The 278,783-nt window shown below is 42.8% G+C and overlaps 4 protein-coding genes across 8 annotated transcripts; 3 read left to right on the top strand and 1 right to left on the bottom strand.

Moving 5' to 3' along the window:
- Positions 1-91,199: 91,199 nt before the first annotated feature.
- DUSP4 (dual specificity phosphatase 4) lies at positions 91,200-99,435 on the top strand (the record flags this gene model as incomplete). The annotated part of the gene is made up of 4 exons (XM_083862059.1): positions 91,200-91,596; positions 94,171-94,307; positions 94,736-94,955; positions 95,091-99,435. The coding sequence occupies 4 exons, from the start codon at positions 91,200-91,202 to the stop codon at positions 95,474-95,476; spliced, it is 1,140 nt and encodes a 379-aa protein (XP_083718185.1). The 3' UTR covers positions 95,477-99,435.
- TNKS (tankyrase) lies at positions 96,786-223,149 on the bottom strand (the record flags this gene model as incomplete). The annotated part of the gene is made up of 27 exons (XM_083862058.1): positions 96,786-102,209; positions 104,217-104,373; positions 105,143-105,329; positions 106,181-106,286; positions 107,518-107,592; positions 108,692-108,789; positions 109,421-109,541; positions 111,324-111,406; positions 112,081-112,318; positions 113,668-113,856; positions 116,058-116,167; positions 116,438-116,657; positions 119,308-119,473; positions 120,438-120,583; positions 121,587-121,666; positions 122,835-123,006; positions 131,422-131,500; positions 131,593-131,684; positions 133,487-133,608; positions 135,540-135,726; positions 136,126-136,192; positions 139,183-139,277; positions 156,268-156,343; positions 157,194-157,230; positions 194,047-194,142; positions 215,792-216,016; positions 222,657-223,149. The coding sequence occupies 27 exons, from the start codon at positions 223,147-223,149 to the stop codon at positions 102,123-102,125; spliced, it is 3,804 nt and encodes a 1,267-aa protein (XP_083718184.1). The 3' UTR covers positions 96,786-102,122.
- A 7,603-nt stretch (positions 223,150-230,752) lies between these two features.
- On the top strand, positions 230,753-265,698 carry MFHAS1 (multifunctional ROCO family signaling regulator 1; the record flags this gene model as incomplete). 4 transcript variants are annotated; one of them, XM_083861348.1, is made up of 5 exons in its annotated part: positions 230,753-233,942; positions 259,909-260,035; positions 261,549-261,988; positions 262,514-262,642; positions 263,495-265,698. In XM_083861348.1, 3 exons carry the CDS (start codon positions 230,753-230,755, stop codon positions 261,550-261,552), a joined length of 3,321 nt encoding a protein of 1,106 aa, XP_083717474.1. In that variant the 3' UTR covers positions 261,553-261,988; positions 262,514-262,642; positions 263,495-265,698. The 4 variants fall into 4 exon arrangements, with proteins under 4 accessions (XP_083717474.1, XP_083717471.1, XP_083717472.1 ...); XM_083861345.1 differs by lacking the exon at positions 262,514-262,642; XM_083861346.1 differs by lacking the exon at positions 262,514-262,642 and having other exon boundaries at positions 259,909-260,064.
- A 1,809-nt stretch (positions 265,699-267,507) lies between these two features.
- Positions 267,508-277,938, top strand: ERI1 (exoribonuclease 1). 2 transcript variants are annotated; one of them, XM_083861827.1, is made up of 7 exons: positions 267,508-267,615; positions 268,289-268,464; positions 270,552-270,762; positions 272,084-272,167; positions 272,820-272,929; positions 274,020-274,134; positions 275,338-277,938. In XM_083861827.1, exons 1-7 carry the CDS (start codon positions 267,541-267,543, stop codon positions 275,578-275,580), a joined length of 1,014 nt encoding a protein of 337 aa, XP_083717953.1. In that variant the 5' UTR covers positions 267,508-267,540; the 3' UTR covers positions 275,581-277,938. The 2 variants fall into 2 exon arrangements, with proteins under 2 accessions (XP_083717953.1, XP_083717954.1); XM_083861828.1 differs by having other exon boundaries at positions 267,517-267,615; positions 268,294-268,464.
- The last annotated feature ends 845 nt before the right edge of the window (positions 277,939-278,783 follow it).

The following is a 278,783-nucleotide window of genomic DNA, read 5'->3' as shown; positions in this document are numbered from 1 at the left end:
AGAAGTTCAAAAGTCAAGAATCCCCAAAACACTGCCTGGGCTTGAGGATGATGGAAGCAGCTAAATCTCAGCTTTGTTTCCCTGTCATCCTTCTATGGCCTGACATGGCCTGTACTCCTCCAACACAAAGATGTGATTTCTCTTGCTCCCCTTGCTTCTGTGTTTCTGTTTTGGTTCTTTTACTGCAGAGCAGAACCCCAGTTTCCTGAACTGCTCTGTCATTCAACATGGGAGGCCAAGGCTTCCCAGCCATTGTTGGAAGTGTCACACTTTTGCATTAGTTCCATGCCACAAGCAATGTGAGTTTAGGAACTGCAAAGGCTTGGTGGATTTTTGTCTCAGGCTGTGCTGAGCCCACACTTTTCTAATCTGTGAGGCACTGTTAAACTGATTTTGCTCAATTCACAGTGAGAATGGCCAGATCTCATCTGTGTCTTAGGAATCTATTTCACAAGGTTCAGATGGTTTCTTCACAAGAGATTTTAGTGACTTAGAGTGGATTGAAGGGTTCAAGAGGAACCTGACCAAAATAATTGATCCAGTGGAGACATCAGGATTTGGCTGTTGCTGGTTAGTGAGGCAAAGGCTGCTTGGAGGTGTGAGGATAGTTTTCCCCTCTCCTGCTCTGGCTCAAGGAGTCTACAGGTTTGTCCTTGCACCATGTGGGGGCAGCCTTGCACATGGTAAGTGCTCTGTCTTTCCTGCTTGCATGACTGGTTTTGTTTGCAGCATTTTTTTAGGGTGAAGAGCTCAATTTAGGTCCATTTACACTGTCAGCTGGATAATATGGTACTGTAATGTAGTGGGCTCATCCTCACAGCATCAGCAGTGCAGAACTGCTTCTTTTCCTTGCTGTGCTGGAGACACCTTTAATTCAGTGTAAAACTGCCAGTTCCGTCGGGCTCAGGGCTTCAACATCCATTGTCAGCACTGCAGGAGTGACAGGGTTGTGCAGGAATGAGGGTGTGAGGATGTCTGGGGCTTGTGAGATCTCACCCAGCCATTCAGATCCCTGCCTGGCAATCCCAGAGGTTTCCAGGAGCTGTGACCAAGGACTGGTAGCAGGTGGAAAAGGCAGTTCTGAGCTGACTCTGTTCCTCTTTTCCCTGCTAATTCACATAGGATTTTTCTGTCTGTACTGTGTCTCACTCTGAGCCTCATTTGGGAGGGCTGGGATCTCTTCTGCTCACAAGTGTGCCTATGCTGGTTCTCGAGGGGAGGAAGGGGACAAGTGGTATTTATCTTGATTGAGCTGCAGGTTGTGTTTGGCAGGGCTTTCCAGCAGCAATGGCTGAGCAGGTTGTGGGCATACTCAGGAGTGAGTCACCAAGTAATAATGACAGTAGGAAGCAGAGAAGAGAAATGCTTCAGGAGTTGTTCAGCTTTTCCTGCTGGGAGCCAAACACAGGGGGCAAGGTTTACTTGGAGTGGCAGAAAGCATCTAAACTGAAAGGTCAGCTGAGGTAATCTGGGGACGTGGCTCAGCTGTGGTCTCTGTCTCGAATCCTCTCGTGTCCTGTCACCAGATGATGTGGAGACTTCTTGGCAGATGCATATGATGTTTACAGGAGAACTTCCTACCTGTCAGCTTCTCTGGCCACCACAAATCTCATCAGACTGATGTGGCTGTCTTAAGGGAGATTTGCTTCAGTGTAAGCTGGCTGCTCTAGAAATGATCCAAACACCTCATATTTAAACAGCATGTACTGCTGTAATAAAAGCACCTGGAGATGACAGTTTGCTGAAACTGGTTTACACCTTACTGAGCTCCGGCAGAAAGGAGGTATGAGATTTGCAACATTGGTTTTTTACCATAAATTTTGGCTTTCACTGCCATTTCTCATCAGAGATGAATGAAAGGGATAGTAATTAGCTAGGAAAAAATTCCTAGGCTGCATTCTGAGGAATACAAGACTACTGCTGTGTTTTCCCTCTGCAATATATGCCAGCCAGGTCACAGAATGAGGGAGCCCTGCTCCCTGCATGTTTGCTGTGGCTGTGATATATGTGCTGCACTGAGGCCCAGTACTCTTTGGGCACATGGCAATTACTGTGGGATCCTGCAAATCTCAATTTTCCTACATTTAGAGACCCTTTTGTTTGCAGGTGCTGACCCCATGATAATGACCATACTAGAAAAATCTACTGGTGAGTTTCCTTATTGCTTTATCACATAGAGGGGACCCTTTGCATCAGATCTAATTTTGCTCTGGGCTTCAAGTGGAGGGCTTGGAGCTATGGGATGAGTTTGTTGTAGGAACCAAGTGCAGTGCAGTAACTAATGACAGTATAACACCACTGGGGAGCTTGGGAATGAACTACAATTGCCAATGGCAGAGTTTTCAAGTGCAAAAGGTGAAGAAGCTGTGGCCTTCTAATCATGTATTTGCTGTTATGTTAGCATGGAGCTATTCCTGCTGATAAGTGAGCAAGCTCCTCACCCTGTGGTGTTGGTCCAGGATGGGATGCTTCCTGTTTTAACTCTGATTCCTGTTAGTTCCTTGCACATTACCAGGTTTATCTGCCAGACTCTGAAAGCAAACTGGTGATTAACGCTGAGATTGCCCTTGAGGGCTGTGGTTACAGACCCTGCAGGAGAGGCAGGGAGTGACCTGGCATGTGGAGCAGCCCACCTGGGTGCATCCAGCATGTGGGAAGCCTTCTTTCTGTGAGCAGGTGTATGAAGAAGTGCAGCTGAAGCCAAGGCTAGCTTACACCATTCCTCACTATAATGCTCTGACCTCTTAAAAAGCCACTTTACTTTGGGTCTGGTCTGCCACATTGGTGTGGCCAGGGTTACAGACATTCTCCCAGAGCCCTGTGCTAGAGAAGTTTTGGGAATGGTGCTATTAGAAGAACATGGTTTAGGGGTATCTTTAAAAGTGGCTTTGGAAAAGGGCCATGGATATATCCTAACAACACAACTCTAACTTTTTTTAGTTACTCCCAGTTCTGAGTCTGAGCAGGTGATGATTGGGGGCTGTTCCACATGGAGCAAGGTAAGAAGGGCTGGAGAGAAGTTCCACATTCCACTATACCTTCAGAAGAGTTTGGGGAGGAAAGGCCTCTTGTCTGTGCCATCAGGGCAGAGAAGGCAGACTGAGCTTGCAAACCCCCTGTGGGCATCCCTCAAAACCTATCACAACCAGGAGCCAAAGAAGTTGCCTGGGAAACTGTGACAAAGCTGAATTTGCAGGGAGCTCCTGCCAAGCTAACTGGAATTGCAATATAAATACCAGTCCCACTGCTGGCATCAGGCAGAGCTCAACAATCCTGGGGATGCTCATCCCAAGCCACATCCTAGGCAGCTTTTCAGTTTCAGGTCTGCACACCTCAGGGAACTTGAAGAGAAGCAAAGTTCATATCAAAGTACTTTCTCCCCAGGATAAGAGTGAGGTCAGTCAGCTGTGCCTGTTCCTTGGTTATGTTATCCTCTGAGAAAGATGAATTAGCCAGGCAAGTACATTTGCATTTGCAGCAGTGAAGGAAAGGGATTCTGCATGGAGTGGGAAAGGAGATGGACTGGAAGACCAAGCAGCTGATAAATTGCCTAAGGGACAAAGAGAAGTTACTCAATTATTATATTTTCTTTCACACTCGCCATGGGCTAATTAAGGAATCTATGTAATGCTGGAAACCTTTGAATGTTTAATGGAAAAGCAGCTAATTAATTAACATTACAAATCATAACCATTAAGGAATTAATCTTTCATGAACTTAATTAGGAATGGTGAGTGAATGGGTACATGGGAGGATGACTTTTGGAATATGAATTATGGTTGTTTCTTTTCTAATCACTTCTAGTTAATGAAGACACACAGCAATATTACTGAGCAAACAATGCAGAAGGGAACAAGGCTGTGTAATGATCCCAGCTAGAAGTGATAATTGATTCATTTGTGGGGAAGGCTCACAAATTGGAAATGCTATTTGGCACATTCATTCTATTGCTAGAGGGTTTTTTGACCATTTGCTAATGGCAATAAATGGCTAAATTGTCATTGCATAATTTTGCCTGGAGGGCAAACTCCTGACTGGCTGAGCCTTTGTGTCCAGTTCCCAGGGCTGGTTGTGGTCACTGCCGAGGGACCTCAGGAGTTCTCTTATCACAAGGTAGTATGATGGAGATGAGAAATACAGTTTTTGAGAGAAGAAAAATGGCCACAGTGCTTTGTGAGGGCTGTACAGAAAGAGATTGGAAGGTCTGACAGGACTGCGGTGGCCTGGATCATGAGACTTCCTTATGTGACATTTCCCTGAGGGTGTGTGCTGCTCAGTCTGGATTCAAAAACTCCAAGTGATGGCTCCCAAGCTGTTCAGATCCACCTGGGAATTTCAGACTATTAAAAATATGTCTCTCATTTTGTGCCTGTATTGTGGATCAGGGGATCACCTTCCTCTGGTCTGACTCCCTTCTGCTAAAGAGAAATCCTCCCTACACCAGGGTGGTGGGACTGTGTTGGGGGTGGTTCCAGTGGTGCCAGGCAGAGCCCTGTGTGAGCAAAAAAACTTCCAAATGAGGTTTGGAGAGTTGTCTGCAGTAGTTAATCATCCCTGTTTCCTGTTCAGTGCTCATTTGGGGATCGTTCTCCTAATAATTGTTCTTCAGCTTGGCAGTCAGACAGAGTGAGGCTAAGGACTCGTTTTGGATGGGGATAGAGACAGATCTTATAAGGAGAACTAGAGAGCACAAGCCAGTGGAGTTAAACTAATAGCAAAAGCAGGGAACATTGTCCTTCTATATTTATCTCTGGTATGGGTGTCTGACATAAGGTTCCTTCAGGCACTAGACAACAAAAAATGGGAACAAAAGCTAATAAACACCCTCCTTTCTTAAAATACAACTTAAACTACATGGTTTAGCTCCTCTGGAAGTGCTTGAGAGATTTCTTTTCCATTAAAGAAGCTCCTTAGTAACCTTGTTCCCCCTTCATATATATATATTTTAATGTATTTAGGTTGTTTGTTCTGGACAGAGAAAATAACCTATATCAGAGGCTGACACGGTCAAAGAACAAAGGATGGTTATGAACACCACTCTTCACTGAATGCTCCCTTCTGATGCTGTGCACTTGCATGTCTGCCCAGATATGTTTGCACTCTCCCCTTCCTGCAGAGTAGGAAGTGTGTTTTTCAGGTGGAAGTGAAAGGGGGCACAGGACATTTTCAGGATTCTGGTGTTCCAGGCTCCCTTTAAGGTCCCCAGTCTCTGGAATTCAGGGACATGGTGTCTAGTACTTGTGCAGTGCAGTAAGATATCTGGAGAGTGGTAGTGAAACCAAAGAAATTCTTTCCAGATATCTGGAAAGAGGTATTGGAACCTTTGGGTGATGAGTGTTGAAGTGGAAAGAAATCAAGCTGGTCATGGACCCTGCTTAGCAGAATTCGCTCTGATTTAGTGCAGAAAGTCCAGCATAGACAAAAAGGGCTGGGCTCTTATATATTGGGATTTAGAGACCATTTGGTCATTTTGGTTTGTTCTGATAATGAGCCCATTGATAAAATTCAGACTTAGTTCTGCCACAGAACTCACACCTTTCCTAGAGCAGCCTGTGACCGTGAAGATCATGCAATACCCTTGGCATCACTTTATGTGTGAGGGCTGGGAAGCAGCCAATGCCAACACAACTAACAGAGAAGCAGGGGTCCTGTGTGGAATGAGGCAGCACTAATTTTTTCATGCTGGGCTTGCTGACCCTACACTGAGAGAAAAGGTTTTGCACTTTTGCAGGGAAGGCTGCAATAGCTTTCGATTCATTCAGATAAATAATGAAATAAGTGAATGAAAGTGAGTTCTATTAATGTGGGGTTTAGGGTCCCACAATTGCTTTGTGAATTTGGGCTGTTGATATTATGCAGAACTGGATGTTCATATGACTCGAAGAAATAGGCCAGCCCCAGGTACTCTTTATGGATTTTACTAAAAAGAAAGAAGTGAGCAAGTATATGCTTATCAAGCACGTTATTAGGGTAATTTACTGCAGTTTCATAAAACTAATTAAAGAAGAACAAGACAAGGATGAAAATAAGGTCACAATTAAGACTGAATCGATAAATCACTGTATTCAGCAATTTAATACACCAAGTAATTTAACTGAATTATGAGTTTGGCATAAAAAAGAATTACTTTTTGTGTAAATCCTGTTCAGGGGTAGGTAAAGGTGACTCAGCCCTCTTTGAACCAAAGCATACAATTCATTTGCTCTCATGGCTTAATGCATTGACTTTGCTTGTGAGAACTTGAGAGCTTGATCCGTTGTGGGCAAGAGCCTGTAGGATCTGGGCACCAGATCTGCTCTTAGCCCCCTAGCCCCTCACCTGGGGGTGTTGCTCAGTGCAGACTGCTCTCTGCCCAACAAAACTCCCAAAAGAAAGGAACCAACATGACAGTTCCATCCATGACGGTTCCATTCAACACACTGTCCTTGAATATCTCTGCGCTTATGTGGTTTTATTTTGGTCCTTATTTCCCTCTTCCAGTGTATATTTGCATATACAAAAGGGCCTGTTCACACCTTCCTACAAAGGCAATGACAAAATCAATTTGAGCAGCAGTTTTAAGAAGTGGTCTTTTTTGGTCACTGATATTTACTGATAAACTGGGAGATGCACATACTCAGGAAGAAAATTGACCCGCTGGAGTGCCTTTTTGCAAAGAAAAGGTGCAGGTATATTGAGGGATTCCTTGATGGCTTCAAGTGTTGTTGCAGAAACCAAGAGACCATTTTGAGATACAAATTTTTTTTCTGAAAACTTAGGAAATGTTGATTGCTTCACAGTTAGAAGCAGGATTTTAAAAACTCTTGTGTATTCTATGATGAAATTAAGTGTATTGAATGGATGTAGATTTATATTCTTTTAAAGACTCAACAATATATTCCAATACTGCCAAACCGACAGGGGAAAAAAAAAAACAGACTAATGCAAACAATTCCACCATAAACAAATTAACAACTGCTAAAACAAACAAATCTTTCTGTGTTGAAAATCCTTCTACTTTGAATTCCAGCAGTTTAGGAATGGAGAACACCCTAAAGTGAAGTGAACATATCTTTCTAGGGCTGATATACAATCTCTCAATATCTTCTTTGTTGTGTTCCTACTGGACTGTTTTCAAATATTAACTCTCAAAGTAAGGAACATTGCTTGTGAGACTTTAACTGTTTTAAAAATATGTTAAATTTATCTTAAGGTATTTGACTCATGTCTCATGGTATTACCTTCTATCAGCAGTCCAGTCCAGGGCAAGTCTGAGATGACTGGTGGGGCTTACTTCCCTTTTGACATTTCAGGATTTGCTGCTGCTTGTGCCACTCTTTCTTCTCTTATTGGATTAATTAAATATTATGTGGGAAAGATAATATGTTACAGTAATAAAGCCCTGATGAACTGGTCAATTCCTCTAGTAGCCAAGTGTTAATTTTAAGTGTTTCTCTTCATTAAGAGATCTTCAAGAATTGCAGTGTTGTAGATTATTTTTGTAGAGTACTTGAGATTATGCCCTTACAGCAAATTTCACACTGAAATGAGTGGAAATTATATGAACCAGCAACTTTTCATAGTTATACCCTACTACTGGTGACTACCTAGAGCTCTGGCTTCATCTTTCCCAGGCTGACACTGCAGTGGAAGATTCTCATTGACCTGTATGTTGGCAATAGAACTGATAGTACAGGAGTGAGTGTGGTGCTGACAGCTGAGAAGCACAGGCAGAATGTAAAAACAAACCAATTCTCAACAGCAACCGATATTGTCAGAAGGAACTGGAAACTCAGGGGTTTTTATCAGCCAGCACTGTTTGCAGCTGATCCACCTTAAAATGTGATCACTCACTGGGAGGCTGGGTTTGCCTTCTCCAATTTCATTCTTTTGTCTTCTACCCCTAGAATATCACTCACTTGGTGGTGCTCACCCACATATTACTACAATTCCCCTAACAGGCAGACAGCTACATGTTGTTCAGGGCAGCTCTTGCCATCGCAGACATCCCTTGCCATCTTGTGGCTGAGGAGCCCTTTACTTTTACCCTCCAGAGTGTCTTCCTGGGCATGAAAGGGGTGACTGTGGGCAATGGGTTTCTGACAGCACATGGGTGCAGCAGGGTCTTCTGAAGGTGATGCTGTTACAGCAGGAGAGACAAAAACATGTGAGCGAAACAAACCACAAGGAAATAATGAGTTTTAACCCCACATGTCTCCTTTTTTCAACGTAGTAAGGTTACCAAAACTAAAGCTTCCAATCAGTGCCAGTGTGTGATTTTTAATGGAACCCTGACCTCTCTCAAGTAAAAAGAAATTAAAATCAATTGATTTTCAAGGCAGGATTCTGAGACAAAGAATGGCTTTGGTGTTTTTTTGGACCCAGCATACTGAAAAAAATAAATTTGAAGTGTGATCATCAGCTTTGTTAAATTGCCGAGCTGTCCAAGGTATCTGATATTGATGCCCCTGCTTCTAACAATATTACTCTCAAGAGGTCAGCAGTGGTGATTTATCGATTTGCAGCAACTCAGACATTCAGTCTGGCTAAATTCCTAACTCAAACACACCTTCAGAGAGATGAAATCACCTGGGAAAATGTGAAATTATCTAAAAATAATTTGTTGTTAATTGTCTCTTAACCTTGGAGTATCTCAAATTTCTTTTCCTGTGCAAGGAAATGTATTAGTAAGACAGAAATGAATGCAGTGACTGAACCACAGGTAAGTGCCATGTTACTGCATCAGAGGAGAAGACTTGCTCCTGTGTCTAGCTTTATGGAGAACAAAAATAGCTGCAAATCTGCCCATTGGTCAAACTCATTTTAGTTAGGAAATGCCTGTGAATTTTTCAGGAGGCTCACACAAGGTTCAGTTGGTCCTGAGGCCTCAGTTCCTGGAACACTGTGATTATGCCAGGCTCGCGCCTTGCCTAAGTTGAAAAAAAAGATGAGTTTGGTTTTAAAACTGCAAAGGGAAAACTGAACACGAGAGGTGTAAGAAATCTTCTTTCAGGATGTTAATGAGCAGTTGTTCAGTGTGTTGCCTGAGAAATCCTTAGCAAAACTAAGAAGTGTCAAAGAGCATAAAATCGGTAACATTGTAGAAAATTCTCAAATATGGATGCATTTTAAATTTTGTGATTCTTGCAATGATAAGAACTGACACGATTTTTTAACAACTCCTTTTCTCTGCTGGCCACTCATCTAGTGTAGGCAAGGGCACAGTTTGCTTTGTTTTCTGCTCTTCCGGCTCCTTCAGCTTTGTATCCAGCTGTCATCCCCAGGGTGACCACCTGTGCTCTGAGGGCTTACAGCTTCTGCATGGAGTGAAGTCTGGTTCCCTCCTCTTACCTCTCTCCCCTGGGCACAGCTGTCCCTTGCTTGCAGCCGCACCAGGAGCCCTGTGCCTGCTAGCATGGTCTCAGCTCAGCAGCTCTCAGCAGCAAGTACCACACATGGTCAAACCCTGCCTTGTAGGAATCACTGCCAGAGTCAGGGAAGTGAGGGAGAGTGCACCAACAAAGATTCCTGTGAGGAAACAAAGCTCGTGCTTGATGTGCAGGCAAGGTGCTGGGCTTGAGCTGATCTATGTGTGTGCTGACAGATGGTCTGACTTGAAATACTCTCTCCAAATTCCATTAAGCCCTGGGAAGGCAGCGGGCAGCTAGCAGCCGTGAGGAAGTAAGTGGTTTCTTATTAACCAGCCCCCATGCTTCCCAACCCCTGCTAACAGCAGCTGGTGGAGTGTCTTTTCTGGATGTCAGTTATCTCTGTCCATCTGGCAGGTACTTTCAAGCCTGCCAAGATGAGTATAAATAGAAGGGCTTTTAGGGAAGAAATGGCAGACCTCCACTGCAGACCCTGTATGTGCTAGGTTTTGAGGGGTCCTGGTGGTTTTTGTTTCAAAGGAGTGCTTTATCATGGATGTTTTAGTATTGGCATAGATGAGAGACTTTTCTTTAAAAAGAAAATAATTCCTTTCTTAAAGAGAAATTTTTGCCGCTGTTGTCTTGCCTCGTTTTCAAATGTTGTAAAGAATGATCCTCAAAGCTAGATGAAAGGTTTCATCTGATTTTATTTTTTTAACCAGAGAAATAAAGACTGAGGCAGTGGTTCCAGATTAGGATCAGAGGGACTGAAATTATTTTCATTTAGAGCCCCAAAACAAAGTTTAAAGGCAACTGAATTTACATTTTGTGGGATTTGAGCAGTGTTGCAACCAGACTCTTGTATAAGCACCAGCAGTGTGCAGTATTAACAGGAGAGAGGCACCATGGTAGAGACACTTTTAATGCTCTTCTCTGCCCACAACTTTCAAGACATCATGTAGAAGAACACCTTGTTTTCAGGTGTAGATGTGGTCTTGAACAGACCATGTTTAGATTTGGCAGCAGTGGTCCAGTGAGGCTGAGTGTTGGCAGGCAAGTTAAATGTCAGTGGGTTGAGAAGGATGCTGGCTAGAGATCTTGGGTTGTAAGCGTGGATGTAGGCACTTCATTTCCACCTAAGCATTTCAATGCCCATTACACAGACAGTGTAACTGTCTGTGGTTGTTACCATTACTTTGTTCAGATCAAAGTATCTCCAATACTGTCCTCTATCCCTGAGCTAGTGGTCCGAATTCCTCCTAAAGACTATGGAGAATTGAGCACTTTGTCTGCTGACATGGGCTGCTAATGTCAGATGAGATAACTCCCCTCTCGTATCCAGTCCCTAACTCAAAGGGGAGACACGAGTTACAGATGTTACAGCAATGGAAGTTCAGGTTCTTATGGTGAAAAGACAACATGAACTACCTTGTGAGCACTGGTGTTTCTAGATGGCTTTAAAAATGGATATTCTCTATAATAATGCAGACTGGGAACTCACTAGTGCTGATTTCCATGACTGATAAAGCACAGGGAAACAGCTGAGTTTTGCCTTTTGGGCAAAAGCTATGTTGGCTTTTCCTCATTAAAGTGGGCAAATACTAATGGGAAAAGTTGGGAAAACCATGAGAAAAAGCAGGAAGGAATTGGAAGATGCACTTTAACAAGATGAAGACAGATCCCACTCAAATGAGTCGCAAAAACTAACCCTTCTTCTTCTGACTGAGTTGACTGCACAGGCAGTCAGCACTGGGTCCCCTTTGTTGGAGATCATGCTGTCCCAACCATTTTGTGTCAGCCAACAGACAATTGCTGTGTGCTCATGAATTGTGTATTTCTTTATTTTTGTTATTTCTTTAATTTTGTTATTCTTATTGTGGTGGCAGTTCCAGGGTGCAAAGCTAATCCTGAGGGCTGAGGCTTAGGTGAATGGGATGCATATTCTTGTGATTTCTCTCAGTTGCCATGAAAATACTTGACAGAATAATTTGTGTTTTCTAAAGTGGACAAGGTGGACTTTTTGATAGCAAATGCTAAAAGAGGGTATGGCCTGTGGCACGAGTACCTTTGTGTACTTGTACATTTCCTCATCTTTCAATCAAATATGCTTCTAAGATGTCCTCTCCTTATGATCAGTGTCAATCATATGCATGTCCCACAAAGACTGAGGATCTCTGTGGAGCAGGTAACACCACAGGGTAGTGGTGAGATGTGTTTCAGCACTTGCAGCAATGTGGAGCATCCTCTCGTCTCATAAGAACAGGTGAATTAGCTGACTTCATGCTCATCTGTAACTGTGTCTTTTGCTTTAAGTATCTCACACGGTATTTTATTTATCCTCTGTCCTGGGTTGTAGTGTGGGATGTACACAAAGTATTTATTCTATCACCATCTTCATGAACTGTTAAACCAAGTGGGGCAGTGCTGTAGTGTTGGGCTGTCTTCTGCTAATGGCCCATTAACGCCTGGCCCATGACTCACAGGTAACTCCCTCCAGGAGTTATCTCTGTTTAATGGGCCATCAAGGACCCACTTCACAACTCCTCATCCCATTGTGAGACGCTCCACCCAGGGGAAGGAGCCAAGCATTCTCACCTGGATATAATCTGGGGTTTGGGACAGGACAAGCAGCCCTGACCCACTGGATTCCCAGAGGAGCAGAGCTACCAGACCTTTCTACAGGATCACTGCTTCAGGAAGAGCACCTCACCTGGACTGCTTCCACCATCCTGCTCAGGTTGTATTCTGACTCTGTCAGTGGTCCTTTGTGTTATTGCATTTATTTTATTTTATTTTTACCTTTTTACCTTTCTTCTTATTAAATTATATCTCTGACTTGGAGCCTCTCATTTGTTTTGCTTTCAAACCACAACATCCTCCCTCTGTATGAAATATTCCTTGTCTCCTTAGAGTCCCTGGTACATACACGCCTATCAAAACCCCACTGGGTTTATCAGGAGCTCTTTTTTCACTTGGGATACCCATGCAGCTGTTACGCTGCTGTCTGCTGGGTGAAAAGAGAATTCCTCCAGCCAGGGAAGGCAAACCACCAGCTTATTTGTTTATTCTCAGTATCATCTTCTGGAGGCTGAAGGCATAGCAGGGGGAGTAGCTGTGCAGGCTGCTCGTGAATGCAGGCTGTGCCGGTGGCAGGAGGCCAGGCGGGTTGCCCTTTGGCAGTGTGGGGCTGTGAGATGGATGGGATGGCATGTGGTCTCCGTGCTCCGGTGCCCGGGGAGCTGGCTGGGAGCAGCGCTGGAGCACGCTCCCGGGCACGCGGCCGCCTTCCATTGATTCAGCAGCCTGCTTGCTCCCGTCTGTCACAGCTCGTAGGCTTCTCCTGCACAGCCCCTGCCAGGACAGCATGAATGAAACCCTGGTAATTACTACAGCATGACTTCACTAGAGCCATATTGCTAGGGTTCATCACCAGCTCATTAATTAAATAGTTGCCATGGTGACGGTTGCCTTGGTAGCATGAAATCCTTTCTCCTCCTTTCCCCCTCCTCCTCTCCGCTTCACAGGGTTTCTCATTCATATCCTTGTGTTTTACATGAATGAAACCAGAGGGAATCACGGGGTTAGGCAGAGAGGTACTTGAGGAAAGATAATGCTTGTTTTCCACCACGGCTGTCACCGTGTGGGCATGAATGATCACTCAGCCCTGTGCCCATGTTTTGCTTTTCTCTTGTACATAAAATCTTCCTCATAGCCATCCTACTTTTTAATTTGTTGCTTTTAGGTAAAATCCTGATTATCCTGCGCACCTGTGTTATTCTGGGATCCTAGGACCGGCTCCTCTCATTTTCAGCATTACAAGGGCACTTCATTTGCAGTCCAACTGCAGAGCCTTGGCAATCTTCCAGAGCTGAGCTTTTGCCCATGTGGGTTTTCTGTGTTTGATTAAATCACAATATTTCCTCTGGCTCTGAAATCAGAAAGGACCATTAACTCTTCAAGACTGGCCACCTGCATAGTCCAGATCAGGAACTCCCTTCCAATGGCTTCTGCTTTGTGCCTGAAAGCTTCTGATGGAGCTGTAATTTCCTTATCAGAAGACATCTCATCTTTGTATAAATGTTATCAGTGATGATGGACATTTGTGCTGTGGTAGTCTTTCCAGGTGTTTAAGCACCCCTTGCTGTTAAAAATCTGCTTTCCCAGCATGGTCTTTGATTGCCTGTGGGCACTTTCTTATGGCATCTAGCAGCTTTCTTCTTCACACAGAGTTTGGATCCTTCCTAGTCCCCATGGAGGCAGATGGATGGGTGATGATTTGCCCTGAGCTCACCATTCCGCCCACATCTCACTGCAGATATTTAGAAAAGAAAATAATCCTCAGTGGATAGCAAGACATGTCTGTATTCATTTTGTAAGAACGTTTTTCTAGTTCAAAGTAGTCAAAGTAATAATATGGATGTGTTTCAACGTCCAAAAGAAATAGCTGAAAATTGAGAGCATGTGGTTTATAGGATGGTGGGGAAGTACAGCCTGTTGGGACAGTGGCAGAGGAGCATCCAGGGTCCCGGACCCTGAAGTGACCTTGCCCATAAAGGTGTTGGGAGTGGTCACAGGTGGGTGCTGTCCTTCGAGCCATGTCATTGGGAATGACACAGTTGTTATGGACCAAAATCACACCTGTAGTGTAGGAATGGTTGGCTTCTTCAGATGATGGAGGACTCTGGAGTTCATTTTTCTCCCTGATTCTGTTTTATATAAAAGTCTAGACATGGCATTAGAAGTGGGGGTAAAACTTAGCCCATGGGATGGATTGTCCCTTGTCTCTTTACTACCAGGCTTCACCTAACTTTGTCTGAAGCGCTTGGCAGTGGCAGTGCTCTGAAAGAGGTCTCTCAAGCAGATGGTGCTGGGGGCTGAGCAAAATTGAAAATCCACATGTTTTTAGCTTGGCCCTACCTAGAAATGTGAAAAATTGCCAGGGCAATGCATCAGCTGTGTTTTTTTCAGGCAAAATGTGTTTTCTCTGACTGCATATCCTTTCAGAAATCCATAAAACTTTCCTGAAAGTGCCGTAACAACTGGGACACCAGGCAAAGGACAGGACCTGCCTGTCTGGTAGCTCACAGCTATCACACATGGCTGTGTTGGTTTTGACATAAGGCTTATTGAGTGCAGATATGAGGACAAGCAGAGCCAGACTATATCTCTAGTGCTTTTGGCTGCCAAAGTACTTTCAGTCCATCTCAGGGTAAAAGAAGGACTCCAGTTGTCTCACTGCCTGTAAGTTACTGTGTGAGTGACTAGGAAATGCTTGGCTCTGTCTGGAAAAATGTCCTGTACTAGAGAGGGGAAAACTGACATGGTTCTGGCCTTCCCCTTTGTGGGTTGTTACTCAGTTTCTCACTGTGGTTTTCCTTCCCCTTCAGTTTTCTGCACTAATTTTGTAATAACAGTTAGCGCTGGATTTCATAACACAGACATACAACATGCAATTAGAAATTGCTTTGTGTGAAATAACGTAGCTGTGAGTCATATCCAGACAAGTGAATTATCTGTGATTATTCAGCCAAGAAGGGAGACAGTGGTAAGCAGAGGAATGTGCACACCATTATTATTAGCATTTCCATACTATTAAGAAGCAGAAGGTGGAAAGCAATACCATATTCTATGGCAGGGCTTATTGGGATGTCTGTGTATAAACATCCATGTGATCAAGTCCTCATGGGGAGGAACAGGTGATTTTCTTCTGGTCCTAAGACTTGTGCATCCAAAGGCTGGGACAGTGGCATTGCTAGGTCTTTCTCTGTTTCTAAAAAAATTGGGCTAGGGGAAGATACATATATATCTTTTAGAATTCTAAATTTATGTGAAGCAAATCTTGTATATGAGGACTTAGCCTAATAGGGAACTAAGATTTCTTTGAAGTGAGATGGAAAAAAAATAGATTTCCGGCACAGCCCTTATTTGATATATCTATTGGATCTGCTTCTTTTTGTCCTCTGGGAATGAAAGATCATATTATGGAGGGGCCTTGGCTGTGCAGAAACAGCTGGGAAACCTTTCGGTGTGAGGAGCTGCTGGCTTTGTGAAACAAGGTGGCTTTTGCAGTGGTCTCCCAGTGTGTTTGTTATTTATTGCCAGGTGGGCAGCTTAGGAGCTGAGGCTGCAGTCAGGGGTGCAGACAGAGGGGCGGGTTGCATTCCTGAGTGTCAGTGAGAGGCAGAGAAAGCAAGGGATGATGCGGGCAGGGAGCGCGCCTGCTGCCGGCTCCGCACAGCCGCACACTTGTGTGGGAAGAGTGATCCCTTCTGAAGGTGTACATGGAAATTGGAGGTCTCTCTGCTAGGAGAGAGGTACTGGGAAGGAAGGGACAGACAGCACTTACTAAAGAGCATCTTCACAGTCCTTGGTGCTTTGACTGCCCAAAGGAGTTTGTTTTCCATCCATTGCAGAGAATCTGTTGACCCTTCCTCAGCCACAAATGCCTCCATCTGTAAAATGACAGTGAGAAATGCTTAATCTTCCAAGATGAATCTAACAGATGCTTCTCCCAGGAAATGAACTAAAGGTTGCAGCTTTGCTTGAGCGATTGTGAGTCAGGTATGAGTCACTTCTCCCTTGAAGGGCATCTGGATGTGCTCTGCTGATAAACACACAAAGAGCACAAAGCCTGGGGTGAAAGGTTATCCCAGGAAGGAGAAACTAGAGAAAAAACAAAAACCACAAAAAAACCTCAGAGATATACCAGTGTGCCCAGAACCTTCCTCTGTGGTGCACAGGATGCATTAGCTGTGGGTTTTAACGACATTGTTTCTCAACTTCCATTGCATACTAACTTGGAAAAAGCTGAGCAGTGCCTTCTGTTATAATGGAATTTGGATATTAGTATTATATCTATTGTTTCTGTGGCTTCTGAATGCTGCAGGTGCATAGAGCCCAGGGAAGTGGGAATTGTGGAAAAAGTACACCTTCAGCTGTTTTTCCACACCAAAGCAAGGTGATCTGAGTACAGATTAGAGTCAGAGAATGGTACTGCAGAGTATCTGACACCTCAGTAACTGATCTGTATGAAAAAATAGTCATTTACAGGAAATAACGTGGTACTGGCTGGCTTTCCAAAGCAATCATAAATTCATAAAGTTACTGTAGAGATTGATGGCCAAAATTATCTGGTCTTGTGCTATGCAGATCAGAATAAAGGATCACAGTATTTCTTGTTAGTTATAAAAAGATCACAGAAAGGGGCACTGGACTATAAAGAACTGGGTGTTAAACTTGTTCCCAAGGAGCAAGCCACAACTGGTTTTAGATGGTCCTGTTAGCTCAATGGTAATCCCTGATCCCACAGAATCATCAGAGGTAGGAGAGCTGGCTGCAGCAGCAACTAATTAGCATTAATTGTGCTTCAGCTAATGGAGCTAATCCTAGCCAAGTGCAGCCAGACACCAACCTTCATACATTGCTGCTCTGACCATTTTACTATCAAGCTGTTCCTTAGTGAGGTACATTTATTTATGGCACAGGGCCTACAGAAAGCAGCCGAGCATCCTGCTCTAGGAAGCCACTGGAGCGTGGTCAGTAGGAAGAGCTCCTGTCTTTTACTATCCTGACAGATACACCAGGGAGGGGCCAGACAGGCTTGCCAGCACACAAATCCATTCCCAGGTCATGCATGGAAGATCCTTCTTCCAAGCAGAGGCAGGTCAAGAGCGACTACTGTGAGTTCAACTTAATTACCCTAATCAATCAAGCAATTAGGGAGATATGGATGCTGACTTGTGGGGAGAAAGAGGTAACTAGCCTTTTTGGGCTAGTAATCAGCTGAATTTGGGCTGGGAGTAGAGGTGGTGGGGAAGATTGGTATAAAAATCTCTGATTGTGTCTATGGCTTTAGATGTTGTGGGGGTTGTTTTTTAGATTTTAGGCTAATCTAGAGCTCACATTTTTCCATGTGGCAGAATAGGTATACTGATGGAGATGCAATTTCTCCACTGCTGCCTGCTTCAAGCTGGTGCTGACAGATGCATGGAGGATCAGTGTTCCTTGTTTATTTGAGTTACAGGAGATCCCTGCCCTCTCCCCACACTGACTGAGAAAGCTCTAGCTCATCCCTGGGACCATTTCACATTCATCATCATGACAGCCAGGGATTTGGATCACATTTGGATCATCTCATAGTCAAACTGTTGTGCATATCCCTGACCTGAGCAAGCACATTATTTTCTGTACCAGCTACTCATAAACTGACTTTCACCAGTGGATTTGTGCCTGTCACAACCACAGGTTCAAAATCATCAGGAGAAAGATGGGCCAAAATCTTGTGACCAAGATTGAGAGGTTTGCCCTTGTAGCCCTGTGCCATGGTGCAGATGAGAAATGCCAACCTTTTGAGGGGCATAAATGTGCATAGCCAGGATGAAGGAATAGCACAGAGGGGAGTCTGTTTAGGCTCAAGCCTCAATCTCTTCCAAAAGTGTTTTTAACTTGAAGAGCTGAAGCATTTACTGTGTCCCTTGAAAGTCATTTTATCTACGTCAGTTACCTTGACTGGAAAAACACAAGCAAAGAAAGAGCACACCCTTCTTAAAGCAATAGGTATCACTCAATAAAGGACACTTCTTTTATCCTTCTTCAAGTCTGAAATAGAAGCAGCAGACTCGAAGGTTAAACCCAAGCTGCTCAGTATTGCATTAGGTGTGTACTAGTGAGGTCACCTCTGCAAGAAAGGGTGTCTGATACCTGTGGAATAGAGGAGGGAAGGGGATGTCTATGAAGAGAGAGAGACATCAGCGTGTCCTGATGGAGAGGGTTGTAACGGCTGCAGCTTTCCCTGCCTGGAAGTGAAAAGCACCTTCAGGCCAGGCCTGCAGGGAAAGCATGTTAGCCTGCTCTGTTTTCTCCTCCAGACCTTGCTGTCACATACAGGCTTTGACAAAACAGAGGCAAGGCAGGCTGGAAAACTTCCTCAGAAATAGAAAAGTCAAGAAGTATTCTACTCAGAAAAAGGCTTCCCAAGGCTGGTGACGTACTTTAAGATAGTGAGTGATCGACCTCAACAGAAGGGAAAAAAACAAAACTATCTGTTCTTCCCTCTGGCAGGCTCTAGTGCCTTGGGAGATGGCTCTGCTGACTCATTCAGAAAGCAGTTTTCAAAACACGACTTCTCTTGCATCTAGACAGCTATTTTCCCTGAGAGCAGCAGCCCACCTGTCCCAGTCAGCAAAGGCAGGCTGGAAAACCTGCCCTCGTCCTGCTCTTGGCTGGCCTCTGGCTCAGGTTCCTTGGCACAGGCACCCTCCACTCCTTGGTCTGCACTTAATTCTCAAAAGCCCAATTGCATAAAAAGCTGGGGTCTGATGTTTAGAAGTTGCTCCAATATGATGTTCATCTCCTGTGCTCTACAGTAAATAAATAGATATAAAAAATGCAACGTGAAACGAAAGAGATTGCTGGTTCAGTTTTTTTTCTGTTAAACAATTGGTTTCTTCTGTATGAAGACAGGAGCCTGGTGCAAGGTAAATATAACTGTCTGCTTTAAACATATAAATTCTCTCCCAGGATAACCCTAAGGTACTGGCAAGACATGCTAGGGAAAAGGTGGGTCTGTGCTTCCCCACTACAGGCTCTATATACACAGATGTATTTGTGCTGCTGTGGGAGGCAGGGTGCTGACAGCATGGCATGTTGGATGACCTTTTTTGTGTGAACAAATCAGGAATCCTTTATCTAGTTCCTAGCCAGAGGACATCACTATGTCTATTTTGTAGGTGCTAAGGATTTTTTTTTTTTTTTTTTTTTTTTTTTTTTTTTTGCTTTTGGGCAGATCAGGGAAAGCTACTGGGTCAATCAGAGTATCAAGATGGCTGTGTAGGAGGACAGCCCAAACAGGGGCACATTTCCTCAGAGATCTCTCTTTGGTACCAGAACTCTTTCTGCAGGGAACTCTTAGTGCTGGCACCATTGCAGCCTTCCCCCAAGCTGTGGTTGTGGTGGCTGTGTGGGGAGAAAGTCGAATTTTACTCACATAGCTCTTGGCACGGCTCACTCAGTCCTGAAGAAAGGAGCAAACTCCTCAAGGTTTTCCCCACAAATTGCTGTGACTTTGACCCAGCTGGAATCAAGCTAGCATCAGTAGCATCATTCTCTGAGCAACCTCACAGCAGTGGAGCTGACAGGAGGTAGGAGATCTCCCTGTGGGAGCTGATGGTGGCAGCTTGGGGGAAAGGGAGGATACACAGTAGTTGCCTCATCTGAGTGGCACAAGCAGGCTCTTGGACCTCACTTCTCAGTGTGAGCAGATGTGCAAAGCATTTTATCCCTGGTCTGCTTCCCAGGAAGTCAATTATTCTTCCCTACTTTGCAGGGGGCAGGCAGCGCATGCAGTGTCTGTAGACAAACAAGGGGCTGGTGAGCAAAGAGGACCTGGGGCCTGGGCATCTGTTTCACAGGAGATTGGATCAGATCTGAGGGCTGTGACTGGCTCATCTGCCTTCCTGGCTGGTGACAGCTGACAGCTGTGGAAGACAGAGGGAGAGAGGGAGGCTTGATGTGAAAAGAAAGGGAGCTGGAATTGCAAAAACACACTGATGATGGTTTTGCTAGTAGAATTCCAATTCCAAATCTACATGTGATGAATTAAAACCTGAAATGGTGTTTAGCAAACGCTGCTTGCCAGGCCAAATTAGCAGCCTCATTTGTTGCCAGTGGCAGCTCTTTAAAACTCTTAAAGATGGGCTCCTTTTAAAATGTGGCATAAATAGGATGTTTTCTCAACAGTAGCATTTCCTCGCTTGAGCATCGCAGTAGTTTTTGTCCCCTTTGGTCTCCCACAGCTGGTAAACCAAAAGAAAACGCCAGCACAAAACCCAGCCAAGCTCCTTGGAAATGTAAATAGACCGGAACCACTGGTGTCCTCTTAACACAGCATCAATCACTGCTGGGTGCTGGAAGTGGCAACACGTTTGTTGCAGTCCAGGCAGACAGTGCGGGCAGCAGATGGAGAAGGTTTAAGACCTTGTAGCACTGTTTTGGAGTTTCTTTGCAGAAAATGGAGCACAGATGGGGTGTGCTTTGACCTGTTCACTCAGTAACTGCAAAATCCTTGTATTTTCAGATCAGCTCTGTATTTATCTCTGGGCATTTCTGTTTATCTCTGTGGCATGGCTTGGAAACCCTCCCCATACTCACTACTCATGCTAGTCTTTGCTGGCTGTTAGCTGAGCTTCCTATGGATTTGAGGTGAATTAGCAGACAGTAAACTAAGGCAGGTCCTTATGTGCTGGTGGGCTCTTCTCAAGAAAAATTAACCCATTTACTATCACCCAGTAGACTGTGTTTCCAAAAATGGTAGTTTTTGGAGAGAGCTGCTGCAGGAAAACTGCAGCTGGTGATCAACACCACTCCATCAGCCAACAGAACAGAAACAGATCCATCCATTATAGAGGATTCCCACAGAGACTTCTCATAGAAGACAGAGGAACCTTAGAAAGCAGTGGATGATGAGCTCTCCATTGGAATGGTGGTGTTACGAGATGCTTTGACCTGGTGATGAAGTGTAGGGAGGCTTTTAGCCAGAGTATGTTCTGAGCTGTAAATACTGGCTTTACCAAATAAAGAACAAGAGGAAGTCTGCTGAGAATTTTAGGGCAAATTTTAAGTGTTGTGCTCTGGTTTGCCTTGCAGGATGGCTGTCATTAGGAAATAAGTGCAGATGTGATTTCTTGGGTGTGCCACATTTGTGGTGAACAGGAACAGTCACAACCGTGGATGGAGCTTCACCTGGCCTGTTTCAGATTTCACTTGGATAGGTCTACATGGACACACACCTGACTGCATTGCTCTGTTGATCTTTAGGAAGGTAGTAAGTGATCCTGATGAACACAAGAAGTTAGAAGATTACTATTTTGGAGGTTATACCAGAAAAACTCCTTTCAGAACTTGTTTTATTAGAGTAGTATTTGTTTTATTCTTAGGGATGAATTTTGGGCAATGTGGAGCAGGATAACGCACTGTTACATTTTCCTGAGCACCTCATGTAAGAGCATGCCAGTTCTTGGATGTCCTTGTGGGATGTTTGTTTCTCAGCCTATTTGTGTTTCAAAGCTTGCATTTTCCAAGAACACCAGGTGGTTATGCGAGTCATTGCTTTTCAGGTTACTCTTTCATGCCATGGAGCAGCAAGGGGTGCATGACGCAGCTGCCTACGGGAACTGCTGAGGATGTGCAGTCACTAAGGCTGGCACATACTAGAGGGTATTAAGGTTGTGCTGATGGTAATGGGACTGATGGATCAATCCAGACTGTGCAGAACCACAACTCAGAGCAGGGAGTGATTTCTTGCTACTGTGGGTGGATGTTCACAACACTTCTTTCTTTTAAGATGTTTATCATATGTTGCCTCCAGGGAGGATGGTTGTGAGCCAGAGCCCAGCCTGGGAGCTGTTACACATCATTTTCTCCTCCTCTAACTACAGGTGGAGCTGAGGGGCCACTTTCTAACTCAGGAAATAGTTTGACAAGTCTTGCTGCCTGAAGTAGCATAGATTTCCTTTTTCCCTGAGTATGTCCTCCTGCTTCGCTTCATCTCCCTTTACTAAACCATAGTTTGGGGAGCTGATAACACACACATGCACACAAACCCACACACAGTGCAATATCACTTCCCTGGGTGATATCTGCTCCCTGCCTTCCACAAACTTCAGGATTAATACAATGAGAATGGGGGACAGGAATAGACATCTCAGGGCAGTGACATGTCAAAAGAAGTCATGAACTGGACCAGGCCTTAAATCCACAGAACCATCTTTGGGAGTTCTGACCTTGAAGGATGAGCCTAGAACTTCCTGGAGCTGGCAGATGATATTACTTCTGAACTTGGGGAGATGCTCTGAGGTAAACAAAAATCACAATGATGCTTGAGGGAGCATAGCTTAACTCCAAAGAGCTGCAGGGTGGTGTTGATACCTGACTGTTGATACTTGACTGTTGATACCTGAGCTGCTCCTTGCCCATCTGTGACAGAAGTGCACTTTGATGTAGAGCAAACCCAACTGATGTTTGCTAAACATGCAGAAAGCCTCAGTCTCTGGTGCATCAGTCAGAACTGTGTCAGATTTCCCTGCTGTAGGAGCTAAGCCATTCTTCTGCACACCTGCCTGATGCCCTTCAGGGACTAACAACCCATGGTAGAGCCTGAGCTGGATCTGGCACAGATGGACTCTGTCCCTGTGCCTGACTGCTGCAGCTGGGCAGCTGCTGACCCTCAGGGCAGGTGCCCCTCTCGAAGCTCCTCTTTTGGAGACTGGATAGCTCTCCCAGATGTAGCAGGGAGGAGTCAGAGCTTAGTGAAGATACAGTTGGTTGTAAAGGATGTAAAACAAGCAGCACTGTTTATTTCTGCCCAGAATGGACAATACACCTTCACCTTCCCACGTAGCACTGCAGCCAGGGCTATTATGTGTATTATAATTATTTTCCTCCCCCTTGTTAGAAGACACGATTTCATTGTTGTTATTTTTAATCTGCCGGTTCCGGAGCTTTAGGATGCTACCTGCCAGCCCTCTGTTTTGATTCAGATCATACCTTTCTCCTGGTGTCATTCCTATCACAGTGACAAGCCTGGTCCTGAAAACAACAATGGTGCATTATTCAGACTTTGACTTTGCAGCTGATGGGAGATAAAATTATAAAGAGGGGTAGGTGAATCATCTGCTCTGAAGCACTGATGAATACACACAAGACACTCAGTTCACAGCTCTGTGTGTTACAACGAACGAGTGGAGAAAGGGGAACAATAAGAGATTCAGACAAATGCAGGGAAGCAAAATGACCATACCTGCTGGTAGGAGGGTGTCTTGTCCACTTACATGCTGGACTCTCCTGGCAGAACTGGAGTGTTATGACAGTGCTTTCACCCCTTCTATTTATTTATTTATTTATTTATTTCACTCCTGCCTTGTGGTGGATTCAGTGAGAACAGGGAGTTGCTGTGGCATGAAGATGGGGATCCTTCTTTCACTATGTGGTCACTGTCACCCACACTGTGCACCACAGAGTGTGTGGATGCCTGAAGAGTTAAGAGTGGCTCAATAGAGGACTTTGAGAAGAAGCTCCTGAGTACACCAAGACACATACAGTTTGGGGGATGGACCAAAGTAACAGAGTTTCATGTTCATTTTTAAAAATCAAAAAAATTCTTTCTCCTACATGCTAAAGAGATAGAGAACCTATTCTCTTTTTCTCTACCATCTCTTTTCTTTGCTTCTCTCACCTCAAAAAACAGGAAATTGTGCTTGTTTCGAGATCTTTTATGTCTGAAAAATTGAGAGGGTGGAAAGTTCTCTTGTTCTTTATTTTGCTTAACTTGGAAGACCTGGAAAACACAAAAGAAGGTACTTCTTTGAATATTTGGTTTGTTCTGTTACTGTCCTTCAGAATGTCCTTCAAGCTTATGAACAGGCTTTTTGATTTTTTATGGAGGAACCAGAGGATTCAGAAAATAAATCTATACTTTTCCATGTCCCACATAATATCTCCAAGCCATGAATCATACCATAGTATATGAAACCTCTTTAGCACTAGACCGGTGCCAAATGTGACCAGTTAGATGAGAAGTCCAGAAAGTCCAGACCCGAACATGATGTCTCCATGCATTGTAAAAGATAAGGCATTACGTGCAAGAAGACTCCTTCAGCTTGTAGGGTCATTTCCAATAAAAAATGAGAAATAGCTATGGCAAATAAAGCTTGTGTACTATTTAACAGGTGGGTGGGTGAACTATTGGCATGAAAAGTGAGGGAGACATCTTTCTGATCAAAATCAGCTTACCTAAGCTTTCCAAAATTTCTATTACACAGTATGAAGCAGGCTATTTTCAAGGAGAGAAGGAAGGACTATTGACTTCATGCTGACATCTCATTTCACTGCATTGTGGTTGAAGCACGTGCTCTGGTAGAAAGGTCTGCAAACCAATATTGAGACTAAAATGCTCATTTATATGTGTAAAACACTGTGAAGGAGCTGGATGTGTCAGTTCCTCTGTCATTTCCAATGTAATTTACAATAATGTAAAGATAACAGACATAAGAGATCTTCCTCCAGATATAAAAGAGGAATGAAAAGCATGAGGGTTTTCCCCTCTCCATAGAAATCAGCCCCAGGGCAGCTGATGCAGTTTCCTTTGGAGCAGTTGTGCTCTGCCCAGGCTGTACAGAGAGCTCTGTTTCCGCAGGGTCACAGGCACCCTTCTCGGTAGCCCTGGCTCTCTGTAGTCATTTAATAACTCACATTTATTGCAAAACTACTATTCGTATTCCATTAGTCTGGGGGAGGGGCAGCCTGTGTGCAGCAGCAGCAATGTACATTGTCATGGTTCACAAACTCGTAGCACTTGACAAGTAAGAGGAAATTGCATTTTTCCCCGCTGTAAAGCAGCTACAGTGATGGAAGGTATGAAATTTGTCAGTCTTAACGTGCATTAATCAAGGAAAGAAATTTGAAGATGCCCTTGGAGAAAGACAGACTGAGAGGCTGGGCCTAGAGCCTGTCTTTGCTGGTGGCACATGCCAGAGAGACAGCACTGGTCCTGGGCTGGGTATGAGCAATGGGTGAGAGACAGTTCAGTAGCCAGTCTGGAGAGACCATGCTATCATGGAAACAGCTAAGAGGCTGATGAGCATTTCAGCACTGAAAGCAGGAAGAAGGGAAATTCGGAAACAGCAAGTCTAAGGGAAGCTTTCCTGCACCGCCTGGGCTTTCAGTGTCTGGTTTATTCCCAGTGGGAGATGTCCTATGGAAGGCATTCGTCTGGCTCTGCAGCTTCTCTGCTCCAGCTTCTCTGCTCCAGCCCCTGGAGCTGTGGCAGGTGATGGATGTGCACAATGTGTGTGTTCCCTGGCTGTGTGGCTCTGCAGGTGCCCGACTGCTAGCGAGCCTGCTCTGCGCAGGACAATGCTGCATCCTCCTCCCTGCAGGCTCTGCCTTCTCCTGGGGGGCTGTGAAACTGAGACACAGAGACATTCTGCTGACATCATTGGGCTGGAGGAAGGAGCATCTGGAGAAAGAAGCTTGTGTCCCCATTCCCCTGGGAAACTGGCTGGAAAATCCCAAGCTGGCCTGAGGTTTAGTGCCTCTGGAGTGCTAGGAATGGTGTCGGAAGTACAAGAAGAAAAGACAATCGAAAGCCAAGTCAAAGACAGCAATAATCACTGTTCTCCCTGCAGAGCCAGGAAGGTGCTCTTCCCTCCAACACTGCAGAATCACTGAGAGCTCACAAAAAAGCCAGCTTCATCCTTGCCTTTTCTTTTATTCAGAGTGTTTATTCACCCTCAATCCTTGGCTTATAGTTGTGCTTGTTTTCTCCTGTGTTCTAAGGCTGTGTGTTTGAGATCTCTGGGTGGACAATGATTTGGTTTGGTGCTGAATACAGCTTTTTGGGGTTGATGCAAGATTGATTCTATTCATGAAACTTGAGGTGACTTCTTAGCTCTAGAAATATGAAATGGGAGTACAGCTCACCTTGCAGATGGTTGACTAAAATATTAAACAGTGATTCACCATTACTCACTGTCGCATCAGCTCATAAATTTAAAACAACTCTCTTTCCTATCTTTTTTTTTTTTATTTAAGGAAAAATAAAAGAAGTAAAGCTTTATCATGCATAACTATGCTAAATTGATTCTCCAGAGAGGTTAGCTAATAAACTTTTCACTGGATTCTGCCTCTTTACATTAGTTGAGAACTGAAGCAATAAGAGGAGAAGAAGTCTTGCTTTTCTATGTTAACAGAAAAAAAAAAAACAGGAGTGATGGCATCTCTGGGAAAAGAAGAAAAAAAAAAAAGTGGAAATGTAAATGCAATTGTCCATTATACTACTTAGAAGGATGAAAATAACAGCAGAACACTGTGATTACAGGTCACAGGAAATAAGAAGGTGTTGTGAGATGTTTCTGGGGTTCCTATTAGCTGTCATTAGCCATTGCCCAGGAAACAATTTGTATCCACTGAAATCCTCATTAAAGAATTCTCACAGATTTCTTCCTCTAAACTATGCAGGTTCTTCTTTCCTTCAGCAAACCTGTGTCCCTTAGGCTGAGCACTTACTGCTGCTGGGCATTAGGGGAGCTCTGACACATATTTTCCTATTTGTTTTCAATTTACAGTAGGTTTAGTGTCTTGGTGTTCAGAGTGCTATGGGGAGTAAATACACTGAGTGGGAAGCAGTCCCTGCCCAAAGATTGTGCAGCCAGAGATGAGACTGCAAGGAGAGACCAAGACCACTAAGGTGAGTGGCAAAACTAGAAATTTGAACTCCTGGTTCTGAAGCCTATGCATACACCAGGCTACTTAATTTGGCTTCCTTTGAAAGGGGAGTAAGGCCCCTCTCCACTGATTTGAGCTGCTCTTGAGAGCTGTGATAATTGATTTTGCCCCTGGTACAAGCCACCTCCCATACACAGCCATGGCATGTTACTTATCAGTGCTTGTGTCTTCTGAGACTCATCTGAAGGTCTCCTATGTTTGAAGGAGTGCATGCTTGGGACAGAAAAGTTGATGAGGGATATCCAAGAGGATGGAGCCAGGCTCTTCTCAGTGGTGCTAAGCCATAGGACGAGAGGAAATGGGAAGAAAGTGATGTGCAGGAATTTCCACCAAAACACAAGGAAGAAGTTCTTTCCTTTACAGGTGAAACATTGCCCAAGAGAGGCTGTGGAATCTTCCTTGCTGGAGAACCCTCTGGACACAATCCTGTGCAATGTGCTCTCGGATGACTCTGCTTGAGCAGGGAGGCTGGACCAGATGACCCACTGTGGTCACTTCTAACCTGACCCATTCTGTGATTCACAACATCTCTGCTGGTTAATACCAAAATCCAATGATTTAGCTATCTTGTATTGTCTCTCATCAGCCTCCAGTGGTTGTAACACTTTTTAATGTCAAGTAGAAAGTAAGCCCGATTTTTAATGATTATTCTGCTTCTGTGAGTGAAAGCTAGTGGGACCATAAGCATCTCTAGGCTGCCAGAATGTTTGCTCTTTCTTTCAGCCAAATAAAAGCAGAGAGAGTCTGCCTAATAAAACAACATGTCATGAGTCCTTTTCAGTGATCATCAAACGCTTCTGAAAAGGAAGGATGGCAGAAAAGCACTGGCACTAATAGCTTTGAGTTGTAGCAGTGAGATGAACAGAGTGAAAGCTTCTCCCTTTTGTGCTAAAGGAGAGAGAGTGCCCAGCTTGCATCTGCTCAGGGGTCTTCCTTACACTAGTTCCTGTGCCATGCAGGAGTGAAGCCAGAATGCATCCAGAGAAGGTACTTTGGTTCACCAGGCTTCTCATGAGTTATGAAGTTCTACCACAAGACAGTTGTCTTCATCATGTTCTGTCTCAATAGCTCTCTTGAAATGAACCTTGCCCATAAATCAAGTTTTATAATAGAGTCCTCATCTTGTCTCTTATATCACCACGTCCTTATGCTCCGTGCCTTTGTAAAGTTTGGATGGAACTGGTCCCCTGGCCACCCTGGAAGGCAGAATTTGGCTCATGCTGCAGAGTCCTCTTGGTGCAGCTCGGACCTTGCAGTAAGCATGATGTGTGAGTATTGGAGAGCCTCACCACAGACCTGAGACTCAGGCTCTCCAGGGCTTTTTTCCTAGCCTTGCAGGTGAAGATGGCCTGCAAAATCACCTTTTTTTCTGCCTCCAGCTTTGCAAACCATCACTGTGCTAGCACAGGGGTTTGTTTGGAAGAGGAAGCATTGCCATGGGCTCCCAGAGAAGTTGCCATCCTGTTGTGCTTGCATCAGCTGCATCTCTCCTGGTGGTGCCTTTTCCTGTTTCAGGGGCTGATGACATGCAAGCTGCCCTGAAGCACTGAGCTCTTGCAGCCAGGGACTTCACGTGCTGACCAGTGTGAGTGGAAAAGGACAGGCAGTGGTTGTGCAATGTTGCCCACTTGCACTTGCACCAGCATTCATGCTACCTATATGATACCAAGGGTAGGAGTTTGAGAGCTGTTGTAGATGTCTGGGGGAAAACTGCCTGGAGAATGGCATATTTGTCACTTGGATGTTGGGTATGACAGGAAAAGCACATGGTTCTTCCCTTCCTTGTGCTCTCTGCCCTTAGACACCATGGCAGCCTGGGAACAGCCAGGATTTATTTTGGTGTCTTAGCCTGTGTTGTCCTGGTGAAGGGTGAGTCCTATTCAACCTTTCTGTCCCTTCAGAATTCCTGGGAAAATTTCCTGCTTTCTACCATAAAGGGGGCCAAAAATGCTTAAGGAAATGGCAGTTTCCGAGGCAACCACACTTAACAATTTCATCAATTAATCAGGAGGAAACTAAGGAATAGAATGGGAAGCAGATGCTTGGAGCAGGACAAGGCTATGAATGATTGATGCCATCTAAGAGACAAGGCGGAATTTACTCCAGGAGAGACCTCAGCCTGGGGCTGAGGCAACTTCCTATGCAAGAGCTCATTACTGCAAAATGATGGCAGGGAGCCAGGAATGGCTTCCTAGGTGAATGTCCAGTCCAGTGTCTAGAAAACGATGAGGTACGCTGCAGAAATACAGGTTGGCTCAGAAGGGCACATGAAGACTCAAAGAGAGATGGAACAGAAGTCATATGCAAATTTTCCCTACCACATGTGACAGTTTTGTTGAGCCTAATAAAAATTGAATTTTTGATGTTCCCCAGTCAAAGTTATAAGTAAGGATGAGCTCTTCAAGATGTTTACATCCTGCTGCATTTGGGGTCATTGAGTGTTAGCTGACCTGTTTGCTGCAGTCCAGGGAGATGCACCCAGCACTCAGGACTGCCCTGAAGCACTGCCTACGTGTGCAAGGCAGCTGAGGGACAGGTTGGATTTCTTCTGGGTGTCCATGGTGGGAATAAAGACTATAGATGTCTTAACCAAAGGTATCAGTGCTCTTGTTCAAGCCCTGCTGAGAACAGCAATGACAAAGGGAGGAAATCAGGCAATGATTCTCCAGGTTATGGTGAATCTTTGCTCTTCTCTTGCATCTTGAATGGAATGATAATGAAAAGGTCTTAAAGATGAGTCAAGGAAGTGAAAAATGTCATGATGAAATAGAAATTAGCTAGAGTAGCTTTGAATCCATTCTTCTTTTTTTTTCTTTGCTTTTAAAACGTATTTTGTACTTTTTTTCTTCTTCTTCTTCATGGCATTTTTTTATATTGTTCCTTCGATTTCCCTCTATATTTAACAATCCAACTTTTTTTTTTTTTTCTGGTAGAAGCAACTAACTGAACCAAATTATGAAAACAGCATTGTTAGCATCCTTTCTATATGCAGCACAGCTTTTCTCTATATGAATTCATATGACGCTGTATTCTTTCCTTAACACTTTAATTTAAGTGAGTGCCAGAACAGACCTTTTGCATAAATCAGCAAGACAAAAAAACTCCATCTCTTGCTGTAACCATTTGTTCCTTTTACCTCAGTAATAAATCCCTCCTGGGAGTAAGGAGTTCATGTAATTCATCATTGATCCTTGTAATGTACATTGTGGTACTGTATTTCACATGCCTGGAGTGCATCTTTTGATTAGAGCAGACATCAGCTTTCAGCTTGTAAAAGCAAATGAAAAGATGCTCTCAATGGCAAAGCTGAAATGAGAATTAATTGCATTAAATAATCAGTAAGTAAAAGGGCAAGATTCCAATAATCAAAGTGTTCATAAGGAGAAAAGCAAATCAGAAATGTTAGAACCAGATTAAATTTGTTGTCTTTCCTAGGATGGATTTATTGTCTTTAATGATATCAGCCCTGTGGCTTTTCCTTTTCTAATACATTCAAAAACCATTAAGTACACATGCCAGCCTGCATTATGGGTACCTGAGATATAAGACATTTCAGCCTTTGATTTCTTTAGGTTAATTCATTTTAGGCCTTTTCTTTGGTAAGGAGTTTCACACAAAACAAATAGGATTAAGCAGCTTTTCCAAAGCAAGGGAAACCTTGGGTCCTTCCAGGTACAATTTTCTGCCGTGTTCAGGGATGAACAGGGACATGCATCTTTCTGGATGCATCAGGTCAGGCTGGTGGTCCATGATGGTTCAACACTGCATATATGTCAGGTCTGTGTCAGGAAGAGGAACGAAATGTCAGGGCCTCAACCAGGAGAATTTTCACAAACGATGTCATCTGACAAACAATACCATCACTCTCCCCAGGTGCTTCCCAGTGGCCCAGAATGTCTTTTCTCAGGAAGTCTTTTCCAGGTGGCAATTCAAGCTTTCAGTCAGAAAGGGATGGTGTGAGGGACAAATAAATAGGCTCAGAGGTGTCTCCTCAGATGTGAGAGATTGGGAAGTTGCTTGCCTGAGCTATGAGCATGGCCCTTTTTACTGTGGGAGCTCAGCACTTCAGTTACCTTCCCTTGCCTCTCCTTATAGTGTCTTACACCTGGCAAGTAAGTAAAGAGGGAAGTAAGAAGATCAAAGACACCAAAAAATGTCATCAGGCAGATCTTCAACCATCCTGCTCAGCTGCTGTTTAAACCTTGGGAAAGACATAAACTGGGCAAGGGGTTGGTCCTTCCTCTAGCCAGTATGTTCCCTTACCTGTAGGTCAGAATTGAGTGATGGCCATTTCCTAGGATGACTGGGGAAGACATTCCATGGGAAAAATGACCATCCTGAAGGAAGTCTTACACCAGACTGTGAGAGGCACCTACAAGGGGTCATCAGCCCTCCCTCCCATGATGTCTTGCGTGACAGCCCTTGCTGTTGTGACTCCTAGACACATAGTGTAAAGGTTTTGATTTCTTTCCACCACCCTCACTTTCTAACATCCTGCTGAGATGCCAAACCCATGGCTTTTGTGTTGGTCTGCTGAAATGAGAAATGGCATGGGGTAAGTGAATTTGACATCAGACTGAGTAAAGGAAGGGCAGTTAGTTGTGTGGTCTAACCCATAAATAGCTTCCAGAAGCCTGACTGCAATCAGACACTACTTTATTAGTTGGACTGTGCTAATTATAAACCACTGCAGTGGGAGAGCAAGGAGAAGGAGTGATGTGCTCTCTTGGGCACTGAGACCCTTGTGACAGGCTTAGTTACCCTTTAGCAACAAACCTTTGTGTCACAGTCCATACCACAGAAGCTGAAAGTCCTTTGTGCACAGGGGAAAATGCTAAGGGTCAGCTGTGGTAAACCTGCAGATAACAGTAACAAAAGCAAGTACATGTCCATCTGAATAGACTGCAGAGTCAATTACATCCATGATGAGGGCTTGGCTCATGCCTGGAACTGAGGTGTCACAAGAAAGGGTGACAAATGCACTGCAGAAAGTTGATGTGCTTTGTTTTGCTGTGTGCTGCTTACGTGATGACAAGGTTCTCAGAGGAAACTCTTGTAATCACAGCATCAGTCTGAAGCCTCTCCTGGCCAGAAATGGACAAACTTGGATTAACCCTGGCATAACTAAGGTCAGAAACAAATCAGAGGAGTGCACCTGTGTGCACACATACCCACCACTGGTATAACCAAGAATACTGCTCCAAAATTGCTGAATCAAATAAACTTCAGGGAACTCTCTGATTTCCTGAGAAAAGTGATCTGTCTGTATTTTAAGTTGTTCTGGGTTTTTTTATTGTTACTCATCAGCACCTTAAAAATATTGATCCATTTATTGATCAGACACTAAATGGCTTTTTAAATTAAATAACAGTGGCACTGGACAGGCGCTCTTTATAAATCAGAGGACCTGGTCTTTGAGATGTGTTAGATGCTGCTCACTTCTGAAAAGTCAGGAAAAACAAGCATGAGAGAGTGTCTTAGTTTAGATAGACAGGTATCTGCCAGGGAAGATTGGAGTCACCCTTGGAATCTTGGAATGTAAGCCCCCTCCCCCTTTTCCAAATTATTATAAATTTGCAATTAAAAGGTTGTCAGGCAAAGATTTTGGGAATAGGTATAGCAGTTCTTTACTAGGAATATTAAAAATACAAATGCTGTAGTACAAAAAAATAAGCAAACAAACAAACGAGAAATCCTAGAAAACCCTGACAAAGTCAGAAATACAACCTGATGCCCCGTTGGTCAGGATGTTGGAAACAGTCCAAAGTGAGCCCTCCTGGAGTGGCAGATGTGAGCCTGTTGAAGCAGAGATGATGATCCTGTGTAGCCAGGGGTTCTGAAGTGGGTCTGCTCTTCTTTTGGGAGTCCTGTGGGAACACCAGAGTTCCTGGTGACACTTGTGGCTCCTTTTTATCTTGGTTGAAATGGTTTGGCTCCTTCTCCCTGGGTGGAACATCTCACAATAAGATGATGAAATGTGTCATGCCATTGGTGAGCTTTGATGGTCCATTAACACAAGATATTCCCGTGGGGGTAGTGGAAGAGTGAACAGATAAGAAACACTCCTCCATCTGGTTTTAACAGCTGGCTTGGGAGGCAATGGAAGACTGAGCAGAGACAAGAGATAATACCTCACCCAGTTTTTAACAGCTGACTTGTTATCAGAGAAGGCAATTACCCCCTTCCTTCTGGAGTTACAACAGATAAAGAAAAATCTCCCCAACCGAGCTTTGGCCATGTCTTTGTTTTGGTCAAGTACTCTTAAGTAGCCAACACTTAATGAACTTGGTAACTTATGGGGAAAAAATTCTTTAAAGCAAAAAAGGAACAAACCTAACCCCCAACAGAGAGTAATTACAGTGTCTGCACACTGCCTGCATGCATGTTGACTGCCAGCTGGGAAAGCCTTTGGCTGTGGTTCTGCACAGAGTAATGAACTGGGCAGGAGTTTCATTTCTTTCCCCAAAAGAGCTACACTGGTCTAATTGCAGAAAGGGGCACAGGTACTTCCTTGATATTTCCATTTAAAAGATGAACCTTTAGGAATACATTATTCACTCAAGCAGCAATGTCCTTGGTGCCTGCCTGGCCCAGGCTTGGTGTACTTGCAAAATTACAGCTCAGATGAGTTGCCTCTTTTCCAGAGCAAGGTGAGGCAAAATGATGGATTAAAAAATTCTGACATCTTCAGGAGTCTTTCTGCTTTGAAGCAAAATGTGATATTTGGTAGAAGAAACTCAGCTCAGGGTCATGCTTTCCTAGGTCTAGCTAGGGGTTGCATTGATCAAAGCTATCTTTTTCTTTTTGGAGTCAAAACCTCCTGCTGTAAAATATCAAGCATAGAGCATCTGAGAGCAGGTAAGTCTGCTCAGCTTGGACCACAGATGTCTTAGTGTTTTGGAGGATGCAAAGAACATCTTGATTCTGAATGTTTTGGGCAGAGCACTTCTGGATTGGAAGGGGCTGAAGGAACTATAGGTGGTCATAGACACAAAACTAGTCTCAGTACTGCTGTAAATATTTCAAAGGAGAAATTTTATCTTGGCTTCTGCTAAAAGGGCAGATGTTTCCTCAGTCATGGTCTCCAGTTTGCAAAAAAAGGACATTTAAATAGGTGAGATGAATATTGAGGAACCAGAGGACTCCTCAGCTCCTTTACCCATAGACTGACCTCTGCTGACCTTTTACAACCAGTCAGAGGAACTGACATTGTTGTGGACTGTATTTCAGATGGAGAGGAAAGCAAGGGAAACCAACTGTGTTCCTGTAAGAGGTGAGGATTTAGTTGCATTCTCTGGGGATCTGCTTTCCTTGCTGCAGCTAAGCCTGCCCTAGATGGGAGAACTGAGTACCAGCTGATCTGTTGGGAAGAGATCTCACTGTTCCAGGTGATGTGGAGGGGAAGTGGGATAGGACCACTCTCTGGGATTGTCCATCTCTATGTTTGGTCATACTTTGCCTTATTTTATCCAATCATCTAACATACACTTACAAACTCAGAGAGTCCATGGGATATTATTCTCTGAGCTATATTGCTGGACAAAAGGGAAAATGCACAGAACATCAGAAAAACAGGAAGGGAGAATATTAGGTACTGGTAATGGAGGTCTGCTCTCTCCTTCTAGGATAATGTGTCTGCTTATCTTTTTGCAAATTTTCTTCTCTTTCCTGAGGAAAAGCCTCCCATTCAGCTGTGCCTTCAGAAGCTAGAGCAGTCAAATGATGTTATCTGAAGACAAAACCCTTGTTAGCAAGGCCATTGGTGCCAACAAGAGTCAGACCAGCTTAGGAAAGTTAAATAAAAGCACTCTATAATCTTGGCTTTCCTAATTAGAACTGGATTATGAGTTTAGTTGTGGGCCCATCCACATGTCTGTCTTGACTCTGACTGTCTCAACTTGCAGCACTGCCTGGCTGTGGTTCAGGCAAAAAAACAGTCAGGGAGTACTCCCTGGATGGATAGACAGAGAAAAGAGTTTAGTTGTATGGATGTAAATACTGCTGTGCTGCTCCAGGCCAGAGAGGGAACCTTAGCCCACATTATTTCCCAGCCCAGGTAAAGGTATTCAGATTTCAGCCCATGGTCAAGACCTATTGAAAGAGTGATGCCTCTGAGTCATACTATAGAGTCAGCAGAGCATCACCTCTGATGCTGGAGAGATAAGCAGCAGCATTTCCTGCATGCTGCAGTCTCAAGGGAGGGAACTTTGGCGGCTGAGACATGGAGAGCTGCAAGTGCTGGTGCAGGGTCCCTTGTGCCATCTTTTGGAGGCCCACCTTGGTATTTGAGTCAGAATGACTCTTCTTTCCCTTTCTGAGTCACTGCCACAGTCTATTTCTGGCTTGTGCTTTAGGAAGAGTGGGTTGATGAGAATGAGATAAAGAGGTCAAAGCTGGTACCGAGGGATACATACTAAAATGTTTGCCATAACTAGATTAGTCCAGTTGGGCTATACGTTGTGACTCTGTTGTATATACTTCTGGGAAGTATATACAGAAGGATTGATTCAGAAGTCCAGCACTGCTTGGGTTCACTGAGCCCAAAGGATTGGGATGGGGTTCAGATTGCCTCCAGCAGTGCATGTTTTTCAGGTGCCCTGCCTGTGAAAAGCATGTCCCTGACATAGCACCAGAACCCAGCTTTAGCTAGGAGAAGACCTGAGGGAACCCAAGAAAAGTTCATTGTTTACTCTCATCTCAGAGGATGACTCTGGAAAGAGGAGACTCACTACTGTTAGGTCACTGCCAGAGGGAATAGCATCTGTACCTTGGAACAGCACAGGCACAGGTTTTAGTCCAAATACCTGATCTCCTGAAGGGGTTCAATTTTCTCTCCTGGATATCAGGTAAAAAGAAAAATTCCCCATCTGGAAGGACCTGGCTCTGTCCATGGACTTCACAATACTGAGCCTGAAGGAGATGGCTGAAAGAAGGTGGGAAGACTCCCCATCACCCTGGTGAATAAAGTGGCAGTCCATTTGCACTGAAGATTTTGGAAAAGAGGAGGACAGGGGGAGCAGGCTACAGACTTGCTGTATAAGAAGTGCTACTGACAGTGTTTGAACTTAAACTGATGGCTGCTGTACTGTGGCTGAGCACAGACTGCATTAAAAGTGGCCTTGAGAATAACCTCCCGGCAGCGGAAGATCTTTGTCCACTCAGTTCTCCGAGAGATCACTTCTGATAAAGACTGACCTTAATGTGGGTCTGTCAACACAGCCTGAAAAGTGGTGGTCACTGGGGCTTCCACTCTGCTCCTTCAGGAGGAGCAGAAGGGAAGTGAGAGACATCAAAACAATCCATCATTTTAAAATTAAGTGATGTCTCCTTAGTTCACAGGGGAATTCAGAAAGTAATTTACCACCAATAAAGAGACTAGAAACCAGCCCTGAGAAAGGCAAACCTCTGAATGGGCTTTGCTAATGCTCTCCAGCTGTGTATGCCATGGCCTCAGTGTTCAGTGTCAGCAGAGTCCTCTCAGGGTGTCACTACCCTGTATTCATTCCAGAACAACCATTTTATCTCTGGATAATAATTAGCACAAGTCAGATGAAGGAGCTGTGTACATGAGCTGCCCCCTCGAGAAAGAGGACTGAAATGGTTATTAATTAGTCTATAATAGTAATGAAAGAAGGTGACTGAACGGTCTGAAAGGCAGAGAAGAAAAGAGCTGGAAAATGCCAGGCAAGGCACAAGGTGAGATCACTGATATGTCATGGCTAAATTGAAGCCAGAACACTCCCTAACATGCACAGGGTAAGGTCCTGCAAACGACACCCGTGATTTATTAATCTATCAGAAATTATTCTTTCCAATTTTAGCTCAGCTTTGCTGCCTGCACGTGATGAATGTTCCTGTGTGGGAGTGCACTGTAACATGGGGAAGCAGATGCTTGCTGGAGGGGTAGGTTTCAGTCAGTGGCTGTGACCCAGCAAGCAGTGTTCCTGGGCTTCCCATCAGGGCTCCACACCTCAGCAGGCTTCACTGTGCCCCTGATGCTCTGTCCTGAAGCTGCCTCTGGGAACAGCATGAGCCTTCCTGTCAAGAAACAAAGCAACAAGGGGGTCTGAGAGTCTCAAGATGGATTCCCCATCACATGAAAGGAATACACCGGGTTTTGTGCTCTCACAGGATCAGTCAGGCATTGGTTTTATTGGAATAAGAATTGATGTTAGGAAGAAGGAAAAACATTTATGTTCTGTGTCAAAAGTGTGCAATAGAAACACAGCATGCCAAGGCAAGAGCCCTGTCCCCAGTGCAACATACATCTCCTCTTAATTAAATCTCCTGCAGCCAGCAAGCTCCATTCAGTCCCAGCAGTGAGCTGTGGATGATGTATGAGATAAGCCTTTCCAACCCACCCACTCTACACATCTCTTTTTGCTCTGTGCTGGTGGGCTGCTCAGGTTAACAGCAAAGCCAGATGCAGGAAGAAAGTCCCTTCACTAGTAAATAAATAATTTACAATATATTTTTTTTTAGATCTGCTCCCTCCCTGCCTCTTGGAAATACTGAGCATGAAGAATTTTAAACAATTAGGAGGTTTGGGAATGGCTCCTACTGCATCCATATGGCTGTATCATCCACAGCCTGTGGGAGAATGTGTGTTTCACAACTGGTTCCAAAAAAGAAGAACCAGTTTATGTGCTGTGGGTCCATAAGGGGTCTCTGAGCCAGCCTTCCCTGGAGCTTTCTATCAGTCAGAGAGACCAAGGTCTTCTCCTGCCTGTTACCTTACCTTTTAGAGTGCCAAGTGCATTCCAACTCACATGCAAGGCCAGAAAATCTGGCCTGACTTTTTGAAGCACCATTGTGTTTTAGAAAACATCCCTTCCATTTGATGGTGAGCAGTGTTGTTCTGAGGCAGACAGAGCATCATGTTTCCTGGAAGAGAAGTCAGGAAACAGCTGAACCCTTTTTCTTTTTTTTTTTTTTTTTTTTTTTTTTTTTTTTTTTTTTTTTTTTTTTTTGCCGGTACTGCAACCAAGAAAGTAAATTTCTCTTTTTCAGTGGTCAAGTGCCATATACAGCAGTGGCTCTGGTTCTTCACTGTCTTCTCTGGCTGCTTATGCTGTTTCTCCTGCCTCAGTCACACACAGAGCCTTTTTAATAAACCCTGTGAAGCCCTCTGTACCATGCTGGTCATGCATTTCAATGAGTTCACAGAGATCCAGGTTTTGCATGAAGGCTGGAGCCTGTCAATCAGTGTGCACCATGTTGTCTCTGGTCCTCGCGTTCTTGCTGGAACGTACCTAGATAAAGTCCAGGAACACTTTCCAGTGTTAGATCATCTCCCTGCAATAATAGTAAGGATAATTAGTCTTATTGTCATCCTCATTTGCTGCCATTGTTGGGATCAAAGCTCCTGTAAGCACCTGAAAGCCATATGACCCTGACTTTCAGCCTGTGTGGGCAGAGGCATTTGCAGGGTGGTTTTGGCAGGACTAGGCTAAAGATCTTTTGCTTGCCAGAGTCTGTGGGTGAGTCTTTGCTGATTTTCATTCATCTTCTTTACTCCATTCTTAATGGAAGTCTGCTTCTCACAGGTTGTAAACAGCATGCCAGATGTTTCTGCAAAGTTAAGGCAATTAATTGAACCAACCACTCCTGCTGCCCAAGCAGTTTAAGGCAGTTCTTTGCTTTTGCTATTATTTCCTTGATCAAGAAAAAAGATTGTTGTTCTCCAAGGAAATGAAGAAAGATACTCAGGGAAAGGTTTGGAGAAAGAAGAAAAAAAAAAAAGAAAAGTTTAAAAAGTTACCCTTGTCTTTCTTTTTTTTATTACTCCACTGGAATTTAACTCTTTCTTTCCAGTGAGGATTTTTTCCCATTTATGTTAGCATTAAAATCTGATTTGTTTAAATTTTTGAGTAGTAGAAAGAAGGCAGTATAGCACACCTACATCTCCCTGCTGTAAGATCTCAAATATAAATTTTATGAGATTTTTTTGCAATGAGGCATTACTGTTTTCCTGCTTGCTTCTTTTAAGCAGGTGCTGGAATAGGACAAAGCACCATTTCTGAAGGTTATGATAGGACTGTAAAGACTGTAAAGACCTGCAGAGAATGAATCATCCATGCAGCTTATACATCCATCCTGGGATGAGATGAAGCCCATCTGGAAATGGCTACATCAGCTCCCTGAGTTTGGATACGTGCATGTCAGATGATCCATCAGATGCGAGGGAAAAGGTTCATAAGCAAATCTAATGTCAGACTTACAACTGTCACACTGGCACAGCAATCTAGGGTTTGGGCTTTCTGTTTCTGAAAAATCCATCAGCTGTAAATGTTGGCTCCACTGATGGGGGAAAAGATGGATGGGGCTCTCGGCCCTGGGAGAAATCTGCCAGCCCTGGGATACTTAACCTCAGTGCACAAAAACCCCACTGCCACTTTGTGGAAGAGAGGTATTACCTGGTGAGCTGAAAGCTGAAGCAGTATTAGAACCAGGTTTGTGATCTTGAGTTTTTTTTAAAGTTGATCCTTTTTCTTGTGAGAAAGCCATAAAATAACTGCTGTATTGTGTAAATTTGTTGTGTATCTTCAAACCACAGATAAGGTGAAATCAAAGTCTCACTTCTGCCAGTGTCAACCTTGTGTGTCACTACAAAAGACCTCTCAGCTCCTCACAGGCTCCTGGTGCCACGAGCTTGGCTCCCAATGCCCAGCCTGACTCTAATGCTCCTGATTCTCCCCATTACTGATGGGTCAAGGTGTAACAAGCCAATTTTCTGCACCATGTGAACAACAGCAGCTAAGTCTAGGACAAATCCTGAACAACAAAAAAATCTAATGCTAAACCAAAGACAACCACATGAGGGAGGACAACCAGATACCTGTCTGGCTTGTCTGGTGGCTCGGACTTGGGCTGCCATCCCCAACCATCATTAACTGCCACACTGAAGAGCCCCAGAGCTAAAGCAAGCATGGATAAAAACCATTTCCACAAGGTGGGACGTCAGTCACAGGGTTAGCATCCAGAAGCAATGAGGGCCAGCATTAGATCCCTTCTCAAGGAGGAGCCAGTAGTGCTAACACAGCCTCCCAGGCAGGGGCTTGGCAAACTCAGACCCCAGTTCTGCACTCACAGCACCCAGGCAAAGCAGGCCTCCATGAAGGCCAAGTTCAGCCAGGAGCGAAGCTCATCAGCAAGTTCTTGGTGACAAGACATGAGCTAGGTCAGCTCAGGAGTCCAGCCTGCAGATGAGAGCCCAGACCCATAGGTCTGTGGCCAGGAAGGGGCATAGCAGTGACTGAGCAAAACCACAGCACAGCTCAAACAGGAAAGGAAAATCCAGGGCTGGGCATGAATGGAAACATTGGGTGTGACTATGTTTATATACAGTCAGGGCCTTGACAAGTCAGGAAACATGGCTCTCATCCCTCTTCTTAGGCAACTGGACCATACTGTTGAGTTAATAAACCAGGAAAATTGAAAATCAAGTGCACTGAATTCCCATATTTATTGACTTGAAATATTCAAGTTGGATCTTCTCTGTAGGTCCCTGGGAATCCCTGTGCAGCTGGATGGCTGCAAAGGCAGTTGAGTCATTCTGGTGTAAAAGTGATCCTTCTATGAGTTTAGCTGAAGGACAAGAGAAACTGTTAGTGATTTTTTTGCTTAGCCAGTAATTGTGGAGAGTGCAGGGCATTCAAAAGGTGCTAATGAACAGTGATAGAAGCCACAGTGCATATGTATCTTTCTTTGGAGAGGAGAGTCTGCTTCCTGAGAGGCCTGTGCTGGCTGTTAGTGGCTAAAGAGACCTGTGCTAAAAAAAGAGATATGCAAATTTGGAGGAATTGTGCTTTTCCCTTTGTGTGGTTTCCAGCAGGAAAGATCATAGCATCATAAAGCAATTTAGGTGGAACAGAACTTCTGGAGATCTGCTTCCAAAACCTGAATCAAGCAGGCGTACCCTAACTGCTACAGCACATTGTTCAGAGCAATTAAAAGTGGAGAAGATAATCTCCTCCATCCTCTGGACTTACAGAATGTCTCTGCACGTTATAGCTCAGAAAGGAGCTGTGTCCAAAATGCCAACAGGAACAGGCCTGGTTTCAGCATGCATTTCATTTATTTATTTTTCTGAAGAAACAATTCAACTGCTGGACCTTATTCACAATGCAGCTTAACACACAAGTCTGGCCCAGTCTTATTTGTAGTGTGTCGTTGTCAGGAAAACCCTTTTCCCTTTCTCTTCTTTCACTGATCTGCATCACATGAAGTGAGGGATGCAGTCTCCTCTTACCTGCCTGCCTTACGCCCTAGGAGGGTTCTGATGTCAGCACGGGGCTACAGGCAGCATGCAAGACCTTTGGACCATACCTACCTTGCTGTGCCTGCCTGGGACATGAGCTCATGCCTGCTCTGTGGTCTGTGAATTCCTTTACTGGCCTTCTGGGATCTGAGTCATTGTGCCCTCTCTTAGGTGTAGAGTAATAGCAAAACCAGTGATGAATAATCGGAGTTAATAATAATGCTTGCCTAAGGTACTTGGTGCACTTTGCTCCCAAATAACTGTTGAATGAAAACACCCTGACTGCTGGGGACATGCCGTGGCCATGCAGCACTGTGAGATTTAACAACATCTGACAACAGCCAGCCCCTCTGGCAAGCTGTAGTTTTCAGCCAGCCATTGCCGAGCCCTGGTGTTTTTTATCCATGGAAGTGCTGAAAGTCAGCTAAGTAATGCTCTTCCAGTGAATTAATTCCCCCAGCGGCATGCGGACCGGAGTGGATCCATTCCCTGGGTGCTCACCCAGGAAGTCATTAGCAGCTTGCAGGCAGAGGTCGATCCCATTACCATGGTTTTGTAATGCTTTGTTGAAAAAAATAAGCCAATGCCTTAGGACTGAAGCTGACCTTGAATGAAGAAGAAGAAAAATCCATCATCAGCTTGTCTCTGTGGGCTGAAATGCACTTCTGTTGGGATGCTAATTTTGGGGAAAGCGATTTAGGGAAAGGAGGAAAGGTGGGAGCAACATTCTGGATCTGGAACAATTGTTTCATCGATGTACGTCTGCTCCTAAAGAAGAGCATTTTGTTGACTCCCTGTGTCCTCTGCAATATGACTGAAAGGCAGCTGGAAAAAGGAACTGACTGAGTCCTCACTCATTGGTGCAATGATCTCTGTGCAGATGTTCTGGCTATGAGTGTGTAGCAGCCAATTGAACACATGGACAGACTTCATTTCCCTGCTGGCAAATAGCATTCATTTCTCTTTAGAACTCGGGTGAGTCTTTTCCATGAATGGAGAGTAGATTCTTTCAACCAGTAGATCCTGAGTGATTGGCAAGTACCCAGACAAGAACAGAATCCAAAAGAAGTCAGGTTGTAGGGTATCTAGCTACATGACTCACACATTAGTCCATGTTCTTTCTCAGCTGGATTTTCTGCTTTCCGCAGTTTTAGTTTTCAGAGTACAAGTGTTAGGCCCTGGAGGTGGTTATGGAGAGGAGGAAGACTAAGATGTCTCTTTCTGAGGGCCCATTTGCCTTTTCTGTGGTTTGGATGAATCAGGGAGAGCTCCAGTCCAGATAGCTACATGATGTGCAAGAGGCCTGGAAGAAAGAAACATGCTGTGGTTGACACTTGCACAGCTTTGAGATGTCTCCTGGTGTCACCAGATGCTTTCTCATCCAGATCTGGACTTCCTCTTTTCTGCCTAGCAGGCTTTTCTCTGTGATGGCCTCCTTTAAATGAGTCAAAGCATACCATTCACTTCGATGCAGTAATACAAGTATAAGCTACTTTCTGCTTAATGTGGATCCATTTGCTTCTATTTATGATGAATTAATATTTGCTTCTGTGCTGTGAACGGTAGCACTAAGCATACAGCAGGTATGCTGCTAATTTTGTCAGCAAAGCTGGCTAGGGAAGGAGATAAGAGACGGAAGAATGAATCACTGAAGGGAATAGCTGGCTCAGGCATGGCCATGTTATCATCACGACTGCACAGCAGTTTCTGTGCCTACTCACCCGCCCAGCATGAGGTCCACTTGGACCTGCAGAGACACACTGTGACATGAAACTGTCTTTCCTTTAAGCTTCCCAGAAAGTTCTGGGCACAAATGAGCTGGCAAAGAGGTAGCTCAGTCATGATCTCCAACCACTGGGAACCTGCAGAGCATTCCTGACTGCCAAGTGCTGCTTGATCCAGTAGGCAGAGGCAACTGTAGTAACTGGATCCAGATGTGAGGCAGTTTAGGAAAAGACAGGAGGTACTGAGCTTTATTGCCTGGGAAGTAGATTAAATCCTGGGACAGCTCATGTGGTAGATTCTTCAAAGTCCTTGAGCTGAGAACAGGTATCACTTTCTACATAATACTATCAGATGAAATTTTCTGAAGGGGCACACTGTTAGGAGTGATGAGAGAATGTGTTTGAGCAAATTGCATAAATGGGACGAAAATCAAACACTACTTGGTAATACTGGATCACCAAAGACCTCTGTAATACAAAGGTGAATAAGTTGTAGTAGAGTTCTTACCACCTTCCCATAGCATTTCCTGGTGCTTCTACTGTTGGGTCCTCCCAGCTCCTCAAATTGATGTATTAGACATTCCAGATTTCATAATGTTGCCCACCCACATAGTGCCATGGTTTTAACTGCGTAAAATTGTCTTTGGCAGAAAAGAAAGGATTTGTTCCAGGACAAACAAACCCTTCAGCTCAATCAGAACAGCTTAGAGATAATCACACAACTTTGCTCTTGTATACAACAGCAGATACTATGTGATACCGACCCAGGTCCAAGTCCAACACCTGCAAGTTCATCTGCAAATCACCTTAAATTGTAGGAGACATGCAAAGTGTTGTTTGTTTCTAATAAACAGCAGAGAAAATCTTCCTCTTCTTCATTTTTCTTCCTCCTCCTCCTCCTCATCCAGAAGTTAAAAACCAAGGATAAAAAGAGCATCCTAAGGGGGAGAGTTACCACATGCTGCTGCCAGTGTTAGGAAAACAGTACTGAGTCATACAAATAATTTTAGTGCTTCTAAATACACTGTGCTCTCAGCAGGCAGCCTTTCCAGCTATAATCTTGCCGGCTGTCCCTAATTCTGAGTGCACAGTATACTCTGCTTCCTTCCTGGTTGCAAATGAGTCAGAATTTCTCTCTGTCACTCACCTGATCCAGAAGGAGTTCACCAGCTCAGTGCTTGAACACTAATACACAATTACAGGGTGTATTCCCTCACCCTATAAAAATCCCAGCCTCTCGCCATCTCAAACAAAAAAATGCAAGATACAGTTTGGATTTCCTACTGAAATGCAATAGCTGGGGAACAGTTTTGGCTGTGTTGGTGTGGTAGGCTGGGAGAGTTGTCTGGGCCGCCTGCTTCAATTTTGCTGGCTGTTTGAGGAGATATCAGCTCTCAGTGGCAAGGGGGTTGCCCAGGGGAATGGACAGCATGGACATTGGAGGCCCAAGAGACTGAAGCCATACAGCTCTCACTAGCTCCATTTCAAAGCTATGAGCAGGCCTCTGAAGAAAAAAAGTGGAAAAAAGCAAAGGGTTAGTCAAGGAACCAGGATGAGTTTAGAAATCTCATGAGACTACTTCTTGTTTGTATACTGCTATCATTCATGGAGAACATCTAAGCTGGTTTTGGCTGGTTGGTTAGTGGGCTGGGTTCTGTTTGTCTGTTTGGTTTTTAAGTAAATAATATTTTAAAGGAAATTTGGAAAATTCTGTCAATCCCAATGTGGAAAAAAAAAAAGAGAGGCAAAGTTCAGTCTCAGATGAAGCGATATATTTGCCCAATTCTATTCTATTATCAGATTAGAGGAACTTTGTTTTATTTTTGTCTGTAGGAATTGGCTGAGTGAAAACACTTCCAGATTCTGCTTTCATTTTCTCTTGTTCTCTCTTTCTCTGTGCACCACCTTAAATATAGTTTTGTCCACCTCTTTCCTTAACTTAACCTATATGAGTCTTTAAGTTTATCCATATTTATTCCTTTCAGTGTTCAGTATACACAAATACTTTTTATTCTATCAAACAGAACCAATAAAAAGTTGATTAGGAAAAAAAAATCTTATCTATAAAGCTGTAATAAGTTTTATTATCTTTGTTTTTGAAGGGCAAAAGAAAGGGGAGTGCCAGAAGTAAAGATGTGAAACATCAAGGAATAAAATGGAGAACACACACACACAAAAAAGAATGCAAATGAGAAAAGAGTAATGCTAAGGGGGAAAATAATCCTGGGTAGTAGTAAGCACTCTCCAGAAGAATAATAGGATCATGACTCAGGATGATGACTTGTTCTGGCGTCAAATGTGGACCAATGAAATGGCAAAAGTGTACATTAAGGCATGGTAATGCACAGAAAGAGCAAGAGGTCACCAAAGGAGATGTAAGTGGCTCCGAGGGATACCAAGAGCAATTTATTATCAAAAGATGTTCAACTTACTTAAAAAAAACCCAACAGTAAATGAAACATTGTCCAAGTGTTCTCAGGGGAAGGAGAAGGACAGATGGCAAACAGACCCAATAGCTCCCTGGAAAGGCTGGAAATTGCTCATGGAAAAGGCAATGACGAAAGAGCAGGTGATGGAAAAGTGGTGCATCTGAAGACAGACTGAGCTTCAGGAGCAGATGGGGCAATGGGTACCTGCTGGCAGAGACTGAAGGCACATTCTCAGCAATTGCTTCCCAAGTAAAGTGGATCAGATCTTGCCCACATTGTGCACAAAATGAACAGGGAATGTCCCTGTGGTGCCTACATGTTATGTGATCCTGTGAGGCTGCCATGAACTTCAAATGCAGTGTGAGGGCCATGAGTCCAGCCATAAATCACTGAGAGTTGAACTGTCTTTTAAATTCCTTCTCACTAAATCCCCACTTTGGAAAAATTGAGAACAAATTACTAGAAAAAATATTTTCTATCTTTTCAAAGAAAAAAGATACCAGCAGCTCCACAAAGACCGTATTTAGTTTTTAAGGCAGGTTTTGGTAGTGACGGGGGGCTACAGAGCTGGCTTTTGTAAGAAGCTGCCAGAAACTTCCCCCACATCTGAAAGAGCCAACACATCCAGTTCCAGGATGGACACAGACTTGCCCAAGGCTGAGCCATCAGTGATACTGGTAATCACTCTGACTATTCAAGAATGAGGAAAAAAACTTCTGCAGAGCAGCAGCAGAGAGAAGAGTGAGGATATGCAAGAGGAGCAGCCCTGCTGGCACCCAGGGCAGTGTAGGAGGGGCAGGTGCTGGACCTGTGGTTCCCCTGCAACCCATGGGTATGACCATAGTGAAGGAGCTGTCTCCCTGCAGCCCATGGAGGTGCACAAGGGAGCAGAGATCCACTTGCAGCTCCTGGAGAACCCCTTGTTGGAAAAGGTGTATGTCCAAAGGATGCTGTGACACTGTGGGAAACCCACGCTGGAGCAGGTTTGTTGTCAGGACTTGTGACCCCTCAGGGGAAAATCCATCTTTCCTCAGCTAAAAAGCAAATTAAAAACTTCCAAGATTTTTGCTGCAATTTGCAGTTTATAAGGAAGGTGGAGAAAAAAAAAAACATCCAAAAATAGGTGGATGTATAAACTGCTGGGAGACCTCTGTGCTCAAGTGCTCAGAAGAACTTTCTTCTCCTAGTCTCCACGTAGATTTGGCTGGCAAACCTTCAACTGTCTTCAGTAATATCACGAGCTGGGATAGAAGGGATGAAAGTATAACCAGGTTGGTGGAATTTTCAGAAGAGAGACTGGAGTGTTTTAACACTGGCCAGTGGCTGATTTTTGTTCATAGCCTTAGCTTTGTTGTCATAAAGGTTTCAAAATATGTGGGTAACTGGCAGGGAAAATGGCAATTTGACATCTGGGAAAGCTCTAAGCAGCTTCTTCCTTCTTCTCTGAGAATTAGGCATCAGATTGAATCAAATTGGAATTACTGTCTTTTTAGTTATCTGCATGCTAACAGCTTCCCAAGCCTTCCTGAATCTACCAGAAAATGGAAAAATCTAATTCATGGAACAGGACTAGAAACCACTTCCCCTCATGCTCTAATTATATCGTAAAAATGGGAAACATTTTTTATTTTTATTTTCTAAGAAGTGCTTCTCAGTGCAATCGATGCCTCTGTCTTGGAGTGGTTTTGTGCATTATCAGGGCAGTATCACTCACTAACAGATGGAAACCGTAGGAATTATTTCCATCTGTTACGGGAAAGGAAAATCATTTTGCCTTTAAATGGTGCAGCATGGGAAAATAACCAAGCTTACTTTTTTTTTTTTCAGGCATATTTTCCTGGTGGATTTTGATGTGAGATTGAAGAATGTTGGGGTGGGAAGCACTGTGCTCATTGCTGGCTTGCAGTTGCCACGGATGTTGTACAGGAGAGCTGCACACCCTCCTGTGGGGACATTCTTTTTGGTGGCCTCTGAGATGGGGAGTGAGAACAAGTGGATATCACATGGGCAACCAAATGCATAATGTGTTTTTCTCTGGCTCTGCCCTACCATTTAATGCACCTACAGAATGGACATGGTCAAAATCCAAATCTATGCTTCCAACAAAGCATTCACTGAAAATAAGTCTGACTATCAAAAGCCATCAACAGCAAATGCTGTGTGAAACCAAAATTCTGTGGAAACATTTCAGTGCTGCCAATACATTTGTGGTTAGTTTGGGAGATTACATCAAGTTAACCAAGCTTTCTCCTATAGTAGGTCAGCTGCCCTTTAAATCAGGACACATCATAAGTGGGATATCCCTTGACAGAACATGCTTTGATGCTGCCCCAGGTGACAGACTAGGGTCAAGTCAGGAATGATAGCACAGGTTCAACTATTGATAAAATACAGAATAGCATAGAATAGAATGGAATAGAACAGAACAGACTAGTTCAGCTTGAAAGGACCTACAATGATCATCTGGGCCAACTGTCTGACTACTTCAGGGCTGACCAAAAGCTAAAACATGTTGTTAAGGTCATTGTCCAAATGCCTCTTAACCACTGACAGGCTTGGAGCATTGACCACTTCTTGTTTGGCTGCTGTCTGGGTAAGGAAATGCTTCCTAACATCCAGTCTGAATCTCCCCTAGTGCAGCATTGAGCCATTCCCACATTTCCTGTCACTGGGTATCAGGCGAAAGAGCTGAGCACCTCCCTTTCCACTTCCCCTCCTCAGGAAACTGTGGAGAGCAATGAGGTCACCCCCCAGCCTCCTTTTCTCTAAACTAGACAAAACCAAAGCCACTCCTTACTGGATATGCCTTCTTTATATGTCTTTGTTAGGAAAATAAGATAAAAAGAGTAGTTACCAGTAGTTTGCTGGTAACTGTCAAACTGGAAGGGCTTTAGAGGTCCATCTTCAAGGATCCATCTTCACAGTCTAATCACAATTTCAAATTTCTGTTAATAAATTGGACATATTAAATAGCAAATGCATGTTATTTAATTTGTGGGGCCAAATTATAAGAACTTTGACAGGAATGATTTCAGCATGATCTTTTGAACTGGAGAGAAGATCTGAAATCAGTGACATAAAGTTTGATAAAAGACAAGCGAACACTTAACACCTTAGCACTTCAGAAGTTGAATTCCCAATGCCATGCTTGCTGGGCAGAACTAAATACCTTGTGAACATGTGAGCTATGGTCTTTATATGAATGGAAAATAACTGTCTGAGCAGTACTTTAGAAAAACATGTGGGGGTTGTAGAAGAACACAGACTGAATGTGAGCTGTCAGTGTGATCCTGCTGTAAAAACAAGGCAGAACTCAAAGATGTTTTAACAGCATCATTGTCTGTCTTCTACCTAGTGTTTCTGAAGAGGCAAAGGAAAGAGAAACTATCATTCAGGAAGAAGAATGTCGTATGTTGCTTGCAAAATTTATCCTCTTATCTCCATTAAATGTAAAATTTCCCTCTTCCCAAGACCAGATGATGATGTGATTTCCTTCACTTAAAGAGGTTGGACTAAATAATCTAAGGATGTCTTCACATCTCTCCAATCCTGCAATATAAAATCACAAGAATCCTATAAAAAATCACATGCACAACAAAAATAAATGCAAACCTGAATCTTTAAGAGCACATACATTTAATAGTCACAGGGAAACCGTATCAATACAGGATACTTTGAAGGACACTGTGTCCTGTAGACTTTTTGAGTCAAGACCAAACAAAATTTATCTTTGGCTCCAGCTGAAGATTCTGGTCTTCCTGCAGTGGCGATTTCTTCCAAACTGAGTGCAAGGATAACAGCTTGTGCTGTGTGTACCTTTCCTGGCAGATCAAACTGCTCTGTGTACAAAAATGAGAGGTTTGTGGTACTTCAGGTGTGAGGTATTTTTTGATCACATACATTTTTTTCCTGGACCACTGTGCTAAGGATGTTTTTCATGGTTGGCATTACATAGATATAATAATGAGGCAGAACAGGAATTCCTGTGACATTGACATTTTGTGTTTTGGGGCAAAAGGTGTGTTGTAAGTCTGCTGTTTCTGCTTTATTTGCCTAGCGATGGAGAATATGCCTCTTTTGACAGCAGTGATAAACCTAAAAAAACCCCACAGCCACTTAAGTGTAAGCTGCAGAAAAGCAGGATGCAGACCTGTGTCTTGATGTGGGGAAGAGCTATGAATTGGAGAGTCAGGCCTGTAAGGCTCCCAGGCATGGTGCAGGAGGAATGGGATGCTCCCAGTGACATCACCTGTGTTACTGTATGAATTACTGTGGTACCAGCTCCAGGAGCTGATGTCAGTGTCCCGAACCTGCTTTGCACCTGAGGTATGATATGCCACATTTCAGTCTGTAGAAAGAATCTGGATGAAAATCTGGGATGTAGTTTAGGTTACTCACTGGCTGAACTAAACTTTGAGTCCTGGCTGGATGTGCTGACACGTAAGTCAACCCGGAAATGCGAACAATCCATATTTAGCAGATGAGGCATTTCTGTTGAAATTTATAAGCCTCTTTAAGCTCCCAACCCATTCAAAATTACTGGATTGCTTCACCTTTTCTAATGTGAAGCCATGAAAAGACATTGGCAGTATCATCTAGAACATCTTCCCTGTCAAACCAAGAAAGGGACAGCAACAGATACCCAAAACAGACTGTTTTGGGTCTTGCATCAGCCGACCTGTGGTGTAAACATTTCTGTTCCAGCCAAGCAAAGATGTGTCTGCTGAGGTCAGCTCTGAGTTCAGTCTTTGGTGTGCCACTGTAGGATGGCAAAACCCATGCAGGGCACCTCCCAAAATCCTCTTGTTTTTCAGGGAGGCAAGGGCCTTTCCTTGGCTCTCCCTCATTGCCACAAGAGGGCTCTGGAAAATCAACAAGCAGATGTGCCCTTCTAGTTTGGCCCTTTAAGCTGCACCACACAATTGCAGAAGTCCATGGGAAGGCAGTCAAGACTAGGTTGGCTTGGAGCAGTATATTGGCAAAGGTCTGGAATAATCCACCAGTATTAAACCTGCTGAGTGTCCACACAGCTGTGGTGTAGCAGAACAGTAGAAGAATCAGAGTGGCTCGAGTTAGACAGGGGAATCAAGCAGAATGCTGCAAACAGGGGCTGTACACAGGAAATTTAGAACAAACCATCCAGGGTGAAGATCCTGCTGTTTCTTCTGCAGTGGGTTGGCTGCAGTTCTCCATTTCCACGTCTGAGCCATGTCTCAGAAGTTTTATGTTCACAGCCCAGACAGCAAGGCCACATCTGTCCTGGTGCCTTTTCTTCTGGAGGCTGGTCTCACAGAGCAGCCAAGGCACAGATGGATGGATGTCTGGCCAAACTGGGCTTCCTCACTGTGGCAGGACAGTGTGCTGAAGGATGACTTACACACCCATGGAGAAGAGGCTTACACCTGGGTGACAGGAGAATGGTCTAAGGCAGGAGGGAACTGTACACCAACTGCCATTTTAGCAGTGCAAGTCTGGGAGAGGAAACTATATCTTTTCTTTCCCAACCTTCCCACTCTAAAAGTAGCAGAAAGTTTGATTAGATAAGTGATTGAAGTGTATGCATGTCACCTTCTTTCTTGTTTCTTGAACACAGCAGAAGATGTAATGAGGTAGTAAATTTGGCACTTAGGTGGAGTATTGAAATCAAAGACAACAAGGCCTTTTTCTCATTTCTCTGCATTGTAATTTAGTTTAGTTCACTTATTCTATAGTAATTTAAGTAAATGACTGGGAAATTATGAGCTCTTTGGTGCACACCATATTCTGATGATGAATTCATTCAGCTTTTTCTTAAATGTCACAGATGGTTACAAATGAAAGCCCAGAATGAGGTGGACTCATTCACTAGAGATAGGCTGAAGGAGAGAGGAGGAATTCCCCTCATTTTAGTATTTCCTCTTCACTCAGTAGATTTAAACTATTCTCAACCCCCCTAAGCAGATGTTTTGGGGGGAAATACCAACCAAATAGGATGATGTGATCAAAGATGGCCATGGATGAGGAATTGTTTAAGAAAAGCTCTCCTGTTATGTCCTAAACTAGTATCATGAATAAAGCCATGGGATGGAGGCAGGAGGGAGAAGCAGGGTGTCTTACACACAAGACATGTTGTTATCTAGATTTGGATCTTAAGACATCAGAAGGTGTTGGAAGCAGCAAAAGGACAGACCATATCTCAGCAGTGGCATCTCAGGAAGATCAGCAGTAGGATGAGGTGTCTTTCAATTTCCATGAAATTAGTGGGAAGATTTCCACTGAGTTATGCTGCTTGTTTGTGTCTTCTACAGTATAAAACCTGTAGGGTTAGAAGGAAACCATTCTCATGACTTGGAAAACTAACCACAGAATCACCATCTGCTCTGGAGTAGGGACCTTCCCTTGCCTTTGGGACACCTTGTTAAGGAGCAGGTTGATGAGAAGAAGGGACAGATTAACTCTTCATCACTTCTGCATCCTGTGTCATTCTGAGAGCTGTGTTAAATTGCTCCCTTCTCCCTTCTCTGAGGTTTTCCTGTGGCTAATTAATTACAGAGAGAATTCAGAGCCCTTTGTGGGTAGTTTGTCAACTTTGCGCTGTGAGTCAAGAGGAGTGCACCTCAACAAGTTCTGGAATGTGGGTTGGGTTCCATGAGGCATTCCCAAATTTGGTAGTTTATCTGGATTTGTCTGGGACACTTTGAGTCCTCTCTGTGTGGCCAATCCATCTTGCTTTTAAGGCACCACATAGCATGGAACATACAGCAAGCAAAGAGGGTGGTGGCAGCCATCACGACACTCCCAGGGACACTGAGTTGTTCCTGAATTCACCAAATTGATGCAATATTGCAATACCTTTCCTCCAGCTTGCCACTGATGTCATAAACAGCAGCCAGGAACAGAGAAAAACAGAATGAAATCCTTCCTTTCCTATTTTTTATATAGTAATAATGGTAACAAGAATATGAAAATCCAGACATAAATATTCTCCTTCCTTCTTAATAACAAAGAGACTGAAGAGATAGTAAAGTATAAATATACCTTTGACCTCCAGACTTCACAGTTAAACACAAACTCACACAAAATATTAGCCCAGAAAAACCTATGTCCTTCCAAACAACAGGCACATTTTTTGGCATGATATGGGTTCATCTACTTACCATCTCTTCAGAGGCCACTTCTCCAGGAAGGGTTTCCTCCTGCTTCTGTGTAATCTTGTGGCTCAGGCTCATGGCATTACCTCTGTGGAAATTCAAAATACTCAGTGTTCAGCTTGTAGGGGTTTGGTCATAGCTTACCAAGTATCCCCTGAGGAGAGGCTGTCTTATTTGAAAAACCTCAGGTCTGTGGGCAAGCTCAGGTTGTTTCAGCAGGAACTGATCTTATTTGTGGTTTATTACTATGCAGTGAGCTGGAAGAAATTATGAAACTACTTCAGTGACCAATCATACAGCTCAATAACAAATGCACTGGCACTCAGATGAAATTGAGGGTCCACTGGCAGACATACATCCAGGAGATACTGGGCTGAAGAAAAAGATAGTTTTATAGATAATTCACGAGCAGTAAATGTGTGAAATTACACCAGAAGGAATTCAGCAAGCTCCATTCCTTGTCTTCCTGATTACTTAAACAGTGCAGTCCATGTTTCATGTGTTTGCCTTCTGCCCTGCTTGCAGCATTGCATAAATCCACCTATGTGAAACAGTCTTGAAAAAGACATGGCAATGATTCATAAGCAATTTGAATTACATAGCTGATGTGTGAAGGAAAGAACAATGTTTAAAGATCAGTATAAGGGTCTCAGGAGTATTTGCCATTCGAGGCCTTCTGTAATTTTGGTGCAGTATATAGCAATACTTTCTTAGTAATCTTTTTGGATGTGTTCTCACGTTAAAATTGTGTGTTAAATCTTGGACCTCAAAACCACAAACAGGAGAGACAGGTGATAATGGGAGGACCTTAGTAACCACAGGCTTAAAACAAGGAAGAAATTTTGTTTGTTTGTACCAGCTGTCAGCTTTCAGGCTATCAATCGTAGGATTCAGCCAAACCTTGGCTAACCCTGACCAATCTGACTGTTATCTGGGCAGACTTCAGCTGACAGTCACAGCTGGTTTGGGCTAGTTATGGCTCTTCTGCTTGCCCACAGCAGGGCTTGAGTAAAAGTCCAGTCTCTGTATCCTCTTGGCTGCCCTTTCTCCATGACTGAGCCATCTCACAGGAAGGCAGGAGGTTTCCATCTTTTCCAGACTTGATTCATAGTAGGATCCTGGAGTCTGGTTGTCAATCTCAAGTGAGAAGTCCTCAGGATCTGTCTTGCAATCACTGGGGGAACAAGAGCACAAGACTTGCACTAAAACACCAGCAAAATGTGTTGATGCTGGTGTACATGGAATGGTGATAGTTACTGGAAGGTACAAGTGCAGAAACTCATATCTGAATCTTGAAGCTAGTTTCCTGTTTCCTTTCCTTTTCAAAAGCCTTTGAATCAAATGGCATCATCAGTGGTCTCATATTCAGCTTCTGCTTTTCCTAGGCTATCAAGAAGATCGGACGGGAACTTGAATATGTAAACAATCCATATGCTAGGAGAAGACTGTGAACATGTGTTGGGCTTACTTTCCTGGTGCATAATTATTACACATACTTAAGTGCCAGAGAGGTTGTGCAATATCTTAATTATTGTGTTTAGATGCAGCCTGTTCAGTGTAGGAGTCATACTCTCTGGCTCTACTTTCTCTTCAAGGTGTAATTTGAACAATCATTGCTGAGATACATGGGTGGCCAACATGCACTCAAGTGTTCAATATGGCTCATACAGATCAAAAATGGGTACTTCTCATCCTGCTTTTCAAGGTGCAGCACTTTGTGAGCTTGTGGCCTGTTGTGCAAAAGTTGCCAATCCTTTGAAGTAGAAAGAGGAGGGATTCATATCTGTGTGTGATGGAAATTCAGTGATTCCTCTTACAGGCACCTTTTGATTGTTTCCTCTTAGCATCTGAAACATATGTGCTTCTCCACATACTTGTACTACCAAATCTAGTTGGTATCCAGATTGTTAGGGGAGTAGAAGGAAATTTTCAGATGAATCTGAGCAAGAGTCTAGGATCGTGCACTACAAACATATTTGGTACCTGGTGGTACACCTGAGTTGACTGTTTTTCCTTTGAAAGCTTGAATGAAATGAAAACAAAACAAGAGACAGGAGATGGATTCAGTTTCACATAAATCTCATCATGAAGGTCCAGGAGAGGGGAGTCATCCTACCTGGCTTCAGGGGTCTGCAATCTGAGGTTGCTGCTTGGTGCCAACAAAACTATTGGTGAAAAGGGGACACTGTAGGATGTGGTGTCTGTAAACTTCCATCCTTTCAGGGACTTGGCTCACCCCAACAGCAAATCTGTTGTCAGTGAAGAATTTGCTGTCCTTGTCCTTTCCCATCACTGTCCTTAGTAAAATCAAATGTATAAACCGAATAACCTCATCCCTGTTTCAATCCCCATCAAACTCATTACTAGGGCTGCAGAAGCATCTGAGGATATTGTAAGAGGATATATCTCAGGGGGCTTCTCACTTCTCGGCTTTGGAGAGCAACTGGTCAGAGCCAGGTCTAAGGAATTTGGGCAGGGGGATCAGTAGACAAAATAGAATGCAAATAGAGCTGTGGCAAACAATTCCTATTAAAGGTACCCATGAATGGAGTACATGTGTTGGACTCGAGGACTTATTCCAGCTTCTCTCAGCTGTGCCAATGCTCTCAGTCATCCCTTAGGCTCATTCAGAGGAACTCAACACCTACAGTTTTGTTATTCTCTTGGAGACAGTCCATGCTCAGGATCCCAAAGTGGGCCACTTCTTAGACCACAGATAAGTTAATTAGCACTGATTTCCCTTGGGGTTCCTCACTAGGAACACATCTAGACCCTGCTGCATGGCATAGGCGTAAATAGAATGTTGGTGTCTCAGCTCATCTAATGCTGTTTGCTTAGCTGGCTCTTCCCTCAGCTATTTTTTTTTCCTAGCTGAATGAATAAACAAAACCACCCAGTTTAAATATCTGTGTTACAATTTTTATCTGAGCAAGAGAACATTTCCCAGTAGCTACAGCCACGTGCACAACACCAAGGACCTGTGGCAATTAGCAAGTGTGGGGAGTGAATATTGGGTCATGTTGAGGCAGGTTTTTCAGTAATTGTATAGGGACAACAATTAGAAGAGGCAGGAGACTCATTAGGTATTCTAATCCCCCAGAGTAGGCAGTGGATTGCAGAACAGCCTTCCAGTCCAACTGATTGCTCATAGCTCATGGTGTGCCTGAAGTACAGCAAAAAAACTCTCACCATCTTCTGAAAGGCAACTTGTGTGGGTGCACAGCAGTGATGGGGCTGGAGGAAACAGTGTGGGTTCTCTGACTCTTTTAGTCATAACTCTCAGCTTCTGCAAAGCAAAGGGACTCTAGTGCAAGACTTCCATCTGCCTTCCTTGATGATTTCATTTTTTCCTCTCCCCTTGTACCCTAGTCCACAGCTCTTTGCCCCGTGGAGACATTCACAAACTCAGTGCTGGCAGCTCTCACAAGCAGGGTGGGTGAAGTGAACTGGGATGGGAAGCAGATGATGTATGAGGAGGTGGTGAGGGAGCTGGGTATGCTCAGCCTGGAGAAGAGAACAATGTGTTCTCTTTCCCTCCCTAGGGGAGGGATCTAGCTGCTGTCCATCTCTGCTTAATGGGGGATTACAGGAAAGATAGAGTCAGATTCTTCTCCATGCTTAACAAGGACAAGTGTCTCAGCCCTTCTCCTTCTCTCCTCCTGTGGCATGTGCTCCAAGCACTGACCATCTTGGTGGCCTCTGCCAGACTTGCTCCAGTTTATTCAAACTTCTCTTGCACTCAAGAGACTCAAATCTTGACACAGCATTTCAGATGCACCTTTCTAAGAGTGAAGCAGAGAGGAATAATAATTTCTCTCAGTCTACTGGCTGTGCTTTAGCTGATGTTAACTAGGGAGCAGTTGGGCTTCATCGTTGTGGAAGCACACACTGCTGACTCACATTCAACTTCTTGTTTGTCAGGACCCTCAGGCCCTTTTCTGCAGAGCTACTTCCCAATCATCCAGTCCCCAGCCTGTCCTGGTGCAAAAGGTCACTTCATCCCAGGTACAGGACTCTGCCTTTGCCTTGGTTAAACTTTGTGAGCTCCTTCTAGCACAGTGTTCCAGCCCACTGCAATCCTCCTGAATCACAGCCCTGCATTCCTGCCAATATAAGCTGCTTCCCCCAGTTTGGAGTCATCCTTGAAACTGGAGAGAGTATGCTCAGTCTCATAAATCCAGCTGATGAAGAAGATGGCTTATGTATTACTTACTATTCTCTAAAAATTCAGATCTAAAAGAGGTAACAGTTGTCTTCAGAACAAACTCAAGAGGTTTTTTTTCATGAAGTGGGAAGAAATATCTATCTTCTGGACATATTTTAAGTGAAGTATTGAGATTTTTTTTAAGCCACAGGATCCTGAGGCCTCAGGGTTTCAGATGTTGTAGGAAATACCATGAGACCTCACTACATGTTAACAATTAAGCTTATAGTTTAACTACATGCCTTTTGCTATTTTCTGGTTTTATAGTCATCTGCTCTTTGTGGGATTACTATATATCCCAAATATATTGCACATGGGCTACAGTGATGTGCAGTAGGGTCACAGGAAGGTGAAAGCTGTTTATTGTGCCTCTGCCCTGACCAGAACTGGTTCCTGTGATTTTCACAGGAAGGGCATTCCATGGAGAAAAAACTCCATGGAAGAGCTTTCTGGGGAGTGTCAGTACTGCTATTTTGATGCTCCAGTTCCAGGGGATCTTTGGTCTCTTTTTATGTGAAAGAGTTTCATATCACCAATGGACTTGTTTGTATCCCTCTGCAAAAGTGAAGTGCTTGTTCATCATTAAGTTAATGAGGGATACACTACCAAGGACACTCCAAAAAGAATTACATTTGCATGTCCTGAGATATGCTTTGTCAGTGTCTGAGGCACTGGCCATAATTAGGTCTGCCACAGGAAAAAGCAGAGCTTTTCAGCAGAGCTAGTGCTGGAAAGAAAGATATGAAACACGCATTGCTTGAACATTGGAGGTTGACCACAGCTAAGTATGGAGGATGATGATGCATCTATGGATGCTAGCAAGTTTTCCAAATGTCCAGCTGGTGTGTCTTGACTAGAGTTAAACAGACAATCAAATATGGAATCAGGAAGGAATTTGAAGTAAAATTAGATAGCAAAAGCAGGGTTGGGTTAGTTGTTTTACTTTATCTTATAGGGATGTGGTCTGCTTACTAGGAACCCATGAGAATTCCACTTAGCAAATTTCTCTCTCTTGCATCGAGGACACTGGCAAAAACCTTCATCCTGCATCTTTGTCTTCTTGGAGTATGGATTTTTGTTGTTTTTGGAGTGGGTAGACACCATTTGGTAGACATTCTTAAGTTTGCTTAAGAGCACTGGAATTGCTCTGTAGCCACCTGCTATACATTCTACATCAAACCAAGCAGTGCATATCAGGCTCTCATATAATGGACAAGTGCAGCTCTTTTGAATCAAGTTCCATCAGAAAAAGTTGTGTTTTGGGACATCCCCAAGACCAAGCTACCAAGATCCACTGACCTATCCTTGCTGAGTTGCTGCAGCAGGAACAAGAAGTACTGTTTGCTCTCTCATTATACTCACATAGCCTATTAGCAAAGTTCTTTCCTGGGCTCTATGATGCTTAGATGTCTGCTGACCTGACTGGAATGAAAATTTTCATGGTTTCTAGAACAGATCTTCTCACAGATTTGGTCCAGATGGAGTGAAAAATATGTGGGAATGTGTGCAAGCCCCTGTATATCAGAAGAGAAACACGTATGCCACAAAGTTTCCAGACTGGCAGCTGGCAGGCTCCTCTGCACATCTGCATTGCCACCAAAGAAAGGTTCAGATGCTTCTTTGAAAGGCAAACAGGTATATGGCAGACTCCATCTTGTGTAATACCTAATAGAAAGTCCGAGCCACCTCCCAAAAGATGAGTGTCATGTCTCCCCACCTTTGATAAAACATTGTTGACAAATAGCAGGTTCGCCATAATTAGAAGCATAATAACTAGGAAGTGCAGCTCAGAACCAATTCAGGCGTCTAACTCTCTCTAGCTGCTATTAAAGCTGATGTCTCAGGCAATCAACTGCAAATGGGTATTATTTTCTAATTGAATCCACAGCTCCCTACATGTGAGATGTGAATGAATGAGGTAAACACACGTGCAGCCAGCAAATCTCACAGCTTGCTGTCACCCCTTCAGTGCCACTACGATGGTCCTAACTCACCCCAAAACTGTAGGGACTTCACTACTGTTTGGCAGAGGTGCAACACTGTTAGCCAGGGAAATTACATCTGCTTTGCTTCTGATGTTTTGATTAAGAACCTTCTTAAAGCTGCATGGATATTCTGCAGGCACAGGGGACTTTGGAACACACACCCATGGTGAATATCTGCAGTAAAAGTACTGAGCTAGGAACTATGAAATAGTTATTCCAGCTTGATAAATCACTCCACCTGCTTTATTTGGTCTTGGCTCCAGCCTTCATTTTGGTGGAGGCTGTCCTGTCTTGTCAAAGCCCTGTCAGATACTATAGTGCTAAAGTCCCAGACTGAGCACTGTAGGAACGGTAGTAGCACCAGACTGGCTTGTCCATGTTGGAGTACCACAGACATACCCCACAAGAATGCCAGTCCATTCTGTACATGTGAATGGACAGAGGTGTTTTTCTTCTTCACTTCTGGTACAGCTGTGATGCCTGTGTGGATGGAGGGCTGTAGGGGTGGTGTGAGTCCTGCAAGTGCCTCGTCCCTTCTGGGAGTCATTTAGAGGACAGGAACCATGTCTCTGATAAAACAGCAAAGTTCAACCAGAACACAAGGAAGGAAGAAGATTCAATTAGAATTACATGGCAGGGCAGCTTCTGAGATTTCATACATTGTGCACCTTTCTCCCTTCTTTCAGCCTGCATTTGTCCATCGTCCATGTCCTACCTCTAGATTCTGTTTTGTGTTTGCCTATAAAATTATAAATCTCAAATGTCAGAAACCTTCCTTCGATATGGATGCGTGTAGAGATGTGTGGTCTCTTTCTAAGCTAAACAGGTGAGCCTCATCCACCTCCCATGGGGAGAGAGTCTATCCAGCCTGCATCCTACCATTCTTGCCACTTTCCACCTCAATGCTTTCTGTGAGTCAGCAAGCAGTGTATGACTCAGTGAAAATACACGTAGGGCAAAACAGCCATGAACTAAATTCAGTGCTTGCTAAAGAACGTGCAGGTGTTATTCTGGGGATCAACAAACCTTCTAGTGATGATACTGGGTGGATTCTGGCCAGAAAGATGTGCTGAAAGAAGGTGGGAGGAGAGCCTGGGAGCAATGCAGCAGAATTTGGAAAGAAGAGTTGGCTCCACAGAGGGACGGCTTGTCAGGATTCACAGCAGAGCAACAAGAAGAGCTATTGGAGGAGGACTAAGTCTGTGGTACCCCTAAGTGGGAGAGCTGCATGTTGTGGAGGCAAGTAAGGTAACTTATCCCTTCGAGTTGCCCTCTCCAGATCAGCTGTAAGGTGCTCCCATTGCTCTGAAATGTCAGAAATACCTAGAAGCAGGCCAGCTCCCATGATACTGTGGGGCCTGACAGGCTTGTTCAAGTCAAAACACAAGGTGCCCTGTAAGCAGAGAGCACAGCTTGAAAAATCCACAGGAAAACCTGCCTCATTGTAAGACAAGAAAGTCAAGATGGAGAAAAGACATACAGAAATGGCTTAGGTGAGATCCTGATGTGAAAGACCTGATGCAATCACCTCAGCAGAATTCCTATTCCTCCTGGCTTGTGTGAGTGTTTCCTCAATGCATGAGACATACATTCAGAGGGCAACACCACTCCCTCCTCTACCCTTCCCATGCCCAGGAGCGCTTCTGACCGTGAGAAAGTTCTGACATGCAATGAAGACTCCTGTAACAACGCCTTGCTTGCTGTCAGCTGAAAGCAAGTGACACCCTCTCTAATGACTAGTTTCAGAAAGAAAGCAAATACACAAGGATGCACTCACCTGTCCCAGGTGATCACTGCTGTCTCCCACGGGTGAAATTGCTGGGGCTTTTCAACACAGGTGTTGCTGGCTGTATCATCAAGGTGAGGTCACATCCTAGCTGGGGGATCAGAGGGGCATGAGGGACCTTCATCCTGGCAGATGCTGCTCTGAACATTGTGCATTTAGACACTGCTGTGTACTGCAGGGATATTTCCCAAAGGCTTCTTAGTTCTTTGGCAGGAGGTTACAAAATCCCTTAAAGATCATCCACCAGTGCAATGGAGCAAAACATAGCTCCAAGTCTTTCTTTTTCCATGTTTTTCAAGTTGCTGCCCCACAGACTAGAACCAATACTGGAGACCCTAATGCCACCTTTGCTTCCTGTCCCTTCCATACTTGGCGAATTGCCCATGGGAGCCTCTGGCTGGCAGAAGCAGAGAGAGCCACGTTGCACATGTGAGGGTGGTTTGGTAGCCTGGCTCGTAGCATCCAGAGGGAGTGTCTGCCTCTGTCGATAGCATTTCCAAAGAAAGGAGCCAAATCCACCCACATGGGTCACGGAGACTGTCCTTCTCCCGCATGCCTTCCCTCTTGCCCAGCCCTGGCAGGGCCCTGTTGTTCCTCACATGTTGCCCTGCGTGCGGAGGAGACCTGCCAGTGCCTGCCAAGCTCTGCAGCCCATGGATCTGCTTTCAGATCCAAAATATCTGTCCAGTCCAGGAATTCTAGGGGATAGGACTGGGATTTAGTCTTTGATTTGGTTTGACAGGAAGAGGGAGGATTGCAAAGTCTATCAGAAACTGGTAGATGTCAAAAATGAGATTGAGAGGATATATTAAAAAAACAGTAATATGTAGGATCATGGCTCATGGAAAATACAAAATAGAAGGGGGATTTCTTGCCAAATTTTGTGGGAGTTTTTTCTGTTCTTTAGACTTCCCATGTTTGTTTTCCCCATGGCCATAGCTTTATAAGTCCTTGCAGAAGTAAAAGCTTCATCTTTTCAGCAACCCCTCCAGATGCGTCAGCCTTTGCTCCATCCTCAGGGGCTGGTAGGTACTTAGAAAACACAGAGGGAGCCCTGAATGAAAGCCAAACAGCTGACTTCCTATGTTTATTCATCTTCTCAGAACCCGAGGCTTTTAAAGAGATTTTCCTTCAGCTCTTCCGGAGATCCCCATGTGGCTTTTCTTGCTTTGGGTGTGAGCGCAAAACTCTTCTTTTAGGCAGAGTGTATATGCTTTGAAGCTAAACCAATAATTACCTTAAAGGTTTAAAGTGCTGCTCCTATTTCTTCAGAGGGGATCACACATATGTACAGGGGCAATCAGCAGTGTGGGTCAGAACAGAGACTGTAGAAGTGGCCAGGAGAAGCAGTGGGATCATGTGCAGCAGCAATGTCTCTCACTCCCTTAGATCCAGATCCAGTAATATCCTTAACAATGAGTTTAAATTTAGGCCTCTGGGTCAATTAAAGACAAATCCATGCTCCAATGAGCTGCAAACTCTGTCCCAGCAGAGCTTGGAGTGGCATGGCACATTACTCTCTGCTTTCCAGAGAAAGCAGCACACAGGACAAGAAAATCCTCAGTATCAGAGGTCAGAGCCGTGTAAGGTCTCAGCAGGCCTGGTTTTTAGTGTAATTTGGCTGAGGAAATACCAGAGGTGAGGAACTGCTGAGCATGACATCCAGGGCCTATCCACTGCTTCTCCCACCTTCACTGCTATCATGGCAACTGGGAGCATTTCCTCAAGACTGGAAGAAAGAAAGTGCTACTCCTGTGCTCAGGAAGATGTGGCAAACTTCAAGCCAGCCAGCCTCACCTCAACTAATCCTGGAAATAATTTCCAGGCTCATGAAGGATGAGAACCTGTTCAGGAGAAATCAGCACAGACTGAAAAAGGAGAAATGGTGCTTAACTGACCCGATACCATTCTGCAATGAAGTGCAGGACAGAGGAAGGTGCTATACCAGATGTGAGCTGGGTCGTGTCACTTGTTTGCATGATTTGTGTATCTTCGTGTGGCAGAGGATGCAGTGCTTGGACCAGGCAGTGGTAGATCCCAAGGGATGAAATCTGAGAAGCTAAGATTGTTGGGGAGCTGCTTGCAAAGGGCTGGGCTTCCCCTCACTCGCAGTGAACATGGATGGGTCAGAGGAAATTTCATCTCCACTTTGTCTCCTCAACACTTTGTTCCTGGGGCTGGGGCATGGATGCTGCTCTCATCTGTGCTCTGGCAGTGGCAGCAGTTCACCATGGGAAGTGGAGCAGTGCATGGGGGTGCTTCCAGCCGGGTGGATTTCAGGAGACCAGACTGGTAGGCACTTTCTAAGAGGATTTCCAAGATGCCTACATACTCATCAGTCATCTCCCATGTGGCTGTTTGTCTACATGAAAAACAAGCCAGCTTCTGTACCTCAGTGGGTTTGGTGCTGCCGTGGGAGTCTCTTCTTTCAAACACTCCATCTCCACTCAGTGGCTTTCCTGAAAAGATTACAGGTTTCCCAGCACTGGCATGGGGGGGAGAGAGCGAGAAAATGACCCTGGGTTTCCTCTGCCAGCCCCTTCCAGGCTGTACAGAGGCCCAAGACATTCACACAGCACAGATTGACACCAGATGAACTTCTTTTGTTTGATGAGAAAGAAGACAACCATCACACCAGGCAGGGGTTTCACCTTCTTGCTGGGCACAGAAGAACCATTCCTGCAGGTGAAGGAGTGATTTTCTTTCTGTCCATTTGTATCCTTCAAAACTTAGAAACCTTCCTGTTTTTCCACATAAGGCAAATGCTCCTGCTTTTTGGTTTTGTGGGGGGTTTTTTTTGGTTTTTTTTTTTTGTTTTTTTTTTTTTTTTTTTTTTTTTTTTTTTTTTTTTTTTGTTGTTGTTGTTGTTGTTGTTTTGTTTTGTTTTTTGTGTTTTGTTTTGTTTTGGTTTGGTTTGGTTTGGTTTTTTGAAAGGTCTTTTCAGGTATTGAGCCACTAGCTGGGCATCCTGTACTTCCACTGATTTGCTAGACATTTTTGGGGCTAAATTCTGGGCTCTGTGCTGCCCTGCCAGCAGCACAGTGGCACTGAACAGTGTTTGCCTGCAAATCATAGGGACTTGGATGGCACTTTTTTTATTTTTTACTTCTCTGGCTTTCAGTTGTGTGAGTCTAGTCAGAATAAGGATGCTGTTACCTATCCTGAATGCTGAGCTGGCTGCACAGACATGGTATTTCTCTGCTTCCTCTGGAGAACGTGATCTGGCAGTGGTGGTGCTTAAAGCACATCAGCCAGAGAAAAACAGCACAAGAGACAGTTTTTGTAAAGCAGTCTGTGACCCACATTGCAGCCTGTTACAGAGATGGAAGGTGTCCAGCCCCACCACAGCTGGGATCACGTTTCTGTTTTTTCACAGGTACACTAGGGCACACACAGAAACTTGTTAAACAGGAAACAGTGTCCCTGGCATTGTCAGACTTGTCCCATCACCAAATGGCAGCACATATGACCTACACACTCAAACCCATGCATGCAATTCCAAAAAAATCCTGAATATTTTCAGTGGGAAGGAAATGTTGATGCTACAGCTCAAAGGCCAGAGATATTTTGGACAGAAATAAGGGTGTTTCAGTAACTGTCCCATGAAAAAGTCATCTATTTTGACATTACTCTCACATTTCTGAGAAAAAAAAAAAAAAGGACAATGAAGGCCACATTGAACAATGTAGTCAGTTGGTCTCACATTTCTCAGCAGGCATCATTATTTCCAGTCTTGGACTTCATTTTGAAGAGCTCAAGAAGGCAAAAATGTGCTGCAACCAACATCTCAGGATAAAATGAAGAGGTGGCAGTACACCCCAGCATGGATAGTCACTCCAGAGATAAGGCAATGGAAAGAAAGCACATCTAATGCTATGCAATGGATAGTCTAGTTTTAAGGTGGGCTTAGAGATAAAATCCAAAGACAGTACTGGACTTGGAAAAGATCTTCAAGTAAATTGGCCCTGACTTCTTTTAATTTGCTTTTACCCAGAATGGAGGCGGTCACTGGTGTAGTCTCCTAGGGATTCATGAGGTGCAAATCTGTCCATGACTACTTTTTCAGCTGAATTCAACCAGGCAAAAATAAAGGTGTGGGGTTCAGCCAGACTCCCTTTAAAAATATCTGTCCCCCTTCAGTCAAACACCCATGCTCCCTGTTTGTTGTCCACTGATGGGCATTGACCCATCTTCTTTCCCTAGCACTGATTTTCTCTACATTGACCAAACTCTGTGCAAAATTTTGAGTCAAATTTGTCTGTTGTTACTCAGGTCACCCCTGACCGCTTTTGAGTTGAATCCTGGTATTGAGCACATGTTACTCCTAAGTCAAACCAGCTGTTGTCCAGGTGCTCGATGAACTGAAATGTCTAAACCAAAATGAAACACAACTTGCTCATTAAAAAGGCATGCCATATTTTACTTAACATTTTCATGTAGCACCAAGATTTATTGCTGAAAATCACCAGCCCACCATATCCATCTTCTTTGTCTCATTCTACATGTCAGGATCTTAAATCTTATCAGGAGGGCAATTTGCAAAAATAACCTCAAGAGAGAGGTGGCAGAGCATATGACTGGAGTCTTTCTGTGAAAGAACAGCAAGGCTTCATGTTCAGGGGAAATATCATTTTTCTGACAGTTGTTTTTGGTATGAATCACTGCAAGCCTTTTTTTTTTTTTTTTTTTTTTTTTTTTCCCCTAAATTTTTGATTTTTCTCTTCAATTGTCCCAGGCCTTCCTTGCAGGATTTCTTTTGTATACATGCCCCAAAGTCAGAGATCAGACAGTGACTGCTAAGGTTTTCAATCATATGCTAACTCAGTTTTGGATTTGGTGAAACTCTTGTGAACCAGAAACATTTCAGATTTCTTAGTAAATTCCCATTTTTCAATGAAGCTGAGTAGCTCTCTACATATACCTGAGGTGTCATCAGCACACACAAACACACCCATGCACACTGATAATGCACAGGTACTCACACAGTAATTAGAGAGAGCTATTTTCAGATGCACAGAGGTTTATTATGAACAGTGAAAAATAAAATAAACAACTATTAAGAGCAACCCAGTAGAGCTCTATTAACTCTGCAGGAAATATTTGTCCATTCTGACAGAATGATAGGGTTATACTAATGCTCAAGGCAGTCTGCTCATACTAATAAATCATTTTGCTCCCAAAGCTCACTTCCATGATAATTTTGGGGCCAAAATTTTGCTTCCTAGGTTTCATTTTCTGGTGTATTCAACCCCATTCTTTGGGGTAGATGTTCACAGATTTGTAAAATTACAGAGGGTTTAGGTGGGAAGGGAGGTCTAGGGATCTCTCTGCCCCTTCTCTCCCTCACACACTCACAGCCAGCTCAGGTCTGATGGTGGATGGTCCCCCAAGGATGGAGATGCCACTATATCTCCAGGTCCCAATCCAGGACAGTCCTGCTCTCCTGCAGCAGATTTATTTCCTCCTACCTTGTCAGTGTTTGCCTTACTTCATGTTTTTGCCCTGATCTCATCTGGCCTCTCAAGTATGTGCTGTTCTCTTTTCTTCTAGATCAAACAACTCTGGCTGGGCTGCCTTTCACCTCCTTTCCCTTAACTTTGGGGAGAGGAGCTATGAAGCTGTCATAGCACAAGGTAGATTGTAGTCCGCATCAATTGGAAAAAGCAGAAGCAAGGAATGGCAGAACAACCACCACTGAAATCTGGTTAGTGGTGTGAAGATCTGAATTCAGGATGCATTTAATCTTCCAATTCTATCTGGGCTAGCTAAATTTTCCCATTTGGACAGCTCTGCGTACAGCCTGATTTTTCTAAAATGTGAATCATCTAGGTATGCTTGTTAAAAATGAGGTCATTTAATTGAAATGCTAAATACAGCCTAGGATTCGATTTCTATTTTTACCACATCTCTGTTTAGGACAAATAATATTTTTCTTCCCTTTGATGGTGAGCAAAAGGTTGCTCAGGACATATTATGGAGTTTTTCTATCACTTACCAGATACTAGTGTGAAGTACAGAACTGACAGAAAATTCACTGTTCTGATTTTTTGTAAGCTCCCCATTTCTGTGCTGTTTTTTCAATCCTTGAAGCCCAGGTTTCATTTTTGACTGTAAAAGAAACCAAAATGTATTAAAAAAAAATAAAGAAAAAAAGAAAGAAAACAAAAAGAAAAAAGAGCACTTCAAACAGCATGGTGTACAGTCAGAACCTCCTGCTTGACTGAACAGACCATATCTGGCAAATGGTGACCAAGGAGTCTGTGAAACCTGTGTTGGGAAAGGAAGCTGTGTGACTACATTTATATGACTTGTTTCTTGCTCACTCACTGAAAATACAACATCTTCTTGAGACAGAAGGGCTGCCTTGGTGTGAAAAGCAAGGATGGCTCGTGTTGTACAGGTGGGCTCTGCACCCAGGAAAGAGAGGACAGCAGCTTGGCCTGTGCCAGGCATGCTTTCTGGCTACATGGACTGCTGACTCTCAAGAAAGAACGAACAAAAGATCAGTAAAAGCTACAGACATCTAACCTAGTGTCCTAGACACATGGGGAGAGTGGGGTATCATCAAATTCAACATTTCCAGCCCAGATCCTCAGCATTTTACTGAGGCCTTTCATATCTAGCTAGATCACTGGCAGGACCAGGACTTGCACCTTAGCAGCTACCAAGCAGGAATTAACAAAATTATCCTTCAGGAGGAGATGGTCAACAGGGCCTTGATGTCCTCAGATGTGGACAGATTTTTGGATTCAACAACAGAAGTGTCTTAAATTCAGGCCAAATGCAGACAGCTCAGCTGGACAATGGTATTGGAGGAACCACAGGCCAAGTGTTGAAAAGGGGTTTGCATAAAACTTAGTGTCTGGAGCATGTGCAACTTGCTTCCACAGCTGAATATTCTGAAATCAAACCAAGCTCTGGAACTCAGATAAAATCTGAGCATCTCATCTACTTGCTGGATGGACAATAGAGGGAGATGAGAGGACATGGAGTTCTGTCCTGCCTAGGATTACAGAGTTACTCCCTTTTATCCAGGCTAGTTTTCTCTGCCCCTCTCAAGAAGGATCTTTCAGATAAAGGTAAGACAAGATGCCAAGTAAAAAAACCCCACTGGAATAGCTAGAAAGAGCAAAAGACCAAAGTCTTAGAGATTTCTTAAAAGGGTCTAGAAGTGGTGCTTGGATACCCAAACTCCTCATGACAAACCTGATCTCCTGTGCAGGAGAGATGATGAACCCTCTTTCTTGGAAAGAAGAGACACCAAAACAGTGGATCATGATGCTCCATGCATATTTCCCCCTGTTGATATACCCTGTATATAACTCCTGCTGTTGTGATCACAGGTATCTGCAAATGTGCAGATGCAGATGAACAGCAAATCCAGCCCTGCTGCAGGTAACAGGAATTTCCACCCCAGCAACAGCAGCTTTATTAATTCACCAAATCACATTGGCTCAGGATTAATTACGCAAGCTATGATAGCACACATGAACTCTACAAGCTTGTTAATGATTCATGTGCATTTTAGCCTCCGGGAAGAAAAAATCAACAGGAGGAAGGGGTGGTACCTGCAAATCAGAGGGGCAGTTCAGCCAAAATGGCATGGCTTTCTGCCTCCTCCCATTAGCAACAGATCTTGCTCCTGGGGACTTCCATATAGCTCACAGATACACTCCAAGAAAAAAAGAAAAAAATTTTCTGTGCAATTTTGTTTGTAATCTTATGATATTGCTAACTTTTTTCTTTACAGGCAGGAAGTCCTGTGTAGGTATGTGCTATTCCCAGGCCAATACCTCATGGCCACACATTGGCATAAGAGCAGCACTTCTCAGTCTATCCATCCCCTCTCTACTAAGACCTGGAAAGCAAATGTCTAGCAAGAAGTAAAAGCATGGGACTAGCATGTTTTTGTACTACCCTGGCCTCTAGGTGTGTGCAACTGAGGGAAGAAGCCTCTGTCCTGAAGCAGAGGCTCTGTCTTTGCAATTAATAGCTCTTGATGGATTTTTCCATCATGAATTTGTCTAATTGCTCTTTGAACTTGTGTGAGCTTTTAGCATGCACAACATCCTGTGGTTCAGCATGTCCATGCTCTAACTATGCACTGTGCAAAGGTGCCCCTTCTTTGGGAACTGTCAGCTGGTGTCATTTGCTGCTCCCGACCCCTGAACTATCCAGCTCATCAACATGTGAGCCAAAGAGCACAGGCCCAGGCCTGCTCCTCCCTGTGGCACTCCTCCTGCCTACTCTCCTCCAAGAGATTAGCCACAAGCACACACACAGGAAACACTGCTGCATCCAAGATGAATTTTATATGGCAGGGAAAGTCAATTTAAGACAATTGATCAATTTCACCAGCTTTGGAGCTGGACATCACTGTGCGTGTGATTCACTCAAGTACTAAGATTGTGCATAGCTCTGAGTCTAAAATTTTTCCTTTTCTGGTCTTACTGCCTAAGTCAGCTTTTGCAACAGCAATCAGTTTGTGGAATGAGCTTGTCAAGGACAGGATCACCAGAATATTTATAGGTATTAGAAGAGGCAATCTTTGAGCCATGAAGGAAATTGAATTGCAATGGAACATTTTATTAAGAACAGTCCCTTCTGAAGGAAGCCTTGCTCCTGGTCCATGTGTCTGGGACCATACAGAGACTCCTCATAGGTCACTGCACTTACAGACACCATAACTGTCATGCTATAGCATGAGTCAGAGTTGTCACATCCATGACTTGCTGATGGCAGATTGAAAAGAGACATGGCAGCTGATTTGAAATCATTGATAAGAATAATAATTATGATTATGGCTTAATCCTCTTTTTGCAGACTAAACCTCACACGTTATTGGTGCCATCAGCTACAAGCAACTCCTGGACACTACCTGCAACTCACTGTGTGCTAATTGCACAGCTGAGCTGCTGCAATACCATGTCTGTTCTCATCAGGAGTAAGATAAAGCAAAGGGAAAGACCTGCCTTAGAAGGAGGTTTCTCAAAAAGCCTAAATATCCATTCTCTTTGGAAAAAGTAGCTTTTTAATGTAGTTAAAAGGATCAGCCTAGTGTTTACATGTAGCCTTTATTAAATACATTGATGTCCTCCATGTCCCTGGCTTCCTCTCCACACAGTTTCTCTTCCCTTCCATTATCTTCTAAACTGGTGCATGGTTTTACAGAAAATTTGCTATAAGTTCTAATCCAATTGAACAATTTGAACAATTCAGAAGCCTTTACTATGTCACTGAAGACGATTCATCAACCATATGGGCTTTTGAGGGCTTTCTGGGGACACCTTCAAGAATCAGGCCCTGTTTACCTGTGTATTTTTTATTTCTCTTAGTTGCAGAGGAAAGAGTGGATCCATACTTCTGAATGTGCCTGTAGTATTTCCCATGATTAATGTCCTGAAATGGTAAGAAACTTCTGTGAGGTTTTCTAACTGGTTGCATTATGTATGTATCAGCTATGCATTTTCACAGAACCACAGAAACGGTTGTGTCCAGACAGTTCTTGAATATCTCCAGTGAGGGAGACTCCACAACTTCTCTGAATAACTTGTTCCACTGTATGGTCATCTGCACAATAAGTATTTAAAAATTTATTTTTTATTTAACAATGGCACTAGCTGTGGGAACAGTAGTGATGATGGGATGTTGTTGAGTATTTTTCCATTTTAAATGCATAAACATATTGTTTCTTTTCTCCACAGGCATGGCTGATCTTAGCTGCCTTTTAAATCTGATGGGCACAAGGCCCTTTACCAGAGCCTGAGAGAGCTGTGCAAGGATAAATGCATTTTGTGGGCTTGAGTTTTAGGGATTTTAGGTTTTCTTTTTTATGATTCAGTTGTTTTTCCAATAGGTTTGTGAGTGTTGTGCTGACTAAACTGTGTCACAGATGGGATGATCTATAGCAGGGAGAACAAGAGATGTACAGTTTGGGGATTTCCTATTCCTGTACGCTGGCCAGGCTGATGTGCCCAGCTTGCACCTCAAAGGGAATCCTGCTCCTCTGAGATCCTGCCTAACTCCCACTGAAGTTTAAAACCAGTGTTTGGAAAATTGTTCTTCTAAGGGCCGGTCGAAAGACAATCCTCATGTGAGAACAACCCTCAGCCTCTGTGCAGTTCTGAAGTTGGAGCAGGAGCCCTTACTGGACAGATGGGGAAGACATACCTGAAAACACCTAGCAGGCCATATTGCTGCCCTCAAACAAGCCAAGACTTCCAATTTCAGCCAACTCTGGCTATTTACATTGTTATCTAACCCAAAGCGACACAGACCAGTGGTAGAGATACCCCAGCTGTAGCCAGAGAAGCCTGCTTAACTGCATTAATAGCACACTTTCAAAGGAGGCTTGCATGGAGACCAAAGTGTTGGTTAAGTGAATGAATTTTCTTCTGGTCTGAAGGATGCTACACTAGCCACCTCTTCCTGGCCCACCTTCCCTGGCAAGTCATTGTGGCTTGTGACATGAGTAACACCTCCAGCCTAGGTCTCATCCACTATGCAGCCCTCTTTCACTGAAGAGTGGTGGTGCTTAACTGGGATATGCTAAAGGCAAACCTTCAGCTAAGCTGTTTTAACATCACAAATCCTCTGGCCCAGCGCAGGGTTTAACACCCTTAAACTGGTGCGATGGCCTGTGGGGAAGGTCAGGTTTCAGTAGCTCCTCAGACAATTAGTAAATCTAGACTTGATCTTGCTAAAGGTCTCACATAAAATGGGTGATACCAAAGAGCCAATGTCTCAAAGCAGGACAGCTAAAGTCCTGTTGTGGCTGATGCAGAGGAGCAGATATCTGCATCAGATGATTCATCTGAACAGTCTTAGGAGGATGAGTCACTGGCTGGCCGTGCCTGGGTCTCTCTCTTGCCTGTGAGATGACATGTGAGGTGGCCTTCAGTGTCCCCCATGTCCACTGATGGAGCTTTGCTGGTTTCTTGAACTACTTGTGATTTGCTGCCCTGGAAGACACCAGCAGCCTAGAGGTACCAACCATCACCAGTTTCTGGTTATTGCCTTGAGATCTCTTCCCATGCTGTGTTTTCCATCCTAGGGTACAGAGGGATGGCACACCAGAGGGTTTGAAGGGAATGAAGCATAAAATTGGAGAAGAATTGACTCCTACACCAACAGTGCACAGCACTGAGAGGGCTCTCTCTATCTTGCAGGGCCTTTACCAATGCCTGCACATCTCTAGACATGGCTAAGCATTTTATTTTCTTCAATTAAGTGAGCAGTAATTCTCCAGTGATTTTTTTCAGAGGTCTGAGTTAATTACCTGCATATGTATAAAAAGAGTATCCTGCCTAAGTATGATGACTGGCTGGGTGCAAGAGAGCATTGGCAGTAGTCCTATCCCTTCACTTGGAGTCAATGCTGTGGCAGGGACTGACTCTGCCTGTGAACGGCCCAGGTTGAATTAGATGATTTTATTTTTCTTCAACACCTTCTCTTTCTTTTCTCTTTTTCTGTCTTTCTGCTCAGTTTCACAGCTGCTCTGTGAGGAACCATGCGTCGCTGTGTGGGTCCATGCTGCATGAGGAGCTGGCAGATGCAATCCTTTTCCATTTGGCCTATTATCTTGTTACAGGATTCTTTTATGTTCATTACTTCATCCGGCCCACAGAGCATCATCCCAATGAGACTATCCCAGTGACTGTCACAGCAGTGGTGTCTATCACTACAAATATTTTCCTTTGGGCAGGAACAGCCATGGCAGCAAGGACCCCCAAAAGCTCTGTTTTGTCCCTGTGCACACATTTCTGTGCACACCTTATCCGGTCACACAGGCATGCCCGAGCCTGGTCTGCTGCAGATAGACCTGGTGCTGGCGTGTTCAAGGAATGCCTTGTGAAGGTATGTCTGCAGCCAGCAACTCTGGTGGCTTAAACAACCTGTGCTGGGAGGTCTTGGTGCTGCTGAAGGCCAGGATGAGGCAAAATCAAAGGAAAGTAAATTTGTATATCATCCAGAGAGGCAGGGAGATGGAGCACATGGAAAAAGAAGATGTCCTAACACGTAGTGCAGCCCAATACAGTGATAGCAAACGGGCTGAATACCATGACACTTGGAAAAGAGTACTTATTTTGTATTTTAAGTGACCCTTGAATAACACTACCAATGTATCAGTGCAAAGAAAACTAAAAACCACATCCCAGAAATGATGATATGTTTTTACTGTGTCATGACACCAGTGTGGAGCAGAGAGGAGCAGCACTCCGTAAGCCCAGGTTCACTCCAGCTTTCTCTTGGCTCATCTCCAACCCACTGCTCTGGTGCCTTGAGGTGCTTTGTTTTGAAATATAACAACTTACTTGCAGTGGTTTTCTGCATTCAAAAAGGTCACCTGTCTCCCTGGATTAGGACAGACCCTTGCATGTTGATGATCAATGTGTCAAGGTTACAAAGAGACCTTGTGTTTCAAGACAAGACAGGCAGGTTGTCTCTGCCTGGCTTCAAAGTTGGGGTTACTGCACAAGGGAAGTGGTACCTGGGACACTTCACCCTTTGATGGGTACAGTACTTAAGAATACAGCAGGAGCAGGAACACCATTTAGCTCCTCTCAATCCTACCCTGTTCCCAGAACTTTAAATCGGTTGCACATATCAATTAAGTACAGCTCACACACCCTATGAGGCAACTAAGTGCTATTTTACTTATTTTATTACAGATGGGGAAACAAACGTGTAGAAAGACCTGCTGACACGTGGCTTCAAATCCTCTGGCAGAACACAGACTTGGCCCATCTCTGCTGCATGCCCTGGGTCTCTCTCCTCCCCTGTTGCTCCTCCGGGTGTGATAGGCTCCCTCCAGCCCCTCCCCACTGCAAAACTGCATGCTATCTCCAAGGCATGCTCTAGGTCCTCCCCACTTGTCAGTGGCTGAAATGAGGGTGAGTCCTGCAGGGTCTCACTCTGCTTTTTCTCGGGCAGAGAGGCAGCACCCACTGACCAGGCAGCCTGTGTTTGGTCTGTGCCTGATGTGAGGGGGCCTGGTGAGCACTGGTGTCGCTGGCAGAGGCAGAATAAGTGGTTGTACTGATTAATTCTGGGCCTATTGGGGGTCACATATTAACAATAAACTGGAAATGCCAACTAGGCTGCCTTCATTCTTGATTGATGTGGCATGATTTAATTAACCCAGGCTTATATTTGAGCATAGCCCATTAGCATCTGGTATTAAATACTCTCTGAACTGCCTGAGCTTAGCAGCGAGCTTAAGGAAGTCATTTGACATCTATTCAGGAGATTTAAATGTGCCATTATGTGCCTGTGTATGGTACTGAGTGCCATTTAACCATTGCCCTCACAAGCTGATTCATTATTAAGCCTAGGTGAATGACTGTGGGGGCTCACTACACGGCTCTCCATGGCAGAAGCAGAGACAACACTGCGAGCAAGACAAATGCCAACCTGTTTGTAGCATGCAATGGATAAGTTGGGATCTGCAGGCAAAACCTGTTTGTTTTACTGGAGAGGCAGAAAGTATTAGGAACTGGCATGACCCAGAGAGGAGCAGTGCATGAGGTAACTCAAGAAGCTTTCCAGCTCCAGGGCTTTTTGAAGAAAGAGGCCAGTCCTTAAAATAGCTAACACAAATTAATTTCAACACCAATAGACTATACCCATGGAGGGGGGACATTTTAAGCAATATATTATAGACTCCTGTGAGCCCAGACTCCCAGAATGTCTCTTTCCCCTTTGCTTTCTAGTCCAGGGCTCTCAGGGTGAGTGAGATGGGTTGGTTCAGCAGCAGCTGCTGGGACTGAAGGTAGAGATCCCACTTGTAGAGTCAGGCAGAGACTCAGCAAGCAGGGGCATGGCAGCAGGGCCCTCCAGCCTGCCAGCTGAGGCTGTTACTCCTGCAGGGAGTCCCACTTTGTGTTTCAGCCATAAGCAATGCACTGTTGGAGTCTGTCATGGCACTGGCCTTGGAAGGTCACCACTGACACCCACTGTGGGGCAGAACCAGCTCCAGACATCCCTGCCAAAATGAGTAGGTCCTGCCCTAGGCACGTGGAGGAGCCCAGGTGGCTGCATGGGCTGTGGGAGATGGGTGGGAGTGGGTGCAGCACCTTGGGGCTGGGGCCAGCCCTGGAGGTGTACTCATAGCCTACCATTTTGGGGACTTGACCCAGGAGCTAGTGAAGCAGCACAGTTGGCTTGTGTATGAGGGAAGGTTAAAATTCAGCAGGCTCCTCCGAGAGCAGGTACAAACACATGCATTTCTGCTGGGCTGGACACCTTCTTCCCATGTGCGTTCAACTTTCCTCCTCAGATAACATTATCCCTCCTTTAATTTTGTTGGAAGGAAGCAGACAGCTATTTGGCAGGTCACAGGAGAGCTCACCATCTCCCTGAGCCTTCAACAGCCCATTTCCGGCTGCGGTTTGATCAGGTTTCTATATTAATCACTGCGTTTCCTGTGGGGGCATTTCTGATAAGCTCTGCTCTTCACATCCTGTGGTCTCCCCCTCGCCTCTGGCACTCACAGGATGTTCGCTGCACTACGAGCAACCAGGGGCTGCTAAATTACTCAAAAATGAGTAATAGCTGGATGTTGCAGGCATCATCCTGAGGATGGGGTGAGTGGTGTGGGCTGAGACACTGGTAGGCAGGCTGCACTCCAGGGTCTGGGGGCAGTGCAAACAAAGTCTTGGGTATTCAACAACTATGCCCTATGGACTGAGGAAAGTTGACTTCAGCCCAAATTTTGATCAGTGCCCCTCATGAGTGTCCCTTTGACTTGTCTCTGTGCAGACACCCCACTCCTGCTGCAGTCGAGGGAGGTGAGCTGAGCTGAAGGTCTCAGCCTGGACTACTAATGTACAAAGGGAGAAGCAGGAAAGTGCAGGAAGCAGGGAAATAATGCAAAGAGAAGAATTATGACCACATTTTCAGATGAACCCCATTCTCTTCTGTCAGGTCCATATATCAGTGAATTCCTCTGATTTCTTCTCATTGCTGTTCCAGTAATGTTATTTAACAGTGGAACTAAAAGTCATTTTCAAAGGGAGATTTAGTGAATTGATGTGAATCCCAAATTGAAGCTTGGAGAAAAGCATATGACTTGCTCACTTAATTGACTTTCAGTACAATTTTATATTTCTCACCACTGAAAATCATCTTCCTTTGAAACTTATAATATTTATTTGGGATTTCCTTTCTTTCTTTCTTCCTTTTTTAATCAAAGCCTAAATTTTGCTCTGCTGTGCCAGTGTAAATCCAGGCCAGCTTTACTAATGCTCCAAGACTTGGCTGAGTGCAGTGGCTTGTATGTCAGTGACCCCAGGTATGTCTGCCCCTCCTGCACGCACTTTGCTATGTACTTTCAGATCCTGAAACAAGGAGTGGGTTTTATCCTTGCAAGTCACCTGGGAAGAAGTTCCCCCAATGTGGACATCAGCAATGGGGCACAGTATTAAGCTGTGGCTGGGAAGGAAACATGGTCAGCAGTCTGTGTGCCCTGCTCTGGAGTGAAAATAATCTTTAATAGGAGGAATGTGATCAGACTACCACAAGCTGATCTTGGGGGCAGAGGGAAAGACATGAAAAGGATCTGGTTCTTTTTGTTTTATGGGGCTGCAAGTAGCTGCAGTTTATCATGGGTACTAGGTTGAGAAATCTGACATTTGAGAAATATCACGTTAGAAGTTGTAGTTCCCATTAGAAGAAAGGAGAAAAAGCCTCATGAAACAGCTTCTCATTTGTCAGAGATGATCATGGGAAGAGTTGAATAAACAACCCTTGATTTCCAAACAAATGCAGTCTCCCACTTTTCCAGGGTGTAACGAATAGCTGTCACACCACCCAAAACCTTGGCACAGAGAGTCAGGGACTTAGCCAGTGCCAAATATTGTAAGCATTTGTGGAGGAGTGTACCTTGGCTAAGGGAGCCACCTCTTCAGACGGGAGCCAGGGTGCAGCCAACTCCGGCACGGGTTTAGCCACAGCCCTGCCTTGATCAGCACGTTTCCAGCACAGGCAAACCCCTGGCACCCCAAATCCTTCCAGAACCTGGGAGACAAGGCCTGGAAAGACTTTCAGGGCGGCACTGGATGGTTTCATGCTGGACAGCATGGCTTTGCTGCATGGGATGCTGGACATGACCAGGGCCCAGGCAGAGGTTGGGTGCCTTGCACACTTAGAGCACGGGCACCTCACCACCCTGCCCGGCCCTGCCAGGGCTGGGTCCCACACACTGGGCAGGTGTGCCCAGCCTCACCTCCTGGCTTGCCCGCAGAGCATGGATTAGAGCACAGACACCAGTAATTAGTGCCATGTGCACTGAAAATATAAACAGGCCATTTCATCAGCACCCGGCCCCCAGCCCTGCCTGTGGTCAGATGCCTGGGAAGCTGCTCGCTGGGATGTGTGGGCTCCTTCTCCCACGTTTTACAGCCTGTGGGCAGAACAGCATTATTTTTTTGCTGACTCCATTGCTCTGAGGGTTTGCCAAGGGTGGAGGACAGCCAAAAGAAGGTACCACTTTATGGCTGCCCTACTGGGCTGTGAACATCTTTGGGGTACACAAGAGACAGTGCATGCACGTGGGCCTCCTTCAGCTGTCGGCAGCTAGCTAAGGAAGATTTTTCAGACTAACACTAAGTGTCCTCCTTTCAGAACAAGTGGAGCTAGAACTGGGTCTGGGATAACCTGGATGTTGCCATGTGCATGATAAGTACTGAGTCAAATGGGGCTTTTGCAGCCCTAAGGTCGAAGGATAATTCCTTGTACCTTTAGCAGCCAAACAAGCACAGCCTTGCCCTTTGCTGCCTCTTGTAGTGGATTTTTCCTGAGATCTCACCATGCCCTGTGGGTAGGCTTGGACTTTTTTGCTGCCCTGTACCTGAGCCATGAAGTCCATAGCCACTGGCTAGAGGTGTTGAGACGCTTAGCTGAATCTGGGATCCTAAAACACTGCAACAAAGCATGGTGAGAGGCAAGTAAGCCTGCAGGTACCAGAGGCTGGGCAGGGGCCCTTTCAAGCAGCCACAGAAGTTCTGTGCCAGGAGCCAAAGAGAGACAGGCACACAAATCTAGTTCAGGACAGAGGAACAAACCATCCTTTTGGCCAGCGAAGGGAGATGAAAGGAAGACATGATCTGGTTGCAAGGCAAGTCCCCTGCAACATCCTTCAAGATGTGAAGGTTGAGGAAGTACAATGAGTTGGACATGGAAAATTGGGATGGACATTTCACCCCTGGAAATTTCCCTTGGGTGGTGGAAAAAAATGACACCACCATGCACAAAACAGAGCAAGCATCTGACTATTTATACTGCTGCCCAGGGCTATTCCTGTGCCTGGAATGCCATTTCTGCTTTCTGCCACTAATCTGTGTTTCTTATCTCTCCAATTCAACTGTGGTTTGACACAGTGCTGCTCCTGGTTTTGAGAAAGTAGAGATCCATGCCCAGGCACAGCACTGAGGAGGCAAACAGCGACCTGGTGGGCACAGTTACCAGAGCACCTCTGAGGTGCTTTTATTTTGGGCTTTGTGACTGTCCTGACTCATCATAGTACCTTTTCACAGACAGGAGCATGAAAATCGGGAACAGCCTACTGAAACCCATTAGCAGGCAAGCAGAACAAGCTGTCCCATCTGCTGTTTATTCCTTTCAGCTTTTCCCAGAGGGAAACCTAACTATGGGATAACGGCTTCACAGCGCTGGACCCCCAGGCTCAGCTTGGAGCTGCCAGGATCAAAGCTCCCTGCAAAACTCAGGCAAAGCCCCCAGGACTTTCCTAGTGGAACCTGGATGATAGTGGCCTGGGATGGACATAATTTTGTGCCTTCAAGGGAAGCCCAGGGCTGAAAACCTTCCCTGCTGCCAGGTTATTTCACACAGGAGAAGCCTGAAGCATCACAGTTCCATGGCTGTGCATATGTGCATCCCAGAAACAAAAGCTCTGCAGTCAGCCCTGACAAGCCAAAAGTGGGTCAGGTGGAAATGCGGGAGACCAGTGACTCATCTTGTGGTTGGCTGGGCAATTTGGGAGGAGAAAAAAAGCAGCCGTCTCTAGGAAATGGAGCACATTTCCAACCCTTTCTTTCCTCTGTCCCAAATCCTAACATCTCTTCCGTCAACAAAATTATAATGCTGGAGTCAGCCCTTAATGCCAAAGAGCACTGTCCCTCAGAGGGAGCATCTATGGCCTAAATATGCCAGCAAGGCTGAATATCTGTTTGAGTTGAAGGGTTTGCCCCCCTCAGCCCTACCCCACACTTGCGTGAGAGGGGCATTCAATTGGGAGGGTGGGTGTGTGTCTGGGCACAAATAGAGGCATCCTCACACCATCACAGGCTGGCCCAGAGGCTGCAGGGCCAAGGGAAGGTGGAAAGTGACTACTGACTGGGGTAGGTCCAGAGAACATCTCTGCTGATCCCGGGGAGGAAGCACACAGGATGTCTAGGAGCACACGTATTCCCTGACACCCTGACATCACCTCTGTGTGTGGAGCAGGGGGGGAGTGCACACAAAGCCAGGAGATTACAGCTGCTTGTTAACAGTATTTGCTCATTACATCGAGCTAGCAGCGGTCATTCATGAGCCTGGCCAGCCTTCCCTGCTGGGACTTTGTGTCTCATGGCCAGCTACACAACCTCCCTGCTGGTGCCTGCAGTCACACCAGAAAACTTCCCACTGAGCAATGAACAATACAGGATGGCATAGCTTCTGGGGGAGAAAGGGACAAAGAGGACATTTTTCCTGACAGGGATTTCATACTAAGGAAGAGATGCTGGGGGTGTGGGAGGGGAGCAGGTCTGCAGCCAGCATTGCTGGACAGTGAGGAGCAATCTGTGCCTCTGTGACAGTCAGATGAGGATGGAGAGGGTATGGGGCAGACAGGGCTGACCCTTGGCTGCGTGATGGCAGGATAAAAGCTGAGTCTGAGATGCTTTGCGTGGGTGCCATGAGGAATTGGGTCCCCTCCGCTCCCTCCCCTCCAGCCTGGGGCCCCTTGCACCGGGGACAGCCTTCAGGAAAAGGGGATGTGGCCACCACCCACTTCTTCCTTTCCAAGTGAGTAGGAAACAACACTAATGTAAGACAAATTTCTCCTGTGTCAGGGAAAAGGAAATGGACTAATGCAAAACCAATCCATGCAGGCTAAGTGTGCTTTTGCTCCCCATGCAACAGGCACTGGTGATGCTTAAGCATATGTGTGCACCAAAACAGTACTAAGTTGGTAAGACTGGGGCAAAAAGCACGGACACTCATCACCTCTGTGAAAAGGGAAAGGGACTGAGATGAAGGAGTAGTTTTAGTTGTACACACAATTAAAACTACTTGTTCATCCCCACAAGACCCTGGCGCAATGGGCAGGTGCATGTCCTAGTGCATGCCCCAGCTGCACTTTGCTGGGGAGAAGGATGCTCTGCCCTCATGATTTTCGTATTTCCAAGATCTTTAGAGTCCTTAATGCTTTGGCACAGCTGTTTTTTCTTCCAACATGCTCAATCAAGGAAGTTGAGCAAGAAAGAATGAGTGGTATGAGAAATGTCCTGGCCGACAGCAAAGGGCAGCAAAGCTGATAGGGACATGTAACTCAGGGAGGAAAAGGCAAAAATTATAACAACAGAATTGATGAGAGTTAGAAAGCTCAGCTTTGTCCTGAGACCTTTTCAGATTTTTCCAAGCGTATAGAAAGAGGGAGGCCAGTCCTCATGTAAGGATACAAAACCATATCCCTGCTAATTTGTGCTCCAAACACAGGGAAGGGAAGCCAGGCAGGTTTTCCCTTGGCCCAGTAGTGGCCCTCAAAGTTTTTCTGCGAAGTAGTTCTGTGACCACACATAGAGAAATTTTCCTTGCAGATAAAAGTGAGTTTTACAAGGCCAAATAAACACAAGGGACACCTCTGAAAAACCCTTGTGTTGGAAATTTTCCTTTCCTCTTCTGGCTTACATGACACTGAAGGAGTTTGGGTGGAACTGAGACCAAGACATGGTGCAAGGGGGCTGCATGGACTGCCATGGGATGCAACTGCACCTCTGTATTTACCTCAGCAGGAGACCCCAGGCATTAATCCTGATTATTGAGGTTTCCTAAATGCAGTGGTAACCCTGTTGAGGTCCTTGCTTCTGGGAAAATTGTCTCAGTTTCCCATCTTCAAAGCTTCATGGTGGCATCATCACTGGTGCTGACAGAAGGGCTGATCCCTCCTTCACAGAAATTCCTATTTCCATTGGGATAGTCTCAATACTTCTCTTAAAAAGTCTCTGGCCACCTTTTTATGGCAACATTTGAAATTATAATTCAGATTAACTTCTCCAAGTATATTTAGACCTGGGCCAGGCCCACCAGCTGGGTGTTCCTCTATTCAGGAGAGCCCCAAGGATGCTCAGAAGATTGTAGGATGCTGCAAAGGCAGCAGCTGGAGCTGTGTCTCCCAGAAGGGGTGCCAGAACCTTTCTCTGCATGAGGAAGCCTAAGGGGCCATTCCCGGGGGATCCTTTGATTACAGACCACCCCTCTCCCCTTGCAGCAAGGCATGTGGGGTCTACACCAGCCAAAGGGGTTTCAGGTGTGTGGTATTTCAGGATCAGTGACTCCCTAGAAGTCTTCCAGAGGTGGCACAGTCCTGGAGCAGGCAGCTGTGATACCGGTAGCCACCAGCTGGCCACACATTGGTGCATAACTCACTTTGGGGACTTTGTCTTGCATATCTTCCCAAGAGGATGCCCAGTGCGGGGCTGGCAGTTCCTCATTTTTTCTTTTGCTTCCTCTTTTGTGCACTTTGTCACCATTGTTCTGCCTTTTGGAAAGCCTGTGGGGCCGCACTGTCTGCACTCCTTCCTTCTCCACACTTCATTTCCTATGTCAGTCTTTCCTCATGCCCAGTACCATTACTCACCACTCTTTCTTAGCCACCGAGCAATGCTCACACCAGGGATTCTGGAAGAGAGAGAGAGAGAGAGGAAAACCCTTCATTTTTCAAAAGAAAACTTTTAAAACCCCAAAGAAACAGGAAAAGTTCACCCAGGGCAAAAACAGCTCTGGCTTCTCCCTGCTAAAATGAAAGAGTGAAAAGAGATGTTGGGAACCTCCTCTGTTCCAGAATCCTGCTGCCTTGCAGCACAAGAGAGATGTGGTGGGAAGCTGGGAGAAGCTGGTGCCATGGTGCCACACGTGCCATGCCTTTGGCTGGGACAGCAGGTGGCTTTCCTCTGACATGGCTGAAATTGCTTTTCTTAGCAAGTTTGACTCCAGAGGAGGCAGATTATTCACAGTGGCCTCTGCTAGCTGCCAGCTGTCATGGCACAACAGATGGCCTTGTTGCTGGAGCTGGGTATTGAAGGCTCTCAGCAGTGATGCTGAAAACAGGCAAGAACAACCCTCGGACCTGACATACCCATTTGTGTATGTTCATGACTTGTCACGCCCTTATATTTTGCCCCAATGCAAAGCTTGCTAGAGCCCATCTTTTCATTAATCTTTGCCTTCGGAGGGGCTTGTTTGACCCCATCTCCCTTTATTATCAGCCACTGGTGAGGTGTGCTGGCAGCACAGACCTGCACAAATGTGCATGGGCTTCCATGTCATGCCAAACTCTACAAAAACACAACTTCCTCTCTGCTAATCATGTTACACTCCACGAGCTCACTGAGCTGGAGCTCAGAACCCGGAATGACAGAGCTTGAATAACCAGCAACCTTGGAAGCCCTCACTGCCATAAATAATTTCCATCCTCTGAGAAGAGTGTGGTTCTCTACACTGTCAGCCTCAAAGATGATCCCCTGACACAATCATGTAGCAAGTCTTAATGGAGAAGAGAAGTCTACAAATGCTGAGCTGGAACAGGTCAATACCTCCTTTTTGTGGCAAAGTGAGTTGCCCTGCAAAAAGAGCAATATTTCTCAATCTGTTGGGCAGAATTACACTTTGATTTTATTGGGCAATTCAGTGCAATACTGTTATGTCCCCAAATGGGGTAGCAAGTTGCCATTTCTTCTGCTCCCATAGCTGAGAGGAGATGGATTTGAGACGACCATTTCTTCCAGGATAGAAATGGAGAGGAGCAATGGAACAAGGGGGTGTCAGATTCAAAGCAAACCCACGGAAATGGCTCTGTCATAATGAAGCAGTGGAACTCCTCGCTGCAGGATGCTGTGGATGCTGAACATTTGCATGAGTTCAAAAAGCACCCAGGCCTATTCATGGAGGAAATACCTATTAGGGGTTATTAGGGGCACAGATCCCAGCCTGGCTCAGGAAGTCCCCAGGCACAATGCACAGGATGGGAAGAGTCACCTGGGAAGCACTGGCTCACTTGCCCAGGTTCATGCTGTTTCCAAGTTGCCTGAAGCAGGTTAGCTGCCCTTGCAGCCAGGTCATTGATCCAGATGGACTTTTTACATCTCTTTATTATGGCTGGAGTATGAATGTCCTTTGAGTGCTCCCCATGTTACTGGACTGGATGGGACATCTACTACTGAGCACATAGTTTTACTGGTTTTGCTGTTCCTGCTGTTGTACTACTTACTGTCTTTACTGAGTTTTTTCTGTATTTCTGCTGCTGGTGCTTGACCAACACTCCTGGAGTGGCTTAAGCCCTTTGAAAGAGCTGCTCAGAGAGTCACCAGGTCAGCGATGGCCTCTGGCTGGCAAATAGTCTGTCAGAGTATTTCCTGTTCTGCTGGGGTTTTCCTTCCATTTATTGAACACATTGGGCAAAACTGAGTGCAGAAAAAGTGAGCTTCTGGGAGAAATTTTCAAGGGTATAAACTCTTTCCAGCAAGGCTGTGGCATGTGCCTATCTGTCTGCATGCCAACTGCTGCAGAAGTTGATTTCAGCCCTGAGAACATATGTTCAGCAGCAGCCTGACAGCTCGAGGTCTCTGCTGCTTCCCTCTGTCCCTGATGGAACTACCAAGGCAAAGGCAGCAGGATCAGGCCTTTCTCAGATAAGGTTTTTGTGGTTTTTTTAACTAGAGAGACCTCACATTGACACAGGAAACCACTGAGAAGTGAATTGAAGGAGGCTGGGACAGCCATCCAGCCTTATTTCATGTTTCTCTGGAGGCACAGAACATCGCCAGTAAAAGTCTCCCGTGTGTTCCACCTCTCAAAGAATGCCCAGCTCTAAAGTTCAGTGGGGACGCCTGGGGCACAGTCCATGAGGACCTTCATGGACACATTGATCTGACGTATTTTTGGGTGTGAGTCAATGCCTGATGCACCAAGACACGAGGTGAATCAGTCACAAGGCTCTGCTGGGGGTGTCTAGGAAAAAACCACAGCAGCTGTGGTCTCTTCTGATCCCCTGGGCCATCCACACTTGACCCTATGGCTGCTTCATCTCCGGCAGGGGATGGCAGGACATGACAAGGCAGGGCCACATGTCCCTGCAAGATTTGTGTGATCAGGGCGCAGCGGGAGCTGAGATCATCTGTGGAGCAGAGAAGGGAGATTAACCAGAGGCACAAAGAAGTCTCACAGGGATTTCAGACTTTCTCCTCCTGCCACAGCCTCCTGTGGATGGCTGTGATGCTCAGGTCTCTGGGGTCCATGGCTGCTGGCACAGGGCCCATGAGAGGGATGTGTGATTGTTCACTGTGCTGAGACAGCACTCAAGGCAGAGCCCAGACTGGGAGGCAACAGAGAAGGAAAAAGCCTGTCTTTAAACTTGAAGCTGATTTGGGGTTTGGTCTTGTCACAATTATGATAACAGACTCTCTGTGCCTCAGAAGTAATTTCTGGGTATAAATCTTCTTTTGATTTTTTACAGTTGCCACTGTCTTGGTCCCAGGCAGACATCAAGCCATGCCAACCAAGTTAGACACACACAGCTAGGGCTGCATTGGCCTATCTGAGGCCACTTTGGCTCTAATGCCTCTGCTCAGCAACTTTACACTGAGCAACACCACTATGAGGGACAGATTCACAGAAATAGCACAAGTGTGTGCCAGGAGGAGTTCAGCTACACTTCTGGCCTCTGAATAGTTCCAGCTCAGCAATCTCCCTGTGTTTAGTAACCACCCATGTGCTTTACTTCCAGGAATTTATCCTTTTACTTTTGGTGCTCAGTAAACTCAGAGCATGCACAGGGCCTGCAGCAAGGTGTTTCCGTGGTTAACACCTTGTGCTAGCTGGTGCTCCTTTTGTGAGTTTGGCCTTGCCAGATGACACTTTTGGTCCCCATGTCCTGCCACCTGGGTGACCCCTGAGCATCTCCAGGCCTCATACCAGGGCAACAGTCCTGTTGAAAGAGCTCCTGAGAAGCCCAGCTCCCACCGGGCCCAGGGCTTGAGGGACAAGAGACTGGGTTTGTCTCAGGAAAAGTGGCAGGTTTCCATTCCCCTGGTATCTGCCACTCGGGCCTTGGGATCAGGAATGGGTACAAGGGAGCTGCCTGAAGCAAACTGCACCCTCTGTGTCTGTAAAAGAAGTGCCAGACACAAGTCATCCCTCTCTCAGTGTAACTTGGAGGGGTGTCCCAGTTACTGCTGGCACAGAACAACCTGCTTTTCCACTGCTGTTTCAAAACTCATACAGGTACCACTGCTACATTCATAAAAATTAGTGGGAGATTTGTCATTCATAGCCTGAGTGTATGAGTCTGACACTATGTATAAATAGGTTATAGTCACACTTACATAACACTGCCTTATTTATGATCTTAAGCCCAAGGGAGAAATGTCTCTTCCCCAGCCCTTTCTTCCTAGCAAAAAACGTCATTCAAAGCTCAGCTTCAATCCTATCACTGAGGCCGGATGCTTAACCAAACATTGGGAAATTCAAGCAAGGCATTTCTCTTTCAACTTGCAAACAGCGATGTCCCCAAAGAAGGCAATTGCTAAGATCTCTATGCCCATGATTAAATACTGCACCAGGGCTGGAGAGTTTCCAGGAGCGATCCCTGGCTTTACAGCCATGGGGGATATAATGTGTGTTAAGGGCGAAATGTCAGAGGCTATGTTAAAGGTTAAAATGGCACATCCCTTACCAGCTTCAATCTAGCTCTCAAAGCAGATCCCTTACACTGCATTTGTCTTACAGCAAAGTGAGAGGAGGGGATCAACTTGCTTTCACAGATTCACTTCTCTGGCTCTGCTGCATCCCCAAATCCTGTAGCCAAAGATATAAGACTAATCCCCATGGCACTTAAAATTCTGGGATTAAGGGACCCATGTGCCTTTTTTATCCACCTCACATACATCTGCTTTATAATCCTTCGTTGTAATAACATGACCACAGACCATGTGTGTCCTGACACCTGGAATGGGGAAAGCTTCAGGGTTTTTGTGCAAGGCAGGAGATGGGAGGGGATGGGCAGAGGATGCTAATGGGGTCTGACAGTGGGCATAGCACCACATTTGTATAAAAAAATGACAAAATGTTAAGCATAGCACATGCAGACACTTATGTCAGGAAGAAGCTTCCCAGTGTGAATGAACTACCCTGGTGCACCAAGGCTGCAGAAACATTCAGTAATCACCCTGCATCCAACCAACCACCATCCAGTCTGAACCACATGCTGGAGGATGCTGTGCCCAGGGAATGGCCAGTCTGGCTCTGCATTTGCCAGGACCCGAATCAGGGCTGGTCTCTGGGTCCTGATTCTGTCAAAGGGTGATACTGAGGGGCAAGTCTACCACGCCTGTGGGAACACTGGGCTCCTAAGTCCTTCAGAGCAGGAGTGATGGATGCATCAGTTCTGTGTGCCCTACCATCCAGTCCTCAGGAGTCCCACCAGCAGCGAACCTCCAAACCCTGCAGTTGATGTCTCCTCACGCTTCCTGCCAAAACCAGGTAGGTCAAAAATAAGCAGCACAGAATTTTGGAAGGCTCCCTGTTTCTGCAGGCAGCATTTAAGCCTGTTGCAGAACAACCCTCCCCTAGCAGAAGCCACTGATCTTCTTAAAATCTTCCTCCCATTCACTGATAATGCTGGATCAGAGCTCATGTTTTTCACCCAGAGTAACTGGAGCTGCACTGATTTTTACAAGAGGTGAAGCAGTGGCAAAAAGCAGGGAGTTGAGAGAGAGAGAGAGGGAGGGAACCAAATCTGCAGCAGAAAATCTGCAGGCCACTTTGTATCCTGCTAATTTGAGTGGGTCATGCCCTGATCTCATTTGCATGGGCATAAACCATTTGTAGCTATTGAGGTACATGGAGCACTCATCGCTGTTCTGAAGTGCTCCTTTGCTTTCTGGAATAAAGGATGCTTTTTCCATCTTCCAATCTAAATCAGATCAGAGGCCCAGTAATTAGTCTCCTATTTAGTGATTTATAGCTCTATCTGATATTGCAGGGCAAAAGCAACAGATTATTTGTTCTTCTTGAGATAAAATCTGTAGGACAGTTTGCTGGAGTGGGGATCACACGCTGAGGCCTCAGCAGCAAGCAGAGAAAGCAAAACTGGAAAAGCTCCTGGCATTTCTCATGTGCTGCCAAAGGCTTTTGGGCTGATATGAACACAGCTTTGGGGCTTGAGGCAACAAAGATTGTGGCAGGTTTCAAGCAGCCTGGTGTGAAGGAGCACAGATGGGATAGGCAAGCACTTCAGCCCAGCCTGGGACAAATCTTCTTCCTTGGCTCCCTTGCCTCTTGCTCCAAGCACACACAGTGTTGTTGAAAAGCTCTGAGAGATTTTCTGCTGAAAACTAGTTGTGGATGAGCTGCTCTTATGACTGCCCACCACGAGCTGCATTTTCTCTGGATGCCTTGGAAGATGCAGAGATGATTTGGAATGTGCTTGCTGAAATATGCTGTTGTAACCCTGGGCTTAAAATAACATCTGGAACACTGTGAAGCTTAGCTATGAGAAACCAGTGCAGGAGGCATGCAGGTGAGTCTGGATAGCTACTTGCCCATTGGTTCTGCATTCACTCCTGGGGTGTCCCATGCTAGGCAAGGCGCTTCCCTGGAGCCTAGGCTGGTCACAGGCTTCTGCAGCTGAGGGGTTGCAAAGCACTGAAAATGAACATTTTCCCCTCCTCCACCTTCTCAGCCAACCTTGCATAATTTCCCCTTTAGCCTCCCTAGACAGGTTCATTACAATTCCCCTCCATTAATATGTAAATATGCCCTAGGGGAAAAGGCAGTCTGGATTTATTAACATGAATCTTTTAACTCTTTCACTGCTGCACTTCCCTTTGTGGACAGGAGGGTGCATTCCCCAGCCTGGAAAGCTGTGAGGAAGGGAGATTGCATGAAAGGAGAACCATAAGGTGCTGCAAGAGGATAAAGGGAACCATGCCCCTGTGGCACTCCAGGAGGGATGGGTTTTGTCGGTAAGTGCAGACTTGCAAATTGCTGAGACCTTGATTCTGCCTTGCATTTCTGCCAAAGGCTTCCTGCACATGCCACTCAACCCTCTGGCCAACTGCTGGGAGCAGCCAGAGAAAGGTGACAGCATCTTTACACTGCAACTTTTGACATGTGCCAAGAGTGTTGAGGATGTACCTCTGTGCTTTGTCCATCCACAGCTGCACTGGCTGACCAGGAGGATGGGAAAGCTCTTGGGAAAACTCCAGCATAACAAAATCCTGGCCAGTGTTCCTACCCAGTGGCACAGAGACAGGCACATCTGTCAGGACCTGCAGTGTGACACAGCACACCAGGACTCCATGAGTGGACACTGGGACCAGGAGCCAGGGAAAGCCTGGAGGAGCCCAAAGGGCTCACAGAGCTCAGCAACTTAGAGCTGCCCACAGCAGCTACTGCTCACCCTGGGGAACTTAAGCTTCAGCATTTCTCTGGGCAGAAAAAGCCTTTAGGTAGCCAAAAAACCTGGTATCTATTGGCTGGCAAATTTACAGTCTGACTCTAATTTGGTTTTCACTGCCACAGTGATGAGGTGTAAATTCCTTTTTCTTAATTCAAGGTACATATTGACATTTAATCATCCAAATATGTGCCTCCTTTGACAATTCATTTCCCTGCAGCTTCTTTCAACAATTGCCTTTTCTGGCCAGGGCCCTATAAGAGATGATTCCTTGACTCTGCTGCAAAGGAAATGAATGTCTCTTGCTCTCTCTCTCTCTCTTCGCTTTTGGTTGCTTGTTTTCCAGCAGGAGATATTTCAGTTTGCACCGTACAGACTCTGTTTGACAGGAATATTAGCTTTCACACTTCTCTGGGTTTACAAAGTCAGGACATGGAGCCGTGTGGTCGTCTCCAATACCCACCCCCTTTCCCAAGTCCTTTCCATACGCCCTGCACCTCCACCACAAGTAACTGCGCTGCTTCTTTTGACTTGTGGCTTCTGCCTTGCAAGCATTTTTGGTGACTCCCATCTTAATACCTCTATAAATATAGTTAATTAGATCTCCTCTTGAGCTAACTGCAGTGAGGGAGATCTCTCTTCTTCTCCAGTGGTGTATCCTGTGTGGGTGGCCTTGACTTGGTTCATTTTGGGCACTCTCGCCTTTGGGTTCAGTTTCTCCACGTGGCTGTGAGCCATCATCCCCAGCACAGCACCAGCTCCAGATGTGACCAGCCAGGAGCACAGCTTATTTTCCAGGAAGAAAGAGCCAAGAACTTGCCACATCTAGATAGGCAGCAGGAAGGGATGAAGAGTAGGGAAAGGGTTCAGGCACATGGAAATACTTGAAAATCTCCACCAGATGCATACACATCCTTCCACACTCCACCCTGAAATAATGTCTTCCACCAGTTCTCTTGCAAACATCCAGAGACATCAGCCCAAATGCCCCTTCCTGTGCCTGTGACAATACAGCCCTCCTTTCCCACCTCAGATCAGTTTGTCCCAGTCACATGCTGGAACAAGAGAGGGAAAAATTAGGATGATAGGCCTGCCTCCAAGGACATACACTTTGTGCCCTTGGTTATCCAATTTTAGTGTAAAAGCTGGATTGAATAGTGCAGAAGGCATTGGAGACACCAGGCTAGCTCATCCTGTGGTGGTGGCCAACATCTGCCCAACAAGAGGAACAAAGGAAACAGCGAATTTTGGCACCAGGCCTCACACAAAACTTTTTAAGACATTTTGAATATCCAGCTTGAGTTCAAGTATTGTTGGTATGAGAGTGTAATATTCCATTAGTTTGTGATCAAATTCTCAGTTTGATTTTTTTTTTTTTTTTGTGAGTTTTGAACTCAGTTTGAGCTTTTTGTCTCTGGCAGCTTTCTCTAAAGGGAGAAAGAATGTCACTGGCCACCCAGAGTCTGCTTTACTTCAGCAGAAATAGGGTTTTGCTATTCTTGTGTTTGATGCAGGTTGGAATGGGAGATGATTAGCCTTCCACCCCTGTTGTATTAGGCAACAGGCTCTAATGCATTCCTGGAGTGGAGTGTATTACACAAATGGCAGCTGCGTTTCCCCCACAGCTCATCTGATTTGACTTGGCTGGCAAAGGGTTGGCACAGCACACAAAAGCCACAGGTGCAAAGATCGGGCTGACTCAGGCAGAGGGGAGAATCCAACAGCGGTCAGAGAGCAGAGTGTAGAGGAGAGGCAGCAACGGATGCAGGAGTGTCCCCAGCTGCAGGTCCTGAACGTGTGTGGTAGGTTGGATCCCTCCCAGGTAGGCACACACAGCAAGTGTTACCCGGCCCTGCCTGGGTAAACAGTGACCGGGCAAACAGGGGAGGGGAAGTCAAGCTGCCTCTCCAAGTGCTGCCCTCTGTGAAAAGCAGTGACGGGGCAGATGGGCTTGAATAACCACTGGGCCCTTAACCTTACAACCACCACATCTAGGCCCACATGGGGATAGCTGAACACCTCCAGGTCTCTGAAGCAGACTCACCTGGGACTGGCCGGCGTGTGTTTGTAGGAAATGCCCTGAGCACGGTTGCATTGTCGTTTGCGATGCTGCTTCTGCTGGAAAGCAGTCCAAAACGGGACTCTGGGGTAAAATGATTGCTCGGTGTTTGGGTGGTGGTTATGGGGAGACTCTCCTGGGACACTTCAGGGTTATGCCTTTATTCCTTAGGCTTTTAACCAAAAATAGAGTTCCTCTATGCGAGGAATTTACTGAAGAGCCCCCTCCACAGAGTCGCACCAGGGCAGGGTGCTGTAGTGTTTTTAGGGCTCTGCAGCTAATGAGATGCCATTTTCTGACAGGGGAAGCGTGGCTGTGAAAGATACAGAGTCAGAAGGACCCAGAGGGAGACCTGCTTAGTGCCGCCCGCTGCGGCGAGCAGTGCAAACAAAACGGGAGCAAGGGGACAAAGGAAGAGGGGTGTGCGCAGCGTGTGCCTGAGTGCGTGTGTGTCTGTGTGCCTAAGTGTGTGTCTGTGTGCCTAAGTGTGTGTGTGTGTCTGTGTGTGTGTTCTGTGTGTGTCTGTGTGTGTCTGTGTGCCTAAGTGTGTGTGTGTGTGTGTCTGTGTGTGTGTTCTGTGTGTGTCTGTGTGTGTCTGTGTGCCTAAGTGTGTGTGTGTGTGTGTCTGTGTGTGTGTTCTGTGTGTGTCTGTGTGTGTCTGTGTGCCTAAGTGTGTGTGTGTGTGTGTCTGTGTGTGTGTTCTGTGTGTGTCTGTGTGTGTCTGTGTGCCTAAGTGTGTGTGTGTGTGTGTCTGTGTGCCTAAGTGTGTGTCTGTGTGTGTCTGGGTGTGCCTAAGTGTGTGTGTGTGCGTGCCTAAGAGTGTGCGTGTGCCTGTGTGTGCCTGTGTGCCTAAATGTGTGTGTGTGCCTGCCTCTGTGTGTGTGTGTGCCTGTGTGTGTGTGTGTGTGTGTGTGTGTGTGTGTGTGTGTGTAGCCGGGCGTGTGCCCCCCAGCGCGTGCGGCCCGGCGGTGTCCCGGCGGGGGTGACAGGGCGCTGCCCGGCGGTGACAAAGGCGCGGCGCGGGCCCAGCCGCTCTCCCCCATTCACAGCCGGCTTTCCTCTCTTGTTGTTTTTTTTTGTGAATGGAGGCGGTGACGTCGCCGCTCTCGCGCGCCGCCTCCCCGTCCATTCATGCGGCCCCCGCGCGCGCGGCGAAGGGGCGGGGCGGGGCGGGGCGGGGCGCGCGCCGGCCGCCGGCGGGTAGTAAAGGGCCGCGCGCGAGCGGGGCGGCGGGCGCGCGGGGGTGCGCGAGCGGCGCTGTGGGGGCGCGGGGCCCGGCGGGCGGGCGCGTGCTCCCTTCCCCCCCCTCCCCCCCCGCCATGGTGGCCACCGAGGGGCTGCGCGAGATGGAGGGCAGCGCGCTGAGGCGCCTCGTGGGCCGCGACGAGGCCGGGCCCGCCGGCGGCGCCGCGCGGTGCCTGCTGCTGGACTGCCGCCCTTTCCTGGCGCACAGCGCCGGGCACATCCGCGGGGCGCTCAACGTGCGCTGCAACACCATCGTGCGGCGGCGGGCCAAGGGCGCGGTGAGCCTGGAGCAGATCCTGCCGGCCGAGGGCGAGGTGCGGGCGCGGCTGCGGGCCGGGCTGTACGCCGCCGTGGTGGTGTACGACGAGCGCAGCCCGCGCGCCGAGGCCCTGCGCGAGGACAGCACCGTGGCGCTCGTGGTGCGCGCGCTGCGCCGCGACACCGCCCGCGCCGACATCCGCCTGCTGGCAGGTACCCACCGGGAACAACGGGGACACCAGGGGGGACACCGGGAACAACGGGGGGACACCGGGAACGGGGCGCTGCCTTCTCCCCCCCACCGGCTGTCCCGCCAGAGTTGGAGCCGGCGGCGGGGCCGGGGGCTGCGCTACCCCGGGATGGGGTCCCGGCACGGTCTGAGCCGGGTCAGGGCATCGAGCGGGCCCCGTGCCCCTCCTGGGACATGAGGGGAGGGAGTGTGTGCGGGGAAATCCCCCCACGCTTTGTCTGAGTCCATCCCCAGACCCAGAGAAGGGATCACCCCCCAGGTGCAGGGAAGGGATTGGTGCAGGGGCGAGTTCCTGCTGTCACGGCGAGGTCTCCTGGCAGCGGACAGAAAACTGTGCTCTGTGCTCCTTTGGCGACTACAGCGGGGATCAGGGCTTTCCCCCCCCCCCCCTCTCTGCCGTGTGTTAAATGGGAAGCTGTGCACGTTTCTCTGAGAATCGCCGTGAGATGATTTACGGGCGGGGGATGCTCAGCTGGGGTTCCTGGATGAGCTCTGTGGGGCTTTTCCTTCTTTGTTTACAGCCCGAGAGTCAATTTATTCCTTGGCTTGCTTACAGCAGGGGTGAGGATGTGTATGTAGAGCAGCAAATCCATTAAGAGGCTTGATAGATGGAGGAAGTAGCACTTGAGTTGTACTAGACACAGTAAAAGCAGCAGGAGCTGTTCCAGGGATGCGATACGATGTGCTGCTGCGGGAGTGCCTGCACAGCAAGGGCTCGCTCAGGAACAGGCTCCTTTACCGTGAGCCAGCGTGGGGCTGGAGCCACGCATGGGGCAGGAAACGCTCTTCTGCCTCAAGGGTGGCCTTTGCCAGCTGAGAGCTTCTGGTGCCTCTGTGGTTCTCCTGGGAGGCTGGTTGGAATGGGAGCCCTTTTAAGGAATGGGCTCTGAGAGACTCAGTCTCGGCACTACAGTGTTCTTGAGTACCACAGGGCTACTAAAATGATCCTGCTCCGATTCCGTGAGAGCTACACTAATCCAGAGCTGTGCACGCCCAAGTGCACATTTGATGAAGATCCAGGCGTGTTTTGTGCAGGGCAAGGTGCTGCCAGGCTCCCTGTGAAACAGCCAGGCTGGATATTGCTTGGCCGTGGGCACCTGCTCTGCCTGGCTCCTGCTCCAGCCAGGAGCTGCTGGATCAATGAACCTGAAGAGAAACATTTGAAAAGGTCTCTTTTTCTTTCCAAGATGTTTCTGTCCATCACCCTGGGAAGCTTTTGCCTCTCACGGTGCTATGACCACTGGAGTGCAATGTAGTAAATCCAGGGATTTTAGGATCCCTGGAAGTTGTTTAACGAGGGCTCTTGGTTTTGGATACTCTTTCAAATCGAAGCAGTTGGAGTGTAAAGGGATGTCAGGCCAGGGAAATGGAGCCTCTGCAAGCTGTCCTGGCTGCGTGGGAGGGATAATGCAAATGCAGTGATGCATCTGCACGGTTCTGCTTTAAGGTACTAGAGCCCTTCCTTTCTTAGGGGGAGGAAACCACAGCGGGCACTGGGATGCTGGCAGTATCAGGCTCTAGCTGCTTAGGGATTCCTGGGCTGCATGAGACACTCGCATCCATTGTTTTGAATATCCAGCCTTCTTCAGGGCAGTCTCAGAGCTAAGGCTGGGTAAGAAAGATGTGTCCTGCTGTAAGCCAAAATCTGCAGGCATAAGTCCTGGAGTTGGTTTGAGTCTTCAAGAACCAGCCTGGGAGTCAGGGCTTGATCTAGCTGGAGTTCTGTGGTGATAGTAAAATACTTGATTTTCACAGATTTTCAGACTCAAAGCCAGACCCTACAGGGATGTCAGGGTTGTTGATTTGATTTCAATGAGAGAAGGAAATCTCACCAGAAATGTTCATTGGCAACTCAGCGCTGCAGTTTCCCTGTCCTGGGAACTCAGTGGGGGTTGCTCTTGTTCCACCTGCCAGGATGAAGTCCTGACATCCGCTGTGCTCATCCCCCTAGCAGCAGGAGCCAGCTGCTCCAGGTGTCCTTGCATGTCAGCCTGCACCTGTGTCCATGGGAGGCAGCAGACACCTCTCTCTGAGGGCAGCTCGGCTATACCTGGCCAGAGCCAGGGCTTTCCTGGTCTGTTGTTGAGGGAGCTCTGAGCTGAGGGGTCAAGCTGGGAACGGGAGACCTGCCTGACTTTTGTGACAATATGATGTGTCAAGGGAAGATGAGAACTGAACAGTCCTTGGCCTTGGAGCAGCTTTTCCCATTTAAGTCTGGAAATAAATCCTCTCTTCATTGTCTCAGAGAGCTGCCTTGGCCTCCGCCTGGGGTTTGGCCGGCAGTGTGCAGGGGATCGAACCCTGGACCAGAGACTTTGGGTAGCCAAGACCATTGCTCTTGGTGCCCTTCTCCAAGGGAATGGTGGGGTCTCAGGGATCCCCCCCTGTGCTGCCGAGAGCCTGACTGCTCCTCCTGGGGCAGGAGGCCACTCTCATCACTGCAGCATCATCTAGTGGCCAAGGGCATTTCTAGCCGTGCCGTTCTGCAGTCCTGTGAATGCAGTCTGGGATAACACTTGGTGCCTCTCTTCTTGCAGGGGGCTATGAGCGCTTCTCCTCCGAGTACCCGGAATTCTGTGCAAAAACCAAGTCCCTGAGCAATGTGTCACCCCCCACCAGCTCTGAGCCCCTGGATTTGGGCTGCAGTTCCTGTGGGACCCCCTTTCATGACCAGGTATGTCTAAAAGCCCAGTGCTTAGTTACTTTGACTGCCCTTCCAGCATTACAACCTGCTCCAATAGGAGTTTATCTGCTCTCCCTCAGCTGGGGCTTGCAGAGCCAGACAGAGTCCTGCTTCCATTCCTGTCATGGGAAAGCATGGTGATCCTCCTAATCCTAGGGTATTTGTGTGCCCCGAAAAGTGGACAAGACCAAATCCTGTTAACCCACACCTGCCTGTTTCTGAACAGGACAAAGAGAGGGAGAGGAAAGGCTGAAATATGTTTAGCACCTCAGGAAGGCAGCCTCTGCTCCCTCCCCTGAGGGCTCTGGATCAGGTGCCGGGTTGCTGCACAGCTCAGTGTTTCCAAGTCACCTGGATAGGTGTCCTGCCTGCCACTGTCCCCTGATCGACCCCATATCTGTTGTTTTTCTCTGTAACAGGGTGGGCCTGTGGAAATCCTTCCCTTCCTCTACCTTGGCAGCGCCTACCACGCAGCCCGGCGGGACATGCTCGATGCGCTGGGCATCACAGCCCTGCTGAACGTCTCCTCAGACTGCCCCAACCACTTTGAGGGGCACTACCAGTACAAATGTATCCCTGTGGAGGACAACCACAAAGCTGACATCAGCTCCTGGTTCATGGAGGCAATCGAGTACATCGGTGAGTGCCCGTGCAGAGATGTTGTGTGGCCCTGGTGGGAGGGAGGTCAGCCAGCACCTGCAGGTTTGCTGAGGGGTTGGGCCGTGGTGCCGTGGCAGGGTGTGGGTCTCATGTGTCGCCCCTGTTGCCCTCCAGACTCAGTGAAGGAGTGCTGTGGCCGGGTCCTGGTGCACTGCCAGGCTGGCATCTCCCGCTCAGCCACCATCTGCTTGGCGTACCTGATGATGAAGAAGCGCGTCAAGCTGGAGGAGGCCTTCGAGTTTGTCAAGCAGCGCCGGAGCATCATCTCCCCCAACTTCAGCTTCATGGGGCAGCTGCTGCAGTTCGAGTCGCAGGTGTTGGCCACTTCGTACGCGGTGGAGGCCGTCAGCCCCTCGGGGACGCTGCGGGAGCGGGGCAAGGCCACCTCCACCCCCACCTCGCAGTTTGTCTTCAGCTTCCCAGTGTCTGTCGGTGTCCATGCCACCCCCAGCAGCCTCCCCTACCTGCACAGCCCCATCACCACGTCGCCCAGCTGTTAGCTCAGGGCCAGGCCAGCCGGGCAGGTAGTGCCAGGCGTGCAGGGGCACACAGCCCCGTGATGTTAAGCAATAGTGCCGGACACTGCCATCCACCCTGGACTCGACATCTTTTTTGTAGAGAAATTTCTTACCTCATCTTGGTTTGTTTGCTTTTTATCGTTATGTTTTGAAAGCACGAAGTTGTAAAAGCCACAAACCTTGACATTGTCCAGGCTCTTTGGGGGAGGAAAAAAATAGTATACTGGGTTTCCTCAAGTGCCTGGTCTTCATGTGTTTCCATCCCTATTTTACTGTCTTGTTTTTTTACACTTCCCCTTCTCCCCATGTTTCCGCCCCCAGCTCAGCTAGGTTGACAAAGGGAGCATATCCTGGTTTTGTTGTGCAGCAGCCTTCCCCCTTGCAGAGACCTGTGTGTGTGTGGTGGATGCTGCTTACCTGTGCCAGGTACACTTCAGACAAGCAGAGCTGTAACCAGGCCTTGGGGCAAGCAGGAGTGGTGGCACAGGGCTGCCTGCACTCAACCTCCAGCCCTGCCACTGGCTGGGGAGATGAGGCAGCAGCTGGCAGACACTGCCGAGTCACCAGCTGAGCCCATTCCAGTGGTAGAGAGCAATCACTGTGGTTGGGAAGTGGTGTGGAGGGAGACACATAGTCTGAAATGCCTCTTTTCTTGCCTCTGTGGATTACTGGTTTCCACAAAATTTAGGTCCACTCTCCTGTGGCTTTAAGATGAGAAAGAAGGGGTGGGGCAGCAGTCTGGGCTGCTTTTGATTACCCTGTTCAGTTTCCTCTTCACCGGTCCCACTGCTGCTCTACTTCCAAAAGCAGCAGGATGGGACATGGGTGGGCTATAATGGAAGAGAGAAGCTGTTGGGTGGAGGACAGGCTGGCCCAGAGGTGTCATTCATCCAGCATTTTCAAGCTTCTCCCACCTCATGACCAGCCCTTTTCCTGTGCTCAGTCTTGTTCACCTGTGCAACACTTCTGCAGCTTTTGGTCCAAGCCTTGAAAATGCCTCATCTTCAACCCACCTGGAGCCTTATTTCCCACCCTACCTCTGTCCTTCCCTCCAGTCCAACACACAAGATGCCTGCGTGGCTGATGTACATATGTATGGTTTTGTTTTTGTTTTGTTGGTTGGTTGTTTTTTTTTCTAGAAATTAACTTTTTATTTATTGCCTGAGGGAGAGAGAAAACATTGTTTGGAGTAAATAAAAATAAAACTGTTTTCAACAGTTTGGCTGGAGCAAGTTTGTCCTAAGACCAAGACAGAACAACAGGTTCTGCACACATTCCACTTTCACAGAGCAACTGTTAAAAATGTATTTATTGACTTTTAAACTATTACAAGTATTGCAGATCAGACATTTAGCCAAGCACATTTATAGATCAAACTCAGTTGTTACAGAGATGTTACCTAAAGTCCGCCATGTAGGTAGGCTGAGAAACTGCCCATCGTCTTCAACTTTGAGAGAGAAGGTAAAAGAAGAAATAAATAAGTGATATCCCAGCTCCAGATAATTGGCAACCAAGAGAGGACACATACAGGGCTAGTTATGAAAACAAGTTACACAAAAAAAGATCTAGAAATTCAGCCCCCAGCTACATTGCCATCTGGGTTGCCAGAGAAAGCAATTAGGAATGACAAAGCACAAGCTCATGGGACTGCAGCACAGAAAATCCCCATTTCAATTTCCAAAGCTGAAGCAAGTTCTGCAGATGTTAAGAAAATATCAAAATTATCTTGTAATAAGAGAGATTCTAATAATCTACATTAGTAATTAATGGGACCAGCACTAAAACTTGCCACCAACAGGTTCAGCAAGGCCAATACATCAAAACCAGTCAGGTAATGTGACTTGACAGGCATATGTGTCAGTGTAATGGAAATACATCTGCTTCCCATGTCCCCTACAGATTCCCAAGCTCATTCACCTTGCTTCAGAGATTTTAACACATACAGTGTTCCCCAATCCCCTGGGTTTCACATCTACTCTGTGTTCAGAGGAGTAGGTACACTGCCACTCCCTCTCTGCACATCTGTCCTGCCACTCTCAGAAAGACCAGGAGAACACCTCTGGACTGTGCCAAGCCACCACCTCTGATCACCAATGGATTCAAGCTGTGGAGGTTCACAAGCCACTTGCTACATGAGGCTTTCCCAGGTCCTCCCTATCCAGGCTGCAGTATAGCTTACAATGCTGCACAAATATTCAGCTTAACATAACTGACATAGGCATTAGATGCACGTCCTTTTAGACTATTGAGCTAGACTTTCTGGCAAAGAAATGGAAAGCATGGAAATCTAAAGCATGGAAACAGAGAAATCCCACTGAAAATAAATTCACACATTTCCTGACATTCAACTTCTGAGAATGATTAGCAATGTTCAAACTAATCTGTTGTGTGGCTGGACCCTTTCTCTTACCCATGTTGAAAAATCCTGTTCAGGGCAATTTCTGTTAACAGTCCCAGGTGGGAATTGCAGGCAGTGCATGAATTGTGTGGAAACTCTGATGTCATTGCAGGGATGCAGGAGGCTTTTTTGAGGTTTGCCACCATCTTAAGTATCTCTCACAGGCCATGCAGTGGCACAGCATGTTTGCACCCCTCAGCACCCCACATGTTTACAGGGAGTAGACACCTCCTCTAACCTGCAACAAACAGTAGGAACAGCTGGTTTCCAGAGCCAAGAAAGTGCCCTTCTCCAGGGGCTACTCCCTCCCATATACCACATGCTTTTTCTGTGTCTGCTGCCCACCAAAGCTAACAATGCAGAACATTTTGCAGGGTTTTCTCTTTGCTTCAGCGTAGAATTTTCTTTTGGGATATTCCCATAACAAATAAAGCGAAGTTTAAGTTTGCAGGCAAAATAAACTCCTGCTACATAATGCAGTGGGATTCAATTGCATCACATGCAAACACTTGAAACAGAGGCTAGAAAACCAATACTGACTGCAACATGGTAGAACTAGTATAAAAGGTTTGTAACAGTCTCTGTGGAGCTGGGATCAAATACAACTGGTAGATAAAAACAAGAATGAGAAAATAAAATATACCTTATTAAGGTACTGTACTATCTGCTTTTAATCGTAACAAAAGTTTTGTTGAGAGCCATCAGACTGCAGTGTCACTCTGCACCAGGTATCGAAGTCATCAGTCTCATGGAAACAGTTTCAGCAATGGAGAGCAGAACCCTCCCTCCTTTGTTAGATGGTGACTTTTCTTCAGTTTTGCTTATTAAGGTCCTGTGGCAAAACTACAAAGAAGTATCAAAGGGACACTGGCAAAACTCAACAGGCCTGAGGGACACATTGTCCCTTGTGCCAGCAGACACCAAGCTCTGTCCCTGGTCTCCCAAGCCTATGAGGGCCTAGCCCAGTGTTTTTATGTCCTCAGCTCCTACTGTGCCTCCACTGGGGATCCAATGCTGCAAATGAACATGTAGGGGACTGCTCTTCTCAGGAGGTCAAAAACTTCATTCCTCAGGAGGCAGCGACTGCCTGGTTATGGGGTCATGGCATTTTTAAGGTTCCATTGTAGTTAACTCCCCCAGCTAAAGCAGCAGCATCTGTACCGTTAACAGCCTGCCAAATGCAGCTCTACACCACAACCACAACTGGGTTTTTCACAGGTAACTTTGATATTGATGGGCAGATCCTCGCTTTGTTTTGAACTGTAAGAGGAGCTATGACAACATACGCTACTCCTGCACAGGTGTCTACAACACACAGATGCATCATTAAGCCTGGGTATTCTTCTGTGTCTGGCCACAAACGGATACGAGATCACGTCATTACGAGACAAAAACCACTGCAAAATGATTTCCTCACACAGCACATCAGAAACATCAACATTAGCTGTTCAAAGATACTGGAAAGTAGAATCACAGAATATGCTGAGTCAGAAGGGACCCATCAGGATCTTTGAGTCTAACTCCTGGCTCTGCACAGGACAGCCCCAAGAGTCACATCAGGTGCCTGAGAGTGTTGTCCAAATGGCTGTTGAACTCTGTCAGGCTTGGTGCTGTGGCCACTTCCCTGGGGAGCCTGTTCCAGTGCCCAGCCACCCTCTGGGTGAAAATCCTTTCTCCTAATACCCAGCCTAAATCTCCTTTGACTCAGCTTCATGCTCTTTCCTCCAGTCTTGTTACTGGTCACGGAGTGAAGATATTGGTACCTGCCTCTCCACTTCCTCTCGTGAGGATGCTGAAGACCTCAATGAGGTTTCAATCTCCTCCAGGCTTTTTTTATCCTCTAGAAATTTCAGGCTGCAAAGGGAATCCAGACTAGCCCTTAGTTCAACCAGCACACAGGAAACAACAAGCAAGAACAGCATCCGGTGTGGGCTCAGTGGGTTGTTTTTTTTTTTAATATTTGTTCTTGTTTTTGAAAGATGTAAAGCTTTTAACTTTTACACCCACATTAACCATTTTGCTCACCTAAGCAGCACAGCTGTTTCACCATTTAAAACTATGTCTATCTGGGGATGGAGAGCAGCACTCGCTCTGGTCACTATCTGAAACCCTAGTGCAGATAGGCACATCCCCTCACCCCATTATTATCTAAATGAAAAACAATTCCCAAACTTAAATGGTGAATACAAAGCTTCAAAGCCTAGTAGTGATCTTTGTAATCCTAACACTATGAAACAAGTAGCCAAAATACAAGCACCCAATTTTATCAATGAAACTTGTTTAAAAGGACAACTAGGCTAGAGCCTGGCTGGGACTTCAAAGCTACATATTTAATCAGGTCACATAATGAAGCGAGAACCATATATCCACTGTCAGCTCAAGAAAAGTAAAACTCAGAGTTCAAGTTCTGTTGGAGTATTGCTATTTCTAAGGTTTTCTTTAGAGTATTACAAACAGATGATTTTCAGGTAGCCATATTGCATCAAATGACTGATTTTACAGAGGGTGGTATTTCTTATGAGGATGACTTGCTTTAACATTACTGTCTTAACGTTAAAAATAAAAATGTTGTGTCTTAATGCAGAAAGTGAAACACTTCAGGATTAAATCTCTTTTACACAAACATATTAGCAAAATCCCACTTGTGGGGAGCACATATATTTTTATGAACTAAGAGCACGCTATTCTGTTGCTTTCTTGCTTTAAGGGGGGGATAAAACCTGAATGCATGAACTGGATCATCAGATACTAAATAGTGCTGGTTGATAGGGTAATGTACAACATGTTGTATCCAAAAGAACATTTTTTTCCTCCAGCTGTTACATGGTCAACACTGAAGCACATCTCCTGGTATTGGTTGTTAGGAAAAAAATTAACATGTCTTGATTTTCAACCTTCTCTGAACTGTAAAACACCACTAAAAAGAAACAGTTTCTACTTTTGTTAAATCCATATCCACCATGAGGGGGACTTTTGAAACTGTTTGATGCTGTGCTATGCAATGCTTAAAAATAGTTTTCTCCTACCCAGCAAAATAAACCTGGGAATTTGGGAAGGAGGGTATTAAGTGAATAAATCCTAACTTTGTTCTCTGGTAGACCTGCAAACAAATCCACTTGCCAACTGATACTTTAAAATTTTGTTCTCATCAAAATGTAAAATCGATATTTTAAAAAATTATTACTTTTGTAAATCCCTTAAGCTCTTCAACTGTGATGTCACACACAAAGATGTTACAGGAAATTGCTGTAATACACTCTTCCTTACCAGCCTGAAACCCATTTACTGGGTCTCATCTTATAGAGGGACATGAACCACGTACACCCTCCTGTATGAAATCTTGTGACTTTTGACCTGCTTCTCCCAACAAAACCATACACTGCTGTAACTGGAGAACATTTCACAAGCTGCATGTACTTAACAGGAGCCTCATAAAATGTTCTTTCAGAGATGCCAGCAGAGGGCATGGATCTGTTTCATGAAGTTCTTCTAAGCACAAGAGCTGGTTTTACCCTTGCAAACACTTCCCAGGGCTTCCCCCAGAAAACTCACACAGACGAGGCAGCAAACTGACATCATTTGTTTCCACTCTCAAGTTACACTCACTCATGTTATTGTTTGCTCAGAGGTGTGCAAAAACCCCTCTATATTGAAGAACTTAACCTAGCCCCTCCTCAGATGAAATTTATATTGCATTGTTAATGATTTTAGTCGACTTGACTTTGTGCAAAATATCTTCAAGAAGATTCCGGCTCAACTTCAGAATACAAAAGGAGAATAAATAGGATCTCTTGAAAACAGGAAATGAATGGTGTATGCTGAAAAGAAAATGATGGGCTTAATGCAATTTATCTGCAAATAAAATAACTAGAAAAGTAGTGTCTGAAATTTTAACATGTGAGATGGCACCAATAAAGATTTCCATTTGCACAATAATGTTCCCAAGGTCTAGATCAAAACAGTATTATTTTACACATGGTAACTGCAGAGACTAGGAGCCTGAGATATGTTATTAAAAGGCAGTCCCTTGTAAACTTTCCTCAAGAGGAACAGTAGCAGTTGAGTATGCAAGAGTTACTCATATCATATTCATCAAGACAGCAATACTTTATAAAAGACATACAGCTTATTTCCAGGTTGTTAAGAATTTTATGTGATACTGATTTTCTGAAACACGTATCCATCCAGTCCAAGATTGAAGTCACATTCTTCTCCACTGCTCTGAAGTTACTAGGTCTTTTGTTCTGCTGCTGTTGCTGTCTGTGACGGAGCTTCTGGCTTCACAATTTGGTATGTAATGAGATATTCTGGGTATGCCTGGAAGTAAAATAAGAAAAAAAGCCCTGGTTTGTGCAAGGGTAACTCAGCAAGTTCCAGTTTTTTTTCATTTCACTAAACAGTGACCAGGAAGGACAGCACAAGAATCAGCTCTATGTTCACAGCATGCAAGAAAAAGTGGATTTCAAACCTAGCCAGCACCATCTGGATCAGCTGGATGTACTTAACACCTTGGTTAATACACAAATAGAAAGAAAAATGTTTCTTCCACAGAGTCACTGCCAGGAATTGTGTGCAACAGGAATTCAGAGTTACTCTCCTTGTTAGCTAATCCTACAGATCGGTCAGTGCCTGTTAAGTTACTCAAAAATCTCAGATGACTGATAAAGTCTGACCTCAAAAGGATCAACAACTTGTGATGTGACCTGCAATGCCTTTACTGGTAGTAAAATACCTGGCCCACCCAAACCACATGAGTCAGTCATCTGTCCATCTGTCCAGTGTTTCCTGGAGACAGCTGGTAGCCAGTTCACTCCCAGAACAAAGCTAAACGTGATGGAGGGCAGGGCCCCAGTCAGAGGAACCTTGACAAATGAGAGGAGACTGGACCTACAGAAGCCTCACATATTCCAGCAAAGGCACTTGAGATTAATTCCTTGTAACACTGCAGGATGAGAAGCCACTCAGCTGAAAAGGTGATGGGTCCTTGGGAGACAGCAAGCTAAAGCAGACTCAGTAGTGTGTCCTGGCAGCAGTAAAGGCTACGAGCATCCTGTGGTACATCACCAGATGTAGCAGTGATTGCTGTTTATTCAGTACTCACTTGACCACATTTAGAAAACCACACACAACTTTTAGGTTCTCCAATACTAGAGAGATACCAACAAGCTGGAGCCAAGTTCAGCAAAGGATCAATAAGATAGCCAGGGGGAGAGAGCACAGGATAAAGAAGATGCTGAGAGAGATGGGCTTGTTTGGTTCAGAAAAGAGAAGGTCTTGTGGGAGCATCATTGTCACTCTATCATAGAAAGTCGCCTAACTGGTCAGGCACAATCTGTGCTTACTGAAGCTGTGCTGGCTGTCTTGAATCACCTCCTGGTATTGCATGTGCCTTCTATGAGGATCTGTTCCATGATATTCCTAGGCACAGAGGTGAAGCTCACCTATCTGTAGTTCCTTTGTGTCCACTTTTCTCCCCTTTTAAAAAATATGAGTGATGTCTCCCTTTTTCCATTCACTGGGGTCCTTGCCTGACTGCCATGACTTTTCAAATGCCACAGAACCACAGAGTATTCTGAGGTGGAAGGGACCTGCAAGGATACCATCAAGTCCAAATCTTAAGTGAATGGCCCATCCAAGGATCAAACCCATGATCTTGGTATTATTAGCAGCATGCTCCAAACAACTGAGATATCTCAGGGTATGATGGGGAGTGGCTTGGCAACACCATCAGCCAGCTCCCTCAGGACCTGGGATGTTTGTCATCAGGCTCCACAGATTTGTGGTTATTCAGTTTCATCAGGTGATCTGGGAGCCACCCACAGTAGTAAGCAAAACACTTTTCTAGACTCAAGGTCTAGCTGAGTTATTCATTGAGATTAAAAATCAGCTTTTGAAGACTTCTGTGCTACTCCAGCTGCCATTTAAGAGCACTGTCACTGATCTGAATCTACAGGTAAAAAGTCCAGAATCCTCACAGTGTACTAGAGCCCCAGAAACACATGTGACCTTGATACTGCAGTAATGCCAATAAAACGCAATGGGAGAAAGACAGCATACTGAGAGAAGCTACAATAGGCTCCATCAGTGCTGCACAGGTGAAATTAGGCAATTCTGTATGGTATAAATCAGAACAGATCAGTGGACAGGAGTACCATTTGCTGTCTAGATACAGTTCACTGTTTATTTCCCCATTTAAATGAAAAAAAAAACCAACAACGTAATCAGCAGTGTTATCACAGCACACTTGGTCTGGAAACCAGCCACACCCATCTCCAGCTCCCAGCTCTGTCCTTCTATAAAGCCAGGCCTTGCTAACCCACCTACCTGTTCTCCCCTGTAGATAACATACTCAGCGTAAGCAAGTCCATTCACGCTTGGCCTGCCGATAACAGAATGGTGCCCGGGAGGGGCATGAGCCATTTTCATTGTGCTGAACTGAAGAAAGGATTTTCCAAGGGTCACTCTACAGAAGAGCATTTGTCTAAAACGAAAAAAGAGAGTATAATTTCATTTTCAAATATCTTACTAGGAGTTGTATGCTTCCAGAATGATATCAGTCTTTTGAGTTTATTTCATTACAATTAATTTCTCAAGGCTTTTTAGAGAAACACTTTTAGAAACCAGTTCTAAGACTGTATAAAGCCTGTCACAAAAAATCTTTCATGACACACAGAAAGGAAAACACACAATTTGTTTAGCCCTCACATGGAAGCCTGTTCTGCTTCATTTTATATAAAGTTGTTGAAAGAAGCTGAAATTCTCTGTGTTCCTACCAGCAGGAAATGGACAGGTGTCAAAGTGTAAGAAACACACTGATCTACTCCAGGACAAAACAAAGCTGTGGTTAAGTCCTGTTCCAAAATTATCTACCTCCAAAATTATCTGATCCACAGTACAACACTGTACTGATGACCACCACTTTGCATTGCAGTTTCTCCTGAGAGTGCCTGGAGTTTAATTGCTATTTTTCCCTGACTCTTCATTTTCAAACTTGCTGTTTCAAGCCTCTTTCCTGAGCCACAGTTCACTTTGATTTATACTCACTGCATGCTTAGATGTAATTTTTGACCTTCCTGTGGGACTTACTGCATTTATATTTGGTTTTGCTCAGTCTTGACAAATGGAAAACCACATTTTTCCTGCCGTGACCAAGCTCAAGTGGCCGTTCTTTGCCTGCAGGTCACCCTGTGCCAGGATCATAAAAACCAGGACAGCCAGAATTATGTGTGGGAACTCTGCTGGACTCCTACCTGTGGCAGATGTAACAGGACCTGTCTTTGTGTGTGGGACAGCCGGTTCCTCCCCCTATTCCGTACACGTATTGGTTGCTTTTTGAGGAGTTCTCAGCAAAGTAAATTCCAGCTCCAAACATCCCTCCAATGTATGCATGCCTTTCATCAAATCCTTTGTGAATGATAGCATTAATAAAAGGAGACCCTAGAACAGTGACACAAAAAGACACATACTTGTTAAGTTGTATAATAATACAAGACTCAATGTCAAGAGGAGTTTATCTGCCTCAAATAGACCATTAATACCAGAAAGTGTGCTAGTCAGCTGGAAGGGGGCGATACCCAGCAGGATGCAGTGATGTGTGGGATTTATCATTATATACCAAAATCCCACGTGTGACTCATTTCTTACTCATTTCACAGATCTCATTAAATGGCTTTCCCCCCACTCACATTTCAGTGCAATTTATCTTGTCAATGCACACCCTCTCCAGGAGTCAGCACTGGTTAAGGTGGGGCAAGGTGTCAGGACAATCATACCCAAAACCAATTTCCTACACAGAATCATAAAAGAATCTGGGGCAGAAGGATCTTCAGGCAATTGTCATTTGCAAGCATTTCTAGAGAAATCTTGCTGAAACTCATGGTTAGCTTTGATTCCTTTCCCTGATGCTTGCCTGAAGCACCAGGGCAAAACACTTTTATTGTGTGCTGCTTCTCTCATTTAGAAGACACCATGTCTTTCTCACAGCAATGTAACATCATCCCAGCAGCTTTACTGGAAATTATCAGGGATATGGCTTAGCAAAAACCCTTCCTCTTTCTCAACCAAAACACACTAAAAGTATTTCTTATCTAGCATAGCTTTTTGGATTGCAGTAACTACACAGAGTAACTCCACCACTCCCACACCCCCAGTGCACCCTCTGTATTTCTAGTGTAGAAACACAACTACTTGCATAGGATGGTGACACAGATTGCCTGTGGGTCCTTTCAAGGTTTGGGGTTTTTTTTTTGTTGAATACCAATACATACAAAGAGACATCACTTCCTTACCATGAAACAACATGCGCTCATTGTGATGATTGTGATTCTCCTCCGAGACCTCCTTCTGTCTGTGACAGAATCTCTCCCGCAACTTCTTGTTCACTACCTTTTGAATCTGCAGTAGAACAACAGATCCAGCCATGCTGTTACCATAACATCTCAATCTCTCACACGTATTTGAATAGTAATTTAAATGAAATATAGTTTGATGAAGTTCACATTAATTTGATTGGGAAACTGACAGCAAGACACATGAACGCTATGAAGATACCCCATGGCTGTTCTGCACGCAAGGCTGAAGTCTCTCAAACAACTCTGTAGCAAACACCTACAAATGGTTAAAACTACTGTGAAACAGCAGCCTAAATTCAAGTAGGTTTAAGGACAACTTTCAGGCTTCTTCTTACAGAGCCTGCAATACCACAAGGAACCACAAACTGTCTGAAACTCCTTCTCTCTCCGCTTTAAGCTCTGCTGACAGATCTCATCTAGCTCTTTGAAACTTGCTGTCTAGTTTAGGTTCATCTTTTATGAAAAGAACCAACTTTTGGGTATTTTCCTATAAAATAACAAGGTGTGCTGTTTAATCTATCTATGTAATTTCCGTCACATGCTCTAATACCACTGTGGTTTCTGTAAAGGACTTCACCATTGGTTGGGAGTAGAATGGAAGCAGAGTTTACTTCAGGATGCATGATCTATTGGATCAAGTTGCAAAGGCTCTGCACAGGCTTGCTTCTCCAAGAGACAGGCAGCACAGGTTTGCTGGAGCTCAGAAACCAAGTTCTGTTCTGATTCCCTCTATTTCCTTCTTCTCAGAAAAAGAAAGCAGAAAGTGTACTTTCCCTCAGAAAGACAACACTATTTCCTGGAATACCATGGCTTGGAAAATGCATTTTTCTAGTTGGCAAGGGCAAAGGAGGTAGCACCAAGCTGGAAACTTGCATAGGGAGACAAACTTCTTGTTAGAGGTCATGATCACACTTCCTTTCACACACTCCCCACCAGATCTCCTTTAAAATGGCAAGAAATGACCACACAGAGAAAAACAAAAATCTGTGTTGCAAGGGTCAAACACAGAAGTTATAGGCCTCTGAAATTCAATCAGGTTCTTCACCACCTCTGTCTTCAACATCAGCTCTTCAGACTCCTTTAGGAGCCCAAGTGGACGCTTGTCCCTCATCCCCTGTGCAGAGCACACACTCATTTTAGCACTTGCATTAACTCTGCTCCTGAATATCATTTCAACAAAGAACTTTAAATATAAAAGGGCAAGCCATTAAACTGATTCTGGTTTAAATACTAACCTACCTTACCACAAAAACCTGAGAGGTTTTGAAACTTACCCTGATGACATTGTATCTGTTGAAGATCCCACCAGCATTTCCACCATCCCGATGCTCCCGGATTGTACTTTGCATCTAGGCAAAAAAACAAAACTAAATGTTCAGGACATAACCCTTCCTAGCAAGGCAAAGTATCCATGCAATGTCTCAGTGTATCACTGTCAACAATAGATAATCTTGATGGAAAATTAATTAAAAGGTGTAAAAAAATAAAAAACAAAACAAACTCTCAATTTTAAATTGAGGTATACCTTAATTTCTCAAGCACCCAACATATTACACTGTTCCACAGTAGGGAACTGATTCCCTCAGAAACAGTTTCAGCAACAATATTTTGTAACAGTTCAAATAAATATTCCAATTTACTATGGCAGACAAGTTATCCCTTATTTCAGAAAAGTTTATAAAAAAGATCTGCACAAATTTCAGTTTATGAAGCTACTAATAAAAAATATGCCCATCTAAGCTGGCAGCAATCCTGATCATTTAGACCTTTTAAATAACTCCAAACACTGCTGGGCTATAGGGTAGGAACATGACACAAATAGCAAATGCACCGTAAAATGGAGTTTCTACCAAACACGACTCTTCAGGAAGTCTCTTTTCTGTTATGATTTTTGCTTTCAAAATGGTATGTGCCTGTAGTTTACTTAAATAAAAGAGCATGTGTGTGTGTGGGAGGCAAAATTACAGTCAATTCTCAATTATCCAAGAGCTGTTTATCTGGGTTACAGATTAACTAAGCCACTGAGCTGAGAGAAAAGCTAGTTCACAGAAAATGCCTAGAGAATTGCAAGGCCTTGATACCTTGGCTTCACACACAGCTTTTAATTTTCACAGGTCCATCTATCTACAGAAAGGCAAACTCTCTCTATGAGACAATACCAAGACAAGATCCAAAACACAACAAAATAAAACTGGGATAACACTAAGTGAGCAGAGACTACTTACTAAAAAAACTTGCAGGACATAGCAAAATAATTCCTATCATTGTTCTATATGAAAAGACAAATGAAGAACACTAAACTTCATGTCAGATCTATGCAAGTCATACATCAAAGCCTATTTTAGCACTTTCAACTTTTCAAAGTACTGCACACTTTGGCTCTGACAGGTTATCAGTGGAAAGAAAAATATATGGCCCCTGAAGCATTAGGAAAGGGACTTGGATTACCTCCTCTTCTACGGATTGATACTCCTTATCATCAGGAGCAAGGTCAAGGAGAATGGTCCCCTGACTCACACAGTGGAAAGTCAAATAAGGATTGGTACCTGCAAAGAGAAGAAATGAAAAGGAGAAAAAAGTCAACAGGAAAAACCAATACCAGCTCTATTTGTATCCATCATCATCACTGTTCTTCTTAAACAACTCCAGTACAGCAGGAAATGCAAAATAAACACAAGGAATAAACACAACCTCAAAAAGATGAAAGTGCTTCCGTTAGCAGCAGAGGCTTTAAAAGAGAGAAGAAAAATGCCTGTGGGACATAATTGCCCTTTATTGCTTCCTCTTTCCATAGAAACATCTCAGAAGCGTGGGGCAGCTAAAACCCTATCCGGCCTATCCTTCAGGTTATAATTGGCCTGTGGGTAGGTATTAGGGCAAATCAATCCAAATGCTCCTCTCTGGCTGAAACATGGTCCTGAGAAATGGGCACAGCTTCCAAAGCTGCCTCTGGGATATCCATTCTCTGAAAACATAAGTGATCGCTTGGTCTGGTATCTCCTTAACATATTCTTTAGCTGTCACAACCCACTCAGCCACCGTGTCTGCAGCAAATATACTTTCCTGACATTCAGATGCTTTTAAGACCTGGTGACAATGCCTACATTTAGAGAAAACAACTTATGGGGCCCTACTGTGTGCTACCCTTAGGCTAGCCAGTAAAAGTGTCATACTTACCTTGCTGACCTCCTAGAAGTCTCTCCACACCCTTTATTAATTTGTGGCGGTGTCCATACGCATTGATCCCAATTTCTTTAAGCTCTTCATGCCCCATGTCAGCCAACACGTCCAGGGTTATCTGGAAAGGGGAAAGCTCACAAAAATCACTTGCCAGACCTGGCTTGACTTTCAAGGCTGGAGACCTATCACTTCAGAAAATGGAAAGTATTCATGGTGCAACCAAGAGCATAAAGGTAGATACTGTTTCAATCAAGAGCATAAAGGTAGATACTGTTTTGCTTCACTTCTACTTGCTGCCACCTTCTGGCAAACCTCTCCCTATCACAGGACCATACCCAGCTGCTACAGCATGAAGTTGTGCAAAACTTTTACTTTTCTCACACCAATTAACAAGAGCTGGTTCTCATGAACATTTTTACTTAGGTAGAAGGGGGATGCATTGAAATGCTGGCACAAATATGGGAGTGCTTTTGAAGCATTCAACGTTTCACAGCATTGAACAATTCATTGTTTTCACTACACAAGCAGAAATTAATATTCTACAAGCTTACTAATAACAAGTTGAGGTGAAAAAGTGCATGTGAAGGTAGTGCTTGGAAAAAACAGCTTAAAAGAATAAGCTTAAAGAAGATGAGCTTGTTTTTTCTACAAACAAACTTACAGGAAGAGCTATATGACTTCAAAATGATGAATATATTGAATCTGATTTGCATTGTTAAATCTTACTAGTAGGAGAAGACCTTAACAGGTTAGGAGTTAAGGAAGCAAAAGTAGAATAATACCAGCTAGGGAACAGGAAGGTGTGAAAAACAGTAAGAAACACAGTAAGAAAACCTGAGAAGCGTATAGGCTGCTTTGAGGCTGGTTTCCTTCTGCACAGAAACAGTTCCAAACTAAAGAGAAGAGCTTATGCTCCATATATCATAAGGGAAAAAGTTCTGTGGTATTTTATCCTTGAAGAATACATTTTATAGAAACAGCTGGAATTGTAAACAACACATTACATTTCAAACCTTTGTTTCCTGATTCCTCAATAAAAGATTAGCAGCAGAGGCCAGAGGAAAAAATAATGATCAAATCCAGTCTCTTGCACTTGTACCTTTCACTTCCACATGTACATCCATCTCAGTCATATAAACAGATCTATTTAACTGCAGCATGTTAAATTTAAGAAACAGTACATAAAAGGAATCCACAAATACATTACAGGTACTTCTGCTGTAAAATGTAATGTAAGCTTAAGAAACTTACATTAGTTGTACTCTTTTCATATATTACGAACTATTGATAAATGTGCAGGTTTTATTCCCCTATTTCTCAATGACATTTGAAAGTTAGCCCAGCAAAACCCATTAATGCTACAGTCCCAACCTAACAGGAAATGTAGCTTCTGCATTCTGTACTGTGACTACTCCCAGGCTAGGTTTTTATTTCAGCATATAGTCAAACTGAATGATTTCCTAGATCTAAGTAAAGTATCATATGTAGCACTACAGGTGGTGAAAGGCTTGTTTGACTGTCAAGACTGCTGAAGGACAAATGCAGGTGACATTGGACATGATGACTATAATGAAGTTAGGTTCAAAAGTTCACAAGGTCCAAAATAACTCTCAGAATACAAGCCAAATTGGCAGTCACAGTGTATGAGTAAGTGAAAGTTACATGACACCTGAATCCAACAAGAGAAGGTATTTTATAGGTTTTGCAACTTCACCATATTGTATCTGGCAATTCATTTGCAGAAAACTGAAAGAAAACTTGAACACACTTGTTTTTCTGTAGATGTGAAATCAGGAGGTTTTTCCTTCCCTTTTTCAATTAGAAAATGAAAATGTCACTCGAATTTATTACGTTAGTTTATCCCCTAAACACAGAAATAGAGATGAGGGTTGCCACTTACCTGTTCTGTCTCAAAGATGTCCCGAAGGTGTTCAAGACCCAGGCTTTTTAAGAACTGGGTAATGTTCATGTCAAGACCAGAAACTATAAGACAAGAAACAAGTCTTTATATCCTATACATCTGAAGTAACAAAACCCAAACCAACCATCTTAAAAAAAAAAAAAAGGCAATACGACTGATTCTCTCAAAATTCCAAACTCTGATTCTTTTTACAATCAATTTGTCTGTCTGTAATAAACAATCTACTTCCATTGTGTCAAAGCTCTGCGCAAAGCTCATCACTGTTCCCTCTTCAGAATCAACTACTAAAAGCAAAAACACCTGTGACAAATACAGGCTCATACTGCAAAGAGAAGGAAAAGAAGGGTGGCTATATTTTTGCTCTGTGACCCCCTTAGATTCTGACCTAAAGCATGGGGTCCAGATGCTAATCAAACAGCTTAAAAACCCTTGGCAATATCCTCCAGCCATCACAATCGTAATTCCTTCCTCAAAATAATTCTCAGTGGATTTTCCTTACAAAGCCAATGAATATATGGGTGCCTAATCAGATCTGCATGATGGCTGATAGCAAACACAGATGAACAGTTAATAGTGAACAGTTAACAAGCGTCAGACACTTTAAAACATAGATAACAATTCAAACTGCACAGTATTTTCTGGCTAGTCAAAAATGCTTTTCAGATAAACCAAGGCCTATTTTGACACTAAATTACTGTACTTCTGCCAACGTAAACTTGTCCAGCAGCAAATGCACCTTCTCCTTCCTTCCTGTCAGTTCCTGCTGCTCCATCCCCAGCATTTGATGCCCCTCCTACAGCCAGTTCTGCCAGTGGCCCTGTGAGGTTATCTATGCTGCTGGCAGCAGAGAGGCAGGACGGTGTAGATGCTGGCGAGATCACAGAGGCACTAACAACAGTAGCTTGAGGCTTGAAGCACGTAGGCAAAGCTTCCGGAGGCATCGCGTCTATTAGCAAAGCTCGGATATCATCAGCCTGAAAAACAGAAAGAACGCTCAACATGAGCCCCTGCTATCACAAGTTACTGATCTCTGGAAATAATTTTTAATTGTTTTATTTGATTGTTCTCTTCCCCATTAGAAAGAAAACTGCCAGCTTCTGTTACAGGGGAATTCACAGTTGCAAGAACATTTTGGTTCACCACTCAAGACATAGGTGAATCAGGTTCTCCCCATTTCTAAAGCTATGTTAAGAAGCTAGACCTTATTTTTTTCTGACACAATGAGTTTATATGTGCTAAAGACAGGAAGAACAATGCAGCAACTTTATTTGGAATCCTTCAGAACCTAGGACAAGAAATGCCACTTCTTAATTTCTCTGTCAGGCTCAACTTCAGGTGCATTGGAACAAGGTTCCAGTGGAAAGACTACCACTGCCTTTACTATAATCACACCTCTTGGTTTGAATAGAAAAAAAGACAGGAGCTCAGGAGAAGTATGGTCTTAGCTAACAGTTGGATTCAGTCTTTATTGACTAAGTTAAGCAACACCCTTATCTTCAAGAATTTCCTCCTTAGAAGTTCTTGTAGAACATGATTAAGACATCCTTATTTTCCCCTAGAGAAATCAAATAATTTTCATATCCTTCATTACAAAGCAAGTTTTCTGAGCTCAGATGACTCTGGAGGATATTTCTTTAACTCTCTATAAATAAATCAATAACCCTAAAAGATTTGCACTGAAACCAGACACAGCATCCAATTTGGTTGCATTATTTATTCCATTAAGGTTGTTTAAGCTGGGACATACGTGTTCATATAACCTCATTAGGCTTTTAAACCATTTACAAGAAAGTTTACAGATGCCAGTTTTAGAAAAAGTTTGATAGCCACCTACAAATTTAGGAAGCAGAATGAATTCTTTGGAATGTTGTTTTTGAGTTAATTTTTAAAAAACAGGAACTGAGGTAATATGGAAGCACTGAGCACAATAATCCATTAAATGCTCCCATTCCTCTAAAGGCCCATCTGGTGTTTCTCCTAAGTTCAAAGAAATAATCACCAACAGTACACAGACTGACCATCATCAGAGACATTTCAATAAGTTTTATTTCTGGGAATGAGGAGACTGATCCCAGGAGTGAATCCTTAAGGAGAAACACACCTTCAATCACTAAGATTTGGCTTATCACTAAGATTTCAGCCAAAGGAAAATGCCTTGTCCCATGCATAAAAAGCCACAAAGAGGCACTCAGGAGATGCCCTTCTCTCTCCACCTCAGCACAATGGAAGCTGAGGACTGCTGATGCCATGGAGCCAGAGAAATGAACTTAATATGCAGAGTACATCCTCCAGAGCAACCTGTGGCTGGCTAACATGAACTTACTGTTGCCAGGTCTAGTGGTGTCTGACCCTCTTGGTTCTTCATGGTTGGATCTGCTCCATGAGCTAACAGCAGAGCACAGAGCTGTGTCCTTCCTTTTTGTGCAGCTTCATGCAAAGGTGTGAACGCCCATTTGTCTGTTGCATTTACACATGTATTATACTTGATCAACAGTGCTGCTATATCCACGTGCTGGAAAACACAAGAACATCTTGATCAACATGACACTGGTAAAACACACATTCCCTTTTCATGCTGGAGGTAATGGTGCCTAGAGACTCTTCTGGTTTTTCTTTCCTGTAATTCATTCTGCCTCCTGTGTCACAGGAGCAGCACACTTCTCCAGATACCAATTTATACTGCAGCTCCACAGTCATCTATGTCTGTGCACTACCAGATCATTCACCAGCATGAGAAGAATTTGGATCAGGCACAGAATCACCCCAAGTACAGAGCATGGAGTTTGTGCCAGCTGCAGGAGGAGACATGATACTTAACCCTGCATAAAGAATTATTTGTGGACAAATTTGAACTGGGAAATTTACTGGGCTGCAACTTTTGTGACACAACACTAGAAGCTCTGAAGATCAATGTGTTGTGCTACTGAGCCACCTCTGTGTGTACACAATCTTTGTTGTACTTTCTTTCTTGCAAGACTTTGAACTCATCTGTGGCAGCACAGTTCTATCTTCAATCATATTTTATGAGAGCTGTAACTGATAAAATATATTATGAGTGTCACAAGGAACAGCTGTTTTACATGGGTTATAAAAATAATGAACTTATAACCCCATGTTTCCATCAATATGCTGTCCTTGAAGTCTCCCAAGTGAAAATAAGAGAAAACTGACAAGTGAAACTTTGCCTGCCTCTAACCAGTAGATCTTACTTGTGCAAGACAGCAAAGAAAAAAAAAAAAAAAAAGCAGGTAGTCAAAATGAGTGGGTAGGAGCATTAAAGACTGAAATTGTAAGCAGAAACACAAAGAATTGCCAATGGATTTCCTTTTTCCCCTCAATGGCAATTAAGTGACTCGTTGCAGCTCTCATAAAACAGCTTGGTCTCTGAACAAGTGTGGTTTGACAATACTGCCAACTTTACTTTTCCTCTCTGCCAAACTTTTAAAGTAATTGCTGTTCCTGTGATTTTTCTGCCACAGAAAGCCCTATTGAGGGACACACAGCATGAAGTGCTGGGTGGGAGAACTAAAGAAACTTTGTGAGGAAAAGGCGGAGCCTGTGAAACTTGCCAGCTATGAACTTGTGAAACCAGTATTCATCTCCTCTCTACCTCCCATCACAGAGATCTGAACAGGCTGATGACAGCTCAGAGAAAAGTGTGGGATGCCAGGGAAGGTATGCCATAACTCTTAACTAAATAAGTTGATGGAAAAGCACCAAACACTGCCTTTTAATGTTTCCTAGAGGAAGCAAGGCAACCAGGTTAGATTGACATTATTATTTTTAGAAATAATAATAAGCTAAAACTAATGTCTGACATTTCTCTATGCCAGTAAGAAATGTTTTGGGTTTGTGTAAAATGTGTGTTTTGTTTTCTCATGCCAAGGAAAAGAACACAGTATTTCCAACAGAATTTATGTCTAGATCTTAGCAACATCCTGGGAATTAATGCTTATGGCAGATGCTGCTAAACAATATTATTTGGTATTAGGACCCTGTAACATAAAAGAATTCTGTGCTGCATTTCTAATCTTTCATCAGGATTTGGGGCTTTTTGCTCTTTGAGACACTGGGATCCCAGAGTGCCATAAAGAACCAATACAAATGGTGTAGATTGAGTTCCATTGATGCTCTTTTTAAAAACAAGGTGAACGCTGCACTTCTTATTTCGTTTGCTCTCAAGCAAAAGCAATCATGGCTCATGGTTGTAGCCCCCCTCTCCCAGATTTTGCTGTACATGTGCCAGGGCCAGGTAAGTAACAGACAAGGCATTTCATGAGACCATCAAACCCATTACTTCCTGAGCTTCAGATCCTCTCTCTGACTGTGAGCACAGTGCTAGAGGTTCTCAAACACTGTCTCTGTACAATCATTTACAAGGTACTTTTTTTCACCCAATCCACACTTACGAGCAATCTATTAGGCATCTGTGCAACTGGGACACAGATGCTTAATCCTATATGGAGGAAAGAGGGCCTACTTCATTCAAAATGTTTTGAATCTGTCACTGCATGCCCCCTGCAGGAAATGGCTTGCCTTGGAGGATAACCACATTACCAATGCAATAGTCCTTCAACTCTAGCAATAAATTCCCACCAAACACCAGCTGTAACACATCTCCACTGCTCTGTTATATCTGCACACGATCCCCTAGTATTTGACTTCAAGGAGTCCCGTGCTGTTCTACTCATGGCAAGACTGCCTTGCACCTACCCCATAGGATGCTGCATTGTGTAGGGGAATTAATCCTCCTTTGTCCTGGGCATTAACATCAGCACCATGCTCAAGAAGGTATTCAGCTACTTCCAAATTATTGTAACCAGCTGTAGAAAAAGCAGAGGAAAAGAAATCAGGTATTAGGAAAGCTAAACTAAAGAAAAACATTAGACAGAAAAGCTAAGGCAATTTTTCAACAGCAGAAGTTCCTCTTCCCTAGTAATTGTATTACCTCCTGAAATACAGAGGCTATAGTTAACTTTTTGTACAGGACAATTTTCTGTGAAACTCTTCCTATACCAATCCTGATTTTGGCAAATTACATCTGTAGACCTACCATAAATATACAAGCCTTGAAAACCTGGCACATTACCCACCTGCAAGATGCAGCGGTGTTGAATTTCTCCCCTGGGTGTCTCTGCAATTGATATTTTCTTGAGTACACAGCTTCTGCACTCGTGCCAGGCACCCCTTCTTGGCAGCATCTAGCAAGGCAGCGTCTCCTCGCAGTAAGTCCTGGATATCTGTGTCTCCTTCTTTCACCAAATCTAGAGGAGTGTTCCCATCTCGATTCTTTTTTGTTGGATCAGCTCCGTGCTGCAAAGAGCAAATGGAATGCTGGTGTCACAATCACATGCAGAGCAGTGCACGTAAGCGTGTCATTATTTTGTGAAACAAGATAGGATTTTGCAGACCTACCATAATGAAGTAATAATTGTATAGATTAGTAGGCACATGCAAATAAATTCAGGAGGCTGAGGCCTAGAAGCACTAGTCTGAAACACAGCTCTGTGAATCTCAATTCCACAGGCAAGAATGGCAGTCCTCTGCAAGAGCTGTCCCTGCTCTACGTGCAACTGAAGAATGTTCAGGAGCATTTTCTGCACATAACTATTTCTTACTGTCACAAAAGTGCAAAAGGAAAGCCAACTGCAAGTGTCTTGCTGCCAGCCCTCCTCTCCTCCTGAAAACTGGCAGGAAACAAATGGCTGGCAGAGGTATTTCCTGAGCACAACTTTCTGAGCTAGCAAAGCCAGGCTCTGAGTTTTACTGAATATCACCCTGATATTGAAAGGCACTTGTTTCCAAAGGGAATGAGCAAAATACTCTTCTCTACACTTTCCAATAGATAACAGCACCATTTCAAGCAGTTTACAGGTCTTTGGAAGAAGTGAAAAAAAATTTTGGTGGACAAGGGGAGTTGGATGACTGCTGGAATGTATTTGTGCTGGTAAAACATGCAGATCAGGCAGTGATAAGAACACAGTACTGGAGCACAGGGTGATGAGAAGGGGAACATACAACTACATAGAGCATATGGCGTGAGTCACGTCCACATTCAGTTTTGTGGGAGGACAGCTCCTTCCCTATTCAGTCTCAGCAGCAGTGGGGAAAAAACAAAGATAGATAAAGCAGAGGCAGCTGGTGGTGCTACAGTTCTCTGGCTGACCTCTTCAGAACAGTCAAACACAGTGGTCCAATCCCTGCCAACAAGTCCACCCTGTCATTTCCCACTTGCCTGGGAATCAGAGAACAGCAATGGGAGAACAGAGGGAAATAACTGCTTTGTATTTGGAAGCAGTATCCCTGTGCTCATGGTGTAAAGGATAAAGAGCAAGGGACAGAAAGGGACAAAGTATTGATTACACACAACCAGTTTCCACATATGTGGCTCTTTTAGGAAGTGAGCACTCTTCGTGCAAGACTTTTTAGACTACTCTAAGATATGACCTGAAATCCCTTAATTTAAAACTCATCAAAATTGGAATTATTCAAATATGTTCCAAAATAAATATCTGAATGAAGAGGCAGTGTCTTCTGACACCCCTTCCAAGGCATGGAAAAACCAAAGGTGGTAATTTCAAAAAAATGTGATTAAAAAAGACACTGTCTCCAAAACGCCTGTTTATTTTTGTTTCCTTCTTCAAGCAGACCAGGAGAGAAGGTGCACAAGTCAGGAAGAGTCAAGCTCAACATCCACAACTCAGCAGAACTGACAACACTGCTGGCTGGCAGAGGAGACACAGCAGGAGAAACCCTGAGTAAACTGCAGTGTGAGCACATATCCACAGACACTCAGAGACTTAACATCCGTGTCACCTTAAAGACATATTTAGCTCTTATCTTGTGAAAGAGTGATTAAAAAAATAAAAAATCAGCTGTTTTGTATTTCCTGTTGTACACCCATTCAGGATCCTCTGAAGACAAAATACGAGTAAATTCCCTGTGAAAATTAGAAAAGGCCAGTGTCTATAATGCAACACTATGCTTGAGAGATCACAAGTGTTCCTAGAGCTTGAGTTAACATCTCTATCAGGGTGTTACTTCCAGGCCCACACCATGCCTACTCCACAGACGTCCCTTAATATCTCCTGGTTTCTGCTGAAGATGTGCTTCAAACTATCATTCTTCTCTCTCTGACTGCTTTTTTGGTAATCAAGTGAAATAATTTATGATGTAGGAGGGAAACAGTGGGCCTTTGCAGCAGCAAATGAGAAGTGGCTGCGGAAGATCCTCATTATTTTAAAACTATCCGTATTCTGACTTTCTCCTATTTAAAATATTGTGCTTCAGAGGGACTTAAGTAGGCATGGCTGAAAGAGGAAATAGGATTGGCAAGAAATTCTACTCTAGCACCCCCTTTCACCCTCTCAGGGCAGGATTTGACCTTATGTTAAGAAGTTTCTCAAACTCATGTTTCTCACTGGAAACTTCTTCACATTACCTCATGCTTTTTACAGGTTCTTCCTCTAAGTATAATGAATATTTATGCCACAGTATATTAACATGCATTTCCTCCAAGAGCTTGATAAATTATACATTAACATAACAGTTTTAAATTTCTCTCATACCAAACAGCATTTAGGACCCACCTTCCGCAATTGCTCTGTAACACACTCTTGCGTAAGTATTAACAAAATTTACTTAAATACAGTAAGTATTTCAGAAAGGGATGGATAGGACAAGGTAGGGATTTCTCATTTTTTACAAGAATTCAGCTGATTTATCCAGGGTCAGAGTCTTGTCCTAACAGCATTAATACACGTGCTGGAAATAGCCCTTGTACTCATGATTCTTTTTAAGTCAATGATATTTCACAAGAAACCATATGACAGTTGCAAGATGAAAATTGATTCAAAGATACCACAAAGAATTTAGTGAATGCAATTAGCTTTGCATTAACTAATCTTCAGAAAAAATAAACATAAATGCATTTTAAGATACATCTGAGATCTCCAGCACATACTTTTAATAGCAGTTTGCAGATTTCATATTTTCCTTTTGCTGCTGCTTCATGTAGAGGAGTGAATTTCCACAAGTCTGCCACGTTGACAGAAGCCCCATGCCTCACTAAGAGTTCAGCCACTTCGTAGTGTCCGTAAGAACAGGCATTGTGCAGGGGTACTAAGCCACTAATCAAAGAGAAAGCATTAATAGCTAGAGAATAAAATCCTATATGCAATCAGTAGATAAAACCCCCACTTTCACCAGACATTATTGTAATGTTTCAGTCTTTCCAGTTTTCTTGGTTTTGTTTTTCTATTTAAAAAATCAATTAGAACTTAATTATCCTCCTTCAGTTCTCATTCACAAGCCTTTTAAATACTTAGCAAGCCCTAATGTTACAGCTTCCACAAGCAACTTCAATGCTGTTAATAACAGATAAAAACTAAATTGCAAGACTTACTGTTTTTCTGAGTTTGGATATTTGTGTAAATTTCAAGAAAGACATAACACTATACAATGCGTTTGAAGAGCAGTTACTAGTAAGTACTGCACATCTGATAGATACAGAAAGATAGTCAAACATTTCTTCCAGGGTCAGCTTGAAAATCCAGTATTGGAAATTTATTATCCCCCACTCTGAACTAATATATGGAGTAAAAGAGTGAACATAACCATGCTGCTTCACAATTAATGCAAAAAACTGTAAATGGTTGATATAACTTAACTGAATTATTAACTGTAAAAATAATTACCTTAATAATAAAGGCTAACAGAACTAGAAAAAATGACCAGACATAACCCTGGTATTTCACCCCATTTTATTCAAAACTAATTTTAGATGACCTAGAACAAGTTAAAGGCTACTTTTAAGCAAAATAAAGTCTCCAAAATGGGCAAAAAGGGGAAGACAAGCATCCTGTATTACAGTGCCAGGTATGCACTTGATAATGGCTTTTCCAGAAAGCAAATTATGCTGTAATGGTCTATAAATCTCCTTAGAGCACAGGAACAATGCAGAACCAGAAGGAAAGAGAAAAATTTTCAAGAGAAAAACACGATGGTCACTGAAATCTGAAGCAAAATGAATAGGTGAGATATAAGCCTCACACTAAGAGAGAACAGCAGAACATATCATGGAATAAGATGTACCCTTTATCTTTGGCATGCACATCTGCTCCATGGTGCAAGAGGTACTCCACCACTGATACACGGTTATATCCTGCAGCAAAGTGCAGTGGTGTTGAATGGCGGCCTTCCAGATCTCTGCAATTCACATTCTGAGGGCTGCAAAGTTGCTGTGAAGACAAAAGAACCCAAAATCTAGTACAGAACTAAAACTAACAAATAAGGAACTCCCCAAAACAGCAACAACAAAACATGAAATAAACAAACCCAAAAGTAAATAACTAAACTATCATCTTCAAAGACCCCAACACAAAAATTGATCCACTTATATAATACAAATTTTTTGAAGTATCAGGAAATTTCTTCCTACTTATACAAAGTCAAAAAAATAGCAGCTCTAAATTTACAGCTGAAAGTACTTCTGTAATAACAAACAAGACTTAAATGATGGAAGCAGTGTGAAGATGTTCCTAATGTTTAAGAAAGGGCGAACCTCTACATCATCAAGTACCAGGTTCAAGGCCATGTAACTTTCTCCAGATATATCACCTGGCCTATACCACCCTGAAAACCAGAAATACTTAGCTTAGTAGTCAAAGGAACTGCTGGTGCACAAAACTGCTGCTGTTTGAATATTAATGTGTATCATGTTGAAGTTCAAGGTGGGAAAGTATGCACAACAGTCCATCTGCAGGCTGTTTTGTCCACAGACCAAGTATCAAAAACAAGATCAAACCTTCCTGTGATGCTGGGATTCCATGGCCTGACCCTTCACCTTCAGAATAAGGATGGTTTAAAATATGAAGCCTGCTACCTCTTAACAGTATTTGTTTGCCATCTGATCGAACCATGCACCTGAGTTTGTTTCTATTAAACTGTGATTCTGGGAATCACAGGGTCTACATCAAAGGATTATGGCTACATCTGAGTCCATTGAAGACATGACTGTGTGAAGGACTGGAAGAATAAACAAGCAGAAACTCAAGAGAAACACACCTCAGTACATCTTAATGTACTACTTTCTAGAAGAAAAAAAAGGAAGACCCATGACTTCCCATTTTTTATGATTTACCATCCACTGGGCAGTGCTTCCACAACCCATGTAGCAGAGGCTTCCACAAGCCTTGCATAGAAATGCAAAGTAGAAAATTCACATGAGCTGTTCAAACCCACCTTCACAGTTTCCAAGTCTCCAGCTTTGGACGCCTCTAACAACCGATAATCCACATCGGATGTGCGCACAGGTGTACTTTCTACATAGAGAAAAAGTAGAATTACTTAGGATACTTAAGTTGTATTAATTTGTGCTCAACGTATTTTCCAAAGCTGGGGGGTGAAGTTGGTCTGTTGTCACTTGTGAAAATGCAGCTGGGGTTGTGATGTTCAAGTTCATACTGCCAAAATGTCTGAATAAGGAGTTTTAGTTTTAGAGCAAATCAGTCAGATTTTGACTCTAAAGGTGACATTATTCTACCAACTTTCTTCTCTTTCAATCCACATACATACATTCACGTGCCCATTTTAACAGGTAATGCTACCCACATTACCAGCTACATCTCAGAAGTGGGTACACTTCAACATAGTCCTTCCTTGCACTGCTGTAAAATGTTTTTTCCTTGTTATGTCCTATTTTAAGGCAATATTGTTGAAAACGCAAGAGGAAATGGAGTTTCTAGCTACCCTGGGTCTTCTCATCTATCTGGATATCTGCCTTTGTTTGCCCAACCGGACATGTCACTGTAAGGTGAGTTACTTGCTCAGTAGTAGCAATTATTCTTTGTACTTGCAAAAATTCAAATGTAACATGGGTAAGAGGATGCCAACCCTTAAGCACTTACATGAAAAACAGTGGCACGCTTTTAAACATCTATTCATCTTTTTAATGCAAGATATAAACAAATTGTATCTAAGCACTATCCAGAGCACTTTCACAATAAAATCTTACTCTACTGGACAAGCAAGAGATTTGAAGTAAAAGTTCAGTTTAGCAACTATAAGTGTTTTTCTGCCAGTAACACTCTGCTTGTGAATGCTGAAGTATGGAGTACCTAACAGTTTGGCTGATGTGAGGAAAAAGGTTTCTTACATGCTCAGCAATATTCCAGTTGCCTTGGAACTTGCTACCAAAGGAATCCCTAAACTCCCTACATGTGCCTTCCTACAATATCCTTATACAGCAGCATGTTCTAGATCTACAAAATGGTTATTTTCTTCTTGATTTGCACAAAATCATCGATCTGAGCAGAGCCATTTATTTTCTGACAAGTATCACACCATACATACTGTAGTTGTGTGCACTTGATGGCAGAAAGGAGAGATGAGAAAACTACTGCAAGTCTCTTGCACTGAGAAAGAAACAAGACTCAAAGCTGTAAAGGGACAAGCTGAAGCTCAAATATACAAGCCTTTACTTTTACCCACCACTTAAGATCTGTTGCACTGCTTCATTTCCCATCTGTGCTGCTGTGAAGCCTTGCAAGGAGATGATGGAGGGATCAGAGCCGTAACTCAGCAACAGCCGGCAGGTTTGCAAGTGCCCTGCTAACGCAGCCCTGTGCAATGCTGTTTGACCAAGTGTGTCCAGTGCATTCATCTGAAAAAGCAGCAGCAATATAAAATTAAACACTGTTGTAATTAAAAGGCTGCACCTGTCCCTGTCCTTAATAAGAATCATAATAAGAAGAATTTTCTGGCATACAAATTTATCTCTCAAGTCTCCTGCATTGCAATTAAACAAAACCAAACAACGAAACAGGCAAACACTCCAAAGGAAAACTAATTTACTGCAGATGTTTTCCTGCCTTTTAACAACACAGGTTTTTTGTTTGCATGGCTAATAGACAACATAGGATCCCCATGACCATACTTTAAATAGTGATCAAGGTTTTGACGAATTTGATGAAGACCAGCCTTGTGCAAGAAAAGAAAAACCATTACAGGAGGAGAAAGAGGTAACTTGACATAAATTGTTACCAAACAATTCGAAGATCTTACAGCTTTAAGGAAATTACCATCTGTCATTGTCAGAAGGAGAATAACTCAACATTACCCATTACCAAGAATTAATGCAAAACAAAGATGTCAAACAAAGAATTTTATGAAGGAGTGGGGGGAAAAAAAGTTGGATACAAACATTTCCTCCTCACTTTTTGTGCCTTTACATGAACATTATGTATAACTGAATATAATTCTTCTCAATACAAGGCTGTATAAACAGGCAAAATGGAGTATCATTTTCAAAGAGTATGATATAATGGAAACACATCTGTCTGGCAAGATCTAACAGAGCAGCTAAATAACTAGAAGCATCTCTCCCAGCGCACTATCAAAAAAAGGAAGAGAATAATAGAGAGCTTTAAAAAGCAGAAAAACACCTCCATGAAAATAACCTTTCAGGAAGATACTCTGTACCTAGCAGCGAGTCATGACAAATTTAAATGCAAATGCCCAACAGTTTTACCACTTTATGAAATACAGAACTACTCAATATTCTCTGCAAGCAACTCAGAACCTGTTATCTGTTTCCAAGCCTACAGATTGCAGGCTGTGAACTGCATGCATAATAAACTTTGTTACTGTATAAAACCCACCTTTTTACCGTCTCAAAATCTTTGTGGTGACTACAAACAAAGGTTTTGCTTGCTATTTTTCACCTAAAATGTAGCATGCAAACTCTATTACCCTTCCATGAAACCAGTGAAAAAGCATTTTGGTTAAGACACAATTCTATAGCTAAATGAAATTTAACTAAAACTAAATGAAATTAACTATGCAAAGATCTACAACCAGATAGCATAAAAAAATTAACTAAAATACCTGCAATAGTGCAATATCAAGTCACAAAAAAGAACAAAGAACAACAAAAAAAATAAAAAGGAGTGTGATTTGATATTGTCTGAAATTATTTTACAGACTGAAAGAGCAGGAACTTCACAAACCTCTCTTGCAGCAAGATGGACAGGAGAATAGGTCTGCTTTCTTCTAACCGTGCTCAGCCCATGCCACTCTAATGGGATTGCCCTAAAAGTTTTGTTTCAAATAAAAAACTTACTGCTATCATAAATATTAACTAGATGCTGAATGTCCTAAATCCATCATTTTGTTCAGATGATGATCCTCATCTGTTTCAGGACACCGGATATCTTTCACCACTGATAAGGGCACAGAGGTAAGCAGAACTCTGGGGCTACACATCTTTAGTAATGGTAAATGCAGAATGAAATAAAATTTGTAGATTCTCAAAGTAGCTGATAAGAATTCAGTTCATCCAAAAAAGAAAATCATAAGTAATGTATTCTTTAATACTGAATTCCTGTGTTAAATAGGCCTGTACTGAACAAACTGTAGAAATAATAGCAGCAAGACATTCACTGTGCACAATTTGATACTGACTATGTCCCTGGAAAAATGTTAATATTCATTTGAAAAGAACACTGTCAGAGTCATTAGAGCCATCATCTCATATGTCTTATCCAGGTCTCCTTTCACCTCTAAACCATTATCTTTCCCAACAATCAATTATTCTGGCAGAAGGACATCGGCCATTTGAAGAAATACCTGCTTACTTCTGAGACAAAAAGGGCTGCAGCTGAGCGGGATGCATGCACCAAATGCAGCTGCTCTTTATCTCAGGAGCAGAGTTGAGCTTTGCAGGACAATTTCATTGGGAATATGCTCACTTTGGGGCAGATCTTCTCTCACCAATAATAGACCACTTCTCTAAAACCAACCAAAGAATATACTCCAATAAGGCTTAAAGCAAGAGGACTTACTTCCAAATGAAAATCAACTTAAGCACTACAAGCTAAAATAGAAAACTGAGACTTAAGTTTAAGAAAGTCTTATAAAAATCAGATTTGGTAAGATATATGCCTGTGATAAACAATGCTCAATACCAGGTCCAAAACTAACTGTGCCTTGTATACCCAGACTGTTCCAGCTGCACTTATTAAAAAAGACAAATATCAATTTGGTCCCCTTTATAAGCAGTCTGCAATTGGAAGACTGTAGTTCAAAATTATCTTACAGACAAGTTTTCTGCAAGGAATTAAAAATGACAGGTTTGACAGCTTTTATTCCACAGTGCACTGGCTCTGGATCCAATTTCTTCACCTTTTAGCAGGAAAGCAGTCATTCCATGCTCAAAATGCAATGTAAAAGCAAAATACAGTTATCAATTGAAAAGAGTTTTAAATAAGGGTTTTCAGAGAAAAATACTGTCCTATTTATTATTTCCCAATGCAGATTTCCTTCTGTTCTCTCCGTTTCCCTTAATTTCCTCTCCTCCATCCTGAACAGACCCAGTAGAGAGAAATGGAAATGGTCACACATCATCAGACACTACTGAGATTTCCCCTTCCCTCACTGCTGCTCTCTTGGAGCAGTGTACAGTGTTACAGCACTATTCCCTTGGCTGCCAGGCACATGTGGCAGCTCAACAGCTCGGATCTGTTCAGGAAACATTTTTTGCAAGACTTCACAATCATATCGGCTTCCTATCAAGATCAAATGCCCTAAATATCCCTCCTGCTCCTTGACACTACAAAGAACAGCACAAAAGGCAACAGCTTCCAAGCACTGCAATTTTCTCTGTGAAATCTTTCTGAAAGATGTACATTCTAAAAGTCACATGTGAAACTTGTGCTCTGCCAACAGTCCCATATAACGGTATCCTTCCCTGCAAGTGCTCTAACTGCTCTTCTCCTGCATTAACTCTGAAGACAAGCTTGCAGTATGCTTTGTGTCTTGTTGTCCAACAATAAACATAGGAGTGAAGAAGCATTGGGGATAATTTCAAGCTCAGTCAGCAGAAAAAAGCAGGAAAAAAAAAGGGGTTACTTTCACTCTGAAAGCTCCAACAGGATCCAGTTAGGTGTTCCACAATTACCTCTTCTGCATAAAAGTTTAATACTAACGTCAGGATGTTTGGATGTCTAAGCAGTGAGAAAAGGTGAATCAGTCAATCACAACAGATCATACAGTTCTTTATGTTGTTAACCATCATAGTCTAGAATCTGCTACATTTCTGAAAGGCAATTTAATTTTTCAATTCTGACTGTTCCCAGAGAAAATCATACCTCTCCCTGAAATGTTGGAAATGAATGTGTTACACAACAAGGTTATTCAAAACCATTTCAGTTTGCTGTGTGGGTCTAGATAGAAGGTGAACATTTGCAAATCCATGATCACAAAAGGCTGGCAACATGCTACTCCAATGCACAGAAATAACTGTATTATGCAAAGATGCATAAAGCAAGATCCTCCCAGCAGAGCAGAATGAATTCATTTCTGCTACCATCACAAATAGGGACACTATCCCTTTGACATGACCTTATAAAGGCTCATTTTCTCTTGCAGAAGAATAGCTTCAACAGTATCCTTTAGAGGCATATCATAATTAAAGACCATTCATGACATCTCTGCACTTGCCCAAGATACCAGTGAACTTGCATGCTTGAAGGTCTTTCTTTCCAACAATCCTTCCAGTTCAGAAAATACTCTAATCCTTTACTTCTGCACTGCTGGAAAGCTGAGTATCTTTCTGAACACATTAATTTCTCACATGTCTACAAATCTGGACAAGAACTTAGCCAGATGAAATATTCAACTATCTAGAAATACAACAAAACAGGATGAAACTCACTTTTTCACTAGTTCATCACCTTCAAATTATTTTTTAAATTAAAGATTTTGATCATCTTCAAAGATAAAATCATGACATTTGAAGATTTGATCACAAGCCTAATAAAACTGTTTATGTTTGAGGATTCTTTGAAGATGCTCTGCTTTTATTTTTCATTTAGTACTTGGAGAATATTCAACATCAAATAAGCAGTGGTGTGAAATGCTGTCTCACACAAACAGGGCAGGCAAACAAGGAAAAACTGGCATGTAAAACCACGAATATTTATGATCAACATTCTTGAAGAAAATTCTAAGAAATCCCAAGGTTTCTCACCTGTTCTCTAAATTGACAGACAACTTCTGCAAATTCAAGTATCAAGCTAATAAAAACATCTTCCATGGAATGAGTGTCGCCTAGATATAACACACTGATGTGCAACTAATGTGCACAAGGACTTCTTCACAGCTCAAATTAGGAACCTCGTCTGTACTGTTAGTAAGGGTCAGCAAGACACACCAAAAGAAGCAATTTATGGTTGATTGCTTGCCAGTAGGTCAATTCTTGCCAATACAAATCACAGAATATCCTGAGGTGGAAGGGACCCATCAGGACCATTGATGGATCCTGTCTGCACAGGACACGCCAAGAATCACACCAGGTGCCTGAGAGCATTGTCCAAACACTTATTGAACTCTGGCAGGCTTGGTGCTGTGACCCCTTCCCTGGGGAGCCTGTTCCAGTGCCCAAACACCCTCTGGGTGAAGAACCTTTTCTTGATATCCAACCTAAGCCTCCCCTGACACAACCTCATGCTGTTCCCTCAGGTCCTGTCATTGGTCACCAGAGTGAAGAGATCAATGATCTCAGATGTTTTTTCCGTAAAATAGGTCTCAATCAAGCACAAGTTATTCAAGCAGTCCTTCACTATTTATTACCATCTAACATACTTCAAATAGCAAATTTACACAGTGATAACATTATGGATAATTAAATCCAGCTCCAAGACCACAGACCATCCCTTGTTCATCCCAAATTCCCAAAAGCAGTCTTTATCACACTTTAGCCCTTTCCATAGAACAAGGAATGGGTAGACATACATACTTCACTGTATGTGAACTCACTTTTGCTGACACAGCTTCTCCTCATGAAAACAGAAGAATTTCCTATAAAATGCTAAAACAATCACAAATTATTTTCTATCTACAGAATTTTATATGACTTTGTCTCCTAAAGCTATTATTGTTGGTTATTTTGTGGATCAACTGTCCTCCTTTTGTCATGGAATTTCAGAAGAAGAAAGTTCTACTTTCTTTGAAGCCCTAATTACACATCTTTTTCAAATTGTTACCCTCTCTCTGTAATCAACAGTGCTTTCCAGAAGGGAGATTAAAGCTGAATTTAACAGTACCTCTCCTTTGACAGAAAAAATGGCTGCAAAGTGAAAAACCCTATATGGTAGGTGTCATCCATATACATGTCAGTAAGCATTTTATATGAGATCATACATGGAATTTTTTATTTTATTTTATATTGAAAAAAGAGAGCTTGTTGGAAGAACTGAAAATTTTGAAATGGGGAAGGCTGCTTGGTGGCTGGTTGTGGGATAATTTTGTGTTACTATTTGCATTAATGATCTTGGCACAGGAGGATTGTGCTGAAGGGCACAAATATAAAATGTTAGCAAAATCAAGATTCTCTGTGCATTGCAAGATTACAGGAAGGATTTGAGTACTACTGTCTCATGTCTACTAAAAAGGCAAATATGATCCCAGTATGCATCAGTCAGGCACTTACAACAGAGGTAGAGAAGTGCCATCATAGAAGGCAGGGGGGAATGAATTCTATTCTTGTTGCCTGCACTCCAAGATTTCCTCTGGTGCCAGTAAAGAGAAGGGTTTATAAGGATGAACAGGAAAAAGCAACATTCCCCTATGAGGGAAGATTAAGTGTTTGAGGCTTTTAGCCTACTAAAACAAAGGCTAATAAGAAACAGTTTGTTCACTGCAAATACCTCACTGAAAGAAGCATCAAGTAAGAAGAGAAGTATTTAAAAAGCAGGAGGATGCAGTTCAAAGAACAAAAGGATCTTCACTGGGAGGCTGCTATTGCAGGGAGACTAGATTCACCAGCTCATGAGAACCCTCTCTTCTAAAAAATACAACCAGAGATGATCAAAGACCTTAATATATCTGATTACATCTTATGAAGTAACTAAAATTCAAGAGACAAAAAGAGAAAACATGAAGGAAAACTTCCAAACACACAACAAAAGAAAAACATCAAAACTTGTATGATGCTTCAGGAATGAAAGTTGCCATGTCACAACAGTCAGAAATAAAGAAATGCCAATGTCAAGAGTATCTGATAAACCAAATGCCTGCAGTCAAAGCATGGGCAAGAGGTCAAATGATAACATACAAGCAAGACAAACATGGTAGAGTGATTAAATATGCCTAGTTAACTAACTAATACTCCTGATCATATCTCATCTGGGAACTTCAAAGTGCCTCATAAAGCCTTAATCATCTACCTCTCATTAAAAATTATGGCACATTATTTACTGCTTTACAGCTAAGAAACTTCGGACACTGATCCACAGCAGTATGGAAATATGCACTTAATATTAACTTTGATTAGTCTCCTGCCATGCACTTAAGTGATTTGCTAGATCATAAATGTAAATGGCCTATCCTCAGAATAACATAGGATATGGGATATGAATGAAGAACAAGGTTTAATGATCACTAGGTATACTGTTGATGGAATAAACCACAGAACACACCACTCAGCGTCATTCTGTAGATAACTGCACCCCTCATCACCATTAGTCAGTCCATAAGTGACTCATGGATCACAATTTAGGAATCTCTGCTTCAGGAGATAAAAGAATTACAAGCTATCATCAGAACATGCTACTGACAAAACAAAATGGGTCTATTCTAGTAAGGATGCCATCTTGGACCTTACTACTCCTAACCTGACTACAACTGAAGTAGATTTTCAAGGGAGCATTAATTTAAGTAACAAGAGTACAGTAGCAGCACATAGAAGCTCCTTGTATTTCAAAGCAGGTGGTACTTTGGTATCAGTACATCTGAAACTCCAGCACATCCAGTTCAGTGCCTACCCGAATACCATCGGTACTGAATTCCTCTGCAAAAGCAGATCCTCATAAAAGTCTATTCCTATGGCAAAATGGATATTTTACTTTCAGTGCATAGGTATGGTATGCAACTAATAGTGAATCTGGGAAAATAATAACCAATAGTTTTAATGACTATAATCAAGAACTTTGACCCTGCTTTCCCCTTAGGCAAAACTTAGTAGTCACCAGTGCATTAGGACTCTCAAAAATGATCAGCTCTGCCATGGTTGTTGTTAAGGTATTTTATGATGCCATTAAAGTACTATGGAAGTGAATCAGAAATCTGGCAGTAAGCTCTCATACCAGGTTATAAATTAAAATTTATTGTTTCAAAACAAAAACACTTAACTGTGCATGCAACTACATTGCTCATACCTCCTATCACAGCAAGAGTGACATTTGATCATTACTACAGGCAATAACATAATACAACAGGTATTCATAACAATGAATTCTCCATTTATAGCTACCTGAATGAAGAGGAAGACTTAAAAAGAGTAATCTGAGCCCCATTAAAGCAAAACCAAGATCTTTTATATCCTAGCCAATGCAAAGAAAGTACCATCAAGAAGAGTTTCTGAGAAAATTAAGAAGTGATGTATATCATTACCATGAATATTAAGTTTGCTGCTAAAACTTGCAGAAAGATCATTCCAAAACACTTCTGAAATTGTGTTTTACCACATTCTAAATAAAGTTAGTTATATCTTCCTCTGCCTTTAATAACTTGCTGAACAACGTGTTTCTAAGCAAGCTTCACCACAAGCTCACAAATTACTTAGGTCGGCACCTATCAATAGCTAAAGGGCACGGCAAAACAATCTGACCACAAGAATAAGAAGCAAGCAAGGGCTAAGGAATACTCAGCATTTGAATATTAAACTCAGTGTCAGTACCCTCAGCCATTGGAAATTTTCAGGCCAACAAGATAAAGCAATGTGAGGTACCAAGATAACCATATTTATTAGAAATTATATCAAGGTTCATTAAAAATGAGTAAGGTAGACTCCTAAAGCCTTTATTCAGTTACTTGAAGAGAAGCAATTTTCAAATGGGATTCCTGAGGATCTTGTACTTATTTCAGATAAAGCACACTTCAAGGTTAACACAAGAAGATCAAAGCATCATATCTATCATATGATATTATATAACTATCATAAAAACTTATGTGATATATAATAAACATAACCCTTCTTCCTGCCCTTTGTCTTAAATAAAATACATGCAAGTATATTTACCTTTGCTCCATGTTTATGCAGAACTTCCATGACATCATTATGAGCTTTTTCAGCTGCAACATGTAAAGGTGTCATGAAACTAAAGGGGGAGGGGAAAAAAAAAGATGTATTAGTTTTGCATTCCTAGTATGTCAGACATCTTTGAAAAACTCAAACATTTCAGAAACCTACTCTTTGTTTTTCTCATTTACATTAGCTCCTTTCCTGAGCAATAGTTCTGTAACTTGTTTCCTCTTCGGATGCACAGCAGCCACAGCACAGTGCTGCAAAAAAAATAAAAAAGTAAATATAAAGCATATTTCAACTATGCAGACGATAAAGAACTTTAAAGATGCATTACTTCATCCCTTAATTATTCTGCTAAAATCAGACTACAAAATTTACAAACAGAATTCGCCATACTGAACAAAATACAGGTTACTGATCAATGCTAAATTATTCTACTCAGAAAAACAATTTTAATTTTAAAGCTATTTGTCACTTAGGAAAAAAGCAGTATGGTCCCACCTACACTGATCAACTATCAGGACAAAGTGACACAAAAAACAAGAAAGACAAAGAAAGACAAAGAGTTTGAAACAGCCTAATTTTTTACAGAGGGTCTCCAAAGTGTTCTGTTAGTCAGCAGGGCACACCCAAATTTAGCAAAGGCAAGCTTTGTAAATAAACATTAAGATCAACTTTTGCTCTGAAGAGTGGCACCATTTTTAAGGCTTTGCAGATAACATCCTGTCTCTATTTCCTGCCTATATGATAAACAAGCCCTAAAACACAAATGCTGAAGTATTGCCAAACCTCAAAGCAACACTAAAACCTATGCCAAGTGTTTGCTTTGACCTTTTGGCTAATACAGCAGAGACCTCAGTGGCCCATGGAAAATATTATCATGCTTAGAGTAGGAACAGCTCCGTTAGATTACAGATAACTTCATCTGATTCTGGGAGCAAAGTTCTTTCATTTGGACTGGAGACAATTTGGAAATCTCATATATAGCAGCCAAAAACTGAAAAAATCACAGTCAAGCACTCAGTGAACAGTGAACCAAATATATCAATAGAGCTAAAATATCCCATTTGGTCCAGCTGTCTCCATAGAATCAGCAGGGGGAAAAGAGCAAAGAACATCACAGGACTATGAAGTGATCATTATACAGCTAAAGAGATGCCACATAGCAGCAGCTGACACACTCAGAATAAAAGGATAACATCATCCCAAATTTCACAGTGTCTTCACATTCAGCCTATAAACCTCTCTTCCCTATCTTGCTTCTAACTTCAGGCGAGGCTGCTGAGTCCTCCACAGAGGAAGCTGAGCATATGGATGCTTGGTACCCAACACACAATGTTCTGATCACAATCACAATGTTTCCAACACTAAATATACAGTTGCATGCCTGCAGCTGAGACCTGCCAACGGGAAGAAAATGTTCTAATGGAATAAAGTATCATAACTATAGTGGTTTTAATAATACCATCAGTCTCAGCATCAAAGTCTTCACTACATCTGGGATACTGGCTGTGTTCTTTGCTTCCACTGCTTCTTTAAATAATTAAATAAGGGCAGGAAAGTCTCAAAAGAACCCTGTGTCTACAGCTAATGTGGTACTGTCAGTACTCATCCAAACCTGTGAGACCCTGTGACATACACCTATTTTCACCACAGTTTTACGTATCCTATGAAGAAAATTTGTCATCCAAGTTTGCTCACATAAAACATGAAGGAAACTAGGCTACAGAAATAAAATTTAACCCATAAAAAACCACATCAACAGACGAACAAAAAAAAAGAGGTTTATAGGAAAAAATGCAAGAGAAGTGAAAAATAAAAAGGTGAAGAGTGGCTGGAGAGCTTCTGTAATCTACCACAAGGAAGGAAAAAAGTGATAAAATAAATTATATGATTTTTTTTCTATAATGGTGATTTTATTTTAGTATAGGAAGTATCCAATGCCAAATTCTCAATCTCAGATGATGAATGTATTTTCATAGTGTAGAAATAAAACTCCTTGACTCCAGGCTACCAGCACATTCATCATGAAACAAATGGATTGACTGTACAATCTCACCAGTGCAGTCTCATGCGACTGTGGCTGCTTAAAATTAATGATCTCCAAAGCAAGTGTCTTTTTCACTTTGGCTAGGTCTGCCTCTCTGGCTGCTTGCAGTAGAGAGTGTCCTTTGAATTCATCTGTTAGAGGAAAAAGACACATTTAATATTCAGCAAGATGTCACATTTATAAATGTTATTGCAGTAAGACAGCTATACTCAATTAAGAGGAAAGAGGAGTGCTTCTGCATGTCTTCTGGTGGCAGCTGACCTGGGACTCAGAACATGAAAGAAGCTTTGCCAAAGCCAAAGGGACATGCTAAAGGAGAGGGGAAGTTATTCCTTGAGTTAAATCCTTATAGCTTTTCCCCCTTTTATCCTCCACCCACTTGACATAAAATGCATATGTGACGTGTACATCACCCACATTCTTAAGAAAATAAAGCATTACAGTTACTTGTCAAAAACTTTGCTGTATTTGCATGACAAATAATTCACTGTAAAGCCTAAGTATATATATAATTTCTATAAAATTATAAATAACAATAAAAACAAAACCAACAATAATACACATATAAAATACTTAACAATTGGTCTTAAAGAAAGTTAACTAGCTAAGCATTTGCTGTCTGCTCCAAAGATGAAACAAGCTTTGCTAGCAGGTATATCTTTGCAAGTACAGATCACTAAATATGCTATTTCCAGATCTTTTTTAGCTCAGCAACTAGTTCATGTTAGTTTTAAATAACTTTGAATTTGAAAAGAAGTGTTTATCTTAAAATGTAGAGACAAAAGGCAGGTTGGCAAAAATGAAATCTGACCTTGGGAATTAGGAAAAAATACCTCAATTTCAGTAAAAATATAAATATTTTTGTTTCATAAGCAAGCTTGAAATCTTAAGTTAGTTAACGAGTGACTTTCTTCTCCCATCTTTGTTTTAATGTCTGGTTTAAATTTCTTTGTAAGCAAAGCATTACTCAAAGCACAAGTGCAAATAAATCTTGAAATAACAAACATAATGTAACTGTATTCCCAAAGTATAAGATCAAACAACTCAAGAACATAAAAAATATGGTATTTTGGGATGCAAACACAAGCTATCCCATCAAGATACTGTCAAATTTGACATAATGCTCACATTTGTTTAAAATTTCAGTGGATATTAATGGACATGAATTCTCCTTAACTAGCGTAGAGGAACTCTAAATACAGAAATAAACTGAAGTTTTAATTTATTTATTTTTTTGCTTGTTAATTTAAATAAATGCTAAATTAACCTTCCTAGGCCAGAAGCTTTAGCTTCTAGCAGGACTCAGAGTAGAGAAGTACCTAAAAGATATTAATGCTCTCCTCTTTTCTTCTAGACCAAAGTTTTCTGCTGCATATGATCTCACCATCTTCCCTTCAAAGAATAGCGACAAGACTAAAACCTGACTAGCTGTGATTGTGAGTAGAGCAGGATCACATTATTAGTGTCTGGGGGCTTCTGCTATACTGGAAAGGTGAGAGACAAAACCAAAAACTTATTTATTATTGAGAATCTAATTCTCAATAAGTTTTCTGTAACTTCATAATGCTCTCTTTCCATGTATGTCTCATTTAATTATCTTTTACATTTTTTAAGAACGAGGAAATAGATCTCCCAAAGAGGGAATGCAAAGGCACACAAATTACAGTTGGAATACTGGTTTGTAAACAGCATAAGGTTTGCAAAGACTACAAAAGGAGGTGATTTCCATCTCCAAGGTTGCACATCAAAGGTACCTACCTTCTGTAAATTTCTAAATGAAATACAGAGCCTCAACACAGAGGCTCCTGTGTGACTCAACTGGACTTTAAATTTAAAAATCCCAAAATCACTGATTCAGCAGTACCTTAATAATTCTAAACTTCAGAAAACCAGGCAATATGACAAATGATGTATCAGAGGTACCTGTGCAACTCAAAGTGCACGGCACAGCTGCAGCTACTCTGCTGCTTTGCATCCACTTCTGAAGCCTGAGAAAGGTGGCCTGGAAGGAAAGCATCCCTTTCCACCCGCCAACAAGTGTTTTGAGTCTGGAAACACTTACAGGTCAGCCTCTCCCTGAGCTCAGGCGTTGGAGCCATGTCAACCGCGCTCTTGCCATGGCAGTTGACCAAGGTGGGATCGGCACCGTGGCTCAGCAGGAGGGAGCAGACCTCCACACGGTTCTTGGAAGCGGCCTCGTGCAACGGGGTGAACTGCCACAGGTCCATAGCGTTCACACAGGCACCATGCTAGCACAGCAAAAAAAGCCTTGGATTAGTAAGAAATCACCTTCAACAACTAAAAAGCATACAAACTTTCATTTTATTATAAAAATTGGTTCAAATCACTCATGTATGAATACACACACATAAAAAAAGTTAATTAAAAATACCAGCATACACAAAAATACTGTTGAATCTGCGAAAAGAATTGGAATTTCTGTGTGAGCTAATTTTTGAACAGAAAGGTTCAACTCTATCATCAGCCCAAAGAAATTAGATAAAGAATAGGCCACATATACTGTTCCAACAAAGACCTAAAGTTGCAGGCTTTTGAAATGACAACTCTTCGCAACTCTGATTTGAACAGCTCATATCTCGTCTAATACATCTAAATCAACAGTAATTACTTTCCATCCTTTTGCTTACCTTAAGCAGCAGCTCTGTAACCTCATAGTGTCCATAGGAACATGCATTATGAAGAGGCACAAGACCACTGCATGGAAGAAGAAGGCAAAGGACAGATTTTTTTAAAGCAGCATTTTTACAGGAGGAACAATTTTCTCCCTACTGAGATGAAAACATCAAACTAAAGTTAAAATATTTAAGTAGTTAAGTATTTAAAAATTAGAATTGACAAATTAAGGGGAAAATCTGACTTCCCCAAACAACACATTATTTAAGAGCAGCATTAACACTTAGGGTTTTCTTGCTTGGTTTTTGGAGGGCTTTTTTGTTGTGGTTTTTTTTTTTGGTTTTTTTTTTTTTGCTGTAACAGGCCACAGATGTTTAATCTACCATTAAGACTAGCATTAACTGGCTTTGATGTAATCTTTCTTGAAGCTATTAAGGAGGGGGAAAAGTCCCATTCCACATTCAATTTCCTCAACAGTGTTCTGCTTCTGCCTAAACAGGAACTCATGTTTAAAATGCTATGTGAAAAGCAAAACTCCCCAGATAACACTAACATAACTCCTGGGTATTTTATGAAGATGTACAAATATCCATGGAAAGCAGACTCAAATTGCTGCTCTAGACTGTGGAATGACCTGATTTTCCTTCATTTTTTACAGTACAACCTATTTAACTGTTCAAGATACTTCTAAGAGAGTCCCTGTAATTTTTGTAGAGCTGTATTACTGCAGGCCATACTTAAAAATTACACTAGCAAAATAAATAACAGGGATTTAGTCACAAGCACAAGATGTAATAAAAGTCATGCATTGAAAAGAAGATGCGAGATGGGCAATTACTGCAGAGGATAAAATGAGTTTAATTCAACCCAAGCATGACAGGCTAGTTACGGCTCAATAGATCAGTAAACATAATACACGAAAACTATAATTAACCCCATAATACCTATGAAAAATACAGGAGGTGATTCCAGGACTGCAAAACTGACTTAGAGAGAATTAGGACAGCAAGTAGTAGACAGCAATTAAATAAACTTAATTTTAAGGTGGATGCTCTCAGAAGCATTTGTCACAGGAGAGGAAAATACATTTGGGGTAAATTTTTCAGACTGCTTTTTCCATCATTACTTTTCTTAATTAAAACTTATGGGTGAGCGTGTGAGGTAGAGAGAGACTATCCATTCCACAGAGTACTCAAAAAACTTGTTCTGTGCCAAAATGATGGAATCTCAGAGGACAGGCCCTCAAGACCTGCTAGCAAAGACAATCACTGCAGCAATGCACCTGGCCAATTCTGCAGCATCCCCTCCCTTACCCTCTTGCAGCACAACAGCTAAAAGGGAAAGGAAAAACCAGTGGCGAAAGACTGCTTCCTTGGCCTGGTTTCTCTTTGGGAGTAACTAGAAGTGGTGGCCATTTTGAAAATACAGAACAATTCCTAAGCACTTTCTCTGAATTGACTGCATTGAAAAGAACCTAAGAGTTCTACAGAATCAATGTAGCCTAATTTAGCTCCTTAAATGAAACGTGACAGTTATTTATAGCCCATTTACTTATAAATTATGTATAAACAAAAACCAGCAAGGTAAAATAAAACACCACACTGATTCTAAGTGTGTGATGACACTGAAAAAAAAGTGGGAGCTTACTAAGATCTTAGATGTTTCTAAGTATGTTTGGGTTGTTTTAAAGTTCATTACAGAGTGAGTATTGAAAGGTTTTCCTTTCATTGTTTGCTATCCTTCCCCTCCTGCTCCAGCCCCAAGGTCAAGTTCAACTTAACTACTTCTCACACATTCCAAGCAAATTGTTCAAAACTCATTACAGCATCTACACTGGAATTTTCTACCACCTGATGCTGAAACTTTGGAAAGGTGCAAAATACCTTCAACTTGATTAACTAATGCTGGATCTACATAAATAGGTATTATATGCACCTTTACTGTAGGACTTTTGTGGTTTATTTTTTGGGTTGGTTTTTTTTTTGGGGGGGGGGGGTGGAGGCAAGGTGTTCTGTTGTTTTCCTGGGTTGGTGGGTGCGGCTTCTGTGTTGTGTTGTGGTTTTGTTTTTTGTGGTTTTTGTGGGGAGTTTTGGGTGTATTTTTGTTTTTTTGAGTTGTATATTATGTCAAATTTTAAACAACAATATTGTTAAAAAAGCCATTGGGGTAAATGGATAGATGAAAGAGCTACAACTAGACAAACTTTGAGAGTTTAAGTACATTTGGGACTCTCTCGGAGAGAAATGAGAAAAAGGAAAGAAGCTAAGAAAATTCAAAATCTCTTCAACACGAGGCTGGACTCAGAAGAAAATGAAAATACAATAAATGCGTCAAGTTTGCTGCTGGAGAGCACACACACATATCTTACTTCTAAGGATTCTGAATACAAAATGTGTGCCTTTAACAAAGGGCCCAACTTCTACAGTGCTAGGACTAAGCCTTCCAATCCAACCATCGTGAAAATCATCATCTTAGAGATCAGAAATGTATAGATGAGAACAACACACAGCACATTATCTTTTCCAATTTCTGACTGCTGTGCACTTTGCTGATATCTTACATAACTACCACCCTTAATGCAAAAATGGTACAGTTTAGTCTCTATTGTATCTTGATTTTTTTTTTGCAGCTTCAATGAAGATAGATCTATGAGGACCACTAGTTGTGAGCACATGAGCATCACTGATGTTACTTGGAATTACAGCCATACATATGAAACAGGATAATGGGACCACAGATAACTTTTTCAATGCACATCTTTCACTAAGCCCTTGAATGTTCTCCCCATTGCCTTTCCAAAAATAACGCTGTTAATTTGTAATTTCAAAGGGTAGTCTGTGAATGGAAGTAAAGAGAAAAATTTTGGAAAAAATATTACGCATGTAAAAGAAGACTCAAAACAAGTGCAATCACAACTAACCTGAAGCACACTCAGATTTTTGAAGCAAATATCATGTTCTTAGACAATTATTTGAGATTATACTGCAAGATGAACCAAAGAAATAATTCTTTATCTTGACTAATACAAAACCACTGCTGCAAACAGGTAATGAATCAATGAATTTACTTACCCTTTGTCCTTGGCGTGTACATCTGCACCATGCTGAAGCAGAAGCTGGACTATCCGAACTCTGTTGTAGCCAGCTGCTAGGTGTAAAGGAGTGGACTGCAAAACAAAAGAAGATGAAGAATGGGAGCCACATCAATCTGAATTCCTCTACTTACTGCCATTGAAATACTCTTAGTATCTCATACATTTTACCAAGATAAGTTAAGTACCCTTCTGTGATTAGCTGAATTAACAAATACACAGCACAGGCAGCCCCCTCCTGTTGTCAAACCAATCAAATATGCCTTAAGGTGGGTAAGAATACAGGCACCCGTAAGGCAATAACGGCCTCTTAATTTAAGCTGGTTTTAAAAATCATTATCATCATCATCTGTGCACCAAAGAAGTATCCATACATGTTCTGAACTGTGCTATGGTAAGACAAAGAGCAAATTGTATGCAGACTGCAGTTTCCTGCAGAATACAGGTCTTCAGCAGTAATGCACCTTGCTGCATAATAACAGAGTAATAACACCTTTCTCCATGGCTAACTCATACGCATTTTAACTGAAAGCTTTTGAGTTGACAACAGTAATTCCCCTTGAAGTTTATTTTTTAAAGCTTTTTATTATGAAACAAATTTTGTATGCTGTCTCAGCCTGGGGGGACTGCTTTCTTACAGAAATGGATGATGTTTTCTCCTTCCCAAGGCTGAGAAGCAGAGGATTTTAAAGAGATCTTTGTTGCAATTTATTTTGTGGCATGCAGCCAAATGATACCATTTTCTTACAGTAAAACCCCACATATAAAACAGCTTGAAACATGGGAAAACTTACATATCTCCCTGTATTATGCCAAGTATAGATTTACTGTCAGCATTAAAACATTGTTATGCAGTATTACAAGAGAAGATGTCACATTTCACTATTATCAAGAGGTTAAAAAACAAAAAAGTCAAGACAAATGGTCTCATCTGCGAAGAACCGCAGCAGTACTATTTATCCATAAACAGTATGGATTTCCAGGAACACAGATTTTATAATGTCTATAATTTGGGAGCAGTCTGTATTATATTTTACTGAAGTCTCAACACTTTGCTACTTTGCTTCAGAAAGAGTAACCACTTTGACAACTACCAAGTGTCCCATGTATCATACTGAGAACACAGGTTGTACTATCAGAAATGACAGCACAGGGTATCTCTTAGAAAAACACCTGGGAAACTCAGTAAATCTGGGGAAGCAATTATGCAAGTTTCCATAAGACCTGTCTTCACAATTATCTATACTCAAGATCAGGACCTCTAACATTCCTAACATGAAGATCCCCAGAGTGTTTCCAAGACACAAAATACCAGTAACAACAAACATGTCCAACCTTTTAGTTGTTTGATCACAAAAATTATTAGGATCTATTAATCTCTTTAAGGCTTCTATTACTGAATTAATTTAGACTGATCTAGAAGGCAATATAGTCTTTTTTTATCTGCTCTTATTATAAAACAACTGTCTTCTGCATATCATAAACACTAGTGAAAATGTGGATAAGGTTGATGTTGCTATTGACATTAGCAAAATACTTCAGTACTGTTTATTCTGGTTTGGTTTCCTTGGTTTGGTTACTAAATCCAGTTTTATCAATTGAATTAGTAACTCAGAAAACCTAAAATTAATTTGAAATGGACTACAGAAAAGTCTATTCAAAGGTCTAGACTCCAGAGAAACTGCAGCCAGGCATTAAATGTTTGGAACACTGCAGAATCCTTTAACCTCACTACAATTAAACTCCATCCATTCTTGTCTGCTCGCCACTTCTGAAACAGTGATGGCAGACTTCCAAAATGATGCTTGACTCATAGGAAACATTATTAACAGAGATGTTCTCAATAAAGACACATTACCCCAGAGTCTTGCTCGCTCCTTAAAATTAAAAGAAAAACTATTATGGCTCAGGCTGGGACTGTGCACTTTGTATTTCCAGGGTTAATAGACCTGCATTTGCCAAATAATTTCATTAGAGAAGAACCCCAAACTTTTCAAGTTTATAGCTGCACAACGGATTGCATAAATGAAGCAAATCAGTGTTAACCCAAATCTTCAGACTTACAGCCATGTCTTTCAGAAAGGTGAGCTGCTTCCTTTTCCTCTCAAGCAAGTGCATGCAGACAACCCAGTCCCATGACTGAAATACAGAGTATCTTGTCTTGCCCAGCACACCAGGAATTATTTACCTGCAGCCAGGCACCTGACATTTGGTGTGCTTGCCTTGTGGGCCACAGCAGCCTCAGCAAAGCTGTGTGCCATGCTGCAGTCACCTCTCCAAGGAGGATCAACTGATGCTCCCTGCACCCACCCCTGGAGATGGGGCTGAGATCTCCACCAGGCAGCATGCTTCAAATCTGCAACTGCAAACACCCAGTGCTGGAGAGGCAGAGAGTTAAGAGGGCCACAGAAACAACTTAACTGATGGGCAAGGACAAGTAAACACAGACACGTGCAGGAGCAGACAACCTGGACTGCTGCTCCCCCTGTATCCACAAGCCAGCATCCCCAGTTGCTCATTAGTTTGGCTAATCTTACAAATGCTGTGCTTACATATGCTTCAGGAAGGAGAAAGCCTGTCTCCATGGCTTTTAAAAACTTCTTTTCCTTTCTCATGAGAAAGAGCATTCATTAACACTATAGATTTAATAGGTAAAAATACTAATCTGGAGTTACAACTTTGCATGTTAATTACAGAATCTAGGTACCTAAAAGATAATATTGCGCCACACAAACTACTCATTAGATGACATTATGAGCCTCAATTAAAAAAAAAAAAAAGTGAACAATGGCAGCAGAGAGTGATTCTTAAAATTAAAATGCTTATTTATATAGCATCAGGGAAGTAAAAACTAAATACCATTGACAGCAATGTCTACAGCACCTGAAAGGTACATCAAATTAATTATTGAATATTAAGAAAACAGATTTAATAAAGCTATCAATTAACTCCTCCTCTCATATCTTGCAAAACTTGGCAAGACTTACTAACAAAAATCCTTGGAGGGCACTTACCTTACAAGACTCACATTCACAGTTACCAGGCCAATCACACTGTCTTACTTGCCAGTGTAATTAAAAAGAGAATAACTCCATTTTTATTAAGTAAAGTAGACCATCATGCAAAATGCTCATATTATTTGAAAGTTTTATGGCAGCGTTAACTGAGCCAAAGCAGGTACTGAGCACTTTAAGGAACATCACTGTACACAAGATGGCAATCGCTGTCAACCTATATACCTACTATTTATGGGAAGGTAGGTGTTTTTGCCTGCAGTCTTTTTGATAATGTGTTGCCTGGGAATACAAGACATGCATTTTTAGATCTGATACTGTTCTCAGTGAGCCTTAGGTATTTTTGCACTGCTTCATTACCAACAGCTGATTTGGTGACCCCTGTTCAAGGTCAGCTGCCTTGGACTTGCCATCCCCTGTTCACCTGCATCAAACAAAAGGGGCCCTTGAGGGATCTCCAGTGCTGCAGGCTCTGAGCAGCTTCTGCTAAAATCTGAAAATTGTTTCAACAAACTGTCCACAGGCAATGTGGGAGTGCTAGCTCCAAGCACCTTCCGTTTCCCTTCCTACCTTGCTAAAGAGTCCTCAGCAGCTCTCAGACAGTAATGCTGCCACTGCCTCAGAAGAAAGTTTCATTTCAGATTCAAATTACACATTTTAAGGGTGACTTTAAACCCGGGGATCTTATGTAACCATCTTATATTATGCATTATCTGCATGATTAATAACAGCTGCAGGAACTGTTTTAAAAACTAATATCTCCTGCCTGTTCTTGTTTCCTACTGCCGAAATCTTTATATAATGCTATCTGATAAAAATCTTAATCTCTGCATTTCTCTCATTCTTAACTTGCCATCCTGAAGGCTATTAAAATCAACAATCGTACTACTTAAATAATGTCTCATCATACATCTTTATTTATATTATTTATATCACTATACAGTGATTTACAGTTATCATAAATTCATTTAATTGTTTACAGGAAGGGCATTCTCATAATAAAGAGGCAACACTGATTTTGACAGCCAGCTCTGGCCATGACATATGGCTACTCTCATGCTCAGAAGGCCTCCACAGCGATATGCACCAGGAAGGGTGGCTCTTACACAGATTGGGAAACAAGTAAAGCTTGGCAAAAAATACCCAAGGGTACTTGTATGCTTATTGTTAACTCTTCTATAACACCCTGCTGACAGAGGCCACAAAAGAAAAAAAAAAAAAAAAAAAAAAAAAAAAAAAAAAAAAAAAAAAAAACAACACCAACGAGGAGGGATTTTGAAGTGTTTCATGGAGACTACTTAATTATTTGTGACTTTTTATATCATGTCTGTAATTATCTTCAGGTTTAGTAGATTTGGATATTGCAGGCATGCAGTAAACTCTCATTTAACAAATGTAGTACAAAAAAGCCTCTTTATTCTATTCCTATGACACTGCCCTTAGAAAACAACAACAAAAATATCTTAAAACTCCCTTCAGAGAAGTGTTTCACCTCCTTTGAATTAAGGGAACAGCACAGGGATTTCTAATAGCAGAAAGGACCTTTGTTTCATAGTTTTGCATAAAACTGTTTTGAAAGATGTCCTGAATCCTGGCAAAGCAAACAACTTTCTCTTTACTGTGTTAGAATTTATGACAGAATCTTTCTTTCCAATCACAGTAGTCTGTGGTTGATGCTGCTCTCTTGCAGACTTCTCTAAAATGAACCACATCAATCATGAGGGTACAGCAGGAAGACATTCCGGATGCAAGTGGAGTACCTCCTGTCACCACTTTATCATTCTGATTAATGGGGTAAGGAAACAAGTTGCAACAATACCACAATCTGGCAGACCGTTCCTAAACCTTTCTACTGTGGAAATTATCAGGCTTTTCTTTTGCTGCTCAGATACCAACTTGCATTCTAATTTTAAACAGTGCACCCATCTTACACCTTCATTTTAAATTAATCTGGAAGCTTTCTTGGGAAATAGCTCGTTAACATTTGTATTGTGTCAAGACTAGACTTCTGTACAAAATATTTCCTTTTATAAACACATATTTAAAATAACTCAAAATAATTATTTTATATTCATGCTAAAATGCTCTTACACATTGGTACCACAGAAATAAAATTCCCTAACCCTGACTGAAGAATTATGCTTTTAATGAGCAGGAAAGGGACTGTGCTTCTCTTCACTAGCCACATGACTTGTCATCCTAATCATGCAGCTCCCTTGGTCATTTTATAGCAGTACTGAGTTATTTAAATTCGTGGTTGACAATTATGCTTTAGGGACAAACTTATAGATGTTGCTTCAGGAAAACAAGTAATGCCAGACTGCTGACTGTAGATGAGCTAGCTGCAACTCTGGAGATAAGCATAGGGATGAAGAGCTTAAACTACTTTTCTTATGTAAAAAACAAGAAACAAACAAACGCCCCTACAAACAAGCAAAGTTCCTAAAGACAAGAATTAAAAAATGCTTAAGGAAGACATTTCTCACTCCACTGTTTCCAGTGATAATTTAACTGCTTCATCGTCAGAACACAGCCAGTAGTAATTAATTAGACTATTGAACTGGACAGGCTTAGTACAGTAAAATTCCAAAAAACGTCATGTCACAGATTTCACATACTGCTTTCTAACAGCTAATGACAGGGAAAATGAAGTGAACAGCTCACCAATTCAGAATTTGCAAGTCACACAGTATCTTAATTTAGAGGTCTGGTATATCAGTGGATCTCTTGGCAGGTGGGGGGTGGTGGTGGTGAGGAACCAATTGTTTTGAGCTGTAAACCAGCAAAGACAAAACCAGCTTGATTTCACAGACACAGCACTGCTAGGGCAGAGCATCAATGGGCAAAAATATTCATTAACTCAAAGAAAAGAGTTTAAAAAATACAGAAAGACTAAAAATACTGCAAATACACTGAGAGAGTAAGGCCTCATTTGGAAGACCAGCTCCTCATATCCAGCAAGTATTCAAATCTATTCCTTTTTAGGGGACTGTACTCTCCAAACTACTGAACGCTTCTCTAGTAGATCTGACCTCTGAGAGACAACACAATTTTCTGACTGTATGTCTGAACCTCTAAGACCACATGATAAGGGCTGGCATCAGTTCCACATATTAATATAATGACCCTATTGTACTGCAACTTGGGCTAAGTGTTGACAAATAAGAGGGCAAGAAATTTATGAGAGGAAAGCTTTTACAATCACCTACATGCCTAGTGTAGGGAAGGACTGACAGGATTACAAGCGTAATCTTGCACAGGGGTAGACAAATAACAGGAGCATCTCCATTTCAAGGATAAAAGAAGGTAGAACAGGAAACCACAGAATCAACTAGGTTGGGAAAGAACTTTGAGACTAAGTCCAACCTATGACCCAACACCATCTTGTTAACTAGACCATGCCACTGAGGGCCACATTCAGTTTCTTCTTAAACACCTCCAGGGATGGTGACTCCACCAGCTCCCTGGGCAGCCCATTCCAATGACCAATCACTATCTGCGAAGAAATTCTTCCTAATGTCCAATCTAAACCTCCCCTGTTGCAGCTTAAGGCTTTGTCCTCTTGTCTTGCTGCTTGTTGTTGACCCTCACCTGGCTACACCCTCCTTTCAGGCAGTTGTACAGTGATACAGTCTCTTCTGAGCCTCCCTTTCTCCAGGCTAAACAACTGTAGCTCCCTCAGCTGCTCCTCATAGGACTTGTGCTCCAGAACCTTCATCAGCCTTGTTGCCCTACCCTGGACACACTCTAGCACCTCAATGTCCTTCCTAAACTGAGGGGCCCAGAACTGGACACAGCACTCAAGGTGTGTCCAGTGTGCTGAGTACAGGGGAAGAATGACCTCCCTGTGCCTGCTGGCCACACCATTCCTGATACAGGTCAGGATGCCAACGCCCTTCTTGACCACCTGGGTTCTCTACTGGCTCACATTCAGCTGCCCTCAACCGGCACCTCCAGGTCCCTTTCTGCCTGGTTGATGTCCAGCCACTCTGTCCCCAGCTTGTAGTGCTGCAGAGGGTTGTCATTATTTTCAGAGACAAACCTAGAAACGTAGACTAAGGGGGAAAAGATAATAGGCTGGGAGAGACACTTAAATCTTTAAACAGGAACACCACTGATCTCTGAAGGATTTCACGAACAGCAGATCTCATAAATGGGGCACTAGTAATCTTTGACCTCGTCCTAAACAAGAATTAAAATGCAACTCCTCCTCCCTTCTCCAAAACTCTTCTGTACATGCATGTATCTTAAATGTCATTCGGCAAAACAGAGTTCCACAGAGGATGTGCCAGAAAAACGGAGTAACACTCTTCACAAAACCATAGTATTTCCAGAAAACTGCTCTTTACAAGAATCTCTTCCATTTCTACAATATATGACAAAGGTGTAGCTCGTGATGAAACTGCAGTATGAAAAAGAAATTCTGGGGTTTTCACTACGAAGCAGCATTTGTAGTTTTCCCAGATTCAAAAGGAATACAGAATACATCTCTGGCAGCACTCAATGACACAGGGAAAGGAACTTTGAGATGGATTATCAGAGAAGCAGAGGAGTATATGCTGCTTCTTTGGTGATAGATGCTGACAGCTGAGGGAATAGTGGCTTGCTGAGCTACATAAAGAAAAAATTACAGTAAAGATCCACTCTCTTCTCCTAAGGGAATGTGGCTGATGTTATTTAACACTGAAAGGAGATCTGTGCTGGCTTGAACGATACGGCAGAACACTACTACAGAAACTACTTAAAAGTATCATTGCGCCCAGCACAGCCATTTCTGCCAATCTGAAGATGCAAACTGAATCATCAAGAACCAAAACGGCTGGGGTTTTTTTGCTTACCTTCTCTTCTTTTAGCACTTGCTACCAAAATCTTCATAGAGTCACAGAATATTCTGAGTTGCAAGGGACCCACAAGGATCATTGAGTCCAACTCCTGGCCCTGCACGGGACACCCCAAGAGTCACACCAGGTGTCTGGGAGTGGTTTTTACACTGTGCCACCCAGAACTGTTCCCAGCACTCGAGGTGAGGCCACCCCAGTGCAGAGCAGAGTGGGACAATCCCCTCCCTTCCCTGGCTGTGCCTGATGTCCCCCAAGACATGGTTGGCCATCCTGGCCACCAGGGCTCAGTGACTCACATTCAATTGCCATCAACCAGGACCAGCTCCCTTTCCCTAGCACTGCTCTCCAGCATCTCATTCCCAGTCTGTATGTACATCAATGTCTTACTACAGTCAACTAACAATCTTTTATTTCCCTTTTCATTTTATCTATCTTATTATTTTTACTACTTCTCCTATTCATTTCTATGTATTTACTTCGCTTCTACACCTTCCCCTTCCAACTAGAAACTTTGCAGGCTTCATTTCATAGTATTTTCTCATTATTAAGAAGGAATAAATTAATTTGACCATTCTTTAAGTTAATATGGCTTTAAATCAGCACTTCACTCATTTTACTGAAACTGAGGTCAGAATAAACTGTTATGAGCAACAGTTGCATATTGACTGCATTTCAGCTCCAGTGCTGAGTATGGAATAAATATTTATACCTTATATTCTGAAAATTAATTAAAACATGAAATATAAAATAATTAATAAAAGTAAATACACAGAATGCTCTTTTTGCATCACAGTGATAATTTGCAAATTTCAGAATTAAATTACTTTATAATCCAAACAAATAGCCTACACCATTTCTTTGAAAGGCAGCCTTGCAAAATACAGGGAAATGGCAGAGAATTTATTTTGTAATTCCAACTGAAAAATAATAGTTATCAGAATATGAATATTCTAAAGAATTTCATCTATAAGAAATAAGTTTCTTTTATAAGTAGTCACACATAATATTACTTGGAAAAGACTAATCAAATCACCTCAATTTTCTTGTTCATCTATGATACATCCATCATCAATTACAATGCCTTATTTTGGCACTTTCTTCCCCTTTTATCCTTAATCTGCTGCCTGCTTAGTCAACTTAAACAATACTTTCAGAAATTTTTATGTAAATACATCTCTCCTTGCACATAAGTATTTGCAGTTCTTTTCATTTAGAACTAATATGATCACTCTAAATTATCCATACAACCTCTGAAGTCAGTGATGGGGTTGTACGAGCAAGTGACAACTGATGTGCTAGGAGAAATGAGAGAGGCAGCAAGGGTAGAAAACACAAGGGCTTTGGGTGACCTAAGAGATGAAATGTTTGGATGCTATCAGTGACCTTTCTACAGAAAAAGTGGCTAGGAAGGCCACAAGGGTAAATGCAGCTACTGGGATGGTACCAAGTGACACCTGAAGCAAAACCTTTCAGTAGATGTTGTCTTTAATAGCAGCCATAACACACTCAGATTCGACTTATCTGTAGGGGAAATGTTTGCTAAAATAATCCAACATGAAGCACCAACCGTCATAAAGAGGAGCTATGAAAAAAAATAGCATGTTTTTAAAAACAAGCTAGAATTGGTAGGTAAGAAAATTATGTCCTTAAGACATCATAAAAAACTACTAGTGAAGATAATACTGGAGATGCTTTGCTAATGCACACCTTCTATAGGGAAGGGCTTGATATACTGAAAGAAGCCAGTAGGACCAACGGCAAGCTAAAAGAGGGTTACTGGAATTAAGAGGACAATTAAAAAGCTGAATTTACAGAAGCTGGAGAAAAACACAAAGACCACAAACTCCAGTAGTTTTGAAGTAAAAATACAAGTAGACAGGCAAAAACAGTTTAAGTAGAAACTGTTGAAGTGAATTCAAACCAGACAACTTCTTGCAACCCACTAGGAGCACAAATACACCAGCCAGTTCAGTGGGGCAAGAAATGGAGGTCTTACAGGCAAGAAGGCACTGTGAAGAACTAAAGGAACTTTTTGTATGGTATACATCTTTAAAAAAACAGTGAGTCTTATTCCAGGATCCTGGTGAGTATGCATGTGCATATTTGGGAGCATGGAGAAGAGTGGCAAAGGATTTGTCTGAATCTAAATTAAGCATAGAAGAGAGTCATCCTCATAACCAAAATGAATTGCCAGGACCAAACCAGGATCCACTCTAGAGAGCACAGGGGAATTACTAGTTGTATGTGAGCTTCACTTAAAATTATTATGGTACATGAAGACATGGAAGTTACAAACCAATCATTAATGCACATTTTGGGGAACTACATACAGGCCTGTAACCTTGATGTCTGTACAAGCAAAAATACAATATAATAACAGCTAGAATTAGTGAACACATGCATAAACACAATCTGCTTGGGAAGAGTCAAATACTGTTAAAAGAAGTTTCACATCTAAAACTTGGGTTTTCTGAAGCAGTCAACAAGCACATGCATAAGGATATGATACAGGTAACAATGGGGGTACTCAACAGGTTTTTTAACTAAATCCTCACCAATGGTTTATTAGGAAGATGATGTTAGGTCCTCAGGTGGTTGCACAACAGCATGCAGAGTTAGGAAACAGTGTACAACTAAATGACAGATGTCACAACAGAGGGAGGCCACAAAGGACACTAATACCACACTCAAAAGCAAAAAGCAAGCAGATCAGTTTACTTCACAGTATGCTCACATGCAGGGATTTTGAGAGGAAAGTGACACCAAGCATGGAAATATCACCTACAGTATTCACTGTAGTTAGCCATATACAAAAGTCAAATGCACTCAGTCCCTGGACTGAACTGTTCCATTTCAATTCAAAACAATCTCAGGAAGCTCTGTGAAGGAAAGGGCTCCACTCTTGAGATCACAGTAGAAGAAATATTATCAGTACTTGGCTTCTGGATGCTCTGTGGGCTGTTAGAGCCAAATCCAGAACACAGCTTTTAGTTAATGTGCATAAAATATTACATGGCAGCTCTGCCCAAATCTGCCAGTTTGACTTGTTTTCTCTTGACAAGAGATGGATAACAGCCTAATGCAGAAAGTCATCTCCTGTGTGAAGCTAATCATCAAGGGGAAAACAGTTCAGGTATAAAAACACCCCATGCCTTCAACACATTTGAGGCTTCCTGAAGAGCACATTAATTAACAAATGGGATTTTCTGAATTTTAGAGAGCAATACAAAAGAGAATGACAACAGAGTGAACAAATTCTTTCTAGTCCTTTGGTGCACAATTTCTATTTGTGGACATGACAGAGTACACGTCACATAATAGGTGAAATACTCACTGAAACGTTTTAGGGAAAATATTTAAGAACTCATAATAGAAACTTAAAGACAAGTAGATCAGTTTTACATTTTATTCAAAAGGTATCATCTTTGGATATAAAAGGTTTTAAGTGACACCAGGGATAGAAATTAAGCCAAGTCACCTATACCATACAAAGTCTGCAGAGGGATTCTTGTGTTACCTACTTTGACCATGCTTGGCAGACGAAGTAAGATAGGATCACAGCATAAGAAAGTGTGTAACTTCTCACTTTTTCTAACATGCATGAAGCCTGGAAACTAGCTTTTTGTAACAAATAAAATGGTGCTTTAAAAGCAAAACACAGTTGTGATCATTTTTGAATGTTCTATGTACATATAGGGCATTGGGCACTTCTGCCCAAGGCACAACACAAACCTTATGATACTTGCTTTGTAACCTTCTTGTAATGTCGTAAATGTCACCTCTTTTTTAACAGTACACCATTAATTAAATCCAGAAAAGACCTTCAATTTTGCGTGCAGGATTTGATTTAAAATATTTGACTCAAATACGTGTCCTGGTCTAGTGAAAGGTGTCCCTGCCCACGGCAGGGAGCCTGGAACTAGGCAGGGAGCCTAGATGATATTTAAAGTCCCATGCAAGCCAGGGCCCCCTGTGTTTCTATTTGCCCATCTACTGGCTCACACCCCTGGATATAAGCTTGATACACGTGTCTCATGACACACGTGCAGGATCAGTGCCAGCAAAGACTGCAGTGTGTAGAAGCCATTAGCCAGAGCCAGCTCTACACTAGCCAGTGTCAGCTACCAGCCTGTGTGGTTATCGCTTATTTTGATAACTGCAGTTCCACAGTGCAGTAATCGCACATCAGGAAACTTCTGGCAAATCTTTGCAGGACCACAAATCCACCCAAAATCTGCACATTCTCCACCCACAAAACTGAGTCTATAGCACTTATCAAAACCAGACTGACATTTATGCTAGTAAGCAGCAACTGAGCAAATTTAGCAAGGGTTTGTCTATCCAGTTATTCTGAAATAAGTATTTTGGATCTGCAGAGCTGTCTTTTTTCTGAAACAAAATGACATTTCATTAAACAATTTTTCATCTTTTCATTTTATTAGATTAATGAAGGAGAAGGCACTCATTCTGAACCAAGAACAATACACAATTAACTGTTGCTCTGTATGATTCCATTGCTCCTCTCCTTTCACCATTTTGTTGTTGTTGTTGTAGATAAGCCTTAAGAGTAGAGAAAAATGCACACAATTGTGCAGGTTTACAGTTTTGCTAGCATACAATGTGTTCACATCTTGCAGTATGTGGCATTTTTCTTCAACCCCCAGCTCCTAGAGCCAAGAATATTACAAGGGAATTTAAACCTCTACCCAAGTCTGTGGGCTTAATAACTGTAAAGGGAAAGCTTGTGAAAATGTGGATCGATTGTTCCATACAGACTCAGAAATTGGAAGGTATACCAATTTTCTTTCCAATTGCAGGATTTTTCTTGAAAATGGCTGCAAACAACGAGAGTTCTAGAACAGGGGTCGGCAAATTCACTTACCAGCAGCAAATTGGAGACTCCCTGGTAAGAGATGACAACTCACCTGATCTTGTTATAATTTAATTTCTCTTTACCAACCCTTTGTTTACAGGCTGATCTCTTCTGAGCAATAGAGAGAAAAAAGCAGAGGAGTAAGAGAAAGAATCTGCAATTTCATCCAGCAGAATGCTACTTGGTATCAGGGATGTTCCATAGCAAAAGCTGAGGGGCACTTTGTTCTCAAGATTTTTTGCAGTGGTTACTTCAGGCCAAGGGTGCTGCTACTCAGCACTGCATTGCAGACCTCCCCAGACTTGGATGTCTTACATCTGAACCCTGTGTCAATGAACCAGAATGATGCCACACACGAGAAAATCCAACATGCCCATGGCAGGAAAGAACAGGCTGAAGCAACAGCCTCAGTTAAAACCACGAGACAAGTATGTCTTCTATGACTCACAAAGTATAATGAAAAGGCCTGGTACCAGTATTTTGGATCCAGCTTTCAAATGTTCACAACAGCTTTCTGAAGGAAATGAGTGGACTAAGAGCTTCTACTCAACCTGCAATCATTATATGTATGATTTTAAACCTGTCTCTCAGCACTGATTTAGGTAAGCACTGACTGTTGTAACAAGTCAGAAATCCAGCTCCCATGACAAAGTAATACAGCTTTAATTTCCAGCAGCAGAGAGAAACATGGTGATTTAAAATAGTCAAAAAATTTTTTTTGAGAATTTCTCATAACTAAGTCTTGAAAAAGACAACCCCAGAGGAAAATATTTGAGGCAGAATAACAAGGGCTCTAAAGCCTACATACCTTTACCTACACAGACAAATAGATGCCTTGGCTTCTCAACAGTGTGAAATTCAGTACCATCTAACACCAACACCATAGGTTTGTCTTTTAGAAGTCATTACTTCTATAGATAATATAAAGACCAAGGAGACCAGCAGAACTTGCAGGATGCAGGGAAATTTTAGACCCACAGCAATATGCAGGTGCTGTGTCTAAGTTCTGTTTTGACACAGCAAATACTTTGTGAAGCAATGTGAACAAAAGTGATGCAACATGTAAATGTTGCCTTACACACAACACCACATATTAACAATTGTGCAAATTTTCAGTTTCCTGTTAAAAAAAACAACATCAAAGCAAGAATAATTGCCATGAAAAGTCACTATTGTAGTCCAGCTCAAACATTGCTTTTTTAAAAAGTAAAAAAATTAGACAGTTTTTAAAAAACAGGTTCTGTGAAATTTACCTTTGAGTAATACTCATTTGCTTACACAGTACCATATATGGTATGATCTGCACTATACAGCTCATTATTTGTGCCCTCATACACACTCAATAGGCACATAAGCCAGTACTTGCACAAAAATCAATCATTACCTAGCTCAATGAAATCATGGTTTCTGAGCTACCATTGCTGATTTTCTTTGGTCATCAAAACCCCAAAAAATGACCACAATCCTTGGAATGCAAGAATGCTTTAGCTGATGTATAAAATTGCTCTTTGTTTTGCACACTCCTTCATTTTTCCATCCAGAAAATAGTGGCAAGAGTAGCCACACAGAAGATAACCCCTCTTCAGACAACAGCTCAAAAGCCTCAGTAAAATGTGAACATTTCTACAGTGATCATAACCTACCTAAACTGTGATTTTGGAAGGGAAGGAGGAAGTTCAGTTTTCATTCCTATTTGTCTTGACCTCTACCCTAAATAAACAGATGGAGCAATGGTTATCAGCACCAGATGTAACTGTTTTAGAATCACAGAATCCTGTCCTGTAGGAATCAGACTCTGGCTGTCAATACTTTTCAAAAAGGCTACAAGCAGCACCCAGGTTGCAATAAATCTTTTTTATTTCCAATCTTAGCTTGTTTCAAACCAGGAAGATACTGTCAGTGTTTTTCTACCCCTTTTACCCATTCTATAAAGTACAACTTCACAAGAACATGTGGTGTTTGAGAAATCCAGAACCCCAGATACTAGTATGCATGGGACACACAAAAATCCTCAGAGGGGAAAAAAGTAAATGGCATACAGTTGTACCTCAAAGTATGGGGAAAAAAATACCACCATCTGCTAATATAGAGAAAATAATTACCCATTCAGTACTGGAACTCAATTTCTTCACCCACACAGCTAAGTGTTCCCTTATCACTAGACTAGAGCTGGACATCTCAGAAGATCAAGGAATGCACAGACTGAAGAAAGAGTTTGTGGGTACAGCTGTACTGCAGAGTAAGCGTGACGCTGAGAATCTCGGGCCAATGCGCAGAGTCTGCATTCCTGGCCCTGAGACCTGCATTAAAACTGCAGCCTTACACTGGCCTAAGTTTGAGGCTTGACTGCTCAGAAGATCTGCAAAAAATAATTACTAAAAGCATCAAGGAATGCAAAAAGCAACTTCCAAAATGGACAAATTCTCAGCTGGTGTAAATCACCACAGATCAACTAGAAGCAGCTATACCAGTGGAGACCTCCATTTACAAACTCACTTAATTTGCAGCACAGCTTAAAATGATCAAACCCCAAGTGATCTTGCACTAGTATGGGACTGAAAGCTTTGCTTTACAAATTAAATACTTATATAACATGCTTACTACAAAGCATTAGTAAACTTTCAAGAACCTGTACATATGTGGTTCTGGTACATATGTAAAAAAAAGGTATCTGGTAGACATCATTTAAAAAAAGGTAATTCACATCAGTGGCAAGGCATCTTAAAAGGAGTTTCAAAAACCAGTGCACTTACCAACAACCAACCAACTAAACATATTTTCGAAGTGTCCACACACAGGAGCTTTAACTGCAACTTGCTTTCCAAGCTTTGGGCATAAATTTTCTAACTAATTCAGAGGCTGCAGTAATACATAAATACTTTCTGCTATCTCAATATGAATTTTAAAACTTTGTAATTTTTATTTTTACTTTGAAGTGATAAACGTTCAAGGAAATATCTGCATGGCTTATTCCTTGCCCTGCTGACAGGAAACATAACTCTGCATTTGACCTTAGATCAACAGTGATGGGGGCTCAATCACTCAGTAATGCACTGCTGTACACCACCTCATTTAATTATAACACAGGGCACTATTAATACCTAAATACACTTTTACTTGAACAGCAAAGTCTTTAAAAAAAAAAAAAAAAGGAAAAAAAGAAAATTCAAGAAATTTGAGCAAATGTATAATCTTAAAATGTAGGGAGAGTTTCATCAGTTCCAACACTGCTGAATTAAATAAAGCTGTTGTTCAATTGCCTGGCCTCAGTTCATAAAATCAATTGCTTTCAAAACCTGGAAGATGCATCAACTTTCAATCAGTGATAAATGTAAATGAGCAAAAAAGCGAATGGGTTTTCCATCTCATAGTATGTATGGTAGACATCACAATTGAAAAACATTTTAAAATGCGTATAAAACCCAGGAATTTTCGTGGATCTGTATTTTTTATATTCAGTAACAACATACCTTTTAATCAAAAGTAAGTGGAAACTGGCCTATCTTTACTGATTTCAGTGGAACTGGGCTGCTCCACAAAACGTCCAGGATGGGCAGCAGTTTATACTATGTTCCAACACACTCCATCAAAAAATAAAAAAAAATATAAAATAAAACACTACCATGCTTTTCTCTCCAAAAATGAGATGTACTGTTACAGGTGAAAGACTTTAATAGATGCATAATAAAAATATTCTGGTACACAGGTGAAAAATACCAAACAAACCAACCAACAAATCAAACCAAAAAAACAAACCCCAACATTTGTAAATCAACAGTCTAGACAGACTATCATCTTGAAGTCTAAAACATCAAAAATCATAGGATCTACTTCTCACTCCGTATGTTCTTCCCTCCTCCAGTTTCAGCTAATTCTTAATTTAACTCATTCAAACATCTCTGCCAGAGAAAGTCAAAACAATAATGTCAAATTTAAGAAAATGCAGAAGGTGTTAAACATAGCAATACAGTGCCAGTCTATGTGGCAGTGTATTAGGAGCTAAGCTGAATACCAAGCACCTCACCCAGACAATGTTCAAATACAAATAATAACTTTCTTCCCTTAGTTATTTAATCCATCTGCAAAGTACATTTTGTTTTTCTTACAAAAGGTCTTAAAGTTTCTTTTACATGTAAGACCAGGGTTTGCCATTTAAAAGACACGTCTGCCGACTTAATCTGTCACAACTGCCAGTGTCAAGTATAACAGCATTTAATTTTATGGTGAAAAGGCATCACAGGTTCCCCCCTCCACATACATTCTCTTAGTTTATACATCTGTGCTTACCAGTATGCTTAAATTGGCCTTAAGTAACTGAAATATAAAGCAGGTATTACCTTACGCCCATCACTTGCATGGCAGTTCACATTTAAAGGAGTCAATAAAGCCATCAGCTTTTCTTCATTACCGCTCCTGTAAATGAGGAGAAGATTATGGAAAGGGTGGAAAAAAGGGCAGAGCTCTTTGATATACATCTCCTTAGCAAGTCTTTTGCAAAGTATTGTATATTGAAATTTGTACTGTGCCAGGGAGAATGTTGGATGGCTAAAGAATCTTCTGAACATTTTGAAACCAAGGGTAAATATGGAAAAGAATTTGCAGTTCAATGTGTTGCAAAGGATCATACAAAAACACCTCAATTTCTCTCCTTAACCTCGTATTTCCTTTTTCTAATTTTACGGATCCTCTGAAAGCCATTTGTTGAAATAAATGTTCTGAATTTAACATTTTCATAGCATATGGCCCACAACATTTGAAAAAACTATATACCAATACCCAAAATTTTTTTAGAAGGGTTAACGGTGTATATAAAATGGTCTTGTGCAGTCAGAAGGAATGAAAAGCACCTTTGCAATATACAATTGAACTTTACACCTTTTGTATAGGCTCCCTTATGCTCTGCTCTGATAAAACCTATTTACAAAATACATCCTACGGTAGCAGTAAAAGCCCAAAGAAAAGAAAGATTTCAATATTTAAATTGGCCCTAAAAAGAACAGTCACAAAACAATAAAGAGGATTTAAGCAGCTTAAAGCAAAAACTCAATATTAACCTTATAACCACCATAGTGGGGGATTTCAATTACATAAACAGGCTTTTACATTTGTACCAGACTAAAGTCTGAAGAGATTTATGCTAATTAAGTGGTTTGCTTGCAGCATTTCATGGAAAGGCAATGACAAAACAGTACTATTTTAAAAACCCCTTTTCCTCGCCTGCTTCCACCCCCAAAATATATTTTATATTCTAAGCAGCACTCACCTAGCAGCTTCCAGGAGTTCGTCCTTCTTGTATTCACCTAAATGATTGCAAAATATCATGCTGTTAGCATTTGGCAGAAGACAGATTAAGAAATGCAGTAGGAAGCAAATACAGAATTAAAACAGAGAAGAGGAGAAAAAAGCCCACACCCCGCTGGGTGATGGAGCTGTGACGTTAGCCAGCTTGTGGAGGCAGCATCACCAGTACCTTGGAGACGGGCAGCAAATTGACGCATCTTCTTGTCCAATCCTCAGATGGAAAGGCTTTCTTCGGACAACCAATGACTGCGAAATCTTGTGTCCAGAAACACAGTCCCGCTGATAACAGCATGTCAGCTGAAGACAATGTCCCCACCCCCTGCCCTATTCAGTATGTCACATTATACTTGGGAAGCATAATAAATTCCAAGACAAAGCAAGGCAGTGCGGCTTTTGAAAAGGTACAAATTACCAGCCTCTAAGGCTCTCACCTGCCTATTTGAATGGTAATATTACACTTCACTAAGTTCTTTAGAAGAGCAGGGATTATTAAAAAAAAAATAAAATCCAGGTATTATATCATCAGCCACTTTCCAACACAAAATACACGTTTGAAATAAAAAATACAGACAAAAGAGGATGAACTCTGCAACAGATTTTGCTTCGAGACTCTGAGATTAGAGATAACCACGAGTAATGTTAAAGCAACATTTACATCTGAGTCCTGAGTTAAAACAGACAACTCACGAGGGTTGCTGCACACAGGATTAAAACTGCACGTTAGTATTTTTAAAAGCATGGAACAAGATAACCTATAGAAGTAAGACAGTATTCTACAAAGCTGAATCATGATGACATAGTGCAATACAAATGGAATGGAATTTCAATTCAGAAATTAGAAAAATAGCTTTTTAAGCAGCTTTATGGAGTCACAGAACAGAGCATATCCTAGACCCAAAAGGTGGAGGGTTTGAAAAACATACTGTATACCATCTGCCAGAGAATTAAAGCCTCTAACCACAATGCTGTAAAAAAAATAGGAAGATGAAGCTGTCATGAAAGAAGAAAAAACCCCTTTGTGCTGCCTCTTATGTGTAATTGTAAAAACCTTCCAGTGAAACTCTCATTGCAGGTGAGGAAAGACCCTGGGCCATGGAAAATGCCAGATTGGACGGCAAGTAAGATGGAAGGTTCATCTGAAAACATCTCTTAACAAACAGCTGTAAGGTGCAGGAGGCGAGTTGGACACCCCATCCATCACAAAGAGCTTGGTCCTCCCCCCACAACAGCTCCTCCAGCTAACAGCAGAGGGTGACAGGAACCACAACAAAAGCAGCCCTTAAGGAGTCCCCTTTATTTCAGCATCCTCCCTTCACACAAGGGTGAGGAGGAGGGAGAGTACATGCAGCCATGCACTTCCTGCCCATTCCCTTGGATGTAGACAGGGAATTTTCAAAAGCAACATCTACATATCATCATTCTGGTGATTTTTCACTGGTTTAATTGCTTTCTGAATGATATTCAGCTTTGGGAATTCACAGCAACCTGCGGCAAGGAGTTCCATCATGCCACTCACATGATGAGTCTCCTAACAGAGCTGTTCTGTGTTGCTGAACCCCAGCAATGGAACAGGTAAGTCCAAAGCAAAGGTGAAACTGGTTATTTCAAATACAGGCCAAGAAGGTTAATCTAGCTTTTGAAAGAATTTATGTCTATGTTAAGGAAAGCTTCATCATGAGACAAATCAAATGACACAAAAATATGACTGCCTTTGACTTGCTACGACTCTCCAGTTTTATCAGAAGGGGGGCCTTTTCTAAGCCACATTCCTCTTTTTTTATTTTAACGAAGATAAAATACTAGGCACGGTTGCGAGTGTTTCAAATCAATGGTAAGTGAAAAGCTCTGGCCAGCGTGAGGAAGAAAAAAAGACTCTTTATTACTATTGCATTGTTTGTGCAACAATCCCAAACAGCTGGATTTCCTGCAGTAGAGTTATTGGCCTGCATTGTATCAACACTTTAGAGACCTAACCAGATTAAAATACCTCTTTGCACATTCTGGTTTGGCAACACATCTAGCAGTCCTAACCAGGCTTTTGAACATACTAGTTTAGAGAAGTGTAATCACATTTTTCCTTTGTGCTCAATAAGTTGGTATTTTATCACACAAAAGCTGTTTCCTCTAATACTTTGATTAGCAGAAGAGTTACTCTACAATGAAAAAGGAACACTGTGGCTCTTGATTTAGAAATGTCCACCCTGTATGCCTAATTACATCAGTTAGTTTTACTAAGCAGTACTTTTTAAAAAAAGGTATTTACAGACAGGGTTGGAATTCATACATGCAATTCTTGAAATTCATCATGGTTCTCCCACAGTGGTTAGGATTTGGAAAACATTATCTTGTAACTGGCTAACTTTATTACTCTCAAAGAGCCACCGTATTTTGCAAATCAAAACCTAAAATCATATAAGCACTTACAGCACACCAACAGGTTTGCTAAAACAAATAAAGGTCAAGTGAGCTCCACAGGCACGGTGGGATGAAGAGAAAGCCCTTGGCCACTCGAGCAAGCAGCTGGTGGGATAGCACAGAGCCGAGAGGAGCCTGGCTGATGGCATTTGGGGAAGCGGGTGGCACCGGCCACAGGAGCGGCTGCTGCTGGCACAGGCTGGGCTCCCACCAGAGGGCTCTGCCAACACAGCTAACGCCGCTTGGCTACGCAGCTTATCAAAAGCCATCCCGCAGCAATTGGCCACAGCTACCTAATCAAATATTCATTTGCAAGCACTTGAAAACAAACCATGCGTGCATGGGCAGAGATGAATTTCAAGTTCTAAGCAGAAGTACAGGAATACAGACCATCAACCTCACATAATGCTTCTGTTCAAAGAATGTCAAACTGACTTCAACTAAGCTAATAACATCTCTTAAAGAGCTCCTTTGGGAGGGTTAGAAATTATAGTTTTGCAAAAGGGCATCTGCATGCCAGGTAGCCCAGAGACAGCTGGCCTGGGAATTCCTTAAGACAAAGACAAGGTGCGAAATGGGAAGCAGAGAACACCATAGCAAAGCTGTGTCCCTGTTCCTATCTCAACAGACAAAAGCTGTAGGTAAGCAGAAACCACTCAGTGGTATTCACTGCATCTGATCAAGTTCATTGTCTACAGCTTCCTCAGCATTCTTTAAATGAAGTTCTCTACTTGACCCCAGCTCCAGATCACACCCCTGCTGCTCCATTTGTGCTGGAAGTAGAAAGTCACCACTGTCAACCACAGATAATCAGTGCCTCAAATCACAGCTACCATCAGGCAACTAACTAATTCTATTCTGTTCCTCTCCTAGGAGAAAACCAGTTACTTCCAAGACTTGGGATCAGCTACTGCTACTCTGCCACTGCTGTGTCTGGCCCTGCATTCTGCAGTAGCTGATTAGCAGCAAATGCTTATTAACTATCAGACATCAGTGGCTGCTTGCACCTGGCGGTTGAGCAGATCAGTAGCTGGAAGCTGGGAAAAAATAACATAATGAATCTATCTTTACCGACAACCCTACTTCACTCTCTCCTAAAAGTCTTGAAATTTCAACTGAATACTGAAAGCTGAAAAACCTCTCTGAATGCACGGCATAAATCAACAGTGCATTTTCAATGCATCTACACTCACCAAAGTGAATTCCTTTCCTATCCCTCCTTACACATCTGCTAATACAGAAACCAGCCAGACCTAAAATGTCAAGCTGGACAAAGCAGGTTTTGTTCTACCATAATATCACATCAGCTTTCCACAATGAAGACAATTTCCTAAAAAATAACATCACACAAATTAAACCAAGCCATTATTATCCAATGGCAACATATAATGGGAACAAAATGGATTAAGATATTCTCAACCAAACTGAAAAACTCAAGAGCTTTTCCATATGAAGTTGCACATCATATGGAATCACAATTATAAATTTAAAGGCCCAGAATAGTTTAAAACACTGAAAATTTTTACATTAGCCAATGGTACCCTGCTTTTGACATGTGACAAAAGCACATGAGCCTGATGAATGTGCAACCATGGCCACAGGCTGGGGAGGGAAAATTCATGAGTATCACAGAATGTCAGAATGTTTGAGATTGAAAGGACCTCTAGTGGTCTCTCATCCAACCCTTCTACTCAAGCAAGGTCACCTAGAGCACCCTGCTCAGGATTGTGTCCAGGTAGCTTTTACATTTCTCAAAGGATGGAGACTCCACGAGTTCCCCAGGCAACCTGTGCCAGTGTTTGGTCCCACTGAGCTCAACACCTTAAGTTTCACAGTAATCTCAGGTAATCTCCTCAGGACCTCCTTGGCACCTCAGATCTAGCAGCACTGGAAGTCAGGAGTGAAATCTTGCTCCAGTAGAAAACATGGCAGCTCTACATTTGACTTTTGACCGTGCGCAGACCTAACATTTGTTATTGGTTGCCTGCCTTGAAAACCTGCACTTCCATTCTTCAAAACATACATCCCATGAGGAGATTGACAAGATCTTTGTGAACAGTCCAGCACTTTTTTTTTTTATTCAAACAAGTATTCACGATCACCCAGCAACACAGAGGACATGGGCTCTCCACCAGAGTAGCAGAAACAGCAGGTTTCAAAATCTCCCCTTTTTCCTCATTTAGAAGTGTTTCTGGTGCCTTTCCAGCCATATACTCTGATAGCACAGGAATGCAGGGGGCTGTTGAGAAAACAACAGAGTCCTGATGCACTTGGGAGGGTTGGGAATTTGTTCTTCCATCAGATTTGTTACTTCATGCAGCCCAGTCCATTGCTAGCGACCCAAACAGGTCCCTGAGGATGAAGAACTTGAACAAGGATGGTGCTGCGACAAGAGGGAAGGGACTCTACATTTGGACTGCCATTGCTACAAAGAAAGCAATCCAGAGTTTAACGAAGAAATAAACTCCATAGAAGTAAATTAAAAGACACCTTTTCCCTGGCACTCCAGGACTGCACAGACCTATGAGTGATCAATGACACAAATCCACATACACCATCCTTTTTAATCCTCTGAGGTTTTGGAGTAATAATTAAGTATTTAAATAAATATTCAAATTATAATCAGAGCACAAGGCTTTTTGTGCTTCTGACAGACTACTAGGGTTATTGGGAGGGGATTTTTTAGGGGTTGTGGGTTTTTTAAATTTTAATATTTTTTTTAACAAACTCAAATTTTATTTTCAACATGGCTGCTTTTGGAAGGGTCCCATCATACCATTAGAATACTCATCAATTTCTTCTTCCCCATTTAACTTTTATTATATGTAAACCAGCATATGAAACTATAACATGGAGTTAAATCAGAGCACAAAGGTTTTTAACCATCTAAATAGCACAAAGTTGTGGGAATAACTGCCCAAAAAAAAGTCAACAACAACAAAAAAGATATATTGAAATAATATTGTTTGGGAAAAGGCATTTATAACTAAGTACTCTGAGAAACACATGATATTAAAGAGGTGCAAAAAATAACAATTTCAGGGTTTATTAATAATTATATTATACTTTACTTCCCCCACTTGTTTAGGGTTAATTTCTTTATGCCTCTTTCACTTCAACACTCAGCAGTCTCTCGCAAGTAAATGGGCTGATTTTATAAGCTGTATAATAGGCTCCACCAGGAATACAGCAAGATCCTAATTTTAAGCTCTTGTCACAGATGAAAAACACCAAACAACACTAGTATGTGCAAGTGACAGAAAAGCAACTCAGAAGATAATGCCTTCAAGAACAAGTTCCAGCAAGGAGCAATGTTACTATGGAGGAAAGGTTTGGCACCTTAACTCTGCCTCTTCTATGAGATGAGTCAGGCACTGTGCATGTGGACTCAAATTAGACTTCTGTAACTGAAATTTAAAAATTGGAAATTACTTAGCTAATAGTGAAGTCTTTCAGGGATATGTTTTAAGAGGGGGTGTGGAAGTTAAAGAGATAAGCAAACATCATTTGGTTTTGGCCACAACTCTACCAAACCACTGAGCTAGCAGCATCCTACCTGGAACATCTTTCAGGTAAGTAGACAGAGCTCCAATTTATTGCTCTAGAGAAAAAAGCCTCTTCTAAGGCCTGGCAGAAAGCACTACATCAAAAAATCTGCAGCTTTATATAGCGCAGATTGGCAAAACCTCTGCTGGGTCTCAACTGATAGAAGATATTCTTGTCTATTAAGTCATCAGTTCAAAGCACATCTATTACATAAGCATATACAAGACCCTCCAGTTACCAAAGACTGTCTTCGTATCAAGGCATAAATTACACACATTGCACATTAGGGGTTTGGTCACTAAGAAGGATTAGGTGGTGTATCAAAATGAGTCTTCAGTGCATGTGCAGATATAGCTCCAGTAAGTTCACATTTGACACATAACGATTCTGTTTCTCAGAACACTTTTTTTCAGTGGTGCTGGTCTATTTGTTAAAACAATGCCATCAGATTCCCAATACAGTAGCAGAACATTGAAAAGAATTCCCTTTGTCAGAGGATTTCAAGTGTCTTAACTCTTAAATCATTAGATACAAAGATGAAGCCAAACCCAAAAAAATTCTATAACCACCCAGTATGTGGTAATCCATATGAATAATTTTACTTTCAACAATGCTGCCACGCACTACAATATCATTTCTACTGAAATAATAAATCTGACAAACATTCTAGAATCTGTTCTCTTTAGCAGATCTGTACAACTAGTTTCAGTGCATGCTACCCATATAAACACCACACACACATCCATTTTCTATTCTTAGTGTGAAAAAGTTAGTATTTCACTACAACTGTACTATTTTAGAATGCTGTACTTATCTTGAAGACACCACCACTCCCACCTGTCGTGCTTTCAGATTGACATTGAAAATGTTAAAAAGATTGCAGAATATCACATCAAGTGACTGGGAAGAAAATCCAAACCTTCAGCAATTCGAAACACATTGGTGTGATGGAAAAATTGAAGGCGTTGAGGCTTGTCTTTTCACCAAAGTTCAATACTCATTACATCTTTTGTGAAATTACATATGGATAAGAAATCTGACAGGGTTCTTTCCACAGCCTTCCCCGTTACCCACCCCTTCATGCCTACAGCAAAAGCGAAATTCCCATGGTTCTCCCCTTCATTTCTTATATTAATTCCTGCTATCAGCAAAAACCATCATCCACTATAATTCCCACTACTTTTGCCATGCTCAATAACTAATAAACTGTTCCATTTTTCAGCCACAATTACTTTCTCATTTCTGTAACATGCCTGCTTATGCATTTTCTCTCCAGGATTTCTAGGAAAACTTTTTAGAAGAAGACAAAGGACTAAGAAACTCTCTTTGTCAAAGACTTGAGTACAGCAGAGGTGGATACATAGCCAAGCTGCTCTCATATTACTGCATCTTTTTCAAAAGCCAGCTCCCTACCCTCTCTTTCCAAACAATATCCACAAACAAGTAAATCACTCAATTCCCCAGCATATTCTCTAAAGAGAAACCACAGAAATAGCCCTTATGACTGGCATAAAGCATGGAAGAAAACTAGCAAGAAAAATATAAAATGTAACCCTCAGGAAAGCCATACTGTATAAAGGCAAGCTCCAAAATTATACTTCATCATCTCATCTTTCTCTGAAAAGAACTCCAGAGTAAATACAGGCAAACTAAACTTTGCAGTCTCTCTAATTTTCCCGTTGTAGATAAAACATGCTAGCAAGCTGGGGACAGTGTGTCTGAAAATCCATAGCTGGATTTAAAACTGAAGCATTTATTTTAACAACAAAAAAAAATCTATATCCTCTTAGTTACAGCAAACTGACAGATTTTGTACTAACAAATTGTACAGATTTAAAGAAGTGGGGGGTTTTAATGTTTGCTAGAAAATGAACAGGAGACATAAAATGTACATATGTGCCAAAGTATTTTTTTTTACTGAACAGTACAATCCTTCCTCTGTGCGTCTGAAGCTGCCCTGTGTATCTAAACTTACTCTACAAGCTTGAGAAAACACAGGCTGCCACCTCATAAAAAATGCACGTGTGTTGCCATGCTTGCCCTGCAGCACACATCCTGGAAGGAACTCAAATCCAGTTAAATCACTCCTCCAGCTCCTAGACAAAAATACAAAACATTTCCTTTGCCCGCCGGGCCCCAGAGTAGTGAGCAGAAGGGAGGAACTCCTTTATACCTGGAGGAAATGGGGCAAATCTGTCAAACACACAGCAATGAAAGAGCCAACATATATTCATGCAACACTTAAGGAAAGTACATCAAGTAAGTCCTTAATAAAAGAATAACAAAACAGAGGTAATAGATTTTGCTATAATGAACCATTTTGTCACGCCAAAAACAAAACTGATCTGTCAACAGTTCAGTTTAAACATTTTGAAATACATGTATTTCTGCACAATAAAAAGACAGAATAACTCCCCAAAAGTAACCCATTCACCTTCCTGTTGTAGGCAAATTTTCCCTCCTCATGGATTTTTATTTGCTAGCTAAGAGTCAAAAGATAGTTGGAAAATAGTGGGGCAGTGGAAAGTTTGGTACAAATCAGGGGAAGAAAGGAGACAACACCCTGATTGAAAACAGGATATGTGGATTGATATGAGAGACTAGTGCTGATATCCCAGAGTAAAGAGCAGCTGCTTAACTTGGAACATTCTTCCCCTCCCTTATCCTCCCCATCAGATTTTATTATATAGATATTATTTACCTAAACAATGGTTCCATTTGTTTTGTCTCACTTTTAAAAGTTATCTTTTAACACCATTTCTGAAGACGTTTGCAGTAGCAGTGCTCAGTCACAGTAACACAACTCAAGTTTCTCCTGATCTGAGCCACAGTAGGGTCTCTGCATATTCACTCAGCCAAAGAGGAGTTCTATGCTCTAATGTAACTAAGAGCATATTCTAAGACAAAAGAAAGCTGCAATTTACAGAAAACTACTGAAACTTAAATCTGCAAACTGCTATCTTCACTAAAAAATAACTATTATAACACCAGCTGGGGAAAAAATGAATTTTCTATTTTCACTTGGGCACTTTCTACTATTCTTGTTGGAATAACATACCACAAGATGGAAATACAGCAATAAGAGTATCTCCTGCCAATGTCCTGGAGGTCTGAGAAGGGTTACATTATTTACCAGCAATGAAAGAATAATTACATACTACACACAACTCAAGTTCTGTAAACAATTTCAGTCCCTTATATCAACCTCATTGTTTTAAATGCTTTACTGGTTAAATGCATAATAGAACAAACTATTTCAGTTTGATGGGACTACAGTGATCTTGCAGTTCAACTATCTGACCAATTCAGGGCTGACCAAAAGCAAAAGCTTGTGGTTAGGAGCATTGTAAAAATGCCTCTTATGCAGTCATAGGCTTGGGGCATTGACCACATCTTGTAGAAGCCTGTTCCAGTGTATGGCCACCCTCTCAGTGAAGAAATGCTAATATGCAGTCTAAAAACCTCCCCTAGGACACCTCTGAGCCATTCCTGTCATTGGATTCCAGGGAGAAGAGCTCAGGTTCTCCCTGTCCACCTCCCCTCCTGAGGAAACTTGAGAGAGCAGTGAGGGCATCCTTCAGTCCCCTTTTCTTCAAACTATAAAAACCCAAATTCCTTAGCTGCTCCTCAGAGTTAACAGGATTACACATATTATTTCTTCAAAAGAATAATTTATTGCCCTAAATGACAATATAGTTCATTATAAAGACTGGAAACAAAATAGCACCACAGGAAAAAAAGAAGTCTGAGAGAAGGAAAGCAATACTAACTCATTAATTAAAGAGCTTTAGTTTGCCAGACTGCTGTCATTATAAGGAGAGCTTAACTTCCTTCTTCAATTTTCATTCATGCCCAGCAAGTTGCATCAGATGCAGTACAGGGCTGCCTGTTCAAGACATACCCTATGCAAGGTGACCGTGGTCACCACTCATCAGTCCTGCCCACATGAATACTGTTCATGCACCATGCACATTTTATTGCTACTGGAAAACTAAGTACACAAACTCTACTGTCACAGGTATATCCATAAATAAAAGATCTTCCAAAACAGGTGCTCCCTCTGTTGCTGGACAGAAAGAAAATACATAAACTGCATGTATCCTTAGCGTGACAAGGCTGCAGGTTTCTGTGTAAACCTGCAGTAAAAGATAGTTTTATTGTGTTCTGCATGAAGTAGGAAAAAAATACTGCTTTCTCACTCACTTTCAGAAATCTTACTAGATTTAAAGACTCTGCTTACCTCAAATAATTCAAAACATAATTGGCCAGAAATTATTCCCACATTCTCACAACCATTAACGATCTTAACAATACTAAAGAAAATATGTTTAAGTGATCCTCTTACTAGGTAATGTGATTACCAGCAGTTCCTAAACCAATCTATTTTTCCAATGGCTTTATTTCAAAGTTATTCTAAGATTCAGTTTATTGTTATCTTTCAAAAAAGTAGTATTTTAAATCTCCATTTAACCTAAAAGGAAAGACTATGCAAGAGTTAACACAGGTTCTCTCTACTGTGCCCTCAGTGTGTTAGTTCAGCATGAGCTAACTCAGTATTACCACTCCTCCCACAGAGTACATACCATCAAGGAGAAATCATACTGTACCTTCCCCAACACCAGTTTAGGATTCCTGCTTATCCCTTTCTATAAAAGCCCAGATACTGATGCAGGAAATGGTGAGATTATTTCTGAAAGCGCTTGCTTCCTGATGCTGACTCTCCTTTTTGCCATCCTCTGAGCATCCCTTAGCAGAGCAAAGACAGGTTATAAGAGAACTGGGTCTGTCTTCAGAGAGCAGCACAATGAAAACTGCAGGGAGGAAGAACAAATGCCCAGAGAGAGGACAGCTCTTGCTGGATCACACTGTGCGATTAAAACAGTTCTAGCCATAACATCCTTTACTGCAATCAAAATGGTTTTGGATTTAGATAAAGGACACAAGGGAAGGAACAGTCAAGAAAACATTCAAAGAGAGGGAGTATAAAAACTTTCTGGATTCTCTTTTTCTGTTCAACAGTCACACCAGCAGCCCTGACCCTTGGCAGTGGGCTCTCTGGGAGTCCAACAGTATAAGATGTCAGTCTGCCTCTAGTTTTTGTCAGACCATTTCTACAGTTACCATTTGGTCCAACTAGAAGGTTATGCTTAAATACAGAAGCTCACAAATTCCTGAGCATACAGATGGTGCTACACAAGAAAATTTCCCTCAGTGGTGTCCTTCAGCAACTCAAACCACACTTGGAAGTATACTTTCAGATTTTGGGCAGAGGGATTCCTAGCCAGCAGCTAAAAAGGGTCTCAGCAGTCACATTCCTCTTTTCCTTCCCTGTTTTCTTACCTTGCCCAAGATGCTGCTCCCAGCCTTAGAAAAGAGAGAATATCCTACACAAAAATTACAGCCACATATGGTAAGAAGCCACAATGCACACAAGTCATAAATTATTTTCCTTCTGATTTGCTAGCTGTTCAGGAGAAAAACACTTACCTACCATCTTGCAGTAGTGCAGACAGACAAAAATAGGCAGATTCTGGAGATGGAGCTACATTTGCCCTGCCAGTGAGCAGGAACAGGTTTCCCTGCATACCTCAATATGATTTCAAGAGAAGAGAGATCCATGAAAGGAAGATTTACTAGATAATTAGACCAACAGTTTCTAGAACACTGACCAGAGTTCTCATCTAGCTCCCTGAGGATAATGCACCATTTGAAAAGGCATCACTTAAAATACTTATCTTTTAGATTTGTGGGGAAGATCAGCAACGAAAACACAGAAATGTTATTTCCCCATTCTTAGACAAGTATATTTAATCTTATACTTACATACAATGCTGATTTGGGGTTTTGCTCTTTCCATCCCTCTAATTTTATAATCAATTCTTTTTTCTCATGCATATATGAAAGAAATTGTCTTTCTCTACTGGAAAGGCTGCTCACAAAAGATTTTTAGCTATGACTGCTATAAAGTAAATCAAATCTGCACACCTCCTTTCAAAGGAAAGGTTATTTTTGTCTGTTCTTCCAGATAGAATAAAACCTTCACTTCCAGGGCAATAGATGACAAGAGACTAACCAGCAGAGCCGCGTATGAAACAGTGTATTACCAACAAAGTAACGTCTCTTCACAAAGATAATGTCTCTGCCCTTGCCCACATTTTAACAAGAACTTGCTTAACAAGAACAAAAAACTAACTTTGTTTACAACTTCAAAAAACTGTTTCTTTACAAAATGGACACCCAGGTTGTTGGATGGTTCTGCAAACTGGCAGCAGTCAGCATCAGATTATTCAGCACAAAATTGCCTTTAACATGTGAGATTTACCTTGCAGTCAAAGGTAGCTGAAACGTAGACTCCCTGCATTCATTCCTGCATTAGGCCTGGCCACAGCAGGAAGTCTGCCCTGAAGAAGGTTAATTCAGACTGACCATACACTGAAGTGAGCTCTTGACTGCCCAGTTTAAGAGTGGATGTAAGTCTAGATGCCAGTGCAGCCTACACCCTGCCTCACTCCTGAGCAGAGTACTGAGAGCCTCCCACTGCAGGGAAGACCACAGCAGGAGATCAGGCAGGAGCAGAACACACACCAACCTGCCTTATGACTTTGGGCAAGTCAATGACTGCAAAAGAGTATTTAGCTACAGAAGACATGGTGCTTAATCCTTTAAGTAGAGTCATTAATATAATGAAGTAGCAACAGTAATATGATCATCCAAAATTACTTATAAAAATATTAGTAAAGACTGGATTTTATTAATCAAAAAAAATAGATTCTCAGTTCTTAACTATTCAGAAGGAAGGTTCTCAAGGCTCTGCCTTCCTTTTCCACTTTTTGTAGGAACAAAGCTCATAAAGGCAAGGTGCATATTTTATTGAGTCCAGCTCTCTACATGAATGTAATCCAAAGCTTTTTAGAAATGAATAGCCCAATTTGCCTAGATTTGATGACATCACATGTTTGGGTTTTAATATTTATGTCCCCTCTCATGTTACCTTCCTGAAAGTAAAAGTAGACTGCATACAGAAAATGAAGGGATTCTGTACAGAATCAGTCATTTGTCATGAGGAGCTGCTACTTTAGGTCTGAGAGTGGTAGATTTGAAGATCTGAGAGATATTCAAAGGTATTGATATGCATTATAGGAGTTTTAATTTTAAGACAGAGACAAGCTCCTCTAGCAAGCCTATTAGGTTTATTCCTGAGAACAGCTGGCAGCCATGTCAGTCACTTGTATCAGCTGGGTTGCCCATGTCAGACACATATGCATAGCAAGAGGAAATGACTTTGTTGAAGGTGGCAGTCAGATGAAAGCTACCATGAGTTTGCTACTTGTGTAAGGACAGAGCTGTTTGCCTGCTCAGATTGAAAGAACAAACTGAATTCTGAATTTATGCCAAAATGTTCTTGCCATTATACAAAATAAACATAATCAGACAAGTACAACACTGTATTCCTAAAAGGCAAGCAAAACCAAATTTGCAGAGCACAGAAGGATAGGGACCATGATGTTCTATGGCCAATAAATAATCAAATTAAGTTGTGAACTGAAAATGCTACTGAAACAGCAGAAAATACAGAAGGTTTAATTTCAAAACACAAGGGAATGCCTTCAAAAGAGTGAAGTGCTTGCTTTTTAGGTGACCAAAGGAAAATACAGGACTAGGGAGAAAGGAAACATGCCATTCTTAAGTCTGTACCCTACACAACAGGCAGCTATTTAAAATATGTTCTGATGACAACATTTCAAAATAAATGCTTGAAATTGTTACAGCGTCAGTCCTGTTATCTCAATGCAGTGTGCAGTGCAGTACCGCACAGAATGAAGCTTCTATTCAAAGAATAGACACTTGACAAAAAAGAACATTATCTATGAATAACAGTCTCCTGGAGATATCTTTGAGAACTTTTTTGTGTTTGTAAATTATTTGAAATAGTCCTGATATACTGAGACATTTATATAACCCGTCCCCTTCGCTGCATTTTCCAAAAAGCCTCAAATCACTGCTTGCACTCTTTGCAGAGTACAATTCCTTGCCTTTTTTTTCCCAATCTCTGAAAAATTATGATGTTCTCTCTGGAACATAACACTTTGCTCTTCTACCAGAAAGGAAGCCATCAACCACCAGTCAGTTTTTCAGCTTCCTATGGCTCATTCACTGCCTCTAGACTGGTACCTTGCAATCTTCTTCTTGCCCTTCGAAGATGCTTCACCTGTGAAGCTCTACAGACATTTCATTGCTACAGACAACCAGCTGCAATTTATGGATAGGAGAGACGTACTCCTTCACGAAGAAATAATGTGGTTTTAATGTTTTACTCATTCTTGCCTTGAATGCTATCTGAAGACAGAACATCCTTCTTCTCCGCTTGGCAGCACTGGCTTTCTTCACCCCAGCTTTGCCTGGGTTTTTAATCAGGATGGCAATACAGAATACAGAAACAAAAGAAAAATCCTATTATGAAGAAATGGAAACTGCACAACATCACAAAAGCAAAAGAGAGTTGAACATGCACCTGCCTATCTGTGCACCCCCCCGAGAAAACTGAAGAAACCAGTACATCATTTTTATTGAAGACGTGGCAAGAAAATGCCATAAATTCATCATGACAGGTGACATTGCTAGTTCAGTGCCTCCTTTAAACGGGGAGAGAGCAATTCAAGCACCTGCAGATCCTCATGCTTGGCCTCAAGAGCAAGTACACAGGTCAAAAACAACTCTCAAGGAAAGATGACAGATGCAGTATGTGACATCATGAGAAACGTAAATTACCCCAAACAAATCTTTGATGCAATGGTTAAAAGAAAACACAGGATAACGTATCCGTGCAGAATTGGGGAATTACTAGTTTAGATGAGGATTAACACAGGTATTTTAAGAAGAAAAAAGAACCTGAATGGCAGACAAATCATGTTATCCTTGAAAAAAAAAAATAAAGTAAACCACTAAGGGGGTACAAATGTAAGGGGCAGACTACTCTGTGGTTTGAAATACTTATTCCCAGCGACTTCAATTCAGTGCCAGCTCATGCAGTGCCCTGGCAAGGCTGATCACTGCAACAGTCACAGCAATATCACAGCTGTCATTAAACTGAATTACAACAGCAAGGGAAAAAGAAAAAAAGGTGAACACTATCGAATCCATAAAGTTATGATATGACAAAAGAGAGACAGGTAATCCAGAGCCATCAACAACCCCCCTGTCTGTGCCTACAGAAGGAACTTGACCAAGCCAGACAAGATTAGGGAATTCTGCTCCAGGGATATACAACTACAACATTACTTCATTCATTCAGTTTTTCTTCAAACATGCAGGAGGCCAGGAAGTCTTTTGTACATCACAGTTCTTTATCACTCCTCACATCTTTTGCATATTTATACTGAAGTGACATCATCTTTTTCCTTTCTGGAAAAAAAAAACTCTGGCAGTGTAAAAGAATCGTCAAGGTCAGATTTGCAATCCCTTAGGCCACCAAAGTAGTAACAAGATGATTTTAAAACAAATTAAAAATCAATTCACTCTGCATTTACTTGCACCCTTCACCTTCAATCTTTCAAGCTTAATTCAGCTCTTTACCTTTTTAACTGAACTTTTCAAATTTTATTTATATTTTTCCCCTACTGAGAAGCCCAGATGATGACTATACTAGGTCCCAAAATAATATAGTTAGAACACTCTAAAGAATGCTTAACTTTAAGCATGCATGTGAGCAGGCCTACTGACCTTGATATTCTCATGTCTAATGCACTTTGCTGAACTGCAGCTACAAAGATGGACTATCATGTTTCTTTACCACCAAAAAAAGAAGTGCCTTACTCTTCAGCTCAAGCACATAATCAATTGCTCTGTCTGGTGCCATTATCACAGACAGCCTTCCTTCCTTGAATGTTTTACACATGCATTGTACAGTGGTGGAGCAGCACAATAACAATAATAGAGTTATCAGTCTATCTAAAGCACTCAGTAGTCTATAGGAACAATAAGCAACTCTGAGCACCGAATTATGAAAATTTGGACTCTTTCTGCATTTGCATCGAGTACCAAATCTCTTCTCTTCTGACAAGCTTGGAAAAGCACTTCTTTCAACTTCTATCTGATACAGACTCAATTCATTCAGGCAGTTTCAAACCTCTCTAACCTCTCCTTGATTGCCAAGCAGGAGGAGGTACACTTCCATCCTCTGGAGACCACTAGAGGAGGAGGAAAACAAGGGGAAAAATAAGGACTTATTTCAGACATGACTTTCTCAAAGTATGTAGGTACTTAGAAGCATAGAAAGAAGCTGTTCTAGAGATTATGACAGTCAGGGAAAAGCAACAAAACAGAAAAAAGGCCGAAATACTCCTGGACAACAGAAAGAAGAGTTACAGACAGGAACTATTCCCATATCAAGAGAGATATTAGAATTCAGGTGAATTAAGGTGTATAAATATTTCCTTGGTGCATAGCACACCTCACTGCATACCATGAGCATATATACAAACAGAAGAAATATTAAAAATAGGGATTTTTCATCCAAATCCATTCCAAACATTTAAGACACTGTGGATTGTAGTCATAAAACACTGATCACTGCCATATTGCCTTGCATAGAGATACTTCATACATGCATAGAGTTCTTCAAACTACCTTCACCAGTAGTAAGGCCCTGCTCAAGGCAGTCTTTCTCTCACAAGACTGTACTGAGAAGCAGGGCTTTTTAAAACATATCCACCTGACAGCTATGATACATGCAAAGAAGGTGGTAAGGTGAATATATTCAGGACCTGGTGACATTCCTCAAAGTCTTCACTCCTCAAAACAATAGTAAGATTCATCACACCGTCATACTCCATTGCTTAGCAAACACCTGCAAAGACTGAAGTAATAAGAGCAACAGCAACACTGCAACCTGCAGCATAGAGCTGTGCTTATGCAACACAAAGGCCAGCAAATTCATACTGATGCCATTCTTCAATTTGTTAAAAAAGCTTTGACTGCTTCAATAACAACGAATAGCATTAAATACATCACAGCGGGATAAAATGAATTAGGGACAATAAATCTGACATTAAGAAAATGAAAAACAAAGTGACTGAAAAAACCTAATCCTCTAAGAAGAAAGTATATTTGGCCACACACAGAAATACCTCCCCTTATTTCTGCCAAAGGCAATGCCAATCCATACAATTAATGTAAAAGTCTGGGTTAGTTCAATGACCTAGAAGAGTTTAACCAGAGGACTGTAACAAGACAGGCTGACAAAGGTGTCTCCAATACTTCTGAACTCCGATGCATCTACGTAAGCATTTTATTCTACATCTAGAGAGGGCTTTCAAAGTCATCATAATCCTGACTTGCTGCAGTTTTGTGCATATGCTGTAGCAGTCCTGGAGGGCACCATACAGATGCTTCAAGCAGTTTTTAAAAGAACACACTGTAGACCCGTATTTAGTAACCACTACTGTGTGCCAAGCCCACAGGACTGAACCAGACCAGAGTAACCCTACACTGAAAAAACCCCAAACAAAACCCAAAAAGTCTCATATTTAATGAGCTGTTGACAGGAGAGACAGCAAAGGCCTCTAAGGTTTTGTATTTCCAAAGCAGGGAACTGAACCTGACTGTCATTATGCCCAGTAACACTCAATTTCAGTATTTTAAAACCTAACTTTTAAAAAAGCAAATATAGGAGAGGAGGAAATAGAAAGAAGATAAAGGGTGAAGGAACATGAATCAGGGAAAAAGTAAAAAAAAATGTTTCAAGGCATATTAATATGAGAAAAATTGACATGCCTTCACAATGACAGAACTGACATTTAAATTTTCATGCAAGACAGCAATAAAAGAACTTTTCAGTATTTTATATAAACTCACCCTGTAACAGAAACTGGAAGTAGAGAAATAAGCACTTTATTAGGAGAGGAGGCTAAAACTCAACTTCACCAGTATATAGAGAGGGATGATATTGGCTGCTTAAGGCCAGCTCTTCTGACACACTCAAGAAGGTCAAGAGCACAGTATGCTAAGGGACTGTTTCAAAATTGTCCCCCAGTACTAAGAAACTTAACCTTGATCCTACACTCTCCCATTCCACTCAGCATATGAGAGTGAGAAGTCTGGCAATATTTAGCTGCCTTTCCCTGCCCATCCTAATACAGTTCAATAAGCTTCCTGGAGCAAGGATTGGGAAGAATTTGAAATCAGCATTTCTAAACAAAATGCCTGGGACAAAACCAAGAGCCTTGACATTGTAATAGCCTTTGTCCATACCATATTTATAAAGCCTGGCTACTTAAAAAAAAGAGGTGATGCTTCCCACCAGAGCTCTTACTTTAGCTGTGTCTTAAAGCAAAGTGAAAATCCTACAACTTACCACTCACCAACTGATTTATACTCTAGACACAAGTCCTTCTACCTTAACTAAGATCTGCAACTATCAGCATATAAGAAGCCAAATTACTGTCCAGGACAGAAAAAACCACCAAGACCTGGACCCAGGTTACCTGTGCCAACTTCAATTCTGACATTTCTGAGTATGTTCACATCTGACTCTCAGCCTTAAGATATTTCTGCAATTTTCCTACCTCTCCCCATTCCTACACCTACTTCACTAAGTTTGCATTTGGTTCCTTAAAGCAAAGTTACAGACAAACTCTCAATCATGTAGTTTCCCACCAGCAGATTACACATATTTTCCAGAGCAGAGGTATAACAAGAAGCAGCAGTCTTGGAGAAGTGTTACTAAATGCTGTGAACTGACCAACTGTCATTTGCAACATTTGTTGTTTTTATTTAAGTGGAGGAATCAGGAAATCTCAGAAATCTAACTCATACAGTTTATTTTTTTTTTCAAGAGAGAAGATCCTAGCTGTTACCAGGAGAGAAATGCAAAGTAAATGCAACTAAAACCCAGTTTGAGTTTACACAGCACATACTATAGCATACTAATTGCTTCATGTTAATTGCTTTCTTAATTTGAAATGAATATGCCTCTGACAACAGCAATTTTTAAAAAATCATCCTTGTTAACTGCTTTGTCACTGTGCTAAGTGCTCAAAGCCTTTCACTAACAACTACTTAACTCTACACATCCTATTCACACCAAATGACTACATAATTTGAATAGGTCTTCAACAACTCATGGTCAAGCTTGCTGGTGTGTATTTGCATTGTTTCCTCAATTTCACACCATTTCAATACCTGCTACCATATTCTGGAGCATAGCTGGTACCTTTCAGGAAGTCAACTGGAACAAATATTTCCAGCAGGTGAATAAAGTATTCACCTTTTGGCCATAACTTGATAATAAGTTCTCAGGAGATTTTGCAAATTAAATTTTTCAGAAACTTACAGTCTACTCAAACTGAGGAGTACTTCCATTGGAGCAGACAAAGGCACATACACCTCTGAATCTAGCACAGACACCTGCCAAATTTGAAGTTTCTGCACCAACCATGGATAAATTAAAACCATTCAACAGAAATATTTTATTTCAGACATTGAGAAAACAACTTGTTCTTATTTTGTTGCCACTAAACACTTTTTACTTTTTTTTTCAACTGCAAGAATGATCAAACACTAGATTAGGCTGCCAAGAGAACTTGCAGAGTCTCCATCCTTGGAGTTTTCAAAACCTGACCAGACATGGTCCTAAGAAATCTGCTCCAGTCAACCCTGCTTTGAGCACTTGGGTTGGACTAGATTATCTTCAGGGGTCCCTTCCAGCCTGAGAGCTTGAAATTCTGTGACACCAGACCAGAATTTAGATCTCAGATATTCAAACTATGCAGTACAAAAAGGACATAAACCCATTAACTTTAATAGCAGGCTAGAATGAAACAGCAATAAATTAATCTCAGGTATTTCTGGCTCCCAGAAAGTTTAATATCTCTTTTAAACCAAACAGCAAGTGACAACTAAGAAGGAAGAAATGAGATCAAGCAGAATTGTTGAACTAAATCAGTGTTTCAATTTAAGCTGACTTTTCTGAACAGACCTATAGCAAATTCAATTTAACCTGCACACACAGCCTGACAACACTTCCTTGCTTTTCCTATCAAATATGGGAAACCAGGAAACTCATTTATGAGATCAACAATCAGAAACAGGAAGAACATTATAGCAAGAAGGCCCAAAATGAGAAGACATTTTTCAGCAGCCTTTCAAAAATGTACCTCTGTAGGTCATGCAGCATGCTGGCATGAATACAATGCAGCAGTGTCATTCCAAATCATGTCTTTGACATGCCCACGATGTTCTCAGAAGTACCACCCTGGGCAAGAGATACATTCAAATTTACTGGTTTGTGTGCATGGCCTGCAGCAAGACTAAATTACCTGCACCAAAGGGAGGCAGAAAAACCCTCCCCTGTACAAATCTTCCTAGGCTTACTTAAGTAACACTTCTGAATATCTTTGAAGCAAATTTACCAGATCTAATGCATGATATATAGAACACCATAACCCAGGGCAAAGGACTAAAGTATGCCACTGTAGAAATGAAAACAAGATACTCTGGCACAGAGGAAAAACACAAGTGGCAGCACCACATTAAGCCCTGGTAGCTGAACCTCAGAAAAATCTTCACTTTCAGCATTTTTAATGATGTCTGAGGTATTCAGATGACAGCTTGCTTCTCAGGTTAGGATTTATTTTGGCACACTGGTATATATATTTTAACAGATTCCACCTTCACTGCAATACACTGGTCTCTAGTCTCCTCTTGCACCGGGAAAAACCACAGGTGGGGATCCCTCTGTGCTTTCTCCATCATCGTATATACCCATTATGAATGTCTCTATACATACTAATCCTGAAATCAGAATGGATGTGGAAACTTCACAACAGACAGGAAACTATACACTTCCTAGTGATAGCCCTTGGAGAGATGGAGGTGAGGGACATTTTAGAAGCATATTTGTGAACTTCTAAATGATTATTCTGGCTGTGATACCAAAATCCAAAAACTATTAGCTGAAGTACTAGCTGTGAAGCCTCCGGAAAATGTTAAGAGACTTACTGGGACAGGATGAATACCAAGAAATAAAACTTCTGGTAAGTAGTTACACAGCATGACATTTTCCTTATCCATTAAATGCAATACTTAATATCCTCAGCTTTACTTATATTTGCTCTATAAGGAGGAAAAAATGCTTTCTTTAGAATAGAAAGTGTTATCCTAATTAGCATAAAATTCTGCTTTTAACATTATAGATGTTTTTGCTTACATAAGTACTAACAACCATCACTGCAGCAATGCCAAATGAAACTAGATATATTTTTTAAACTATTACCAGACTGTAAAGCATAATGCAATAGAAATGACTAAAATTCACAGTAGTCAAAATGTGTATGTGCTGAATGCTAAATGTAAAATTATAACTCCTCTTTATGTACACTGACAAATTACTATTGCATTCTACATTAACATCATTTTGAGGAGCTGAAAGATCATGCTACTTATAATGACATAGACTGTCTGTAATTACAGCTAAAACGCTCAAGAAAATTTCATGAATTATTGCAGAAAGGATCTATTTAATTTTTTTAGAGTAATATATGTTTCTTCCAAGGAGAAATACAGCTTGAGTAAATAGTATCAGTACTTGCATTCAGGATTCATTCTTTTGAAAGCTCAAATCAGAGAAATTTAAATAACATTTCACGTCTTACTTCTGCAGAGGGAAAGTATTTTCCAGAACAGTCAAAAATGTAAAATGGAAAGTCCAAATTTCATGTTGTAAAAATGTTACCAAAGACTACATGTAAATGTGAAAAGGTAAATTGCACAGTTTGGGTTCAGTGGAAGTCTACCCATCTTTGCACTATCTCCAGTTATTTTAAGTTTTAATATGAAGATAATAATTTGCAAATGTAGGCTATTTTACTGTGAAAAAGAAGATATTAGAACCTTTCTTCACATAAATCTACTGGGTTGTTTTTTTTTTTAATGACAAATAAATTGCAGAAGAATCCCATTCTGGATAGAAGCAGAATGACTGACACATTCACACCATGGAGCCAAGGGTCTTCCTGGAATGGGAAGAGAAAAGGTGCTGCGGGTGCCAGAGAAGAGATTCCTCCCACAGTGACAGAGCAGATACCCATCCACACTGCAGTCCATCGAGAACATCCTCGAGAAACAAGGTGTATCAAATAGAAAAGTGAAGAGAATAAGAAGGGATGAAGGGAATATTTTCAGGGCCCTCTTGCAATTTCTAACCCAGCAAAACCTGTGAAAACCATAAAGGTACTGCAGGAAACTGCGGAAGGTGCAAGGGGAGAGACACGGTGACATGAACTTCGCTGTCAATTTCTTCCTTCCAAGGTCTGGACTTTGTCAGGATGCTGAGTGCTTGCAAGTTTAATTACTGGGGGTGCAACTTTTGACTGACAAGGAAGTTACTGACAAGGAAAGCTTTATAGTAACTTCTTTAGAATAATCGTATAAAGGAGAATTGGCTTGAGGTTTTAGTAAGGGAAGATGCAGTTGGTTTGCAGAGATGGACCATTACATTTATGGGTCAATAAAATACCAATGCTATTTTATTTCTACTTCTAAACACTTTGCCCAGACTTAAGCATCGTGGCCCCATGTTCTGCCTAGGGTACCCCTCCCAACATCCAAGTTGTCCTAACTCTTACAGACATAGCTATATAAATGGCCATTTCCAAAGGAATAAGCTTGGGAATATGATAACAATTTCCCAATGCAGTGCTAAAAGGAGACAGCTAAAACCAGCTTGCTCATTGACACAATGCTCTTCAGCCAACAATTATACATGCACAGAATCATGGAAAATCTGAAGAGGAAAGACTTAACTCACAGGTTCTCTTCCCTGTTCTCAAAGAGCATGGGGAAAGTATTTTATCTACTGGTTAATTGTGAGGGAATTGATTTTATATTTTATTTTATAAAATAGCTCTTGTTCACTGAGACAGCTTGTGTTTCTTACTTCTGATCTAGGCTCTAACTCAGCAAATTGCTTCTTGTGACCAGCCCTCAAAGATCAACCTTAGCTGACCTAATCCCAGAATTTCTGCTGCCAAAATTATTTTCCCAAGCTGTTTAAAGGACTAATACATGCAACAATGAAAAATACATGAGCCACCTATGGTCTAATAAGTGCTTAACATTATGGAAACACTTATCACCCAAAGCAGCAGGATCTGTGGAGTCTGAAACAAAGCAACAGAGAAATAAGCTTATTATCCATAAAGAGGGAAGCCTAATCTTAAAATGTTTCAGACTAATAAAATATCAGACACAGTTCACTTTTGTTATGGAAAGGAAATTATTAAACTACAAGAATTGTAGCACAGGATAAAACCTCTTTTGTCCAAGTTTTGGGCCTGTAAGCTGCTGCAAGGAAAAGTAAAATGCCTCCAATGGCATTAAATGGTATCTATAACGCCTGTAACAAGTGTCAGGACCCTGTCTCTAAATAAGCATTGAAAACTACTATTCTACTCTGAACAAAAGTGTAACTGTCTTTGTGGGACAGGAAAAAGCATTGTGGAAAACAAAGGTTTCAAATACCTACTAACTATTTAGGAGAGATAATCAATAGTGTAGCACACATACTTTATGGTCTACTGTTTTCTAATTCTAGTGCTGTAGGAGTTGCAACATAGCACAGTATGATTTATCAATGCATTTCCAAAACAAAAGGGTTTTGCTTAACTTACAATACAGCTTGCCAGGTGCATGAAAGATTTCCATTAATAATGTGGTACCAATTCAAAAATTTGTGCAAGACTGACAATAGATTAACTATTATGTTAAAATTAGAAACTGTTCAATGCTACCAAGCAAGTAAAACACTTAATCACATAGTTCTTTTAAGCATAAGAACAGTTGCATTGCACAGAGGGAAGTTATGAAGCATATGATTAAATGCAACTAAATTGGGTACAAATCACAAAAAATGTGATTTTGAAATGCCTCTAAAGCACACTGGAAACAAACAGGCTTGTGAGACAGGAAAAACAGACTTTTTTGCCAGAGTTTGTCTTTCATGTATGGAAGATGTAAAGATAAAGGAAGACGACAGCTGCTGCATTTTCAAAGACACATAAGACTTCTTACTTCGCAGTGAGGTCAAGCTTTTAAAAATCTCCTCAAAAAATATGTAGAGGTTCAGCCTAAAGCTTGATAGTAAGTTAATTTTTGCTATATTACAAACTTTGAACCTTCATGGAATTGATAAGCAGCCACATACAAATGACAAAATCAGTCTAATTTCATAGGAAACTCCTACAGCTCAGAAAGAATCTTCATCTTACATCCACAAGAGACTGACAATAGCCCCCCTGTCAAGTAAAATCCTTCCCTACCCTGGAAAAGAAGTAAAAAACAAAAACAAATGAACAAAAAACCAACCAAACAAAAACTCCACAAAACCAAACAAAATAATAAAACAAACAAAAACCCAAACAAATTTTAAAAATACCCAATTAGCATAATCAAGTAGGCAAGCATGAACAGTAAGTATGAGAAGTCTTGTCCACCACCTAGATATAAGAATTCATGAGACAATTAAATAATAAAAATAAAAAAAAGAAGTCTTGAACTTTGAAAAGAAAAAACAGCAATGTTCATTTCTACAAGAAGGGCTATTGTTCCATGTCCCCCTTGTGCTGCTTGGAGTGAGGAGAAATAAACAGGACGATTTTCAAGGTTTGTGGTATGCCCTTGAATTATCAGAGGTTCCTTCCAATGCTACCACGAAAAACCACACGCCCAAAGTGGAAGACTGCACTGCAGTGACTGCAGGAGGCTGTGGGAGAAACCTAAAGAGGAGAGAGATCCTATGTTAATCCCAGGATCTGACATGTGAGGCCCCATTTCCACAGGGAGCACCAAGCCAAACACATCGTAGTTAAGACATATGTTGGACAGACACAAAAAAGAAGGTTATTCACATTAACACATATGGTTTGAAGGGCAACTTCGGCCTTTTCATACCTTAGCACAACAATTTCATAAACAACCATCATGGATAATGCTCAAAGTTAGTTAAAATCTCAACCACAGTCTCTACAGCTCAGAAATTTAGCTTCAATTTTTAAAGAAAAAACCCACTGTGTTTCTTTGTTCATGAAGACAATAAAAATAGAAAATGCAAAATAAGGGGTCTGCATACTCATTACTCTGATGGGAAATACTGCATTGACCTGCATTATTCTTTATACCCACATATCATACTTCTAAATAACTGCACGCAGAAAAAAAAAAATGACTTTTTACATGTAACTTGCTGCATTTCATAAAATCTGGAACAAGGCTTTGTCTACTCATAAAATGCAGACTACAGCCACTGCCTTCATGTCACCCATTCTATCCCAGAGGAGAACAGCACCCAGAGACCTTCATTGGAATGGTCTCCCTTCCTTCCTGGTATGGTAATCGTTGTGGTCCTGTTTCAGTATGTAGGATTTAAATGTTTGAATAAACCCCAGCTGAACTCCCAATCTTTCTTGGATCATAGCTAGAGTGGCTCAGCATCTGGCAGGATTGAGACCTAAGGATATGCAAGAAGAAATTAGCAATTTCCATTTAAATGCTAATACTTATTCTTCCCAGTGAAAACTGAAGTATAACAAGTGATCTCTCATCACACAGAAAGAGCCTTGATTGTTATTTAATGATCACAACGAATAGTTAGAAAGCATGAAATGAAGCTAATAAATCTTCTGTTGAGCCTGACATTTTCAACAAACGAAAGTACTCAAAGTTTTCAAAAACAGTTCCATCTGATTTTCTTCGTTTTAGACTAAATTTTCCATGTTCTTCAGTTACAGATCCACATATTGGCACAACCAGCTACTTGAACAATTTTTTAAAAGATTTCTTTCTAGTGCTACCTATACAATATAAAATACATTGTATTCCACAAAGTTCAAGTTCATGCATCAGCACTATCCACCCCAGCATTTGTTTGCCTTTCAGTGATAAATTAGGAAATTAGACAAACACTACAGAAGTAGTTTTTTTTCCTTTTTTATTGCAGCCTCCTAGATGGATATAAATACAGTTTGGTTTGTTTAGGTTTTAGCATTTTTAAGCTACATTCTAAGTGTAGGTAAGCTGAGGATGATTTTTATTTAACAATTAAATAATTTTAACAATTAATTAAATAATTCAATGATTTTTTAAATACTCAGTCAGCAAGACTGCTTTTTCTTTCACCCCTGCAAAAGGAAAAGATAAAACAAACCAAAATTCACCGGATTCTAAACCCTGTGACTTCAAACTTATTAGTAATACTTATGTTATTTGTGATAGCTTGAATGAATCAGTGAAATGTGTCCGTAATTTAACAGAAACTTCTTAGTTTATTCATAAACTTGTAACACTAAAATACTCATTCAGAGAGAAGCATATTTCTAGAAGCCTCTTCGTGCACCAATGAAAAACAACACTTGTGACTTCAACTACGTAAAAACAATACTGTCATTACCTAACCCCAGAAGTGCCTCATTTTTGTTGATAATATAAACACACACACATATGTGTGTGCACATGAGAATTACAACACTCCCACACATTACAGCCCCAGTATAAAACAGCATAAACTCTCTTCAGAGTTAAAAGCATATGTAAAACACAACAGAAGCAATGCAGTATTTCAGTTTTCTAAGTGGGACACCCTTTAAGTAGAGATATATATACCAAGACTCCACATAAACACTCCATATGATGCCATAGTCAGCTAGGGGTAGAGGGGTATCTGGACTATTTCTAGAAAGAAAACAGAAACAGAGTCTCTTACAGGTTCCAACTATTCTCTGCAACCTGTCCAATAACAAAGAGGTTACAGCCATTTGGTTTTTACTACCTTCCTCCTCCTTCCCTTCTCTCCTCCATGTATTGCCCCTTGAACAGAACAAGTTGCATGGATGGCCTCAAGTGTTTGGACACGGGGCTTGTGTCATGGCACAAAAGATGCACATCAGACACGTGGTGCTCAGCCTGTGTGATAGTATAAGTAACACGACACTAAGTACAAGCTTCTCCTACCTTCTTCACCTCTGGAAAGTTTTGTATATCAAAGGAAGATCTAACCCATGGCCATATGAAATGTAAACTGCACATAAGCCTGCTGAATCAGATCACCTCATCAAATAAGTCACGTCAATTCCATTTCTATTACATATTTCTACAATAATAAAAGTTCTCTATGCCAATTAATTTTAAAACTCTTCAAGGTAGGTGGTCTAAGCATAGCACTGCATGAAAGCAAAACAAGCTTCACTCAAGAAATGATTTTACAATAAACCAATTGTAGACAGAGCTGGTAGCATTTATGATAGCTGCTAGGAAACTAAAAATTATTTAACAACTATGATTTAAACACTAATTCCCAATCATAATTCCGCCAGCTTTGAATCTTTCAGGCTGAAATTCTTCTTGCTTATCTCAATCTAGGTTTTTTTTTAAATTATAAATTCACCACATCTGTAAGACAGGGTGTTCATGCTGTCCACAAAGCTCATATATAATGTTTTATGTATTTGAATACAATATAGAACTCTTCTATCTCTTTAAAAAGAAACTTTAATATCTGGATATTTTAGAAAAGAGACTTTGATTGCCCAACAGTTCTGCCACATTTCAAACTTAGAAGAAATGCCTAGTATGGCCAATCTGATAAATCCAAGTCCACCTGTCTAAACTGTTAAAGACTACAGCTAGGATTACCTAGATCCAGGGAAAAGTGAGTAGATACCTACACAAATAAGGAACAGGAATAAAGGAGAGTGCTGGGAAAAGTCTAAAAAAGGTGATGCTACAGGAGTCTCTTTATATTAAAACATATTTCTCTCCAATATCTGGTTAACTTTTCATGCACGCTGAACTCAACCTGTGTGTATGTGCATTCCATTATGACCATAGCACTTTCACAGGATCCCTGACCAACTCTCTGCATTCAGCATCATGAATAAGGACAGCACAACAAATTAAATCTTTCCTGCTGGACACCTGCTCTATTTATAAATGGGAAACCACAGAGAAACTGCTGGAAGAAGCAACGTAGCAGCTGAATCCAGTGCACATCACCAATCAGTTCATGACAGAGCATCCTAAGGTGAAATGGGATATCCCAGACAAATACACGTGATGTGCTTCAAGCCCAGCAGAAGAGCAATACAAAACCTGGAGCATGGAAGTTGGAAAGAGCTTCGAACAAGCCCACAGAGCACTGTTACAGTCTTAAATATAAATTACCTGATCTACGAGAGAATTTTCAAGTCAAGAACAAGAATTTTCAATTTAAATTTCAAGAGTATTAACTCCTCAGCAAAGTCCTACACTTGAACTTAAATTACATCAAGCACATGTGAAGGTGCCCTATGCTGCAGAGAACTTGAATTGCATCCTGTGCCCAGTACTCATCACAGCAGGAGCACTTCTCAGGGGCAAGAACACACCCACCCCCATCACAGCAAAGAAAGAGTGCCCAGCACAGCCACACTATGTAGTCTTCATTCCTCCCCAGAGCACAGTCATCCATCCTGCTGAATGAGGCAGTGGGGAACAGTAAGCAGTCTCATAAGCAGGCTGTGTCCTAACACATGCATAAAAAGGCAAAATTGAGATTGCTTGCCTCTCCCATTTCCTAGCCAGTATATTTTTCTTACGCAACATTAACGTTCTTTTCGATTCATCTGTTAAACCTGGAAAAACGTTATCTTTAATGTTTTGTCTATGAATTCACAGACTCCACAGATTTCAGCTGTGACTGGCTCATCACTTTCAATATTTGAACAAAGAAAACAGCTATCAAAGTCTGCTCTAGAAGCTATAGTACAAGATATAAAAGGAATGGGAGTTTTTGTATGCATCTAAAAATTCTTTCCTAAGAGTCCTATGCTTGCTTACAGACTAAATTACATATTAGAATGCATACACAAAAACTACATAAAATAGTTAAAATTGCAGCATGGCTATCCGACTTATAAACAGAACCAAATAAATGAGAAGTTACATGACATAACATTCTCCATCCACTCAATTCTTACCACTGCACCTGGTTTATTATCACATGCAGTATACAGTGTGAAAAGGCCATTGTGGTATAATAATCCAGGAAGGTTTTTTCATGGACAGTGGAAAAATGTAGTAGAGATCAAAATTGCACTTGGTCTTAACACTGGCAGAAATTGCTATGAAAATCAGAAATGTACAACATAGAATATTTAAAAAAAAAAAAAAAAAACAAAAAACACCACAACCAACAAAAAAGCCTAAACTTGCCAACTAATTAAATTACCTAATCAACATTTAGAGAAGAAAAGAAAATCAATAAAGTATAAGATAGGTCAGCGCTCAAGGCAGAGCAACAGAAAGATGAGTGCTCTGATGCACTATGGAAACAGAAAGGCTTCTTACACATTTCTGCAATTATTTTTCCTAGGGCAGCATGAAAAATATATTTTGTTTTCTTTACTTACAAGCTACAGAGATATTGTTATTCTGTCCATATGAATTACAACAAACCCTGAGAGGAAATGCTTTCTTTCAGTTTGACGTTGTAAAATTTCAGTGTGAAGTATAGGCTAAATAAATTTGTGTACATTAGGTTTCTGAAAGCTTTCAAAGCATCCACAACTCTATATGACAGCAGAACTGAGAAACAGAAAACCAAAACACCTGATTTAGGTGTTCTGTGAAAACTTTGAAAAGATAATTTGCTCCTTTGGCTACCTAAGAGTTTGATTCCGTTTGAAGAGTAAATATTACTGAACTGTTGTAACAGTTAAAAGAAAAAAGGAGTGAAAATCCTTGCCAGGGGGATGGTATAAATCAAACCCATGCTTTTCATAAAAGCACCAATCCTAAATGCCACAGTGCCTCTTCTTACTTGACTACCTACACAACAGACTACAGACTTTTAACTCCTTGCCTAAATTGAGGTTACAAAGAAGAACGAAAAGTTGCCTGATCTAGGCTGACACCCACATTCCAAAGAAGCTACTTCAAGATACACCTCTAAGCTTCAACAAAAGATAAGGATAATAGCACTTAACTCTAAAATATGGAGCAGGAAAAAAGAAAGAAGCTCTCATTATCCTAAAAATAAACCCTATGAAACGAGCATCCAGAGCTGAAGTTACAATAGGAGGAAATCTAAGCACATTAAGGCATGGAAATGGACTTTAGGCAGCAAAACATACACACCGGCTCACAGAAATCCTTGGACGAGTCCCTCAGTAAGAGATTAAAGAAATTATGCAGTTATGGAGTCAGAACCTAAATACTTCAGACACTTAAAAGATGGAATAACTTGTTTACTTTAGGATAAAATACACTGCAATTTGTGTTAAATAACCTACCACACTGAAGGAAATATTTAAACTATTTAATTACCAGAGAAAAAATAGCAGAAACTAGAAGGACCTAAAAGAAACTGAGGGAAAGAGCAACAAAATGGAGTACTGGCAAAGCAATAAACACTGCATGCATAATATAAATCACCTAGAATTATACTGGAATATAAACCACAAACTTCAGAATTCAGAATTGCTTTAGAGGCTCCCATAAACCATTTAGTTCTTCTGCAATCAGAGAGGTAATAAAAAACAAACTTAGCCTGAATAAAACCTGGAATAACAAAATGCCATGAAAGCTATTAAATCATCACTCCAGAAGCCAATTGGATGCTATACCAGTGCACAGTGCTCAAATCAAGATACATTATCCTGAAATAATAACACAGTGCTGAAAAGCGGAAAGAGAATCAGCGATTCCAGCAGTACTGCCAAAGTGCAACTTCCTTTCCACTGAGGTGAAACTTCGTCCACATTGTAAAGATCAAGAACTGCTCTTCTTGAAGAAGGAATATAGCAGAAGTGCACACCAAGCATGGCACAACATCTAGAACAAAGAGAGGACCGTTTCTTCCACTTTCCTCTCAATGAGAAAAAAAGAAAATGTGAAATAGAACTGAAATGTGACCATGCCACTACTGAGAGGAGATGGCATTTAACTCCTGGTTTACTAAACTTGCTAAGCAACCCATGCACCTTCTTTCAGAGGGAAGTGGGAACTAGACCACACACAAAATGAGATTTTTAAAAACTATACTTTTATAAATACATCCAGATAGTTATAATTATAATATTCTCTAAAAAACATAAGATGAGATTTAAACGCCACAGAACTAGAGCTTCTAGATGAGGGCCACCAAAAAACCAGATTTGTGCCACAAGTACCTTTTTCCCACATCTTTCCAAAGACTGTAAGAGCAATGGCCACAGCTTTCTCAAAGGAAAGCTGATATTACTCATAATGCTCCAGGAAATAAATGTAACAGATCACCAGGGACTCCAAATGTAAAAGCATCACATGGCATTCATACCAGTGAGCTAGAGCATATTCTTTATTTCCTTCTCTTAGGTCTTGGTAAAAAGGAAGAGTAAATCTACCTGAATGCTAAACACGTAACAATCACAAAAACATACATTCAAAGCTCAAAAAACTTTTGGAAAAGGCTCTTCAGACCTCTTGCTTCAAGATGTGTATCAACGGCTTATATGAAATAAGATGAACATTTTCTGCAGGTCAAGGATATTCCTCAACTGCAGGATTTCTTGCTCTTTTCTGTAAGGCAGCAGACCCAGTGTTACTGTCAGAAAGGACAATGACCCAGACAAGTGGGTGGCCCAAACCATTCTAGCAGCACCTGCCCTCCTTACCATGATATTGCTTTTCCTTTTGTACTGATGTTTATCATACTATTTTTTAAAGACAGAAGCTAAACTTTGTGCAAATTATCTGATTTAGCATGCACTGTGGAAGAATTAGATCAATTCAAGGCAAGGGGGAGAAGGTTAACACCTCCCAAAATGAAGTGCTATTGTCTATCTGGAAGATCTTCAATATTGTAAGAGTACCTGGCAGGAAATAACACCAACCCAGAAGGAAATACTTTAGTATTTGAGATAGTCAAGCTGTAAAGGTGCCACAGGAAAAACAAAATTAACAAACTAAATTTTCTTCTCTTACTTCTATTTTTAGAATAGGTAAGTTGTATCTGAAATCCATTTTCCATTCTCTGAAGTTCAGTAAACTTATTGTAGTGAAATATCAGATTTTTCTCTTCCTTGCAGGCAAATTTTGCATAAACAGCAGTTCACTTCAAAAAGAATTGTGCAAATATATTTCAATATATGAACTATGCTCCCTGTTTAATTTAAAAAACTGACATGACAAATAGATGAAAACATGAATCCTCATTAACACCTCAAGTAACCTTAGCCCAGCTATACTTTCACTCATCAAGCTGTCCTTCACATCCAAAAAACTCAAGTGAGAAATGCTCAATAGGACGTAAAGCACTTTGTCTGTAAAAGACATTATTTCCATAGTAAGCAGGAAGATCAGAGTCTTGTTTAACTTTGAAAATTGATTCTATTAACAAACAAGACATTATTTCATACTTAAGAAATCTTCCTTTAATCTAGAGATGCAGCAGATTTCAGACTTTCTGCATTTTGATCTGTTTCAAGGGAGTAATCCTTGAAACCAACAAAAACCAACCCCACAAAACACTGGCATGAAGCAGACAAAAATATATTACCCAACAAAAATGCCTTCAGCTCCTGCTAACAGCTCCTTTGGAAACTGCTCAAGTACAAAGAACAACTATTCACTAAAGAAAGCATTCCTGAACAGCAGATACTATGGCAAATAAGTGGCAAGAAAAAAAAAACCAAACAAAAATATCCTTCACAATATTGTTGGCTCATCATACACTGTACAGGGAAGATATAAAAGGATGTTAATCTTTAAAGAGGCAATAATCAGGGTAAGAAAATAATGAAGACTAATACGACTAGCAGTGCAAAAGCTCCCAAAGGCCCTGTTCTGGATGGGAGCGCCACAGTGCTATGTGTGGCAACAAAGATGAGTCCCCATCTCAGAAACCACAAACCCCAAAGACAATTAAACTAAAATAAAATAAACTGGGATATTAATCTGATCTGTTTAACAGCTCTTAGATATTCATAGATGTGATACATTTTTGGAGCCTGTAGTACCACTTCAGCCTAGAGAAAAAGAGGACTACAATCCCTTTTCTGACAGTATGATTCAGGAACAGTATGGGATGCTAAGTAAGAAGAAACAAAATATTCACCCTCTCAAACGTGAAGTGCTTGGTTCATTCAAATGCTGCATATCCTGCAAAAGGAGGAAAATATGCTGCTTTCTAGATAGTAAAAAGCAGATTCCTCAATTGTGTAACTTTTTTGTTTGGTTTTTTTTTTAGAGAAGATGATACTGGGTGTTTAATTTCTATAAAATTTCCTTTATTCTACGAATAAATTTTTTAAAGTCCATCTCCATCAAAATATTAGCTTTTCATCTGCATTATGTATCCTTATAAAACACATATTTTAAGAGGATGTTGCAGGAAAATGGCTGGAAGTCATGCCAGAAACTACTGCATTACATATCCTGTCTGCAATCCAGGTGAAAATGAGCATATGCATTATTCTAGACTGGAAGACAAAAAAGAACAAGTCATTGTGGATTCAGTATTTGCTGCCAAAACAGCAGAAATGCTTTTTGTACAGCAGGAATTTCTCTTTTAAAACACATACAGAATTCTTTGTCAAATTGAAAAGGTTTAATCAATTACCAACAAATTTACTTGTTTACCTTTGGGTGCGTTGGAGGTCAAAGGGACACTGTAATCACAGCTCATTCGCAAAGCCTTTAACACAGATGCACGAACCTTCTATGCAAATACTTGGTCGAAAAAAGCTTTAAGAGGAATGTGGGAACTGACAGTGGTCAGAACATGGATTCTTAGACTCCAGGCAGTGCCCTGAAGCCTGCAGGAAAGTCAAGGACAGAACTCTCTCAGTCTGGCCTGGGAAATCATAAGGAGGAACTCAAAACAACCTTGTAAATACTGTCCTCCTGACACCTGGTGTTTTTCCAACTTGTTTACTGGCAGAGATGTTTACAAAAGGTGGTGCCCTAACGACCAGTGCTATTCATTGTACCAAAACACTGTATAAAAAAGAATCTGTCTTTCAATAAACTTAGCTCTAAGCCCTCTGAAGAAATCGGAGTTCTACATGCCGTTACATGAGCTGTCCTGATCATAACAATAGAGGAATGCGTGTTCTTCAACAACCAATACAGCAGCAATGTGGAAAAGTCTATTATGGTCATATAGTCTATCATGATAACTATGAGGAAAGGCTGAGAGGACTGTAACAGTTCAGCCTGGAGAAGAGAAGGCTTTGGGGTGACTTACTTGTGGACTTCCAGTATTTCAAGGGAGTCTATAAGAAAGATGGTGAGAGATTTCTTACAAGAGAGTGTAGGGATAGGACATGGGGAAATGGAATTAAACCAAAAGAGGGTAGGTTTAAGTTGAATGTTAGGAAGAAATTCTTTACAGTGAAACTGGAACAAGTTGCCCAGACAAGTTGTGGATGCCCCTTCCCTGGAAGTGTTTAAAGTCAGGTTGGATGAAGCCCTGAGCAACCTAGTTTAGTGAAAGGGGCCTTCTGTCCACAGCAGGGGGGTTGGAACTAGATATCTTTAAGGTCCCTTTCAACCCAGGACATTCTATGATAAATGGATAGAGAAAGGAGTCAAAAATAACAATGCAAGCAACTTTGACATGCGTGCTGCTTAAAGATGCAAATACGGTAACAAATTATGGACTGTGCTCCAATTCCAAAAGCTCTGAATATGAGCATTCCTAAAATCCAACAATTCATAGTAAATACTGAAAATTAAGTTAATATATCCTACTCATCCTTAATCCAGTAATACCTTTAAGTTCTGATGCACCTAATTGCAAAGCATTGCTGTAGCTAAAGATTATCCCCAGTCACACAGATCCTAAGAAATCCCTTAAGCCTCCTTCTTCCAGAGAGATGAAGCAAGACCTGAAGGTAACAACATATGGAAAATGCATAAGAAATAGCAGCCTAACAGATACTATAAAACAGGGCAACATCCAAAAAAACACAGCTCTTAATAGCTAGCTTCCATTTAAATGACATCTCCAGTGTTAGGTTTTTCAGTTATTGTGCATCACATGGCAGCTACAGCCTGAGTCCAGCCCCGTTTGCACAGCCTGGAACTCAGGTACACAGCACAGAGCCCTGCGTAGCCAAGAGCCACCTTGAGGACAAAGCTGATAAAACAAAAGCTGATTTTCTTGCTGGGAAGAACAAACACATACAAAAATGATGCCTTTTTAAGAACAACTAAACACATATATAAGCACCATGTGTGTCTACATGCACCACCTGGTAACATCCACTGGCTGCAGACAGCTTCAGCCACTGATGTTGTGTGTGAGGCATTAGGGGTGAGCCCAGAGATGTGCACTGGCAGCATTTCACAGGATGTTCTCAGAGGGCTGCTTCAAATCCATCTCCACTTGTCTGCTATGACACATTGCCCTCTCTCCTGCCCTAAAGCACAAGGTGAGCTAGTGCCCAGAGAAATCAGTGGAGCGAACGTGAGGCCACAGACTTTCCTAATCTTCTACTATCCTCTGAAGTTGCATAGCCTGAAGAGCAGCTTAGGGCTTGTAAACCCCCACACTGTAGGTTAATGTCAAGTTCCCCACAAGTAAATGGCATATATCCTTTAACATTTCTGAGGTACATTGACTCCCTATTGCCCTCTCTATCTTCAGCATCTGTACAACTATATCCATTAACAGCCAAAAGTCAGATTAACCTTCTTAGCACAGCTAACATTAGTGTTAACACTGTAGGAACGTGTTTAAATTTGACACAGAGTAATTAAAGTAAATCATATGTATTTAAAGTACACTGTTCCAAAGGCACTCTCAAATCACTGCAGCGCTGTAGATAATTATGTATAGTGCTCAACGCACTGAAAAAAGAAGATGAGGAAACGTTCTTGACAAAGTGAAGGGAGCTGGTGTGCTCTGAACATAATCTGAAGAAAGAATACGGGTGTTTCATAGCACATAACCTATAAATTAAGCTGTCAATAAAAAGAGAGAGAGAATAGGGGAAATAAAGGCAAAAGAAAAACAGCTATTCCTTCAAATGAACCTCAGCTGCTGAATCCCTTTCTATAAATCTAATTGTATATATTTTAAAATCCAATATTACTTTGTTTTAAACATTATTTCCTAGATGTCAAAATCAGCACAGAGGACCATGTATTTCTTAATACCAATTTGGCAGGCTACTATATTTCATGCTCAGTGGTATGCCACTAGAGTTAATTTATTAAAAAAATCAAAGCTCTGTAAAAACAGAGTTATATCTGTAGGATATTTTCATGGAACATTGTTTTGCAGCTAACAGCCCCTAAAAAAGAAAAAAACCTGGTAGATGAGAAAGGGCTCAACTCAAAATGACTAACAAGGAAGAGGAAGGAAAGAGCAGCATGTGAATCTGCAGCAAAATCTAACATAAGTATTGATCTCTGCAATCGGTAGCAGGTTGTCTTTCAGATCACAGGTACTTTTATAGTTATACAAACGTCCTTGCTTGCCTAACAGTGAAGGTCTTAAAACAATTGACCTGATTTTTTTCCTATTTTTTTTTTCAGGAGCTAGGGGATCCTGTTCAATCTGTCTACTGGGTATCAATTATATAGAAAAAAACCCAGAAAAATACAGTAAATAACAAATTATATATAACAGAAAATTACAGCATTAGCATAAGTAGAATAAGCAAACCTATAGCAGCACAGCAGATTAACAACAATTACATCAACATGAAAGCTGGTAAAAGACAGTTTTAAAATGCTCTTAAACAACAGAAAATCTGGAAGGGCAGAAGGCTCTTCTGATGCTGAACTTATACACACAAAATAAACTCAGATTACACTGTTGAGAGATGTATGCATCTTACCCGTGAGTACAGCTTTTGCTGAAGGGTCTGCCAGATCCAGTGCAGATTTCCCATCGGTGTTCCGAATGTTTGGATCAGCTCCGTGCTGCAGCAGCACTGTGCAGGGAAAGCAGAAACAGTATCTTACCTCAGGTATACACAGGTTATTTACTGCTAAGTGTCTCCTCGGCATGATGAAGGCATAAACAAACATTGCACAATTTTCTTTATTCTTCCTTCTGTTTTTTCTCCCTCTCTCTCCGTTTGTGGTTTTTCTGGGTTTTTTGTTGGTTTTCTTTTTTTTTTTTTTTTTTTTTTTTTTTTTTTTTGTTAAGCACTGCAGCAAAGGATCTTCTCCAGACTAAGGCTAAGTTGGCAAGTTAAGATATAGTAAGACCACATGACTTTGCATGATAAACATGAACCCCGACTCTCTTGCAATAGTCAGGTTTGGGCTCCTCCTGACAGCTAGCTGGTATGCTGTGCATTCACTGACTCACAGTGGGAAGTCTGCTGTGGAACCTGCTTCTGCCTTTACTACCACTACTGCTGCTTGTTACCACTCCCGTTCCTTTTCTAGATGAATATCCCAAGTTACCCCACCTCTATAAATCAGCAATATTCCAGCCTTTCAGTGGCTCATCACTTGCATTGGAAATCTTAACCACGGCATACCAGCTCACCCTCAAGAAGTGTAACAAATAGGGTAAGATTTGTAACCTGGTACCCTGCAGACTGGATGCTCAGAGGCTGTTATACTCCCTGGTATTTCTTTTCCCTACTAAGCCTATGAACACATGAAAGTTCAAGTACATAAAAACACTTAGAATACAATATACAGTCATAAGGCTAAGAAGACATCGATACAGTAAACTATCAACTAGAAAGTTCATTTAAAAAATCCTAATATTTCACCTGTGAACCCTCCTTTTGATCAGAAACAACATAACGCAATACAGAACACTACCTCTCAATATCATGACATTTTGTATAGAACTGGAAAACAAGGCCTGCGGTAACATAAGAGGCCTGACAAAAAGGTCTCAAATGTCATGCAAAGTAAGCACAGCACATTCAAAGCACAAATTCAGAGCAACACACTTTGTACAAGTGTGAATAACAGGACAGTATACAGAGACTCAAGGTCAAGCAGATGAGTAATAAAAACCAGCAGGCATTTATGGTTGCTCACCAAACATCTGTTGAGATACAGCTGGACTGAAGATGTCCAGACAAAGAAATAGTTGCAAACAAGTTTTGTAACTAAGGGTATAAAAATACTTCACAGGTAGAATTCTCCAGAAAAAAACGTAATCCAATTCAGAACAAAACTAATTACTGATACCGTGTGTACATTATATATACTGATACCGTGTGTACATCTTAACCAGTAGAACACTTTTCAGAAAAGCTTTTTTTTCTAAATTAAAAATTTCACTGGTAACATTGTTTTCATTCAAACCTCTTTTCTTATACATTTCTGACTTCAAATTCTTTAAACATTGCCAAATTTCATGTATTTTAGCTTACAGGGTGCAATGCTTGCCCCTAAGCTGAATCTTTGCAGAAGTCTGGTGCTTCAGTGAAGTAAATTGACTTATTTTACACTTTGATGAGAAGGTGCAATTACCTGGTATTTTTAAAAGACTCAAGTAGGAAGCCTAAGAAAAACCTACGCTTTTTTGTTTGGTGATGGGGTTTTTTCCCCCCACGTCAAGACAAAAACACCAAAATTGGGGGGGAGAGAAAAAACTCAGCTAGCACGTGCTCACTGAATCCTGTTAGGATCTAGCACCTACGTTTCTGAAGAAACCATCTGTGCCATACGTGCTACCACCCACTGAGAGATCTTACTCACGGACAGGTTTGAGACTGAGCCAGCCTCTCAAGCCACTCAGGCACACTCCAGTAGGAACAGACAAACAAGACTTATGGTAGATTTTTTTTAAACACAATGGCCAGTATAGTAACTGAGTATGGAGAGAGATTCTGTATGTCCCAACTCTCTTGTCTTGGACCCTGTTAGTGACTCTGTATACCTGGAAAGAGGGAACCCATTTGTCCCAAGAGGCACCAGTGTAAGAGTAGGAGCCTGAAAGACATTACCAGCAACTAATTGTCTATCGAGAGAAAGCAGGCAGTACAAAATTATGAAACACAGCACTGACCAGACCAGAAGGCAACAAAGGATTCACATGGCAAAAAGCCTCAGACAAAGAGCTAGGGGAGAAAACTGAAAAAGAAGATGTGGCAGGGGAAAAGATAATAGCCGACAAAAAAAGTCATGAGGAAAGAAGAGGAGAGAGGAATGACTGGGATCTGACCTGTTTGGAGGTTTGGACTAGCATGTGACACAAAGTTGAGGCAGGTTAGGGCAAAAAGGTGACTTTAAAAAATGCCAGGTAACAGTTGTAGAACTCTCAAAGGCATCTGCAACTGCCTGAGCTCGGTGTTAAAACAGAAGCACATTTTCAAGTCTCTTGATTCTTCCACCCTATGTAAACCAATCGGGAGTGCTTCCCTGCTACTTCTGCTGGCACACACAGATGACAACCCACAGAGTACTGCTTCCAGCTTCTCTCCTGGCTAAAATGACAAAGGATTATACAGTGTACCTAACCTGTTCAGTCATGCTAATGAACCATGAAGGATTTGGCCAAGGCTTAAAACATAAAATTTCTGTGTCCAGTTTCTAGGCTTTTTAAAGCCTAGGCAAATACATTAAAAATGTACTAAACAAGGCTTAAGCTGGTTGTCTACAAACCCTGGAATTACTGACTGCCTGTGGAACACACATTTAAAGTGGCCAAACAAGTTTCAGAAAAATAACCTACCAGAACTCAACTGCTGTAACCATGAGACTCATCCTTCCTATCTCTGCAATCATTCATCCCACCCGTCTTCCAGCTTCTCCAACAGCCAGGGGTATGGTCCTGCAGATACTGCCCTTATTCAGTTCTAGAAACACATCTATACCATGAAATGAAGGCAATGGCATCTTGGAAAAAGAAACCAATTATATAAATAAAGACTTCATTAGAATGTATATGAATAAAGGAAGCAAATGGGTCACAAAGGACATCTTATTCTTGTATTTCCTCTATTGACTATTTGATTCTAATGTGTCCATACTTTTTAAGTACATAATCTCACCAAAAAAATACCCTAGTGAGCAGTGTTGTCATCAACAAGAATTAACAAGTGAAATCCAGCATTTGATGTTTAGTCTATCAGTGTAACACAGCTGTACTTCAATACCTGGCAAATCACAGGTAGCTTCTAACTGAATGCTCTCCTGCATGTTCAAAACCTTTAACACTTTAGCTCAAGATAAAGTCTCTTCTAACAACAGGGCATCTGAGATCTAGACACAGCGTGTCTCTCTAAATTTCCTTTTCAATACGCCAGCAATGTATAAAAAAATTCAAGACAGATCTTCTGTGTGGGAAAAAAAAAACATTTCTTCTATAAAGAAAAACAGAACAAGCCATTCTAGCTAATTGTAGCTATTTTGGATTTCAAACACTGCACACTGGTTTTAGAGGACGGTTTCTGAGTACCCTGAAAAGGGAATGTGGAAACAGTTTCTATCAAGAAACTTCTGTTTCAGTTCTGTACACTTAACAGGCAATTGTAAGGATGCTGTGCACACAAATTAACTCCTGAAACTTGGTTAATTAGCATACTTAGGTATGCTGGTTTATTTCCTTTGGAAAATGGGAACACTAGGGTACATAATTTTTCTGTAATGGAGGCAGTGCCCTTAATAATCTAGCAATACCATTAACAGGTTATCCCTGCCTTTTCTACAGACCATACTATACAAACAGTATTAAGAAGCTCTTCTTTTTACTAAATCTTCATATTGCATATGGACAATGAAACCCTGGAACTTTAACTATAGTACAAATATAGACTGGTCTGGAGTTACATTTTTTACCCTCACTTCAACTGCTAAAATACTTCAGATTTTGATTCACATACAATCTGAAATGTCTTATTTAATTACACTGCTATTATACCAGACCAGTACTAGAGACAAGAAAGGCCATAAGTCTTACTACATTTTTTAAAAAGCTACTGTATTGCACAGAGCATATACTACAACCACTAATCATTTCAGATTACTGCCATCTCACTACAGCAGGATGAATCCTAAAATGAAATACTTGGCCCACAGCCTCCTGGCATAGGTATTTTGAACGGTAAAGTTAACCAAAACAACCTCACTTGACTGTCAAGAACAAGCATTTTTACTGTTTTGAGTTTCAACTTTCACACTTTCACCAACAAGGTATGGCAAAAACTTCCCTGGTAGCTATTAACAAGCAAAAAAAGGGTGTTTTTACTAGGGTGGGGGGGAGGAAGTTTTTCTACACAGACATCATCACCCAGGTACTTAATCTTTCCTGCTTCATACTGCCACAGCTGAAAGTGCACCAAATGAAAACACTTTTGATTGAAAGACCTAAATACAATGGAAATAAGATAGGGATAAAAATACATTTGTTTGTTCATATTAGCAAAGATCAGAATAGTTTAATTATAACTTTTCTAGGCCCAAAATCCACAGCTTCCTGACCATCCCTAATGCCGATGGAAAAGTTCACATCTGGTTTCAAATCAGATGCAAATACAAAAAAAAAGGGCACATGCAAATTTTTGACGGTTGAGTGAAAAATGCAAGAACAGGCAGACCTCCCAAAAGTATCTGTAGTTCAAGCTGCCTACTGCTTTTAATTACATTTCCAGAGTTTCTCACAGGTCTACCATTGCTTACTCTATTCCCACCAGGTTTTCATCACTGCGTCCCAACTGCCTTGTGCTTGGGGTCCCTTCCAGCTACCCCAGCTTTAGTATATATTCTTTCTTCCCCCTTTTCAAATTCCACTTCTGGTAACGGTCTCCAAAAGTTCTTTTCAAACTGTATTAGCTTAGTTTTATCTATTTACTCACAAAGAATCAAAGTGCAGAGGATACAGCCTAAGAAAAAGGTCTCTTTTTGATTTATAACACAGACACTATCTTCCATTTCTCTAAATGACACCTCTAGAGCTGGTCAGTCTCTCACTAACTTTAGGTGAAGTTAGACACATACTTCTCAGTCTAAATCTCATGTAGGATATGTTTCCAAGCTGACAAGAAAGATAATGTGCTCAACCTCCACATTCTGAAAACATCTAGACAACACACTAGAATCCAAAGTATTAACTTTCTCAGCCAATGCTAAATGCATCTTCTCCCCTAACTACCAGAACATGTAAATCAAGGCACTGAAGTTTTGTTTTGAAGCGTTTCTCATGTTACAAGAACACCAGTTTCTCTTGCCTAGATATTACACTTCTGTAATTTAGAGCCATTTTTTTTTTGCCAATCCCATTTTGGCAAGTTACCAGATTAATAAGCCTTTTTGCTAAATGACCATATATAACAAAAGTTGCAGCACCCTACTTTTAGCTTTATAAAATTGAATATGTAAGGCTTATGGCTAATAACATTAACCACCACTATATCACTGATTAACTTCTAGCTCTGTGATCAAACCCATGTCTGTGTCATGGAGAAACAGGCTGTACTCATCACCCATTGGAACTGCAAGGAGAAAACACGAGAGACAGAATCTCTAGAGGCTGCACAGAGCTGTAAGGATTTAAGTATCGCTACTGGACTTGATGACATCCATGGCCTCAAAAACCATTGCCATCTCAGTCAAGAGGAGTTGAGAAAAAAAGGAGAGACAGGTCCTATGCAATTGACTGCCCCTCCTCAGTGAATGCCATCAAAGTGAATGAAGAGAGGATTATGGAGCAGAAGGGCTAAGCACACCAGAGCACACAGCTCAGAGTCAGGATAGGGCACAGGCAATAACCAGATATATATGGCAGCACTGCAGGTAGATTATTGGCAAGAAGACATAATAACCTGATGGCAGATCAGGTGCAGAAGGCTTTTGACTATCTCCACAGAAGGAGACTTCACAGCCACTCTGGGCAACCTCTTTCACCTAGACAGACCACAGTGGCACAACTGCCATACCAAGCCCTGTGCTGCCCACCCTGCTGCAGCTGGGGTGCCTGGGCACTGTGGATGCAAACATTTGGCCAGGCAACAAGGCAGATTAGAGAAGCAATCACTTGCCCAATCCTCATACAACAACATGACCTGCACTGGTTGGCACAAAAAAGGACAGCACAGGGACACATGCCACTGACAGGAGTTGAAAAGAGTAATTTTGTGTTCTAGTTTAGAATATATCTAACATTACCAGCCAAAGTCCTGCTGAGTCAGTGTGAGCTGCTTAGCACTACCCGTCATTTTGCTTCTCTACTTCTCTTGTTCAGGGCATTCCAGCTTCCCATTATCCCAGATATGGGTTTCTTCCCAATGAACCAGCATGTTGGTTTTGTTCTTTGTTGGGGCCAGACAGAGCAAGTGACAAATACACCAACTACAGTAATATGAAGCAGAAGCTTACAAAAGCAACAGTAGGCTCCACTATGCTGAAACAAAAAAATTTAAAGGGAATTAGGTGGTGTTCCCCAATAGCCTAGACAGAAACAAGACTTCTGACAGCAGGAGGGAGCAGCACACAAGTAGCAGAGAAAAAGTGATGAAGATCTGAGCAACAGAGAAAAGTCAGGGACTGCTGATATATTAGGAAACAAGAGGGAAACACCTGTGAAATGCCTCAAAGGAATTATGGCGCAGTCCTCTAAGAAGGTGACACAGTCAGTGACACAGCTGAAGTGTCTCTACACCAATGCACACAGCATGGGGAGCAAACAGGAGGAACCAGAAACCACTTGGCAGCTAGAAAGCTACAATCTAATCACTATCAGTGAAACACTGTGCAAACGACCACACAACTGGAATGCTGCAGCTTTTCAAAAGCTGCAGGGAAATAGGAAAAGCAAGCAGATGGCTGCCCTCCAAGAAAAAAAAAAAAAAAAAAAAGGCATTGACTCTAGAGAGCTGCCTTGGAAAAACAGCAATGAAAACGTGGAGAGCTTATGGGTAAAAATTTAGGGCTAAGCCAACAAAGGAAACCTCATGGCTGGTGTTTACTACAGTCTACCTCATCAAGGTAATAATGAGTTGATAATGAGTTCTTTCTTCAGCTACAGGAGATGTCATGTTTGCAGGCTCTGATCCTGCTGGGGGACTTCAATCACCCTGACATCTGCTGGAAAAGCAGCACAGTAAACTGTAAATAATCCAGGAGACCCTTGCAGTCCAGGAGCGCAATGGGGATAATTTCTTAATCCAAGTGACAGACAGCACAACTAGAGGGCAAGCATTATTAGACCTGCTGCCTGCCAACATAGATGAACTAATTAGGTATGTCAAGCTTAGTGGCAGGCTGAGCTGCAGCAGTCATGCCCTGGTGGAATTCACTATCATGATGGATATGGACCAGGTGAAGAATAGAGTAAGGATCCCAAGTTTTAAGAGCGCACTTTCAGTTGCTGAAGGAATTAATGGATGGGATCCCCCAGGAACTGCCCTCAGGTACAAAGGAGCAGTACAGAACTGGCAGCCCTTTAAGGACATTTTTCATAGAGCCCAAGAGCTCTCAATTACCATGTATAAGAAAAAAGGGAAGCAGGAGACAAACATGACTAAGGACCTCCTGATCAAATTAAAGTATAAGAGAAATGCACACTTCTACAGGAATACTGGCTAGAAAAAGGAAGATTAAAGTAAACATACCTGCTCTTGATAAGTAAGACATGAGAACTAGTGAAAACTGATATGGAGAAGTCTGAGCTATTCAACAGTTTTTCACCAGAGCTTTCAATATGAATCTCTCTTCCCACATCTCTCAGTTCCCTGAGCCATAAGGCTGGGACTGTAGACTGCAGTTCACTGTAAGGAAAGCTCAGGTTCAAGACCACCTGAGATACTTAAACATACATCAGTCCATACGATCCAGTGAGATGCATCCCAGGGTTCTGAAGGAGTAGGCTGATGTTGAAAATGGCCAAGCAATTCTCAATCATATCCAAGAAGTCTTTAGCAGTAAGGCAGACTGGAAAAAGGAAAACATCAGACCCATTTTGAAAAAAGGTAAAAAAAGGAAGACCTTGGGAACTACCAACCAGGCAGTCTCCCTCCACATCCAGTAAAATCATGGAATGTTCTCCTGGAAGACACATCAAAACACGTGGAGGACAGGGAGTTGCTTAGAGACAGAAAGAGCAGATCATGCCCAACTAATTTGGCAGCCTTCCCCAATGAAATGATTGCATCAGTTTACAGAGGAAAAGCCAGAGATGTCATCAACTTGAACTTCTTGCAAAGCTGGAACAGGTTATCCAGAGAAGCTGCGGATACCCATCACTGGAACTGTTTAAAGTCAAGTTGCCCAGGGCTTTGAGCAACCTGATCTGGTGATCATCCCCCCATGGCAGGGGATGTGGACTTCATGATCTTTTAAAGGTCCTTGCAACCCGAACCAGTCTATGATTGTAATCCTGCAGGCCAGTTCCTGGAGATCTGCAGTTCTAAAATTTATACAGATAAATGGTGTTAAATGGTCATTTTCAAGTAAAAGAAAGTTACCTCTAGTTTAAAAATGCTACTTTGACCAAATGTGATGTGATCTGGATAAATACAGCACCGGCTTGCAGGTTTCTGTTACCTTGTGATTAGATAAACAATTGCAGCAACTGCTGGGGGCATCAGGGAAGAGACAATACACACAGACAGCCTGGAATACAGCTCTCCTAGCAGAGGCATTTCTTGCTTTACAGCTAAAATGACCATTTGGTCCATCAGGCTCAGAGGACAGCCATATCAAGTATCTCCCTTTATTGGCACAGATCTGATCTTTGAAAGGCAGGTCCTCATGAATCCATACACCGCAGAAGCTGCCCTAGTTCCTACAGTAACAGGATGCAATACCAAATTGAGCAGAGACCCAGTAAAAGATTAAGTGGAAACAACACTTAGAGATCAGGTTCCTTCAGCTTACTCAAGTAATTCACAGAAACAGGCTTCAAGGCAGCAGTAAGAAAACAAAGAAGCATTGTGAACAAGGTCTGCCAGTACCACCTTTTTACTTGCTTTGTAGAGAAAAAAATTTCAAAGCATCACTTGGAAAATATCTTTATTTAACTCCTAATTTTTCAGAAGGACTCTTCTGTCTTAGTCATTGTTCACCCCAGAAGTACTTTCACACTTTGTTCAATGAAGTTTCAACTTCTTAGCAAGACAGTCTGACTTCCTGTCTGTATCTATATACCATAAACCTCACTTCTCAATGTTGTGCAAGATTTCAATGCATTCTAGACTTAAGCTGGCACTAGATGTTCCAGAGATCAGATTTATCTAATCAAAGCAAAGTAAGGGAAAGGGATCTGAACCAGACAACCAAAACCACAAATATCACTGCCACAAGAGCTCTTCCAGCAGGGGAAGAAGATACTTTATTGAAAGGGTCCCTCCTCCCTCTGTGACTGCCTTCAAGTCTTGCCCCATAAGTAGGTAAATCCTGAGTTACACAATCCTGAGTAACATGCTCTAGGGAATCCTGCTTGAGTAGGGAGGTTAGACTGGATCACCTCCAATGGTCCTTTCCAGCCTTATTCATTCTGTCATTTTACCTATAATTAGTTTTCTGTATGTAGGAAGCACTACAAAATTGCTCCCTGGTACACCAGTTCTGCCTACCTGTGATTAAATATGCACAGAAAGAAAGAACATGCAGAAGGTTCCAGAGCCCACAGGCAGCACAGCAGAGGCTGGTAATATCCTTCTGCCCGCAGAGAAAGAGCCAGAGTAGATTGCTCAGCATACATAAACAGCAATTCAAAGCCTTGATCTTGCCTGCACTTAATGAAGTTAGTATCCCCTTTTCATTCGTTTTGATGTAACAGTTTTCAAGCTAAAATTTTCCATTCCAGCTAAGAGTGAGAACAAAAGTATATGCAGGTCATACAGGATGCAGTCTTCTAGAAAGCTATCTCAAAACCTAAGTGCAATTGCAGTTCTTTTGTTTGTGGTTTTTTTATATCATGCAAGTGTGCTGTCATTCGAAAACACTTCCCCCCCAAGAACACTATCTGCACAAAAAGCTGTGTAGTGTAAAGGAAGTTTTGGGAGTTCCACAATGAACCTGCAAAATGCAAGAACTCTAGAAGCTTCAGTTAGCAAAAAAACCACAAGGAAAGAAAAAAAATAACAAAACCAAAAAACTCCTTCATTGACCTAACAAACAATGAAAGACAGTACATTACACATTTATTTAATCCCATTTATTTGCAGCCATGCACATGCACTCATTTAACACTGAATTACAGTGAATCATGGAACAGTTGTCATCAAAGGGACCTCTGTAGACTGTCCTCCCTGCTGCAGCTGAGTCACCAACACTCAGTTGCCCAGGGCTCTGTCCAAACGGCTTTTCAGTATCTCCAAGGAAGGAGACTCCACAACTTCTCTGCACAACCAGTGATGACTTGTCCTGATGGCAAAAAGCGTTTCCTGGTGTTCAGAAGGAACCTCCTAGATTTTGATTTGTGGCCATTTCACAAAGGGGCTTAAGAAACACATCACAGTGTGTTTGAGTAGTCATCTGGAACATGTATACTGTTAATTGTGCAAAATGAAATAGAAGACCTTTTCATCAAAAGGGGTCCAAAAAAACCTAACAAAAACCATTTATCCCATTTGTAGATGGTATGAATTGAGGACTCATTACGCAACAACTAAATCACAACCCCTTTCCTTGCAAACAGCAATTCTGCAACTACTTAAGCTTCAAGTAATTGGTTTAATATACCATACTGAACACCTAGAAATCATAACTGTTGCTCTACTGTCTGGGAAATTTATGCTTTCACCTATATCCCACGCTGAAAGCTACTTTAAGGACAAGTCTTCATTGCTTGGTGCCAATTTAACTTCTCTGAACTAATTCACCTTTCTACTTCAAGTTTCATTCAAATAAATGTCAGCTATAATCCCGACATCCCACTTGACAGATTAAGAGCCCTGCTTTCAGGGTCCTTGAAAAGCAAAAGCAGTCACTGAGGCAAATCAGGTCAACAATGAACATCCTGAGAGAAAAAGGAATTGAGAAGAGTTAAGAGAAAGCAAAGATTAATTCCAACCTCCTGAGTAAGCTAACCACTTCTTCCCAGTGAAGTTTGAGGGGAAAAAAGTCCTGGTGGAAGTCAAGTTAGAGATTCCATGTAAAATTAGCTGTGTGGCTATCAGAAGGCACTATTTGCCAGTCAACCAAGATCTAACAATTGAGAACCAACATGAACAAAGAGATCTTAAAAGTTTATGCGAACCTGTCCTGGATCTACCATTTTTCCAAAACAGAAAAGCATCTGAAAAAACATTAACTGAAAGGATTTAAATCCTAGCAGCAGCTCTCATCCCACCATTCATGAGGCAAGCACAAGATGGGAAAAAAAAAAACAACAATCACCAAACCCCAGAAAAACTGTCACATTCCACAAGCACATTCCTCCTTTTCCAGAGGTCAATTTCAGTGCCTACCAGCTTTCAACAGTAAGCAGATGGTGTCTTAGTCACACACCCTATGGCACAAACAGAGTGACATTTTGATGTGATTAAGACCTGAAACTCTTTAGATTAAAGAAGCCCCAAAACGTAAGATAACTTTTGCATATTTTGCATAAACTTGAACCTTACGTCAATTTTGTAAACTCAGTCATTAGTCCACAACATAGTTAGCAAATGTTTAAGAGATACAAGTAACATTTGAAATCTTAGGAATAACAAGTTGTTCCGACCATTAAAATGTGGTTAAAGCTACAGGTTAGTCAGATGACACAAGTATTCTCAAAAATTCTGTTTATGAAGTAAAATGAGGTAGCTAAGAATGTACTAAGTTCAAGCAGACCCAGAACTCTAATAACAACTGACTACCTAGCAACTGACTACAGGTATCAGTCTTGTAAACTTTCCCCAGCAACTAGATCACATTATTAAGAAAAATAGTAACATTGCTGTCAATTTTTAAAGTCCAATGCTATATCCACTTTTTCTCCTGTAGCCCTAGAACTGCTCACCACCATGGCCTATTGATACAGAGCAGTGCAAGTCTTGGCATATTTAACATTAGGTCCTTGACAAGCAATTATTCTGCAATGCAAAAGTCTCAATCTGTCAGGTGTGAGACCACCAATGCTATAGGTCTCACGCTAGGGAACGATGCACGTCACATCAGTCTGAGTGGGCTCTTTTCCCTGGGTCACCCATGTCCTGTGCCATCCTTGTATCACCCCAAAGAAGAATATCAAAACAAACTGTTCTTCTTCCATCCCTCATCATATACATTCAGTATCTAATACTATAGTTAGGTCAAGAGTACTGTGCCCAATCGAGGCAATGCTCAGTATTGCTTGCTTGGACAAGATATCAGCAAAATACAAAGACTACACACAGCAGCATGAATAGCAGGATTCACATCAGACACCTCAGCCTTGCTGCTGCCTGGTGCATTTGTATAAACATAGTGAAACAATTAATTACAGGAGATTGCTTATCAACCACGAGTTCTAGCTGCACAAATAGCTGAAGTGAAGACCACCCAGAACAAGAGGCAAGAGTTCAGTATTTTCAGTAGGCTTCAGGCACCCACAGTTAATTTTGCACACTTGCTTTACATGCTTTACAGAAAAACCAAATCATTAAAAAGAGATACCTTCCTTTATTCACTATATGACAAAGACTGATTTGCCTACACATCTTTAAAAGCAAGACCTTTATATCCTGTAGTAATACTTTAATCAATGTTTTCCATTAGTCTAAGAAAACATCTGAGACCTCTGCTGGAATTTGCTCCACTCATTTATGCTTTTAACATCTCCACATATATCTATGGATTGTTTTCAAACCACACATGAACTGCATTAAGGACCACACGGTTCCGCTGAGAAGCTAAAAGTAGATATTGCTACAGTAATCAGAAGTGTCGTCCCGTAACATTAATTATTTCTGCAAGATATTTAGCAAGCCACTCTAAACTCATACCGGACATCTGAAAGCAGTTTCATTGTCTGCAAGAGGACCATCTGTTCCATTCCACTGTTCTAAATGATAGGCAACTTCTTCCCCTCCCTCCCAATTTGCAAACAGCTAACATCAGTACTTTTGAAGATCTTAACTTCCCAGGAAGACCCTATAGCAAATTTTCCAAATTTTTCCAGTGTTTTCACATTATTGTACCACCTTCTTCACTACAAGAAATCAGATTCTGATTTGACGAACACTTTTAAAGAAACATCATAAAATAAATTACTCGTTTCTTTGTTCTCCACAGATCCTCCTGTGCTAAGCAAGCAAAAAGGGAAAAAAATTGTTTTCCTGACACCTGAATTTTGAAAAAGAAACAGGACTGGGAAAAAGTCTAAAACCTAGATAGCTGATAACATATTAACTGTCAATACAATTCAAATCTAATAGAAAGATAGCTTTCAAATTCTGCATTGCATTAAATCCCATTCAAGTGCAAGGCACTTGATTTGTACAAAACATCATCCTCTCTGCTATAATGTTTACTATTGATTTTGTTTCTGAAGAGGATTTAACCTGAGGATTAATCCAGCTCAATGCTTGGTCCTTGTAAAAATATGTTGTGGTTCGGCACTTCCACCTTGCATCAATGATCCACTTATTTTAAGGTTCCCTGCACTCCAAGACCTTTCTTTGTGGGGTACATATGTGTGACTGACACTGCTCAGAGACATCTCTCCCAAAAGTGTCTATCACAGCTACACATGCACAGGTACCAGCATACAGTAACTTCCGGAGACTACACTCCATAACAGACCCATCTTCACAAAGATGCCACACACTGAAGAGGCATCCTTCTCATACAGGAATTGATCCATCCTTCTCATACAGGAATTGATCCATTTCCCTCATGTTTTTTTGCCCAAGGCCACCAGGGAGCACTGCAGTTGTATATGCCATGGCAGAATGCCCCAAACCATCTTCTGTTGTCACTTTTGACAAAAGCCCTGTTGTCTCACACTCCAGTCCATTGTTACTATGACAACAGTACTACAATGCCTCCCAATTACCAATGTATTCTTTCAGTCGTGGGTTCCTCCACCCCCAACAGCTCACAGAGAAGGCAGCCTTATTCTCAGGTCTCTTTCCACAGGGCAAGTCTGAAGTACAGACTACTGAACTACACCGTAGATGCAAAAAATGTGAGACTCGGCCATCGAGGGTTTCATTTCTGTGATGAATATTAACATTTAGAAGCTAACATAGCTTAAACAAGCAGTTAGAGGACATGACACTTTCTAAAACCATGAACAAGTCCTTAACTGAGACAACAGAAGTATTCTTCCGCTCAAGCTAAAACATGAAATTTCCATCCTGTGTCTGCTATCATGCAAGGTTTCCTTGAGAAAGACCCCATGAAGAAACAGGATAAGAAAAAGAGCATTATTAGGTGTTTGGGTCAGTGGGTTTAAAACTGCTTTGCTACTCAAAGACGCAGGGTTCCAAACATATGCTGTAACTTACAGAGCAGAAACAGACCAAAATAATTCCTAACCCTTACAGTCTGATGAGCCTGCTTCCACAACAACTGATTTGGCTTTGATTAGCATCTGAATAATAAATATTATTAAGAATAGCTAGGATTTTTATTTTGCATACTGGGACATACAAGAGATAGAGGCTGTTAACAAGGACTGCTTGTGGTTAAGCTTAACAAATCACAAAGTATCTTTTCTTTCATATCAATATTAACTGCAGCTAACAGATAGGAAAGTTCCACACTGTAGGGAATAATTCATGTCCTCCTAATGGAGCAAATCTTACAATTCTGGTACACAAGAACAGTCTAGGGCTCTTTAAATTTTTCTGCAAGTTAAAAAAATTCAAATACAAGTCACTGCCTCCCCACAACACACTATGAACAATCAGTAACAGTAGTACTCCAATTCAGTAGTTCAAAAGTCAAAGCAGGAAGAGTAACAATATTAAGAATCTTCTGATATAAACAGCAACAGTTACAACATTTTACACAAAGCAGTAAGTACTTACTTGAGAGTATTTTCCAATGATTTTACAAGCCTCTGAACATCAGATATCCAGGATGCCTCTTTGCCTCTAAGCTTCCTTCTAGAACACCAGTTCTCCAAGAGAGTCTTCAGGAATTCAGTACATCTCTCCCACAAACGACGTGCACAACCAGATCCCAAAGGACCTCAATTAGCAATATCCCCTCTAATTCCTATTAAGAAGCTACTAGTCTTCTTACAGGCTTCTGTCTATCCAGCGGATAAATCTAAGCCAGTATAATTATTTTTCAGTTAATATACCAAATCTTCTCCCTGTCACTCCACCTCCAAAAAGAACTGGCTATTATACAATTTTGCTCCTTGATAGCGCTTCTTATGATTTTTTATTATTATCATCACTATTTTTCAGGTAATAAAATCAGACACTGCTTTAACTTTTACAGAAATACAGTTCCTCTGCTTGGAAACACTAACCATTCTAAAATCTCTTAGGACAAAATTATCATAAACTGCAATAATTACACTATTTGCTGTAAACATCTTCTTTGCAAGGCGACCAAACAAACAAGTGGTTCAAAGATTTTAGCAGTTCCATGATTTTACCTTTTCTACAATTCCTTTAAGGTTTACTGTGTGCTGTTTCTACCCATAAACTACCTTTCATAGATTTTTTTTAAAATCCTAAGAGAAGGTTAGGATTCTGCACTGCAGAAAGGGGTCACAAAATACTCCCTCCACATCTTTCAGTCAAATCATGCATACTAGCAGAGGATAATAACTAATGAATTCTTCTCCTTCCTCAGTTGTGAGGAAGCACAGCAGGGTGAGGAATGTTTTGACATGCTTACAAAGAAGCATTTAAATAACAGTGATCCCTATATTAAGGGCATGACCTATACATCAGAAAAGCTGTTAGCTTAAAAAAGATTGAGCTTGCTTGCTTGTTGTATCTTTCAAGTGCAAAAAGGGTAAAGAAAAAAATCAAGTTACACGAAGTTCTCTGGTCAAAAAGAGACAAATGCACCTTGACAGTACCATTAGAGGTCACTTCATAGCACTGGAACAGTAAATTCACCATGCCACAGGATTTTTGCAGTAGATTTTATAACTAGATTGAGGAAGCCATTAAAAACACTAGTCTCAAGTCACATTAAGTAATTCTGGATGGATCCTTTTAGCAGTCCATGGGCTAAAAGTGATTTTTAAAAACTTTTACAGCTTTGTACAGTGATGAAGGGAGCTTTTCAGTAGATAGAATTTTTTATTTCCCTAAAATTACTACAGTAGTCTGTATGTTCAGATCCATAAATCGTGGCATCACCACAGAAGATGCTTGTGTTTGCATATTTTGAAGAATGCCCTCTAAAAACTCAGCAGGTGTATGATGCCTGAGATAATATTTAGCCTAGCAGTCCTATAGATATCAACACATAACTGGAGGTCCACACTGAAAAAGAACAAAAATCTATGCAAGAACAGCTACAGCTTCTGCAGAAACAAACATACTGGAGGGCAAAACAAACCCGGAAAAACTGCACAAGCACAGCTTCTGTAACGTTATTTTTAGCCTAGTCGGTTAAAAAAAAAAAAAAAAACAAAAAAAAAAAACCACCCAACTATGCTATATAAATAGTTTTAAAGGAGCTGTTAGCACACAGGAACTACCTTGAACTACTCCCATACAGTGCTCAGCAACCAGAAAACCAAATGAGAAAGAAAATTAGGATACCCCATATATCTACTTCACCCATTTTTGAGGTCCATATCCCCCAAACCAACCACTCACCCTTAAAAAAATGGGTGGGCGTGGAGGTATTCAACAGGATGAATTAACAGAAGACTATGTTCCTCAGCTTGGAAAAGAGACATCTGACATTTGATAGAAGAAAAAAGAGAGATATCTATAAAATCACAAAGAACATGCAAACTGCAAACAGAAATGACTGATCACTAATTCTCATGAAAGTCCTGAACAGCTTGCAAGAGAAGTTATCAAGAAATCAAGAATAATTTCCTCTTCAAAAAAAAGGAAGAGTTGTTTTCCTCCAGAGCTTTTAAAGACTTTTAGAAGACTTTTAAACTGTAAAATTCTCTTGCCACAGAACATCTTCAAAGTCAAAAGTATGAAAGCATTTAAGAAGTGAATTAGAACTTTCAGGAATTTTGTACACAAATTGCTATACAACACAGTTCAAGTGCAGCCTGTTTATCAAGTTCCTAAACTGCTGATTGCCATAAGAAAGAAGGATACATTCAAGGCTCTTACATCTCTGAGCATCATGAGCTACATGCCATTTCTGGAAAAAAAATGAGCTATGTGGATCTTCATCTGAAAGTCCATATTGCAGTCAGACTGAAGAAATGGATATTTTTTTCTCCCCAGAAAAAAATGTCACTGCCCTGACATCACAACATTCCTTCAAATGGACATTGCAGAGTTCACCACTCATCCACTACTCCAGGACCAAATACAACACTGAGAAACAAAACCACTTTCCATTAGCTCTATAAGCAGTTCACAGACACCGAAAATGCATCCTCCTGACAGATAAAGCAATCCTAGAAGACAAACACCGGAGGACACTAACAACTGGTTCCAATGTTTCAATAAATTTAGTCCAAAAACTGATTACATAAAGCAAACAATGTTTCCAAGTGTAATTACTTGGCAACTAAACAGATCTGCAGTGACTGAACACATTGGAAGAGACAGTCAGCAAACCAGATGAGTACTGCTTATCAAGACCTTCCCTTCCAGACCTGGAACACAAAAGCAGCTGCCACCTAGGGGAGCCAATACTCCTCCCAAACTCAGCACTTCTCCCTACACTGTCCTATGACTGCAATATGCAGTAAAACAGAGGAAAGAACTCACATCAGCTATTTGCCGTCTTACAGTTTCCTTGGTACACAGTCTGGTGAGTTTTCATCAGTTCATGTATACTTCTTATTTCTACACAAGCTTCTCCCAGTGCCAGAGTTTGTATCTGTTACCCTAAACTCAGCACAAAAGCTGGGTATCCACAGTATCTTTAGCACAAATATTAAAACTCCATTCCAACACCTGTGCTAGACACAAGAGCATTTTACTGCTGCAGTCACTACCTGTCTTTTGCTGGTCTTGCTACCATGCTTCAATGTCTCAAATTTTTCTCTGAAAAATCATTATTCATGAACATGCTATATCTCCACACTCTGGTCAATTATCACTTTTTCCCTTTTTGACACGTGAAGTGACCAAAAAAAAGTGTTCCATGCTAGATGTGATACAGAAAATACGCAGGCTGGGTAGTGCAGAAGAAGAAAAGGAGAGAAGGTAAAGTGGAAAATTTTCACTCATTATATCATTCGGAAAAAGATGCCAAGAGTAGGTAGCCAAAAATGAGGTTAGATGACTAATTTCTACACAGTCTATCACTTTTCAGATATCTAAATTGAGCAAAAAAATCTAGGTTGTGTTAGGATTACCTGTTCTTCAAACAATGCTTTTTAAAAAGCACGCCCTGCTTGTTTAAAAAGAAGTGCTCCAAGGATGTGTTCTTTAAATTTTAATTTTTTTTTAACAGACCAGTTTCTTCCATCATATCAGTTGCAACAGCATACACTTAAGATGTAAACAGCAGTACTGTACAATGTATTCCACAAAGCTACTAAAATATTCCTAGTCAGAATTCATGCCCTAAAAACATTGCTGCATTATCCCTGTGTATAACGTGTTCCTTCAAAAGACTTTGAAATTAAAGCTGAAGACCTTAAAATATAAGTTTTATATAAAACTGCTAGAAAGAATCAGGAATTTTGCCAAGGACAGCAAAACATGCTTACCCACTAGATATAAATTGCAAAATCACTGCAAACATGAAAGAACAGACTTCCTTGTCTAGACTGATGTCCTATCAGTCTTACAGAATCAAGTAAATCCCAAAGTAGCATCATACTACAGTACATAATAATCTGGTGACCAGTGACACTGCCTTTAGCAGGGACTCTCATCCTGACAAATGAAAAATCTGACTGAAGTACAATATACATGGATAACTGTAACTAAACCAAGCACAACAGCATCATGCTTGCTTGTTAAAAATAAATCATCAAAAAATGCCCCAAAGTTCTTCCAGAATACTTGCAGGCAGATTGGAGAATAACTGTGTATAGTGATAGAAGCCTGCTCACTGCTTCCAAGTGTAGGAGCATCCATGGATGGTGGGGAGAAGGAACTCTGCAGACTTGAGATATTCTAGAAAAACATGGTTTTATTGCAAGGGTCGTGGGTAAAAAGGGCTTTGCTTCCAGCCACCAGCCTGGGCTGGAGGGATGCCCCAAAGAGAGAGGAAGAGAGAGAGAGGGTATGAGGTAAGGGAGGTAAAAAAGCTAAGAGGGGTAAGAGAGGTAAGAAGAGTGCAGGGGTCAGAGCGGTAAGAGAGAGAGCACCTTATTACAATACATTCTATCTCCTTTTGTGTTGAATATTCTAATTTACAGTGACCAACCAGGCGCAAGATACAAAACCTACAAACTTTGTATGCAGCCTGTGAGAACTATTATATTACTATATCATCCTATATTTTAAACTCTAAAGACTACTTTTCTTATCTACTTTTTCCTTGATGCCTTGGCAGGGTGGAGAGGGGCTACATTCTTGAGTCTTTTTGTTTTCTATCCCTCAACCTATCTCCAGCTAATCACCATCTTCCTGCCTGCCATGATCACATCTCAAAGCTGGCTTTCATTTCTATTTCACTCACAGGTTTTACATCTCCAGTATTTCTTACTAGGCAATCATATTCACAAGCCCTTCCTGTCCCATCTTTCCCAACACCAAGGAACCCTAAAACTGCTCCAGACAGCAAAAGAGGCTCATGATTTGATCAGTAAGTACTACATGCTGAACATTTACATATACATGGATCATACCCTAGAGTCTAGCACCAACATTTAGAGTCACAGATCTAATCTGTGCACAGAATACAGAACGAAGTTCTGTGTAATGCAAGCCATAAATTTAATCCTGTACTTCCTTTCACCAAGTCCACAACTTCTTGCTGAATTATGAGTGAACTTTAAAGGTATCATCAGTTCTTTGATTATAGAAATTAGATCTAAATAATCCTAAATTACTAACCAGCATTGTACATCAAAAGGGATGTATCCCATGATCTGCCTCTTCAGCTGACCCAACTCCTCCAGAGCAAAGACTTTAGACAAACCACCCAAAACAACACTACCCATGCTGTCTTGCCCTGACAAATCCTAAAACCTCTGTCAAAACCACCTTTCATCTTATCTATAAACACAAAAGTGTGCTGCTGCACCCTTTCCTGCTCCAATACGAGGTTTCAATAACTGAGAAAGACAAATCTTTTCCAAAGCAAAAGATGAATTTTCTATTCAGCCTCTTACTGTCAAACTTCCTTCCATTTAATTTGGATTTGCAGTCAGCAGTTCTCAAAATCACAAAACAGACCAAAGCAATTACTTCCTTTAAGTCCCATACTAGACTCCAGTTACTGACTGGAATTAAACTTACTTGTCCATTCAACATTGTCATAGTAGACTGAACCTACTATATGAGTGGATCTCTTCCCACATACGGCTGCATAAGCAACTAGATTCAATTTCTATAGTATATTCTCCATGTTTTACCTTGCATACAGAGAAGAAATGGATCCATCACATTGCTTGTAAAAAGAAGAAACAGACTGAAAAATTATATTCTGGTGTTTCCTCCAATTTTCCTTCACTCAATTTCTGGCGTTTATTTTTAAATAATGACTTAAATATTGCAATAAAGCTAATGCAAGATTTCGTTCTATAAGTTTTGTAGCTTTCTCTGAAGGAATTCTATGTAATAAAACTTTCAGAAAAAAAGACAGTATCTGAAAGTCTGATAATTGCGTCTTGTCATCTGGATAACACATAGAACATATAGTTCATAATCTTAACTAAAGTGCCTAAAATCCAGGCTTTCCTTCACACGTTTGATTAAAAAGAAATGCTGAGCAGACGATTTTATCCAAGTTAGTAGATGTTAAAAGAGTGTAAGTTCAAGAAACTGCTGAGTGTAAAAAAATAAAAATAGAAGCTCCTATTCAGGAAATAAAGTACTACTAAGTACAGAAAAAAACCCACAGAAGTTAAAGACATCCTGACCAAAAAGCTCTTTGTATGTTCTCAACGAATTTTAAACAGTTGAAGCGTTCAATTTTATTTGAAATTGCTTTGGCTCCAGGCTACAAAACACATACTGAAGATAGATCACCACTGAACAATGGTGTCCTATAAATTGCACTGGAAAGCTCCAAAGGACGGAGTTGTTTCTCCATACTGCATGGAATGAAAGGTTTACCATCTTCCTAACCACTGTTACAACATACAGAGCAGACGGGGAAAAAAAAGAAAACACAACAAACCACTATCAAACCACTATCTAGCTGGTAAAGCTAGTTTTCTTGACAGCAACCAAGAAAGACAAACCTACATATTCAGATTTTAAATACTGTAATTTAACAAACAAGAAGACTTCATCCAATCTCTCCAGGACAGTTTTTCTGATATAAGTTCCACGAACCTTGTATCACAGACCAAGAAAAAGTTAAATTACTATCACTGTACCTACCTGCTAGATTGAAAGTAGTTCACTTTTAAAACGAGCAACATCTTTCATCCCAAGTTCAGCACATAAACAATTACAGCTTCACCAAATATAATCAGGTAAAATTGCAACCTAACCAGTGACAGACACTTACCAATACACACATCTATTTTCCCCTTGATGGCAGCCTCATGCAGAGGAGTGTAGTTCCAGTTGTCCCTGGCGTTTGGGTCTGCCCCCTGACAGAGCAGCAGACTGACCACTTCTGCGTGACCAAAGGAGCAGGCATTGTGCAGGGGGATCAGTCCTCCGTCATCACGAGCATGAACGTTGGCTCCCGTCTGCAGCAAGTGCTCTACAACATCCTTTCTTCCAAAACCTGCAAGAAAACATATTTCTGTTCATTTGTCTGGCAAAACAACATGATTTAGTACCTAAAACTGTTCACTCTTGGTTCGGTGTATATTATCCATGTCCCTCATCTACTTCTCAGTTTATTTCACCATAAAGTCAGACTCTGTTCACCTGCGCAAACAACAGCTGGACAGTTCACTTGCAGTCCTGACAGGATTGAACTGTGTGGTATCACAGCCTCCCTGGCTGCCACTCCATCTCATTAAGAAGTTCTACAAAGGCTGAGCACGCTGAATGATGAGAGAGGGATGCAAGGAAAGTAACAGGAGCATCAGGTTGTACCCACTCTTACACGTGCCCATTAGGGTTTCCACTTTAAACCTCCCTTCAGTTAGTCAAAAGCTTTCACGTGGTAACAGTTTACAGACAACCTAATTATTATTATTCACATAATTATTTGCCAAATTTTCAGGAAGCTTGGCAAAAAACCCAACTGACTTCCCTGTAGAACTAGAAGAATGCTTTCCCTGGTGAGTACAATACATCAAGTAATCATTTTGATCAGCTGAACTGTTTCACTCACTGCCCAATTAATGAAACTTTATCACAACATAGCAAGAACTCCTCCAAATGCCAATTCCAATCACTGCAAAGCTGCTATGTGCACAGTTTGACTTATGACATGGAAGACTTATGATTCTCATTAGGTGTTTTTCTTCCTCCTTTCACCTCCTGATTTAAGAACAAGTCTCCAAAAGGAGTTAAATTTTACAGAAGTGTATAAACACTGGCTAAGCACACCTGCAGGTATCACTGGGATCTTAAGCAAAGCTGGAAAGATGCTCCTATTAAATGTAATCCCATTTGTTAGAGCACTAAACACAGTTTAGATGGGAATACAAGCCCTTGGAGGTGGAGGAGCAGTCTTAGACACATGACTTTTTCAGAATGGTTTTATGCTATAAGCAAAGGGTGAAAGAAGTCCAGGCTAAGTCATTGTGTGTCACTGCTTTACTATAGCACGCACTGGGATCACACTTTTCCCTAAGACTTTTCCAAGCATTTCTCCCATTTCACTAGACAGAAAACATTTAAACTGTGAGTGATTTAACTAAGTAAACTAAAAAGTCTTCAAGCTGTGAAAAAGTGCACCTGGCTCAATGTTACTGAAGGTCTAAGATTTTGCACTTATATTCTCTTGCAAATTCCTTCAAAAAAATTTAAATGGGAAGGAGACATATTGCACAAAGTATTAGAAGATAATTCAAGAGAACAAGTTACTAGTCACAAAGAAAGCAAGCTGAAATTTTCTTCTAAGTAATACACTCGTGACACTAACAGAGTTCATGTAACACAAATGCTACCAAAAACATTAAAGAAAAATTTTCAAAGTCAAGGTAATTTATTGATTCATCTTTTTTTTTTTTTTTTTACATGAAAAAGTGTGCATTTTGCAGGCTCTGAGGCTCTAAGACTGCCAGGATGTTTCCTAATTGACTACACAATTTGCGATCTTCATTGTGTCCATATGAATCCAGAGGAAGATTATTAACCCCATTTTAAGCTGCACATGAAAGAATTAAACAGTGACTTGGCTTTACAAACACCTGTGTGAGGTCAGACATCTCTTCTATGGCAGGGACATAGGGGACACCTGCAATGAGTCAGAGTAGTTTAAGAATGATGTCTCAAGCAAAGCTTTCCCCAGTAATGTAATCAAATTTGCTGTACATTGCAGCACAGGCAGAGTGGTCGATTCTGGTATCTCTGCACAGAGTGGAAGTTTGTCATAAGTTACCAACTACTTCTTGCCATTTCCTGGCTCTCCCTCAAGAAACACTCAGTAGCTACTTAGATCAGCTCTGCCTCTGCAGTTGCTCATCTCACTCACATACGTCAAAGCAGCTTGTATTTTTATGATTAACAGCTTGCTGGCTGACAAACCAACTCCCATCAGCTCTCTTAAACTGACCACTGACTGCTTCCCAACCCAAGTGAGATCCCTTTGCCTTCAGGATTAAAGCTGCTTACTCCAGAAATTTTCTAGAGCATAGTTATTTACACTGGTCTTCTCAAAGTGATTAGACTTCCGACAGTTATTACCAGTGATATTAAAGGCATGCTTAGAACAAAACTGCTCTCCCCCAACAGCTTTTTGCCATTATAACACACACAAGCAGAAAGAAAACAAGCTGTATCACTGATGCTTTAACAAGTCACCTTAAAACAGGTTTCTCCAAGTCTGAGCTTTGGTGAGACCAAGAACACTTCACTTTGTGATCCCAGTTCATAACTTCCAAAAGCCACTCCTGGAACCTTCTACCTCTTCTTGGTACAGAGTGGGCACTAAGCCACAGTTCAGCAATTATTATTAGTACTCTCGATATCCCTGGGTAAAACACTAGAAAGAGAACACCTGTAAAGCTATAAAAATGCATTGCACAAGAACATGAGAGGCTAACTTCATGATCAAAAATAAGTTTAACTTCCCATTAAGTGGGTGTGGAACTGGACAAGCTTATGACTACGGCTATATGAAGAAATTGAGTAGGACTCAGCTCATTTCTACCAGGTCCATCCACCTAGTCACTTCTGAAAGAGGTGCCACTGTTAATGATTTACAGAAAGGATGAGGTCTAAAAGCATATGAACCAAGGTGTCAGCAGGAAATACATATATATCCTTTTGTAGGGCTCAACCTTCCTCCAGAAAGGAAAAAGCAAGTATGTTACCAAGCTGGCTCCCAAAAAAAGCTGGGATTTCAGACACAGGAGTCCTCTCCATCCAGTTATATTAATGGCAGAAAAGTCACAGAAAATCAGCCTTGATATGTGAGTGCTCTGCATGGAGGATGACACACACACACCATGAATGCATCACTGTTAACCTGTTTCAAACACAACGAACCAGTACAGGCACTTCAACTCACAAACCACAAGATGCACAGGATATATCTCAGGCTGAGAGTAAAGTCACACCATATCCCATACAAATTACACCTAAAATGTGACACCTCATCACATAGACTAAAATCATCCAACTATTAGAAAAAGCCAATAACATTCCCAACAGGAAAAAAATATACCTCTCACATACACACAGAATAAGCAAATCATTTGGTTATAATGGCAAAAAAAGTATTTTACAAACACAGAACTGTCGGGCCAGTTTACAAGAACAGAAAACACTGGCAATAACAACTATTTTCAGCTACTGAGGGGCATACAGTACACTAAAGATGTTCTTATTTTGGTGAAATAAACAATGACAGTTAAGATCTTTCTCAAAGAAAAGAGGTAACACATCTTTAGATCAAAGGAATGCAGTAGAGAAAGACAAGTGAGTGAAACAGTTTGTCTCATTCAACCCAGTTTGAAGAAGAGAATCGTTAAGTGGAACACAGAATATTCCAGTGAAGAGTGTGCAAAGCACAAGAGAAAACAAGTTACTTCTAACACAAGTTAACAGGCCAGTTATTTAATGAACTCCTTAGCACAGGATCACCTCCTAATAACATTTAAAAACTGAGTTTCGGTCAAACAATTGCTGAGCTATGAACTGCAACAAGAGCACTCAGAAGTATCATATGAAGAGAGTAAGTGCATAACTCTTCCCTTGATATCTGCTTTTGGCCACTAGTATGGATAAAAAGTTAAGCCAAACACACCTTTGTCGATGTTTAGTACAGTTGCTTTTTAATTTTTTTTAGCAAGCTAGTTTTTATTGAAATAAACTGAATGCAAAAGCTATACATATATTAATATCTCCCCTTAATTTCTCTTTTTTGCACATGTTTTAAAGTCACTCAACCACTTTCAAATCTTTAGAACCTGATTTTTGGACGCTGCTGGACAATATCCAAAGCTTGCATTGGTACCAGAGACCCAAATATCCTGCAACCCACATAGAAGTTGAGACAGTACTGAGTTTTCCCCTTTCCAAGGAGGATGAAAGCAAAATTATGCTTTTCCTGCTTGCAGGAGAGGCCTCTATAACCATGTATGGCCTCAGTATTAATTTCTCCCCTATTAATAGCTAACCAAAGCAGGTCAGATTTACTCAGCACACTACTCAACACTTCAACACAGAGCTGAAGAACCAATTCCCCTTTATTCAGTTTGATTGGCAGTTCAGGGATCCCAAACAAAGAAAATGTGGATAAAACTGTTGCTCCAATTTGATGTACCCATGCATAATTTATCTGGAAGTGAATAATGCACAGGTGACTCCAACTTCTAGAAAGATTTTTCCCCAGCTTTTAAAATAATTGGTAACAGATTTCAGCTCATCTTACCTCCAGCTTACATATTTGTCACAGATTCTGAGTGCTCTCAGAAGTCCCTCTTTTTATAGTCCTGCCACAAGAATGGACGTAAAGATGACTTTTAAATTACAAACCTTACAAAGCTTAAGGGAACCCAAACTTTTTACAAGGAACTATAACTGGGGAAGTCATCCTTCCCTATTACAGTAAAAGAACTTATCTGCCTGGCATTGCTGCCAAGATAGACATCTGAAAAAACAGACTGAGCTGGGGAGAAGTCAAGTACCCTGTGGGAGCGGGAATGAAAAAAAAACCCTAAAATCCAGTCCCAAAAAACGGGAAATGAAGAAATTAGCAGAAGAATTCCTCTTTCACAAATCACAACATCAGAAGTGAAACTCTATTCATCTAAGAGTTTAGCTTCAAAAAGTTTGAAAAAAACAGCTTAAAGCATGACATCCTGCACATCACCCACCCATTCCCCTACTGAAGGCCATACAATTCATGCCTAGGTATGGCACATAAACACGGGCTATTATCCAAAACACAGCTTCCTATACACAGCAGACTGCTCTGCTCATCAGCAAACAACTTTCCTTTTACCTCTGGCCCGCAAAGGAGATGAAATCAACACACTGCATCACTGGCAGGTATACACTGCTTAAGATCAGCTGCATTTAAACAACATGCTTGCTTATAGGCCTTTCCAAAATGCAGGATCTCAAGATGTTTGTCATTAGAAATCTGCCTAATGCTCTTACATGTCTAATCCACTGGCACCAGACATGCGGCAATTTGAGATAAAGTAGGTATGGTATCTAAGGAAAGTCTTTAAATCTAGAAAAATAGATATGGGAATTTGTTAGATTTATTGAAACAAGAACTTCATCTGCTATTTTCCTCATGCTACAATGAATCACCTTCCACTGCTATTACAGTAACATCTTAATGACATTATCGACTTTCAAAACCTTACCCCTTCAAGTAAATTTTGTCCACTTCTTCTCTAATCAGAGAAAACACTACCCACTGCAGCTTCAGCACTACAGTTTGTACAGGCACTAAAGTTACAACCTGAGATCTCAAGAGTTTTAGGGGAAGCAGCAAGATCTAACTTCAAGGCTGAATCCAAAATTAGCAGAGCAGATTCAAGCCTTCCAAAACATTATGAACTTCATAAGCACACCTGCAGTTGGTACCAGTATTATGTTCCAGGGTTCCCCAGAAGTTTGCTGTGTTTTAAACTCCACTTGGGTAAGCCCCGTTCCAGTAGCAGAGCTCAGTGATCACAGAAGAAAAAAAGGAAACAGCTGGGACCAAAAGTTCTCTTAGGGGCATTGTCAAATGCTTCTTGCACTTTGAAAATGAAAACAAACCTATACAATCTCAGGGTGTGTTATCTAACTGATAAATTGTAAAGCACTGTTCAGTGGGCCAGGCAACACTGCACCGTAAAATGTTCATTTTGCTACCGATCTCAACTGTGATTTCGAGACGTACACCAGCATTTAAACCCTGACCACTCAATACAGACCTGTTAATTATCTTAACTTACATGTACCAGTGCACCACAAAGCTCAAACAAGAGCTGTGTGCTTCACTACATAAGGTCCAGTTCTGTAACACTGTGGCACACCCCAGAGAGATCTCAGACTGACCACCGACCCAGCAATTGTACAAGCCCTTCTTCATTTTACTTTTATAATGAATTTTGTGTGCCTTGTGCCCCCAGTGAAGAATACACCCTATAAGAAACACTCTTTTTATGAACTGCAGTAATCTGTAACAGCTCTATTTGCCAAAAGGTAATATTTACTTCTAGTTAGTCTACATTGTTGGTCCTTACTGCTAAATTGCGTTTATAACGTTAGTTCTGATCACAGTGACATCTCTTCCTGGACACGTCTGTAACTTCTACAATTCAGCTGTTCCACCTGATCCCTTTCCCCAGCCTACTCAGACCACGAGAGATGCAGACATCAACCAGCAACCAACCATGCCGAAAGGAAAGGAGTTACAAAGCTATCCAAACTGATTCCCATGAAGTGCATCTGCATCACAGGAGTCCCTAAGCTGTCACAACACACGTGAAACCCCAACTTCAACTCAACTCCGTCATGAACTTCAGTTTCCTGCATCCTAACTCCACTGCACAAGTTTGCAGCAGATCTCAAACACAGAGATCACCGTCCGTACTTTTAGATCTTACAGTCTCTTTACGCTTCCAGAACTCCTCTTCCACTCGTCCCACCCAGAGGACGGGGATTAACAGCGAAAGGCCGCCGGGGGAGAGTGCGCTCACACTCCTCCTCCCAGCTCAGCCTGCCCACTCCCGACCCACCAGGGGAGCCCTCCTTGTGCTGTCGGTGCCCCGGCGGGGCGGGGGAGGCCCGGTACGCACCGGCGGCGAAGTGCAGCGGGGTGGATTTGCGCCCCGCCATGTCCTTGGCGTTCACGTTGCCCGTGTCCACCAGGCGCTTCACGCGCGTCACGTCCCCATTCCTGCAGGCCTCCAGCAGCTCCCGGAACGCCCCGCTGGCCGCGCCCGGGCCCGCCGCCTCGGGACTCTCCGCCGCCGGGCTCGACGCCGCCGACGACGAGGCGGACGAGGAGGACGAGGACGAGGACGAGCCGCTGGAGCTGCTCCCCGAGCCCGGCGGCGGGGCCGGCGCCACGGCGGCCGAACCCTCGGCGCACTCGGCGGCCGGGGGCCGGTCCGCGTCGGGGGGCGCCTCGCCTTCGGGGCCGGCCAGGCTGTGGCGCTGCGCGGCCGGTGCCAGGCTGGGGCTGCGCGGCGGCGAGGCGGCGGCGGCGGGCGGCGGGGAGGCCGGGCCGGGCGGCGGGTGGTGGTGGTGATGGTGGTGCTGGGAGCGACGCGGCGGCGCCGCCGCCATCTTCGCGCCGCTCCGCCCCTCCCGGGCCCGTCACTGCGGCAACGGCGCCGCCCCGCCCGCGCTTCCGCCCGCCCGCCAACCCCCAGCGCCGCGCACGGACGTGACGCCCTCACGGGGCCCGCGGGGCGCGGCCGCACCGCCACCGGCACCGCCCCCGCCCCGGGCGGGCCGCGCCTGCCCCCTGCCGGCCACCACGGGCGGGGCGGGGCGGGGCCGGGAGAGGGGCGGGGCCGGGAAAGGGGCGGGGCGGGCGGCAACTCCTCAGGCGGGACCTCGGAGGGGGAGGCCAGGGGCGCCGTTCCCCTCCTGCCGAGCCCTCTGTAGGGCCGGCCCAGCCTTTTTCCGCCGCCGCTGCACGATCCGGCAGCCACGCCATAATCCGTGCGGCTGCTTCTTCACAGCCACCGCTCTGTCAAAACTCCAGGACTCTGCAAGCGAATTGCAGCACGCCCTTGTCAGAGCCAAGCTTTGCGAGGTGTTTAAGAGGTATCGGTGTGAACTTGTTCAGCTCACCGCCAGCTTTCCACAGTTTATGTTTGACCGTCCAGGTGCTCTTGTGGCGTGGGTGACAAACAAATCACATTCCTTTAGTGGTGACATCAGAGGCAGGTGGGTCACCCGGTCCCCATGGGCAGCCTGGGCCTGGGCCCGGCACTCAGCTCCCTTCCCCTGCAGGCGATCCAAAGGGCAGCGGGGCTCCACAGAATCACAGACCCATAAGATGTTATGGGCTGTCAGAGTCTGTCTGTGGATGTGTTATGCCTCACAACTGTCTCCGATGGTTGAAGACCAAGACCCCCGAGGAGACTGGGGAGAGCCCCTGGCCTGGCTGAGGTGGGGCGCCTGCCGAGGACTGATATGACGGAATGCAAGAACAATAGAGCTGGTTACAGTGGACTGAGCTGACTATACTGACCGTGCTAAAAGGGTACAGCTTGCCGCTTGTTCCTGAGCACCCAGCCTTAACACAGGTGCTGCCTTGGCCCTGTGTCACTCGCCTGGTTCTCCTTGGCTTCGTGCCACTCGCTCTGGTCACCAAGCTATAAGAACTCCGAAGATCCCGCTCACCTTCGTGATCACCCCACTGGAGAAGATCTATGGGCATCTCTACACCTTGAGGACTCCGACTCTCCACGTTGGTAGCTATAATCCCCTCTTTCTCTATCTTTCTCACTAGTCTCTATTTTCTTTCCCTACTATCGCATTGTGGGCACTAAATAAAAGTGCATTTTTTGTTTAAGCAAACTGAGTTGTCCCCTGCTGTGTCTTTTGCGCTTTGAGATCTCCAAAACGAACCATCAGGTTCCCCACATATGTTTGCGGACCCTGACATGGGCTTGGAATGGACCTTGAAGATCATCTAGTCCTGACATCCCCTGCCATAGGCAGGGAACACCTCCTTCTAGACCAGGCCATTGAAGGCTTTATCCAGCCTGGCTTTGAACACTGCTTCATTCTGGTAAAGCCCAGAAATGATGGAGTGAGACCAGGAGAGAAAGCTGATGGAGAAACCTAAGTGGAGCCTGGCAGTCCTTTAAAAGTTTATTCGCTAAGCTGAAAGGCCACTTCTTCACTAATTCCAGGGGGGAAAGCAGCACTGGCGTAGAGCCCATTGGCCAGAGCAAGGCAGACACTAAAAAGCCACATGGAGCAAAGGCAGAGAGAGGCCGAGTGGGGAACACTCCATCTGCTCAGAAACAACAGAGTGTGGAGAGGTGGAACAGGAAGAAAGGGCCAACCTGGCAGAAGGTGTTTGCCAGTGCTAAAAGGTAAGAAAGAGAAATCTAGGGATATCAGGGACCAAAACATGCCCTTAAGGCCCTCTGTAGGATGAACAGGTCTGAACAATGTGGGCATAAGCAGAAGCATTTAAATAAGGATTTTGGTTTGGATTTGGAAAGCAGAAAAAAGCTGAGACCACAGTTCTCCTGGCTTCCTGATATCTAGGGAGAATATAAATACCAATTACACCTTAAGTCAGAAAGCTTCAATAGCTGTTACTAAGAGATAACTTAACTTTAATCTGCAAGAAAAGGCAGATTCCATTGACAAGAACAATATCAACAGCAACAAATTCTGGAAAATTCTCAGTACACCTGGTGGGGCAGCAGCCACAGGTCAGAAAAGGGGGGGAGTGATGAGGAATTCCTGTTACAAGGAGTGAATATGGCTAAGGCCAGCCAGCCTCATCCTAGCAAATACATCTGCCTTAGCTGTTTGGTAAAACAAAAGGGCCTAAGGTTTGCATAGCACCATGTGATGTGCTGAAGAAGCACTGACCAGGTCTAGTGCTGGGAACACAGGAAATCAGAAAAGAGGAATTATCAAGAAATTAGGATCTGGTCTACTGCTAGTAAGTACCTTTCTGCTGGTGATGAGACAGGAGGCATGAAATCAGTCCCCATGACTAGTGGAGAAGTAAATGAAGATCCATCTGAATGTGTCCAGCTCAGTTCTTGTTCATGCCGTGACTTAGAAGACATGGGCCTTGACCAGGCACTGAGAGAGCTCAGCAAGACTTCCCTGGAACCTGAATCTGGACAGCTGCTGCTTCATGGCTGCCTTTCAGTTCAAAATTCTGAAAGGACTTTGCAAGGTAGTTGCAACATCCCCCTTTTTCAGAGCTAAGCTTTGTAAGATATTTAAGGGGCCAGAGCACCAGTATGCAGTTGTTCAGCTCACCACTGGCTTCCCACAGTTTATATGTCACCCTCCAGCTGCTTTTCTGGCATCAGTGGCAAAAAAATCATATTCCTTTCCTCTCTCTGTATTTCCCATAAACCCAACATAAACCAAGGCTATAGATAGCATCACTTTTAGGAAATGTATTGGTATGCAAACACTTGTTCACTTGTGCAGACAAGGGCTACAAAGATGATCAGAGGGCTGAAACCCTATTAAGACAGATTGAGGGAGCTTGGTTGTTCAGCCTGGAGATGAGAAGCCTACAGGGAGGCTTTATTCTTCCAATACTTAAAGTGGGCTTATAAGTAAAAGGGAAGGGGGACTTTTACACAGCCAGGTAGTGACAGAACAAGAAGGAACAGTTTTAAACTTAAAGAGGACTGATATAGATTAGATGTTAGGAAGAAATTCTTTACCATGAGGATAGTGAGGCACTGAAACAGGTTGTCCAAAGGAGTTATGGATGCCCTGCCTCCAGAACTGTTCAAAGCAAAGTGAGATGGGGCTTTGAGCAACCTGCTGTAGTTGAAGATGTCCCTGTCCAAAGCAAGGGCATTGGATTTGATGATCTTTAAAGGTTTCTTCCAACACAAACCTCCCTGTGATTCTATGAAATGAATTCCTGTGCCTAGGAAGAAACAAGCAAAGCAATTAGGATTCACAGTATGAGACCTACCTATGGGGAAGTGGGGCCTGGTTGTGGGTTACATAGGGGCTAAAGCAAAGCGGTTCTGGAGATGCACCTCTTCTTCAGACTTCCACATTTGGGTGGAGGTCCCTATCCCACTGCATTCCCAAATTTCTACTCAGTCTTCCTGCCCCACATGTACAGCCCCACTGCTCCCCTACAGAGGGTTGAGGCAAACAGCAGTGCTGTTCACCCCAGCCCTTCTCTTTCTCCTGCCCAAAGCATGTCCACTCTTCAAGTGCTGCCATCACCATTTGCATATGGCTTTGTAAGCCTTCATAGCACTCCTGCAGAAATGGTGGGCAAAACAGTGTGAAGAATGCAGTTCTGGGCTAAATTTCATCCTCATGGGATTTCTACTTAAGGTTGAGGAGAAATACGTGGAGGATCTTTGAAAGCAGTCAGTCAATCCTTGTTTCCCAGCCAGCCACCAAGCCCTTGGAAACAGAACTTCTTGGATTGGTTCCAAAGCAGGAGCCTGGAGTTTTTAACTGGGCTGTGTGTCTGGTGGTGCAGAGGGCATGCAGTCTCCTAAGGCTCTGCCAGCCTTGCTCGCTACTGGTACCAGAGCCTGGGAGCTTTGCATTGGCCCACAGCACACCCTGCACCTGCGTGCCACAGCAGCCTGGTGCTTCTGTTGAGCTGATTTAAGTTCATGCCCTGGCACAAGCAGCTGGTTACATTTGTACCCCTTATCCTGCAAGGGCCAGAATCAGGCTATAAAATACTGTTGATTACTCAGTGCCTTTGCCTGACCCAGGAGGAAGGTGCTTTACATAGAAATCTTATTAATGATGCAGGTGCAGGGCTCAGTAAAGTGGAAGCACTTAAGATTTCATCTGAATAATTAAATTCCATCAATAGGACTTTGCAGGACTACTATTTAAAATTAATAACTGTAAATGCAATTCTGACATATAATGGAACCCACTGAAATGGGATTTTTTTATTTTTTAATAAAATGCTTTATAGCTTTCCTGGCAATTTTACAGCCACCTGGCTGTAAGTTCCAGCTGGTCCTGAGCAGCAAGAGAGGGGTTTGGTGTGGTTTCTTAATATTTTTAACCTCCAAAAATTAGGAAACGGCTCCAAAACCAGCATCCAGCATGCTGATGCTCATGTTTAATGGACCTCTAGTAAGCCGATGAGTAAATTGAGAGGAAATAAGGAAGTTATGTTTGGAAAAACATGTCTGTCTCCTCCGCCTAAGAAGATGGGAAGATAAGGAATCATCTAGGTCTGTACCAAAAGCCACATTTTCTGAGAAATAAAATCTTCCTTTTCCCCAGAAACTACCTATCTCATTCCTTATTGGCAGCTTTAACTGTGGTGAATGTGTTGAAAAAGCCAAGAGAAACCATTCCTGGCTGACACCATCCTAGATTTGCACACACATGCAGGCTTAGTGGGATGAAGTGTAAGGTTCATAGGAATGCACTACAGCTTTCCTCTTTGGACAGCCTTCAAGCAGCACTGGGGATGTCTTTGTGTCAGCATCCTGTTCATCACGTTTCTTCAGCCTTAGCTTTATTCATCACCTACAGGAGCTTAATCAAAGTTTGATTAGTGCTGCATTACTTCTCCCTCTCTTCACTACGAAGAGGAGACATTTAGCTCTTGCTGCTTTGCATATTTTGATAGGAAGGTTGACAGTCAAAACTTTCCCTGCTTAGTGAAAAAAACTTACTGTGTCTGTCCTTGCATGCTGCCAGAAAGATATGTTTAATACAGGCTATGACCTCTAATAGCAGGCAGATGGAGATAAGCACTTCTCTCCCTGGTGTTTTTCAGCTGGCTGAGCCAAGCAGCTGCTTGGAGCATCCCCAGTGGAGGAGCTCCTCCAGTTTTCCCATGGGAAACAAGAGGATTATGCAGTGGGAGCCTTTTGAGTTACACTTGCAGCAGGTCACAGAGCAACTGCCCTGGCCTGTCCTGGCCTCAGAGAGGATCTGCAGTGCCCACAGGAATCAGTGGGTGGGTGGCCCTCAATAATGATGCTGCTTCTGCTGTCTTTACCTGCACAAGGCATTGGTAAGAAGAAAATTTGCTGCAAATTTGAAGCCAGGGTCAATTTTCCCTGCAGAGATCTTTTGTTTCTAGAAACATCATCTTGATTTAAAAATGTGATTTTGATAGCAACAAGCTGGGTGGTTTTGCATGCAGAGGGCTGGAACTGAAACCATCAACCTGGTTTCATTTCAACAAGAGCTATTGGCCAAGAGGGTGGGAGAAGAGCATGACTCTTTCCCCGGTAGGAATTGAATGTGCCACTTTAAAAATGGGGAAAGAGAGTACTCCTTTTGGAGCACAGAGAAGGGCTACTTCCCATGTGACCTTCAGAAAAGCAGACACAAAAACCGGGTTAGCCCAAATAAAAGATGTACTGACCCACTGCAGGGATGCTCTGAAAATAAATGAGCACAAGCTTGGAAACTAGTTCTAGATGGGCACAATTTAGCAAGAGGCCATGAAGTATTTCTTTTTCCCAGAGCCAGGATCTGGAAGAATTTTATTCCCAGGTTTAAGCCCTCTCAGCAGAGCCTCATGGATCCTGAGTATCCCTGAATACCTGTTCTCCAGCAGAAGTCGAGCAGTGGCCCTCGAGCCAGAACATGAGCCCAGCCCCCAGGATTGCCTCTGCTGGCTCTGAGCAGCTCCTGAATTCTTACTTGGAGATGAGTTTTACTTCATACAGCCACATTTTCTCTCAGCATGGACTTTCATCCCTGTCCTTTGTGTCCTTTGTCTGGCTTTATCAGCCAAAGCAGGAAGATTTTCCCAACAACCACCCAGGGTGCTGTCATTCTCGGGCATTTAGCAGAAACCTGGTGAAGGCTTGCTAGACCCCAGAAGGCCTGAAAAATTATTTTATCCCTGCTTACCTGCTAATGATGGGAAAAGGAGAAACTGAATCTGAGCCTTTGCAATCTTGAAGTTCTAGTAATTTGTAAATTTAAGAATTTAGTGCAGTATCTATGGCTCCACACGAAGTTGGTTCAGCTCTCTCTTCCTCTCCAGGCACAGTTAGATGCTCAGGGCCACCCAAAAGGAAAGGTGTCATTCTTGTGAGGGCTTTCCATAATAAAGAAGACAATAAAGACTGTGAACCTGGTTGTCCTGTGGACTACTTTTCATTGCAAATCCTTTCTTTTTCCTTTTCATGGGTCTGAAGTAATAGCTTATAGCACGCTTTAATGGTAGCTGTTAAAACAAGGTGAAAGGTTGTTTCCACGGTGAAAGGGAGACCCCAAGGCACGCTGGAGTATCCAGTGAACAAAGAAAAATCTGTGACCCTTTGGCCACGATGCACCGCTGACCTTTGTAAGGGTTTAGGTCCCACATCTGGGGAAAGCTGAGGGCCCAGAGCCTCAGGGGCTCAGCTGTAAAGGGGCTCTATTCCCCTCGGTAGCAAAGGAGGAAATTTCCACGCCTATTTCTGCGCCCCCCCGGAGCACAGCTTGACTGGACCTGAAGAAGGCAGTGTTCAGGGTCCGGCCAGATGGGTGCAGCACAGGAAACAAAGCCCGGCAGGAAGGTGGCAGAGTTGCTCCAATTAACCACAGGGCTGCAGGCTTTCGCACTCAACACGGGAGAACACGGGCTGAACGAGAAGAAAGGTTAACTTCGGTTTCCTGCAAGGTTGGATGAAAAATCAGCCCTTGCCGAGAGAAAAAAAACGACACGGGGCAACAGAGCAGGTTTTGCCGTGTCTCCGCGGTGAGGCGGGCGGCTCGCACAGCGCCCAGCGAGACCCGGGGCGGGGCTGTCACACACCGGGGCCCGGCGAGCTGCCCCAGCGCCCCAGGCCAGGCGGGCTCACCCCCGGGGCACCCCAGGGCCGCTCCCTCGGGCGTTGCCGGCAGTCTCAGGCCGGCACACGGCCCACCCTGCCCGGGGAGAAGGGGCCGGTGCCCGGTAGGCGGGAGGGCGGGTATCCCCCGGGGCGGGGCAGGGCCGGCTCTCCCGGCGCGGGGGCGGCGCGGCGCTGCCGGGGCCGGGCCCTGACCGTGTCCCGCCCCCGGCGGGGCGGTGGCAGCGGCGGCGGCGGTACGTGCGCGGGGCGGCGCGGCGGGGCGGCAGTGCCAGTGCCGGTGCCGGCGGGGAGCCGTGGGCAGCCCCGAGCCTGTGGTGGCGGCGGCGGCGACGCGCAGCGCGGCCGCGCCCATGGCGAGCGGCGGCGGCGGCAGGTAGGGACGGGCGGGGCGGGGGCCCGGGCCCGCTCCCCCGGCCATGGCTCAGACCGAGCCCCCGAAGGCGGTGCGGCTGTGGCGGGAGGCCGCCCTGCGCGCTCGGAAGCTGCGGGGCGGCCCCGGCGAGCCCGAGCCCGAGCCCGAGGCGGACGCGGGCCCGCCGGGAGGACCGCCGCCGCCTCCCCCCGGTGCCGCCGCTCCTGGCCGCCCGTCCCTGGCGGCGGCGGCGCTGGGGGAGCTGGAGGCGCTGAACCTGAGCGGGCGGGGGCTGGAGGAGCTGCCCGAGGAGGTGGGCGCCGCCCTGAGCGGGCTGCGGGTGCTCAGCCTGCGGCGCAACCGGCTGGGCCGCCTGCCCGCCGCCGCCCTGCGCCACCTGGGCCGCCTGGCCGAGCTCGACCTCAGCCACAACCGGCTGCGGGGCCTGGGGGACGGCGCGGCGCTGGCGGGGCTGCGGGGCCTGCGCAAGCTCAGCCTCAGCCACAACCAGCTGGGCGCCGAGGGCCCGGGTCTGCCCCCCCGCCTCGCCGAGCTGGGCTGCCTCGAGGAGCTCGACCTCAGCTTCAACCGCCTGCGCCGCCTGCCCGAGGGCCTGGGCCGCCTGCGGCACCTCCGCACCCTCGACGTCGACCACAACCAGCTGCCCTCCTTCCCCGCCCCGCTGCTGGAGCTGGCCGCCCTGGAGGAGCTCGACTGCTCCGGCAACCGCCACCTCGGGGCCCTGCCCGAGGGCATCGCCGCCCTCCGCCGCCTCAAGATCCTCTGGCTCAGCGGCACCGGGCTGGCGTCCCTGCCCGAGGGCCTCTGCCAGCTGAGCGCCCTCGAGAGCCTCATGCTGGACGGCAACCAGCTGCAGGCGCTGCCCGCCGGCTTCGGCAGGCTGCAGCGGCTCAAGATGCTGAACCTCTCGTCCAACCTGCTGGGCGAGTTCCCCTCTGCCATCCTGGCGCTGCCCAGTCTGGAGGAGCTCTACCTGAGCCGCAACCAGCTCACCGTGCTGCCCCCTCACCTCTGCCAGCTCCACCAGCTCCGCACTCTCTGGCTGGACAACAACCGCATCCGCTACCTGCCTGACTCCATCGTGCTCCTCCACAGCCTAGAGGAGCTGGTCCTGCAAGGCAACCAGATCGCCATCCTGCCTGAGGGCTTCGGGCAGCTTTCCCGCGTCACCCTGTGGAAGATCAAAGACAACCCCCTCATCCAGCCCCCCTATGAGGTGTGCATGAAAGGCATCCCCTACATCGCCGCTTACCAGCAGGAGCTGGCCCACTCCCAGCCCGCCCTCAAACCCCGCCTCAAACTAGTCCTCATGGGCCTAAAGGATGCTGGAAAGACCCTGCTGAGACGGTGCCTCATGGAGGAAAATGAGCAGAGAGAGGACATGGGAAGCCTGGAGGCGGGGAACACCCAGCATAGAGGGTTTCCTGGGCAACAGCAGGACATTGGGAGGGTGACAGCTGGGTGTTGCCCCTTTCCAGAGCCTCAAGACAATTCCTCAACTCGGGTACCTGTCATGCAGCAGGTAGAACGTCTCCCTGTTGAGCAACAGGATAGCCCTTCTCGTGTGCCCTCTCACCGAGTGAAAGGGGACACAACATCCCCTGCACTGTCACTGCCACCCAATGCCCCACGGGTACCACTGGGACTATCAGGAGGCAGTAAGGGCATTGAGGTGATGGACTGGACAGCGGATGCAGAGAGGGGCCTGACATTCATTGTGTATGAGCTGGCGGGGGACCCAAGCTATGATGTGATCCAGTCTTTCTTCCTCTCCCCTGGAGCCTTGTATGTGCTGGTGGTGAATTTGAGTGCCTACGTCCCTCAGCACTTCTACCCCTCTGTGGGCTACTTCTTACACTGGCTCAGTTCCAAGGTGCCCCATGCTGTAGTGTGCATGGTGGGAACCCACGCCGATCTCTGTGCGGAGCGGGAGTTGGAAGAGAAGTGCCTGGACATCCATCAGCAGATCGCTCAGCAGGAGAAAAGGGATGCTGAGGGACTCCAGAGCTTAGTCCAGCAGGTGGATGAGGCTCTGGGACAGGACTTCGACCTGCGCTGCTCCAGCCCACACGCTGCCTTTTACGGGGTCTCGGACAAGAACTTGCGTCGAAAGAAAGCCCAGTTTCAGTATCTTCTCAACCACCGCCCACAGATCCTCTCTCCAGTGCTGCCTTTCAGCTGCCAGGACCGTTGCCAGGTGCGTCGCCTGCGGGACAAGCTCCTCTCGGTGGCTGAGCACCGGGATATCTTCCCAAACCTGCACCGGGTGTTGCCCAAGTCCTGGCAAGTGCTGGAGGAGCTGCACTTCCAGCCTCAAGCTCAGCAGTTGTGGCTTAGCTGGTGGGACTCTGCCCGGCTGGGCTTGCAGGCAGGCCTGACGGAGGATCGGCTGCAGAGTGCCCTGTCCTACCTGCACGAGAGTGGAAAGCTGCTCTACTTTGAGGAGCATCTCACCTTGCGGGAGTACGTGTTCCACAATCTGCCGCGGCTCATAGACATCCTCAATGTCTTTTGCCAGCGGGATGCCACCGTGCTGCTCCAGAAACTGCTCAGCGACACCCAGGTTGACGAACTGAGGACCACTCAGCTACATCATTACGTGGAGGGCTTCTTGCTGCATGGCCTCCTTCCCGCCCATGTTATCCGTCTCCTTCTTAAGCCCCACGTCCAGAGTCGGGAGGATCTGCAGCTCATTCTGGAGCTGCTGGAGAAGATGGGGCTGTGTTACTGTGTCAACAAACCCAAATGCAAGCCCTTAAATGGGGCGGCTGCTTGGTACAAATTTCCCTGCTACGTGAAAAACGAGGTGCCCCACGCAGAGGCGTGGATCAACGGCACCAATCTGAGCGGACAGTCCTTTGTGGTCGAGCAGCTGCAGATTGAATATAGCTTTCCATTCATTTTCCCACCCGGCTTGTTTGCACGCTACAGTGTCCAGATTAACAGCCACGTGGTTCAGCGATCAGATGGCAAATACCAGATTTATGCCTACCGGGGAAAGGTGCCTGTGGTGGTGATTTACCGGCCTGCCAGGGGAGCTCTGCAGCCAGACACTCTGTCTATCGCTAGTCACGCGTCCCTACCAAATATCTGGACAGCTTGGCAAGCTATTACGCCTTTAGTGGAAGAACTGAATGTCCTGCTCCAGGAATGGCCGGGCCTGTACTACACTGTGCATGTCCTCTGTTCAAAGTGCCTTAAAAGAGGGTCACCCAACCCACACACTTTTCCAGGTAAGGCACAGCCCAGCTTGCCTTTCATCTCTTCTGGAGCTTTGCCCCTTCTAGAAAGGTGTCTTATGAGGTCAGCCCTAGCTCTGTTTCTTTTTTTCTTTTTTTTTTCTTTTTTCTTCTCTGCTCTAACTCCCTTCCCTGGTGGTTTGAGTCATGAGAGAAAATATTAGGGTAGCTCCAAGGAGACAGGCTTAAAATAACCCTATTCCGAGAGGAGGGGGGTGTTACATCCCCCTTTGTCTGCACCTTTTCTCTCAGCTTTTGGGGTTTTGGCCCTGAGGGTTGACAGTGCTGTTGTTGAAAAATCTCTGACCTGTCCTCCTTGTTTTGATTCCTTTCTTTGAATGGGCTGTAGTGTTGGGGTTTTTTTGTCCCTAATTCCTTTTATCCTGCAGCTCCCGCTTCCTTGTAGCTATTTGTAAACATGAATAGATATGCCTAAAACATTGCAGGTGTCCCCATCAACCCTCCAGCCCCAAAACCTGGCCTATGCTGCAGTCTATCTGAATGCAGGAAAACTCCTCCTGGTAGACAATGGGTGTGTTGGTCTGCCTGTGTAAATAGCCCTGTGTAAAAAGAGCTTTCTCTGAGCCCTGTCTCTAGCGGGAAGCATTCCTCCTTGAAGAGAGAAGAATACTCCATCTTCTTTGTTTAGGTGTCTCACCTAGAAGTGATTCCCAGACTGTGCCTTTTGGAGCTGTTCTCAAGAGCATTTTATTTTCCTTCCTTTCCCTTCCTCAAACGAAAAAAGCATAGCCTCTCTCTTCTGGAACGTGTCTAGTTCTGGTGCTTTTTAAAGCTGTCACCTCTAAAGCTGTGATTTTTATCGGTGATGTTTTCCAGCAGCATCTGTTTTACTTTGTGTGCGCAGGTACTGCCTCCTAACTAGTGTCCCCCCTGCTCTGCTTGGGTTTGCTCTGCAGCTTGCAGGGTGCCATGGGAAAGGTGCTTTGATGTGTAAATCAGCATGAAATCAAAACACACTCTGGGCTGTGAGCAATGCTCCAGAAATCTGCATTTTAACAACCATGTTGGAGGTGTGTTGGAACATTATTAAGAGGTAGCCTGAAATTGTGCAGGGAACTGTAGCATGATTTGATTTAAAGCAAGCAGTGGTGCTGAATTTGTTCATAAGCAAATGATTAGTAAGGTGTGGGGTGTTTGTGCTTGTTTTGGGGTTTGGTTTCTTGGTTTTTGTTGATTTTCTTTTTTCCCTCTGGACGTTTAGAATAAGGAGATCTGTTTGTTCCTCACCCTGAGTCCTGGCTCCATCAGTTGTATCTCCCTCTATCTGCTCTCTTATGTAAGAGCCATGGGACTGGGGGGGTGAACCCATGCTGTGAGACATGCTGAGTGATTTCTTGTTGCTGACATGTGCTTAGGGCAATGGAATCTGCTTTCCAAAAAAACCCCTGGAAACTAAAATAAAAACCTGCCACTGAACCCCTGAAAAAAACCCCAACAACCCTCCCCAGAAACCCACCAAAATTAGTCAAGACAGCAGATATGTGGATATGCAGTGTGATGTGCACCTTTTGAAGATTTAGCTTTTGAATTCTAGTCTCCAGTCACACATCTCCTTTATTTCTTTTTAACTGGTGAATGGTTTATAGCTGTCCATTTTCTCCCTGTGAGTAGAAGATGCTTTAAAAGGGAAATTTGAAGAGGAGTCAGACTGACTGCAGGCAGTTGGTGTTGTTGCTGACCCCAGTGATGGTCAGAGTGGGTTCAGAAGCATGAGAGGGGCATTGAGGGGCCTTTTCCTTTCAACTTGGCTGTGCCACATAGGTTTCCTTAGAGGTGGGAAAGGATTGCTCTCACCTGGGAGCCTGGCCAGATGTGCTGGGAAGGGAAGGCACAGGTAAGCAGTGTGCTGAGCCCAAGAGGAGTTGGGGCTTGTGTGCCAGGTCTCTGAATGGCACCTGGGTGATGCTGCCTGTGGAAAGGGGATTGCACCATTTTTTAGGTGCTCCAGCAGGGAATTCAGGCTTTGCTATTGGGGCACAGGTGTGAGGTGTGACTCTGCCTTGGGGCAGGAAACGATTCTCTTAAACATGGATACTGTGTGACTTTAGCTAGGACACAAGCAGACAAACATGTTTGAAAGGCGAGGCTGATCTGTGGAAATGCTGAAGAGTGATTAAATTAATTTATTGAGAAACCTGCTTGTTGTCATGGATGATGCTTAAATCTAGATCAGGCTTGATCTGGACTGTATGAAAAATGTGAACTGTGATTTGACTTGGGAAGCCTACATGTCTGCATTTAATCTAAAATATTCCTTGCTGTGTATCTGTTGAATGATTAAAAGATTGTTTAGGAGCCCCTAAATGGCAATCATGAAGCTCAAGACATTTTTTTCCACCCAATTTTGTTGATCAGGAGGTATGCATGTTTAAGTCATGCTGCCAAGCTTGCTGTCATGCAAGTGATTCATGGTTGGTGTCATTTTTGACAAGGTGTAGGAAAGAGAGGGTTCTAATGTAACGAAAATATGTAGTGAGGGAGATGTCTGTGTTTCTTTCCAAGCTCTTTTTGTGGAAATCTCTGGCAATTACAATGCTCCTAATACTTAAATAGGTCTGTGGGCTTTTTAGGACTGCACTGAAGAAGTGCTTTGCAGCCAGTTGACCTTAATAAGGGAAATATTTCTGTGTAGACACTGCCAAATTTGTGCTCAAAAATGGAAGTGCAGTCTGGCTCTCTGCGTGGTTGTGCAATCTGTGTCGTCATTCATGAAACCGATGGTGCATTCTTTGGTCATCCAAAAATTTTAATAGAATCCCCTTCAAAAAGGGAGTTCACGAGTTCAGGATTAATCTCTGCTTTTCCTCTCCTTCCCTTTCCTCTCTGTCCTGTACACTATAATTCCACTGATAATACACGCAGAAATACTCTAGGAATATGGCTACTGTGTGTAGAAATGGCTAATAAAAATCGAGATTCTGGATTCAGTTTTCTGAGGGTTTATTGCAAACAGTGAATGAAAGTCATATAAAAATGCCTTGTTAGGGTCCTTTTAAGGAAGTTTTTGTTTGAAACAGTTTTGTAGCTGGGTGAAATAGTAACTGAATTGGCATCTGAGCTGGAATTTCAGTGTGCTTTGCGGCTGCAGTCATCCACTTGGCTGATAACAACTCAGTCTGTTAAACTGTTTTTTTTTTCTTTTACATTTGCACTATATATAAACAGAAGTGTCCCTACCAGGCTAAGAAAGTCATATCCCTCTTTGAGTGACCAGCAGGAAGGGTTCACCTCTCCAAGACTGGGTCATCACAGGGATTGTGAAATGCCTTCATTTGTGTGTGATATTCTTTTATCCCCTGGACTGAAGAGCTTTTAGGTTATTCTTGTCCTGTAAGTTATTAAGTGATTTGGGATTGGGAGGTGGAGGTGGTTTGCTATCTGTCTGATAGTAGACACATGTGCTTTGTTTGGACAAGTGTGACTGGATTTTCCAAGCTCACATTCATATGCACCTGCTAACTGCCCTGCTGCTTTCCCCTTGCCCTGTGCTAGGCTGGGTCTGGGTCACCAGGTGCTCTTCCAGACTGTCTTTTGTACAAGGTGTCCTGGTGTCCTATGTGTGATTCTTCTGGTGTTTGGGCTGGGAGGGATTATGTTTGACTGGCAGCTTTCCTTTATTCCTGCCTTGTGAAGGGGCTGTATGAGTGTAGATATAGGAAAGCCAGGGTCTTTGTCCATTGCAGAAGATGGACAAAATGCTGTCACAAGTAAGGTAAGGTGATGTGGATTTTCAACAAATGACAACAAATAGCCATGGGCAAAGATACTGTGTGGGCCTAGCAGCCCCTGTCCAAAAGGATGCTCCAGAGCTATTGGGGAGCTTTGAAAGGTTCTGGAGGACTAGCAAGACGTCTCCTATGGAGAGGGAGTGCACATCTGCCATCTGCCTTGCTATCTCCTTGTTGAGGTATCAGAGCAGGGAAGAGACTACAGGCCTCTACTCTGCCTGTCTCCCACATTGAGGATGAGCAGAAGCAGGGATTATACTGCCAGTCACCCTAAGGGGTACAGATGGAGGTATCATATTGTAGTTCCCCTGTAAGTCTCTCTGTCGTGGCTAGAGCAGGGCTAACTAGGCCACCTTATGCACATGATTCAAAGTGAACTATGCTCACCAGCCCTGCCTTGGAGTCAAAAGCTATCATGACCCTCCCTTGGTGGCTTGGATGGAGGCAGAGAGGTGGAAGATCCTATGGTGTGTCATGCTCTCGAGTCACCCCATGCAAGGTGAGGCGAGAGCGGGTGAGACTGGTTTCGTCAGAAGGGCTCAGAAGTTGCTTCAAAATCTTACCTGCTGGTCAGTGAACGCCTCATGTCAGGTATCTAATTCCACTCTGTAGTCATGCTTTAGGTAGCTGGGGTTCTTTTCATAGTCAATTGCCAAGTAGACCAACACCTACTTATTACAGATCCTGACACTAGCATTAGGCAGCGTTCTATTTTCCCCACTTGAAGATGGAGTCTTTTTTGTTTGACTTTCAGAGTAAATGCTATGGCTGTTTTGGGGCTGTCACACTATCCTACAGGATGTGGTTTCAGCAGAGTCCTGCAGCATAATTGCAGACAGTGGGACAAGACTTCAGTACCATGTGAGCTTTGGGCATGGATGATGTGGGTGGCAGGATGAAGCCAAACAGGTTCAGGAGAAGAAGAGCATAGGTTGGTTGCTGGACTTGGGGAAGCTACTGTCATTCTGTGGCTCTAGCATGGATAATTTAGTTTACTGTCTAGAGCTGATTTCTGTGCTATTTAAGTGACAACCTTGGCTGGCGTGACTTGCTGTAGGTAACAGTAGAGTAGAAACACAGTAGTAGCCTATGTGCCACCATGGATTTTAGAGTTTCCCTTCATATTAACCTGTGTATTTGAAGTCCTCCTGTTTGGTGGCTGTGGCATCCTCTGAATTAAACATGTTGAAAGGGATAACAAATGTTTCTGTGGTCTTGGAGAAAGCTGAGAAATTGCCAGAGGAAGAGTGTGATATGCAGTGTGGATGGCTGCCACAGGACTGTCCCTGGTGGGATACAGATGTGGGAATCGGCCTTTAGAGAAAACTGAAGTAGTCAGTGCAGGCCTGGGCTTGTGCCTGACAACATGGCTTGGGAGGATGCAGGAACGGGAGGGAATGTGGATGCCAGAGGAGAGGCTGAGGTTTTTCAATTGCCTTCTCGAAGCTGTTCTGCAGTGTCTGGTTACCTTGTATTGTGTGTGTTTGGGGGCTTTTATTTTAAAGTTCTTAATACAGAACTTGCTAAAATTACTGGAAGTTAGAATGGTGACATGCACACTTAACACTGCTTGAAGAAATCTTCTTTCTTGCTTGAAGGAAGCCTCTTCTTTACACAAAATTTCCTATGCATATATTATGATAAAAGAAAGCTTTCCTGATATGTCAGCTCTGGTACAGGGAAGCTCTTCTGGTTTGTCCCTTAACAACTTGTCTTGTCCTGACCTGTTCCCCATGGGAGTCATCTCTGGGCATCAAGCCTCTGGACTTTGATCTGCCACCACTGAACCAGGGAGATGCTAGATTTGGTTGAGTGGATCTTTTTGGTTTGGTTAGTGAAGCAAAGCAGAGTTCTTGGCCTTCAGTACTTTTTTTTTTTCCTCCTTTTTTTTTTTTGTTTGTTGGTTTGGTTTGGTTTGCGTTTTTTATTACAGTTGCTGAAATTTGTCTCTGCAGGAAATTACCTATAAAGAGTTGCTGGGTAGCAAATGATTCTTTGTTTCATTGCATGACATCTGTTTAAAAGCTACTGACTGTGAGGGTGAGGTTAGCTGTTGATGGAGGTTTTCCCCTCTCTGGAATCAGTTGATTAAGTGAGGACTGATTTGTGTGCTGCTTCAGCCTGGTGGACACAGGTGTCACGAAACTTGCTATGCATTGTCTTGTGTGCTCCCACATCTGGTGATATGATACATACATACAGCAAACACTGAAGTGGGAAAAGTTTTCCCATGTAAGTTTTAGTTGAGATTTAACATGTGAACAATCCACATGGAGGTGTGTTACGGGGGCCTACTCCTTATGCATCTCAGGAGAGGATGGTGGAAAATCACCAGCTGTGCTGAATCATTGTCATTTGGGGATGTGAACATGTTACTTGACATTGGAATAAAGATGTGAAAAGACATTATCAGTCTACAAACAAAATAAGAGTGCATCTGATAGGTAATTCTCCTGTATGCTGTGGTGCCCATTGCTTTTGCAGTATTAAGCAGGCAGCTGTGGTAGCCTTGCATGCTTTCCAATTAATAATTTGCTAGTAATAGTGGTGGCTACTTGTTTGGCTCTTGAAAGCAATTTACCAGGGAAGAAGGGGAAAAAATTTATTTAATGGAAAGTCCTGTGTGGGGTTTGAATTCTTGGAAGTCATCAGTATACAATCTTTTTTTTCTACCTTTCCCCCCTGCCCCCATCATGAATAGAGGAAGAATAACTTCTGTATATATGTAAAGAAAATTGTGTTCTGGGGGTTGAGTACGAGATAATCAGTTATGTCCTTTTGTCTCCCTCTCCTTATTTGTGGTACCTGTGCTTGTCACACAGATGTGGACAACTGTGACAATAAGCAGGCTGGTGCCAAGTAAGATCACCTCTTCTCAGGTGCTTGGTCCTTGTGGGATGCCTGTTTCTGAGAGCTTGTAGGGACAAGAAGTATGAAGGGAGTGCCTAAATTACTGTGTGAATTATAACCACCAAATTCCTCTGCTGCAAACAAAGCATGTCAGTGCTTTTGACTAGCTAAGAACTTACCTGTGTCTGAGAAAGTAATGCAGTTGGGTTACAGGAGTCTCAGCCTGCCTCCATAGTTGGTTATATGGTGGTCTTGCCTACATCAGAAGAGCTGATGGGATTCTGCTGACCACAGTGTGAAGGAGCAGTCTTATACAAAGGATGAGGAGGCAGTGGTGTTTTTAGAAGCTGTTGCATGGCTGAAGGTTAGTCTTGGGTGGCAAGGTCACCTGTGTGAATGTGGCCTTTGTTCCAGCTAGACCAGCTGGGAGAGTTTTGTCCTCTGGCAATTTCTTTCTGAGAAACCAGATGTAAGAACTGAGATCAGGGGAGTGCAAGACCTGTGAAAGAAAATGGCTGATTGGCTTTGTTAGAAATTTAATTTGAGATGTTCAGATGGACTGAACATCCCCACCTTTGAGGGCTTATGGTTCCGCCTCAGGATGCTGCTGCAGGCTGAAGGCATATTATGCTTGTGGTGTTTTCCTGGCTAAAGCTTGGTGGTAACACTGATCAAGTTGCCAACATGGTCAGTGGTACTGCGGTTTCAGACTTACGCAGGTTCTGTGGTTAGGGGTGACTTGTCTGTGGCTGGTGGATGGAGGCTGTGCTCAGACTGAGCTGTGGCTGCTGGAGTGCTTGCCTGCTGGAGTTGGTTGTGGTTTAAAGCAAGACCTTAATTTCAGATTTGTTTTTTTGTTTTCCCAGTGGTCATTTACCAGAGCTCTGAGCTTTACCCAAAGGTGTACTGAGTACACTCCTTACTGGTTTTAGCTGTGGATTCCTGGGGGATGAGTGTCAAAATGTCCAGGACCTATGGACTTTACAAGGTAGCATTAATTTTGAATTGGCAGTTGAGCATGGCAAGCTCTGCATGAACCAGACAACAGCTTTGAGATGAGCAAGGAGCTTCAGCTGGGAAGCTCATTAAACTGAGCACTTTGTGAAGATCAGACTAAACTGAACTCTGAGGACAAGCAACCTACAGCACAAAATAAAGTTCCATCTCAAATCCTGTTCAGAAGTGCCTTGTATTGCCAAGTGCAGACCCAGATTTGGTGCTTGAACACTCCAGGAAGCAGCTGTATTGTTGTTCATCCAGGATACATTGAATTGTGCTGATAAGATGATGGGAGGCTTCTGCTGGGCTTTTATTGGCAGGATTTTGCAAGCTTGTCTAAGTGCATTTCTGCAAGACTCTTTATGAAAGCAATACCAGGATATCTCTTTTACCCAGTTTTAGGGTGATGTTTGCCAAGAGTCCAGTCTAGAGATGCATTTTTATATGTGTTATCTGAGGGAACTTACACTGTTCTGGGAAATCTCCTTCCTCCTTCATTCATGGTACCCATCACTTTCTGTAGAGTTTTTGGTCTCTTCCTGCTACAATGTGCCAAGAACAAAACAAAGGAACAAAACAAGGTGCAACAGTAGTAAGACAAGGATTTATGTGCCTCATGTCCACAAACAACTAGTGATAAAATTAATATTGTAGGCTTTTGTCCTAATAGAATCCAAGATTATGGCACATTTAACTCAAGACTTGTTTCTTGAATGATCTGTACATAGTAACTTTCCAGTCTGTGTGCTGAATTCCTCTTGGAGCATGTTCTTTACATTTTTAGCAGGTGTTTTTCTCTCCAGCAATACCCAGTGAGCAATGGTATCTGGTAAGGGACAGATCCTGCCATGCAGCAGGGTAGGGTTGTTTATGAACTTCCTGAAAAATTAATTTCATGATCATGGTTTCCACAGCATCAAAACCTGCAGGGTTTGGTTTGAGAGAGAGGTGCTTGACCTAATTTGCTTCCAATGCATCTGGAAGTTTTTGCCTCATGAAACCACATAATGGAAAAATATTGAAGTGATTTGGCCTTGCTTGACTTTAAGAGACATGTGCAGTGCATTGCTTCTTCTGTATCAGTGCAAGGTTGGCAGTAGAGGACTGCTAGAAGGGCTGCTAGAAGGGCTGATTGTCCCAAAGCTATCCCAAAACAAGTGTTCTCACATTTAGGAAGAACCTTTCTACATGGGCAACATACAGAGGATGAGCTTCTTGCAGCAGAAAAAAAAGGCATCTTTATCATGCTGTTTCTGAAAGTCTGTGATGGACACAGCAGAACTGCCAAACTGTCCTGCAATACAGACCATGAGTCTGCATGGTGCAGCAGCTCCCCGCTGCATCTCTAGCTGTTGTTGTGGAACTCTGTTGCTGGCTATTTAGTACCTTTCTCCACTCCCTGTGAACTCTTTCCTAAAAGCAGCAGTCAGATGTGGATGGCAAGCAGTTTTTCTCTGAACAGATAATGTTAGAAAGCAAGAAGTTAGCAATGTGCAGAGCTGAAATGCACAGGCTGTACAGTGTGGAGGATGAAAAGGCAGGGACCCGGAGGCTGGCTGTCTGACATCAGCCTTGTACTCTAAATATTCCTGTTGCCCATGTCTGAACAGTTGCATTTTCATCTCTCATTAAAATTCTCAGATAAATTGAGATCAATAAAGAATGAAGTACCAAAAGATGGGATAACAGCTGGTGATGAAGATCCATTCTGATAAGTAGTCATCTAATATTGACCTTCCTGACATTTGAATTTTTATCTTTCCACCCTCTCTCTATATTTATATTGTGTCTAACTCACCAGTCTGTACACATGTTCCCTTTTACTACATTATGGAGAAAATAGCATGATTGTCCATCAAATTGCTGATCTTTGCACTTTCCAGGATTACATCCTCAATGTGTAATAATAATACGCAGCTGTACTTATTGTGATGTGTGATAGGGAATAGTTCAAGTTGTTTATGTAGAATTCTTTTTTTTTTTTTCTTTTTCCTCCAAAAAGAGCTTAACAGCTGGGATCTTGTGTATATGGGACCAAAGGGAGACTTGAGACAGCTACATAACTTAGTTGTCCCCTTATTTTTGTAATTCTTCATCTGTGAAGCCGTGAGTGGCTCACAGGAGCAATGACCTTCCTTAGCAGGGAGATTTAGTCATGATGGGACACACAGGAGCTGGAGCAGAAGTGACAGCAGGGTGGCAGCCCGGCTGCTCTGCCTACCTTGGAGAGATCTGCTCTATGGAAGGCGTCTTGCAAATTGCAGACACACATGGGAGTAGCCAAAGGGCATGGGAAATTGCAAATCCAGACAAACTGGTGTCTGACTGAGCAACAGCTCAGTGTGGTGCCAAACTCTCACTTAATGATAGGGAGCTGTTTCTGGGTCTAAAATGTTTTTTTGAAGTGTGCTGTAGGTTGAGAGAACAGCTGCTGGCTTGGCCTCCACTGCCTTAATGTGGGCTTTGAGCCAGCCAGCCTCTGTCTCACTGCTGAACTTCTTGAGTCATTCCAACTTGCATGACTGTATTGCTGAGCAGCCCAACTAGGAACAAGCAGTGAGAGCTGGAATAATCAGTTCTGGCTTAAAGTATTTTCTGGGTAGTCCTTTGTGTGGGTTTGCTTTCTTGGGGAAGCCTCATCTGGACAGTATCTTCAAGAAGCCAGGATGCTGTCTTCAGATAGAAATGAGCAGGTGGACCTCTCAGTATTTCCAGGACGTTCCAGACAGAGGAAGATGGACAAACTTACTCTTTTTATATGTCTGTGCTATTGCAGTGAGGGGAAGAGGTGGAGATTTTGTGCTTCCTCTCCTGGTCTGCATGGTGCCCTACAGAGTTTGCTCCTGTGAGAAGCTGCTGGAAGCTTCCCATCTCTCTGACAGAGCCAATGCCAGATGGCTCCAAGATGGACTCACCACTAACCAAGGCCAAGCCCTTCAGCAATGGTGGGAGTATCTTTGGGATAGCATGTAAGAAGGGGAAAAAAACCAAAATCCCTTGCAGCAGCAACTGCAGCTAGAGCAGGTAGATGCCCAAAGGAGGCTGTGATCCTGTGAGAAGCCTTTGCTGGAGCAGACTCCAGAAAGGACCTGTGGACCCATGGAGAGAGGAGCCCACACTAAAGTAGGTTTGCTGGCAGGACTTAATGACCCCATGGGGGACCCCAGTCCATGAAGAACTCCATCCTGTGGGAGAGGACCTGCACTGGGGCAGGGGAAAAGTGTGAGTCCTCCCCTTAGGAGGAAGGAGCAGCAGAGGTGATCTATGATGAACTGACTGCAGACCCCCTTCCTGACCCTCTGTGCCACTGGAGAGGGAGGAGGTAGACAAAATTAGGAGGAGAAAAGTCAGGAGTGAAGTTGAGCCCAAGAAGAAGGACTGGGTAGGCCAGAGGTGTTTTAAGATTTGGGTTTATTTCTCATTATCCTTCTCGGATTTGATAGATTAAAAAAAAATATTTTTCTGAAGTCGAGTCTATTTTGCCCATGACAGCAAGTGGTGAGTGATCTCTCCCTGCTCTTATGTCAATGAGCCTTTCATTGTATTTTTTCTCCCCTGTCCCACTGAGGAAGGGAGTAATAGAGTGGCTTTGGTGGGCATGTGGCATCCAGCCAGGGTTAACCCACCACAGTTTTACAGGCAGAACTGCTGGATGGGGTTGAGTGTGCTGAAGCAGAGGGTGTTTGGTGGCAGGTTTCCAAACCAGGGAGTCAGCAGCAAGCACCAGGCCTACTTACACTCATTGCATAATCAGATGAGTTTTCAGCTCCTGGTGCATTTCTCTAAATCTTCCTTTTGAACAGCCTCTTTCTTTGTCCGAGATTTTCAGGCTCTTATTTCAGACAGTGATGCATGCACTAGATTTGGAAAATTCTCCTATCCATATGACTCTGGTATATCAAAGTGGCTAAATTTAGAAAATCTTACAAAAAAGAGCTTCCCCTTCCTGTGATCTGACATAATGTTTCTCGGTTGCTGTTATTTTTACTACCTAACAGCTTAGATCTATTTTGGTTGGGCACTAAGTGATGGCTACAGTGTGAAAGAAGGAATTTGTTTCTGTGAAGTCAGGCGATCGTGCTGCAGCTTCAGGGCTCTGAGGGCAGCCTGCTCATCCTGAGCATGTGCCAGTGCTGCCTTGGGGCCCCCTTACAGTCCAGCTCAGCACAGGGTCTCTGAGGCTCAGAGCTTTGATGGCTCTGAACTTCTTCAACATCTTGTAGATGTAGTGAATGGCAGTGGTGATGGATTTGAACACAAACACATACACTCCCAAGTACTTCACTCATCCTTCAAATTCAAGGACAGTATAGGAAAAATGTTTGACTGGCAGCAAAGTAGAAGACACAGTGGGAGTTTACATGGGAACTAGTCGTGCCTCTGGTTTCACAGACCTCTTTAATACATGGATCTTTCACTGTACACTGTTAGGACCAGGACTGAGCCATCCCTGCCTGGAAAATGCGCTGGTGAAATCATGCCCTGCTGAGCACCTTTAGCTCTTGGTGTCAGGAATATGTAATTCAAGCTTTCTTACTCATTTTGGTTTGGAGTTTTTATTTGTTTGGGTGTTTTTTAAGCCATCTCCTTTGTTAAAACTTTCTCTATGGTCGTTCAGGCTTATATTTTATTACAGCTAACTGCTCTGCTTCAGCAGCCTTCATACTTGTTTCTGAACATCCCACACCTGTTTTCACATTGAGATGGAGTGAAGGAAGACAACTGGGATGTTGGGAAGAGATGCCTTTTTTTTTTGTTGATCTCAATATCCCAGAAATCTGCTGGGCAAGAGAATATTTCTTACTTTATCATCATTTGAGCTTCTGGTGGACAATTGTGTAGAAAAGTTCAGTGGGTGAAAATGGAGGCAATGTGAGCCTCACTCTGGAACTTTGGTCATCTCCAAATGCTTTTTGTTCAGGTTCATGATGGTGCCAGAGGGCTATGTAGGGAGTGAAACTGCAGTGTGCTTTGTCCTCACTAAAAGGTCCAGCCAGATCTGCATACCTGAACCTGCACTGTCGGGAGTTTTGGGCAGGGAGTCTCACTCATGCTGTCATGTTGAAGGATCATGCTGTGATCCAGTACTGGTGACATTTTCATGGCAGCTTGAGTAAGCAAGAAGTTTGTAGTTTCTCAGAGGAGCATGTGTGTGCCCAGAGGGAGCCCTACCGGCTCTGAGGTGATCATTACTGGATTTTGGCAGGATCTTAACTGATGCTTGCATAGGCAAATAATTCAGCTTAGCAAGTAGCTGCTGTGGTCAGCTTGGAGCCTTCCTAGGGTGAGGTGCCGAAATAAACAATCAAGAGTGAGTCTTGTGTGCGTGTTTTCCTGAGCAATGTGTTTGTGCCTCAAAGGCTCAGCCAAACTAAAGACTTCCTTGGATGAAAAAAAAGTTCAGGAACCTTCCTCTGAGATCAGGAAAAATAAAAAATTACGTTTTTCTGTGTCTTTTGTAATGGAAAGCTATCACAAAGCTTTTGAAGCTGCCTGTTAGTTTTAACTTGTTCTTTGTCCTTCTTTGAAATAAATCACATCTTACTTCTCTAACAAAAGAGTGTTTAGCATGTTATGTACATACACACATGCACATTTTTGAGTGCCTACAGTGAAGTTCAACACAATGTTATGAAAACCTTGCCAAACGTGGCAGGATCATGTTCAGTTTAGCGATTCAGACAGGGATCTGATTAAAAAAAAGAAAAAAAAATAATATAATAAATAATGCCCCCCCCAACGAACCATTGGGCTGAAGAGGACGTGATGAGGAGATGCTTAGGTGTGGGCCATTTTGGGCAGTAACTTGGACTTCTGGCCCAGCACTTTGCAGATGCTAAGACTGTGCTTCCCATTAAAAGCTGGCAGCTGTACAAGGGTGGCCAGGTGTCTTTGGCTAGGGGAAGCTGAGCACTGTTCACTTGCTGCATGGCTGCTCCTTCCCGTGGGCACCAGCGTGGATGCTGGCAGCATGGTCTTTGTAGTGAGGTTGGGCAGCTTGAAGGCAGTTCTTGACCAGCCTCTGGTTTATCACCAGTATGGGATCACAAGTTGTCATGTTTTATGGCAGACCCATGCCAGGCTTCAGAGTTTACTAGTCTTAGCTGTGCTTCCTGAAGCATTTAGCATCAGTGTTTCCCTGAAACAGCACCTTTGGTTGAAAGCCGTGTCAGCTGCAGCTGCTGTATCATACAAGTTTTCTGCATGATTCTGCTTCTCTGGCATGTACCAGGTGCACCTAATCCCATCTGAATCTCACAGGTGAGCGTTGGAACTGCAAACTGCCCAGGAAGTTATGGTTCTGCTGGAGACAACGCTTTTACCCCTTGCTCTGTGCTGCTTTATTCTCAGTTGCGTAATGCAGCGTGATGCGGATAATCCAGTCATCATTACAAAAGGATTTAAAACCCCTTTTTAATCAGGAGTCATTTTTAATAAAGCTTTGCCTTGCTTGGAGGACTGTTCTCCTGGCTTGAGTGCTTAAGAACAAAATGCAGGAGACTGAGGGAAGTGGGAAGGAACCAGCTCAGGGAGGAGGGAGACAGGCGCCTGTGTCAGGCGGTTGCTGGTGAAGTCCAGAACTGTGGGACACATTTCCACTAGCACCAAGCATGCAAAATCCTTACATGCACAAATAGAAGCAGCTCGTAGGTCTGTGCTTTTTCAGACTTTTTCACTCCCAGAGCAAACTTTTGGTGGTGGAGAGAAGGAAAGGCTTGATCTAGTCCAGTCTGGGTTCTACTCCGTCTTTTAACCCTCTCTGTCCAAAACGCTGATAGTCCTCTAGGGCCTCCTGCATCTCAGAACTGTGCTCCTAACAAAGTGCAGCATTTACTTCTCTTGTAATGGCAATGGCATACAGTATGTGTGATTCACCTTATTTCTTTGGCTGTTGCTCTGCCACCGTATTGTGGAAAGTGCACTGATTAAAACAGCATGTGAACTCTTATGTAGCTCGGACATGTATCCTCTTCTCCTCCAGTCTGCCAGCATTTTTCCCACCTTTCTGGCCATAGCCACCTCTTGAGCTGATATACCTGCTTCACCTTCCCTCAGAGCAAGCCTGAGTGGGGACCTGAACTCTGGCACTTCACATTTTAGAATGTTTGAACAGAATGGTGTTTGAGAGGAAGCATTCTGCTCCTTCCTGTTGTTTTTTTTTCAATCCCAGTAGTCCTCACTCTTGGAATACCTACAGCGTATGCTTAAGATGTTCCTGAGTCTCCTCTTTGATCAATGTAAGTTGATGACTGGGAAGTTTTAAGGTGGTTTCTCCCCAAGACAGGTCCCATCCAGAGGAAAGCCAGTAAGTTTGCAGTTCAGGTGAGTTGATAAAACATCTGAAGGAGGGGGGGGGTCAGGGCTGCATTACAATAACACTGGTGAGTCCCCAGAGTTATCCATGTGGTGGAAACCTAGAAGTTATACTGGTTTACAGCTCAAATAGAGGGCCAGGAGAGAGCTCAACTCTAGAACAGAAATCCCTATGAGAGAAAGGTGTAGTGGAGTAGAGGAAATGGTGGAGGAGTTAAATGTTCTCCTGGCAGCACTGCTGCCTCCCTGGGAGGCTGATGAGTTCTTTCTGGGCTCCAGAGCTCCTTCCTATTGCAGTAACAAACATGACTACCATATATGTGATTTTTAAACAGCAAAGATGGGTGCTGCAGTTGCCTTTTGGGCGCTGAGAACCCAGACCAGATGGCATTTAGCAGGCAATGAACTCTGTAGGAGTTAAGTAGCAAAGCTATTGCTTCTGTATTCACATGACTTCTCACTGGGAGGTATTCCAGTGGTAGAATAAAAAGCAATAAGCATTGGTCTCAGCAGACATAATAAAACAATCTGTAATATTAAGTTCATAAATAAGCACTTTTCATTGGGAAAAGGGTATTTGTAAGAAAAAGCTAACTATTGCATTGATTTACAGCAATTAGTTGTCTGTCATCTCTTTGGATATTAGGGAATGAGAGGGTTCAGAAAAGAGTGGTTAAATTATTGGAAATGTTGAGGAATCACAAATCAACACAAAAAGAAAAGTTAAAAGATTAGTTCTCATCCCCTCTGGAAAAGGGAGCAAGTAAAAGCTGTTAACAGTAAAAGGACAGACAGAACTTTATTCTATTATTGAGCAAGAGAAAGCCAGCAGGTCACTCAAACTTCGAAGACAGCAATTTTGTTAATAACAAAAGACACTTTCAGTCAAACAAATAGAGCTGATTAGAAACAAGAATCAGGTTTCCACCTCTCTTGGCATAGGGAGACTCAGGCTCTGAGCTCTGTAGAGTGCTGCTTGGGCACTTCATGTGCACCACCAATGCTTTTATAGCGGCCTTATGCATGAGACCAAGAGGAGAATTGCCCGCTGGTCTTGGTGCTCTGCTTCCTCTCATTTTAGTCATATAGCTTGATGCAAATCTACACCACATTCTGTTTCACAAGGAAAAAAACACTCGATTAAGGATGTACTTGACAAACTAGAGTGTCAGTGAAACAAATACGTGCAAAGAAGGAAGTTATATCTGACGTCCTTGTAATTAAGGAAACTTCTCTGATCCTGCAGCTTCCTGGTCAGCTAAAGCCATACCTGTGGACAGCATGTATTGTGGGGTTAGTTATTACTATAGAAAGTTATTACTGTAGAAAGTGGATAGCTTTGAAGGAAAAATGCCAAGGAGGCATTTTGTTCCAATTAAGCATGAGCCTAGAGTAAATTTTGTGATGTACATGCATAGACTAAATTCCCCAGTAAAGTGACTTCAATACGAAGTCATGTTGATAGATTAGAACAGGAATAAGTTCAAGCTGGTTCAATAACCACGTAGAACACATGATTTAACATTTGAATATGAGCAGGACCTTTGGTGTCAAGGCTTTTCTCCTTAGACTAGTTGATGTTGAAGGGTAAAAACAAAAAGTTTCAACGTTTAAGTGGGTTCCGTGGTTGTCCTGATGAACAATGAGTGTTTTATAGCTTTACAGAGGAATATTACGCAAGCATCTCATCTTAAATGATCTGGGAGAGAATACTTAGCACCACAGGTTTGAAAATACAGCTCCTTCCACTTCAGTTTGCAAAACACACTGAAACCTTGGAACGGCCCTAAGGCAACAGCAACTCAGGAAGTCAAGTTACTTTTACCGAGAAAGGAGTTTACTTAATCTCAGAGAAAACTGTTGGGCACAACACACAGTTGCAAGTCTTGCAATGTGTGTTTTGGTTTGTACTCCTTTTTCTTGGCTGGAAAAAGGCAAGTACATTAAAACACAAAACAAAACAACAACAACCAAAAAAAAAAATTAAAAGAAATTAAAAGGTTACTACAAGGGAAAACTCCAGGCTTTTCACTTCCCAGCTGGACACCTGTCAGCTTGTTGAAGAGGGGCTTCATAGCCAGAATCCTGCCTTCAACTACATTCAACATGGCATGCATGAACATCTTGCAAGGAAGGAATAAGCCAACAGGGGACAAAACTTGTCTCAAATGCTCTCCCAGCCTTAGTCTGTCATCAGCAGATGACATCAGCACATGGATTTGTCTCTTTAGTAATGCTTAAGGACACTTTACCAGTTAATGGTCTGGTCTGCTTGTGAACCCTTGTGTTGCAGCAATCTGCATCAGATGCTTCCTTTTGCTTTCCCTCAGGTGCACTATGTAGTACCTGCATTGAGGCTTTTTAGTTTTGTGTTGGAGGAGGCAGAAAACAGCCAGTTCTGGGTGCAATACTAGTAGCTAGACTATTGTGAGGAAGAATGTCTTGCAGACTGACTAATTCTCTGAATGTAGCAAAAGGGCAGGTGGAGGCTTGGCTCTGTCTCATCAGTTGCATAAGGCTGGAAGTCAGTGGGACTGAGTCTTGTATGCCCTGCTCTGGGGGCTGGCTTTTCACATGGCCACCTATTAGTGTGTTGTGACCTGAACACAGAGAGACAGAGGTAGCAGGATGGTGACCAGCTCTGGTACTCCCTGCAGACTTCAGTGGACCCTGCCTCTTCATTGTTTATCATAATAATGGCTTTGAGAACTCCTTTAAAATGCTTTTTTTTCCATTTAGTTCGATCTGCAGTGTGCTGATCATCTGGACAAAAAAAGGGTCAGCATCTCCTCTGTGATGGAGGAGTAATAGCTTTGAAATTACTGTTTGGAAAGATGTGCTGAGAGTGGTGGGAATTGTTGCTGTCTGGACTGTCTGCAGGCAGTGGTGTCTAGTGTTCAGGTGGATGCTCTGTGTGCAGTTGTCCCTTGCTGTTACTGGGTGACAACAGACAGGCTGGGGCTAGCTGCGGCTTTCTCTCCAGCTTGCAAGGTGCCTTGCCTTGTCATACTGAAAAAGTGCTTATGGCAGATATGGCTGAAGGGGTGGGATTAAAAATAACCAAAAGGTAGATTCTGGGCTTGGTTACTCAGTGACAGGCCTGTTTCTATTCTGGGATGAGGATAATTCACACTGAGCTCATTACACCATGACTCTCCCTTAAAATGCCTTGACAGTCAATTTCGTTCCAGCTAATAAGGTCCTAAAATGTTAATGAAGCAAATCAATTTTTCATGGCTTTGTATTGCAGTTGTCAGAAAGTGCTGTGTTGCAGCCTGCCAATTCAAAAAGCTTTTCAGATATTAGAAGGACAGAAAAGCATTCAGCAATTCTAAGGATGTTTTATTTTCTCAGTCTTTCCCCAGTGCCACCTTTCATTTTTGTAAGACTTTATGTTGTGCTGTTTGCTTGTTCTCTTTGGTCACATCCTTTCTCCATTGTCTGCTCTGGTCACTTGTGAGAAGAGCTGGCTTGTTCCTACCTTTTCTACTGCACAGGGAGAAGAAAGATGGAGTGCCCAACAGAATAGGTAGAGATGAAGCCAAACAAAGGAGGCTACTCATGCCAAAATACTATTTGAATTATATTGAGTTTGATGGAACAGAGTGGAGAAATGGCATCTTGTTCATCCCCTTTCCTCATCTTTTTGGAAGGAGCAGTAGTGTCAGAAGTCATAGCCTTCTCTCTTCATGGCAATTTGTGAGACGTCAGTGTTGCCTGGCATACATGCTCTTTGCACTCAGTATCTCATGGGCTGCAGAAGGAAGAGAGAGAAGTTGCATTTATTGTGTAGCCACATTGATGGTTGATCACCCACACTGGCTTAGGAATAGGTTAGATGGCAACCTTCTTTTATTTCTCAGAACTGTTTATTTCGTACTGCCAGCAGGAGATAGAAGGCTTAAACTTTCACATCTGCCCCTGGAGTTATTTTGATGGAGCTGTTTTGATCATTTACTGCTTCTGCATTTGTGTTTGTGAGTCTGCAGATGGGAAGTACTCAATTGTGTGGTTTGGGGAATGTAAGAGGTTTTTTTAATTTGCTTTTAATTGAATTCCATTTCTAACTATAGTTAATTTCTATGTGCCCGAGAAAAATATAATTAACTAGTGTTTTTGAAAAACAGAATTTTCCAGGTTTTGTACTTGGAAGCCTTGTACTGCCACACTGGTAAGAGATGATCTCAAATAACTCATGAGGGGAAAACGAGTGTATGAGGTGTAATTTGGTATTTTGAATTTGAATAATTATCCTCCTGTAGATGTTGAGTCAAACATCCAAAACACTTTCCACTCAAGTTCTCCACCCAGAGGTGTGCTCAGACCGGTGCCAAGGGCTTCCCCAGAGCTTTTGCAAATGCTCAGGTATGTTAATGTCCTCTTCTGCTATGATGGTGATGTGTTAAGAGCTGGCTGACCCTATCATGACTTGGGGAAGAGGAAAGGTATTTAACCCCATTAAGCCTTTCAGACCAAAGCTGCTGAGTGTTGTGACTCTTCCCTTCCCTGAGTGGCAGAAAATAGAGTTAGTGATTGCCGGTACAGCATCTGTCTGCCTGTATCTCCTGGACAGACCTTGCAGAGCATCTTAGCCTTTCACCCAGCCCTGGGCTTCCTTCCAGGGTAATTAGCCTGGTAGCTCCTTAGGTAGGAGGTGAAGTGCAGAGTGCTCTCACCTGCTCAGGGGAAAAGCTGCCTAGGCTTGAGCTGAGCAGAGCCCAGGTTCTGCAGCACCTCTGGGGTTCCTGGCCTGGAGAACTGTAGCTCTGGATTCTAAAGCTTGACCTGTCAGCTCCAAGCTGAAAAGCACTACGGTTTGTTTCCAGAGATTGTTTTGTTTCTTTCACTTCACATGACTTAAGAGCCTTGAGAAAAACAATTTCCTGTGCAGCCATCTGGGGGAAGTATGCAATGTGAGCCATATGCATATATGTCCACAGTCAGAGCTGTGAGGCCTAGAGATGAGGTGCTGGCTTGAGAGACAGCTGATGCTGTGAATGCAGGAGCTGGAAAGTTGTCCAATGCTTGGATCAGCCAGCAGCCCCAGGGCTGAGCCTGCCCCTCTAGCAGTTGTGAAGCTCTAGATTGGAGCCACAGGAGACTGCTCTCTGCTCAAGGAAGCTGTTAGTGTTTTTGGTCTTGAACCCTTTGAAGGAGAAGTTGGTTCTTGTTGGTTCCATGTTTTGGAAAGCTCTGACCCTTGCTCTCAGCAGCCTTTTCTCTGTGCTGTCAGCTTCTGGTCTTGGGGACTCAGCTCTGTAGGCTAGTCCTTTGCCTTGCAACTGGCTGCATTTCCCACTCCACATCTCCAGAGCAAGTTTTCTTTTTGTTTTCAAGCCTTTCCTTTCTCTTTTAACTATATGAAATCCCAGGCCCATTTGTTCCTGGGCCTGATGGGTGGTTCTGCTCACCAGCCTGCTGTTGTGATCGTTACTTACCAACAGAGTTTTTCTTCTCTGTTCCCTTTTTTGCACAGCAGTCTCTCCCAGTAGGGCTCTTTGACAGGCTGGGGGTTTTGTTGTTTTTGTTTGCTAGTTCTAAGCTCCTCTGACTGGAGACTGCAACATGAGGCTTATGAAACTTTTGTTTATAATGTGCATTTCATCATGCTCTGCTACCTTTTGTGATGTCTCTGCTTTCAGGTTTTTATTTTGGTTTGGTTTTTTTGTTATTTTTTGGGGATTTTTTGGCTATATTTGTGGTCATGAAGACAGCTGGAGAATGACCTTCAATGAGCAAAAATTAAATCCTAACTTGGAGGTCTCTATCCAGCCCTCTGCCTCAAGCAGGCTGGGTAGTTCAGGTCGCTCAGGACTCCAGAAATAAATCAAGTGGAGTGTTCTATCTTTCTGGGGAATATTTCTGTGCGTGACATGCAGGCAGTGCTGCAAGGAGCATATTAAAAATTCATACCAGTACAGAGCAGTATTTTCTGTGCACGGTGCTTGAGAATAAGCTTGTGTGTCATGCACAGCAACATTTGTATGAAGCAAGTAATTAGTTTCATCTAAGCAGAGAGTGGCAGAGAAGATTTAAATTTTATGGAGTAGAAGCAGGCTTGTTGTGAGACACCATCTCCTTCCTTTTCCTTCTGCCAAGACTCCTGGAAGATTTCTTATAGAGCTGGCTGCAAAGTCCCAGTGTGTGAGGGTGTTTCCTGCTCTTAAAGCAGAAGGGGAAATCTATGCACATGGGTATTCATCTCACCCTGCCTCTGTGACAGCTTTGATGTAATTGTGTGAGTGCTCCAGCTCTTGAACCTTAAAACAACAAACAGCCAGGCACAGAAACTGCTTCTCCAGCCCCAGTTTCTTTGCAGTTGTATGGATGAAAGGGGATGGGACTGCATACAACACAGAGAGGTGTTCTGAGGCACAGGGCTCTCATCTGCGCCCTGTTTTCCAGCTGCTGTTGGAAGCCAGGCATGGCACACATGCTTTGGGTATGCAGTGAGTGTTGAAGTGTTCTATTCTCTAGTCTTCTGAAGGCATGACTGCTGAGTGCTAGGCTGAGAGAAGTCACAAGCAAAGATTAGTGAAAGGAGGCTTGACAGAGAAGCAGTTGAGGCTGAGATGTAAAGTCTATCTCCAGTCAACCCCACTTGCAGTGGTTTGTGTTGGAAGGCCTTCAGAGAGGAGGAAGAGTGATAAAGGGTTTAGGGTAAGAGAATGTATGAGCACTGAGGCTGCAAAAACCAGTTGGTCCTTGGTTGGAGCAGCTCTAGGATATATGATGGAGTAAGTGGGTCAGTGCTGAAGCAGGGTAAGATGTAGGAGCAGCTTGGATTTGGCTCTCATGCTCCTGTTGTAAAGTATGAGCAATATGTCATCAAGGTTCCTGGCAGACTGAAGAGAGAGAAGCAGCACCACAGAGCTGGGGCCAGGTCCTGCTCATCCACTGCTGGCTGTTCATCCTGATGGGCCCCAGATCCTGACAGCAGGAATGACAGCATGAAAATGATAAACATCATCAGGCTGATGCTGTGCAAATGTGTTGTCCCAGGAGCTCTGAGGGACAAGAGATGGCATGACAGTCAGAGTAGAGTATCTCATCCGTATGCCCTTGCAGCAGATTCTTGATACATGAATGGGGAACCTTGGGCTGCTTAGCACAGCCACTCCAGTGGGAACTGCATGAAGGCAAGTGATCTAGGTGGGATTTTCTTCCTGCATGCAAAACCTTCCTCTATGTTAGGCAGCCAAGTAGGCTTACAGCTGGCCTTGTCTGGCTGCCAGCATGGAGTAACCAAACACTCCTACAAGTACTCGCTTTTCTTGCTGTCAGCCTCTCTCCTAGCTCTCTGATTTGTCACGGCTATCTGGCATTTCACGGGTATTTTCTAAAGGCCAGTGAAGTGTGCTTTGCAGCATGCATGGTTTGATCACTGGCATGAGCTTTGAGTGAGCCTGTGCCTGTGTCTATTCTAGGTAAAACAGTGGCAGTGAAGAATATCTTGCTGACATAGAAGTAACTGCCTCAGGTGAGCTGGCTAATGCTGAAAGGAAACAGGCCTTTCTAGTAGAGTGCTGGGAAAGGGTAAAAGTTTGTTCCTGCCTTTCCCTGGGAATGCCCATGTGCATTTCTTTTAGCACATTTCTTTTAAATGGTGTGGGCAGCATGACTCACTCAGCCCATCAGGGGAGTTTACAAACCAACTTACAGCAGCAGCCAAACTGACCATGGTAGTTTCATGACAGGGTCTTGGTTTTTGTCTCAACCTTAACTTGCTGTGCAACACATTTTACCAAATTGTGGAGACCAATTTCTGTGCCAAAGCACCAGAAGGGTGGCCATGGGACAGATACAACTTTTCTGCATCATTTGTGCCATTGCAAATGAGAGGCAGCAAGGGAGCATCTTCTCAAGCACTTGCTTAACCAGGCTTGGTGGGTGCCTCTGCTAACAACTGATCTGAGATTTAGATGCATTTAAACATCAGGCCTTGGTCATCAAATACCCAGCATTAAAGTGCCTTTAGGAACAGGGCTCATGCTCTTAAATCAGATGAATAATCTTAGTAATGTAAATTTGTCTACTGAAAAATGAAGTTGTTCTTCACACGCTTGACTGTCATAGTCTTAAGCCTTAAGACAAAGTAGTTGGAGTTTTGGTTAAAACATTAACTTCTAACCTAACTTCTGTGGAAGTTAACATCAAAACTAAGTCCATGTTAAAACTAGGACAAGCTTTGTGTTTGTGTATGTGCTACTGCAGGCAACCTTTCACAGAGGGCAGGCAGAACTGAGGTTTGCAGTAAAATTTGTGAAATGCTCACAGAGGAATGTGCAAAATACAGCCTGTACATAGGGGTAGAACAAGTACTATAGACACCAGGTGCTACATTTAAACTGCATTTAAACTTAACAATTAAAGCAAGTAAACATCTCCCCATGCCAGACACTTAGCTTTTCCTTTTGTATCAATCCGTCCAGTACCTGACTGGATCTCCTCTTTCCCACTCTGCTGTGGCTCCGAAGACTTTTACTACTAATTTCCTTCAGTTTGCATAATTTTTGAATAGAAATGCAAGGTTTCTGAAACCTCCAAGAGATTCTGGGCCTGGAGAGTTGTATCCAAGCAGGGTGTCACAATGTTAGTTTTTTAGAGCATACATTACATTGCACATTGCAATGGGATTTGCACTGGCTTTTATTCAGTAGTGATATGAGGTGTAATTTAGATAGTTATACCTAGTTTAATATTGTGATGAGTTTGTGCAGCAAAGATGACCATTTTGCAATGAGAAGGGGATTAAAACAGTAGAGTAAAGCAGCAAGACATCTTTTAGCTGAAAGGGAGAAGAATAGTAAGGATACATAGGTGACCTTCTGTCCACTTAGTGCATGATATGTCTTAAGGAGAAATTGTAAGAAAAATCTTTCTTGGGAGCAGCATGTATGTCAGCGGGAAATGGGAGTGGGGCTGGAAGAGATTCAGTTGGGGTTGGGTACAGGGTAAGGTAAGCTTTATCCCAGAGACAGCCTACAGGGGAAGGTAAAGCCATGAAAAAAAAGGAAGGTGAGTGAAGAGCCGTGGCAAGAGTTTTGCCTGCAAATCAGACATCTATTTTACCCTACAGCAATCTCCTCTGCATAAGAAATCACCATCTAAGTATTTCTGAAGTGGGAAGGTGGAAATAGGGATGAAGGCTCAAGCAGGCAGACCAGTCTTATTGCACTCCTCTGATTTAAGACCTAATGGATATTAGCCCTGTCTTTAAGTGCATAATGGTGCACTGGTTTTGTGACTCATCTTTCAGAGATGATGCTTTCAGTACAGTTATCGATACTGCAGTTTGGAAGTCACCCTGGGGTTGGAAACCTGGGAGTTGTTGGGAGATGGAGCCCTGTGATGTACATGCTTGATGGGTGCAATGCTGCTTTCAAAGTATGACAGCTCATTTAATTGAAGACGCTGCCCTGCAGACTTAACTTTGAATTGCAAATGCCATCACATTTCTTCTGGTTTGGAAGACACATCTTCCTCACTTACAAGCTGCTCTGCCAGTTCAGGTTTGAGTTGTAGGTGTGAGGTGAGGAGAGATACTCAAACCAAATGTGAATTCAGACTGCAGACCATGGGAGCAAACTGGAATTGCTGGCCCTACAAGTGAGGTATCTCTCAAGCGGAACTTGCATATGCCTTGTCAAGCCCTCCTCTCTGTTTTCACAATGTGAAATTATGTGCTGTTTCCTGAAACTGAGAAGAGAAGCAGTGTGAGAAGAGGGAAGCAGCATTTGTAGGGCTTCATGCCCCATGATGGGGCTGCCTGTTGTGCTATTGCTGTACAAGCTGAGCAGTACTTTGAAGTGTGATTTCTTTTCTGTTTTTCCTGGGGTGCCCAGCAATAGCCACTAGACAGAAGGAGACATTTTCTGATGTTCTTTAACAGTAGAGGAATTTATTGCAAGTGCATTTAAAAATAGAGGAGCCCAAGGACCATCTGTCCTGGAGTGTTTCAGTGGAAGTGGGAACAGCTCGCAGTGGCTGCTTGATTGATGGGTCCAGAGGGTTTTGTGTAGACCTGTGGCTGCAGCCCACTTACAGCTGGCCTACCTCTGTAAAGAAAGCCACTGATCAAGCCACTTGTGACCTGGTGCCCCTGCCTTGGGTAGGTCTGTTCGGCACCCATGCAAGTGGACTCAGAAGAATTAAGCCCTTGCTGGTCATCCCATATTGCCTTTGAGAGCAGACCCTACCTCCCAGACAGGTATCAAGAGTGTTTCTGGTGCTGTTGGGTGTCTAAGCTGCAGCTGGACTACTGGACTACTCTGAGGAGATAGCACGTTGATGGCTGGGGGATCTGCCTTGCTGGGGCCAGTCATGTGTGGAATGGAGCCAGGAGGACGTTTGATTTGCTCTGAGCAAGCTGTTGGGGAAGTGTTTCCCAGGATTGGGCACATCTCAGCAACTGGCTTTCCCCTCTCACTGTGCTGACCTGTGTCTTGCCCTGAACTACATTCTGCAAGGGTGCCAGCAGTGAGGAGCTGCCAACTTGGCACTTGAACAGTGGAGCTGACGCAATTTATTTCACAGAGGGATACCAGGCGGTGTGAGAGCCCCCCACTGCCACTGATTCAATACAGAGCTGGTATAGCCTCCATTATGGAAGAGCTGACAGCTGGGAACTGGGATTTGCATGCTTAGCAGAGTATAGCATAGCCAAGGGTCCTGACAGGATGCAGCAGCAGTCCCATGGCAGTTGTGGCAAATGCACCCAGGGAGAGAGGCATTAGGGAGTCTTCCATCTAGATGCTCTGAATCCCTAAGGAGCTCTGAAGGCTGTGTGCAGTGATTTAAAGCAGAGACTGGAAAGGTGGCAGATGTTCTGTGTGTGGGGAGCAGCATGTCTCCAAGTGTACTCAGGACACTCACCATGGTTACATGTATGGGACCTGCTTGCATTGCAGGACCAGTAAACCCTCTTGCAGTGCTCACCTGTGTCACTCATGGATGCTAACCTGGTATGGGGGAGAGGAGGGGCATGCTAAAAGCAAAAATTGCCTTGCTGATGCTTAAAAGTTTTCATTGTTTTCTTTTATTCACAGGAGAACTGCTGAGTCAGCCGAGACCAGAGGGCCTGACGGAGATCATCTGTCCCAAGAACGGCAGCGAGCGAGTTAATGTTGCCTTGGTTTACCCCCCCACTCCTACTGTGATCAGCCCTTGTTCCAAGTGAGACCAGAATGCAGACCTATTCCCTTGTCAGTAGACACCAGAAATCCTACGTAAAACATGCCCTCACTAAGCACTCCTTTCTGGAAGGCAGCAGCTCCAGAGCCTGGGGACTGTTCTAATTATTTGTGACTAGAGACAGTCCACTCAGAAGATAAAAAGTACAGTGAAATGGGCTGAGGTGTTCTCTGAGCTGTGTTATGGCAGATGCAAGACACACATTGGATAGGACAGATCAGGAGATAATGCAGTCATAGGTGGGTTTAGGTACAATAGGACCCCAGGAGATTTCTGTACACCCCCTTCTCAAGCAAGACCACTCTGACAGGCAGGTCAGGTTCTTTGGGACCTTGTATAGGTGAGAGTGTCATCCTTGGATGACAAGGATGGAGGTACTAATACCTCTCCAGATTTTATTCTGGGACAGAACTTTTATTTTCTGAGTCTCCTTTTATTATGTGAGTCTCACTTTTTTTTTTTTTTTTTTTTTTTTTTTTTTTTTTTTTTTTTTTTTTTTGGCTTTCATTGCCATAAGATGCGTTTAAGATGGCTTGTGTTTAATATGATCTCCACCAGATCCCAAGCCAGCAGGACTCCAGGCTATGGTGGTGCATGGGGTTCTCCTGTTGTAGGAGTAGAGTTATACACTTGTCCTTGTTGAATTTTACAGTACTGTTGTTGGTCCAGTCCTCCAACTTGGTGAGGTCCCCCTGGACAGGAGCCCTTCCCTCTTGTATATCTATAGTCTATATGTACTTCACAGAGTAAGAATGTGCTTGGAAAACAGAGCTGTATTGTGGTGGGAAAAAATGTGGAACAACACTCACAAAAGCAGGCAATGGCTTGGCTTTTTGATGCATGGGTTTTCCAGAAAAACAAATTCTGCTGTGGTCTGTTCTAATTGGCACAAGGGAATTTGGTAGAGGGCTTAGAGGAGCAGCTGAGTGTCTTGCTGGTGTCTGCTGCTGTGCTGTATGTGAATGCCTGTTACTTCCACTTCACTGTCTTGACAGTAGCTTTAGATGGTGTCCTCTCCATTCAATACCCTCCCATTCTGAAATACCACTCCCATTCGAGAATAGCTTCAGTGATGGGTGGTTGTTGAGCGGTATGTGAAGGTGAGGTTGAAGTGCTCACCTGGGGCATAAAACAAAGCTGCTCTGATACTGAGCCACAGCTCACTACTGCCTGTTCATTTGGTTCTCCTGTGTGTGTGTACTTGGCACAGCATGTTTCTAACCTGCAGGTGCCATTTTTGTTGTACTGTGCTGTCAGGCTATGCCTCCTATCCTCATTGTCCTCTAGCCTGCCTTCCACGTCTGTTAACTGTGTCCCAGTTTCAGAGTCACTCTGCTGACAGGAAACTGGTGTTCTGAAAAAAAACCTGTGTTACTTTTACTTTACTTCACACTCCCTATTTAGAAGCCTAGAGAAAATTGTGTGTCTTAGGTTGTTCGTCTCAAGCACTATGTACCCTGCTATATTAATTTTTCTTTATCCTTTCCTCTTCCAGATAAACTGTCAGTGCTGGTGCCAAAGGTTTTCCACCAGGCAGAACATGGCTGATGCTCTGCAGTGCTCCCATCTTTCCAGTTGTGGAGTTGATGCTGACAGGGATCAATGGGACTTTGGACTTTGGACCCTGAAAGAAATGCTGTGGGGCAGGGGCAGCTCCCAGGTGGGGGCCTCATGGCTGGAGTGGATGAAGTCATCCGGAGGTTGGGGATGACAAGGCATGAAGGAAAATAATTGCTGCAGATGGCAGGGCTGCTGGCCAGAGGGAAAGCACTGGGGATAGGTTTCTGTGGACCCATTGATCGCGTGTTGAAAACCCATTTGGATCTCATGATGAATGTAAAAATGTTCTTGGTATACCATTTAATTCAGACCTGCTTGGAGGAAAGTCTCTTGAAACGAGCTGTAGCGGGATTCCCTGGATTTGTTCCTGGACAAGTGAGTTTTGTGGCAGTTGGCCAAGGCTTTGCCGGGGAGTGGGTTGGTATTGTGAAGCCTTTAAAATTGCTCCACCACAAAACAGTTGGCTGTGTCCCATGCAGCAATCTTGAGTGGAGGCTGGCAGAGAAGCAGGCTGGGAAATGTTTCCTGCCCTGTGCGTTCACATATGTTGTGCCATGAAGTGGTGAGGATGTGCTGTGATCATGCAGGGACAAAAGCAGGGCAGTCAGTGTGCCTCTGGCACATGCTATTTCTTATCTCTAGTGTTACCACTATCCCTGAACAGCTGCTGCTCTGCCATGTCTGGATGCTCTGTTACTGCCATTGTGATACTCTCCATGCATTGTGTCCACTAGAACACTAAAAATCTAGATCTTGGTCGTCCTCCTAGGAAAGCCACCCAGGCATCTTCATGCAGAGATCTGGTGAAGCAGTGTGTGGCTGTGTGGTACAAACTGGTTCTGATCCCCTTGGGCTGACCCTGGCAGCCATGCTTAATGAGCAACCATTTTCCCTCTCCAGATGTGGAAAAGGCCAGGCTGAGCACTGGTACCAAAGTTCTGGTTGCTCCCCCAGCTGTGTGGCCTTGAGGACTTCTAAGATGTTGCTACTAGTTTGTGCCCTGCAGCTGAGCCCTGGTAACAGTGCTGTGTGAGTCCTGCTCCATGCAAATATTTACTTAGTGTAAATCAGTAAGAGGCAGGCATTTCCAGAGCAAGGATCCCTTCATCAGATGCTGGGGGAAGTCTGAGAGATAAAGGACTTAAAATACTTGTGTTAATTTATGTACAGCTCTTAACTCTTTGGGCTGTGACAACAGACCTGAGATGGGTGGTACAAGTTAGCAGGCAGTGCCCAATAGGATGTGAGCTGGCCAGACCTGCAACCACTGCAAGACAGTGATGTGTCCTGTTGAGACCTGCTGCTGTTGCACAGATGATATTCCCCTCATTTCTGATCCTTCAAATGTCAGCCTCATGTGCAAGGCTGTAAATCTTCCCATTGGCAAGAACTTAATGCTGGGAAAGGAGGGCAGAATCCACTCCAGCAAGAGATCCAGAGGCCATGTAGAAGAAATCAAGCCATGTACCTTACTTCAGGGGGAAAAGCTACCAAGTAAAAGCTGGCAGCTCAGTCAGCTTCCTTTCCCTTCAGGGTATCGTTCCAGCTTGGGAGGATAGCTTGGGCTCAGATTTTATGTGTTGACCTGCTACCTCTGGCAATGAACCTTCTTACATCAGCGAGAATCATTAATTGATTGTGCTTCTGTGTTGCTGTGAATAATTGTCCACAGAATTGTCTGTGGTGGCTGGAGGAGGTGAAAGGGAGGTGAGATCTTTGAATGGTGCTCAGGAATAAACTCCCTTGTCCTGAGTCTTGCTGCCCATGAAATGTGCCTGGTACAGGCAGAACTTGTATTAGAGCATTCCCTACTGTCACCTCCTGTGCTGGGCAGCCTTCTCCTGTTTTGCTGCTACTCACCTCTCTTTCCGTTCTCCATAGGAAGAAACTAGCGATTTGTTGCTGTGAAGTTGCGTGGAAACCACATTGTAAAGAAACCACAAACTGGAATCCTTTTCCAGCCGGAGGCCTGTTTCCCAGTGTGCCCATCTGGTCTGGGATGCGTGAGGATTGAAGGAGTGAGAGGACAAAGCAGACGTCTTACAGCCTGCTCCTTGGGACCGCAGTCCCCCTGCCTGGGTGTGCCACCTCCCTGGGAGCATTCCCTGGCCTTTGCAGGCACTCAGGCTGCTGCTGTGCACTGAAGCCGTGATGCCAAGGAGTGTGGCAGTATGGAGATCAATCTAGTTGGGTCTATTAAATACGAAACAGTGATTGCTCATTCACCCACTGTTTAGTAACTGATGTAACTGTGTTTTCATCCGAATTTTTTTAATATGCAAAAGCCATTTAATTTTCTATGCAGTTCAGAAACATCTCCCCTTTGCAGTTGCCAGGTGAGAGATCCATGCAGGAGAACCAAACCAAGCAGCTCATAGTACTTTGTCACTGTCTTTTAAGGATGCACCCTGGGATCCTCATACAGTGTCCCTTTGCTGGGCTTCTGCCTCAGACCCCACTTAATATCCCTGAGCCCCAGGGATGAGGGCCCTGTATTTTTGAAGGATCTGTCATTTCTTATGAATCAAGCCACGAGGAAAGAGGGCTTGAATGCAGTGCCCTAACAGCAGATATCTGAGTTCAGAATATGTATTGCGTTCCTGTTGTTGTCCCTGCTTGAAGAGTTACCAAACTGTTAGAAATTACTAAGGCCTCTGTGAGCACTCTGCAGCCTTTACTGAAGGTGTATTATAAAGAGGTCAGAAAGGACTGGGGCATCAGCTGTCACCCTGTGGAGCTGACAATGAATTTAACTCCTTTGGAATAGGAGGAGAATCTCCTGGCAATCTCCTAGATGCCTACTACACTCAAGACAATTGTACTGGTTTTGCTTATTGGTTTGCAGACTCCTTGCTTGACCGAGTTTTGATTTCCTGTTGAAACTGGTTCAGACAGGTTTGGAAGCAGAACTAGTGAGCTGCTTTGCACTCCAGGACTTTCAGCAGCTGGAAGATGTCCTGGAGTACCTTGTGTTACGGTCTGAAGCAAAATCTGGGATTCAAACCTGCATCCGTCCAAATGAAACTCCCAGGATAGCAGCTTTGCCTTCTTCTGGTCTATGTAATGTGAGGAATTGCATGTCCCTAAGCAGCATACAAATATCTAGAGGTGAGTGAGAGTGAGTCCAAAGGGTGATGCTGCACATCTAGGGCATTTTAGGGGTTACAGGAGTACTTGGAGACTTCTGGCAGCTGCAGAGGGCCCTGGGTGATGGGACACCTCTGTTTTAACTGTGATATAAGCAAAAAGGTCAGAGAAGTAAGATTGTTTCCAGTCTGCCACAAGGCCAGAATGCCTTTGACTAGTCTTCTTTCATGGCAGTGCCGTTCTTTCTGCATTGTCTCTGCTCTGAGCTTGGGGGATCCAGCTTTAAAAAGTTAAACTGAAATAAAGCCTAGCTTGGGATTTACCCTGCCTTATGGTCTCTCAGATCAGATGGAAGAGACTGGGGGCTGCAGAAGCATGGGTCATCTCCCTTGCAGCATCCCCCACGCCACAGTCTCTTGGTGGTTGTAAAAACTCAGCAGTATATTTGGGTGCTGCTTTCCCAGGAACTCAAGATGTGCTTGGCTGTGCTGTAGCACTGGAGTTTATGTGGGGTCCCTGTTCTCTTCCCCATTGTACCTCTGAGGCAGTTAAAGCCTCAAAGCAATTGAGGCTCCTCATGTGAGGAGTTGGATATGGTTGTGTCAAAGGGAACTGCGAATGTTATTTAGGAGCTCACTAAGTGAGATGAAAATCCACTGGCTCACTCCTGTAGAGCCAGATCGCGGAGCTCAGTTCCTCTCGCGTCCTTTGGATAGGATCTTGGGCTGGCATCCTTGGAACAGCAGTGCCAGGAGGTGGAGATGCTGCACTGCAGTAAGCACAAGAAGAGGCAAGCAAGTGGGCCTCAGTGTAGCACTCATCACACGCTTCATGGCTCATTCATGGACTGTAATTGCAGGTATTCATATAATCTACATCACTGGGCAGGACTCTGCGCACACACACACACACACATGCATGCCCAGACATACACACACCACACCCACACTTGCCCACACATCCTCGACAAAATGACTGAAAATAAAAGTGATCTCAATCTCCAGGAGAGTTCTGGCTCTGTGATTTGTTTTTCTTCTTGCAGTGCCTCCTTGGGCGTCTAGGCTGTGGAAGGGTCTGCACCTAGTTGTAGATCTGTGCTGTAACAAAGTCACGAAGAAATTTGCCATTGAGTGAACCTGAGCATGGAGCCCTTATTTAATATCTATGCCCACTCTAGCAAGGCAGGTGATTTCTGGAGAAATCACCTTTCCCCACTACCATTTAAGTTATTTTATGGGTTTGTGAGGCCAGCTCAGTGGTTCTCATTGGTACCATGTCGTTTGCATTCGTGGAAAGCTTGGTTTCCTGCTCATGTTCAGAGCAGGTTTCGGAGGCAGAGTAGTAAGGCAGGAAGTCCCCTGCTTGGCAGCAGGGGCATTTGTGGCAGCACCAGGAGAGTGAATTAAAAATGGGAGCAAATCCCTTCCCACTGCAGCAGTTTAACCCCCTCTGGCAACTAAGCATCATCACAACTGCTCACTCACCACCACCTCCTGGTGAGAAGGAAAATAGGAAAAAAAATTAAAACTCATGGGTTAAAAGCAGTTTAATCATGGAAGCACAGTAAATATAATAATAATAATAGTAATTGCAATGAAAGAGAGAGGAATAAAACCCAAGAAAGATGTGATGCAGAATACAGTTCCTCACCACTCACTGACTGATTCCCAGCCCCTCCCCAGTGATGGGGAATGAGCATCAGCAGCTTCCTGTCAGCTCCTCCTCCCCTTCATTTACATAATGGGCACAATGTTCCATGGTATGGAATATTCCTTTGGCCAGTTCAGGTCAGCTGTCCTGACTCTGCTTCCTCCCAGCTTGTGGACCTTTTCACTGGCAGAGCAAGAGAAACTGAAAGGCCTTGACTTAGAGTGAGCACTACTGAGCAACAACCAAATCATCAGTGTATTCTCCACAATATTCGCATGCTAAATCCAAAAAATACAGCACTGCAGCAGCACGTAGCCCCAAGCACTTGTGTGTGAGATCACTCGGTGTGGAGAAGATAAAATGGACCTCTGTGGCACACCCACTGAGAATGACAAGTGCTGCACAGCAGGGCTACTGGGGGGATGTCAGCATCTGCAAGGGGATGCTGGTGTGCCAGAGTGAGACAGAAAGCCCGGCTGCGGGTGGGTGCTGGGGCCACAACAGGGAAGAGAGAAGATTCTGGGCTCTTTAGTGACTGGCAGATGTGGAGGTCTTGGTATGGTTGCATTAGTTGGGTGCCAGTACACATGGGCCTCCATCACTAGGGATACTGGACTGCATTCCAGGACTGGGGGAAGCACCAGCTGAGAACAAACTGACCTGTAATGCACAGAGAGGCTTCACCACTTTGCCTTCACCTCCTGGCCAAGAAGATCCAGAGAGCTTTACACGTCCTGTGCCACCCGCTTCACCCTGCTTGTTGACTGTGGATTAAGGCATATGGGGAACAGCAGGTACGGCAAATTCCCTGGCAGGAAGGGAGTCAACTGCATCCTTCTGGTGGCTGTGGCCTGGTACCCAACGCGCCACGGGTGTCCAGATCCGTGTTTCAGGCGGCTCTGTGGAGAGAGCTCCCGGGGAGCTGCGGTGACCCCAAACCCCGGGGGAATGCTGAGCAGAAGCCCAGCACGGCTGGGGCGGCGGTGCTGCTGCAGAGGGGCCGGGCCGAGGGCTGGCGGGGCAGCCGGGGTGGGGCGGCCCGGGCACGCCTGGCACAAACCCACCGCAGTGTCTGATCCCAGAGGGGAAGGCCTGGAGCCGCAGGAGCGCCGCTGCTCCGCCCAGGGGCGGGCCCCGCGCTCTCCCGCCCCCGCCGGGCCGCCGTCCCCGCCGCGGTTCCCGCCGCCGCCATGGAGGAGCAGAAAGAGAACCGCCCGCAGGCCGCCCGGGACGAGGAGGCGGCTGTTCCCGCAGCCTGCCCGCCGGTGAGTGCGTGGGGCGGCGGCGGTGGCGGTGCGGCCCGGCCCGGCCCGGCCCTGCTGTTCTGGGCCCAGGCCGCGGCCCTGCTGCTCGCCCGCCTGTTCCCCTGCCTGCCCGCCTGCCTCGGGCCTGGGCCCGGCCCGGCCCTGCCCTGCCCTGCCCTGCCCGGCCCTGCCCTGCCCTGCCCTGCCCCAGCCCCACGAAGGCCACAAGCAGCACTCGGGAGCCCAAGTTCCCGCAGTTTTTCCTCTGGGTTTATCACTTTGCTTATCTCGCACCTATTGGGCAGCGTGTCCCAGCCAGTGTGGGTTCTGGTTGATTCGGTCGTCGAGAGAAATCTCGCTGCTTTGCTTGTTTGCCTGTTTGCACCAGAGAACTCTTTCTGTTGCTATTGGGATGCGTATTCAAGTTTTGTCACCAAGAGCTGCTCTTCGACGTGGCTCAAGACACGTACATTAGTGTCCCTTTATTCTGTTTGTTTCTGTTTAGGAAAACAGTGTTTCAAAGCAGGCTTGAGTATTGATTCTGTCACTTGTCTATAAACTAGTTCGTTCAGTTTGAGCACAAGTGTTAACAGTGTTTATTGCTTTATTGCTTCTGCTGCCAAAACAAATGTGAAATGCTCAAACATCTTGTTTTGACCTTCTTGAATGACTTCCTGGTTTCTTTTTCTTCTAGGGTAGACAGCACTGTAGGAACAGTGATCAAGAAACTAAAGACAAAACCTCAGCTGCCAGTTCAAACGACTTCAGTGATCCAATCTACAAAGAAATTGCTATAACCAATGGCTGTATCAACAGAATGACCAGAGAAGAGCTCAGAAGTAAACTGGCAGAGTTCAAGCTTGAAACCAGGTTATTTGTAAAAATATTTACTTTTCTTTGAGAGTAATAGAGTCATGAAGGATGATTATTTTAAAGTTTAAAAACTCAGCACAAAGTGAAAAGCAGACACAACACCAGACACCAGTTTTTTATGTGCAGTCTTGTTGCAGCTTTTGTTGTAGAATTAATGCATGCTGCTTGTGTGTGCCATCTCAACTGGCAACCCAGAGGCGAAAGAATACAGAACTCTAAGGTACTTCTCATCACTTTTTGGTCAAGGGGGAAAGAAGACCTGCAGTGGTTTTCAGGTAGTGCTGCAGAACTTCATCATATTGCAACATCTGAACATCCATATTTTTATTTACTGTATCAGTACAGATCTGATACTTGCTACAAACTCTGGTGATGGGGCTCAGGATTTAGTCAGTGCAGAGGACAAGTACCTTTAGGTGGAGAGTTTGCTACTCTGAATACATGTGCTAGAAAAATGTGAAAAAATGAATGTATTATAAACTGGATTTTTGCTCACTGGGGCGGAGGCAAAGGAGTATAGTGTGGTTCCTGCTGTACTGGAAATGATCTGCAAGACTCCAATAATTCTGTGGCCAGGCAAACTTGAGATATTGTAAAGAAGGTCAGTTGAGAAAAATAAAAGTGTGTTGTTTCTGTAGGCAGCAGGAATGAGGAAGTAGTGGTGGGGAGTTGGTTGGTTAAATTAATTTAGTGCCTCATGAGGAAAAAGTCTTACCATTACTTGAGAAAAAAATTGGTAAAACATTAGATTTCTATAGCTGTTCAGTAGTTGCTCTGATTTAAAAATTGAAAGCAGAATTCAAATAGTATATGATGTATTTGTGGCCTTCTCTTAGGTTGTAAGTTTTCTATATGCATTTTTTAATTTAGTTGTAAATGCTGAAAGCTTAAAATTTCTCTTTTAGCCAAGCTAGGCTTCTTTTGTCAATATATTCAAGTGAAGTCAGAATATGTCTTATCTGTAAACAGTGCATCAGTTCTAATATAGAGGATTGAGCAGATTACCACACACCATCCTTTCCTTTGAGGTTATTGTGATAGTCAGTAGTTTCCTATTTTCAACTTTTTTAATAAGTTTGGTGAAGAAAGAGGCAATTTCCCCTTCCATCAGCTCCCATACTGTCTCAGCTTTTAACGAACTGGTCATTGACTTAAACTAGATCAATAAAGCAGAGTGAAGAAGAGTTATCTCTGGAGAAGCAGCTGATGTTCTCAAATGCATGTTTACTAGTTTGATTTCAGTTGTTCTTTGTGGATCAGTGGGCTGCTTTTCTGATAATACCACTTGCTACATGTATCTCTTCTGTGATTTCATTTGCATTGGATAATTTCGAAAATAACTTTCTTGGAAGGGTAAATTATTCTCATTTATTCAGCTCTGGTGTGTTACATGGCGGTTCTGGCATTTGCACTCGTATATTATAATGTTTGTATTAAAAGGACACAGTAAGTAACTCTAATCACTTTCCATATGAATTTATTTATATCCACAAACGTCCTGAAAAGCAGAATCTTGACCAGGAGGTTTTTCTGAAAACTGAAATCTCAAAATACTTTGAGTTACTCAAGCTCAATTCTAAATTTAAAGTGAGAAAAATGTAAAATGTGGACATTTAAGATGGATTCTGTGTTATCTATACCACTGATGCAGAAAGGCCTCAGGCATGAATCACTTCAGAGGGCACAGGGGAATACAGGTGAAGCAGGACTTCTTCCAGGGCCAGAGGTCAGCCAGGAATAATCTACAAAGCCTTGATCTTTGGAAGAGCTTTGGATTCTGAGTCTTGCTGAAGTAGAAGTGTCTGCAGAGTGTCTCTGGGCCATGCTTCTCAGTCTGTCCCTGGTATTGTATTGTGGGGGGTGTCACAGCCTCTGCATTATCCCAGAAAATGGGATATAATGTAGTGTAGATAATGGGGATAATGCTCCTCTATGATAAAGTGGAATTCAGACTTCACAACTGCTGGAGTTCAAAGTGAGATTAACAAGTGTTGAAATTTCAAATGTCAAATATAGCTTCAGATTTACAACAGGGAAATAATTAAACAAGAGTGCAATCTTTGTCACTTTCCCTATTTCTTTAGAGGAGTGAAAGATGTACTGAAAAAGAGATTGAAAAACTATTACAAGAAACAGAAGCTGATGCAGAAGGAACACATTAGTGGAGACAGCTGCTATGACTACATCTGTGTTGTTGACTTTGAAGCAACATGTGAAGAAGGAAACCCTCCTGAATTTGTACATGAAATAATTGAATTTCCTATTGTCTTGGTAAACACACGTACCCTGGAAATAGTAAGTGATCTAATGGCTGTCTTGGTATGCTATTCTTTAAAGTAACTTGTTTGCATCATAAAGTCTAGATTAGTTTTTAAGTAGATGTTGAACTTCATTAAAAATAGCATACTTTTTTATCATAAGGACTTATCCTCTGTGCCTCTTAGGTACAAACAAAACTTTCTCTTCTGAAAGCATTTTCCAAATGATCATCCAAGTGGATCATTCCCCTGCTGTTGACTCCCTCTACTGATACCTCAGTTGTCCATGTATGTTCCCACCTGCCCTTTCTTTCCCTGCTTTGAGGCCCACAAGTCTATTTTTAGCCTCAAGGGCTTCATTATAATCAAAAATGATCCATTTCTATGGGCCTGTGTGAGGCAATCTAGAAGATACTAATGCAGAGGTCTAGAAAGGGAGGTTGAGTAAACTCCAGTTCTTGTCAGGCTTAGCTGTTTACACATTGTACCCAACAGACTAACAGCTCTGTAACCTGATTTTAAACATACTTAGGAGGCATTTAGTAGCTTCAAGTGCCCTGTTCCAGTACAACGTTCTTTTAGGATAAACTACCTGCTGCTTAACTGAAATTGAGTGACCCACTGAAACAGAGGATCTGCACACACCTCTGACTAATGGTTCATTTATGAAGAACTCTTAATGGGTAGAGGATTTTAATTGTGGTGCTACAATAAAGTATAGCTGCATGTATGACTTAAGTGAAGAAAAAGGATGATGCAGATTACCAGGATTGTTTTTATTGCTATAAGAGTGGTTTTTGTTGTCTGTCTAAAAGGTTTTGTGTAACAGCTGGGATTTGAGGCTTTCTTTTTTCCATGAAACTTGCCTGTAGTTTTCACTCTTGTATTGCTCAGCTTCCTAGAGTGAGATTTTGTTTGTCTCTGCCTGGCTGGCATCCAGAGGTGTAGGACTTGCCTGAAGCTTCTGAGGTGTGCTTGCCTTGAATTGCAGGTGAACCTTTAGAGATACCACCTAAAAAACACAAGGCTTTGCTCATTGCTATCACTTCGTTTTCCTTACTCTCACTCTTCTTTTCCCAAATCCTCTGCTTTTTTGCAGTCTGTCCTTTTTCCCTCTTAAATCCACATTCCCACTCTTGGGTGCCTACTGGCTGAGAGGAAAGCCATGTTCTGGGTGGAAAGATACCTGTCCCATTAGGAATCTGATGATGACCCATCAGGAGGCTCATACTGGCTCAGGAGGTGCATCCTTTCTAGGGCCTGCAGCAGAACAAGAAGCTGTGGTTGCAGGCAAGCCAGTTGTCTTCAAGTGGGCTGCACAGTGTGCTGCAGCTGAGTGATTGATTCTCCTGTTACAGGAGGATACTTTTCAGCAATATGTGAAGCCAGAGATTAATCCCAAGCTTTCAGACTTCTGCATCAATCTGACAGGAATAACCCAGGTAATTTGCACTTTGTTTCTTCAGGAAGAAAAGGGATATGGTGTTGATGTTTTAAGACTAGTAACCTTAAATGGTAGTCTTTTATGGTTATTTTTCTGTAAGGCCTATTCTCTTAATCCTTGTTTTTTTCCCTTTCCCAATTAACACAGAGTTGATTTCACTAAATTTGTCATTTTGTGGGGAAAAGTATTCTTATTTTAATTCATGTGGAGAAATTTAATCTTTAGTAGAGCAAAGCACCTTTTGAACTGCATCAGTTCCTCTCCTATGATTTTTATTCTGAAGAGTTTAGCGTCTTAGGATGGCAATGGCTTGTGATAAGTGACTTAAGAAGGAGTCTGGGAAACAACCTCAAAGGTTTTAATCCAAGTTCAGCTGCTGACTGACCTTGTTACCTTTACAGAAGCTATTAGGAGGTTGGCTCTTGTAGCAGTGCTTTTGTGGTGCTATTTTTTCAGTTTAGAAAAACCTGTCCAGTCATTTGTTCATGTGTAATCTGATTTTGTAAAGATTTTGATAAAGCAAAATTTTTAATTGCCCATATACCAATACACTTTATACACTTAATGCTGAGGGGATTTTTTTTTCTGAAAAAATGTTTCTTACTTTGTTGGTTTTTGTTTTTGTTTTGTTTTGTTTCTTGTTCTCTAAGGACATTGTTGATAAAGCTGATGTTTTTCCTCAAGTTCTGCAGAATGTCATAGAGTGGATGAGACAACGAGAACTGGGAACAAAGTACAGCTATTCCATGTTGACTGATGGGTATGTCCTTATGCAGCCTTCAGCACACCCTAAAACTGCAAAACCGTGTTTAACATTTGTGAGAGCATTGCTAAAGATGGATCAGGATACTGCCATTTTGCTGGTTTTATTTTAATTGGAGCTTTTGGTAAAATTGGTAACGCTGCACTGAACTATTCAAAATGAAGCTGAAATCCATCAGATGGCGCTGTTTCTTTCCTAGTGGACTGCGTGCAGCAGAGTGATGCTGAAGACTTTTTACTTTGTTGTTGCTGTAGTTCCCTGCTTATATCTAGCACATAATACCTGAAAATAACACTCTGCAATTTTTAATTTTTAACCTGTAATTACATTGCTATCTTTGGAAGCAACAGTAAATTAAAAAAAAAAAAAAAAAGCTAAAGCAAAGTGGTTGCAAGACTGGTTATATTACTGGGCCTAAATGTCTCTGGAATTCTCCTCCAGAGGAATCCCCTCAGTGAAATTCCTTAAGGAAAATAGGTGTGTTGAAATCTGTGTTGTATAGGTGAGATTGCATAGACAGCTAGAAGAGATGGGGGAAAAATACTTTACTTTAGCTTGCAGCTTACAAACTTGTTGGGGTGGTTCCCTTTAGGAAGGCAGGCTGCTAAATAAATAGGATTATAATTTCTGCATATTTTCATAGAGATCTGGTTTCTCGTAAAACTAGGTGCAGTCTAGTTTCAATAGCCTACCTGAAGTAGAGAAATAAATGCATGCCCAAATAACCAGGAAGATTTAAGGTGTCACTTGCTTCCCCGAGGGCTGTGTAAGCATCTAATTTATTGGCAGTTTTCAGTGTTGATGTGGTAGGTGGTGTAGTTGGTGTACTATTTTTTGTCTTAACCATGTGGACCTGAAACCATCCTGGTGAAAGTCTTGTTCCTGTCATTATTTTTTTCCCCATGATTAACAAATTCATATCAAAAAATTCTTTACCATGACTATAGCAAATGAGCTTTTCCTTCCTTTTTTCCTGTTTTTCTTCTACTGATCACCAGAGACAAGACACCTTTTAGTTCTACAACTGTGCAGTATGTAGAACACAGGATTTTATATGACTGATGTTTTCCTCTTTTGACTTTCTAAGATCTTGGGATATGAGTAAATTTTTGAACATCCAGTGCCGTATTAGCCGTATCAAATACCCTTCTTTTGCCAAAAAGTGGATCAATATTCGCAAATCATATGGGAACTTCTACAAGGTTTGTACAAATTGCTCTTTCTCTTACGGGAAAAATTGGTTAAAAACTCTAGAATGTCTTGTTATCTCTTGTTATCTCTACTTGTGTAGTATAAAATTATAGTACTTAAACAAGTTGCCTGGTGCCTGATTTTCAAATGTGTTTCATGTGCAGATCTCACTTCACTGATTGAAGATCACATAATCTGCATTTTGATTTTAATCTTGTTTTTAAGAGTCAGGTTGTGCTTCTTAAAGGATTGTCTAAAATTGTTATACCGGTCCTCTTAGATTGAGTGTATCTATCTTGAAGTAGTTCAGCTGAAAAGACTGTCTTGATTTTTCGATTATTTTGTCCTGTTTTCATGCAATACACTGCAAAACTAATTTGCACCACTATCCTCCTATAATCTTGACTATTGACATTGTAATGGGGACAGAGAAAGATTAGGATGTATCTACAGTGGAATCAGTCAAGAGAAATGAAATACTGACTTTAGTGCTGGGCCTTATTGCTGCTTTCTGTCAGATTACCATAAAAATTTGAGTTATTGGAGATTCTAGCAAATTCCCAATCAGCCTACACTAAAATACTTTTTTTGAAAGGGATTTCAGCCTAGCTAATGGTCTTACTTTGAAGAGCTTTTTCATACTAAATGTAATCTCTAGATAAAAGAGAGATTGACATTTAATAAGGGAAGGGCTTTGCTTTGATCTGGGCAGATATTACAGGGTTGCTGTAGGTGTTGCTGATTAGATCCTGTGAAGGTTGAAGGCATTCAGGAGCTTGGTGTCAGTGAGAATCAGGAGCCTGGTGCTTCATGAATCACTTAGAATTTAAAAGGAAAACCAAACTCAGATTCCCTCTTCAATGCCGCTGTGGATGATAATTTGTTTTTTATAAAGATGGTTAAACTTATCTAGGCCATGGCTTCCACTCTTGTCAGCACAAGTGTATCTTGAGCTGGTGCTGGTGAGAGGCCCTTGACATGATCCCAGGTCTAGACAAACTCCTGTTGACTATGTCTCCTCTGTAAAAACGAGCATGTCTGTCTCACTAAGGTGCTTTGAAGTTAAATGGTTAGTGATCTGACAGAAGGCAACATGAAAGTAATATGTGACTTAAGTAGGTTTAAAATCTGCATGTGTTTCTGCTGCCCTGTGTTAGATTTAAAAGACTCGGTACTAAACCTAATCCTTGAATGTTACTCTCTTTCTCCATCAGGTTCCTAGAAACCAGACCAAGCTGACAATCATGCTTGAAAATCTGGGCATGAATTATGATGGGAGACCTCACAGTGGACTTGATGACTCTAAAAACATTGCAAGGATAGCTATAAGAATGCTGCAGGATGGCTGTGACCTGCGGGTGAATGAGAGAATTCACGGTGGACAGCTGATGTCAGTCTCCTCCTCAGTCCCCATAGAGGGAGCCCCTGCTCCACAGATGCCTCGCTACAGAAACTAGCAGTTCAGGGTTCTGCCGCAGGAGCTGCCCTCAAATACCCGCTAAAGACTCCAGAGCTTATTAAATGGCCACCTCTGTCAGCTTGTCTGCCGTGCAGAATCCTACAGCACCTTAACTAATCATCTCTGTTGAAATAAAGAGGAGCGTGGAAGCTGTTTATTCTTTGAAGCCTATTACAGCAATTTCTTTTTGTACTGATGACTTTCGTTGTTTCCAACTTTGCTAGCAGCGAGGTTGATATCTGGAATCCAGACAAAGTGTTAAGCTTTTAAGAAGATGTAATTTGAACACCTGCTAAGAGGGATTGGGCCTGTGTGCTTCTGTTCCACCCCAGCCTGTGGGCAGTATTTGTTCATTGTGATGTACTGCAATGATATCTACTATCTGCTTATTCATTGCACACAAATAAGCCATTCCTGGAAGAACTGAAAGAGCAGTGGTTGGTTGGGCTGGCCCTTCCTGATGAGGCACTCTGCTAAGGGTTCCTACCAATTTTTTAGTTTTTTACAAAGTCTAAGAGAAATGGGAACACTTTCATCAGTTCTAAAGCAGTAGAGGAATACTCTGTTGTTTGGGGTTCTTCTTTAAGGGATATTTTTGTCTGCTTCCCCATCAAATGGAAGAGCTGGGTGTTGAATAAAAATTTCATGAATGTGGTATGATGGTATTTTTCTAAGCTGTGTTTCAAAAAGAAAATGTTCTTCAGATTTTCACTTTAAGGAACCCATTTCTCATTCCTGCAAAGATGCCCTTCATTTAACTGGTTATATTACTGGGCCTAAATGTCTCTGGAATTCCCCTCCAGAGGAATCCCCTCAGTGAAATTCCTTAAGGAAAATAGGTGCATTGAAATCTCTGTTGTATAGGTGAGATTGCACAGACAGTGATTTCAAACACCATCAGCCATTTGGTCTCAAAAGTGAGCGAACTATAACTAAGTTCAAAACGTGCCAGGTTGTCAAAATTTCATGCTCTGTGATTATTACATAAAACAGGAAACTTCTCATTCATGGCTAAAGACGTGTTCAGCTATTTTTGGTGTCTTCCTGTGCTTCTGCCACCACGAAGCTATGCCTTTATTACAAAATCTAACACTGGAAGATAAATATAATTTTATTATTAAAGGCCACAGCTAATTACTAGCAACTTCTGCTTTCTCCTCAGGCTTCAGATTAGACGATATTCAAAAGAGGTCAGAGTATTAATTTGCTTTGTCTCCATGGGCTGTTACAAAGTGCACCATTAATGTGATCAACTTGGCATTAGAATGGCTTGTTCTGAAAAGTGGAATAATGTATTTTAGTTGCTCTTAATTGAAAAAAAAATAAATTCTATCCCTGTATTACAATTCGCCCTTTTTACCACCTACATTCAGGACACAAAATAACCAATTAATAAACTTTGTTAAGAACACTGGCTGTTTAACTAATCAAACTCCTCCCAGCCCTGCTTTGCTCTTCAGACTGTTAAACCACATCAATGGAGCTCTGAAAACTGCCATTTGAAATTCGTGCAGGAGGGGGAAGTATTAGTCAATTCTCAGTTGCTTCATATGATTTCTTTCTTGAGTCACAGATTTGGACAGTCATAACTGCTTCAGAATGATTTTTTTTTGCTTTTGGTTTGGTTGGGGGTTTTTTTCCCTGAAAGCAGATAGTTGTTCTGTTGTAGTGTTTTGTTGAACTTTACAGTTACTTTTCATTTTGTAGCTGTACTTGATGGATTTTCACTAGGTAAAATACAAATCTCTGATATGCTTTCTCCCAAAATACCATTTTTCTGTCAGCTCATATTGTACAAATTCTTATATATGTGCTTTTCACTGCAGCAACTGCAGTATCCTCTCTTTCTGAAGTACTATGGTAATTTACTTTTTTTGTGTCTGAGTTACTGTTGTGCAAGTTTCTGTGACGAAATTGAGTCTAGTTCAGCAGATCTCCTCTGGGCATGGTGGCAGCCAGAGACTTTATCACTAGTCTTTATTTACAGGTCTGGAACCAGACTCACAGTCAGATGAGAAACTTTTATTTGTTACAGATTATACTACAGGTTGCATAAGAGCTGTTGTAATTGAACATCATTTATTTTAAGTACAGAGTTGTTTATTTTTGCTAAGTAAGTTCAAAAAGATATTTTGAGATAAGGGTTAAATAATAATTGTTTTCCGTTTACTGCTTAAGTAGGTTGGGATGTTTTTTATCAGTGAGCCACAGAAATCAGTAGAATCATTCCAGATACTAATTTATCTGTTGAATTAATATCAAACTGTAAGTGATAAGTATTTTCACAGAATATTTGGTTCTGTGATTTTGAGATTAAGTGAATTTTAACAATGTTTGCTGATTTGTTTGAAATGTAAAAAAACTTATTAAAATAATTTCATATTTTTAAACATGTCAGATACTGAATTTGGTCTGTAAAGAATGGGATGATTTCAGCAGTCTTGGGGGTCTTGGCATCAGCTCAGTTCATGATTTGTCTTCTCTAGTGGAGCAGCAACATTGCCATAGCTGGGTGGCTTAAATCCCATGCATGTGACTAGTTCACAACACTCAGTAATGAGATAAATTTTCCTGGATACCTCATACCACAGGGGAAGGAGGCACTGGGAAGAAAATGGTTTGGTGATTTTACTAGTGAATGTTCAGCCAAACTGTTTCTTCAGGTTGATCTCATTTGTTCATCCAAAGAAGCTTGCTGAGAGCACCTGCTGTAATGAATATTTTAATTTATTAGAGGAGTCTTCTCATGCTGGAAAAATTAATTGACAACTATATAAAAAACAATCCAGTCTCATTTTTATGCAGAAAAAACCCATGCAGACATTGATTGCTTTGTTGATTGAGGTAGAGGCTTTGTTCTGTTGTTGCTTTTTATTTCACATTTTGGGAGCTGTACTTGAGCAATTCTACTACTACTGCAGACAGCATTTGTGGAACAGTAGCCACTTTAAACAAAGGGATTACAGACTAATTTCAACATGAGAGCTTTCAAGTAGATTTCTTAATACATATTTATATGAACATGAGAGGGATTCACGGAATCTTGGGGTTATTTTAGGAAAAAAAGGTTTCTCAGACAGGTTAGAGCAATAGCCTGTCTGTCTCAGTGAGCAAATGGGAAAGAAAGGTACAACAGTTCATAGCCTCTCATTAACTCCTTGTGAGGTGTGGCTATGGGGGCCAGCCACTCCCAGCAGGTCA

This window comes from Zosterops lateralis (genome assembly GCF_965231275.1).
Source record: "Zosterops lateralis genome assembly, chromosome: 5".
Taxonomy (NCBI): Eukaryota; Metazoa; Chordata; class Aves; order Passeriformes; family Zosteropidae; genus Zosterops; species Zosterops lateralis.
The sequence above is the reverse complement of the archived record's forward strand: the minus strand, read 5'-3'. Positions and strand labels throughout refer to the sequence as shown.

Excerpts from the sequence above, each read along its gene's own strand:
- ERI1 (XM_083861827.1), top strand. The coding sequence starts at position 267,541 with ATGGAGGAGCAGAAAGAGAACCGCCCGCAGGCCGCCCGGGACGAGGAG. Across the intron at positions 268,465-270,551 it reads GAGTTCAAGCTTGAAACCAG|AGGAGTGAAAGATGTACTGA; the intron begins GTTATTTGTAAA and ends CTATTTCTTTAG. Across the intron at positions 272,168-272,819 it reads ATCTGACAGGAATAACCCAG|GACATTGTTGATAAAGCTGA; the intron begins GTAATTTGCACT and ends TTGTTCTCTAAG.